The following is a 288,358-nucleotide window of genomic DNA, read 5'->3' as shown; positions in this document are numbered from 1 at the left end:
ACTTGTTTGAGTTGGATAAAGAGTATTGGTGGAGAGGCAACACCTTCTGGGGATGGCTAGCACAAAAACAGTGATCGTGTACATGACTGCAATATGAGGAATCACTCGAAGCAGAACACAGAGCCATCAGCTATTCCATCACTGTGACAGATGAGTTTAAATGTAGAGGTCATCAGTTACCTTAGGACAGCAGTTTGGAAACTCTCCACAGTGGGATTTACAGGTATGTAGGTTAGTGGAAGGGTCTAATCCCCATGTTTGACAAGAGAGAAGTTTGAGGAGACGGAGACGGTTATGTGCCTTGGCTTGGACTGTGAGGAGATAGGGGGTTAAGGAAAGGTGGTGATCGAGGGTGATGCCAAGGTACTTGAGGGTGGGAGTGAGGGCAATGGGGCAGTCATAGATGGTAAGGTAGAAATCCAGGAGACGGAAGGAGGGGGTGGTGCGGCCTACAATGATTGCCTTGGGTCTTGTTTGCATCTCTGCACATCAGTGTGCTGCATTATCTCGGTAATTTACGAGTTGTTTGTGTGTCTGTATGCTGTGTATTGTGACCCCAAGGACATTAGGGCAAGTGTTTTGTATCAGTGTAATAAATAAACTATCTCAAGTCCGTCCCTGAATAAATTGCTCGAAAATAAATACAGTACACTCCTCCCTCTCTACAGCAGCCCGGTACAGGCTGAGTCATTTTCCCGCCATTTTTCCCCTCCAAAACGCCATGGGACGAAAGTGCACTCTGGTGGCAGCACTTTGTACTAGCTCAGTTGGAGTCCAGAACTCATGGTGGACACAGCAGATGGAGCTACTGCTTGAAATAGTTTAAATAAAGACTGCCTGCCAAATAGAGACATACATCCATCCTATCCAACAACCCAGCACAGGCTGAGTCCTTTTCCCACCATTTTGCCCCTCCAGACCGCCATCTTGGATTACATCATGAAAGGGACAAGAGGCCCTCTGGTGGCAGTACTGTGTACTAGGTCAGTTGGACTCTGGAGCATGTGGTAGACACACTGGATGGTGGTACTGCCTCTAATGTTTTAAATAAAAAATGAAAATAACGACTTAGGTCCAACCTACCCAGCACAGGCTGAGTCATTTTCCCACCAATTCCTAGGAAGAGGTGGCGGTCAGATGACAGGTTAGTGGAGGTAGCCCAAGTGACCTATTTTCCCACTATTTTCTTAGGTTAGTGGAGGTAGCTGTGGTGTGTTGCCATGTCCTGATCGAATATGAACTTCCGCCATTTTGTGAGGGAGGGGAGGTTAGGGAGGAGGGGAGGTTAGGGGAGAGGGGAGGGGGTTAGGTTAGTAGAAGCCCAATTCTATGGCTCATATTCTATAATAATTAGTACTTGAATACTTTAGTAAATAACTTTTACTTAAGTTCGTCCTGCTATTGCACTCCAGGAACATAACTAATAAGATGGTGGTGGTTAGTGTTTAACGTCCCGTCGACAACAAGGTCATTAGAGACGGAGCGCAAGCTCGGGTTAGGGAAGGATTGGGAAGGAAATCGGCCGTGCCCTTTCAAAGGAACCATCCCGGCATTTGCCTGAAACGATTTAGGAAAATCACGGAAAACCTAAATCAGGATGGCAGGAGACGGGATTGAACCGTCGTCCTCCCGAATGCGAATCCAGTGTGCTAACCACTGCGCCACCTCGCTCGGTAACTAATAAGAACTACCTTTCTTGAATACAAATGACTCATTAAATAACGTTAACTGGATTATACAACAAGTAAGATAACACAATTCTGGTATTCGTGCGTAATAAATGCGCGAACTAGAGGCTGCGAACCAAGCGAGCTGAAGGCTATTCTAATCTGACTTCGCTCACGACCTGTAGCTGACTCGGCCGGTGCGATATGCAAGTCTCTGTCCGTGCCATACGTCGGCGCTGCAAGCGCCAGCAAGTCCAGAGAGATTGCAAGTGCTGGGCCGCCATCGATTGTCGCAACCTCTAGCGTGATGTCTAACGTTGACACCACAGTAGGTTTAGCCAAGCTTCATATAGTAATGTGTAGTTGTGCAGGCATACAAGGCTTGCTCTATGGCTCAGAATACAGACAGCCAGGAAATCTCATATGACAGCTTCCGACCACCTTACCCACGATACACGACCCTTTCAACTCGAGATTGGCAGTAAATGTGAATAACGCTAAACCTAGGAACAACTAAACTCACAGCAGTCTCTCCTCAAGCCTGAGTGCCTCAAATTCAGATTCTGCTATTAACACTCGAGTGCTGACCAAATTGGACCATGAATCTCAAGTCCAAATTGTTATTAGCAGTTATAAAGTAGCTACTAGCAAATTTTTATCACAGTTTAAGTAATTTTCGGCGTAAGGACTGTTCAATTAATAACAGAGCTCACATCCATTGGTCGTATTTGCTTCCAACAAAAACTTTGTGTCCTTTACTGATATGACCATGGTTAAAGTCATTGTTATATTATCCGTAACTAACTGACAAAGTTTTGATTAATAACACCTCAAGTTCCATGACACACTGGAATTTATTATTAAATGTAATTCGTTATGGTTTCTAACCCTTAGACGGATACTGTTGCAACCACACTCCTTCTTTTCACACACAAGTCCATTATCATTGATAATTTCTCCATTTAGGCTATAACGTAATATACACTCCTGGAAATTGAAATAAGAACACCGTGAATTCATTGTCCCAGGAAGGGGAAACTTTATTGACACATTCCTGGGGTCAGATACATCACATGATCACACTGACAGAACCACAGGCACATAGACACAGGCAACAGAGCATGCACAATGTCGGCACTAGTACAGTGTATATCCACCTTTCGCAGCAATGCAGGCTGCTATTCTCCCATGGAGACGATCGTAGAGATGCTGGATGCAGTCCTGTGGAACGGCTTGCCATGCCATTTCCACCTGGCGCCTCGGTTGGACCAGCGTTCGTGCTGGACGTGCAGACTGCGTGAGACGACGCTTCATCCAGTCCCAAACATGCTCAATGGGGGACAGATCCGGAGATCTTGCTGGCCAGGGTAGTTGACTTACACCTTCTAGAGCACGTTGGGTGGCACGGGATACATGCGGACGTGCATTGTCCTGTTGGAACAGCAAGTTCCCTTGCCGGTCTAGGAATGGTAGAACGATGGGTTCGATGACGGTTTGGATGTACCGTGCACTATTCAGTGTCCCCTCGACGATCACCAGTGGTGTTCGGCCAGTGTAGGAGATCGCTCCCCACACCATGATGCCGGGTGTTGGCCCTGTGTGCCTCAGTCGTATGCAGTCCTGATTGTGGCGCTCACCTGCACGGCGCCAAACACGCATACGACCATCATTGGCACCAAGGCAGAAGCGACTCTCATCGCTGAAGACGACACGACTCCATTCGTCCCTCCATTCACGCCTGTCGCGACACCACTGGAGGCGGGCTGCACGATGTTGGGGCGTGAGCGGAAGACGGCCTAACGGTGTGCGGGACCGTAGCCCAGCTTCATGGAGACGGTTGCGAATGGTCCTCGCCGATACCCCAGGAGCAACAGTGTCCCTAATTTGCTGGGAAGTGGCGGTGCGGTCCCCTACGGCACTGAGTAGGATCCTACGGTCTTGGCGTGCATCCGTGCGTCGCTGCGGTCCGGTCCCAGGTCGACAGGCACGTGCACCTTCCGCCGACCACTGGCGACAACATCGATGTACTGTGGAGTCCTCACGCCCCACGTGTTGAGCAATTCGGCGGTACGTCCACCCGGCCTCCCACGTGCCCACTATACGCCCTCGCTCAAAGTCCGTCAACTGCACATACGGTTCACGTCCACGCTGTCGCGGCATGCTACCAATGTTAAATACTGCGATGGAGCTCCGTATGCCACGGCAAACTGGCTGACACTGACGGCGGCGGTGCACAAATGCTGCGCAGCTAGCGCCATTCGACGGCCAACACCGCGGTTCCTGGTGTGTCCGCTGTGCCGTGCGTGTGATCATTGCTTGTACAGCCCTCTCGCAGTGTCCGGAGCAAGTATGGTGGGTCTGACACACCGGTGTCAATGTGTTCTTTTTTCCATTTCCAGGAGTGTATATTCTGCGTAAATAGATCACGGTACCATTTCGTTTCTCCTCTGTTGTGTTGTATGGAGTTTTATGATAACATCGCGTCCTCACTCTGGCTCCAGACTCGATAGATTCCACACTATTGACTCAAATGCTATCATCCGCACTATCCATGCTACAGTTCAAATAGAACCGTCACCAGGAAAAATTGTACACGCGGTACACTTACGCAGTCATGTCCTTGTGTCCCATAACATTCAATCCAGACGGTAGTAGGCGTTGGCTAACCAGATAGAGGACGGAGAAGCTAATTTCTCCCGAAGCTTATTGGGAAGTGACGTCAAAGTGACGTACACTTGTCCTGCCCGTTTGTCGGTTGCTATCCAGTTTCGTGGTCGCATGGAGTTTTACGGAATTAAGGTATGCGACTGGTGGAGGGGAGGCTGGTTAGCGGGCGAAGGGGCGGAGGGAAGGTCTCTCATAGCTTACTCGATTTTCGATAGTGATGAGCTGCGGTCTCTTTAAAGATACGACACTGTGATCGCGTTGTTGACCAGCATATGCGGATCGTTTTTGAAATAGCATTTCTATTTAATCCCATCGTAGTGTGAAGGTAATGTTACGTCTGGTATACTTGCTGTATTCTGCCATGAGGATGGAGGTTACTGGTTGCTGTTTTTAATAATTATGGTAAGAGTTACTTAGTGGATTCCCCTTATGTCAGTCTGTCACCACAACCAACATTTCACATTATAGCAAAGAAATGGAAACCTGTTTACGATTACGCACAAATGGTTCAAATGGCTCTGAGCACTATGGGACTTAACATCTGAGGTCGTCAGTCCCCTAAAACTTAGAACTGCTTAAACCTCACAAACCTACGGACATCACACACATCCATGCCCGAGGCAGGATTCTAACCTGTGACCTTAGCGGTCGCGCGGTTCCAGACTGAAGCGCCTAGAACCGCTCGGCCACATCGGCCTGCTATAGTTACAGAATATTAAGTGCTCTCGATACCTGAGTAATGAAATGCAGTATTAGTACACATACTCCAGAAACAGCACATGTAGAATCCAAAAACGAGTGTAATTACTTCGGCAGAAAAGAAACAAGGCAATTTGTTGCAAGATATACACTTCAGTCTGTTTAAAAAACGGAAATTGTCGCACAACTCAGGTACTTCATCTATACACTGCTATACAAAATTTTAGGACGAGTTGGATAAAATAATGTAACGTGTTAACAACTCGATGGAAATGAGTGAAAGTGCGGGAGCGTGTTGCCAAATGTCTCTATCGTGCACAGAAAGCTGGACGTCACGTGACTTGAGGTCAGTGTGAGTATAGCGCCAAATGGGGCTGGCCCCGCAACACGAAGCAGTTTATGGAAAGGAAAAAGGCAGTATGTCAAGCAGCGAGCCGGTGCGGTGAACTTTGGTAGGATTCTTCATTACAACATGGCCCGGAGACGACATTTGGATGACTTCATACACGAAAGAATGATAGGGAAACTGGAAGAAGGACGGAGTGTGACGAGTCTGGCTCAGGAGTCCGGTATTCCTCAGTGCATTGTTTCACGTGCATAGGGAGCGTTTCGAACCAAAGGCACTGCTGTCTAAAAGAGAGCAGGTGGTCGACCACGGTCAAATACAGCAGCAGATGACCGCTATATTGTGCAGCTGGCAAGAAGAACCCACGTCAGACAGCAGGTGCATCTAAAAGGACTGCATGGCACGGAATCTCTAGCTCCACAGTGGCACAGCAACTGAGCCGGTTTGTAGCTATTCCCAACGATCAGTACATTATGTTCCGATGAAACTGCACATAAACAGCACCGTTCGCGTCTAGAGCGTAGGGACCGGACCAACGAAGAGTGGAGTAGCATGCTCTTCTCGGATGAGAGCAGATTCAGTCTGAGAAGCAATTCTGAACGTACTCCAGTTTGGCGAGATGTGGGAACATGTAATGCACCCAGGAACATCGTGAAACATGAACGTCTTGGTGGTCCAGGTGTTAAGGTGTGTGAAGGCACGACGTTGCATGGGCGTACTGACTTCCAAGTCTTTGAACACGATACACCCAAGGGTCACCGTTATTGCGAGACTGTACTCCTTCCTCATGTGCTTGTTTTCTGAGGAGCCTTCGGCCCTGACTTCATTGTTGTAGATGACAATAGGCGACCGCATCGAACAGCGCAGGTGAAGGAGCTCTTGGAACGAGAGGCTGTCGGCGAATGCGACCATCCAGTAGCTACCACCCACACTGGTGAGGGGACGGACCGTCCTACTACATGAATTTCTTACCAACCTTGTGGCCAACTTTGGGATTGCGTTACAGAGCATGCACTGCCGTCCATGGTGGGTCAGACACCTTACTAAGAAACATGTTCAGCCTTTTGTAATGTCCAGTAGACCATCATAAACCGCGGGGATTTCAGTGTCATTTCTGTTCGTCTCACTGCCCATTTCTTTCTGTGACCTTCTGCACTATACTGTAGTTCTTTCTATGTGCAATCCAAGTTTCATGTAGCTATGTTACATGACAGCGACACACCACTATATTTGTTAGCGAGTATATCAATCTACTAACATTACCCACCTGGTGAATAATTATTACTATTAATAAAATATTGATCCCAATATTAAATTCTCCATGACTTCGGAAACTGTATAGACTCCTAAAATTTAAGATCAGTTTTGCAATCAGTACAAAATTCCCTTTAAGTTGGCATGGTTTGCTCATCAGTTTCGTAGTAACTACATTTATTTTATTTCACTGAGATGGCAGAACGATTTGTGGAAGGAAAAGATGACTCAAATATTGTTGCTGATACCTTAGTGCACGTTACGATTTCTGTAAGACACACAGGCCAAATTTTTTCATGTAAAAATTAATGTAAATTATAACAGTGCTGTCCCTCAGGCAGCATGCTTCTTCTATGAAGTAAATATTGGACTTTGTTTTCGTGAATTTGTATACCCTTAGGCGGTGCGGGTCTCCCGCATCGTTCCCCTACGCTCTGTAAAGAAGCATGGGACTTCATTTCATTTTTCACCTGGTGGAGAGAGGCCGCCGACAGGATTCATTTTGAGTTATCGTTGGGGTAGGACGTGTGATCTACAGTACCTGTGTTTTTGTCATTACCTACCAAAGTTATGTGGTCATCATCGAACAGACACGCTTGAGGTATGTCGATGTGTGTGACTGTATTTGTGAACTGAATTTACCCAATAAATCTTATCTATGTAAATTTAGTCTGACATCAGTTGTACATGGAATTCAGTGCCAACGCTGGTGAATCCTGGGACCAAACTCCTCGAATGGACTGCAGCCAGTTTAAATAACGCATCACCGACTGGCGATGACATCCATAATATGGATTTGTGGCGTAATTTAATTTTATTTATGGGGGCTCTGAGTTTGTTTATGGGCCTCAAGTGACAGGGAACGCCGCTCGTGAGATCAATACAGACAGTGTTTGCACATACAAGCCGTTGTGAGTGAATGAGTCGTCGATTGAAAATTTATCTGTGTGCGACCCGTGCGAAGGTAAAGCACTTGGAGAGGCAGACCAGGTGTGCAGACTAGATGAAGTGCTTTAATATTCATAATATATGGCAGGACTTCTTTCCGGAATTATGTGGCTCAGGATGAAGGTGATAAAACATAGAAAATTTCAGATCAGGATGACTTCTGCCAGTTGCCAATTTCCTGCACTGATCGATTTGGTTATTATACTGTCATTCCTCCTTGTGCAGGATGATTCCTTGCTGATATTACAAATCTTCTGGGCTGATGGAGAATGGTAAATGTATCACTTTAAGGCCAAAGATACTGGTTCGGACGGTCGCAGGTTCGAATCCTGCCTCGGGCATGGATGTGTGTGATGTCCTTAGTTAGGTTTAAGTAGTTCTAAGTTCTAGGGGACTGATGACCACAGATGTTAAGTCCCATAGTGCTCAGAGCCATTTGATACTGGTTCGGAAACGACCGAGTCGAAAGTTATAAGCGAATTTTGTTCTGATACCTCAGACAGTGGAATACATGTAAGTACTGTGATTGTTCAGATTGAAGGGTAGGTAAGTTTCAGAGGTCGTAGTATGGACCAAAACATGAAAACAATGTCTACTAGCCGGCTGGTGTGGCCGTGCGGTTCTAGGCGCTTCAGTCTGGAACCGCGTGACCGCTACGGTCGCAGGTTCGAATCCTGCCTCGGGCATGGATGTGTGTGATGTCCTTAGGTTAGTTAGGTTTAAGTAGTTCTAAGTTCTAGGGGACTGATGACCACAGGTGTTAAGTCCCATAGTGTTCAGAGCCATTTGAAGCATTTTGAAACAACGTCTAGTAAACATGGGCTCTACATTGCATACCTTAAGAGCTACAAGCCCTTGTTCATCTTCGATACTGTGAAACATAGCTCTTCTACTGCAGGCTCTTTCTTTTACATATTTTTGGAGGAGGTAGAATGGATCAAAACAGGAAAAAATCCATTAAATATAAGCTCTAAAACGTTCATCTTAAGAGCTATGAGCAATTGATCAATAGAAGAGATGTTTCCAGAATGAGATTTTCACTCTGCAGCGGAGTGTGCGCTGATATGAAACTTCCTGGCAGATTAAAACTGTGTGCCGGACCGAGCCTCGAACTCGGGACCTTTGCCTTTCGCGGGCAAGTGGTCATATCAGCGCACACTCGGCTGCAGAGTGAAAATCTTATTCTGGAAACATCCCCCAGGCTGTGCCTAAGCCATGTCTCCGCAATATCCTTTCTTTCAGGAGTGCTAGTTCTGCAAGGTTTGCATGAGAGCTTCTGTAAAGTTTGGAAGGTAGGAGACGAGATACTCGCACAAGTAAAGCTGTGAGGACGGTCCGTGAGTCGTGCTTGTGTAGCTCAGGTGGTAGAGCACTTGCCCGCGAAAGGCAAAGGTCCCGAGTTCGAGTCTCGGTCCGGCACGCAGTTTTAATCTGCCAGGAAGTTTCAGAAAAGATGTGTTTCACAATAGCGAAGATGAACCAGTGCTCGTAGCTCTTCACGTATGCGTTTTAGCGCTCATGTTTACCAGATACTTTTTCTTGCTTTGGTCCATACTACCGCCTCTGACAGTTTACTGCCCTGCAGTCTTAGTGACAAACGTACCAGAGCGATTTTCGCCTATAATTTTCGCTAGGTCGTTTCCGGACAAGTGTCTGCTACCTCTGACACGTTTACATTTCCCCATCATCATGGCATTACCCTATATATAGTGTTATACACCACAATAACACAAAAAGTGCCGCGCAGGGTAGCCGTGCGGTCTAGGGCGTCTTGTCACGGTTCGTGTGGCTCCCCCCGTCGGAGGTTTGAGTCCTCCCTCTTTCATGGGTGTGTGTGTTGTCCTTATCGTAAGTTAGTTTAAGTTAGATTAAGTAGTGCGTAAGCCTAGGCACCGATGACATCAGTAGTTTGTTCCCATAGTTCTTACCATAAATTTTCAATTTTCCAGTGTCTCTTCATCCTAAGTATTTAAACCAGTCCTCTTGTTCAGTGTTAGCTCCTTCAAAAGGTTACTTTTGTGTACATAGTTCCGCGTAGTCAGCGCATACACAACTTTCCCACTAGAGCGCGCCCCGCTAAGCACAACAGCACAGGTGCAGCGCTCGTCCGTCTCCGCACTACGAGATGGCGCTGCCATAGAGACGGACCAAATTCTGCTTCCGCCGATCCGCGTATTAATATGTAACGCAGCCAATGGGATTGCTGCTAATGTAGAACCTTTTCTCCTCGTGGATCACACTCGCGGAGTGATACCTGAACGCTTGATGTATTATAACGAGTGTACAGACCTCCGATTAGTTAGTCCGCACCAATCTGCATTAGTCTGCATTAGTCTGTAGTCAAGTTTCAGTCTGCGCCTAATAAGATTATCATATTCCTGTACATAGCCATGAAGATAAATGTATAGACTTGTCAATTGTAAATAGCATCCAGAATCAAGTTAAGTAGGGTTTATGATTGTTATTATTTTAATAAATGTGTGTGAAACTTAATCAAGTTCTGTTTAAAGTTGGTCACCGTCAATCTGCTACTCTAAGCGTGCAAGTGGCATTTCTATCGTCTGACCTAACGGCAGAAGATAAACACGCCACAATAAGACCACATGACATATTGCTGACACTCGCCAACTTCATTAGAGCGACAAGTCAAATAATCTGATGGTGTGTGTACCGAAGGTCTTACAGTATGCACACCACAGTTACCATGCGAAAATCTTACACGTTTTAAAAGTCACTCTGTCTATCTTCACCATAGTGACCTTTTCCTTTTTATAACTGCCGAAAAAGTAGCACTAGACAGAATAATTATATTATAAGCATACTGAATTAATTCGCCTTTGGTCAGAAGATACTCTTAACTCTCGGACTACTGATTCAGCTGCATTGTGCTTGGGCGGTGTTGGTGTAAACGCAGACTGAATACTGCGGACAAAGGGTGGTCTGCTCAGACGTACATCAACGTGTTAAAGGCCCTTTGATTTCGACGAAAATCACGCTGCGCAGTTTGTAACTGAATTCCAACGGCTGAAACGAAGAACCCAAAACGCTTTTGTTCCTGTGTTATGGCCGTTTCGACTCGAAGCACGTTGGGTACTGATAGGGCGATCGAGCAGTCTGCCTTTCTCAAGGAGACATCTACCGGCAACCACCTGAACCAGCAACTCACGGATTATACCAAGATAAACTTTTACTTTGGACAAGAAAGTTAAAATTTACCCCGAGGAATTCATGTACAAGATATGATCTAATAAGGCCGGATTTATGTTTTTGAAACCTATTGTCCTGCACTGGGTTACATAAAACTCTTTGGCCTGTGAAAGTAAATGAGCTACAAAATACGTTTTAAAGGTGTCGGACACAGGCATAAATAACGTGCATAAGCCATCTTTTTCGACGTGGAAAGCTGTACCACTGCAGTAAAGGAATCAGAAAGATACAGTGCTTGAGCTGCCACACGAGCAGTACGTGCCTGCCATTATCAAGTCTAAGCCGTATGCAGATTTATTTATTTATTTATTTATGCATTTATTTTACCTGGCAAGATTAGGGCCTTCAGGCCCTCTCTTACACCTAACCAGGCATACTCAAATTCAACAAATTTCAGTGTCTACAGAAAATTAGGACATATAACATGTTATACAGTATTAATGTTAAAGAAAAAAAAATAGAGATTATAAAAGTAGTACAATGATAATTATAACAATCAAAAAATAATTATAACAATCAAGAATAATAAAAATAATAATAACAGATACATTGTTAATGGCTCTAACACCATTCGCTGTCAATCCGACGCAACTGGGTTACGTTAATTGATATGGGTGCTTGGAGAATGAATGCGGAGCTCGGTTTCGAACACAGTTTGCACTTCACTCTACAGCTGATTCATCAACGATTGTAATGACTTACCTAAGAGACTGCAGACCTTTTTCACTTTCATAACCATTTCAGAATACAATTTCTGTGTTGAGCTGTTGTAGCCCCATAGTTAATTTTTACTTAGAAATAAAAATGTATACGTCATCAAAACTGATTTTCTTTTTTTCTGCCTGTAGCAACTTAACATTTCACATTAACATTAAGCCACAGCACTGTCGAATAGCAGCACAATAAAATCTTTCGTACGGTCAATCCCTAATGCTGCATTTGGCAACAGTCATGTATCATCGCATGTCTGCTTCTAATTGATCAGTATTCCTGCAATCCAAAATGGTGCAAATGGCTCTGAGCACTATGGGACTTAACAATTGAGGTCATCAGTCCCCTAGAACTTAGAACTACTTAAACCTAACTAACCTAAGGACATCACACACATCCATGCCCGAGGCAGGATTGGAACCTGCGACCGTAGCAGTCGCGCAGTTCCGGACTGAAGCGCCTAAAAATGAATCTGATCCAAAAGGGTCTGTGTCTTGTTCATGACTGTCATTGACGCGAAAATCTACATTGCAAATAGCGCTGCAATCAATATCGCTGTGTTAAACTGAAGCTGAATTATCCTAAATGCTGCTTTTATTTGAAAACTGTGGGAGCTTATACAATGATTTTCTGCATGAAAGCTGACAAACATAATCGTAGACACTTCCATGTCATTTGAAGAATGTAATCCAATGGGCATAATGGACCTGATAGCGATATTCCCTCAAGGTCTTCCAGTGTCAGGTTACATACTTGGGCGACTATTAATCAAGGTCATCCCCCACTCTCCTCCCCTAAGGAATCACAGGGAATTATTCAAGGTCACCCAGGGGAATCCCCTCCCCCCCCCTGGACTAATACAAAGTCAGGACCAAAAAGTAGTGAGATCTCCCAATGTATCCCTATATTATATTATGAACCAAGCTGCCCAAACACCCCTCATTCGAAGTCTGACATCCATAGTGAGATGATGAAGTACCACCAGCAGCAGGTACCACCCAGTGTGCCCAGGCACAAGTGGAAAAGAGCACAAGTGGAATAAGACTGTTAAATTGGTATGCTGATGTTCCAGCAGTGCAATGCACCCTTGATGTGGTGGTAGCAGAACTGTTGGATGAGGACTCCCACGTACTATTGTCCACACTGCCACAGTGACAGCAGTAGACCACAGATAGGCAGCATCTGCTTGCTGCCACTGTTGGAGCTACCACACTTCACAGAACCGCAGATAAGTCCACTATCAAGTACACTATTGTTCATCAGCATGTGAAACTAAATGAGTAAACACAGAGCCAGATAATTATTTTGCCATTATGTTTAAAGTTGAAAAAGTGCAATGTGTTGATTCCAAAGTTGGATGTTCATGGTATGAGTGGGAATATATGTACAGTGTTGAAAGTTACATTAAGTATAAGATGACAGATGAGTGTGATCCACCCTATACTCCAATAGACATTCAAATGTTAGGACATAAAGTCATCACATTTTGTATGCATGAAGAGGCCTTGTTGCAGTTAAATTCATAGGGCCTGAATATATACTCAACACATTCAAGTATTGTAAATTTAGACAGTATGTCCGTGCAATACTGATCGCTACAGAACGACTGTGCAGCAGGCAGCCATATCTAAGAGCAGCTTACTGTAAGTTTGCAGACTATTTGAGCAAAAATAGTGTTCCTATGAACCAAACGCAGAAGTATATCAGTTCCTGTATACCCTCTGTACCAAGTGTATAGCTGCATAACCTATAAAATCTGCAGAGGTAAACATTATACCAATGTGAGCACATAGTCATCATCATGTTCAAGTGCACGAAACACTCCCACCACAGGAGTGTTGCAGTAACCGATTGGTTCTGTAATGATGATGCTGGGAGCCAGAGGAAGAAAAAGAACCTCTTATTACTTCACTATAACATACGTCCTTTTATTATTGGACCTTCAGACTGCGAGAAGACTAATCTTGTTCTAACACTGTTATCACATCCTGAGACAGTCTGCTTTGAGATGTATAATATATCTTTTCAAAAACCATGTTTCAACCGAAATATAAGGTACTGCAGGAGATCTTGCATGATATTGAAGGAGTAACGTACCAGAAGGCAACGATATCCCACCACTTAATAAAGTACAACCAAACAGCTTTTTCATATTTGAAAACATCACAGTGGAAAACCAGGATGAGATCCAGAAATGTTTTTGATTTGGTCACCATGTGCTAGTTGAGGTGTATTACTTCAGCCATACATAGTCAATGATATTGAAACATTTGATCCGGAATAATGCGAAACTTATTATCACTTTCACACAGGACAAACTGAATTTAAAGCATATTTCCAAGCTCATATAGGAACCAACATGTCAGTTATTGTGGGGACTGCTGGAAAATTCGCACTGTGGCTTTCTGGTTATTGATAAACCTAGGAAACCGAATGAGGAAGGATATAGACGACACTTCGATGAGATTCTGCTTAAAAGGCAGTGAACCAAAACGTAATTCTGTCAGTATATTGTAGGCTATGGACAAATTCGCAGGAATGCCACGTGCCCATCCTGAAATGGTGAAGCACAAGCCAAACACACGTTTATACACTGACAGAAAAATTGAAACAGTCGACGCAAGTTTAACGGAATTGGATAGCTGCGAAAGGTCAATCTCAGTTGAATGATAGAATCCAGCGAAGTAGGCAAGCAATCAACACAAGGTTCACGGGATCAGATTGCACTGTCAAGGCAGCAGCTATGAGATGTGAATCTTAGGTGCTGCATTTGAATGACAGAACACACCCTTATATCAAGATGACAAACGCAGAGAACAACAAGGCTCTTAGGCGAATGTAAAGGTTCAGAAAACATTAGAAGGGATAAAGAAAATGCCGTCATGTACATATCACAGGGGACAATCTCGGGAAGAAGTCAACTAAATCCTTCTGAGGACGTATTCGAGAAGTTCTGCAATGTATGCCTGGGAACATACATTCTTGGAACTGCCTCCTACTGTTTCACAGTGCCAGGGCTTCCATGGGTGCAAGGTTAGGGAAGACAAGTGTCAGCATCGAGCTGCTGACCGACAATGACATGCTGCTCTTCTTCGAACACAGTATTTGCAGGGGACTTCACCAGTCCATTCACAAGTACACCAAGATAAATGACTCATGAATGAGTAAGAGGTAATACAGGCCATCTAACGATTTCAAGTTACATCATTTACCTGAATGTAAATAACGTCTGCAGGTACGCCATGCAACAAAGTGTACCATCTGGAGGAGGAAGTCATCAGTTTGAAGGAAAAGATCCATGAAATGCTTGAGGGTGTTTGTGAGGGATGTGTGCTGGAGGTAGAAATGGACTACCCCGCCCATTTGCATGACGAGCATAGCTACTTGCTGCTATTTCCAGAGCACCTTAGTCCCGCTAAATATTCCATACCGAAACTGTTCACAACACTGGGGAACAAACAGCGTTATTGCAGAAACCTTCAGCAATTGTGAGGTTGAGGATGGAACTTGTTAGTATCACCCATGGAATCTCCGTCAAGCAGCATTTCTGGCTGACGAGTACATTGATGTAAACACCGAATAGAAGCCTCTCACACCATGTAATTTTGAAAAAGATTTTTACAAGTTAATGAACAATTTAACTTTCCGAAAAACTATGGAGACTGTTGTGGTGCAAGAGATTTCAAACGAATTACCATCTTCAATGAAGAACTAGTCGTTGTGGAGATGGCTAACGTTACACTGCACTTCACAAAGCCTGTCTGTATTGGTATGTGTGTTTTGGACCTCTCCAATTTCCAGACGTTCCGCTCTCACTATGACTCTATGAAGCCAAACTTCGCTGGCCCCAAGTGAAAGCCTGGAATCCGTATGAAGTAATAACATGCGATCACGAAACATTCGACGAGTCTGGATACGCGGCCAGTAATCCTTCTGGAATAACACCTCAATGCAAGAAGGTTATCGGTCTGATGAAAGACGAGACGAATGGGTCGCAGATTGTGTGGTTCATATCAGAGATGTGCACATTCCATATAGATGCTGGTGCCACCTGGAGGCGGGCTAGTGTGTGTGCATTGTGTGGCCTCGAAGGCTCTCACTATCAATTATTACAAGAGGTGCCTCCTCGAGGATGCCTGTGCTGTTCCACATATGGCGCACTGGTACTCTTCCGATAGAGAGGCCATGAGATACATAGTGCACTGCAGCTGAAAGTAGGGCTGTCCCACCATGATAACAAACGTTTCATCTATGGACAAAGAATCGGCGCCCTACCATATTCACACTATTCATAGGAGTGATTGAGTGTGTGGCTGTGTATTTATTTGTAAATAGTTGATGTTCATGTGCAAGTGTGTGCAGAATATCTAACGTTACGCGTATTTAGGTGAGCTACTCGGCCGTCCAGTACTGGTATCAGGTAAGATGAATTTGTTGTACGGCCGAAAGCTGGTGGGCCCAGATCTCAGGGCAGGCCATGACAGTTCCAGCTTCTGGCTAGGTAACGAGTACTGGCGAGTCCAGGTGCAGAGACAAGGAGTGCATGGCCGGCAACAGGGAATATCCCTACACTGGGAATCTGGGCGGCTAATATTCACATGGGTTTTGTACAGAAGATACTTCAAGAAATGGCACGGAGTCAGGAATCTTAAAGATGGCTAAGTTACATCTCTTTGAGATTCGTCAATAACTCACATCAAATATTAATGCAAATATGAATAAATAACAATCTCAGAAAAATGAGATTCATCCAATGACACAACAGAATTTCAATATCTTTAAAACTTCAGAACTTAATGTTTCACAGCAAATAAACATTGACACAATGAGCCTCTCAATTAACAACTTCTAATCGCTTCAAGAGATTTCATCATACCGTATCTTGGATGATAGCACTGCACTACATATATCATCTCAGAAAGTCATTCGTCGGAATCTATTTTATTTATTGCCTTATGACGTCTTTTATATCTGTTTTATTACACAAATTCTTGTCAGAACATTGTATTCTCCACATTTACATGACAAATTAACACAGTGTCAGTACTATATATTTTGCCACATTTGTGTCTTTATTTAATGAACAGTTTACTATCTTGCCAGTAACTTTACTTAAACGTTGACTGCAAGTGCTATTAAAAAACTTTGCTAGTTTAAGAATGGTCAAACACATGAGTTGGCAGAAACCACAGTTGAAAAGAGAAGAGAACCAAAGACGCTTCTGTCAAGGGGCAGAATTGTTTAAACATGATTTAACTACAGTTCTTTCTCTATTAATGTGAGCACACTTGTGCAAGAATGCTGGGTTATTTATTTATCTACAATCTATTACTTACATTCATTGTAAATGTCTGACTGCAGCCAAATATTTATAACATTTCTTTTATTTGAATATTGTTTTAATATATTAGTTTAGTGCAGGAATGTGGTCAAGATGAGTCAACTCATGTCTAGGACGATGTATTTTTGGTGGGAATAGGCTTCAGCCAATGGAAAAGCTGACAGTAGAGGAACACTATGGGAGTGAAGTGGAGACTGAGACTTTTCGAATGAAAAGCTCAAAGGAGCGATTCGACACTTTGTGATGAGTTCTGGAAGAAGACAGACCACCTAGAGTAACGTGCATGGTTCACTCATATAGATGATTATTTCTGTGTTTCGAATGGCTGCTACAGTACTCTAACTTATGAAGCGACAACATTTCAAGAGATCCGAGTTTGCTCCAGAGTAGGACTCTAACATTTGCCACTTGATTAGACAGAATGTGAGTTATTATTCTTCGTATTGAATATGTTAATTTGTGAATCAGCATATTGAACTCTGAACTAATTTGAGCTCGCGAATCTTTCGTGTATTGTGATCACGTAATGTACTTAGTTTTCATGAGGCTTTGATGACTGTTTGGTTTGGGAATTTTGCTATCATTCTCATAACGTTCTTGCCGTAACTTTACTACATTTCATAAGGGTATTTTCAGTCTGTATTCAAATGAATATCATAGAACCACTTCCCCTTTATTTGAGATGCCTTTTCTGGAATAAACGTTATTCAACATAATTCTCTGTCATCTTCATCAATAGATACATTAGAACAGAAGCCTTGTTATTTAATTATCCATTCGTTTATCTATTGTTTTATATTCCTGTGTATTTTATTAACTTGCCACTGTATAGTCTATTTGACTGCAGAATCACAGCTACATATTATTATTTGCAGTGAATTAGCTGCGGGGCATGAAAACAGATGTGCTCAGCTCAACCATTACATCGAGCTATTTTATTTTAACAGTGTCATGAAAAGCCCCAGTGAGTAACTGTAGATAAAGATGCAACTGGTTTGCTCATACTGCTGTATGGAAGAGTAACTATATTCAGCAGTAAGCGTTAACCAAAGTAAATACGAGGGCAGTTCAATAAGTAATGCAACACATTTTTTTTCTCGGCCAATTTTGGTTGAAAAAACCGGAAATTTCTTGTGGAATATTTTCAAACATTCCCGCTTCGTCTCGTAAAGTTTCATTGACTTCCGACAGGTGGCAGCGCTGTACGGGGCTGTTAAAATGACGTCTGTAACGGATGTGCGTTGCAAACAACGGGCAGTGATCGAGTTTCTTTTGGCGGAAAACCAGGGCATCTCAGATATTCATAGGCGCTTGCAGAATGTCTACGGTGATCTGGCAGTGGACCAAAGCACGGTGAGTCGTTGAGCAAAGCGTGTGTCATCATCGCCGCAAGGTCAAGCAAGACTGTCTGATCTCCCGCGTGCGGGCCGGCCGTGCACAGCTGTGACTCCTGCAATGGCAGAGCGTGCGAACACACTCGTTCGAGATGATCGACGGATCACCATCAAACAACTCAGTGCTCAACTTGACATCTCTGTTGGTAGTGCTGTCACAATTGTTCACCAGTTGGGATATTCAAAGGTTTGTTCCCGCTGGGTCCCTCGTTGTCTAACCGGACACCATAAAGAGCAAAGGAGAACCATCTGTGCGGAATTGCTTGCTCGTCATGTGGCTGAGGGTGACAATTTCTTGTCAAAGATTGTTACAGGCGATGAAACATGGGTTCATCACTTCGAACCTGAAACAAAACGGCAATCAATGGAGTGGCGCCACACCCACTCCCCTACCAAGAAAAAGTTTAAAGCCATACCCTCAGCCGGTAAAGTCATGGTTACAGTCTTCTGGGACGCTGAAGGGGTTATTCTGTTCGATGTCCTTCCCCATGGTCAAACGATCAACTCTGAAGTGTATTGTGCTACTCTTCAGAAATTGAAGAAACGACTTCAGCGTGTTCGTAGGCACAAAAATCTGAACGAACTTCTCCTTCTTCATGACAACGCAAGACCTCACACAAGTCTTCGCACCCGAGAGGAGCTCACAAAACTTCAGTGGACTGTTCTTCCCCATGCACCCTACAGCCCCGACCTCGCACCGTCGGATTTCCATATGTTTGGCCCAATGAAGGACGCAATCCGTGGGAGGCACTACGCGGATGATGAAGAAGTTATTGATGCAGTACGACGTTGGCTCCGACATCGACCAGTGGAATGGTACCGTGCAGGCATACAGGCCCTCATTTCAAGGTGGCGTAAGGCCGTAGCATTGAATGGAGATTACGTTGAAAAATAGTGTTGTGTAGCTGAAAGATTGGGGAATAATCTGGTGTACTTCAATGCTGAATAAAACAACCCCTGTTTCAGAAAAAAAATGTGTTCCATTACTTATTGAACTGCCCTCGTAGCTGGCTAAACCACTCATCACAGCTGTGTGTGTGTGTGTGTGTGTGTGTGTGTGTGTGTGTGTGTGTGCGCTGGCCAGGTTATTCACCTAATGCTGATGGTCCCCATATCCCATATACTCATATATACTCTACATAGAAAAGAAATGATTGAATTTTAAACAGAAAGAAATGATTAGAAATGTTAAGTACTGTACATATTGAAAGAAATACTATAATACTGTATATATTAAATGATGATGAAGCCAGTGACAAAAACAATGTTATTAGACAGATAATAGGAGGAAAAGCACATTTAAGTTGTTCTTCTATCTAGTAGTCATATGTATTCAGAAAAAAAATTCATTTGTAAATAAGTACATACGCCAAAAAATTGAAAATTGTTGTATATGGAAAACTACTTTGTAAAAATAATGTACTGTGAAAACAGCAAGTGACTGTAAATAAAAAATTGTTAGTAAATGGTAAATTATTGTAAATAAAAAATAGAATATGTGCATCACAAACTGCATTATAAAAAGATAAATAAATTGTAAATAATACATTGCAACAAAGATATTGTTGATGATGAATTATTAGTTAATTTGTTATATCGTTGTTATTATTTCCAAATCCAGCCACTATAGAGAATTATTGTTAATAATATGTTTATAGCAAACCTTAACCCCTCCTCCATGATGCTCTGATTCCAAATGAAGAGACTTACACAGTTGAGCCAGTTTGAAAGGTTGATACCAGGAAGGGGAGCTCGAATCTGATTGGTCCATGGGGTTTCCCACCCTTTTATAGTGCTCCCATCGGTTCAAGTTTTTACCGATAATTTTATATCATGTGACAAGTGTTGGGTTGTGTCCACTTGCTGAAGATGATGGGTAGGGCAGGGATTCCCATGGGTAACCATGAATTTGAGTAATTCACATGCCTAAAGTGTGATGATCTAGAATGTACCACATACATGTGCTGGTTGATTCCCTGTAGGGAAGGAGTGAGAGCTGACGTTGATTGTAAGTCACTCAAGTGTGCAACCTGACACTTTGACTCCTTATGAGTAACCCTGACATAAGACGTTACCTGGCCCAGTATGCACTGTGATAATGTACAACCCAGTTGTTAAATTAAAGATCTTTCCTTGCTACAGTCTGACCTGCAGATCTGTGTTCAAATGGTTCAAATGGCCCTGAGCACTATGGGACATAACTTCTGATATCATCAGTCCAGATTTGTGTCTTGGTCTTCATATATGTCAGTTAAACTCTAAATTTTGTACTGCAGAAGATAGCACGAACTAAATAATGATGATTTAGTACCATGGAGGTATAATTAGGGGAGTTTTCACTAAGTCTCAAACTTGAAGCAGACACCCGTCATGTTAGTTAACCTAAACATTAGCTTCTGGAGGAAGTGTTGCGATTAGAAACGCTACCTTGTGTCACGTACACGTGTACTGATTATTCTGATTATAATCTAAGGTGTAAAGGACTCACATGTCATTCTTGAGTCGACTCGCTTCAGCCACATTTTCTTTTATACACATGAATTTTGAATGGGCTATTTACTTCTGTTGTAATGGTTTTATCGCTGTCATTTTCCTTACGATTTCCTATCAATACGACTCGATAAGCTCTCTGAGTCAACGCTGTGAGAAGAAACAACGTTCTCAGCATTTTGAGAGAACATTGGCCAAAATTAGTTATGTCAGTCCATAGTAGGGAAAATGCTGGATTTCGAAAGTAGCCTTTTCAAATCGTATACTTCCCTTCTTCGTTATTCGAAACGTGTAAAAAAATAAAGTTACATTAATGAGACGAAATACGTCGTACTACTGGATCAAACAGAAAATGTCTGAAAATTCATTCCTGACGAATTTTTATTCCGCAAAAGCAATGTAAAATTTTCTATTTAAAACAGTTATTGCGTGCGCACAACAAGAAGCAATTGTCTGCTGCTTTTTGGAGTATCTGACCTGGCGGCGCCGGCTGCAAAGCAACGTACAGCGTTTAAGTCTTTAGCGCCAGCTCCCCTTATTATACCTCCGTGTTTATATTACACCAAGCAAAATATTCGCGACGCTATGTTGGGCTGTGATGATACAGAGTTGACAAACGATCTGTATAGTATTTTCACCACTAAATCTCTGTATAACAAGGTATGGCCATCCTTTCCCTTTCTGTTGCCGCCATCTGCAATTCGTGATTAGCTGAAATCGCGTCACGCGACACTTCCAGTCACATTGCCCTCCCCCCACCCCACTCCACCCCCCGCTTACTTGTGTAGCGTTAACATGTCAGTATTTTCGAATGTTTCCACTGAAATAGAGCCACAGTGCTGTGCTTCCGGCTGTACTTTTCTATGTCAGAAGGGACGAAAGCTGTGTAGAGTTTCTATCGAAGGGAGCTATACAGCAAAAAGAGTTTTATGTATAAATTAAATGTAGATGGCACCTCTATAGCGTGTGTAAAAAATGTAAAATTTCTAGGAATGAATATTGATTCTCAGTTGAAGTAGTGTGAACACACAAAGCTACTTGCAAACAGAATGTCATCAGCACGTTATGCCCTTAGAATCCTGTCATCAGTGGCTTTTGGTTACATATTATTCATATGTACACTCAATTCTTAGCTATGGCATTCTTTTTTGGAGAACAAATGCACAAAATATGAACTGAATTTTCAAACTCCAGAAACGAGCCATAAGAATAACAGCCAAAAATATTAGTCGAGCTCATTGAAAATATCTGCTCAGAACATTGGGGATTTTAACTGAGCCATGTGAATACATTTACCACTCAGTTGCACACATCAAAAATAACATTGGTAATTACTGCACAAACAGCTCTGTCCATGACCATGCAACAAGAGATGGACTCAACTTACATTTACCAAGAAAAAATAAACATAAATCTCAAAACAGCATTTTCTACCAAGGAATAATACTGTACAATAGATTACCAACAAAATTAAAGAAATTGCAAAAATACACTTATTTAAAAAGGCAGCTAAAAAGTACCTGTTATGCAATAAATTTTATACATTGAAGGTTTACTTAGCTAAAACAGAGTAGAGACTTGATAAAAAATGTTATACAAATAAATAATGATTATAAAATATTCAACATTCCACATAACACCTTCACTTTGTTTTTTCCTTCTTTTTTTTTCCTTTCTAGAAATACTTACCCCCAAGCTATGCATGGCACAATACTAATACCTCTTCCTCTTTCTGAGCTCAACATCTCACTCATTATGGAGGGATGCTGACTCAGGTATTCAGGATAGCAAGAGAGGCGCTCTGCATCGCGGCGTAGCTTGCTGTCCAGGTTTCGAGAGGGTGCGTTTCTGGATGAGGTATCGAATATATTGCTTCCCCCTACTTATATCTCCCGAGGAGATCACGAATGTAAAATTAGAGGGATTCGAGCGCGCACGGAGACTTTCCGACAGTCGTTCTTCCCGCGACCCATACGCGACTGGAACAGGAAAGGGAGGTAATGACAGTGGCACGTAAAGTGCCCTCCGCCACACACCGTTAGATGGCTTGCGGAGTATAGATGTAGATGTAGAAGCTGCGGTACAGATAATGCTCCAGAGATCACAAGTGTGTGTGTGTGTGTGTGTGTGTGTGTGTGTGTGTGTGTGTGTGTAGTGAGTGAAGTGCTATGAAACAATGTGTGTATAGTGTGTGCAGTGACTGATAGTGAGATATGAGTGATCAATGTGGCATTACATTATTTAATAAGTTATTTGAAGAAAAAGTATTGTATACCAGGAGTGAATCTAATGATTGTCTCTAACTAGAAGTCTGTAAATATATGTGTATGCGAATTACCTTTTTTAAATTGATCTAAATTTGAAAACACTTTAGCATATCCCATATCCTTGTAAAAAGAGGTCTACAGATGAATAAAGCTACTACTACTACTACTACTACTATATGTAATCACCTCCATATTAAAGATACAAGAATCCATTCGCGATCAAAGTTGTTGTTTAATGATGTGAGATTACTTTATTGACATATCAATGCTTTTATCTGCAGGTAATAGGTGACGTATAAATGACCCAATGCATCTCATTATTGTTTTTGTTTCGTAATTAATGTTAGTTTTCTGCAGGCTGCTCAAGAATTTTTTTATCCGTTTACTTGCATGTAGTGTGTCGTTATCACAAATAGAGGAATAAAAAAAGCAATAAAAACATAACAGACATGCGAATGTAATTGAAACAGTACAGACGATGTTTTTAACTCTCGGTGTTTTACAGCTAGACTAAGCAATTTCAGACACAAATAATAGATACAATATTTGTGTCAATGTTTGTTGTATAATTCAGAACGTACATATAATAATCGATAAGCCCACATGGCATAAGTATTAATTACTCTGTAGTCGAGATTTGAATGTGTGGACTGTTGTCTACCGACCAAAAATATTGTGAATGCTTTGTGGTTGGGTGATACATCTGTATGGGTAACACTGTTTATTTCATGGCAGTTATTTCTATGGTATTTATGGTTTACACAATACTTTAATTCCATAACAATTCCTTGAAAAAAAACATTACAACACATACATCACATAATATATTGCTTCTCTTTCTACAGTAAATTAGATATTACGGAAGCACTGTAATAGAAGATCTTGTACAAGCAAAACATTTAATTCGATCTCTTAGATAAACCTTGCTCCCGAAGGAGCATATTTTCTGTTCTGCACCAGTAAATAGTTCGCTTCGGCTAGTTGCTGTAAACTGTTTTAACGGAAACTGTCCCAGCATTTTGATGCCAGTCCTGCAGTTTTGATTCTTCCTAGTAAAAACGATGATTTCCGATCTAATATCGGTTACCTTTTTCTGTTGCTGTAGTTAAGTATTCAAGACGATCGATGTAAAGCTACTTAACATGATATCTGAGCTCGCTGCTGTAATGGAAAATGCGAAGTCATTTACAATCGTGCTTAACATTTGTTTCTGAGTAATCGAGACGCTCACTTTGAAGCTTAGTGTTCTACCTTGAAAGAACATGAGGTGGTTGCGTTCGCTTCTTTAATAGAAACGGCTAAAAATACTAAAGCGGTCTATACACAGACACCAGCCTAATAGGTCCAATATGGCGACTGCTGGTAAGTTGGCTATACTTTTCCTACACATACTTTTACAGTTGACCAGTCATCCTCTTCACAGTAATATTTAACCGTTACGTTCCAACGGTACCAGAGACATTGCACAACTAGTAACAATTTAACTGTCTATTGGAAGTCATACTTTCCCTATTGGAAGCCATTCCTTCCCTAGCTGAAAAGGAAACTGACTAGTACAGCCTCATAGATCCAATATGGCGATGCTGGCAAGTTGACTGTGCTTTCCCTATACAGTCTTTTAGAGTTGACCAGTCATCCTCTTTACAGTAATATTTAAATGTTACGTTCCAACAATATAAGAGACACTACGCAACTAGTAACAACTTAACTGTCTATTGGAGACCATTCCCTCCCAAGCTGAAAAGGAAACTGAGTAGTAAGTCGTATGTAACTCACAAAATTAAATTCATTACTCACAGCTGTGAAAGAAGTATGCTCACAGCAGTGTTCAGATTTAAATGATATCAGGCAATATAAGTATCCTTGGAGTGGTGACTCATTTCGTGTGAAGGTCACACAGAAAATTCGTAAGTATTAGTTTCTCCATGTTCGGAGGATGTGTTCATTTCGCACCACTTTGTTAATTAGCGAAGGCCGCACCAGTCGCAGCTGAGAACTCTGAGTGCACTACCAGCTTCGTCCTTCTCATTAGCCCATTTTCTAGTGCTTCTGAAAACTGCCATATATGTGATATATACAAACATTGTATATAATAGATGACAAAATAAACAAGGTTTCCATACGTCAAACTTATGTATTGATAAAGTATAAAACTTACGTTATGCTGTAGAGGAATGATGTCAAATGATAAGAAAGATACAAGTCTGGTGGGTTAGAACGATATTTGTTCAATAACATCCTGAGAATGAATAACGGGGGCATCAAGATTTAAAAAAACTATAGAATTCGTTATACATTAAAAGTTTTGGAGTTAGATACATCATCACACGAAATTCGAATCGTGTGCAATGAAAAATACGAATCACTATGAATTTGCGTTCGGTACTTACTAGCCCATATACTGCTGCATATAATATTTAACTGACATATTAAATTTTTCTTTAACCTGTAAGGAACTCTATATCTGTCTCCAATCTCGAGAAATGGATTATATATAGTTCGTTCACTTCAGATCGTACGAAAGGGAGTGAAATATTCATAACGTCCCTGATATCTCATAAATATTTCGAGAAATCGGAACGGGATTATGCAAAATGATAGCAAGCAAAGAGTAGAGTATTTTTCCATGTAGTTAAAATGTGGAACTTTCTTCTCTGCAGCGATATGCGAATAACTACAGATTCTTTCCTGTGCAATAATGTTTTTTTAAGGGTAGTAAGGATTAGTGTGATTTTGGAAGAAGATATATGAAAAAGTTCCACGTTTATTTTTATACCAAACGTGCTTTCTCATAAGCTATTTACCTGAGTTGTCCTTAGATCCTCATTTAATAATCCACTGTTTCGGGATTCTGGCGCAATTGGAACTGCGTTAGCATGTTAGTGAAGCGACATCGTGAAAACTCCACTTTGTTTCGGCAAAAAAAAAAAAGTTTTAACATAGCAACAAGGGAAATGTATGTGTTACTCAAAATTCGACACTGATGACAATTCTTTGAAAGTGTAAAAGAAGGTTAATAAGTGAGACGAAAATAAATGACTCCTTTTATTGGAATTTCAGCTCGTTCTTGTAACCCAATCAGTTTTTAACAACTAACAGTTGCACTCAGATTTATCGATGTATTTTCTTAATACAGCTCAAAGATTTGAGAAATATGAAGAAACTCACACCAAATAGCACACTATCTTTTTCATCCTACGGGTGAAGGACTAAATTGATTCACCTCAGACATGTTTCAGTTCCTCAGATACTGAAAATCTGTATTCTCCTTAACTAGTATTCAGTTCTGCAAGTCGTCGGAAAGCAGATCTTCAGATCTATGAAATATAATGCCTTAACAAGGGCTATGTTTCTCGAGTCAGAAAGAATCATCAGTATATTCGTTAGAACAGTTAATTCCCTTTGTGATCCAGCTACAACTATTCATAAAGATGAAAATAGATTATATACTTAACACATCAAACAGTTCAGGAATTCACTTTGAATGGGGATCAGAACAAAAAGGTGGTGCAATATGAGACGCGAACTTTCATATTTCTCAGATCATTGCGGTATAAAAATAAAATCCTCTGGCAAGTTTTAATCTCCATAGTTCATCATTAAAAATACACTGGTTTACATGATTTTGCCGAAATTAGACCGTAAGGAATGATTTATTTGCCCCAAACTCCTTCCACTTTTCGTTCTTCAGACAAACATCATCAGTGGCGAATTCTGAGTAATACCTACATTTCTACTGAAAGGTGTCATTCCATTTAGACTGTACCAGAATAAACATTAAAGATTTTTGGTACACCCTAAGCAGGATGACAGCTTTCAGTAACTTTACCAAGACTGTGGACGCAGTCGTTATAAAATTTTACCTACGTTTCTCTTGTTACCATACCAAAATTTACTTCTTTTGCCAGAACGAAGTGGAGTTTATGTAATGTCATCCCAGCTACATGCTGATACTGTTGCAGTTGTGATATATTCCTGGAACTGTGGTTTACTAAATAATGAACTGAGGACAGTCCAAGTCAATAGCTTATGAAAAATCACATTCTCGGTGTAAAAATAAGCATGTAATTGCTTCACTTGTCTTGTTGCAAGGCAACAGTAATTATTATTTCAGCAACTATCGACTGAAAAAAAAATCTTTAGTTATTCATATATCATGGCAGTGGCGGCTCATAGGTATACATTTTGGGTGATCACAAATTCTTAAATTCAGATAAATATGAGAATGAGGACAATATTATGGAAATGGAAGATGTAGTAGATGAAGATGAAATGGGAGATAAGATACTGCGTGAAGAGTTTGACAGAGTACTGAAAGACCTAAGTTGAAACAAGGCCCTGGGAGTAGACAACATTCCATTAGAAAGCCTTGGCAGAGCCAGTCCTGACAAAACTGCACCATCTGGTGAGCAAGATGTATGAGACTGGGGAAATTCCCTCAGACTTCAAGAAGAATATAATAATTCCAATCCCAAAGAAAGCAGGTGTTGACAGATGTGAAAATTACCGAACTACCAGTTTAATAAGTCACAGCTGCAAAATACTAACGCGAATTCTTTACAGACGAATGGAAAAACTGGTAGAAGCCGACCTCGGGGAAGATCAGTTTGGATTCCGTAGAAATGTTGGAACACGTGAGGCAATACTGACCCTACGACTTATCTTGGAAAATAGATTAAGGAAAGGCAAACCTACGTTTCTAGCATTTCTAGACTTAGAGAAAGCTTTTGACAATGTCGACTGGAATATTCTCTTTCAAATTCTGATGGTGGCAGGGGTAAAATACATGGAGCGAAAGGCTATTTGCAATTTCTACAGAAACCAGATGGCAGTTACAAGAGTCGAGGGGTATGAAAAGGAAGCAGTGGTTGGGAAGGGAGTGATATAGGGTTGTAGCCTCTCCCCGATGCTATTCAATCTGTATATTGAGCAAGCAGTAAAGGAAACAAAAGACAAGTTCGGAGTAGGTGTTAAAATCCATGGAGAAGAAATAAAAACTTTGAGGTTCGCCGATGACATTGTAATTCTGTCAAAGATAGCAAAGGACCTGGAAGAGCAGTTGAACGGAATGGACAGTGACTTGAAAAGGAGGATATAAGACGAACATCAACAAAAGCAAAACGAGGATAATGGAATGTAGTCGAATTAAGTCAGGTGATGCTGAGGGGATTAGATTAGGAAACGAGACACTTAAAGTAGTAGATGAATTTTGCTATTTGGGGAGCAAAATAACTGATGGTGGTCGAAGTAGAGAAGATGTAAAATGTAGACTGTCAATGGCAAGGAAAGCGCTTCTGAAGAAGAAGAGTTTGTTAACATCGAGTATAGATTTAAGTGTCAGGAAGTCGTTTCTGAAAGTATTTGTATGGAGTGTAGCCATGTATGGAAGTGAAACTGGATGATAAATAGTTTGGACAAAAAGAGAATAGAAGTTTTCGAAATGTGGTGCTACAGAAAAATGCTGAAGATTAGCTGGGTAGATTACATAACTAATGAGGAGGTATTGAACAGAATTGGGGAGAAGAGGAGTTTGTGGCACAACTTGACTAGAAGAAGGGATCGGTTGGTAGAACACGTTCTGAGGCATCAAGGGATCACCAATTGAGTATTGGAAGACAGCGTGGAGGGTAAAAATCGCAGAGGGAGACCAAGAGATAAATCCACTAAGCGCATTCAGAAGTATGTAGGTTGTAGTAGATATTGGGAGATGAATAATCTTGCACAGGATTACGTACCATGGAGAGCTGCATCAAACCCGTCTCAGGACTGAGACCACAACAACAACATGAGAATGAGAAATTAATAGCATCTGCTGTTTAGCCGTTATGGTTATCAACATATTTATACACCTCCAGCTGCTGTCAATAATACTACTACTAATAATAATAATAACAGTAATAATAATAATAATAATAATAATAATGTACTGGAGAATGATGAATACAAATTGTACTGGAACAGAACTATTATAACAGACAAAAGAACACCACATAACAAACCTGACATCATACTCACCAATAAAAAGAAGAAATTAACATAACTTATCCAAATGTCCATACCCAATACAACAAACATACAGAAGATAACAGGAGCAAAAATTGAAAAATACATCCTACTGGCTGAGGAAGTCAAGGACATGTGGCATCAGGATAAAGTTGACATTATACCAATTATACTATCAACTACAGGAGTCATACCACACAATATCCACCAGTACATCAACGCAATACAGCTACATCCAAACGTATATATACAACTACAGAAATCTGTAATTATTGATACATGTTCATTTACCCGAAAGTTCCTAAATGCAATGTAACATATACTGTACATTAAAAGGATGTCACGCTTGACCAAGGTCCGCGTCTCTTTCCATTTTTAACCAGACATAACGTGTGAGAAAGGAAAGAAATAATAATAATATGCATGACTTGTCTGAAAGAAGCAAGAACTGTTTTTGTGGCATTTTGTTGTTTTGTACATAATTAAGTACAGTTTATGGAAAAAACGAAATAATTTTTAAGCTTTCGCTACCCTCCGTTTTCTATTTTTATGCTTTTTTTATTTTTCGGAAAAATGTACAAGATCCTTAATTCATGTATTGCTGAACTAATTAACTTCCGGGCTGAAAATTTGGCATTCTTACGATGCACCCACACAAAGACTTACACTTATTATATACTTATTTGTTAAATGTTTGCTTGTAGTAACGCTTATTTGATTTCGTCATTTTCTCAGACAACGCACCAGGTCTGAGAGCCCCTACTTCGTTTGCAGCTAACTTTGCCAGGTAATTTTGTTTCCTGTTAGCGATGAAAATAGGTTCAACAGAGCTCGTGTTGACACTACACAGGAAAGCCGATTTCTTCATTGTAAACAACCAACTCCAAATACAAACTGCCGTTCGCGGAAATTATTAAATTTAAGTAGTACTATCTACCATGAAGGTCACTTGACTAGAATACAAATGAGGCGCAGAGAGCCATAAAGCCCAAAAGAACATCGTCCTCGACCCCTCCCCCTCCTCCGTATTTAAGCGTATATCAGAGAAACCAGTGAGACAGCTTTTCGCGAATGTTCAGATACATGTACGATGTACATGTACCTACAGTACAGGTAAACCTGACCCACCGTAAGTTCAAAAGATATGAGAAGCATGAATAAATGCTGGAGTCACACAATCGACGATGATATGCTTTATGGTTATCAACGCCACAAATGAATTGCTCTATGATAAAATCCAAAACTTAATGTACTATATCTAATTCAGAATCCCCCAAAATAGGTTTTCCTATCAATGTAATTATAACATGTACTGATGTCCGATCTAATTTTTCTATCTAGAGAGTGCATTGGCATATCTGTGGAATCTGCCACAGCCTAGTGGGATTTATGCCAAGCGAACGTCAATAAAACCCTATTGCTGTGTGCTACCTCCTTGTGGCACTGACGTAAACTTGTACATGAGTGGTAAGGGCTAGTAGTGCAAGCTATGAACCGTGCACATTGTTTATCAAGTCCATATGTATTTGGCCCGTAAGACAATCTACGTGATTATTCTGCTATTCACAATAAAGTGCCTGACAGAGGGTTCAACGAACCGTCTTCAAGCTGTCTCTCTACCGTTCCACTCTCGAACGGCGCGCGGGAGAAACGAGCACTTAAATTTTTCTGTGCGAGCTCTGATTTCTCTTATCTTATCCTGGTTATCATTTCTCCCAATGTAGGTGGGTGCCAACAGAATTTTTTTGCAATCGGAGGAGAAAACTGTTGATTGGAATTTCATGAGAAGATCCCGTCGTAACGAAAAACGCCTTTGTATTAATGACTGCAGTTCTCATGCAAGTTGCACATTCGCAGAATCTCCTTAAAACGCGCACAAGAAACGGTGTGCTCGTGTCCCTGATGCCAGGTTTCGCCGAGTGCAGAGGAAAAATTTAGCACAGCGTACTATATTTAGCGCTACGTATTTCAAATTACGGCATCTACATCACATTTAACAGCATTCAAAAGTTTGGGTGTTCAAGTGCTCTTGGGGTCTTGTACAACAGTTGCCACTGTATCGTGTTAGGTAAGATAGTTGCACATGTTATCCATGTCACAAATACTCTTCTATTGCATGTTATCATATGTCAAAAAGGCGTTTCGATATCATGAACCGTTTGGCAGATGCGAGGGATGTTATGAATATTTAATTACTGCATTCACAATCGCTTGTGAACGTGTTATATACAATCCATTTTGTAGGCACTGAACGTAGATACTAATCTTCTCCAAAGTTTAAAGAAAAATTCAATCTGTTAGCTAAATTTCATATACAGCAATATCTTGTGTAAATGCACCAAACGCAAATACAGAGCAAACCCTATCTTTCACTGCAACGTTTTCCAATTTCATAGAGTGTGTTACTCACATGTGAAAGATCACGATAACGATGACCGATATTGGAATGAGAGGTACTTGACCGTGCAGCTGATACACACTAAGAGCCAAAGAAACTGGTACACCTGCCTAATGTCGATAGGGCCCCCATGAGCACACAGAAGTGCTACAACATCACGTGGCATGGACTCGATTAATGTCTGAAGCAGTGCTGGAGGGAACTGACACCGTGAATGCTTCAGCACTCTCCATAAATCCCTAAGAGCACGACGGGGTGGAGATCTTTTCTGAACAGCACGTCCCAAGGCATCCCAGGTATACTCCATAATGTTCATGTCTGGGGAGTTTGGTGCCCAGCGGAAGTGTTTAAGCTCAGAAGAGTGTTCCTGGAGCCTCTCTGTAGCAATTCTGGACGGGTGGGGTGTCACACTGTCCTGCTGGAATTGCCCAGGTCCGTTAGAATGCACAATGGACATGAATGGATGCGCTGACCAGACAGGATGATTACGTACGTGTCATGCGTCAGAGTCGTATCTGGGCGTATCAGGGGTCCCATATTACTCCAACTGCACGAGCCCCATACCGTTACATACCATCCACCATCTTGAAGAGTCCCCTGCTGACATGCAGGGTCCATGGATTCATGAGGTTGTCTTAATACCCTCACTCGTCCGTCGACTCAACACAATTTGAAACGAGACAAGTCCGACCAGGCAACAGTTCAATGCCGTTAGCATATGTTTTTGGATGGGGTCCGTCTTTAGCAAAACGCAGTTTCTTTTTTTGTCCCAGACATGTTTCATTGGAGTTGCAGCATCATCAGTGGGCCTTTTATTATTTTGGCTTCTTACCACATGGTGCGGTTTCCCTGCTTTATTGCGTTTTTACAGTGTCTGCTAAAGTTTTACAGTGTTTTGCTAAAGGCGGACGCCACCCAAAAACATATGCTATTGTTAAAGCAAACACAGACAAAATAGCTTCAACCTCAAGATAATTAGTCAAATGTCGGCGTTGATGGGCCCAGGCGAGGTGTAAGGCTTTGTGTCGTGTAGTCATCAAGAGTACACGAGAGGGTATTCGGCTCTGTAAGCCCATACGGATGATATTTCATTGAATGGTTGGCATGCTGACACTTGTTGATGGCCCAGCATTGAAAACTGCAGCAATTTGCGAAAGGGCTGCAATTCTGTCACATTGAATGATTCTCCTCAGTCGTCGTTGGTCCCATTCTTGCAGGATCTTTATCCGGCCTCAGAGGTGTCGGATTCCTGATATTCACGGTACATTCGTGAAATTGTCGTACGGGAAAATCCCCACTTCATCGTTATCTTGGATACGTTGTGTCCCATCGCTCGTGCACCGATTATAACGCCAGATCCAAGCTCAGATCTTAATAACTGCCATTGTAGCGGCAGTAACCGATATAACAACCGCGCCACGTAGGCCTTACCGACCGCAGCGCCGTATTTTGCCTGTTTGCATATCTCTGTACTTGAATACACACGCCTATACCAGTTTCTTCGGCGCTTCAGTGTATAAAGCTATAAGTAATGGAAAAATCAAAAATTTTAGCGAATATTTCTTTGAAATAGCAGACGACCCGAAGATCTACTCAGACTAGCATTGCTGCAACGTGGATTGTGGGCTAAGCAGCGTTTTCTGTGTGCACTCGTAGTCGCTTGTAATTGCGCTGGACAGCGCTCAGAGTCGGCACGCAGACTACCGGCTTTCTTTCTATTCTTAGAGTAAGGGCCTTTGTCCACGACAGGAAATTTTTGCCAGACCGGCGTTTCCAGCGGCTGGAAGGAAAACGGGCTGCCTTGTCCGCTGAGACGACGGATGCGCCGGAAATAACTGCAGTCGAGCTCTGTGCAAGAGAGCGTTAGGATGGGTAATACGGATGGTAGCACCCTCGTTGCACTCTGTTCTTTTTACAAAAAGAATCAACGTCGACGTAGGAACTGCTGGGTCCAGCCTGTGTTGCAAGACCTATTTCAGTTTACTGCCTTTAGTACGCTATATGAAATACTACGACAGGACGACACAAAGCATGTTAATTTTTTAGGATATTAGAAACAACGTTTGACAATTGATTCTCAATTTTACGAATTGATTGGCAACAAAAAAACAGAAATATGCCCAACTGTATCTCTCCTCCTGAACTGCTTGCAGTGACGCTGAGGTGAGTAGACAACTGAAATTTACTTGTTAGAAAATATTTATTTTCTGTGTAGAAATTAACACCACAGCTTTAAAAATTTATTTTTAAAACAAGTAGAAAATCAATAAATAAAGTTATTTTGTTTGTATTAAAATAAAAATGACTTTTCATTTTAGAATTCCATTCAAAAACCGAAAGCCTCTCAAGCATTAGATAATGTGGAAGCAGAACTTAACACAATTCCAAATATGTGTCTTCATTACGTGCAGCACTTGTACCAGTTGAGACATGAGAGTTTTCAGTAGGGGTGCACACTGAATAGTTACAATGCTGATTAGGCCATAATGTCTGGTACAATGATGAACCACGAAAATTTTGGTATACATGTGACGCATTATTCCCAGGCATAGTGGGAGATGCTGCTGCACGCTTCTGTTTTGTTGTTTCGACATAATTCTTCTAATAAGTTTCATTACTTCGTAATGGAAATCTGCGATATCTTCATTCTTATATATATCTACAGTTGGTGCTTCTACGTTGACAATTCTCAGCAGATGCATCAATGATCGTCTTCATTTTCCTGTCCAGTTCATTTGTAGCTCTCCTGTCTTTCTGTAGGTGTTCTTCATATTGGTGACAATGTTTTTCAGTCTACATATCAGCAAGTCTTACCTTGTCACCATTGATGATGATGATGATTATTGTCACCATTATCAGGCATATTTGAAGACCTTCCTCGTCTATCTGCTACTTTGAATAGATATTTCGGTTGCTCATAAAAAATATATTTACACTTCTTGTTTGCTCCAAAAATGCTCTTATTCTCTTCGTTCCCTTTTCTGTGACATTTTATCCAATTGTCTCCTATATGGACCCATTTTTATTACCTTCTTTCCTGATAAGAAAAGAAAATTGTCTCCTATATGGACCCATTTTTATTACCTTCTTTCCTGATAAGAAAAGAAAAGCGGAATACAATTGAAACAATGATTGTTTTTTCTTACTTCGTGTGCCCTGCAACAACAAATACTGTCACCAATATCCATTACAATTTTAGATTCGAAAATAATTATTAGAACTAAGATGTAGTTGTTATAATTCACACTTGTCCATTCTGGAGGAACGTGACTGGATCAATATAGCGTGTCGGTTTGAAATTACTGCAAATTTTCCAAACTGCACAGGGGCAATTGATGGTAAACACATCAGGATTATCAAACCAGAAAAAAGTGGTTCAGTGTTTTTACATTCCTCTAGACTACTAGTCGTTAGCCCTGATGGCAGTAGTAGCATATTATGATTTTGTTTTAGTGGATGTTCGTTCTTATGATAAAGTCTGTGACTCAAGTGTAACGAAAGAAAGGTCTCTATGGAAAAGGTTGCAAAGAAACACACTGAACCCGCCTCCTCCCGGGGCATTCTCGAATATTCCAGGGGAATATCCTCCTGTATTCGTAGTGAAACTTCTTTACTTAAATGAATGTGTCTATACTTAAATTGCTGGATGACTGAGTAGATGAAACTTCTACGTTATTTGATTCTGAAACAGCTGAGTGAAACTTAACGTACTGAGCTTACTTTCTCTTTACTTATCCTTATCATGTCAACACTGACCCACAATATTCTAGCGCAACGCAATCTGACTGCTCAAAAAAAGGATAACCTGATTTCAAATAATTAATTCAAAAGAATGGCCCTGACTAAAAAGATATCTTAACATTAAAATAGCCATTTAAGCATTTATCTCTCAAAAATCTTCATCACGCAAACTACTGCAATACAGCCAGCAATACTGCCAGCTAAATAAAAGATTCTAACTACTAAAGCCACTAACTACTAATAGGCATGTGGCTAGCAAAAGAAAGATTTTGTTGCAAAAAAAATATAATGTATTTTTTTTTTACCTTAATAATGTGACATCCAGTTCAGACACAAACATAAGTCGTCATTGACATCTAGTACAAAGGCATATAATCATGAATAATATTCCATCTCCAAGTCGAACATGTACAGATCGTTAGCCTACGCTAACACTTCAGACCTCTACCCTCCATCAATGCTAACTTCTCACATCTAACATCCATCATTGCTGGCCGTTCACCTCCAAATGCCCAACAGTACTTCCATCACTGCTGGCGACTAATTTCCAACTGCCCAACACCACTGGCGATTAACTTGCAACGAACCCAACCAGCCAAGCAGTCTCTTACAAAGAAAGCGCAGTCAGAGATCCAATGCAAAGCGCTACACAGCGCTACCAACACAGAAGCAGCCCACTTACAGTAGGAGCTAAAGCATTTGCATTAAACAATAATTTATTTCGTTCTCTGGTGGCCAAGAACTTGAACTCAGTTTTTGCTCTTGCTGAAATAAAGCTAGACTAATTGTAGTTTTTTCATATGACACAATGGCAAATAAATGAATGATTTTCCGCCAACCTTTCAATGACTCCACAGATTTTGCAACTGACAGTAAAAGCTTGTACTGTTCTACAGAATTTCAGCCGTAAAGAAGAATGATTTTATACTAAGTTTGCTGATATGATTAGGTAGAGTCGAACTATGAGAGACCCGCATTCAGGAGCAATAAGTAGACGTGTGTCGGCGAATACTATCACCAATCAGTTTGTAAGCTCATCACTATGTGTTTTTGCGTGAAATTTAGCCCAAACTTACCTACTACTCTGCAAAAAGTCTGCATATTACCACAAACTGTGATCCAAATTAAACTCGCTTGTTAATCTTTGACTGAACAGAACAGAATCTAATCTGATTGAACTGTAACTGGTGTGAATACAACTTGTCTTTATATTAAACGCGCAAGTGAAGTAAAAGAGTTATCTGGCCCTATTCAAAATTTCCACTAACCTCACGTCTTGTCAAAATTGTTGCAGATTTCTAGAAAGCACAACAGCAAACAGCAAGCAGGCAGTGTATAAGCTATATATTTATTTTTAAATAAAATTTCCAAACAGTATTCAAACTATTGCATATCACATGATGCAATGTGGTCAAGAGTAATGATAAATCTTCTTTAATCAGTAGTATTGAAAGAGTAACCATTCCTATGAAATGATATTCCAGGACAAGGATTTTAAAATGAAGCATTTATTCAAAAAGAAAGTGAAACACTTCCTGTGATCTTCACACATTAAACTGGTTTGTACAATACTGAACCTTGATTTATTTTCAAAGAATATTCTTAAGAATTTATTTTATTTACTAGCAATTCATCAAGAACATTAACAGATTTAATCACACTATGTAACCATGTAAGTAGTTGCCAGGGAGTAACTGATGGAATCATAACCAAATTCCTTTTAACAAATGGGAATTTTATTCACCTTAATAGTGCCTAAAAACAGATTTAAAATTATACTCAGAAAGCACCCTCTAAATATCAAAGTTACAGTTTATTCAGAGACAGGAAGAAACAAGTTTTGACTGGATGAGCTTTCGGGCAGAGAACCTTGCCGCTCCCTTTTGACACAGCCGTAGTTATGACCGCTCATAACAGCCTCTGAAAGACTACACTGGTGCAAATCTGCAACACACCAGATTACTTTAAACTAAGAGTTTTAACAATTTACACAAGCACACAAACTATGCACCCCCCGTAGGAGGGATGGAAATAGTACAAAACACTAACAATTAAAATATTAACTTTGCCACCGAAGGCGCAACTTGATTTTAACTTATAAGAGAAGTCTTACGGTGAAAGGGTGGCAACTTTACATACTAAAATGATCATTTAAACAAAAGCCCATGAAATGCAATCTTATATAAAATTCTACAAGGTTGGCCAAACAATAGTTAAGATGCTCTACTGTACACAGATGCCGCCTCTCAAGATCATAGGCAATAATATCAAAGTTTCCAAAGATCAAAACATATTTCAGGTATTAGGCCGTTACATCCAAGCAATAAATTCGCTAACACACCAAATCCGACAAACATGACAGAGGCAGCTACAAACGTACGGTAGATTGATGGGGAGATCACCGAACAACCTGAACCGCAGGTTGCTCTAATCGCGCCTACTCCACAAGGGAAAAACGGACCACCCAATTTATAAACAACCACCTTCCCACGGGTGGGGCAACGGAGAAGAACGATGGGACAACCCGAAAGCAAAACGGCTGGTGACCTCACCAAGAAAACAAGTAGAATTTAACAAGAGTAAATCAAACAACATATCACCAATCACTTAACTTCTAAGAAACTGCGATTTCTCGAGAAGACCTGGCGCAGCACCCCCAAATCGCTCTACGAACCGCCCGCTGCCAGCCGCTTCAACGGACGCAGGAAGGCGCGCCGATCTCCCGTCTCACGGCGTCGCATCTCGCACCGGCCAGACTGATGTCGTGGGTTGACTCCTGTTACTCTTGTGTCGACCGCGAAGTCACTACCCCTCGCTATACGCCGCGGCTCACTGGACTCACGTGGCGACCTCACATGCGCCGAAGCTCAAGACGGACAAGTCATCTTGTGTCTCAGTGCGCGACCGACCAACCGATCGATCCAACCGCCAATGACCATTGCCTGAGCAAACTGACCCAGACTGACCGACTTGCGAGCTCATAGCGCCCCTTAAATGCACGTGAAGAGGCAACCTATCCCATTTCCCACCAGAGGGAAACACCAAAGCTGCGATTGCCACAGCGGCGCCACCGCCAGAAACGGAGGACGACTGCTTCACACTACGCGCTGCGGCGCGCTGTTCAAAACAGCAATTTTTACCACGGCTCAAATACTATGCTTAACAAAGTGAACAATGATTTACCAGGAGTAGAAGTATGACACCGGAATTTGGTTGCAATAATTACACGCCTTTGTTTGAAATTGATAAACAATATTTTATTCAAAATAATCCCCACTGCCATTTGTACATTTCTCCATCTTTCCGGTAGGCTATGAATGTCATGCCAAAAAAAGACAGTTCTTCTTTTGAAGGGAACCACTCAGAGAGCCGTTTTCGTACACTTTCATACAATTGAAGCGTTGTTCAGCGAGAGGGTTCCCAGTGATGCAAACAGATGATAATCGGACGGAGCCAAGTCTGGAGAAAGTGTCACGCGCCATAGTATCTCCCAACTGAACGCCTCGATCGTTACTCTGACCCGTTTTTCTGCGTGTAACGGGGCGTTATCATGGAGCAATATTCTCGATTTAAATCAATCATTTGCTGTTAGTAGCTATCAGTGTTAACGGTTTCACCAGGTTTTCGCAGCTCATAATAGATGACACCCTTCTGATTCCACCAAACACAGAGCATTGTCTTCTTTCCAAAGCGATTTGGTCTTGCAGCGGACGTCGATGGTTTGCCTGGATTCACCCATGGTTTACGACGCTTAGGATTCTCAAAGTATATCCATTTTTCATCACCTGTCATATTCAATGGAGAAACGACTTTCTTTTGTATCTAGCGAGCAGCATTTCACAAGTGGCCTTTCGATTTGCTTGCTGTCTTTCATTCAGTTCATGCGGAACCCATTTCCCCACTTTCTGCACCTTTCCCATAGCGTTCAACAGAAGAAAAACGTTTTCCACGTAACATTCAATTGTTCCGCGAGTTCCTGCTGAGTTTGAGTATCATCTTCATCCAATAAGGCCTACAATTCGTTGTCTTAGAACTTTTCGGTGGTTTCCCGCGCTCGTCTTTGTCACGTCAAAATAACCCTTTTGAATTTTTTGAACCACTCGAAACACTGTGCTTTCCCCAGAGCATGTTCACCGAAAGCTTCTACAAGCATTCGATGCGTTCTGCAGCAGTTTCCTTCAAATGATAACGGAAAACCAATGCCGTCCGAACACAAATCGTAGTTCACAGGCACAAAATTCGACATGTTTACGGATTTGAAACAGATATCGATGTATGGAACTTGGGTTATTGTGTGTTGACATTCGTCTTCAGCCGTTAAAGATGCAGGTGGCGTTGCAGACGCGGTCTCACGGGCCTACACTGACGGCTAGCACCATTCCGGTTTCATACTTCTACGCCTGATAAAAAGCGTATAATGTCAACAAAGAATTTCTATAAAAATTAAACAGCTTAAAAAAAGAAAAAGGACCGTATTCAGAATTTATATTCTTGTCACCTATAATACAGACATCATATTTTACCATGCTGTCCTTTACACCTTTCTTCATCTAACAGATAGAATCACAATTTTTCCATAACGTACTACACTTCCACTAAGAATGTATCAGATTGCAGGGGCAAAGACTGTGCCACAACAAGACCAAAGATTCTTTAATAGCAACATAACTTGCCCTTTCTCTCTGACGTGCACATCGATGACTTACAAAAACCAAAATGACATGCTCACCCTACAAATTCGCTAATTGCTTTCTTTTTGAAATTGAAAAAATTCCATGGTAACATATTCACACATTATATGAAACCGACAGTAAATACAGGGAGAAAGAATGTGTATTAGTAAAAATTAAACAAAATAAATTTGAGATGAAATTACATATCTGTATCGTTTCCTTCCTTATCACAGCATCTGAAAATCTTCTGTATGGTGTGCACATATATCCTTCGATGCTTCCCTCCATGCTTCCAAAGTCAGGCATCTATTCTTATTTTCTTCGCTTGTCTTAGCTAACGTCTAGCATGTGCAATGGCTAAGATGCAACTAATCATTCCCGATACCTGAAGAGTTGCCGGCTCGTGTACACGCGGAAATGTTACAAGACGTCCAACTGGGAGGCCGGCACTCCATTTGGCTGCCAGCCCTGCAGTGGGAAGCCGAAGCTGAATCCGACAGCTAGACTGGTCGTTTTGCCGTGACGTCCTGTGGACAAGCTTTCATACAATCTATCACTACGAAACACGGCAAATTTGATGGACCAGCAGACGGTGAAAATTCTTGTCGTGGTCAAGGGCTCCAACAAAAATAGTCTGTACCCGTGAGGCGACACGCCGCTCTGTCCCGTGCAGCTATATGCATCAACGGCTGCACGCGGAGAATGCTGGTTAGCCCACTAACCACGGTGCAGCATTGCCACTACAAATAGAACGTCGCATGTGCTCCTACTGCTCTGCAATATTTCTCACACGACTTTAAAGGAACAATTAGGTAAAAAAAATTGACTTTTATGTTACTTATGGCTTTGTGTGTCAGCTTCATGGTGAAATGCTTACCATTTCGTTATATTGTAGTTATTGTCATATTTTGCGTATAAGTAACACATTGCATGAAATTCGAAATTACACAATTCACAGCTGTATATGAAATTTAGCTAACATAATAAATTATTCTTTAAACTTGGGAGGAGATCACTGTCTATCTCCAATCTCGAGAACTTGGACTGTATACAGGGTGGTCAATTGATAGCGACCGAGCCAAATGTCTCACGAAATAAGCATCAAACGAAAAGACTACAAAGAACGAAACTCGTCTAGCTTGAAGGGGGAAACCAGACTGCGCTATGGTTGGCCCGCTAAATGGCGCTGCCATAGGTCAAACGGATATCAACTGCGTTTTTTTAAAAATAGGAACCCCCATTTTTACTACATATTCGTGTGGTACGTAAAGAAATATGAATGTTTTAGTTGGACCACTTTTTTCGCTTTGTGATAGACGGCGCTGTAATAGTCACAAACGTATAAGTATGTGGTATCACGTAACATTCCGCCAGAGCGGACGGTATTTGCTTCGTGATACATTACCCGCGTTAAAATGGACCGTTTACCAATTGCGGAAAAGGTCGATATCGTGTTGATGTATGGCTATTGCGATCAAAATGCCCAACCGGCGTGTGCTATGTATCCCGATCGGTATCCTGGACGACATCATCCTAGCGTCCGTACCGTTCGCCGAATAGCTACGTTATTTAAGGAAACAGTAAGTGTTCAGCCACATGTGAAACGTCATCCACGACCTGCAACAAATGATGATGCCCAAGTAGGTGTTTTAGCTGCTGTAGCGGCTAATCCGCACGTCAGTAGCAGACAAATTGCGCGAGAATCGGGAATCTCAAAAACGTCGGTGTTGAGAATGCTACATCAACATCGATTGCACCCGTACCATAAATAAAATTGTGAGCCATATTTTGTGACTATTACAGCGCCACCGATCACAAAGCGAAAAAAGTGGTCCAATTAAAACATTCGTATTTCTTTACGTACTGCACGCATATGTAATCAAAAATGGGGGTTCCTATTTTAAAAAAACGCAGTTGATATCCGTTTGACCTATGGCAGCGCCATCTAACGGGCCAACCATAGCGCCATCTGGTTTCCCCCTTCAAGCTAGAGAAGTTTCATTCTTTTTTCGTTTGACGCTTTTTTGTTCATTCCAGTTAGCAGGCAGGCACGTGTCCACTGCCATCGACGCTGCTGCTTTGTTCCCAATGTGTCACTGCGGTCACAGTGGCTTCGATATCGTCGGATTCCGCCGACGACCGACATCGGACGGAGACGACCGATCTTTTCAAATCAGTATGCCACTCCGCGCGTCGTAGCCTGCCCGGCAAGCCGCTCCGTCTAAGGCGGTGCTTCCCGAGCGGGAAGGCGTGTCGAGGTCCGGTGTGCCGGCCAGCCTGTGGATGGTTTTTAAGGTGGTTTTCCATCTACCTCGGCGAATACGGGATGGTTCCCCCTATTCCACCTCAGTTATACTATATCGGCGATTGCTGCGCAAACACCGTTTCCACGTGCGCATACACCACAATTACTCTACCACTCGTGTGGTATGAGACGTTCCCAGGGGAGTCCACTGGGGGCCAAACCGCACAATAACCCTGGGTTCGGTGTGGGGCGGCTGTGGGGTCGGTGGATTGCTGTGGTCTGCTGTGGGGTTGTGAACCACTGAGGGCTATTGCGGGACGAAGCCTCTCTATCGTTTCTACGTCCCCGGTTTATACAATACGTGCGCGGTGACACTATAGCCGATCTTATCCCCCGAACGTACAGGCTTCGGAGGACAATCAATGAAATTCAAGTCAGTTTGTTTTCTCGACCGGCGTTCTCGTACACGAAATATGGAGCATGAGAAACAGTTTAGTTCAAGAAAGAATGAGTTTGTGGCATCCTGAGGTTGAACATATGATAATCGGGTTATAGTCCGGAATCTATGGACTGAAATCGCAGGTTTATTCGAAACCTCAAATAGGGAAAATTGTTATTGGAAATTTTAGGCATAGATTGTTGTTCGTGTTGTGGTCTTCAGTCCAGAGACGGGTTTGATGCAGCTCTCCATGGTACGTAATCCTGCGCAAGATTATTCATCTCCCAATATCTACTGCAACCTACATCCTTCTGAATGTGCTTAGTGAATTTATCTCTTGGTCTCCCTCTGCGATTTTTACCCTCCACGCTGTCTTCCAATACTCAATTGGTGATCCCTTGATGCCTCAGAACGTGTTCTACCAACCGATCCCTTCCTCTAGTCAAGTTGTGCCACAAACTCCTCTTCTCCCCAATTCTATTCAATACCTCCTCATTAGTTATGTAATCTACCCAGCTAATCTTCAGCATTCTTCTGTAGCACCACATTTCGAAAACATCTATTCTCTTTTTGTCCAAACTATTTATCATCCAGTTTCACTTCCAAACATGGCTACACTCCATACAAATACTTTCAGAAACGACTTCCTGACACTTAAATCTATACTCGACGTTAACAAACTCTTCTTCTTCAGAAGCGCTTTCCTTGCCATTGACAGTCTACATTTTACATCTTCTCTACTTCGACCACCATCAGTTATTTTGCTAGCAAAACTCATCTACTACTTTAAGTGTCTCATTTCCTAATCTAATCCGCTCAGCATCACCTGACTTAATTCGACTACATTCCATTATCCTCGTTTTGCTTTTGTTGATGTTCATCTTATGTCCTCCTTTTCAAGTCACTGTCCATTCCGTTCAACTGCTCTTCCAGGTCCTTTGCTATCTTTCACAGAATTACAATGTCATCGGCGCACCTCAAAGTTTTTATTTCTTCTCCATGGATTTTAATTCCTGCTCCGAATTTTTCTTTTCATTCCTTTACTGCTTGCTCAATGCATCAGTGATAGGCTACAACCCTGTCTCACTCGCTTCCCTACCACTGTTTCCCTTTCATGCCCCTCGACTCGTATAACTGCCCTCTGGTTTCTGTACAAATTGTAAATAGCCTTTCGCTCCCTGTATTTGACCCCTGCCACCTTCAGAATTTGAAAGAGAGTATTCCAGTCAACATTGTCAAGAGCTCTCTCTATGTCTACAAATGCTACAACTTTGCTTCCGCCGTTTTTTCAACATTTGAGGCTTTAATGAAACAAACTGGTTACACATGTATCATTCAAAGTATTTTCCTTCGCTGGGCACTACTTTCACCCATCTTTCGGGCAGTGTACGAATCCCGCGTCGAAAAAATGGTTCATTCTTTGAAGCGATCCACGAATCGATCCAATTTTTTGACTTCTTCATGAGATCGGAAGTGTTGGTCAGCCAGGCCATGCGCCATTGATCTTAACAGGTGGTAATCAGAGGGAGCAATGTCTGGAGAATACGGCGGGTGGGGTAGGACTTCTCCTTTTAACGTTTCTAAGTACGTTTTGACCTCTTTTGCAACGTGGGATCGAACACAGTCGTGCTCCAAAATCACTTTATCGTACCTCACGCTGTATAGTGGCCGTTTGTCTTTTAATGTTCTGCTCAGATGCATTAATTGCGTTCGATAACGAGCACCTGTGATTTTTTCACTTGGTTTTGGCACCTCATAGTACACGACGCCGAGCTGGTACCACCAATGCAGAGCGTGATCTTGGAACCGTGAATACTCGGTTTGACCGTCGACGTGGAAAAAGGCCGGGATATCCCCATGATTTTTTGCGTTTAGGGTTATCGTAATGAACCCATTTTTCGTCCCCAGTCACAATGCGATGCAGAAATCCCTTCCGTTTTTGCCTCTGAAGCCACTTTTCACAAACACACAAACGCCGTTCAACGTCTCTTGGTTTCAACTCACACGGGACTCAATGTCCTTCTTTCTTAATCATGCCCATAGATGCTTTGAAATGGCTTGTTGTATCACTCCCACTAATCGTGCCAATTCTTCTTGAGTTTGACGCTAGCCTTCACTCAGAAATGTCTCCAATTCTGCATCTTCGAAAACATTCTCTCTTCCACCACTCTGCCGGTCTACGACGTTAAAATCACCGTTCTTGAAGCGTTGAAACCACTCACGACACGTTCTTTCACTAATAGCGTTCTTACCATACGTACTTGAGAGCATTCGATGAGACTCAGCCGCTGTTTCCTCAATACTGAAACAACACAGTAACACGTCCCGCAAATGACGAGAATAAGCCTCATAGACTGACATTTTCAATCAAGAACAACTTTATGATGCAGACACAAATCGACTAATGTTTGAATGAGGTTATGTTGACCGAGGTCCAAGCTAATTGCATGACGTCTGCGATCTGTTCCTTTCGACCGCTATTTACCGTTGTTGCCACTTACCGGCAAACGGCGGAAACAAAGTTGTACACCTTGTAGAAACGTAGGTTTGCCTTCCCTTTAACTATGTTCTAAGATAAGTCGTAGGATCAGTATTACCTCACGTGTTCCAACATTTCTACGGAATCCAAACAGATCTTCCTGTTTTTTCCATTCGTCTGTAAAGAATTTGCGTTAGTATTTTGCAGCCGTGACTTATTAAACTGATAGAACAGTAATTTTCACATTTGTCAACAGCTGCTTTCTTTGGGATTGGAATTATTATATTCTTCTTGAAGTCTGAGGGTATTTCGCCTGTCTCATACATCTTGCTCACCAGATAGCAGAGTTTTGTCAGGGCTGACTCTCCCAAGACTGTCAGTAGGTTCAGTGCTCTGTCAAACTCTTCACGCAGTATCATATCTCCCATTTCATCTTCATCGACATCCTCTTCCATTTCCATAATATTGTCCTCAAGTACATCGCCCTTGTATAGACCCTCTATATACTCCTTCCACCTTTCTGCTTTCCCTTCTTTGCTTAGAACTGGGTTTCCATCTGAGCTCTTGATATTCATACAAGTGGTTCTCTTATCTCCAAAGGTCTCTTTAATTTTCCTGTAGGCAGTATCTGTCTTACCCCTAGTGAGATATGCCTCTACATCCTTACATTTGTCCTCTAGCCATCCCTGCTTAGCCATATTGCACTTCCTGTCGATTTCATTTTTGAGACGTTTGTATTCCTTTTTGCCTGCTTCATTTACTGCCTTTCTATATTTTCTCCTTTCGTCAATTAAATTCAATATATCTTCTGTTACCCAAGCATTTCTACTAGCCCTCGTCTTTTTACCTTCTTAACCCACTGCTGCCTTCACTATTTCATCCCTCAAAGCTACCCATTCTCCTTCTACTGTATCTCTTTTCCCCATTCCTGTCAATAGTTCCCTAATGTTCTCCCTGAAATTCTCTACAGCCTCTGGTTCTGTTAATTTATTCAGGTCCCATCTCTTTAAATTCCCATATTTTGCAGTTTCTTCAGTTTTAATCTACAGTTCATAGCCAATAGATTGTGGTCCACATCTGCCCCTGGAAATTTCCTACAATTTAAAACCTGGATCCTAAATCTCCGTCTTACCATTATATAACCTATCGGAAACCTTCCAGTATCTCCAGGCCTCTTCCTTGTGTACAACCTTCTTTCATGTTTCTTGAACCAAATATTAGCTATGATTAAGTTATGCTCTGTGCAAAATTCTACCAGATAGCTTCCCCTTTCATTCCTTACCCTCATTTCATATTCACCTGCTACTTTTCCTAATCTCCCTTTTCCTACTATCGAATTCATGTCCCCCATGACTATTAAATTTACGCCTCCCTTCACAATCTGAATAATTTCTTTTATCTCGTCATACATTTCTACAATCTCTTCATCATCTGCGGAGCTAGTTGGCATATAAACTTGTACTACAGTGGTAGGCGTGGGCTTAGTGTCTATCTTTGCTACAATAATGTGTTCGCTATGCTGTTTGTAGTAGCTTACCCGTGTTCCTATTTTTTTATTCATTATTAAACCTAGTCCTGGAACTTCACTACTTCCCACTATATCTAGCTTCAACCTATCCATTTCCCTTTTTAAATTTTCTAACCCACCTGCGTGGTTAAGGGATCTGACATTCTATGCTCTGATCGTTGAACGCCAGTTTTCTTTCTTTTGATAACGACGACCTCCTGAGTAGCCCCCGCCTGGAGATCCGAATGGGGAACTATTTCACCTCCGGAATATTTTACTCAAGAGGACGCCATCATCATTTAACCATACAGTAAAGCCGCATGCCCTCGGGAAGAACTACGGCTGTAGTTTCCCCTTGCTTTCAACCGTTCTCAGTACCAACACAGCAAGGCCGTTTTGGTTAGTGTTACAAGGCCAGATCAGTCAATCATCCAGACTGTTGCCCCTGCAACTACTGAAAAGGCTGCTGCCCCTCTTCAGGAACCACACGTTTGTCTGGCCTCTCAACAGATACCCCTCCGTTGTGATTGCACCTACGGTACGGCTATCTGTATGGCTGAGGCGCGTAAGCCTCCCCACCAACGGCAAGGTCCATGGTTCATGTGGGGGGCGGGGGGAGGCATAGATTATGACCTCAAAAAATAATCTGGTCAGGTGAAAAGGATGGCGTACCTCATATGCTTATAGTATTAGATCTTTTTTGTGGTAGGTTGTCACTAGTTACCTACCAATTATTATTATTACTGTTTACTGGCGTTTTATGCCAGTAGGGTAGCGATTCTATTAATATGAAGAGGTCTGCAAATGTAGTGTACGGTATGTATTTTCCCTTTAAAGTGATTTAGGTTTTCACGGTATCTAATGCTACACTTTAGCTTGTCTTTCACTCGTGTGCTAAATGAGAGTCATTTAAGGTTAATTGACGTACGCCTGCACAACTTTAAATAAATGCAGGGAAATAGATTGTTTATAACTTGCTTTTCAAGGTCACCACGAATTATCTCGAGTGTGTAACAGAATGTTTGTCCGTCATTTCATATATTCGTAAAACGTATCTGGTTTTTCCGATAACTGAGGACAGAACGTATAGTTCTAGCAACGTTCTTTAGGAGACAGGAAAGCTCATTCACATGCGTTCTTCAATAGCAGAAGCCGCTATGCAGCACTCGTATCCAAGTTCAGAGGCGTCATGGTATCCACCCTACCCTAAGAGGTTAAAATCCGATCTACTTCATACATAGAATAGATTCTAATGTAACCTGACCTAACCTCCTTGGCCCTTCCAAAAACTGACGAAGGAGATCGGAAGCACTATGACCAATCAGTCAGTCAATGTTATCGGACGATCTCTGGTGACAGTGTCTGATAACCGTTGTGGTGACACCGAACACAACTTTAGCAATCGCGGTGCTATTGTTCACTTTATAGGTTCCAAATGTTTCACATTGGCCACTACTACGCAGGTAACTCGCTTTCCTTCTGCGCGCACCCTTACTCTGAATTGTCCAACAACATCTATGTAATTGCTCAACTGCTGATTGCTCCTGAACTGTGTGGTAGATGTGGCATGCTGTTCACTTGAGGACACAAGAGTGTTTTTAATTATGTCATAGCAGAGGGAGATGTCTCACGATTAGCGCTGTATCATTTCCTGCCATGAATCTCGCTTTATCTTTTCCGGATATAGGTACCATATGTGAGGCTATCAGAGCAGAAGTAAGACCTCACCTCTTAGCTTCGAGAACAATTTCAGGCCACCTCTGTTAGATAACTCACTGCCCAAACTGGTGTAATGTTGAAGAAGCTGAACTAATGTTTATTTCCATTAGTTAAATCTCTTCAGGTAAGTGATGGTATGGTTTCTTCACCAGGGCTTTGCAGTCCATAAATATCATAACTACTCTTCACTGCTGAAAATGCACTGAAAACAAGACTTCCTTCCTTTCGTGAGGCTGTGACAGTATGCAGACACATTAGGGATATGCTGAAGTATTGTACATTACATCTAATAGACAATAACAATTTGCAATCTGCATCTACATTTATACTCCGCAAGCCACCCAACGGTGTGTGGCGGAGGGCACTTTACGTGCCACTGTCATTACCTCCCTTTTCTGTTCCAGTCGCGTATGGTTCGCGTATCCCTCAACAATTGTTCGTCTGTTTGTGGCACATGCCTTTATGAACTGTCTGAATCGTCCTGAGGAACTGCCATCTCCAATATGTTGCTTCAGTGTCCATCACGTAATTTCCCTAGTAACTTATTTAATGAACTATCAATAAAATAACAATGAAGAAAGATTAATTTCTATACTCCCGCTGCTCAGATATTTCGACGCTGCGAGTAGCGCATGTAATAAACCTAGTGGCAAAATATGTACGCTCATACACTGTGATGGAAAATCTTCCAGATTACAGCTCTCTCTGCAATGGAGAGATTTTGTCTCAGTTTTTCAGACTGGTAAATAGGAGTACAAAACAAATATAATGTAGAGGCAGGACATCATTGTCCTCTAGTCAGCCGAAAGCAGGGATGTGTAGTGTGTACAAACAGTGCAATGCGTGAAGTGACCCATGATGAGATTTAAGTAAATGGAATAACGTTAGTTTTGGAATTAACTAGATGTATAAGAAGTAACGCACCATCAAGTTTGATAACTTTCAGTTGTGTTTTATTCTTGTCACTTCATTGTGAAATTATCTATAGGTAAACAACTGACTTAACGAAGTAGGTTGAACACATTGTGGACGCAGCCCAAAACTAAATAGCCTATTTGAATTAACTATTTAATAACAAATGTAGTCTGTTTTATGACTAGAAGAATACAAAACATACTTCTAATAGAAAACATGTTGATTATTGAGCTGAGTAACGATTTGGTACGTAGTAGGAATGAGTCAAGAAAATTACTTTAAACTAGATCAGAGTGCTAGCACCAAGTATAAATATTGGTGCTTGTCATTACAATTTCAGTGTTCTTCCTGTGACATTCTTTATGGTAGGTTAGTAAATAATCAACGAGCCAAATAACTATCTCAAGGAAACAGAAGGAAAATGACCAAAGTAAATAATGTTCTTTTTTGAAAATGAAATACGACATGTTTAAGAGAGTATTATCACTTCCAGTGTAACGCTGCAGAAACTGTATTCTGAAAAATGCATGTAATTAATGTAACAATACTGTAGGACGCTGTATTCGTATCTCAAACGCACAGAGTCTGCAGAATGAACGCAGTAGTTAAGCTGCATCTGAACAGGCATGGATTGTCAACAAGAAATCTCATTGTAGAAAAATGTGTTATACATCTGATGTAAAATTTTCTAGCGGTTTCAGTGACAATGTAGGTGAGACAAATTTGAAATACTGTCCTACATGTTCGAACTCAGTTGATCGAAACACTAACTTGTATGAAAAAATTACGGGATAAATCACAAACCACAAACCGTATGTGGCTCTCGACGTAATAAGCGGATAAAATCAGTTATATTTCATGAAGATTAAGCACCCTTCAAAACTGAGATGTAAATTCGGAGATGTGGCTCCGATAGTACCACACAATCACTCAAAATAAAATTATATGAAAGAAATTATGTGTTCTAGGGGTTATTGCACAAGAAAGTTAATGTGCGTAAAGTAATCATCACAAACCACAAACCGTATGTGGCTGTCGACATAATAAGCGGTTAAAATTAGTTATATTTCATGAAGATTAAGCACCCTTCAAAACTGAGATGTAAATTCAGAGATGAAGCTCCAATAGTACCACACAATCACTCAGAATAAAATTATATGAAAGAAATTATGTGTACTAGGGGTTATTGCACAAATAAAGTTAATGTGCGTAACGTAATCATAATATTTTATTGTAAAACTTGCTGCCCTCTTGCCCTATACTCCTATAGATGCTGATAGTCTTTTGTGTGAATTACTATAAAACTCTTGAGTTTTTCGGCTTTGAAATTATCATAATTTCCCCGGCAGATCAAGACGCTTAACAGCGCTCATTTTAATTTCTGTTTCACATCCTCTGCTAAGAGAACTATAATCTGGAAATATTGGTGAAGCATATTCCATGTTTGTCAGTTTGTATCATGCTTATTCCATGTTTCACAATATGATTTACAATACTTCCCACAAGCCATTCTAGCACTTTCAGTATGTTTAATGCATTTGTTGACAAAGAAAGGTATGACATCTTGCACAATGACAAAATTCAATCCCAGCAATATTTTAAAAAACAGTTTCATGGAATCATTCCGAAACAGACGATTTGAACTACTTAACAGTAGTACTTCTTTCCCCATATTCTTCAGAAGTCTTTTCCCTGCTGACGAACTCACACAAAAGATCAGAGGAAAACATGAATTTCATTTCCCCGCAGACGTGGGAGCTTTTAGCTATAGACAATTATCTTTGAGTCGGCAGCCGAGATTCCCAGCAAATTGAACGCGGCGCAATGTTTGATGAAGGTCTTCTCATCTTAATTGCAAACGAGCCCTCACACTTCGTAGCATGACGAAATTGAATAACAAGTGACGAAAGCACGGTAATTAGTTTTCTTTGATTAACTATCAGCACAAAGAATATCACACCCTGAACGCGAGCAAAACGATACGTCCTTTAGGCATGAACTTTCGTTACCACGTGCAGCGCTCTCGAATCAAAGCAACTCTTCTAACCACTACCCACATAAAAGAATATCATACTATGAATGAAATCCAGTACAAATGCAGTAGGGATATCACATAAAATTCATGCACATGACAGGGAGACTACTTATGAGGGTGTGTAAGAAAAAGGAAACTTCAGCATACAGAAATAATAATTACTACGATTAACAATGAAGTTATTATAAAAACAGGACTGTAACAAAGTTGTCTGCTCTCGCCTTATGTATTTTATTTTTGTATAGAAAGACCAACCGAAAAACAGTATCAGATAATTTGGCTAGACACAGGGCAACTAATACTATATTCGATTTTTGAATTAACTGTTATTAGAAACCCACGCTCCTTTCAGTAAGTGGTAGCACCTAAAAAAAATAATAGCGTTCGCTCGCTATTCGCTGAAAAACGTACATTCATTGTCAGAGAGACTGTGCGGAAATGTTGTAACAAAATTTGCTTACAATTCTTTTAATCCCAGCGTTTATCACAACAAATATACTGTTTTCTATGTCAGTGAAAGTGCTGCATCACGTGAACGCTTGAACCTCACGTAGGTGATAAAGTATCTACAAATGAAAACTGTCACTCAACTGTACATAGATGGAAAATGACGACAACTCAGAGAACATCTGAAAATTCCATTGGGCCATCTGTCATGGAGTAGCAACCAGCCCTGTGTCGTGTGCTGTCCGGTATCAAGCATTTTCTTTGTTAAGGCGATAATAAGTTACTGCAGAAAGATAGAAGTGCAACACAAATTCGGGGATGTTGAAAAATCAGTAATAACTGGTTCTTCATTGAGTAGTAAATAAGGACTAATTCTCATGATACTCCTGCAGCGTTTTAGGAAAATCAATACTACTTCCACTGGCAATGATATTAATAGTTATTAATCAATTATATGTGGAAGTAGCCCCATCAGTAGGCATATACCACTTGGAATGAAGATGAAGGTACATCAAATCACTGATTGCTTTCATGAAATACTGAAGTTTACTAACTATAATAGCCCCAAAACCTACAACACTCAGTAAAGTCACAAGTTTCTATAAACACATTGAGAAAATAATTTTAAATAATCTTCATAGTGTCATTGATCGATTGAATTTCAAGATGTCAAGAGTTATACAGTATGGATGAGACTGCTCTGAAAACGTTTCAGTGGTCAATGAAGATTATTCCAAGAAAAGGCATAAAACGGATTTGAACTACCACAACATCAGGGAGACACACTATTTTAACTGATTGTGCAAGTCTGTGCCCCTGTCTTGTGTCTTTCCCAGAAATACGTTTACAGAACACTTAGCTTCAGCTGCAATTTAAGGAAAACGGATTAGGTTGATGAATCTTGTTGGATATTAGGGCGTATTTTTTGTTTCATGAACCATTTTATAAACCATGCAATTGTCACAGAAGAGAAGTCTGTCTTCCTCTTTCTGTAAACCATCTGCCTCATCTAGACTTGTCCACTATGCACAAGTGAGGAAGGAAACTGTAACCAGCCACACTAACTTTCAGAGGATAAGTTATATCTCAACAGCAAATGTCAGGCCTAGACGTATCATGAAACAACAGCGAGAATTACTAGTACAAATTTTATATATTTATCATATATATATAAGGTGAACTCAGCAACCACAATGGCATCAGATTCCTCAGCTTTGCAACGCCGAAAGTGCTGTTCATCGTCAGCAAAAATTTCCAATGGAAGAAGATATACAAAGCAATATGGGTGTCCCAGACGATAAAACGGCTAATGAAGTAAATCACCTTGCAACTGACATCAAGCAAAGAAATGGCTAATGGATGGAAAGACAGTACAGAGTGTGGAGTGTGGTGGTGACTACTACTAGTACAAAGCTGGCTGCAAATGCAACCGACAGCTAAAGTAAGAAACAATCTCAAGAAAGTTGTGTGCTACAACGTCGATATCCTCAAAGACACTATGAAAGAAGAAGAATTTCAGCTCCATCTCAGCAACTGTTTTGAAATTCTTCAGGAAAAGGCTGCTCAGAAGAATTCGTAAGAAGTAAGGAAAAAAAACCAAGGAAGCTGTAAATAAAGTGACAAATGCTGTCATCAACAAACAGATCAGGAGAAAGATTTGGTTAGAGAACGAATGCATTAAGGCATTAGCCAATACAAACCAAGGAGAGCCGGCTACAAGGTACAGTTTTTTGTACAAAGCAAGTCACGATTCGAAGAAGTACAGAGAATTACCCAAGCAGTTCTGAGAAGACCAAAGAGAATGCTCGTCAAGGAAATCATATAGACAGCTAACAAGATTTCGTGGGAAAAGAGGCTCCACAACTGTGACGTAATGTTAATTTGTGCAGGAAGGGATACAGAGCCGCCAAAATTTCGACAATGACAGTAAGAGGACCATATTCACCACTACTGACAGATAGAATCAGTACTACAGGGAGCTTTACAACTGCAATAAACCTCAATATCTGTTCGAACTCCAACCCCTAACCTTGTAGATTTACGAAATAGGTTCGCATTCTGCGACTATGCATTGACATCATCTGTTTGCGACAAATGAAAATTTGTGGAGGATCGGGCCTCGAACCCGGATTTCCCGCTCATCGCGAGCGGTCGCCTTAACCACTTCGGCTATTCGAACACGTCCCCAGAACCGATCCAGACTTCCGTAAGTTTAGTATCGACGGGCTAGAGTGATATAATATTTTTCTCTTTGTTCGCAAATCATGAACTGTGCAAGCCTAACGGTTGTGACTGCGTCACGTGTGGAAGTTTGATCGGCCATGGAACGTGTTCGGGCAACGAAACCCGTTATAGCCCAGTTGGGTTAGCTCTGAAAAATAATTTCTATTTTCATTTATGTTGTATGTATTAATCCTCTCGTGAAAATTCCAAATTTTAGATCTTCTCCTCCACACACACACACACAGAAGGAAATGGTACTCTTTTCAGTTTCTCCTCGGTAACTCGCTTCCATTGCATTTCATGTAAAAACATGCCATCATCAGTTTTAAAGAGCGTTAAATTCCCTGCTGCTTTCACACATAAGATTTGGGACAATTAACATTTTCGAAAACTCGGAACAGCTACTGAGATACAATGCTGTGAAAATCTGTAAAAATGTCAAGAAATTTCAAAAAGTTTGATTGTCTATGGTTTCATCTTAACAGCTATTTTAGTGCAGTTTTGTGCAAAATGCATAATAACCATTGTTATAAAGGATTAAATTTTCTTCAAGATTCATACAAAATATTTGTGATTACACGCCGATAAATATTGCATTAACAATTTTAGTGAAAGTGGATTCGAAACTGAAAATACCATCTTCAGTAAAAAATTGTATTCCTGAATGTAATATCACCCTTAGGCCATTATGTGTGCAATATATACATACAGTTCATGAGATTCGTGGAATTTCTGGGGAACACGTATTTTTGAAAAAGAAAAATACAAATTTCCAACTTTTTTACGTATACTTACATTTCAACAAAATACAGTTTAAAAATAGATCTTGTTTCATTTTCACTATTGGGCCTTTGTCGACATGACTTCTCCCCCTGGCCTACTGCCTTCAAGCATTCCTCCTTCCATAGGACAGCCCTTGAATTGAAGTTACTTTTTAACTGCTGTGGGGGTGTATTCGTGTTGGAACTTGTATTGTAAGACGCGCTCATTCACTCGGAAACGTCAGACTCGCATCAGGCTGTGTGCTTTATCTATGCAGAAAGTCTGAGTAAAGGCGACACACCGTTAGTAAAGAGAGAGATGTAAATAAACTATGTGAATCGAATGCAAGCGTAAACTTGCAGCACATTTTCAAAATAGCGTGAACGAAATCCAAGTTCATTCTCCATGCCAAATGAGACCTAAAATGACAAGCTGATAGCAGCTTACCTCCGAAGAGAGGCTTCCTAGTCTGCACCCGTCCGTTCCTTAGATCACTGAATGAAAACGTTTTCAATTTCAAAGACCACTGCTTTTTCTTTGGCAATGAAGTACCTAACGATTTTGAGGAGGAACAGAAAAATAACCCTTTAGCTAGACGTGACCAAGTGTTTTTATAGTACCATGTTTTCCGCAGCTGCCAAATCAGTTATCGAATGAAAAAACGAAAGCCGATTCATGTTATTGCTTCTGAAGGCAGCGGGCAGAAATGGTCACCAAGCTGGCAATAGAAGACGCAGATGTGTTAAGTGTGAAAACTGCCGATTTGCTGTCTTCCGCACACGACTTTGTTGGTGTTATTGGAAAGAACATTGATCGTTTGGTTTTGGTGACAGCTTTAGCGCCAGACAGTGTGTTCCTTTTTAAGATCTGGAAGGGATAACACAGGTGGATGTATTGAAAAACATCCCTCAGCTATAAACATATATGGAAAACATTCTATTTCTTCAAGTGATAAGTGTTTGCTATCAACCACGTCTGAACCAAAACAACAGAAATTGATTAATTTTTAGCTTAAAATTTTGTATATATATCATTAAAATTAAATTTAAGGTTTATTTTTAAACTGTGTTTTGTTGAAAATAAGTATATATAAAAAAAGTTTAAAATTTGTGTTTTTCTTTCTGAAAAATACTTGTTTCCAAGAAATTTCATGAATCTCATATACTGCCTGTCATTGCATATATAATAGCTTAAAGATGGTATTGTGTTCAAGAATACTATTTTTGACTGAGGAGTAATTTCAGTTTCGAGTCCACTTTCACTAAAAGTATTAATGTTTTCTCGAAGAGTAATTACAAAATATATTTTTCATGAATGTCAAAGGAAATGAAATCGTCTACAACGCTGGCTATCATGCATTTTGCACAAAATTGCATTACATAAAGTTATAAAAGCGAAACCACTAGCCTATCTAACTTTTTGCAATTTCTTGACATTTTTGCAGATTTTCACAGCCTCGTATCTCAGCAGCTGTCCTGAATTTTCCAAGTTGTTATAAACGAACCTTGTAGGAATTTTAACGCTCCTTACAATGGATAATGGTATATTTTTGCTTAAAATGCAATGGAACTAAGTTACGGGAGGGAAAACTAAAAAAAGGCCATTTCTTAACGGTGTTTCAAGATGGTGGGTAACGCACATGGAGGTGAAGGTCTAAAACTTGAAGGTTTCATGACAAGGGCAATATCTACAACATATCTGAAAATCAAAATTACTCCACCTTTTGCAATCCAAATTGCTATCTCTACTGGGTTATTATGGCGACCGTTTGCTATAAGCGGAAATCCAGTTTCGAGTCCCAGTCCAACACAAACTTACATGTTTCGCAATCAGCTGACGTCAATACATAGTCACAGAATGTGAAACTATTTCGCAACGTTTACCACAGCTGTAACCGTCAGTGACAGTGTGTGCTCCTTCAGACTAGCACGAATGTCTGAGAGACATTGTATTGAGAAGATACAGAAACTATATAAACAGAGACATTGTAGCCATCAATGACTGTAGATTTAAACTACCCTCCACCGGCACTGGGCAAATAGAGAATCACGTAATGAGGCTGAAGAAAAATAAAAGTCCAAGAGAAGATGGAGTTCGAACGGAAGCCTTCATGCTGGAGGACAGAGATTCCAGAAGAGATTGCACCATTTAATCAACAAAATCTAGATTCTGGAGAAGTTTCCAGAACACAGCGGATATCTTCCCTATACACAAGAAACATGACAAAATGTACTGCACCAACAATAGACGAATCCCCCCCCCCCTAAAGATTCGCTAAAGGATCCTTTACACTATACAGAACCTAGCCGTTTGTAGAGGGGGTAATTAGTGAATATCAAGACGGTTTCAGAAAGGGTCGTTCGGCTGTGACAGCTCACAGGAAAAATTTGGGTCCAAGGCGAAGACTTTCATTTGCTCTTTACGGTATTAAGAAGCCATGCAACTGCATTCACCAGCACAGCCTGATGGGCTGCCTTATCGAGTTTGGAATACCTAAGAAACTTGCCATCCGAGTCCGAGTTTATGCATGAAATGTATTCACAGTTGCGAATATGGACAGCCACCAGCTGTATAATGGAAGGATGACAATGAAAATTTGTGCCAGACTGGGATTCGAAGCCGGATTTCCCGATTATCGCGAGCAGTCGCCTTACCATTGGCTATCCGACCACGACTCACGGCTAGACCCAAACTTCCACATGTTGTCAACCATGTGTCTACGACTTGCACTCGTACAGCCATTATGTATGTTCCTGTGCAGAGGAGACACTTTACTTGAAAGTCGCTTGCCCGGTTTAGGCGGATAAATACTGTATATCCGAAGGAATATTGCATCGTATTTCGGAATAACACAGTCACTGCAATTCCATATTTATCTTCAGACACTGGAGAGCGACATTGAAGTAAAACGTCTCCCCTTCACAGAAATATATGTAATAGATGTACGAGTACAGGTTGTAGACACAGGGTTGAGGACGTATGGGAGATTGATACTTCCTGTCAAATTAAAACTGTGTGCCGGACCGAGACTCGAACTCGGCACCTTTGCCTTTCGCGGGCAAGTGCTCTACCATCTGAGCTACCCATTCACGACTCACGCTGCGTCCTCACAGCTTTACTTCCGCCAGTACCTCGTCTCCTACTTTCCAAACTTCACAGTTCTGCAAGGTTCGCAGGAGAGCTTCTGTGAAATTTGGAAAGTAGGAGACGAGGTACTGGCGGAAGTAAAGCTGTGAGGACGGGGCGTGAGTTGTGCTTGGGTAGCTCAGATGGTAGAGCACTTGCCCGCGAAAGGCAAAGGTGCCGAGTTCGAGTCTTGGTCCGGCACACAGTTTTAATCTGCCAGGAAGTTTCATATCAGCGCACACTCCGCTGCAGAGTGAAAATCTCATACGTGGAAGTTTGGTTCTGGCCGTGATATCTGCTCGGATAGCCAAACGACAAGACGACCACTAGAGATAAGAGGGAAATCCGGGTCTGAGTCCCAGTCTGACACAAATTTTCGTTGTTTTCATTCCATTATACAGCTGATGGCTGTCCATATTCGCAACTGCGAATACATTTCATGTATTTCATGACGGCTGTAGTCTCCACAGTGCCTGTTCTTTCGGACATCCATGGTAATTCCTAATTCGGACTAACACAGGCACTGCGTTATCGTTGTTAAAGTTGGTCTCACTGATTCAAAGATAAAGTAAAGCCCCAGAACTTAGTCACTAAGAGTTTTGACGTGATCACAGGGCTGAAATGAGGAGATGATGCGTTGCTGCCATTGTTCAAACCAGTTCTCGAAAAGATAATGAGGGAGACAGCGGTCGAACGAAGTAGAAGGTGATAGTCCACATGTCGCATTTGCTTGCGACGTGGCCCAATTTTTCAGATCTAAGGATCATGCTGATGCGTCGCGCTCCAGCGTGGAGGTGGCAGCGACCAAGGTCGGTCTTCTGGAGAATGAATCGAAGGCCGCGTATCAGGTGATGAGCAGGACTCATAGCTGTTCAAGAGACCCATTCCAACCAGTGGTAGTTGGTACCCGACCCTACAAAAAGCTTCTTGATTTTAAATATCTAGGGATGATCTTTACAGAGGACGCTTCATGTGATGCAGAGATCAAATTGAGGATCCAAGCCGGAAATGGGTCATACTTCAGTCTCAGTTAGCAGTTTAAACCTCACAGTCTGATAAGAAATTGCAGACTGCAGCTGTACAAAACACTAATACAACCAATGGGACTGTATGGTTACGAAAATGGAGTGTCCGGAAGAAGAACTTAAATTATCTTTTCATTTTCGAGCGAAAATTCTTAAGGAAGATACACGGTGTAAAACAAGATGAGATCACTGCAGAATGGAGGATCCGGTATAATTGTGTTGGAGAGATCTACAACAGCCCAAATATTGCAGACATGATGACAACCAAACAGCCAGTATGGGCAGGAGCCTGATCGCATAAATTCAGTATAAATGGTTTTGTAATGTGCAAAGTACTTTACACAATACTGCGCATTTTATTTACTTGAGGGAAACTTTCTTCTTATATTACAACGTATTGAACTGCATGCCAAACTGAGAATAACATGACGGATACGTGTATTTACGTCTGCTATGTTTACATCTGACGTCACATCACCTATGTGATTTGATTGGTTCTACCAAAAACAGATCATATTTTTCGGTTCTGTTTATTATATTACGGCTGTAGTCATATCTTTCTTCTCTACAAGGTATAAATACAGATTTTTTGACAGAATAACATTTAGTACTTCCCGCTCAATAATTAAGAAAGATAAACTATGGTAGTATACATATATCTCCATCAATACAAAATTATAGCAGTTGGACGAAATTACGTAAGAACAGTTGGTTGCTTGATTCTAGTTGGTTTCCACACTTGAAATCGGATGCAGATATCATTGTAAATACTGATAAGTTATGGTGAAATGCATATTGAGAAATTATGTGGAAAGATAGGGTAACATACAATTTGTGACAGATGGAACAACGTGAGCTAGTTTTTCTAAATTATGTTGGAGAGCGAAAAGTTGTATATCATAAATTAAGAATAAATTCCATTTTAATGTTTTGTATGCACATCTTATACGTAAAAATGCTTTAGTATGATTAAATTCTTAATCTGGCTTCAAATGCACTTTCTATTAAAAAAATCGATAAAACGTTATGTTGTTACAGTACTAAATGAATAACACTTGGACGGAAAAAACAGTCACAGAGGTGGTAATATTTCATCACCAAAGTAGCTGAAACCCAAAACGTCGTTTAGGCTGTGTTTTGTAGACAAAAACAAACATGGAAATATTCCAGAATACCTAATATTTTATTTACTTTTATGAAGACACTTGACAAACAAGAGATGATACACAAAGCAACATATCGAAAACATGTTGATTTGCTGAGGTTTCTGTAATTTTTTCAGGCTGATAATACATTAAAGTATAAGTTAACTTGGTGATACGAGTCTTTTGTATCGTGGATCATACAGAAATTCAAGAATACTTACTAGCAGAATATTAAAATTTTATTTGAGAGCATAAGTCTTTCTGGTGATTCCACGGCTACAGCAGTTTTTTTTATAAGAGTCCCTCCATCAGTTATAAAAATCCAAAACATGCAGGGATTCGAGTTTCCTTCTTGAAATTTAGCAGGCCTCGAGTTGTTTGATTGTTGTTGTGGTCTTCAGTACAGAGATTGGTTTGATGCAGCTCTCCAAGCTACACTATCCTGTGCAAGCTTCTTCATCTCCCAGTACCTGCTGCAACCTACATCCTTCTGAATCTGTGTATTCATCTCTTGGTCTCCCTCTACGATTTTTACCCTCAACGCTGCCCTCCAATACTAAATTGGTGATCGCTTAATTATGGCATCATATTCGTGTGGAAAATACCCTAGGTAAAAATTTTTGAGCTCTTGCTTTATGTACCGAGACTTCCGCCGCTGAGAAGAACGGAGTGGACTTTAATAGGGAAACAATAGATTAATTTGTTTTACAGCCTCTTCTTTGGCTCATTTTCAGCACTTTTTTCTTTGGAATTATTTATGAAATGTCTCCGCAAGCAGCAGATTCTTCAATAAATAACACAGTCTTCGAAAGTTGGTGATAATGACCGTAATGAAATGGAAATTAACTGGCATGACGTACAGGTAGACGAATGGATTGAAGATAATCCAATGAAGTTAGTTCCTGGATCCTGTCAGACATGGAAAATCAAGACGATGACCTAATAGTTGGTGGAAAGCAGACGTCATAAGTCCTACAAGAGTAGCATGGATATGTACCACTGAAAATCGCAACATGAAAAGTCCTGAGAACACCTTTACCCAGCAGAGTGTCAAACGGCTGAGGGTAGTGATGAGAACACTGTTGCATTTGTCACTTCTGGAAGTCGCCATAAGATTCATTGAGGCCAGAATTGATTTTCACTCTGCAGTGGCATGTGCGCTAATTTGAAACTTCCTGCCAGATTGAAACTGTGTTCTCGACTGAGACTCGAACCTGGGACCTTTGCCTTTCGTGGGCAAATGCTCTAGCAGCTGAACTACACAAGCATGTCTCCGACCCCCACCCCCACCCCCGCCTCCCACAGCTTTACTTCCGCCAGTACCTCACCACCTGCCTTTAAAATTTCACTAAAGTTCTCCTGCGTAACTTGTAGGAATAACACTGCTGGAAGAAAGGTATGCAAGAGAACTGCTGTGAAGTTTCGAAGGTAGGAGATGAGCTACTGGCGGAAGTAAAGCTGTGAGGGAAGGTCGTGAGTCGTACGTGGGTAGCTCAGCTGTAAAGCACTTGCCCATGAACGGCAAAGGTCCCAGGTTCGAGACCCAATCCGACATACAGTGATGCCGACAGCATGTTGCAGCATTTGAAATTCAACACTACTTTCTCAGGGAGAGGTAACGCAGCTGTTGTAACACTGGGTTCTTATTCACCAGAAGCAGGGTTGTAGTCCCTATCTAGCGATATGATTCAGTTTTTCGTCAATAGTTGAGTGAAGAGCTGAAGTGATCCAGTCATAAGACTGAAGACCACAACAACAACCCCATAATCCCGGATTTGATTATGTATATTTTGATATGGGACTTGTAGCGAGTCTTTGGCAGTTTTGTTCAAATGTAGCTATTTCTATTTCTAACTACATGGTTGTGGGTTTCACATACATTATCTTTGGTCTTGGTGATGCAACCATTTGTTGTCCTATATATGCAATATGATCATAGTGCAGGTTTCTTCCAGTAAACGTTTCTTTGCACATAACTGAAATGGGATACAATAGGTCAGGGATATGCATCTGTTAATCATTAGGGAAGATTGCATTGGACACAGGGATCCTTGAGCAGAAAGACTCTGAGCTTTTTTATTAAACATTTGTTCTTACAAACAAATAGTGTTAAAACTTCCTTCTGCATAAGGTAATACTTGAACAATCGTCCTACTGGATTTTTATTTAACAACTTTTACACTGGATCAAGAGAGACAATAGAACAACAGAGCTCTACCGGATGTTCACAGAAAACCCTCGAACAGGGTAACACGCTTGCGGCCATCCAACAGTTAACAAGTTAACAGTCGTCCTTTAAAACAACTATTAAGAAGGCCCACCAGGCTTGGCGTGGCCATACCGAAACTCAACTTAAGACCTGGTTGTCAGTTTTTAGTTTAAACCTCACGTGTTGCACATAAAATTTGAATCTAGTGCTTGCCTTCCTGCTCTTGTAGCAAAACAGTCATGATATCCAAATTAGCGGTGTCCATCTGAACAACGAAAGATTAAAAATTGGGAATTCCTACCACCATGGCAGTAAGAAGTGCAAATTTAATGGAATGAAACACGACTTGTTGTTAATCACTCCCACATAAATTTCTCCCCTTTTCGTAGCAGCAGGTTAAGTGGAGCCACTGTCTGCAAAGTTGGCCACAGATTTTCTAAAAAATTCACCATCCTGATAAATCATGCTACTTCCCTTTTATTCCAGGGTTCAGGAAATCCATAAATAGTGTGAGTGTTCAAATGATCAATGCTGTTCCATCATGCTGACACAATATATCCCAAAAATGATATTTCATTAGAGCGAGCGTCTCCTTAGTTTTCTTGACTGTGAGACCTGCCTCTCTCAGGTGCTCTGACACCTATGTCAGTTGTTCCAGATGTTCCTCAAAATTGGCTCTATAAACGACCACGCCAAGTAAGATAATGGTTCATACATTTGGGTTTCAAGTCTATCAGTACTGAGTTCAATAGGCAGGATAGGACTGCTGCTCCAATGGACAGCCCAAAGGAAAGTGGTGAACAGCTTGGAATCTTCAATATGCAGTATCTGGTAACACACCTAATTGAGGTCCAGTATGGTCAAAACACCTGCTCCTCTAAACCAGACAAACCAGTTGCGCAGATCTGGTATGAGAACCAACTAAAACCACCTTTTGGTTTAGCTCACGGTAATCATCCACCAGTCTGTACCCAAAAGTATTGAGTTTAGGCACTTATTGGATTTAGGAACTAAGAAGATAGGTGCTGCCTACAGGGAAACAGATGGCCTAATTAACCTATCACTCTTCAATCTTCTGCATCTCCCACATTTTGGGCAGTGAAAGTTGATAGGGTGCTTGCCAGACGAGAACTTGGTTAGTGAACTTGATCCAATCTGAATTTTATTAGTGACTCCCAACCTATCTGTCAAAACTTCTGGAAACTGTTTTCATAATTCCAGCAGTTGCTTGGCCTCCAGTTCAGGCAAATGCTCCACATCGAACTACTACTCTTCAGTTCGAACATTGCACACATTAAACAAAACCTGGCGATAACTGAATTTATACATCCTTTTGGGACGAAATTTAGAATACAACTCCTTCCCAACACAATGTAACAAAAAACGATTCGTCAACAAAAGATCACACCCTAACACCACCTTTATAGTAAGCCCCTCAACACTAAAAACTTAAACAGCCAAGTAAAACTCCCAATCCCCTTGTTTGCAGCAAGGCTCTCCGACAACTTCTAATGGTTTTCCAGAAACTAAATAGAAATTCTCCATAACTGCCTGTAGTCATGGCAACCCTGCGATTTTTTTATGCTCGCTGTACCAAGTATCATCAGTTGAGGACACACTACTGGATGAATCAATTAACTCAGAGATCAGCTCGAAACCCAAAGTAGCACAGACGAATGTCAAGTGTGTTCCACTAATTGTGCATGGCTTAAAGCTGCCATGTGGCACTCGATGCCCACCACGCCACTTCACAGCAGTCATGTAGCAATCGACGGACACCCTGCCTCTTCAGCTGTTTGGACATCATTCATGTACCTGCTTGCAATTTCGTTTCATTTTATTATCTTTCTGTAAAACATTTACATGATGTAGTAATTGTCACCGGTGTAGTTAACATGCAAAGTACATGTAATAACAGAAGTACAACTACAAGAACAAGTAATAGCAGAAGTACATGTAAACAGAATATCACTTAAGTACTTCTTTTCAATGCATTTTTCAGAGTACAACACTTGTCATGAACATTCCCATAGATGTTAAGATAATAGTTTTACACTTATTCAAAGTACATATCTATGTTCCAGAAACTTTTGCTCGTAAGGTAATTTTCATGCACAGTCTTAAATTTTACATCATCTGTTATTTCCTTCATGGACTCTGGCAGAGCACCATAACGTTTTATTCCAAAATAACGTACATGCTTTCTGGTTTGTGTTAGCCTTACTTTTTCTACATGTAAATTTTTACAGTTGCGAGTATTATAATTGTCACAGACCTCATTGATACATAAATTGTCCAGGTGTGCTTTATTACATAGAAAGCTTTTAAATATATACAGTGGTGGTATTGTCAATATTTGTAACTGAAGAAGGGCCAACAATGGTTCTTGGAGAATTATGTATTATCATTCGAATAGCTCTTTTCTGTACTTGGAAGGTATCTATCAAGTGTGATTTAGTTTTACCCCAGAATACTATACCATAAGACACAATAGACTGAAAGGAAGCATAATACACAACTCTAGCACAATCTGTGCTGCATTCTCTAGATATTATCCTCAATGCGAAACATTCGAATCGAGCCTATGGTATAAATACTTAATATGATCCGTCTAGCTTAAGTTTTGCTCAGTGTACATTCCCAGAAACTTTGTGGATTGCACATTCTCTATCTCTTTGTCACTCAATTTTAATGGACCCCATTAATTATGATGCACCCTGTATAAGCTATATGTAAACTGAATGAGTTATAACACCGCAACAGGCAAGGATAATGTTTTGATACATGGTTAAATATCTGTATGAAACAAAGTAATAAATACGCTCTACAATTTATTTGGTTGGGTTGGGTTGTTTGGGGGAAGAGACCAAACTGCGAGGTCATTGGTCTCATCGGATTAGGGAAGGACGGGGAAGGAAGTCGGCCATGCCCTTTCAAAGGAACCATCCCGGCATTTGCCTAGAGCGATTTAGGGAAATCACCACGGAAAACCTAAATCAGGACGGCCGGACGCGGGATTGAACCGTCGTTCTCCCGAATGCGAGTCCAGTGTGTTAACCACTGCGCCACCTCGTTCGGTCAATTTATTAATTCCTGTATCTTCACCCCTTTTGTTTCGAGAAGTGGTAGCTTACGGACGCATGCCTGGATCCGTCGCACCAGCATTGTTAAAAATCTGTATTTCAACCATTCATTAAAAGTATTATAAAAATTTATTGGAAAACCAATATTTATTCGCATTGTTAAGAGGTCAGCTCCTGTCTGTTCATCATTTCACTCGCCGCCGAGATCCTGCATCAAGAGGTCTAGTACAGACAAGAAGAATTTATGCAGTGCCCGTAGGAGCGTTCCTGCATCGGCATTGTTACAATCAAGACTAAACACAATGGAAGTAATATGAAGCAGCACGTAATGCAATTTATGTTTATTGAGGTTAAATGTATTGATATTAAAGGTCTGCTGATGTAGGTGTCAGTTAAAGTTCACCAAGGATCGTGCCCTGATTCATAAATTACATTCAGATTTCTTTCAACTGTTTTTTCCAATCAATTTTTCCAATTATTCAAGAAATTATTAATCAATTTCCATCATGCCATATACCTATTCAATGGCGACCGTTTAAAGGACGGTGCCGAGCGAAATATGAACAGACCTTTCAATTGTTGAGACAAAACTTTTTGAGATAAATGATTCATATTATTGTTACAAGAAACTAGTGAAACTTCCATTGTGTTTCTTACATTTCCACGAGATTGGAAATGAAAAAAACATTGAAGGAGCAAACTACAATTAAATTCTGCCTACAAACGAAACGAGCTGGGAACGCTGATTTCAGCGTTACGAAGTTGCTACACTGCACGGTCATATCGCCGCGCTTGGCGTCGTCTCTCTAGCAGTTGATAATCTCTTTTCCTTCCAATTAATATCCTATGCGGAAAGTGCATCTCGACAGAGAAGACTAAAATTTGTATAGAGTCATGATTAAAGTGCAAGATAAGTCACTCAGATTCTATAAGACTGTCTCAGATAATAATCAGGTTGATTAGTGAATACGCAGCTAAATCTACTTTAATTGAAAAGTTCCGACAGACAAAATTCCATTTTTGAAAGAATTTTATTCATAATTTTGTTAAAAACTATTCGCAATCGAGTCAAAGGAAACGGCCATTGTTGAAAATTCATTACAAAATGCAATATGACAAGATATCGGAATTCAGAGCTTGGCAACAATTGAAGGTAACGCGAAAACTCGTGAACTGGCCGATGGCTAACAAAACAACGAGGTTGACGTCCCACAATCAAAAAATGATGACACTGATAATATAACTAAGCATGATGTCACTTTTATGACGCTCGATGAGACAGCTTCCCAGTTCATACACTGGGAGGCGTTGTTTCGACTGAATTGCGCGACAGCGAAACTTCCGTTGAATACTTGCTCACGACACTGCGAACGCAAGATCAGGAAACAGTTCGTAAAAACAATGTAAATACTAGTGAGACACACAATTTAATACAACTCATGCAACAAATAACACAACAGTTTACAAAACAACTTGAAGGATATACGACAACAGTTTACACAGCAAAATCAGACATTTAACGATTACAAGAATAGTATTAGTCAACAGTTCAGTAAGGTGAGAAAACCTATACGCACTGAATTATCTGACTAACTATCCGGGAAGTTGACAGAGATAGGTAAAGAACTAAAAACAAGAAATAATTACCGACATATCCGACAATATAAATACGTTAACGAAAAGAGTATCATCCGAGTTAGGAAGAAATTGCAGGTGAGTTACAGAACCTTAGTGAAGCTTATTCTCAAATTCAGGAGACGCAATCACAAGTGGATGCGCTGATAAAAAATGTGACGAACGCAATCAGCGAGCTGCAAAACGTGTGCAAAAACTTGCCTACAGAAGTACAAAAGTTAAGCCTAAGAGTAGACCAGTTAAATTTAGAGACAAAATTTGCCAAAAAACAGGGATATAAGATATGTACAGATGTAAAGGAGCCGGCCGCTGTGACCGAGCGGATCCTTGGCGCTTCAGTCCGAAACCGCCCTGCAGCTCCCCGTCGCAGATTCGAATCCTGTCTCGGGCATTATAACGATATGTTTGCGTAATGTGTATACATAAACATACAGTTATAAATGTCCCCGTTCGTAGTCGCTAATTACAACAATATGTTTACTTTTGTACTGTAACATATACCTATAATCAGCGGTGGAAATATATTTGCGAACGCCGACCGTGTGCGGCTGTTTCTTGTTGGATCGTCTGATCAGTCGGAAGTTGCATTGCAGAGGAGAGTAAATGCCTATTCAAAATATAATTATTTTTGGATAGCTCAACATGAATTTCCTAAGGGACCGTAGTTTATCATGCATTTACCAGTAGAATATGGCGCGGAGAAAATATTTCGCCGCATACAACTTCCGTCCGAACTCTCTATTTGGTAGAAACATAAGAAAATTAAATAACTTCATAGAGGGGTGAGACACAGATTCTATATTAAATAAATAGTCCATATACCAGTTCCATTTAACTCTGAATTTATGGCAATTAATAGACGAACTTACAATGCAATGAAGGATTTAACATGGATGCCGTTTTGACTGGCACTTCTCTTCTCGGAATGAAAATAATTCCTTTGACGTTTTCATATACACGTCGCACAATAAATTTACTGCTATGCAGTATTGCACTTTTAGTATTGCACTTTTACTTTACACTAAAATAATAGCCGGCCGCGGTGGCCGTGCGCTTCTGGCGCTGCAGTCCGGAACCGCGGGACTGCTACCGTCGCAGGTTCGAATCCTGCCTCGGGCATGGGTGTGTGTGATGTCCTTAGGTTAGTTAGATTTAAGTAGTTCTAAGTTTTAGGGGACTTATGACGTAAGATGTTGAGTCCCATAGTGCTCAGAGCCATTTTTGAACTAAAATAATATTATTTTTAACGATAATAATACGGCGGCAAGACATGCGCGTCCGACACGAGTTACAAGAGACAAGAGAAGAATGAGTAACTGTGGAACTGTTCATTGAGAATATCTCGTCCATCAAAAGAATGTGTAGAAGTGTTCTTCTTCTGTCCGTTTTTCGCGCCGCGGTTTTCAAAGTCAATAACTCACTGCATCTCTGACGGCGCTTCGACAATAAACAAGTTACGTCACAGGTCATTCACCTTTTACATTCCTGCAACATTATTTGCTAACTGTAGCTGTTGCCGAGCGACTGCTCGATTAGTGAATGATTTAAAATGTTAAGGCAATCACATAATTTTACATTGCCTACCATGGGAATCTTGGAAATCAAGGAGATTACCAAGATTCACACGTCGCCGTTATGGGATTGAGTATTTTACAGATTTACATTGATCAAACACAGTATACCCTTCATTTGATTATTAGGATTACACAAATATGGTGATCTCTCATTCATAGACTAAGACAATTCTTAAGGTAAAGATACACAAAAAAATTTCAAAACTAAGACAGGAAATCTACAAAGTTTACAATGGAGATTATACATTATGCTCATTACAGTCTTTTTTTTTTTTTTTTTTTTTTTTTACAGAGTTCATAACGACCATCTTTGTGGCCTCAAGTTATTGTCCAGAGCTCGTAGGCTCTTTGCTCCTGAAAGAAAACACATATGATTTATCTTTTTATACACACATAATTCTCACACATGGAATTTCTCACACGTGTCCAATTTTATACACATATAATTCTCACACACGGAATTTCTCACACGTGTCCATTTTCCGTTGCTCACTAGTTGTCATGATTTTTACGCTTTCATTGTTTGTGTATTTGACAGGTAAGTTAAAATTTGATTCTTCTCCAGGTGAAGCTTATCCCTTGAGAAGTTGGATCGCTACTTTGCGGTCTCCGAGTAGAAAACTTTTCATCAGCTCTGGTGAGCGAGTCTCGCTCGCACGTTAGGTACACACGTTACATGTAACAAAAAATATAAATACCCATTAGTCTAAAATCTAAGCTTAAATCTAATTTTAGGACTTGGGATTCATAGGAATTTGACTTTGTCACTATTCGCGTGTGGTTTGGCTGTTCGCATTTCATTCACGGGATATAACATTAGCATAGTATGTGATATGTTGTGAACTCATATAAGAGTCTTTTATTTTGGGAGCGGCTTTCATGGAAAGTCCGTTTCGTCGAACTGCAGCGGGAGTGCTGTGCTAGTACATCACATGAAATTTAACGCATTTGTTGCGTCGATGGACGTTGGCACAGGCTGACTGTCAGAACTGAATCGCAACTCGAGGCGCTCACTAGCCTCCACGCAGTATTTCAGCTTTTCCGCGCACGGTTCAGTGAACACGTTGCGTCGATGGTGTTGTGGTATTTTGTGGTTTGCTGAGTTGGTGCGGAGGGACGAGGATTACCAGGGACAGAGACTCCATTGAAACCATCCCTGCCTCCACATTTTCCAGCCGATTTTGAAGATTTTAAGGTTGGCTAGCGCTCGCACTTTGCAAAGCAGCTAACACACTTGGTTTCCGATGCACTGCATGTAATCACATCACCGCCTTCGGCTACACAACCGGACTATCATTGTCCGTCGGCCTATCTGCACGTTTAACACTTTTTATCTTCATCGTGAATGAAATTATCACTTACTTATAACAACGATGCATTGCTTCGTGTCTGTGGCAGACTTCCACAGCATTTTAAGCCTTCGCTTATACACTACTATGGACACAAATTTTTTACAGTTTATAATCAAATAGTTTGTCTCACTTTGTAGCTTGCTAATTGAGAGCTTCGATTATCATGTCCATTTCAATTTCTTGTGCTTTGTTGGTAACTACCTTTAACATTTCGCTTTACATTGCTCATCATCTTTCTTTAAGACTAATTATGCTTTTAGTTCACAGTCACAATACATTAGTTTCTCCGATCTGTTAGCAATTATTATTATTATTTTAATTCATTTGAATCGTTCTTTCTATTCATTAGATTCATTTAAGTTATCACTGTCATTTCAACAAATATTTCCTTTTTACTAGATGTGAGGATCAATCAGTCACATTTGATCGCCCTCTCACATGAGAACAGAACGCCATTCAAGAAAATATTCAAATTCCTTATCGCGATCTCGGTTTGCGTCTCGGATTGACTTTAAAAGGAAAAATAAAGACGTTTCAAAACTAGCTTTTCCCGATTTCGTTCACGCGTTTCCTTTTGAAAATCGTATGCCAAACCAGCCTTCCACGTCAACCGCATTTCTCAATCTGTGACGTCAAGTCTACGGGACGGGTTTAGGCGGGTTAGGGTATTTAAACAAATTCAGAAGAAAGACATAGATATAATAGTATATAGAAGAAGAAATCTAACAAACAACTCCTTGTTCCTTATGACTTAGAAATTAATTTTCCTTTGCCCCGTACGTCTGCGTACGCGCTCCAATTAAGAACTAGTTGCGTTGTTTTGCCGGCTGTTTCATTGTCATTTTATTCTCGCCTTGACCCCTGCTTGCGCTACACTGCATTGACCTCTATATATGACCTTAAGTCATCATTGCTTTGTCCTTGCCACTTACGCTCTTATACTTGGTATTTATTTCACTTATGGCTTTGAATGTATCTGACCTGCGTATTGCAATTACAATTAATGCTACTCTGTTTATCTAGCTGAAGGATAGCACTTTCGTGGCCATGTTGATACTTACAAGTAACTCACATGCTTCGTAAACATTACGTTATTTTATTGCTGAGATGAACCTGTTCCAGATTGCTATGTACATTAGAACTTAATCTAGACATAGCTGACTTAGAAACCAGTTACTTGTTTTCCTTTTTAGTGGGATCAGGAACCAATAATTGTCAAGCGCCCATTGTCCTTGACGAAAATAAATTTCATTTCTCGATCATTGCTCCTTGAACTTAAAAAAAATTTCTTACATACTGTGTTTTATTTTCACTTCTTTAGCATTTCATATCGCAGAAGCCGGCTTGTTAGGCACATCCTTTGCTTTATATTTCATTTTTCTCTCTTAAATATTATCTCCTTAAAACTAAATCTTAAAACTAGAGTTCTTGGAGTTGATCACTTTCTTTGTTAAACAAGAATTTTTTTTATTATTTATCAGCTTATCTGTACTTAAATTATGGCTCAAGATAACATATTTTAAATTCTCTGCTGTATATCAAGATAGACTCTGTCGTGTAATTTATTCTAAGCATTTTTTAACGAAGTCAGATCAGTTGTCACTTAGTCACTAGCGGCTAACCTTCTCTTGCCATTACAAAGCTTTCCTTTTGACTTATTCTGTAGCATGATACTTTTTAAGATCAGAGTGATGGTATAACCCTTTTATGTTTCCATTTGCGGGATCAGAAATAAGATAACAACCTGTGTGCGGTATACGAATGATCTCGTAAGGTCCCTCAAAAAGACTTTGCCATTTTCGGTTTTTGCGTAAGAGCAACGATGGTTTAAAGTGTGTTTTTAGCAAGACCTTTTCGCCTACTTTATAAGTTAACACCTTATTAATGTGTTTGTCATATGCCTTCTTGCGTAAATTGGCTTCGGTGGTCAACGTTGTTAGAGCTTGTCTTATTCTGGCGTCTAAACTAGCGCTTGTGTTGTTACATTTAGGAATTGAATTGACCCATTCATTTTTCTCTTGGTCAGAAGACATCAACTCACTCGGAGTGAACCAGTAGACAGGTGTGGTAGATTATTCACAATTTCCTCGAAAGGTGACACAAAGTCAACCCAGCGAGTCTGCTGATTTGGTATATAAGTACGAATAAAACGATTAAACTCCTTGAACACCCGCTCAGTCGGGTTCGACTGCGCTCTAAACTTGGAGATAAGGATTTGCCTAATTTTATGACTAGCGAGGAAAGGTCTCCATCTTTTGCAGACAAAGTTAGACCCATTGTCTGAGAGAATTGATTCAGGTTTTCCGAATCTAGGAAAGTAGTTACGTTCTAAACGATAGATGATTAGTTGAGTGTTTGCAGATCTCATAGCGTACAATCTCAAATGTTTGGTAAGTAGATCAATGACAGCTACAAGGTACCTTAGTCCTCCACGACCTCGTGGGAGGGGTACTGCCAAATCTATGCCTAGGATTTGTCTAGGTTTCTCTGTGATAATAGGATTCAAAGGCAGTATATTCGAAAGATTAAAAGGTTTTGCCTTTTGAAAAATGACACAGTGTTTCAAGAGTTTGTGAATTCTGCTATGAAGGTTAGGGATGTAGCAGTACTTTGCTATTTTACGCTTACACTTTTCTGGACCAAAGTATCCCCACGAAATATGTGTATACCACAGTAAGTGTTCTACATATTCCTGCGGAAAGCATACTAGCCAATTTTCTGATGACAATGATGTTCGGTGGAAAAGAACTTGATTATGCAATTTGTAATATTTGCACATGCGATGGGTAGGATTAGTTTCGAGGATCTGTTTCACACCCCTCCATTTTGGATCAGTTTCCTGCAACTGGACAATCTGGTTACAAAGATCAAGAAAATATTTCCGATGTATTGGATCCTTCATCAAAATAATTCTGTAATTTGACATTTGTTCCAAAAGTTCAGTACTGTCCGAAGAGCCTTCAGGCATGCGAGATAGAGCATCCGCAATAATGTTATCTTTGCCTTTTATATAGATTATTTCGAAGCCATATTCCTGTAAGAAAAGACACCACATCGTTAAGCGAGGATGTAGGAGTTTACACGTCAGAAGAAAACTAAGAGCCTGATGATCAGAATAGACTTTGATTTTCTTGCCATTGATGTAGTAGTTGAATCTCTTGAAAGCCCAAACTACTGCAAGAGCTTCCAACTCAGTAACAGAATAGGATCGTTCAGTTTCTGTAAGAACCCTGCTAGCAAAACTAATTACTCTGATGTCCGGTTTTCCATTGGCTTCATGGATCTGGAAGAGACATGCGCCTAACCCCTGAAAACTTGCGTCAGATGACACACAAAATTCCTTTCTCATATCTGGATGATAAAGAATGTTGCTATTTAACAAAGCTTCTTTGATATCGAGGAATGCCTTTTGACAGTCGTCAGTCCAATTCCACTGAGTATTTTTCTTTAACAATTTCAATAAATCAGGGTTGTTCGTTACTCGCCTTGGTAAAAATCTTCTGAAGAATGAAGCGAGTCCAAGATAACCTTTAAGTTGTCGTTTTGAAGATGGGATAGGAAAAATTTTAATTGCACTTAGCTTAGCCGGATCAGGACGGATTCCGTCACATGAAATGACGTGTCCGAAGAATTTGATTCGGCTCGGCCAAAGTGTGACTTTGTAAGTTGGCAGTGACTCCGTATTCCAGGAATCGCTGAAACACTCTCTGTATTAGTTCAACGTGGCCTCCACAGGTTTTAGTGGCAATTAAAAGATCATCAACGTAGAGAGTGACTTCATCAATAAGATCTGGACCAAGAACATGATCTAAGGCAGAGATGAATACTCCAAAACTAACATTCAATCCAAAAGGCATGACCTGAAATTGATAGGATCTGCCGGCGAAGATAAATGCCGTATACTTTCGTGGGTTAGGATTTAGTCTCACTTGCCAAAATGACATTTTCAAATCTATGCTACTCAAATATTTAATTCCATAAAATCTCTGCAGGTGTTCTTCAATCGCTTCAGGTCTCGTTCGTACCGGCACAACAATTTTATTTATGTTTCGTGCGTCAAGTACGAGTCGTACGGTGTTATCCTGTTTCAAAATCGTCAACAAGGGGCTACTATATGGTGAATTAGAATGCTCTATGACTTTCCAGTTCAGCATTTTCTTAATTTCATTACGAACTGCTTCCCTTCTTGCATACGGTATGGGGTATGTCGTGCGACAGAAGTTTGGTGCGGCACCACTTCCATAGCATATTCATAGTCTTTTATAATACCAGGTCGTTTTGAAAACACGTTGATATAGTGTGACAACAAATTGAATAATTCCTGTCGCTGAGGTTCGGTTAACTCTATTGATTCTGCAGTCTTATTGGTTACTTCCTGCTGAGAGGGTAAGTCACTGACAGTTATTGTATCATTAAATGTATCACAGATACCATAGAACAAATTGAAATGATTACGACAAGGAGGTTTTCTGCCTATCCTTTGTAATCTAATGCTCTTACAAGTGCCAAAGTTTTTTACTCTTTCTTTCACTAACTCCACTGCAACTTCTGTCTGCTGTACTAACAGTGTGCAAATGCCTATATAAAGATCTATTCGGGCTCTATATCGTCGTAGAAAATCCATTCCCAAGAGACATGGCACTGCCAAATTCTTGACAACGAGGAAAATAGATTTTATGGGTATTGATTGAATCTCCAGTGGTGCCCAAGCTTGTATACTGACCGTTTGTGTCTGGGAGCCCATGGCTCCTGTTATTGAACATCCTTGGACGGGTAATGTTGGAATTTTAATTAATGTACTAATCTGCTTATAGAAACATAAGGACATAGCATTAATATTTGCACCTGTATCTAGGATTACAGTCGTCAAATTCCGGATATAGGAAGTTTTGTCATAGCTTGCAGTTGGTCATCTATCGGTTCATCACCGTCAGTCGTCTCTTTCTCTTGTAATAATTCTTGTCTCATATCAATCCCGTCGTTGTATCTCAGTACAAGTACGCCATGGTTAGTCTCTCCGTCGAAGTGGTCGTCCCCATTCTGTCTCACAGCATCACTTAGGGCTTTCAGATGCTGAACTTAGTTTTCCTGTTTGTATGGTTTTGATTGGCCTTCATCATTAGAAAATTCGACCAATCTGACATTATGAGAACACCGAGGAACAAAATTACTGTTATGCACAAACCTTGTGTCAAAATGTTGCTGCGTTTGTTCTGGTGTTACTGTCTTCCGCATTTGCGAAAAATACAGGGGGATTGTAATGCCTTCGCGGGGTCTGATGATTTTTATTACTATTATGATTTCCGGAATTGTTACTGTGAAATCCACCTTCACACTGTGGTTTGCCGTTAAACTGTGTGTTTCTGTACATTCCTTGCGCTCGATTTTTACTAGGCGCGGAGTTGTGTTGGTATGAGTGGGCGTTATCAGCTGTTTGTTGCTGCCTGTAATCTGAGTGTCGGCTGCGCGAGTACGGTGCATTCCATTGCGATCCGCTCTGCTGTTGCCAACCTTTTTGACTGAAACCATTTCCAAACTTCTGCTTCTACGGTTGATTGCCGTAGTGGTTACCAGTCGTGTTATACACGTGATTGAATCGGTTGTGTTGATTATGTCTATTCCTTTTATGCGGATACCCATTGCCTTTATTTCCGTTTTGCCAATCGTTACTATTTTTGTAACCGTTCCCTGGCTTTTCATAGCCGTTACTCTCGTAATGTTGTGGCCAAGAATTGTGCGGAGTATTCGGCGGTTTGTTAGCTCTCATGTCCTCATAGATCAGGTCTAGGGAATCTAATATCGACAGAAAGGTATCTGGATCATCATCTGGTATGGCTATCAGCTTTTCACCAATCGAAATGGGTAATTTAGACTTGAGAATCATAAATACAACTTTACTACCTGATTTTGCCAAGATATTTTTCGAAGTACTTTCTTAGGCTACTATTCCTGGGGTCAAATTGTTCTACATTATAGACTTCTTTACGAAGGCGCTTCTGAACACCTTCGCTCCAAAATTTGCTGAGGAAACAGTGCTCAAAATCCTCATATGTTCGACACTTATCAACCATTTCGGTTCCCCATATTGCCGATTCGCCACCTACATATCCGGTAACAAATTGGATACGCTGTCTATCAGTCCACGAATTTGGAAAAATGCCATAGAATCTACGAAGAAAAACAATTGGATGGATATTTCGTTTTTCCAGGTTAAAGGTTTGAAAAACTCGATGCTTTATCATGCTTTCTTCCTTCATCATTTTTACTGCTGAGTCAGATTCTTGGTTTCGGTGACTAACTGGAATATGTGGTGGTGAAGTGTGTTCATTATAGACAACAGGTATTCGGAATTGCCGAAATAATTCATCTTCTTCCTCTGAGGCTAAAGAGTTAGGATAATTCGGTCTCAGTATTCGGGAACTACTACTCACTTGTGCCTTCAGGTTATTTAGCTGTTCCGTTACCTCTTGCTTCCAATTTGGTAATTCTTGCTGAAGGGTACGCCTAATGCTACAGAGTTCAGACATTACGGTATCTCCGGAGCTTCCAGGAGCTGACAAGATACCAAGAGTGGTTGCTTTCAGAATCTCTACTAGGTCTTTGTTAATTTTATCTTCGACAAATTCGTCCTTTCCAGCAATCCAGTTCTCATACTTTTCTCTAAATTCTTTCTCATGACTATCTAGCCTCTCCTTCACTTTCGTTTCAGTTTCCAGAGTCAAATTTGACATTCCCTCGGTTAGTTTTTTTACCTGCGTCGTTACTCTGTCTAATCTGTGATTAACCGTGGTTACGGTGGAGTCAAAATTCTTGGTTGCGTTTCGGATGTCAGCTGTCTCGCTTTGCATGGTAGCTAAAGAGTCATTCAGTTCGAAAATTATTCCACTTCGCATTTGAGAAACAGCATCCTTAGCTTGCTTTGCTACTTCTTTGGCTACGTTTTCTCTAACAGTTTTTATTTTTTAGCTTACTGTAGAAAGTTTATCTTCAATTACTGTAGAAAGTTTATCTTCAAGCGAGGCTAAAATTTGGCGATTTTCCTCTTTCAATTGGCGATTTCCGTCCTGCGTCATTTGACATATTTGACTCAGTAGCTGTTTGAATACATCGTCTGTCACTACCCCTGAATTGCTTTCACCTGCCTCCCTTGTAACCGGTATATGGCTACGACTACTAGTGGCAGAAACTATGCTGGCATTGTCTAGTTCAGTACCGGTAACACTATGGTGTGAGGCATCAAAGTCCATAAGATTTCCCACTTCACTTTCTACAATTGTTTCGATTGGTGCCTCAGCCCTACTAATTATCGTGCGGGACCGTAAGCGACGTGACACTTCACTCGTTTCATTTTGTTCATTTGAATCTAATGATGACATTTTATCGTCTGCCATAGCTCACTTATTTACAACCAGTAAGTCAATGAAGTTCGTTTGAGATACGGCCGTCAGCTGTCGACAGAGATGTAATTTATCGGTTGTGAGTCGGTTGTCACTGCTACGTCACAAGATCGGAATGTCGGGAGTTGCACGTCACGAGAACAAGATACTATTCTGGACCGTAAAGAAAGTATGGCTGCACAGTGTTCAAAATAAATGAAAACTAAGGCTGGTCAGCTGCGTGAACAGGCAGCGGACATTTAAAAACAAATGATATGCAATACACAACAATGGAATTTAAACAATACTTGAAGAAATTACCAATCTACTAAATGCAATCTACTGAATTTAAAGAAAATTTTACTGCAACTAATAAAGATCGTCACAAATTGATTAATGTCGGCTGAAATTAAGGAAGCTTGGCTACGGCTAACGAAATTTTAACTTACGTTGCTGATGACTGCCTTGGGCGTTGCAACTAGATTTTCGCACAAATTCGGTTCCAAAAAAAAAAAAATCTCTCTTCCGTAATTTACTCTGAATATCTCGTTTCTTTCGCTCAATGGAAATTTTATTGGATGATGTTTGATGCCATGTAACAAATAAAAAGCACAAGATTAGCTACATTTCTTTATGAATATTTCCACAATGCATATCTTATATAAATTTTTATTCCTTTAAGTTTTTTTTTTTTTTTTTTTTAATTCGCTTCCCTGTCCGGGCGCCAATTATAACGATATGTTTACGTAATGTGTATACATAAACATACAGTTATAAATGTCCCCGTTCGTAGTCGCTAATTATAACAATATGTTTACTTTTGTGCTGTAACATATAGCTATAATCAGCGGTGGAAATATATTTGCGAACTCCGTCCGTGTGCGGCTGTTTCTTGTTGGATCGTCTGATCAGTCGGAAGTTGCACTGCAGAGGAGAGTAAATGCCTATTCGAAATATAATTATTTTTGGATAGCTCAACATGAATTTCCTAAGGGACCGTAGTTTATCGTGCATTTACCAGTAGAATATGGCGCGGAGAAAATATTTCGCCGCATACAACTTCCGTCCGAACTCTCTATTTGGCAGAAACATAAAGAAAATTAAATAACTTCATAGAGGGGTGAGACACAGATTCTATATTAAATAAATAGTCCATATACCAGTTCCATTTAACTCTGAATTTATGGCAATTAATAGACGAACTTACACTGCAATGAAGGATTTAACATGGATGCCGTTTTGACTGGCACTTCTCTTCTCGTAATGAAAATAATTCCTTTGACGTTTTCACATACACGTCGCACAATAAATTTACTGCTATGCAGTATTGCACTTTTAGTATTGCACTTTTACTTTAGACTAAAATAATAGCCGGCCGCGGTGGCCGTGCGCTTCTGGCGCTGCAGTCCGGAACCGCGGGACTGCTACCGTCGCAGGTTCGAATCCTGCCTCGGTCATGGGTGTGTGTGATGTCCTTAGGTTAGTTAGGTTTAAGTAGTTCTAAGTTTTAGGGGACTTATGACGTAAGATGTTGAGTCCCATAGTGCTCAGAGCCATTTTTGAACTAAAATAATATTATTTTTAACGATAATAATACGGCGGCAAGACATGCGCGTCCGACACGAGTTACAAGAGACAAGAGAAGAATGAGTAACTGTGGAACTGTTCATCGAGAATACCTCGTCCATCAAAAGAACGTGTAAAAGTGTTCTTCTTCTGTCCGTTTTTCGCGCCGCGGTTTTCAAAGTCAATAACTCATTGCATCTCTGACGGCGCTTCGACAATAAACAAGTTACGTCACAGGTCGTTCACCTTTTACATTCTCGCAACATTATTTGCTAACAGTAGCTGTTGCCGAGTGACTGTTCGATTAGTGAATGATTTAAAATGATAAGGCAAACACATAATGTTACAGAATGGATGTGTGTGATGTCCTTAGGTTAGCTGGGTTTAAGTAGTTTTAAGTCTAGGGGACTGATGACCTCAGGTGTTAAGTTCCATAGTGCTTAAAGCCATTTGAACCATTTGTAAAGGAAATAACTGAAAAAGCTGCAGCCGGGATGCTGGATAAGGGTAACCCTCTTGCTGGAAAGGTAGTGTCATAGTGCAAAATTTATGTAGATACTGTGGAAAAAGCCCGAAAAGAGAAACAAAGTCAATTTCTAGCTGAAATAAATTCCGGTTTAAAGGAAGCAGAGGAAAGGTTGTTGTTGTTGTTGTGGTCTTCAGTCCTGAGACAGGTTTGATGCAGCTCTCCATGCTACTATATCCTGTGCAAGATTCTTCATCTCCCAGTACCTACTGCAACCTACATCCTTCTGTATCTGTTTAGTGTATTCATCTCTTGGTCTCCCTCTACGATTTTTACCCTCCACGCTGCCCTCCAATACCAAATTGGCGATCCCTTGAGGCCTCAGAACATATCCTACCAACAGATCCCTTCTTCTAGTCAAGTTGTGCCACAAACTTCTCTTCTCCCCAATCCTATTCAATATCTCCTCATTAGTTATATGATCTACCCATCTAATCTTCAGCATTCTTCTGTAGCACCACGTTTCGAAAGCTTCTATTCTCTTCCTGTCCAAACTAGTTATCGTCCATGTTTCACTTCCATACAGGCTACACTCCATACAAATACTTTCAGAAACGACTTCCTGACACTTAAATCTATACTCGATGTTAACAAATTTTTCTTCTTCAGAAACGCTTTCCTTACCATTGCCAGTCTACATTTTATATCCTCTCTACTTCGACCACCAGCAGTTATTTTGCTCCCCAAATAGCAAAACTCCTTTACTACTGTAAGAGTCCCATTTCCTAATCTAATGCCTTCAGCGTCACCCGACTTAAATCGACTACGTTCCATTATCCTCGTTTTGCTTTTGTTGATGTTCATCTTATATCCTCCTTTCAAGACACTGTCCATTCCGTTCAACTGCTCTTCCAAGTCCTTTGCTGTCTCTGACAGAATTACAATGTCATCGGCGAATCTCAAAGTTTTTATTTCTTCTCGATGGATTTTAATTTTTTCTTTTGTTTCCTTCACTGCTTGCTCAATATACAGATTGAATAACATCGGGGAGAGGCTACAAACCTGTCTCACTCCCTTCCCAACCACTGCTTCCCTTTCATGTCCCTGGACTCTTATAACTGATCTGGTTTCTGTACAAATTGTAAACAACCTTTCGCTCCCTGTATTTTACCCCTGCCACCATCAGAATTTGAAAGAGAATATTCCAGTCAACATTGTCAAAAGCTTCCTCTAAGTCTACAAATGCTAGAAACGTAGGTTTGCCTTTCCTTAATCTAGCTTCTAAGATACGTCGTAGAGTCAGTTATGAGGCAGTATTGCTAAAACTACTGATATTCCAAAACGACATTTGTCAGAAAACAAACCCATGCTTTTAGAGAAGTTAGATACTTTCACTGGTTACCCACAATACGTGGTTATTCCTCAGAAGGAAAGTAGAGAAGGTTGCAGAATGCAGAAACACTTACCCGCAACTGTAACTGTCGAGCAAGCGCAGTTGCCATACGAACATAAATACGCCTGAAGTATTCAACCCAGCTCCATTCAGTAGCACAGATGGAAGCTTAAGGGGCTGGTTTGAAATATATTTAAATAAAACCAGATACTGGACGAACCCAGTATCGCAAGTAGACGTGCTGAAAGTAAAAAGCCGTCTTCCTGTCCACATTAGGGAAAAACTCATTACCATTCCAGAATACGACACCAAATACTTTCTGTCTGTACTGGAATCCATAGCTTTGATATATGAAGAGTGATCAGTACAACCTAAGCCTATTAATACGCAGATAGTGCCACAGACATTTACGGACCAACGAGTGAACAACGGAGTCGTGGTACAACACGGATGGAAACCTTACTCCACACTGACCTATGGTAATGGTAATCACAACGGCAATGGCAACAACCCTAAATTCAAGGGCGGATATAAAAGAAATGGGCAAAAATTTAACAAAAACAACTACATCAGGCAAGTAGAGTATGGCCAGCCTGTACAATACGTACAGACACAAGCTTTCGGCAATAATCAGCCGACCACTTGGCAAACACAAAATAATACCAGACAATTGAATAATCCACAGACAGTCGAATTCGGCCACATATGCCGAATAACATACAAAGGCAAAGAGAATTTCAGTCGAGATGCTCACAGGATCCTAACAGGAGTAATCAAACAATAAAAGTCCATATAGTAGAAGTTACGCCTAACCCGACTGATGCCACTGCGACGCCGGAAAACTTGAGCCGGTCACAGTAGGCCCCCGTTCGGTGACCTGGGAGGAAAGTGGGGGCACAAGCTTGATCGACACATGCCTTATCAGATACGATCAAGGTAGTGGTATGAAAGATGATCTGTATCAAAGTAATGAGGGTACACAGGAAAACTTGGCAGAGAGCAAGGTACAAACTACTATTAAAGCCAACATGTTTCACCCTAATTTACCCACTATGCTTGGCACAGGTGCTACGACTTTCAAGAACTGAAGAACTCACACTGCCAGTGCAAAATTACGAGGTACAAACTGCGACTGGCCAGAAATCGAAAGGAGTCGAAATATAAGCCTTAATTCTCGTCCAATTAGGACAGTTTTCTGTACGATGCAGTTAATAGTTGATTGTTTAATCGGTATGGATACATTTAGGACATACAAGTACAAATTTATAAAGGCAAAGGCCAATATCATTTCTCTATAAATAACCAATTATTTGCAATAGACCTAATCAGGGGAAATACTGATAGACGTAAAACTGAAGTTACTCAGGACTTTGAAATTCAATTGGTAAATCCCAAAGTCAGGTTTATCAACACATACAGAAACAAACAGTAGGTAGCAGAAGAGACAAACGTCGATAGGGTAAACACAAGGGTAAGTTAATCAAAGCACTTGCCTCAAGAACAGCAAGCGGAACTTAGGGAACTGATACTTGCTTATATGCATGTATTTAAAAAAAGACCAGGTATTGTTAAGGATTTTGTGTACAAAATGGAACTAAATCGTCACGAAACTTTTTGTTCTACTTCATACCCTATACCATGGACGAAGAGGGAAGCAGTAAGAAAAGAGATTAACAAGAAGCTTACATGGGGCATAATACAACCATCATTTTCCCCTTATTGTAGATCTATTTTGGCCATGAGTAAGCCAGATGGCAAGGTGCGCTTGGTCCTCGACGCATAACGTTAATAAGATTAATATACCAGTTCGAACATGTCTAGATAATTTAGAGGAACAGCTTATTAAATTCCATGATGTTAAATTTCTTACAATAATCCATCTGCTGTTCTCATATTGGCAAATAAAACTACAAGAAGAAAGTTGGAAGTATACTGCCTTCGTATGTGGGGGCAGGAACTTCGAAATTCAAGTATTACCTTTTGGATTGAATGTAAGTCCAGGAGTATTTATCTCTGCTCTGGACAAAGTGGTAGGGCTCAAACTTTTGAGTGAGTGTACGTGGACAACCTTACCTTTTAATCGCCCCATCCATTTGGCTAGAACACTTAAGGTTAATTGAACAAGTATTGAGCCACTTTTCCGAACATGGGGCAACAGCAAATCTCAAGAAATCTAATTTTGGACAAGCAAAACAAAATTTTTTGGACATATAATCTCTTCAGGAGGCATACTGCCAGATCCTAAAAAACTTGATGCTATTATGAACTCTCCTGTTCCCCAAAACAAGAGGCAATTAAAGGCATACTTTGGTCTAGTGTCATTTTTCAGGAAATTCATCCCTAGCCAACTTATAAACAATGATGCTTTACTCAATATTCTCTGGAAAAACCTTGATTATGGGACAAGCAATGTCAAACCGATTTCGAGAACATCAAGCAAGCTTTATTAAATGCTAGTATTTTATCTCAGTCAAACATGAAGAAGGATTTTTATTTATGAGGCGACACGTCTTCTCAAGGTCTGGGTGCATGCCTTTTTCAAATGGCAGAAGAAGAGGGAAAACTGACCCCTAAAGCAATTAGCTTCACCAGCCGCACCTTACCCAAAGCTGAACGTTCATATTCAGTTATGGAGTTGGAGGGTTTGGCTATAATTTGGTCCTTTAAAAAGTTTGAATATTTCATTTGCGGAAAACACACAAAAGTATTCAGTGACAATCAATCCCTGTCGTTTTTGTTAACTTGTAAATTGCTACACCAACGGATAGCCAGGTGGTGTATGTATCTTCAGCAATCGATTTTGAAATAGTATACATGGAAGGAAATCAGAACATAAGAGCTGATTCTCTTTCTCGATTACCAGAAGGCTTAGAGGAATTTAACGATCTTTTAGAACAGGAAGGTGAAATAAGAGCTATGTTGATGGAAGACAAAACACTATGACCATACTATGTCCACATGTGTAAACTCATGGAACAATTACAGATGGGAGACATACACTGGAGTAAGGTGCAAAACGGTGATGAAAAGTTAAATCCATTTTTCACTAGTCACAAAGGTGTTCTGTTACATGCCACACGTGTTTGCCAGAGGAATATGTGGATGACTTTATCTTTTACACACACACACAATACTTGGGGCCATTATAGCACTGCAAAGTGCACTGACAAAATAGGTAAATATTTTTATTTCCCCAACCTTAGACGAAGAGTGCAACAGGTGGTAAGAAAGTGTATTATATGCCAGAAAACAAAACATTTTAACATCTGCAAACAGATTGAACTACATCCCACTGTGGCTAAAAAAAAAAAAAAACTCTTGAAAAGGCATCTTTGGATGTGGCTGGACCCTACCCCAGAGGTAAGGTTGGAGCAAAGTATATGACAGGTCTGTATGATATTTTCACCAAACACATGAAGTTGTATGCCGTACAAAACATTAGAGCCAGTTCAATTATAAGACAAATCAAAGAGGATTATTTTGCAAGAGTAGGAAAACCAGAAGTCATGTTGACAGATAATGCCTCATATTTTGTTGAATGTAAATGGAAGGAGTTTGTAGACTCCAACCAAATCAAACACATTTTAGTGTCCAAATTTCATCCCAAAGCATCCCCTGTAGAAAGGGTGTTTAAGGAATCCAACAGGTTTGTGAGGACTTATATATTCATAAACATACCAAGTGGATTGAATATGTCACTCCCTTCTTACAAGTTGGTAACAACCTTCCTCATACATCAACTGAATTTACGCCAAATGAGCTGATCTTCAACTGCAAACAAGTAGACGAATGGGAGAGACCTTTGTCCATGATACCAATATAGGAATTACCACTGTATGATAAAACATGACAATCCCTAATCAACCTTGAAACCTGTACTAAATATAGGAAAGAAATTTATGACAGGAAGCTGAAATGTACAATACAATTTTATATAGGACAAAAGGTGTTACTTAGAACACATCCCAAATCCATAAAAATTTGGAAACTGAACAGTAAGTGGCAACTACTATACAACAGACCATACATAATTTCTAAAATCCCCTACCCAGGAGCATACAGACCGGTACTCATGAACACAGATAAAGACAAGAGCCTTTACCCACACAAAGAATTGAGAAGTTTATATATTGAAGAAGTGCTGTTTACCCTCCAAGTTGTATATATATATATATAATATTAGATTTTGGATGCTGAATGTTGGGAAATCAAATTCTGGAATTTATGTTGTTATTTGTTAAGGAAAAGTTTTGTTTGTGTTTCTTCTTATATGTCAGATGTATAAATGATGAGTGGTTGTAACAAGGAAGAATTTTACTTTAAGTGTCTAGAGACACCGACACTCTAAATACAACGCTTCGCCTTGCACGTAAGCCAGTTGTAAACAAATAAATGAACTTGTAAAACGCAGAGTAGCGCGCAATGTGATACACAACTCGCCACGATGCAAGAGTATCAGAGCAACGCAGCACCTGGACATTGGGGAGCAAGCCAGTCAAGAAACCGCAAGCGCGTGCACGCCAGACGGGCACAGCTGGAAGTGTTGGAGCACCAAAAAACAGGGACACAGAAAATTAAGAGAGAGTCTATACTGCAGCTACGACTATCTACACAATACTCACACACAAGTACGCATGTACACACACACACAAGGATAAGTTACCGGATTACATACCTAGGAAAGGAACGACAAACTACGAGTTATTTACTTATGTTACAAATTTAAGTATTGAAAGTGCATGAACTAATTTCACTCGACAGACGAGAAAAGTCTTGCTACAGGTAAACAAGCGAGTGCAGTATAATTGGCAAACTGAATAAGAGGTCGCACCACTCCTCTAATACACTATATCTTTGAAATTTATAAGGTAAGTAGAGATACACACATAACATTAAATACGTTTTGTGATAGCATTGCTGCACACTGAAGTGAATTTATACATGGCTGAATACATGAAAAAGGTATTAGTAGCCATCGAGCCACTACACTTATCTATGAAGATTTAGTTTTAATTTAGTATTAAATTTTTTCTTCCAACGAACAATGCATTGTTACATCCTAAAGTGAAGAAAGATAAATGCTTGTAGACTCTTAGGTACCATATAAACAAAGTAAATGACCGCACTGCAAGTAAATATAGTTGTAAGTTTATGGTGTGTATGAATATGATAGTGTGAAAGTATGTGAAGAAGAAAACGGTTGCAGTATGTCCAATAACATGTTCCTGAACTAAGGTTGAGCGCTACCAAATAATCAGGGGGTCGAAACGTAGCTACTGTGAGCGTCGACTACCCATGTAAGCGTCAAACACCTGAATAAATTGAAATTTTTGTGCACGTTCGTTACCTATGTAAACATTGTTTTACGCTCATTATACATAACACATCGTATTGATGATATAACTCTGTAAACCTCAGAACATGAAATGGTTATCCTTTATACAACGAACATTACAACTAAATACTGTGGTGCACTTTTAAACACTGTTTAAGTATTTGATACGATTGGTATCGTCAGTCTTGAGTTGTGTTTATGAACAAAAAACTATTTTGTTCTTACCATCACAGTTAAGTCTATTAACGAAGAGTAACTAAGCACATAAATGCCTTTCCGTGGAATTTCCTTAACCATGTCGTGTGTAGATCCTTCCTGGAATATCTACTGTAGCGACTATTGTTTACTTCTTTGATTCTTTTGAACTGATAAATATGGTCCGATAAGAAGTCATTGTAAATTGAAATGGAATGTATGTCAATTTACGCTATAAATGAAAACAGAATCTATTGTTGTATGAATGTTATATGAATCATGTCCAACAGAACGAGAGTAAAATGTGTACTCATATAGTTGGAATCGAAATATGTAACGAAAATGAAAACAAAATGACAAGCAATGACACTATATAAAAAAAGTCGAGAGAATATGTTACAGACTATAATGTACATGAGCGATGATAATGGCATGTCAGCAAATGAATAGGATAAATGTATTTTGTAATTGTACTTTCATTTTATTGTGTTATGTGTACAGTATGTGGAAAGGACGCTACAGAAACTTTATGTAATGCAACTGTATGGAAGACGCTCGATAACAAAGCTCAATAACATACGAAACCTGGCTGCAAAGTGTTAAATGTACGTGCAAAGTGTACGTGGGTGTGCACGTGGTAAACTAAAACTGGCAGTAATTTGTGTAGCATGAATTTTTCTGTGCTCGATAACGTCGTAAAAGCAGCAAGGAACTTCCCTTGTCAACGGATGTCGAATGTACCACTGGTCTCCCCACTGAATAAATGAGAGCAACGAGGTGAAATAAATTCCTCAGGACACTGATACGGAAACTAGTTGTCACTGCATCGAAGATTTCACAAAGGATCACGCTGCTGAACACGAGCTTCACGAATTTGTTCCGTGAAAGCTACTGTAAATGCACAACATGGACACTCTGCCCTCGTACTGAACATGTGGCTACGAAATGTGATGATAATGGACATTGGGCACACATGCCTGCTTCGCAAGCTAAACACTATGTAGATGCTGACTGACAACAAAGGGACCATGCAGTTACAGGAAGTACGTTTTGAGGAGAGGTAACTTACGTATGTATGTGTTAAAAGAAGCTGGCATGCCCATATAAATTGATAACCATCATGATAACTCCAATGACTGAAGATACTGATCAGCATTATCAGCCCTCAAAAAGGGAAATAAGCTCAGACACTACGCACCTCCATATGACTTCAGTGCACAGTGCGGGGAATGGGAGCAGGATTGAATTGTACTCAATAACAGCATTTTTTCATTCTTTTCTTTTCTTATATATACGATATATGTAAACTCAATGAGTTATAGACATCGCCAAAAGTAAATTAAACAGTTGTTTTGTGGCAAGGATAATGTTCTGATACATGGTTAAGTATCTGTATGAAACAAAGTAAGAAATACGCTCTTAAGTTTATTAATTCCTGTATCTTCACCCCTTTTATTTCGAGAAGTGGTAGCGTATGGGCGTATGCCTGGATCCGTCATACCAGCATTGTTAAAAATCTGTATTTCAACCATTCATTAAGAGTGTTATAAAAAGTTACTGGAAAAGCAATATTTATTCGCATGGTTAAGAGGTCCACTCCTATCTGTTCATCACTTTACTCACTGCCGAGATACTGCATCAAGAGGTTCAGTGCAGACAAGAAGAATTTATGTGGTGTCCAGAGGAGCATTCCAGCATTGACATTGTCACAATCAAGACTAAACACAATAGAATTAATGTGAAGCAGTACAATATTTTAGTTAGGGCAGGAGCTATGATGTCACACACTGTTTAGTCATTTTAGTGAGTATCGCATCCTACCTACCTGTGTTTTTTATTTTTTTGATGATAATATAAATTTTCCACATCCTTCATTGTGATATTCTTAAAATCTGTTACAAACTCAACTTCTTGGTGGAATCCGAAGGGATTTACTTTACTCTGATACTAAAGATGGTACTTATTTCAATACTTCTGCCCCTAAACGCTTCTTGCTGCCATAATTATAGGACCCTGTAAAGACACAACAATTTGTAATAACAGATCCAAACACATACAGCAAAATAAATTCCTATAATTACAAACCATAAAAGACACCAATTGCTCAGTACTAAGGTATGCAGTTACCCATGCTCACTATTACCTATGTAAATGGTTTACTATAGGTTAAGGGTACATATTGGTTAACCATGGAGCCGGTTGGCTTAGATACAGGCATCTGCGAGCAGAGAGCCACTGGGCCCTTTTATTAAATATTTATTTTGGCAAATGTACGTTACAACTGTATTTTGCTTACATTGATATTTGAACAAACATCCTACTGGATGTTCAAGACAAGCCTTCCAGCAGGGCAACGAGCTCATAACTCTCAAGCAATTAGTAACTTAATTGCACAGCCTTTAAATCAGCTTTTAAGAAGGCCTACAAGACTTTAGATCTAAACAGTTGATTTAAACAACTAGCAAAAGGTACTTTAAAAAACTCAACACATCAGACATACAACTAGAAACTCTTAGCCACATTAAATAAGATTTGTTAATTTAAATAGCACCTCAAGCAGCATTCTGTAATTGTAAACAAACACCAATTTTTAAAATAAACACGCCACTCAGTAGAAACGTAGAGCAATAATATGCAACACACAGCAAAGCTTTACTTTCTAATACTGGAGCAAGTTTTGCCAGTTAATGGATTAAGTATTGACTCAAAGCTCTGATACTAAACAATATTAATTAAAAACAATATACAGGATAATAACAACATTTATAAATACAGTCATTTGCTGAGTTGACATTCATTGCAGCCATAAACCCCAGCCGTGCATTCTACAGCAAATGTTCAGTAAACTGACATCGGCTCTGTCACATCTGGCCAAAGTACAACTTCCAACAACCACATACATCATCACCCAATGTGTCATGCCACATGCCAAATTAATTAAATGCTTCACAAATATTAGAGGGTTTTTAGAACAGAGAGAGCATCACAATTAATCACATATAATAATACAAGTTAATTACACAAGAATTAACACTGCAACCCTATCAAGCTATGCAAATGGCTGCAACTGATAGTGTAAATAAAAAAGTCAGACAAATAATGAACATATTGGTTAACAGCTCAACAAACAAAATGGGATATAGTTTAATGCTGGCAGTGCACATGCTGGAATTTAAGTTGTCACGAGTGCAATATGCAATACTGAGATTTAATCAGAGGGTCCAAATAATTACCTGCCATTTGTCATGGATACCCAATGGAATTACCACCAAGTTCAATACAGTTGAAGAAACTTGACTTGGCTTTAGTGTTCAGCAAATTCCTTCTGTTAATCAAACGTCAAGGACGAGAGTGAAACCCACCTACAATTTGCATGAAAGTCTCATCCTCTCTCTCTCTCTCTCTCTCTCTCTCTCTCTCTCTCTCTCCCTATCCCTCTCTCTCTCTCTCTCTCCGCCTAGTGTATCTTCTGGATGGCAGAAAAAAATCTGGAACTGCCACCCAGGCTCCTGTTGGTCTTGGGTGTGAACACCAGCACGTGGCCCCAAGTGCAGGCTTCCTCCTCCTGTCCAGTGTACGTCCCGCTTACTCTCTATAGACAAAATCGATTTTCGTGCTTGCACGCAGCTTGAAAGTTCTCCCCAAATAGTGGCAGACATCCTCTCACTACAAGGAGGACCAGCGACCACTTACACTGGTGAAATCGACCCAGAGAGAAATCAATACAGACATATCCATCACTGATGTTGTAGCAGGAAGGGAGGGTAGTGGGGCATGTATGTGTGTGTGTGTGTGTGTATTTTTAAGTTTCATTTTTTTATTGATTTTGAGTGTGTGTGGCAGATAGTGAATTCGCCTGAATATTAGTCTCCTGTTGTTGTTCTTTTGGTTATTGAGTATATTTTCATTTTTATTTGTATCCTTCTGTATGAAATATGTTTCCTGTAGAGTAAGCTTTAACTCTCTTTTGTTGTTATGGCATCAGGTTGCCATGCCTGTTTTTATCCCAGGGAGATGGTGATTTTCTTTTAATAGGCGTTCTACATATACAAAGTGGGTACATTCTATCTTCAGTGCTGTTATATGTTCTCTGTACCTGATGTTAAGATTTCTTACCATCGTCTGAATATGTTTGATTGGAGCGCAAATTCGTAGCGTTTTTGTTTTGCATGTTGGTATTCCGCTTGCTATTGGTTTAATAAACGACTGTCATTTGTTATTTGTAGTTCATTGTTGCTATTTGAGTTTACATATTGTCATTTTGTCATTTAAAGACAGTGAATGGAGCTGTGGACGCCAGAATGTAGAGTGCCATGTGGAGAAATCGGAACATTTCCGACATATTCTTCTGCTTAAATTCAATTGAGAGATTATACGTACAGAGGCTGCTAGAAACATTTTCGCCATGTGTGGTAATAATAACACTGGACAGAGCTGGTAGGAAAATAGTTTTCTCGTTGTAAGGAGGATCACTTTGACGTTAGTGACTCTCCATATTCAAGAAGATCTTCGGGGTTTGATGAAGATCGTTTAAACGCATTAATTCACAATTATCCACGTCATTGAACTCAAGAACTGGCAAATTTGATGAACTGTCTTCATTCAACCATCAACCCTCCTGCAACATTTTTGTGCAATGGAGAAGGTTCAAAAATCCTAAGGTAAAACTTCAAGAATCAGCAGGTGGCCATATGTGCACCTCTGCTTGTTCATCATCAACTGTCTCATGAATAACACCGACTATCACTATTCTGTATGGTTTCTGGTAATGGGAAGTGGTATCTTTATGCTAACATAAGGAAAACAAAGGAATGATTGAGCCCAAACAAAGCACCAGCTCTCAGTACAAAGATACAGAAGATAATTTTATGCAGTGGTGGAACAGCGGTACACTACATATTGTTTACCCCACTGCTGTCAGTTATTGACTCATTCTACACACCCCATATTCACCTGAACTTGTACCCGTAGATTTTCACCTTTTCCGATCTCTGTCGAACAACCTTCAAGGAGCTTCATTTCTGGATGAAAATGTCCTTCCAAACATAGCTGGACGAGTTCCTCATTTTAAAATCATGTAATTTCTACAGTCGCAGAATCACAAGGCTACCACAGCTTTGACAGACTGTACCAGTTACCTTAGTATTCATACATTCTGTTCAGTTTAAAGCAATTTGTCACAAAACTGTTTGTGACATACTTTATGCTGATTAATTATTTATTGGGATAAAAGGAGTATGTGGATCTGTATTCAATGGATGTCAAAATTTATTCAATCTTCATGTTATATATTATTAGATTATTTTTGTATCTGCAACCAATTGTAAATAAACCCTAATGAAATACATTTCATTATTCATATGTAGGGACTCCACTCAGGAAGTAATCCAAATGATGTTGGGGTACACCATTCATTGATGCACTTGTTTCATTTATCACTTTAGTGCATTTTAATTACAGTTAAATTTAGATGTACATAGCAAACATGGAAGCAACTAGACAATAGAACAAAGACAAAAATAAAAGATAATAAATTTCAGCAATGAACAAGTATGTTGTTAATTTAACCTCCACAACACAGTGCACAGCCCCACTGCAGATGTACCGGCATCTGCACTAGTCAAGGGCATAGTCGCCGAGGCAAAGTAGGCAAGGTGTTAGTCAGCGGGTGTGCCCAAAAGGGAATTGTAGGTCGTTGCCCTTTCAAGGGGATGGTGCAGCTGGTGGTGGAGGTGGGGAAGCAGGTGATGAGAGCCCTACCAGTGTCGCCAAACAATAAGGTGTGTCTGAGTGTTGCTTTGTGTCCACAGATGTGAGAGTACTGTCTGCCTCCTGGGCATCAATGGTAGCCTGTAGGTTATAGGCTGATTTAAGTCAGTGTAATAAGACAGTTGTAGATTTGTGGTGAAGGAGTACATAAAAAGTGTTAACACCTCTCCTTAGACACTTGTGGGGTTTAGAGTATGGTAACTGGAGACCTTTCAGTACTGTGTCATTATGCAGCACTAAAAACCTGCACGTTGTGAGGACCTTATGAACGAATATCTTGTGAATTCGGTGGTGTTGAGGAGGTGGCGTTCTAATGTGTGAAATGTGCTGTTTCACACAGCTGACTAGAGTTGGCAACTGACTGGTGTTTTGTAGTTCTATAGACTCGAGGAACTCCGCTAGTAGGTTCAAAGGCTCTCCATATAAAATCTCTGCCTGCAAGTCTTCCATAAAAGCTGAAGAAACCCCTTGCAGTAGCCAAATTAGTGTTTCTGTCTACTCGCCCTGATGGCACATTAACGGCGCCTTTAAAGATCGCGACCATCTTTCCACCAACCTCCCTGCCGCCATTGGATAAGCAGTATCCAGCAGCAACTCGTACTCTGAGCTCACTTATTTGTTTCATAGTTTATTTCTTAATTTCTTTGCGTGTTTTTGGGTACTTGTATAGTTTAATTCATAAATTTCGGTCGTATTATAGTATTTGAGAGTTGTAGCATCGCGTTTTAGTACCTGAATAGTATAAATTCGCGTAGTGGTCAGTCATCGGTTTTTGTTTTGAACGGCCAGTGTCAGTTGGTCACAGCCAGTGAGCTCCCTACCGTCGTTGGATAAGCAGCAGCCAGCAGCAAGTCGTACTCTTACCTCACTTATTTTCTTCATAGTTTAATTCTTAATTTCTTTACGTGTTTTTGGGTACTTGCATAGTTTAATTCACAAATTTTGGGCGTATTATAGTATTTGAGAGTTGTAGCATCGCGTTTTAGTACCCGTGTAGTGTAAATTCGCGTAGCCATCAGTCATCTGTTTGTTTTGAACGCCTTGTGAGATAAAAGAGAGGGAAAAATATTGTTAGGGATGGATAGGGACTGCGCCTGTTGTGTACAGATTCAGGGGGAATTGGCCACCGTCCGTAAACAGCTGGAGGCTGTGTTGGCCATGGTCGACAGGCTCCAGGCTGTTGCCCTGGGCCCCAGTGACATTGGGACACCCGAGGCTAGCTCTTTGGCGCCTCTGGAACCTGTAGCATCGCCTGGGATCTCTGTGTCACTGCGCCCTGCCGTTCGACACTTGCCTGATGGTGATTGGCGAACTGTGGCGGGGTCGCGAATCCCAGGGCGGAAGGCGACTGTTGGTTCTGGCCACAAGGCTGTACCCTTACGCCCCCGTAACAGATCTGAGGTGCTGCCCACTGCTGAAAGTACTTCTGAGACAGCAAGGGCGGCCTCGCCTGTTGCGGCAGTCCCCGGTCTTCCTGAGAGGTCCGGACAAGTGCAGAGAGTGGGGTTACTTGTCACTGGGAGCTCCAATGTTAGGCGGGTGATGGAGCCCCTTAGGAACATGGCAGCTAAGGATGGGAAGAAAACCAATGTGCACTCCGTGTGCATACCAGGGGGAGTCATCCAAAGTGTGGAAAGGTTCCTTCCGGATGCCCTGAAGGGTACAGGGTGCAGCCAACTGCATGTGGTGGCTCATGTCGACACTAATGATGTGTGTCGCTATGGATCAGAAGAGATTCTCTCTGGTTTCCGGCGGCTACCTGAGTTGGTGAAGACTGCCAGTCCTGCTAGAGAGATGAAGGCATAGATCACAATCTGCAGCATCGTCGACAGGACCGATTGCGGACCTTTGGTACAGAGCCAGGTGGAGGGTCTGAAGCAGAGGCTCAGACGGTTCTGCGATCGTGTGGGCTGCAGATTCCTCGACTTGCGCCATAGCGTGGTGGGATTTCGGGTTCCGCTAAATAGGTCAGGTGTCTACTACACACAAGAGGCGGCTACACGGGTAGCAGGGGCTGTGTGGCGTGGACTGGGCGTTTTTTTAGGTTAGCAGTCTTGGGAAAGATCAAAAAGGACTCCAGTCTCATAGGGCACATGGCAAAGAAACGACGACAATCGACGAAGCAACAGTCGGTATTGTAATTGTAAATTGTCGTAGTTGTGTTGGAAAAGTACCAGAGCTTCAAGCTCTGATAGAAAGCACTGAAGCTAAAATCGTTATAGGAACAGAAAGCTGGCTAAAGCCTGAGATAAATTCTACCGAAATTTTTACACAGGCGCAAACCATGTCCAGAAAGCGGGGATCAAATAAAGTAGGTGGTGGTACGTTTGTGTCTGTTGGTAGTAGTTTATCTTGCAGTGAAGTTGAAATAGATAGTTCCTGCGCATTACTGTGGGAAGAGGTTATACTCAACAGCTGTACCAAAATAATAATGATATAATAGCTGAATGCTTCAAATAAAACTTGAATCTCATTACAAATAAGTGCCCCAATCATACAATTATAATTGATGGAGACTTCAATCTACCCTCGATTTGTTGACGAAAATCCATGTTCAAAGCCGGTGGTAGTCAGAAAACATATTCCGAAATTGTACTAAATGCTTTCTCTGAGAATTACTTTGAACAATTAGTTCATCAGCCCACACGAATTGTAAATGGTTGCGAAAACACACTTGATCTCTTAGCCACAAATAATCTTGATCTAATAGAGAGTGTCATGATGGATATAGGGATTAGTGAACACAAGATCATTGTAGCGAGGCTCAAAATCATATCAACCAAAACCACTAAAAATAAACTCAAAATATATTTATTTAAAACAGCAGGTAAAAATTCCCTTGATACCTTCCTAAGAGAGAGTCTGCATTCCCCCCAAGCTAATCATGTAAGTGTAGACCAGATATGGCTCAAATTCAAGGGTACAGTATCGACAGCAATAGACAGATTCATACTGCATAAGTTAACACAAAAAAAGTTGTACACAAAACACGTCAGAGCACTGTTGCAGAAGCAACGTAAAAAACATGCCAAATTCAGAAGAACGCAAAATCGCCAAGACTGGCTAAGTTTCACGGAAGCTCGAAATTTAATGCGGACGTCAATGCGAGATGCTTTTAATAGTTTCCAGAATGAAATATTGCCTCAAAATATGGTAGAAAACCCAAAGAGATTCTGGTCTTATGTAAAGTACACCAGTGGCAAAAAACAGCCGATACCGTCACAGCGATAGCGATGGAAATGTTACTGATGATGGCGCCACTAAAGAGGAGTTACTAAATACAGTTTTCCGCAATTCCTTCAAGAAAGAAGACGAAGTAAATATTCCAGAATTCGAAACCAGAACAGCTGTTAGCATGAGTGACATAAAAGTAGATAAGTGTTGCGAAACAATTCAAATCACTTAAGAAAGGCAAGTCTTCTGGTCCAGATGGTATACTAATCAGGTTCCTCTCAGAGTACGCAGACACGATAGCGCCTTTCTTAACAATTATATACAAATGCTCACTTGACGAAAGGTCTTTACCTAAAGACTGGAAAATAGCACAGGTCACATCGACATTCAAGAATGGAGATAGGAGTAACCCATTGAATTACATACCCATATCAATGACCTCAATTTGCTGTAAGATTTTGGGGCATATACTGAACTCAAACATTATGAATCACTTTGAAGAAAATGACTTATTGATACAAAACCAGCACGGATTCCTTGATTGAATTCCTCACAAGTTCGTAGTGATAGACTGTAAATCATCGTGTAGAACAGAAGTGATATCTGGCGTTCCGCAAGGTAGTGTCATAGGCCCTCTGCTGTTCCTGATTTATATAAATGATCTAGGTGATAATCTGAGCAGCCCCCTTAGGTTGTTTGCAGATGACGCTGTAATTTACCATCTAGTAAAATCATTAGACGATCAGTTCCAATTACAAAATAATCTAGAGAAAATTTCTGTATGGTGCGAAAAGTGGCAATTAGCACTAAACAATGAAAAGTGCGAGGTCGTCCACATGGGTACTAAAAGAAATCCGATAAATTTTGGGTATACGATGAATCGCACAAATCTAAGGGCTATCAATTCGACTAAATACCTAGGAATTACAATTACGAGCAACTTAAATTGGAAAGACCACATAGATAATATTGTGGGGAAGGCGAAACAAAGACTGCGCTTTGTTGGCAGAACACTTAGAAGATGCGACAAACCCACTAAAGAGACAGCCTACATTACACTTGTCCATCCTCTGCTGGAATATTGCTGTGCGGTATGGGATACTTACCAGCTAGGATTGACGGAGGACATCGAAAAAGTGCAAAGAAGGGCAGCTCGTTTCGTGTTATCGCGCAATAGGGGTGAGAGTGTCACTGATATGATGTGCGAGTTGGGGGTGCCAGTCACTGAAACAAAGGCGGTTTTGTTTGCGGCGAGATCTATTTACGACATTTCAGTCACCAACTTTCTCTTCCGAATGTGTAAATATTTCGTTGACACCCACCTACGTAAGGAGAAATGATCATCATAATAAAATAAGAGGAATCAGAGCTCGAACAGAAAGATTTAGGTGTTCCTTTTTCCCACGCGCCATTCGAGAGTGGAATAGTAGTGAAGTAGTATGAAAATGGTTCGATGAACCCTCTGCTAGGCAATTAAGTGTAAATTGCAGAGTAACCATGTAGATGTAGATAGATTGCTTTGTGGGTGTTAGATCATGGTGTGACAGCGTTTCACTCCAAACAATTTGCATACTTCATATAGCGGGGTCGACTCAAACTGGTGGCTGTGGTCTGTGATTGTTGCAGCCAGACTTCCAAAGCGTGTGATCCAGAGCTGTACAAAGGCCTTAGCTGTAGTTTCTGGCATAATATCTGCTATGGGCACTGTCTCTAATCGCTGCATAACGCGATCAATCGTGGATAGTGTGTATTTATATCCTCCATACTCCAGAAGTGGGCCCACTAAGTCCAGGTGAATGTGCTGCAGTCTTCCCTTTGGACGTCATATTCTCCAAGTGCCAAATTTGTGTGGCGCTCTGTTTCGCGTCGTTGGCGGCCTTCGAGAGCCTAGTGTCTGCAGTTTGCACTCAAATGTCACTTGAGGCCATATGAAACAGTATATAACTAGTTTGAGGGCAGGTCGAATTCTGTGACGTGACAAACGATGGAGACTTTGAAAGGTGTGATGTTGGATTCAAAGATGAACCAAGTGATATGTCACATCAGATCTGTTTCTCAGATCTGGTAAGAGAGCGATGTTCGAAAATCAAACCAGTCGATTGATCGTGCAGTAGTACGCAGAACTGTAGGTCGTGTTCTTGAGCCAAAGCGAGTTCATCATAGTTTATATTCATAGACAAAGCATTTATTCGAAACAAATAGTCTGTCACTAAGTTCTCACAAACCTTCATGTGTTGAATGTCGGTGGAGAATTGGCTGACATACAGGGTGTAACAAAAATGTATGGCACAAATTGCAGGACACATTCCCCACACATAGATGAATAGTGTTACATGAGCATGGATCTGGAAAAGCTTTGTTTACATGTTACAGCTCATTCTCTAACTCATTAATCATGGGGAAAAACACACAAGAACAGGACATTAGAATTGTGGGGAACATGCTTTCTTGGTGACATTTGGTTTCATTGTGAACAGCCAGTGTTTTGTTTTACATGTCCCTATTGCCATATTTAGAGGTAATATGAACTTTTCCAGCGATCATCCTGACAACTGCAAACACACTAGTTACTACATAGAGTTAATCACAGACTTGGGTCGTGCAGTCACAGTGTACACAAATTCAGAGGTGGCAGACGTCCATTTGATTTATTTATTAGCTGACGGCAATGGCGCTCACGCTCAACGTTTGTACCGGAAGAGATTTCCAGAACAAAGTTACCCCAACAGGAAAACGTATGAAGCCATTGACCATCGACTTAGAGAACAAGGGGCATTTCAACCTGATACTTGCTACCAGTTGAGGTCTAGAAGGACGAGGACCACTCTAGTATCAGCACAAGACTTGTAGCTGTCACATTGAATGTTGACCACATGACTGTCTCATGAGTGTTACACTAAGACCAGCTGTATCCATACCATTTACAGCGTGTGCAGGCACTATCAGCAACTGATTTTCTTGCACAGTTACTCTTCTGCAAAAGATTTATTCAACAAAGAGTCAACCCCAATTTTAGTTAAGCGGTGCTGTTCACAGATGAGGCGCTTTCTCAGTGAGATCAGATTGTAAATTTTCACAATCAGCATCTATGGGCAGATGTCAATTCTCACGAAACTGTTGAAGTAAGTCATCAACAAAGATTTTCTGTCAATGTTTGGACCAGCATTCTTGGTGACTGTTCGATAGGGGCTCTCTTTCTTCCACCCGTTATCAACAGCCAGTTATCATAATTTCATAGAGTTTGTCATACCTGATCTTTTAGCAGATGTGCCTTTAGCTGTGCAACAAAACATATACTTCATGCACGATGGATCACCTACTCATTTCAATGTTAGTGTCCATCGGCTTCTAAATAATAGATTTGATGACAGATGGATAGGTAGAGATGGACCAATTGTCTGGCCTCCACGCTCTCCAGACCTAAACCCAATGGACTTTTTTGTGGAGACATCTGAAATCTCTTGTGTATGGAACCCCAGTAAAAGGCGTTCAAACTCTATGTGCCCATATGATGGAAGAGTGTGAAACCTTATGCAATACTCCAGGGATACATCAGCACATCCAACATTCACTACGCTGACGGGTTGATGCATGTATTAATGCCCACAGGGGGCATATTCAACATCTCCTGTGAGAAAGAGTTGCGTTTAGTATGCTGGTGCCTTCTATTTGTGTGTGTTTCCCATGACTAATGAGTTGGAGAATATGAGTTGTAATATAGAAACAAAGCGTTTCCAGACCCATGTTCCTATAAAATAATTTCTTCATCTATATGTGAAGAATCCCCCCCATGAACCATGGACCTTGCCGTTGGTGGGGAGGCTTGCGTGCCTCAGCGATACAGATAGCCGTACCGTAGGTGCAACCACAACGGAGGGGTATCTGTTGAGAGGCCAGACAAACGTGTGGTTCCTGAAGAGGGGCAGCAGCCTTTTCAGTAGTTGCAAGGGCAACAGTCTGGATGATTGAATGATCTGGCCTTGTAACAATAACCAAAACGGCCTTGCTGTGCTGGTACTGCGAACGGCTGAAAGCAAGGGGAAACTACAGCCGTAATTTTTCTCGAGGGCATGCAGCTTTACTGTATGATTACATGATGATGGCGTCCTCTTGGGTAAAATATTCCGGAGGTAAAATAGTCCCCCATTCGGATCTCCGGGCGGGGACTACTCAAGAGGATGTCGTTATCAGGAGAAAGAAAACTGGTGTTCTACGGATCGGAGCGTGGACTGTCAGATCCCTTAATCGGGCAGGTAGGTTAGAAAATTTAAAAAGGGAAATGGATAGGTTGAAGTTAGATATAGTGGGAATTAGTGAAGTTCGGTGGCAGGAGGAACAAGACTTCTGGTCAGGTGACTACAGGGTTATAAACACAAAATCAAATAGGGGTAATGCAGGAGTAGGTTTAATAATGAATAGGAAAATAGGAATGCGGATAAGCTACTACAAACAGCATAGTGAACGCATTATTGTGACCAAGATAGATACGAAGCCCACACCTACTACAGTAGTACAAGTTTATATGCCAACTAGCTCTGCAGATGACGAAGAAATTGAAGAAATGTATGATGAAATAAAAGAAATTATTCAGATTGTGAAGGGAGACGAAAATTTAATAGTCATGGGTGACTGGAATTCGAGTGTAGGAAAAGGGAGAGAAGGAAACATAGTAGGTGAATATGGATTGGGGGACAGAAATGAAAGAGGAAGCCGCCTGGTAGAATTTTGCACAGAGCACAACATAATCATAACTAACACTTGGTTTAAGAATCATGAAAGAAGGTTGTATACATGGAAGAACCCTGGAGATACTAAAAGGTATCAGATAGATTATATAATGGTAAGACAGAGATTTAGGAACCAGGTTTTAAATTGTAAGACATTTCCAGGGGCAGATGTGGACTCTGACCACAATCTATTGGTTATGACCTGTAGATTAAAACTGAAGAAACTGCAAAAAGGTGGGAATTTAAGGAGATGGGACCTGGATAAACTAAAAGAACCAGAGGTTGTACAGAGATTCAGGGAGAGCATAAGGGAGCAATTGACAGGAGTAGGGGAAATAAATACAGTAGAAGAAGAATGGGTAGCTTTGAGGGATGAAGTAGTGAAGGCAGCAGACGATCAAGTAGGTAAAAAGACGAGGGCTAGTAGAAATCCTTGGGTAACAGAAGAAATATTGAATTTAATTGATGAAAGGAGAAAATATAAAAATGCAGTAAGTGAAACAGGCAAAAAGGAATACAAACGTCTCAAAAATGAGATCGACAGGAAGTGCAAAATGGCTAAGCAGGGATGGCTAGAGGACAAATGTAAGAATGTAGAGGCCTATCTCACTAGGAATAAGATAGATACCGCCTACAGGAAAATTAAAGAGACCTTTGGAGATAAGAGAACGACTTGTATGAATATCAAGAGCTCAGATGGAAACCCAGTTCTAAGCAAAGAAGGGAAAGCAGAAAGGTGGAAGGAGTATATAGAGGGTCTATACAAGGGCAATGTACTTGAGGACAATATTATGGAAATGGAAGAGGATGCAGATGAAGATGAAATGGGAGATATGATACTGCGTGAAGAGTTTGACAGAGCACTGAAAGACCTGAGTCGAAACAAGGCCCCCGGAGTAGACAATATTCCATTGGAACTACTGACGGCCGTGGGAGAGCCAGTCCTGACAAAACTCTACCATCTGGTGAGCAAGATGTATGAAACAGGCGAAATACCCTCAGACTTCAAGAAGAATATAATAATTCCAATCCCAAAGAAAGCAGGTGTTGACAGATGTGAAAATTACCGAACTATCAGCTTAATAAGTCACAGCTGCAAAATACTAACACGAATTCTTTACAGACGAATGGAAAAACTAGTAGAAGCCAACCTCGGGGAAGATCAGTTTGGATTCCGTAGAAACACTGGAACACGTGAAGCAATACTGACCTTACGACTTATCTTAGAAGAAAGATTAAGGAAAGGCAAACCTACGTTTCTGGCATTTGTAGACTTAGAGAAAGCTTTTGACAATGTTGACTGGAATACTCTCTTTCAAATTCTAAAGGTGGCAGGGGTAAAATACAGGGACCGAAAGGCTATTTACAATTTGTACAGAAACCAGATGGCAGTTATAAGAGTCGAGGGGCATGAAAGGGAAGCAGTGGTTGGGAAGGGAGTAAGACAGGGTTGTAGCCTCTCCCCGATGTTGTTCAATGTGTATATTGAGCAAGCAGTAAAGGAAACAAAAGAAAAATTCGGAGTAGGTATTAAAATTCATGGAGAAGAAATAAAAACTTTGAGGTTCGCCGATGACATTGTAATTCTGTCAGAGACAGCAAAGGACTTGGAAGAGCAGTTGAATGGAATGGACAGTGTCTTGAAAGGAGGATATAAGATGAACATCAACAAAAGCAAAACAAGGATAATGGAATGTAGTCTAATTAAGTTGGGTGATGCTGAGGGAATTAGATTAGGAAATGAGGCACTTAAAGTAGTAAAGGAGTTTTGCTATTTGGGGAGCAAAATAACTGATGATGGTCGAAGTAGAGAGGATATAAAATGTAGGCTGGCAATGGCAAGGAAAGCGTTTCTGAAGAAGAGAAATTTGTTAACATCCAGTATTGATTTAAATGTCAGGAAGTCATTTCTGAAAGTATTCGTATGGAGTGTAGCCATGTATGGAAGTGAAACATGGACGATAAATAGTTTGGACAAGAAGAGAATAGAAGCTTTCGAAATGTGGTGCTACAGAAGAATGCTGAAGATTAGATGGGTTGATCACATAACTAATGAGGAAGTATTGAATAGGATTGGGGAGAAGAGAAGTTTGTGGCACAACTTGACCAGAAGAAGGGATCGGTTGGTAGGACATGTTCTGAGGCATCAAGGGATCACCAATTTAGTATTGGAGGGCAGCGTGGAGGGTAAAAATCGTAGAGGGAGACCAAGAGATGAATACACTAAGCAGATTCAGAAGGATGTAGGTTGCAGTAGGTACTGGGAGATGAAAAAGCTTGCACAGGATAGAGTAGCATGGAGAGCTGCATCAAACCAGTCTCAGGACTGAAGACCACAACAACAACAACATGTGAAGAATGTGTCTTGGAGTTTGTGCCGTACATTTTGATACACCCTGCAGTCTAGGTGGCAATAGTGTCTAGGAGAGCAGTCACTACTCAGATCGCTTATGGCATCCACGAGTGGCCAGTGGTTTGTATAAATACTAAATACCCTGCCCTCCATTTCTGTTTTGAATTGCCACACAGCGTCATAAACTATCACGAGCTCTCGGTCAAATATAGATAATTTTCGTTGTGCAGTGGTAAGTTTTTGCGAATAAAATCGTACTGGCTACTGTTGTCCATTTACCAATTGTTGCAGGATCGTTCCAACTGCTGTTTCACTGGCACCAGCTGTGACTGCTAAATAAGCGTTCTTGATAGGGTGAGCCAAGGTGACAGCTTGTTGCAGATTTAGTTTGATGTTGTCGAATGTTCTTGTTGTGCTTATTTTTTCCTAATAGTGCATTCATGGTGCAAGTTATATCGCCCATCTTGGGACAATGTCTTCTGTAAAAGGTAATAGCTCCAAGGAATCTTCTTAATTCTTGATAGTTGCTTGGCTGTAGGAGTAAGCGTAATAATTTGATTCTTCCTACTGCAGGGCAAATTCCAGCCTGATTGAAGGAATAACCAGAAAATATAACATCTTTCTGTTGGCGCTGACATTTGTCGTTATTCATCGCAGCACTGTGCTTTTCTAGAGATCGAAAATACATTTGAGATGTATGTCATGTTCTTGATGCGATGATAAGACCAAGGTGTCTCAAAGAAACAAAAAACAGAAATGGAACTGTAATAGTGTCTTGTCTATAAAACGTTGCGACGTGTAGGTAGAGTTTTTTAAACCATACAGCATGAAGAGAACTTCATATAACCCAGACAGTGCTACTATGGCAGTTTTGGGTATATCTTCATTTGCCATGGGAATCTGTAAATACGCCTTTTTGCAGTCTAAAACGCTATAGATGGTAGCGCCAACCAAAGCCAAAGCATATGAAAAGACCTGAATGTTCAGAATGGGTATCGATCAGGTAACTTATGTGTGTTTTGTAAACGATAGTTACCGAAAGTTTATAAGTTTCTTTGTCACAAAGTGGGCGAGTGAGGCCCATGAACTCTCTGATGGGCTCACAATATCCGCCCATAGCATATATTCAGTTATGTTTTTGGCAGTGCTTAGTTTATTCAGTGCCAGGCCTATATACTGTGATGCACTGACGGTCTGGGCATGGTATTCATTCTATGAACAGTGTCGCGAATCACTTCACATTATTTAATTTGCTCACACAGTGAGTAATTGGTAGAGTTTTAACTGACAGGGGTAGCAAGAAAACTGGGAGTGTTGTAAAGTTTATGGACCTGAGCATCTTGTGATATGTGGGTCACTTTTTCAGAATTCTGCTGTCGTGGAGTCGGTGATGGATGCTGCTGCTGTAGTTCCTAATGCTGCAATTACTGAAAAACTGGCTAATTCTGCTAGTGTGGATGATACTGATGAAGGTGATGGCATTGTAACTGACGGGGTTTTGTAACTGTTTGAGGTAAGTTTATTAGTTGTTAGTGTATGTCTCCAACAGACATAATTTTTCTCTTCAGACAGAGATTTCATTCAACATGGAAATCACTCTCTTTCAGTTTCCTTATACACACATCAAAAAAAGTTTTGCATCACCGCAGTTCCCAGAACTCCTGAAGATAGACGTTGACTGTGGTTATTGTATCACAGAGACAGTCCCTTTGACTGTTCAGAGATGTCACTAAGCCCGCCCAAAGATGTAAACAACCATGCATGAGCAGCACCTATTAGATGGAGTGGGTCCGACAGCCAATCAGTTACAGTCATTCCACCAGGAAGGAGGTACACAGCTCGTGTTGTCTGTAATTCAACCATGCCTAGACGGTCAATACCGCGGTTCGATCGCGTCCGCATTATTACTTTGTACCAGGAAGGGCTCTCAACAAGGGAAGTATCCAGGGGTCTTGGAGTGAACGAAAGCGATGTTGTTCGGTCATGAAGGAGATGCAAAGAGACAGGAAGTGTCGATGGCATGCCTCGCTCAGGCCGTCCAAGGGTTACTGCTGCAGTGGATGACCACTACCTAAGGATTCTGCCTCGGAGGGACCCTGACAGCAGCGCCACCATGTTAAATAATGCTTTTCATGCTGCCGCAGGACATCGTGTTATGACTCAAACTGTGCGTAGTAGGCTGCATGATGCACAACTTCACTCCCAAAGTCCACGGTGAGGCCCATCTTTCCAACCACGACACCAGGCAGCTCAGTACAAATGGGCCCAACAACATGCCGAATGGACCACTCAGGATTGGCTTCATGTTCTCTTCACCAATGAGTGTCGCATATGCCTTCAACGAGACAATCGTCAGAGCCGTATTTGGAGGCAACCTGGACAGGCTGAACGCATTAGACACACTGTCCAGCGAGTGTAGCAAGGTGGAAGTTCCATGCTGTTTTGAGGTGACATTATGTGTTGCCAGCATACGCCACTGGTGGTCACAGAAGGCGCCATATTGGCTGTACGATACGTGAATGCCACCCTCTGACCGATAGTGCAAGCATATCACGAGTATGGGGAGGCGCTGGTCTTCATGGACGACAATTCGCGCCCCCATCGTGCACATCTTATGAATGACTTCCTTCAGGATAGCAACATCACTCGACTAGAGTGGCCAGCATGAACTCCAGAGACGAACCCTATCGAACATGCCTGGGATAGATTAATAACCTGACATAGGTGTTATGGACGACGTGACTCACCAACCACTCTGGGGGATCTACGTCGAATCGCTGTTGAGGAGTTGGACAATCTGGACCAACAGTACCTTGATGAACTTGTGGATAGTATGCCACAACGACTACAGGCATGCATCAATGCAATAGGACCATTTATGAAGGGCTTGCTGTATGGTGGTACAATGTGCAATGTGTGGTTTTCATGAGCAATAAAAAGGGCGGAACTGATGTTCATGTTGATCTCTTTTCTGTACAGGTTCCCGAACTTTCGGAACCGAGGTGATGCAAAACTTTTTTGATATGTATATTTCATAATCATATTCTGAAGGCCGTATTCCAGCACATACTGTGTGACACGAAGGGTAGTAACCACTTCAAACGTCGGTAGGAAGTCGATATGCCCATCACACATTCTCCACTAATTGTCATTCAAGGAACAGCTCTGCCAAGTTGGATGAAATGTGGAACTTTCATAGTGTTGCACAAGTTGGTTACAATGAATTGCCAAGTAAGTACCTCATGTAGCCCCATATCTATTGTCTGTTCCATAGTTCTGAAATGCTTGACAGAGGTGTCGTTTGCGGTGCATAGCTGTGCATCTGACATGTCATTTGTTGATTTAAATAAATGAGCAGATATGATGCTCACTGTGGAACCTGTGTCAATTATAAAGAGGCTGTTAGAGGTGTAGACCTCCATGTAAAGCCTTGTATTCGCTCCTGCTGGCTCAGTCAAACTTGTTTACCTGTTGCTCTTGATCCTCAAGAGATTCTACTGTCTGTTGTGGTTTAGAGCACCTATTGTGGGCGACTTCTGAAGTTTTGAGAAGTCGCATGGTTGTGAGCAGTTGCTTTCTCTCTTGCCAAAATGAGCATGGAATCATCACCATTATTTTCACGATGTGTCATTGACACACTGTAACCCCCACCCTTTTTCCTTCTTCCATTTATTATCCACTTTAAACAATACCCAGTCAAAGTAATTAATAAGAAAAATCTTTTATGAAGATTTGAGAGGAGCAAAGATTACAATAAACTTTCAAGTTTACTTAACTTGTCATGTTGAGATGTCTGAAGTTCTTCTTGTCTAGAGGTCTGATTCTTGAAGATGAAAATCTAACATCAGGTTCACACAGATGGCTACAATAAACTTTCAAGTTTACTTAACTTGTCATGTTGAGATGGCTCCAGTTCTTCTTGTCTAGAGGCCTGATTCTTGAAGCTGGAAATCTAACTCCAGGTTCTCACAGTGGTTTGAACTAAATAAATTGGAAGATTGTTGTTGCAGAACTTTTTACTTAAATATATTTTCCACTGATTTACTCACATTTTAGTATATCATATAGTATATTGATTTTTCACATTAACAAAGCCAAAATTACATTGCTCACCCCTATTATACAAAAATACATCTGATCACAACAGAGACAAGTTTACAACTTTCATACTCTGCAGAAATAACAATAGTCCTAAGGGTTTGCAATTTTTCTTAACCAATGAATGCCTACTAGTTTTTGTTACATTATTGATTTCGATTATTATTTCATAAATGAATCCAGAAACAAACATAGTGAACAGTTCAGGATTGTGTAATTAATAGTAGAAATTTTAGGTGTGCAAATAATTCGTAACTTCAAATGTTTCTAGAAGAATAATTTTAACTGTACTTATCGATTATAACATAGAAACTAAAATATTTTATAAAGTAATTGCTTTTCATAAATTTTAGCTTGAAATATAACATGCTGTGTATAAAATTATATGAAAGTTTTCAGAAAAGCAACTGAGATAATATTGACCTGTCCAAAATTCGAATAAAATAATGCTACTATCGATAACTCTGTTGAGAAAAAGTACTGTTAGATGAGGATGTCCTGTTACAACGTGTAGTGTTGACATCCACTGAGGGCATGGTCCCCCAGCTGCTGTGCACCACACCCGGGCACCATTAGCAATGGTCGTGAGCACTTGGGGACCGTAGGACTCGTCTGTTGAGAATCTCATACGACCAATAAATTTGAGTAGCGGACGTTATAGTTCCAGTCATCTGCTCTTTGTCGTTGTGGTGGAATAGCATCAAGTTTACAAGTTAAACGGAGTCCGGCGAATCACATTCCTTCGCAATCAGCACACACTGAGTTAGGGGGGATAACTTGAGTAATCAGATCAACCAGAGAGTGTTGTCCAGCATGCTGCTTGGAAATACAGCCTCTCACAGTTGCCGTCCATAGTTGAGAGGGTTTTTTGCTACCAATTCTTTTCTTGTAGATAACTTGACATAGGTGTTGTGCTAGAGTTTTGCCAAGTCACTGAAATAGAGCCCATTTTGCGATGTCGAATTTTATAAGAGCCAGCGGGGCATGGATGATTTCACTGATAACCGGTGCATAATCCGCAATACTACTCAATAAGGCCATAATTTTGGGTTTGTCTTCCACGATACTGTGACTTTTTAAAATCAGTGCACTGGTTTCAAAACACAATGTAACATGCCAAGGTTGGAAAGCCACTAATTTAGAAATGGTGTCAGGTCTTAGCGGAACAGCATTAAAATCCAGATAACATTGTGATAGCGTGTTCAGCCTGGGCTCACAGCACATTTGCAGTGCAGGATCAAAATTTGAACGTATCTTGTAAGGCCCAATCAGCTGGACTGCATATTGTTTAACGAAGAAATTCACCAAGGGTGGAACTGAAGCGAAACAACTGGGAAACATTCATGCATCTTCATTGCAAATTCGTGCATTTGTCATCTAAACTGAATATTGTTGGTAAGTAGCACAAAGTGTTTCTGCTGTGGCTTCAACTAGTACGTCTGTATGGTACAAATGTTGGTCATGTCTTTGTCTGCCATTTGCATAGTCGGCAAAATGCTGCTTCGCACAAGACTCTCGTGTTTCGGTGTTCCACCTCGTGTTGCGCAAGGAGCATGAGAATGTTTGTCTGCGGAAGAGGTTGCTTTGAAGTATTTGTGCGAAGAACGGATGTTCTTGAAGGTTCTCCATGTCTGGTGTAGGTACTGTAGCTGCAGAGCACACATCAGAAGTAGGATCTGCTTTTGTTGTACTGGGGTCACCAGTGTAGGGAATCTACTCAGGAAGTACTCTGAATAATGTTGTGGTACTTCGATCATTGATGCACTTCTTTTATTTGTCAATTTTGGGCACTTTAATTACACCCGAATTAACATGTGTATAGCAAAACAGAAGCAACTACACAACAGAACAAATGAAAAAGATAAAATTTAATATACTTCACCAAAGAATAAATGTATTGTTAAGGACTATGATCTCTGATGAGAAGAGTTCCCATAAGCATATAATAATTTAGTAATTGATTACAGTACAGTACAAACCTTAAAACTTATTATTGTCATGATTTTCTAATAGTCAGGAAACAGCATTTTATAGACAGAGTACAGTAGATTATAAATTCATTTTGTGGATATTCCTAATTATTTACTAACTGTGTTTTGATACAAATCAACTTTAGCACTCATATTACGATGACAAACATCATTTCTAACAATTTTGTAAGTTCTGAAATATTTCGTTTATTGTACCATACACTAATAAACCATAAATTTATAAATTCTCTCTGATAATGAACAACCTTCTTCCATATAATCTTCTTATTTAGAAAGAGTACTTTTGTTTTTCGTTTTCTAAGTGTTACTAATATTTTAATTTATTTATATAATGCCATAGCTTAACTACCAATCGAATTTTAAAGACGATGTCAGTTTAGAGACGAATATTTCTGAGACAAAAACATACTGGGCTCTGCCGTTTATTACGTTATTTGCTGCTTTTACAGAAATAGTCCCTGTACTAGATTTATCATTAACTCAACAATAAACCTGAATACTAGTTAATAAATAACGGTGGAAAAACAAATAAAAGCTATAAAATTTTGTTAAGGATCAACACGAATATATGCCAAATCTTTTTTACAGCAGGTCATTGTCAGCTAAATTTATTTCTTATTACAGTATTTTTCTTGGTGGCAATTCGATAGACATTCAGCATATAACATGTCGATAGGATAACATCGATCATGTAACAGTTGACCCGCTAAAGAGGTTCTATGCACATTTTGACATTAGACGCATTGTTTATTTTGATTATCTGTGGATTATGTTGACACTAGGAGGTGTTTTGTTGTGCGTCAGTGTAGGAGATACAGTGAGAGTGAAATACGTATGGAACTGCTGCTAAAACTGCCCTTTTTCACGGCGTCGCTCCATTCGTAATACAATTTATTGTAGCGTGATGTCGTTTACTGTTCCGAAACTAGCTGTGAAAGACAGCTTCGACGAAGATGATGGGAGCGATGATGTTGAGGACGAAGTGTTTATTCGTGACGGTAGAAATGGTTTCAAAGTGGACGAAGAAAGAGGAGTGAAACGACCACTTATGGCCCCAAGAAGGAAATTAAAAAGCACACATCTTCAAAACGAAACTGGCAAAGTTTCGTCCTGTAAAGTTTTCTGCGTACCTTGTTGTTACGGTGTAATAGCATTGACGGCACTTTTAGGTAACACGTCTTGATCTCTACTTGTTAGCTGATCCTCTGCTCGTAGATTATTGCATTACTTCTGTAACACCGTGGTTTTCTTTTCCTGTTTTGTGTTATATTTTATTCCTAGATAACGATGTAACAGTTCTTAAGTACATTGCTAAACCAATAGATAATATACGCACAAAGCACCTACAGAGTTCACTGCAATTTCGCAGTTGGCAAGTTCTGGCAGTTACTACCATATGTTTGTGGACACAGTTATGTGTCCGAAAAGGCTACTTCCCAAGGACACTATACCAAGTAATATTGCTCAAACATCACTTAGCACTAAATAAACATGCAGCGCCATATGGAAGAAAAGAGAAACATTAGAACACTGTATACAAGTCATAGTTTGATACAACTTTCTCCTTAAATTACATGATTCCACTAAAAATTCAGAAGAGTCAATAAATATATTTTCTTTGTCAGTTTTATTTGAAAAATAATACTATTATTATTAATTATGTCTGTAATGTTCTATGGAATGACAGGTTTTCTTTAACAACTTAATGCAGCTAATTACAGTATAGGAAGAATGAGGTGTGTGTATGCCACAATTTTATCTTAAAATTTGCAGGCTGTTATAGTATGTCCCTTATGTGACATTATACTATCTATCTGAGGTAGCCTATTTTACATATTTTATGTCACAAATCGTCGTTATTTGCTGAGTTTTAAAAACAAATTGTAGGCTTAGTTATTCCAATATTCTACTGCATATGTTACGATAGCTCATACAGATAGTCAAACATCCATTGTAGTGCCCCATTTTTGCATAGCCATGTAAGGTTTCCAGATCTTTGACCATGAGCAGGGATAGACTATATAAATCTTTCTACAGCTGACTGCATTGTGTGAGAGCTGAAATCAGCAGATGACATCTTTCTATTTATATTTCGCAGAAAGTCTATGAAGGTAAGATAGAGAAATTTGAGCTTACATGGAGGTGTACCAGCAACTGTTCTTCCCACAAACCATTCACAAGTGGACAAGGAAAGGGGATGTGACAGTGGTAAACAAAGTACCATTGTGAATATAGATGTAGATGTATCACAAGTACTATATGACACTTTGCTGAAATTGACCTGGTGACACTGTACTAAAATTGTGGAAATAGGCCTATCATGTTCGAAATACAGTAACATTGATGCAGCTGCTGTAAAGCTGATGTGTAGCTGTATTTTCATGGTGTAGACCTAAATACATTATACAGTTGCACATCTTTTCTTTGAAATGAGTGCGTGCTATTCAAAGAAAGAGACATTGGTCATTGTTCAATGCAGTTTAAGTGGGTAGGTCTTTTTAAAAAATACACTTTATGGATTTTTTCCTGATGCACTTTTTTGTATTGGTACTGACAAACGAATCCAGTAACAGGTTGAGAGGGGAAATGGAAGTTGTCTGCATCTAAAATCATTGTAGCTTGACATAATGTGATAGAACATTTTTAAACTTCAGTTGTCTTCAGTATATGTGGAAAATAGACAGAAAGATGAATATATTAATCTGTTTACTGACAGATTAGCTGATGTTTGCTGTTACTGTGTGTACAACAAACAACAGGAAGGGCACTGGGGAGCAGTGTTTGATAATTTCCTGAAAAAACTCACTGAAATATGGTATTCTTGTTCACCATAAATGAAAGTTAGCCCCTAAGCATGAACAGAAAAAGAAATAGCTCAGATGCTATAAGGATGAGCTGACTCATATGGGAAGATGTGCTCAGACTGTACAGAATATATAAAAAATATTGTAAACAAGAGCCTGAGTTGGATAACACCATATATAGAGCTCATTTATGATGTAAAAAGAACTACAAAGACAAACTTACCCTGGCCAAAAATCTGGCATGTGAATACTACATAGAGGGTGCTCCCAACAAACGTAAAGCAGGGTGGGACACAATCAATGAAGAAAAGTCGAAAACCCCACACAAGTTGCAACACTGGACCCTGAGGAAGTAAACGATTACTTTATTAACTATCTGAGCAAAATTAAAGAAAATGACACTTGTACTTTACATCTTTTTGTTGCTGAGCCACCTAAGGGTTGTTCCTTCCATTGGAATGCCATCATCCCCAGGGATATTACAAAATCTCTATCAAGATTCTCAAACTTCAGAAGTATGGACTGTTATTAGTTCTCCAGCCATGTGAGGGAAAAACAACTGTCTGTATGTCTCTGTAAGAGTCCCAATTTCTTGTATCTTATTTTTGTGGTCCTTACGTGCGATTTAGGTTGGCAGTAGAATCGTTCAGCAGTCAGCTTCAAATGCTGGTTCTCTAAATTTTCTCAATTGTGTTTTTTGGAAAGAATGTCGCCTTCCCTCCAGGGATTCCCATTTGGATTGCCAAATCATCTCAGCAACTCTTATGTGTTGTTTGAACCTACTGGTAAAAAAGCCAGCTGGCCACCTCTGAATTGCTTCAATGTCTTCCTTCAGTCTGACCTGGTACGGATTCCAAACAACCGAGCAGTAGTCAAGAATAAGTCTCACCAGTGTCCCGTATGCTGCCTTCTGTAAGAGGTGAACCACTGTTTCCTAAAATTCTCCAATAAACCAAAGTTGCACATTTGCCTTCCTTATCACTGTTTTCACATGCTCATTCCACGTCATATCGCTTTGCAACATTATGCCCAGATATTTAAGTGACTTGACAGTGTCAAGCAGGACACTAGTAATACTATATCCAAACATTACAGGTTTGTTCTTCCTACTCATCCACATTAAATTACATTTTTCCACATTTGAGGCTAGCTGCCATTCACAAATTGACTTAATTTTCTCCAAAGTTTTTGAGAATCTAATGTACAAGCAACTAAATAGCTATTTTAGAAAGCATGATCAACAGACAGTTTGGATTCCAACATGGCAAAAATACCACTAATGTGGTCATTGAAGTTGTTAACCAACTGTTAAGTGCATTTGAACATAAGGATCTAGTATTAGTTGTATTTTGTGATCTCAGCAAAGCCTTCAACTGTATGCCATTTAACACCCTACTTGCAAAATGCATATTTTAGTATACTCAGCGCATCTTTAGATGTGATAAAGTCGTAATGAAGCAACAGAAAGCAGTTTGCATCAGTCAAAAACTGATGCTCTTCTTTGAAGAAAGTTTGGACCGGAGTGCCACAGGGCTCGGTCCTAGGTCCATTTCTGTTCATCACTGCAGTTAAGTATGTGCCAAACCATGCAGGAGCAGATTCAATAGTGTGTTTTGAGGACGACACAACACTGCTTAGTGCACCATGCCATGACATGACAGAACTGCATCTGGCAACAAAGGGAAAATTAGAATGAGCAATGAATTAGTTTTCTTCCAAAGGATTCCTATGCACCTACATCACCATCTGTACTGTGCAAACTGCCTTGAGGTGCATAGCAGAGGATCCATCGCATTGTACCAGTTATTAGGGGTTCTTCCTGTTCCATTTATGTGTGGAGTTAGGGAATAGTGATTGTTTGAATGCCATTGTGTGTGCAGTAATTATTCTAATCTTATTCTCATGATCTCTGTGTGAGTAGTACTTAGGGAACTGTAGTATATTCCTACAGCCATCATTTAAAGCTGGTTCTTGAAACTTTGTTAACATCATAGTTTATGTCAGTCTTCAAGAGTTCCGTCAGAGTCCTGATAAAACACAAGAACTACTTCTGGGTCTGACTACAGCTGTGGAAAGTAAATCAGTGAAACTACTAGGCTTTCACATTGTTGGAAGATTAAACTGGGAGGAACACATTAGCCATGTCTGCAAGAAAATAGTAAAAGTAAGCTATTTCATGTGGAAATTGATGTCGCCAGAGAGTTTCTGAATGGGAGTAAATTGTAAATGCTTCACTGTAAAAATTATTCTTAATTGTATATTTAATGTTCAAACCTGTTCCACTGTAATTGGTCAATGGTGAACAAATGAAAGTTGTAATCTTATAATGTAGATACCTTGGGCTTTCTTTTTATGTATGGGATGCTACCTTTGTTAATACATTGGACTTAAATTTAATGGGTAAAGTGAACGGAAACTTTCAAATCAGTATTCTAGTCTGGAGTTTTCATCATTTTCCTAAATCACTTAAAGTAAATACTGTACCAAGGTGGCACCTTCAGCAATGTCATAAATTCCTCTCTCAAATGTGTTTACTTCACTAAAGCATTGTCTCTGAGTTACTGATGAGATGTTAACTTCAACATAACTTTCCTTCTCCTGTTCTGCCTTTCAGAATTGTCAAAAATGGTGATGCATTTGGCACCTCTATGTAATAGATATCAGAGAACGCGACTTTCTTAGATACTCATGTGTCAATGAGTCTGATGATATTTGTGGCAAGATACAATGACTTTATTCATATTTCTAGTAGAAAAATAGTTTTTCAGCTACTTTGGGTGTCTCCAGCCAGTAACGTTCTCAGCATTATTTGCTAGATTTATGGTACTTGCAACCTTAGAGACTGATTGAAGTTTCTGCTTTAGAAAAAGTATTCAACTATGCCAACACAATAGTAGACTTTCTTAATGGCGTCTTAGAACAGTTTTGATTATACTTTTAATTGATTGAAGGTATTTATTGAATAAGCAAGAAATTTTGCTCAGAAAATTAAACGTGTCTCCTAGTCGTCAATCCTGGACAGCACACCTGCAGTGATCAACAATCCCTTTCCTAGTAATTCTGAAAGTATTGCCAAGGCTGTCATAAATAGCACCTACACACCAAAGCTAGTCCACAGGCAGATCAGCCACTACCACCACAACCTCCACCAACATATTCACATATTCAATTACTTCCACCAATATGCTGCTTCTTACCCAATACTACCACAACCTGGATAGCTTAATTACATCCTCAGCCCAGGCTTTGACTACTTTTTGCTGCATGGTTGCACTAGTGCTCATTTCAGATGTGTGATTAAGAATCAAAAAATATTCTATGTTATTAATGACAACTTTATCACATGATACATTTATAGAGTTCAAATTCACCATGCATAATCAATTGACAAAGAGTGCATAGGTTTTATGGATGCCAACAATTATGAATGCATATAACAGTGGACTGTACATAACATGTGATGCCCAAGTGAAGATAATAGTCTCAAACCAAAAAAGAAAGTATGTTAATTACCTGACTATTTTGACAACCAAAGTGATGCTCAGTATTTGTCATATTAAGAAGTTTGGGTCGACAGAAGCGTCCGATCCCACGCGTCGGCTTTGACGCGTGACATAAGGGTGTTGTCGTGTGTAACGTCATGACGGCGCGGAGTTTGGTTTGACTGTGGCTGTTTCCTCGAATTTCTGTTTTAGTTTATTATATTTATCTTTCTGATCTGTTCGTTCTATCCCGTGAGATTTTTTTTTTTAAAGACAAAAAACACTAATCAGCTACTGAAGCATCTTTATCTTCTATGGGTTGCAGGGATTACGACCCCTGGGGAGGTGGGTGGGTATTCATACATGGCTGTCTTCACTTACACGTTGTAGCTACGCAAGGCGCCTAAATTTGTTTATATTTAGTTTGCCCCCCACCCAAAACACCCCATTTCCCGCGCTTGTCCCGTTAGTGTCATTAGGCTTCTTGTGGAAAGTGTGTGTGTTTGTTTTTGTTTCCGCCATATATGTGACGTCATGGGTCAAAGCAGACGGGTGGGATCGGACGCTTCCGTATTTCCAGAAGTTTTTTGCCATATGTCTCTTTGTTTATAATAAACTGGTAGCTGTTTGAACTATACGAGGAGAAAAATCAGTTGCATCTATTAGTACTATTTATTGTTACTAATGAGAAATTTTTATTCCAGGTCTGATAATGCTTGTGGTGTTTCTTATTATGTGGTTCCCATTTCCTCTGGATCAAGTTGCATTCTGGAGACTGGGTCAGCACAGCAATATTGGAGGTTCCTCAGCTCCTTGTACAGAAATACGAGTAACTGACATCTGGAAGAAGAATTTTCCTAAGTTTACATCAGAGTCTGCAGTTCAGCTGAATGATGTTAATGATGATGGAATAGATGATGTGATCATTGGTTACGGGACAGGTAAGTTGGAAATTCATGTTGTGCTTTCTAAGCAACTGTGCTAAGTTTGCTCTTTGAGTCATGACTGATTGTGTACTGCAGACATGTATAAAACTTGTGTGGTAAATTCTCATAATTTTACATTGCCTGCTCAGGGCTGTTATGTACACAGTGTGTATTACATTTCTTTCTTTTATCTACACAGTCAAGGTATCAGACAAGGTCTGACACATAGTCTTGAAATAAGGTTGTAATTGACCCTGATTTCATACATTTGGGGATACACTTTCAGGAAACATATAATACCGTGCAATATACAGATTTGAGATGGTGTGTGTGACTGAAAACATGTGATAACTTTTTTTTAAGCTGCCGATGTGCATGACATGTTGGAGAACATGCTTAAAACAGGTCGTATAAACTTGTCTTAATTTCTTTACAACAATAGTATATTTCGAAATTTATGTTTTTCCAGCTTAATAAAATATTAATAACATAAAAATATAATAAAAAATATTAAAAATCATTACCAATAAAAATGCAATACAGTAATATAAAATTTTATATTTATACCCCGGTTATAAAGTATTTATAAGCCTTCTCCATTTCTCGCATTATGTAGAAACTAAAACTCTTCTAACTACCAGCTTTGCACTGTCTTCAGTAAAACACAACTCTTAGCAATGATACTACTTGTACAGGAACCTGATTTTCTAAATGAAGCCCAAAATTTTTGTGGTACTTGTCAGAACTTGAGCAACTATGTTCCATGTGGATTATGAGTTGCTTGGTTTTATGATACTTGGCATGCCTACACTAACAGTAAATAGAGTGTCGAATCCAGTGACAACTATACAATACATTTAAAAAAAAAAACAGCTATTTGGTATACAATTAAATATATTATGTAGTAATAATCAAACAGTGGAAACTCCAGGTTGGAATATCAACAGCTTAAGGAAAAGATAGATTACTACTCATCACAAAAATGACACATTGAGTTGCAGACAGGCATAATGAAAAGACACTTATGCATTACCTTTCGGCCAAAACCTTCTGCGGAAAAGTAAATACACAGACAAGCAAGCACACCTCACACTTGCATGACCGATCTCTGACATCTCGGACTGGAACTGAAATGCAACTGTTATGAAAACCAGAAGCAGCAGTCTGGAGGGGGCAGGGAAGTGGAGGTATAGCAGCGTATGTGGAAGGCAGCTGAGGGAAGAGTGCTGTCTGGAAGTGCACGCAGGGATTGGACTGCCAACAGGTGCAGAGTGAGGCAGCTGTGGAACAATGAGGGGAGGGAGGAGGACAGATGGCCAAAAAGGAGAGGAGCAGGGGAAAGGGAAAGATGGGTGGATGCATCAGCAGAAGGTGGCACACAAAGGGGGTGAGGGGTCAAGAATAAGGAGGAGGTCATAGGACAGAGGGGATAGAAACAGTTGAGTGGATGTATGGGGACAGTAGGTTACCGTAGGTTGTGAACAGAAAATGTATGGTAAGGATAACTCCCATCTGCACATTTCAGAAAAGCTGGTGGTGAAGGGGAGATTCAGATGGCTCAGGCAGTGAAGCAGCCATTGAATTCAAGCATGTTATGTTCAGATGCATGTTGTGCCACAGGGTGGTCTACTTAGCTCTTGGTCACAGTTTGGCAGTGGCCATTCATCCTGTTGAACAGCGTTTTCATAGTTGTACTGACATAAAAAAACTGTGCAGTGATTGCTGCAGAACTGGTGTGCGACATGGCTGGTTTCACAGACTGTGATGGGCTAGGATAAGCCTGTGAAAGCACTGGAATAGGAAGTGCTGATTGGGTGGATTGGGCAGGTCTTGCACCTTGGTGTACCACAGGTATGGCCCCTGTGACAAGGGATTGGGAGTGGGAGTAGCATAGGGATGGACTAGGATATTGTAAGGTCAGGTGGACTACAGAACACTACTTTAAGAGTGGTGGCAAGGATCAGAATATCATTCGTTTCGGGGCATGAAGAGAGGTAATCAAAGCCCTGACGAATGATGTGGTTCAGGTGTTCCAGCTCAGAGTGATTATGGGTAACAAGAGGGGAGGAGGGGTGTTCCTTTGTAGCTGATTTGTGAGGGGTGGTTGGAGTATTGGGTGTGTGAGAAGATATGGCACGTGTTCAAATATCCTCATGTCATAAAACTACCCTATTGCCCTCAGCACAATTTATTCTGTCCTTTTCACTCCCTGAATTCATGCTCTGTTATCCAGTTCTCCTTATAACCATCAATCGCTTCCACTTGTACATTTCCTGCATCATTTCCATATGGACAAAGAAATTACCATCCTCTTGGCAGGTTCATGTGAACTAGATGCCACTAAGACTCTTTTTTGGAAGAATACACATATGTTATAAAATCTGGATGAGTTGATTGGCCTAATTACTGTAAGATTTTAACTGTTATTGTAGTTGTAAATGTTTGGCATAGTTTGTGACACTTTCTTTCTTTGCTGTAAGATGCAAATTCTTGGATTTGAAGGAGATAGAAACTATCTGAAAAAAAGTTTGCAAACAAACATTTACTGTGGATGGGAATACGTGTGGAAGAAATCTTGTAACTTTATCATGTCAGCGTGAATACTGAAGGCCACAGTGTGCAATGGGATCCCCACACTCTATTGTTTGATTTTGATTGTACTTTTAACTGTCTTTGTCCACTAAGGTTCTATTGTGCTTTCTTGTGCATTTTGTTTATTATTGTTTCTGCTGTAAGTTTGTTTATTTATTCCAGTATTTCTTTACATATGTATTAACTTTTTACTTTTACAATATTTTTTTCCTATATTCAAGAGGCTCTTTAAATTTTTTTCTTTTTGTTTTTATTTTCAGATTTGCTGCTTTTGTTTTTGCCTTTGATATCGAAGTAGTGTACTATAATGTTGTGAGTATGTTGTAACTTGTTACAATCATTTTTTATTCAGTGAGAGACAGTACTCCATTTTACATTTAACCAACAAGAAAGCAATTTTCTTTCCTTCTTTTTCTTCTCTTCTGAATATTTTTTAAGATTATTATGTTGTAATATGTTGCATATGTGATCTAATATCTGTCCTACTGTATCGACAAAATTCAGAGACATTTGTCAGGTTTACATAGCTTTAAGGTTTGAGTAGTTTCAGGAAGAGGGTATTTATAATAAACATATTGCTTGGAGTGAAGAGAAAATTACTCTTATCTTTAATGTGGGGGGCAGAGGGGGGTGCCATATACTCAGATTAATATATGTTACTGCCTAACTGCTAGAAGTCTCACTTAATAATCGTAACAATATCCATGTATTACAAGCATAAAGATGGCAGGAACCAGAAGCACATAGCAGTGAAAACCTAAATTCTAAATGAAATAAAGCACATGGATATGCTACACATGTATTGTGATGATGAAGTTTTAGCTGTGAGAAGCATAATTAGAGAGACTCGCTGATTTCAAACATGAAATAAGTTGAGTGAAAATAAACACTGCGGATGACATTGTAATGTCTTGCTTTTATAGACCACCTGTCCTTGATGTTTTAATACCAAAATGATCCAGAGAAAACTTAAAAAATGTCTTCAATAACTTCCCAATATTCCATTGGTATAAGGGGAAGTTTGCACTGTACCAGTTATGGACTGGGGAACTTACAAGTAGAGCGGGGATTTATGTAACATTATACTAAATGTATTCAGAAATTACCAGGTGCCCTTCTACATCAATAATCTGCAAACCATAATGATGTGTATCCCAGAGAATACTTTTTATTGTGCTTGATGCCACTGGTAATAATAATGTCCTAAACCTCTTGTCCCAACCTTTTTGACTCACTTAACTTGACTGCAGGTATCACAAGTAAAGTTGAGTAAAAAGATGTGTCTGCTTAGCAGGTATGACTGCGACAGATTGCAGACTATCTGACCAGTCATTTTTGGAGCCGAAAAATGTGAAGTATCAGTGGATAAAATTTGAGTATTGTTCAATACAATGAGATAAGAATGTGCTTAACAGTGTTGTGAGACATGTATGCAAGCATCCTGATGCAATAACTGTGTTGGAAATTTGCTATAAACTTAAATAGCATTTAATCATAGATTTAAACAAACCAAATATCTTATTGGGGAAAAATCTGAGCAAAGTCAAAAGGAGACTAGTACAAGAAATTGGTACTAGTAGTCTATCGCAATATCTCATGTGTAAAAATGATGAAAAACTACATAGGATAGCTTGCTTCTGATTAGATAGAAGAGGCATCAAGCGGTGTGTCTGTTCATGCGAGTCTCCCCCCCCTCCCCCCCCCCCCCCCCCTCCCACACACACACACACACTCACACACACTAATGGTGTGCTTCCAGTTCACAGGAGGTTTTGTTTCCATATCTTGCAATATTTCAACAATTGACCAAGTCGTCTTTTTCTTCAAGTCCTGCTTATTGTGCTGTTATTTGTATCAAAGCCTGAACTCCAGTCTGACTGTTAACTATTTTAATCATACTGTCACAGAAACTTGGTGTTTGCACTATGAAGCTGATATTGTATTTCATTTATAATTGTATTTGAGAGACTACAAGTGATTTGAGTTGTAGTTTTAGTTGGGTGTGTCACTTACATCCCTTGCATTTCTCTTCAGTTTTTCTAATAATTTGCTGCCACACAAGACACATAAAATTTGCATGGGATGCAATACACACCTGGCTTTTAGAGACCTGTATCATCTTAACATTACAAAGTAAACTTTTCTGTTTGTTGACATGAGCAAAATATACTGGATGCCATGTTTCCACAGGAGTCTACCAATCCTCCAGGATATTCAGGTAGCATAAAGTAGACAAGTGATTTTTGGTATTTCTGTCCTGGTCTCAACCTTTTTGTCAGGCTGTTCCTGATTTTGACTGCAATACCCACTCAGTTTGATGATCTGAGTTCCCGTTCCTTAGAACACTATTTGCAGGTGTTTCAGTTCTTCCATTAAGCTCTCCTTATTTGAAAGTGTTCAAGCTTTATGGTCCAGAGTCTGTAACTGAATTCTTTGGAATGATTAATGATGGCACAGTGCCTGAAGACAGTGACTGTGAATGGATTTTCTATGTACAGTGAGACCCAGGGATCCATCTGGTATTTTCCTTGACTGACATGTCAAGGAAAAATAGCTGGTCCTCTTTTTTCAAGTTCCTTCATGAATTTTGTGTTAGAATAGGAATTTAAATCTTGCAGGAATGCTCCATGATTTTCCTCTCCACAAGGTCACTTCAGAAACGTGTCATCCATGTATTGATAGAAACACATTGGTTTGGACTTAAGGATTCTAGTAGCTTTTCGTTAAAGCATTTCACATATCCAGCATCTTCTCCTACCTCTACTGTACTCATTATCCATCTCCTCTCCTCAAACCTCTAATGTAACTGACAAACTGACACCCCTCCCCACACTACCATCGCAGCTGAAATCCCTGCTCATTGCAGTCAGGCCGCCTTAGCAGCTGCAGTTGACAGTGGCCATGTGTGTGTGTGTGTGTGTGTGTGTGTGTGTGTGTGTGTGTGTGTGTGTGTGTAGAGAGAGAGAGAGAGAGAGAGAGAGAGAGAGAGAGAGAGAGAGAGAGAGAGATCTGAAGAAGTACTTTGTCCGATAGCCCAAAATATCTAACAGTCAATGTGCTCATCTGTTGTACAATGCCTCCGCTATTTCATGAGTAGCAATCTTTCCTATTTCATACTGTTGTTATGAGAAGTTTTTGTATAACATAAAGTCTGTCGATACATCAGAATCTATCCATTGATCTAACATACTGGCACCAAGACAGAGCTTTTATTGCTTACGTCAGTGTGCTATGAAATAAAGGAATATGTTTTAATTCCTTTTCATGTCAGTGCATTGTTCAGAACTCTTTCCAGTGGATTAGTTCTATTCCTGAAGTGAAATTCTAGCAGAACTGAAAAGACTCGTCTATGTGGCTGTCAAAACCCTTTTATTCCCATTTTCCAAAACAAATTTCTGTAGATATAAAAATAAGTGATACTCACAAGGTATCAAATCTGGTGGATTGGAAAAGTTGGTCATAACATTTCCAGAAGATGAAACTGAATTGTCCATTTTTGGTGCAGGCTCATTAGCTTAAACTTACTTCATCTGCTGTTTTGCCTCTGCAATGACAGAGTGGATCCATTTTTGATCCATGGTACAAATCAGTGCACAGAATTATTTTAAAAATTGTTTGAACATTATGCAGAAGTTTGTGCTAATGTTTTCTTGGGTTGGGTTGTTTTGGGGAAGGAGACCAGACAGCGAGGTCATCAGTCTCGTCGGTTTACGGAAGGACGGGGAAGGAAGTCGGCCATGCCCTTTGAAAGGAACCATCCCGACATTTGTCTGGAGCGATTTAGGGAAATTACGGAAAACCTAAATCAGGATGGCCGGACGTGGGATTGAACCGTCGTCCTCCCGAATGCAAAATATTTTCTTTTGATCAGCATTCAACAAATGCTGCACCCATCTTATCACATCTCTCTCAGGGTTAATTCCTCAAAAAAAAACTATAATAATAATTCTGTACCCTTTCTTTGTATGTTCTTATGGCATCAAATATTGCATTCATTAATTATTGATTGTTCAATGCCATATTGTACACTTCTTTGATTTCTTCATGTGCACACAGATTATAAAAACTGCCTAAGGTGAACAAAGTGACCATTGTGCAACAAAACTATTCTGTTTAACTTCTCAGCCTCGGGTCTCACAGATAATATCATTATCAGTTTCAACATCTGGTGATGCGTTACTAAGAAGTTCAAAACTGATAATGGCACTATTTGTGTGACCTAGGCTGAGAAACTCAATTAAAGAATTTTTTGAATGTGGTTACTTTTCTGGTGTGTGCTTCACAAGGATATCTTCAAGAAAAGCCTCGTATGGCCTGTCTTCAAGAGAAGTGTACTGAGATTTGAACTCTGATGCCCGTTAACCATCAGTGCAGTTGCCAACAGTTGATGTAGGTCGCACTGTGCCATAGTATAAACATTAATAAATGGTGGGCATGCAGGTGACTGACAGACGCACCCATATCATGTACTAATGTTTATACTCTGACTCATTGGGGGCTATTTTAGCTGTTGGAAACTGTACTGATGATGACTATGCAACAGTCGAAATATAGATCTGCTCCAATAAATGATGGATATTGTAACTGATTGTTGTCCTTTTCTTAATATTGTTATCCATTTGTGCAAAGCACACACAATGTGATTGCTTTAAAATCTATATAAATAAAACTATTCTGTTACTCAAATTGAAACTTTAGTTATATTTTACTCATTATGTTTAATATAACAAAAACAAATTTTTGTTGCTGTCACTTACTGTTTCTATTAGGTCTACAACTTTGCTTTCACTGTTTTGCAATAGGTGGCCGCAGTTGCAAGTGCTGTTGCAAGTGTTAGGTCACAAGTGTCATACATTAAGCATAGGCAGTTATAAACATAACATCATCAAAATATTAGTTTATTTGCAATTGCATCATAAAGTTATTCTGGATTGATTATGTCAACTTATGAGCCCAATTCTTGTCATTTGTGGGACATTTGTGCTTTAATATGAACAAGTCTAAGGTTGTGGCCCATAAAATGCTGGGTAAGGCCTATCTTGAGGCACATGTTAGTGAAAGGACATTTGGAGAATGGTTTGAACATTTCAAAAATGGTGAGTTTGATGTTGAAGACCAGCACTGCCGTGGAAGAGAGAAGGTTTTCAAAGCTACTGAAATTGACAGAAACAATCACAGGAGATCATTATCAAAAGCAAGTGATGCATTCACACTGAGCACTGAAAGATAAATGGCCACAGTACAGCGATAGACATGAATAATTGATTTTGCGGGATGGCAATGCTCGACCCCATCTCACAGAACTCGTCTAAACATACGTATAAATGATGAAATGGGAAGTCCTACCCCACATGCCGTATTCTCCAGACATTGCTTCCTCTGACCACCGCCTTATCAATGGCACACGACCTGTCTGGCCAGCATTTCCAGTCAAATGAACAAGAGCAAAATTGAATCAGTTGATTGATCTCCTCAAAAATACTCAGTCCATACACTGTGGGATTCATATGCTTCCTGAAAGATAGGAGAAATTAGTAGTCAGCAATGACCAATACTTTGTGTCATAAATTTTTTGTAAGTTTTTTGCAATAAAGCCTCAAACTCTGAGAAAAAATTATGAAAGCGAAGTTGTAGACCTGATATGTCAGGCCAGCCTTTCAGTGAATCCTTATATTGCTTGCACTTGGTAATGTTTTAAATGACTCTTGATTCAAAGTAATTAGTTTCTTTGCAGGGCACTTTTAGTGCAGTTCTTCTCCACTATAATTCGTTCTTCATTACATTGCAAACTCACATTAATGTCCCTCTTAAATTATATAATTATGGTTGCATAACTGGATTATGTCTCTGTTTCTCAGAGATTGCTGTAAATTACTGAATAAGTTGTTGTATATTGATTTTCATGTACGTTGTAAGTTTTCTTTTTGCTTCCAGGAGCTGATGGTGATACAGACCCAAAATTTGTATGCACTGTGTACTTTAATGGGGCCTCACCTTGTTTTGGTGGCCTTTTGGCACTTGATGGCTTAACAGGGAATGTTTTATGGCAACACTGGGCACCCCACACTGTTTTTAGAGTTGACTGCAATGCAGATGTTACGGGTGATAAGATTAAAGATTGTTTGGCAACTGGGAAAGGAGGTGTAAGTACAGAGTTGTGTGCCAAGATAGCTATGACATATGTTAAACAGTTTTACATTACCAGTTTCAAACCGTTTGTAAAGACATGACATTTTGATGTAGGTGAAAACTATACTGTTGCTGTTATGAAAATTATAACTATGATGTTCCATTCATGTTTAGCAGAATACAGTCACAACTGTAACTGAGAACACTTGTATGTATATGTTCTGTGATATCTGTTTATTTGAGAGGTTGTTCATTTGGACCTCAATAACTTCCAAACAACTCGTTACTAAAGCAATTCCCAAATAATCTTAATGTCAGCTTCAGTTATAGTACCCACAGTGGAAACTACAGTGCTTTGTATTTCCATTTGTTATATGATGGGTTTGTATTAAAGCAAATGTCCACGGTCATATCCATCTGACAGAGTTAATAGTGCTTCATATATCTCATTGTACTAGCTAACCATTACCTAGCAGTCATGAAAATAGCAGAAGGAAAAGATATGTGTGAAGGCACATGATGAATACCAGTTGTACTATTTGCAACAATAGAGAAGAAAGGTGCAGTAATAACAAGGTGACACATCTAAGGCAGGCCACAAGAATAACTCAACCACCTAGTGATAGAAGAAAATCTTTCAAACAAAAGCTGCTGGTGATGGGGACATATTGTGTGTGTTCTTCATTTTTGCATAAAGGGTTTGGTATGTTGTACTATTTACCTTATAATAATATGTTTGTAGATGCATACAATACATTAGATTTTACAGTAATTATCTTCTATCAAGATCGTGATGTTGGCCTTTTACGAGTGCATTTGCAAACACATTTGGTGAGACTAGGATGAAATGTACAGTAAGTAATCTAATGACATCAGATAACATTGTTACAACATGTGTTCAAAATGGTGACCATTAAGGTCATACACACTGTAAAACAGTTGGATGTAGACAACACTGCACACTCAATTTTATCTGAGCTAATAGCAGAACAAGCTCATGTAGTATGATTCTTAATGTGTTTGTGAGTGGTTGGAATTTAGTTGTAAACTTGTTGTTTCAGTTTACCCCTCAAGTAAAAGTTCAGAGGCATTTGGTTTGGTGAACATGCAAGCCATTTTGTGTTGTCAGACTAACTAGTCAACAATATTATAATCTATTGTTCAGAACCACTGTGCAGAATGTGCAGGACATCCAGTGTGTTGGTATTACATGGCTTGTTATACACCCATTGGAATATCCTCTAGTAAAAGTAGCAATACTTCTGTTAAAAAATCAAAATACTCGGACTATTTAAGTTCGCATTGATAAAATATGTACCCATAATTTGATTATTTAGAAGACTGCCCACTTGTTGACTGAGAAAGATTTTGTTTGTCCACTTCTCTCAGCTATTCTGGGTTTTTGGAGGATCAGTAGTTTGTTTGTCCACTTCTCTCAGCTATTGTGGGTTTTTGGAGGATCAGTAGTACATTTTGCAAAGATTAATGTGTCTTTGTTTGTAAATGATGCTTTGTCTGTAAATAACATCTTTGTCAAGAACTTATCATTGGTTTGCAGTTTCCGTAGCCCCCATTGAGAGAATTGTACCCTTTGTCTAAATTAATCACCAAGGAGCTCCTGATGAAATGGTGTGTGATACGGGTGAAGTTTGTTGGAATGTAGTATTCACAGAACATCAAATAAGTCCACCCACACGTTTGAGCTGCCTGGTAGTGATATGCAGATTGTTTACTACAGCTGCTAAGATGTCAATTGCATGTCACAATTGGTTGCTAATTTGAGCCATTTACGTTTTTGGTATTGGCATTCCCTGAAAATGTTTGTGTTGCCTTTGCAAAGCTAGATTGCAAGAGTGCTCCATGTTCAGGATATCTCTTGGCATACAATCGCCATGCTGCTCTCATATTTTGGTGACATTTGCCATAAACAAAAACCATATCCAGTTTCTTGGCTTTTATGTAGAATGCTGTGAAGATCTGATAAATTTATGAAGATATCACCTACTCTGTACAGCAGCAAGCCAGAAACCAATGGTCTTCATGCAACAGATAAACATGCAAACCCTGCAGTGTGTGGGACGTTGTTTACTTTTGATGCTCTTCATGCAGCAAATAAAAACATGAAGCCTGATATGGGTAGAATGTTGTGTACATTCAATATAAACTGTACACTAAAGCAACCAATGTAGTGTGCCTGTTCTCTGTTGCTGATACTAAATGGTTAATAGACCCCATAAATAACCAAACCTAACAGAACCTAATCTTCAGATGTGTTATTAAAAAGTAAATAATATAACATGCCAATCCATTTAAAAGAACAAAGTTGACTATTGTATCTCCTCTACCCTTCCACCTACAAAAAAATGATGAACTCAACACTATTTCCACTTTATTCTATCACTAAAAGTGGCTGAGTTATTCAAGTGACCTGTCTTAAATAACTCACCCTCTATAGATGGAATTGACATAGAAAAATACCTCAAATTCTGGAATAGAAATATATTATTTAGACAGCATAAATGGCAAAACGACCAACAAATGAGAACAATCAAAGGCAAATAAACATACACAACGATGCAGAAGTTTTTATGATGTCTTTGCTCATGAAGTCGAAGTACCTTGATCATAGAATGAATTTTGTGCACTTTAGGCTGCTGACTCTGAAGATGAAGATGCATGTATATAATACCTACTTAGACTATGCTTATCTCTACTTGTTGATGAACTGTGTCCTCCAAAGTTCATATGATACAAAGCAACTTTCTATAGGCTCTGCTACGTGACAGTCAGGTGCAGCTCAGTTCTGTAAGTCCCAGTGAAATATGCTGGACTCTGCGTTGGTGGATATTTATTTACCTAATGTCTCATATTCCAAACTGGCCTCTGATTCACTACATCTACGTCCATACTCAACAAACTGCTGTGAAGTGCATGGTTTATTCCTCATCCATGTGCACATGGAGCGCAGGAAGAATGACAATTTAAAAGCCTCTATCCATGTTGTAATTAGTCTGACCTAATCTCTTCGGTCCCTTAGGAAGTGATACAAAGAGGGCTGGTTACATTCTTCATGTAATACTGGTTCTTGAAACATTGTAAATAGTCTTTTGTGAGATATATGGGTGTTCTCTTGTGAGACAAACAAATCTGTGAACATCTGTGCTGCCATTATTTGTAAACATTCCTTACCCCTTATTAGGCCTACTTGGTATTGGTTGATGCACTTGAGCAGTAGTGTAAAAGAGGATGCGTGAGCACTTTTTAGGGAGCCCACTTTCTAGACTGACAGCATTTTCACTGAATCCTACCAGTGAACTGTTGTTGACGAATTGCGGTGCTACAGTTGAGCCTATGCGATCACCCCAGTTCTTACGTTAGTGCCATAAATTGTTACATCTAGATTGTTTTATGCGTTGACTCATTCCAATTGTTGCTCATTGTTAATGTAGTCATAGCTACTACTTACTTGAATTTTAATGAAGACCACGATTTTACATTTCTCAGTGTTTAAATCAAGTTGCCAATCTTTGCACCACTTTGAAAAATTTGGCCGGATATTTGTACAGATTTTTTTCAGGCAGTATACTACTTCATTATTGATAACTGCACCATCTTCAAAAACTCTGAAGCTGCTATTAATATTGTATACCAAGCATTAATATACATCAGGAAAGGAATCCTCCTGTCACACTTCTCTGGGTCATACCCAAAGTTCTTCTATGTCTGTCAGTTACTCTCCTTGTAAGATATCATGCTGTGTCCTCCCAACCAATAAATCCCCTGTCTGTTCACAAATTTCATTTGATGTACCCAGTGATTGGACTGTAGTTAATAAGTGTTGATCAGTACACCATTTAACAAAAATATAACTTAATAATAATGAACTTAACAACAGTGATAATAATAATAATAATAAATTTCAGCAATAAGGAAACATATGGCAGATGGGGTGAACGAATTTTGCTGTCTTAGATCCTTAAGTTGGGCCACACAGCCAGAAGTCTATATCTGTGTGTGCATCATTAATGATAACGAAGAAGCAGCCATCAGTATTGTCATTGACTAAAACTGTGTGTCGGACCGAGAGTCGAACTCAGGACCTTTGCCTTTTGCGGGCAAGTGCTGTACCATCTGAGCTATCCAAACACAACTCAAGACCATTTCTCACAGCTTCAATTCTACCAGTACCTCGTCTCTTACCTTCCAAACTTCACAGAAGCTCTTCTGCAAACCTTGCAGAACTAGCGCTCCTGGAAAAAAGGACACTGTGGAGATGGTGGTGGTGGTGGTGGTTAGTGTTTAACGTCCCATCGACAACGAGGTCATTAGAGACGGAGTGCAAGCTCGGGTTAGGGAAGGATTGGGAAGGAAATCGGCCGTGCCCTTTCAAAGGAACCATCCCGGCATTTGCCTTAAACGATTTAGGGAAATCACGGAAAACCGAAATCAGGATGGCCGGAGACGGGATTGAACCGTCGTCCTCCCAAATGCGGGTCCAGTGTGCTAACCACTGCGCCACCTCGCTCGGTCACTGTGGAGACATGGCTTAGCTACAGCCCGGGTGATGTTTCCAGAATGAGATTTTCACTCTGCAGCAGAGTGTGTGCTGATTTGAATCTTCGTGGCAGATTAAAACTGTGTGCCGGACAGAGACTCGAACTCGGGACCATTGCCTTTCGCAGGCAAGTGCTCTACCATCTAAGTTCTGGCAGAATTGAAGCTGCGAGGACGGGTCGTGAGTGTTGCTTGGTTAGCTTAGATGGTAGAGCACTTGCCCGTGAAAGGCAAAGGTCCCGAGTTCAATTCTCAGTCTGGCACACAGTTTTAATCTGCCAGGAAGTTTCACATCAGCACACACTCTGCTGCAGAGTGAAAATCTCATTCTAGTATTGTTATTGTTTGGGATTTGGGTGCTTAACATCTAGGTTATCATCACTTTAAATGTATTTTGTGAATAAGTGAGCTTCAAAACTAATTTAATGTTTCTGATTAATGTAGTAAAACAACACTAATAGTCATAGGATAAAGTAATTCTTACTAAAACCTATAATAATAAGATAAAAGTTGTAAAAGCAGTGGCTGGTAGCCTGTGCTGTTCAATCACTTGAAATAAAAAAAATTGTGTTGTGTGGTGATTTCAGTGTACAATTTGGTAAGGAGAGTACCATGAGGAGAGAATTTATGAACTTAGTAGCCAGTTGTGTACTGTTTGTAGCAAACGATTTGCCAGCCAGAGGAGATGAGTGCTTTGACGAAAATCTAAATACGGGTGCCTATGAGATAGCTGTAGTTGAACCAAAGGTCTCTGACCACAGAGCACTGGTTATGGAGATTTGTGCTAAAAGAATTAAAAATCCACCAGCTGTTTCCACAAACAGAGGTAATAAGGAATGGATTGGCTGGGTCTTTCAGACCCAGGTGGATTTTGTCGTAAAAATATCTGCAAGAGTATGCTACTTCAGCTTAGCTTTTTCTGCTTTTGCTGTTTTCTTGGTATACTGACTGTGTGTAATAAAACTGCTCGAAAATAGCTTGACAGCGTCCCTTAGGTCAGAAAATGATACTGACGATTCCAATGTGTATGCTAATTTTGTTCCTAAGGGTGATCATGACACAGAAAGTGAAATAAGTGACCATCCACTGGACAGTGAGGCTAATGTTGTCATTCCTATCATAAATGTGAGTGCACTCACTAACACCCATCAAGAGTCTCTATGAACTAGTGCGACTGGTGCCATCCTCTCTTACTATTTGTTGAGAGATTGACAAACTAAATGGCTGAAAAATGTTCTGAACTAAAATGTCTGCACCGTATCTCACAATACAGTCACACAGTTGCCTGATGTTGGTGGTGAAGCATGAAATGATAACAGTCACCATTGAGGCCTGGAAACTGTTGATTAATGGTAAGTTGCTTGATTTTATACTAGAGAGCAAAATACTTACATGTATCACATAAAACAGTTATATAAAAGTGACCCAGATAGTGCAAGAAACATGAAATAAGAGGAGTTTAAGTAATTATTGGGTATATTTCTGGAATTCTTTATGGAGGCAAAATCAATATGCAAGAATTTTGGGACACTTGCGTCGCAGGGACTGAAATCTTCTTTCCGATTACTTCACTGTGAAGATTTCGGTTTCTTTTGAGATGTGTTGGATTAATAATATTCACACAAAACAGGAACATAAAAATGATAAGTTGGCCCCCTATATGTGATGTTATTGAGAGATTCACAAAAAAAAGCAGCATTACAGAAAATGAATACCTTACAGTGGATGAAATGTATTTTTTTTTTTTTTTTGGGTTGGGGGGGGGGGGGGGGCATTCTTCTTTTAGAATTTACATTCCTTTGAAATCTGGGAAGTTTGGGATCGAAATATGCTAGAAAACTTTACACAGAGTGTAAGCTTACACCAGTGAGAACACTGCACTAAAATAAAAATAAAAAATTCTTTGGAATTCTCACCTTACAGAAACAGAGACAGACATTTGTCTATATTCAGAATTAGTGACATATTCACATTGGGGTTATGTGTATCAAAGAAAAATAAATGTGTAACCTTGATGTCATCAGCGCATACAGACCATAAAATCAATGAAGAAACGTGTGATTGGAAGAAGCCAGAGATTGTCACGTTCCATAATGCAGTAGAGACTGGAGGAGGAGGAAATTAGTGTTTAATTTTCCGTTGACAACGAGGACATTAGAGATGGAGCACAAGCTCGGATTAGGAAAGGATGGGAAAGGAAATCGGCCGTGCCCTTTCAAAGGAACCATCCCAGCATTTGCCTGAAGTGATCTCGGGAAATCACGGAAAACCTAAATCAGGATGGTCGGATGCGGGATTGAACCATCATCCTCACCGAATGCAAGTCCAGTGTACTAACCACTGTGCCACCTCGCTCGGTAATAGAGACTGGATTGGATGTGATTGATGTCTTGTGGTCAGAATGTAATGTTGGAAGGTGAACAAGATGCTTAACATTGTGCATGTTTAATGCCATTTTGAACCCTGTTTGTATAAATGCATTTGTAGTATGTGAAGCAAACACGGGACTGGATATTTGAAGAAGGCTGTTTCTCAAGCAGTTGGGTTTGGCAGAAAGAGCTACGGGTTTGACATAGAGAGCTAACCAGAAGAATCTCCTGAGGAACACTTCCCCAGCTGGCAGCATGGATTACCTCAGGGAAGGAAGTGGTTCCAAGAAGCAAATGAGGTCATTTTTATAAATGCAAAGACAATAAAACAAAAGAATCTGAAAAAGTTATGGAAAGTGGCTGTTTCTGTCTTATTCTATGTTATGTGAAAATTGTGCCGAAAATTCTGATCAGTAACATATATATCATAAAGATTGGTAACCATTTTGTGTTATACTGTATGATGCACTAAAATGTGTAATACTGTGTGTAACAGTCGTAAATTTATAGCTTGTGAGGGCATAAACTTTTAAAATCCCAAAAAAGTTTTAAATCTTCAAGAATATTTTTTAAATGCTGTATAATTAAATTTTCAGGTTTTCAAAGGAATACAACCTTATTTCAAAGAAATGTATGATAAATTGAAATACTAATAAACATTGAAAGAAGTATTTTTGGCACAGCTGTTTAGAATTTATGTATTACATATTTTTTAATTTAAATAAATATTGGGTCTGTTAGACCCAGCCTCTCTATCTATGTTATTTTTCTTTGCGTGTCTGTTCTTAGGTTAAATGTTTCTCAAACAGCACAGTCTGCACTAGAGTGGCAGCCATGATTGTGGGAATTAGCAGCAACTTGTGCATTTAAAGAATTCTTCTAGACCATCAAAACCAGATTTGACTATTTATGTCTACAGATTACCAAAATATTTCCTCCGAGCAGGCAAAATGCTAGGAAAGGAAAAACATGGTACTCTAGTGAGCTGGGAAAATTAAAATTCATCTCACTGTTATTACATAATCACTTCAAAGCAGCAACAGATACCATCTCAAAGGAAATGTTTTACAGCAAATATTTTCTGCTAAATAATAATTTATGGAAAGGGTGTAGAAGAAGCCAAGAAGAAAAGCAATAATAGATTCATTGAAAGAGCTCACAACCCATGCCAGGCAGCCTGAGACCTGATCAACGAACACAGAGAGAAATCTACATCTTCCTTAAGTTTTTGGTTTTTGTAGTTCAGATGAATTCCACAATTATTTTATTGTCATTGTGGAAAACATTATGGATGCAATCCCAGATCTGAATATAGACACCCTCTCCCCCGCCGCCATTTTAAGAAATGTCAAAATGTGAACCATCATGAACTGGACAAAATTATAAAACAAAATTAAAAGAATAAAGCTTTGAACCACTAACCATGGTAATTAATAACTGTTTCTCTGTTGGTGTGTTTCCAGACTTACTGAAACTTGCACAGACAGTGACACTTTATGAAAAGGGTGACCCAGGTTTGGTGGCAAGCTTTGGACAATTTCAATAATTCTAATCCTTGCCAAAGTCATTGGGTCTGCTATGAGAGACCAAATCCCAAACAACATTGAAATTAATGAACTCTTTACAGATGCACAGAATGGCTTCCAGAAAGGCAAATCTACGACTACAGCAGCAAAAGATCTGACTAATAACATAAATCTTAATTTTGAAGAAAAAGAATCTTTAGCACTGACAGTTTGAGCCTTACTAAGGCATTTGACTGCATAGCTCATAAGATTATTCTTACCAATCTCAGTCAATATGCAGTTGGAAGCACTTCTAGCAATCCTCAGATCTTATTTAGAAAACAGACAGATTGTATCTGTACAAGGAACACATCATTTGAACAGAAGTTGAAATACAGTGTCCCACAGGGATCAGCCCTTGGCCCCCCTCCTGTTCCTAGTTTTTATAAATGATTTAAGCTCACATGGACAGTTATTGCAATTTGCAAATGACACAGCTTTGTACTCTAAAGGCATCAATGCTAGCAAGGCTCAATAAGAAGCAGATGTTTTGACAAGGGAACAGTTTGTTGTGAACAAAATTAAAGTCGGTGAAGAAAAAATGCAAAAACTGGTATGTAGTGTTAGTGATGGACACCCAAACTCTGTAGGTGCTGTGAAACTTCTGGATTTCATGGTGAACAGCAAATTCACTTGGCATGAGCACATTGCACACATGTATGACAAACTCTCATGAGTCATATACCTCCTGAGAAAACTGAAACGTGAAAACTGATCAGTGTCTGCTCATAGTATTTTCTTCACTGTTTCACAGCCATATCAGCTACATCACAGTGACATACTTGGAAGGAAGTTTTCAGTCCCTGTGCCACATGTGTCCCAAAATTCTTGCATATTCATTTTGCCCCATGAAGAATACCAGAAATATACAAAAGACCCAAAAATGACTTAGACTTTGTGGTCACTCTGGAAACTGCAAGAAAGCACCATTACTGAAAAGAAAGCAATAAGAATCGTAACATCAAGCAGGAAACTGAACCACTGCAAACCCATTTCACACATCTAGAAGTGATGACAGTCATTATGTCTTAAACTGTCTCATTTATGTGTAGGAAAACCATAAACATGTGGCAACAAGTGCAATATTCACATTTATAACACATGCAATAATGAAAACAGGGATATGCGAGCTGTCAACACCCAGAACATGGGAGTGTTTTCCAGCAGTAGCTATTAAAAAGTTTGTCATGTACGAATCGAAATACAGTTCCTGGAATTACTAAAAGTTTGGGAAAAGATGTTTCAATCGGACAGCTTAAGCAATGAACTGCTGTACAAAATAAATTACTGTTTAGTGAACACACATTTGTACTCAGTGTTAACTCATTATAAACAGGGTGTAGGCCCCAATACCAAATGGTGGTTACAGGAAATATTGAACGTCTATGAAGACGGTCAGTTCAATGGGCTCAGGTTTGTCTAACTCATAGGAGAGCATCACAGAACTGCTGAAAAACATTGATCGACGGACACTTCAAGATAGACGACAGCTAGGCAAATCTTCTTACTAAGTTTCAAGAACCAGTATTAAATGAAGAATCTAGAATTGTTTTAGAGCCCCCTGTATATCACTTTCAAAGACACTACAAAGATAAGATTAGTTTTAGTACAGTGCCCCACAGCCATATTCTACGCTCCATTTGCAAGACGAATGGAAAGAAATTATAATACATGTCTCAATAAGAAGTAGCATCTGCCATGCCTTTGTAGATTCAGATGTATTCATTCTTTAATCTTTCCTTTCCAGCATTTTTTACCTTCAGCTCAACTGTTAATATTTAACATTTAGAGCTTTTGCCCTTGCCTTTTACTCTCATTCTCATATTTTGAATAACATCCTGTCATAGAGTTAAGATGTCTTTGTCCCTTTAATTTCCTATTGTGTTCTTCGTTCTATCATTCATTCTTTTCTACTTGTTTATTTTCTTCTGCTGCACTTTCAAACTTTTCAATTTCAACCACCCATCTGTCACTGTCGAATTCACCTGATAACCTTAGTCTATGCCTCCACAGCTGTGTTCTGCTTTTGTGATCTATCCTAGGCATCAAGTTCAGTAGGGGTTTGCTGATTTCAGTCCATGTAATTCTTTACATTGGGTATGGTTCTTTTCAGTGAGTTATCTCTCTCCAGTGAAAGATATGCACCTGTGCTATACAGTATGCATTAGTAGGAAAACAGCAGCTAGTATGAGCCCCTCTACCTAGAATTGGTAAAAAATTTCTTTGTTGTATTGAAATAAGGAATAAGTGCATGAAATCTTCACTTGATGGTTTGTTTTGGTTTAAATGGTTAAAAGAATTCCAACCAAAGTGACACACAGTAAGCAGAGATTTTCTAAGACTTACGATTTGAAATTTTAAGAGGCGTGTCATGTAATACAATAAATTATACATTTTTAAATAAAAAACCTGTTTCTGTGGTTCACAAACAGATGATGATTAGTGTTTTAGGGCGCACAACAAACAGATTGATCTGTTTATGCATGGTGTCACAGGAGGAATGGTCAATATTCAGGGATATGACAAGAACAGCCATTTGAAGCAAAACAGTCTATGGAAAGCAAAGAGCTTGCAGTAGAAGAGATTTGTTTCACTGTATCAAAGATGAAGTAGTGCTCATAGTTCTTAAGATATACATTATAAACACCAAGTTTCTTTATTTCTTCATATGATAGTTCATGTCATATCCCTCAATGTTGATGATACCTCCTGGGACACCCTGTATATCAGAAGTATAAAATAATAAACTCAGTTGGTTGAAAAACCTTATCTCTTGTGATCTACTGAATCTGACATAAAGCATTAAACTTTTTTCTGATAATACTGTTCTGGGTGCTTAACACAAAGTTTTGATAGAAATCCATACCTGCCAATTTCTTTTCTGTGTTAAATCTGTAAGGCAGTTTTAAATTTTCTGCCAACTCATAATTCAGCTTGTGTGCTACAAGCATTTTGTCATAATTTTCTTCAAATGTTGATTTGAAAAACCCCATCTGAGGTGCCATAGATAATCATCTTGGGATTGAAGCTCTTTTTTCTGTGTTTGCTTTACCAATACGTATGTTTTTGTATAGGGTCTGCCTTTAGTGAAACACTACTTTATTTTTTAACCCAAACATGTTTCACTGCAGTTGCAGCATTTCAGTAGGCTTTTATTTTGCATCTGTTAAAGATAAATAATGTTCTTTACTGTTTGTATGCATGTAACTACTAGTTTTTTAACTCATTACAGATATTTGAAAAAACACATAAATTATGAATTCATACCTTTTTACCACATGGTGTGGTTTTTCTGATGTGTTGTGTTTCTACAGTGACTGATTAGTTCCACAGTTTGTAATCTGCAACCACTTACGCCTTAAAGTAGATAAATTGTTTAAGCCAAAATTACGATTTGAAAATTGTTATTCTATGCCTGAAATCAATTAATTCTGTGTGTGTGTGTGTGTGTGTGTGTGTGTGTGTGTGTGAAAAGGGAGAGGGAGAGGGGGAGAGAGAGGTAGAGAGAGAGAGAGAGAGAGAGAGAGAGAGAGAGAGAGAGAGAGAGAGAGAGACAGTAGGTCTTAGGATTTATTTGTGTGTGGGGGGGGGGGGGGGGGGGAGGGAGGGGAGAGCTGGGGTGGTGGAGGGGGGGGGGGCAGTGAGAGCTCTATAGGTTGGTCTTGTCTAATAATTCTTTGAGGGCAGAGAACAGATTTTCATTGCAGAGAGCTGTGTATTCATTCATCACTTGTTTTCCTCCCACTATGGCTTTTTGTATCCAATAATTTTCTTCAATTATTAGTTTTTGTAGAGGGCTGTTGCTGCAGTTGAGAATTTTCAAATGAATATTGATGTTTGTTGGGTTATGTTTCTTGTCCATAACGTGTTCAGAATATGTGAAATGACAGCTGTTACTTTTTAATAGTGTTCTGTGTATCTGGTATTAAAGTTTCTGCTTGTCTGCCCTTTATAAACTGATTTGCAGTCCTTACATGTTAGTTGGTAATTGCCAGATGTGTTTTGTTTGTCTTTGCTTGTGTTGGTTGTCCTTAGTTTTCTCTGTGTTGAGCCTACAGGACAGACAACTCAACAGAGAGACAGAGTTGATTTCTGATATTGATTTTAATCTTTTTTGTATTGTAGTTCTAGGAACATTAAAATGATCAGCTGCAACCTTTTTGGTCATTTTGCCATCCAAAATACTTGAAATCCCTTGCTTATTGCAGTGTCTGACTGCTTCCCACAACACATGGCGCACACTTCTTCACCTGTAACATTGTGCCCTAAAAAACAAAAATAAAATTGCTAATATGGCCCATACCATCTGACTTTGGTACAGCCAATACTATCCAACTGACACTGCATATTATAACACGATGGAAACAGAAACCTGCTTGAGTTAGGGCAGCATCACTATTATGATGCAATCTACATTAGACTACTTAAATATTAATACTGGTATTATAATATTACTTTTTACCTTTAAAAGTATAAACCAATGCTGAAAGCAACACCATTCACAAGATTTGACTCTCAAAAACAAATAAAATTTACTTGGGGCACAAACTTAACAGCTAATAACTCAAGTTCTTGGAAATGATGGAGTAATGTCTACACTTTATTCCAAGCACTACATGTATCACTTGTTTTGCAGCAGACCCAAACAACACTTAAGTGGCTCATACTATCCAGTGACCAATAGTAACTACCAGTTCCCTATGTGTTTAATTTAGTCCAAATGGTGTGGTGTAGAACTCATTACAGGGCTGAAATGTACTTTGCTGATATACATTCAGCATCTTGGGTTTTAATTAATTTTCATTTGGTTTTTGTCACTTTTGTGACTGCTCATATACATTTTTTTTTTTTAATTTGCTGTTATCCAAATTTGATTGTTTGTGGCTGTTCAGCAGTAATCCTACTCAGTTCAATTTTAAAATGAAGTGGCACACATTCAGTTGCCACCACAGCTGCACTCTCCTTTATGACCTACCCCAGGCATCAAGTTTAGTAGGGTTTTGCTGATACCAATTTATATAATTCTTTACATTCCATATGGTCCCTTTTCAATAAATTATCTGTTCAGTGAGACATACAGCTGTACATTACAATACAAAAACAATGTATCAGTATCTGTTTAATGTAGTCCAAATTGTTTGTAATAAAACTCGTTACATTGCTGACAAGTACTTTATTGACATCTTGGGATTTTAAAGAATTTTCAAAGCTTTCGTTTGTACTTAAATTTTAGATTTATTGTGACACAATTTGATGGTGAGTAGCTATCCAACAGTAACCCTGCTCATTTCACTTTTAATATAAAATGTAAAAGTTTTAGCACATTTCAGTAACAGCACAAACCATGAGATAAAATAATAACATTTATGGGGGGAAATGTCACAGGTATTCCGAGTAATCAATGGACATGATGGGAGTCTTGTATGGCATATGCAGTCACAAACTTCCTCTCCATTACATCATCTGAATGTCTACACTGGCCGTTTTATCCATGATGTTGATGGTGATGGTGTACTGGATATCGTGGCAACACATACAGAAGAGACTTTAGATGGTGATGGGGGTAAGAATCAGAAAAACCAACCATAATCCAAATTTTGATAATGTAAGAAATGAGGAGTTTCTTGTTAAATAGTGTTATTGAGCTCTTGATATTGTAAAATTTTAATGTAAAATTAGCTTTCCAGCAGAACTTATGTTGCATTTACCACAGCTTAACTGTTCACTACAGTAATTATAAATGTGTCCATGCACCAAAGTGACATCTTTGCTGGGTCATCTCATGCTTGTGAGTGGCCGTCATGGCAGAATGCTCCAGAGTGTACCTACACCAGGAAGAGAGGAAAGCTACTATGCTCCTCAAATTCTTATTCGTTCAGATGGAGAAAATGTAGTTATATTTGGAACTGGTGGCCACAACTCAGCTGGAGGTCTCTACGTCGTCTCATTACAGGAACTCATGTTAGGAGAAATGCAACATGTAAGTGTGCCTTCCTTGTTCCTATCTCTTTTAAAGTCAGAGTATAATCTTAGATATGTCACAACCTATTAGATGCTTTTGAAATACTACTTTTTTGTTTATACATATTTCCAATTAGTTTTTTAATGTATATTGTCACTTTCTGTTTGCACTGTAGGAGCATTTTGTTCAGTAGTATTGCTGAAGCTGCCATTATTTCAGTAATGTAAGTTTACTTCCTCAAAATGTGTTTTATACCTCTACAATGACAGAGAAAGAAAAATAGACATTTGTGTCATAAGAAAAGAAGAGATATCTACTTATGTTCTTTGTCTAGTGGCTGTAGCAGAACAGTGGATGTAAATATTTTCTAGTATTACTATAGAAAAAAGGTAATTTTGGAACGTACGTGTGTGTGTGTGTGTGTGTGTGTGTGTGTGTGTGTGTGTTGTACTATCTTTACATACAAGGTTTGTAATTTTGTAAGTGAACCTTTGTTTTGCAAATGGAAAGTGTGGAGGGAGGTGGCTAATCGTGCAGACAACATATTTCTTATTATGCGTGCATTGCATTGATTTGAAAAACAATTGGTATTGCATAACTTTTGTTTTGTAGTGGCAACTTGTTCATTGTTTCACAAGATATAAAGCCGTATTTTATAACTGTCACTTATATTTGAAGACTCAGAGACCGCCAAATAATGTAGTATAATATGGACTAGAAAGTTATTGGCTGAATAGAATAACAGAAGGGGTAAAGATAGCAACTCAGCACATAGTTGAGGTTTCGAATCATCAATAATCACATATATAAGACAGATAATGTTGCTACACTTTCAGACAATTTGTTCTTTAGAACTAAAAGTATGCACACACTCTGGCATGACTACATTTTCCTGGCTGACTACATCGTTCTGACCCTGAAGTTCAGCTGGTACAGAGGAGTTGTCAGGTGGAGCAGATGAGGGGGAAAAATGAGACGATAGGGAGATAAAGTTGGAGAAAAGTAGCTTGTGGCTGAGAGAGAGAGGTAGCCAGCACACAGGATAGTAATGTAACACTCCATATCGACCCCACTAACCATCAGCAGTACATGCATTTTGATAGCTGCTGTCTTTTCCACACTGAAAATTCAGTCCCATATAGTCTGGCCACAACTGATCAGCCCATCTTCGGTGACAAGCAGTCCCTTACAGAAAATGCTATAGGTCTTAGTAAGGCCTTCACACATCTGTGCCATGTCTGTGTATGCTAGGGTGGCCAGATGTCCTACATTTCACAAGATACTCCCTTTTGTTTTTAGGCTTTATCCTCCTGCACACACTGGAGTTAAAAAAATCCTAAAAAATATCCTGCATTTCAATATTATTGTGCAAAACAACATGCAAAATTCGGTTATTGTCTTATTCACAGGAAATTAGTAATTGGACAGCTAAAGGAGGATGAAACTTGTGTATGTAGGACTCTTTTTACAGAGGAAGAAAGTGTTGATGAGAGCAGTTGGCAAAACTGATAATCACAGAGTACTCAACCAGAATGATCTGTGGCATGCAAGTCGGTGCAAATCATTAGTGGGTCAGCTGTGGAGTGGTGTTTGTTTGATTTATCATCATGTCAAAAGTGAAAGGAAAATGTGTCTTGAATCCCAAATTACGATCTTTGGAGCGATTTATTGTACACGTTAAAGATAAATCCAATAGTGATGGTCATTGTTGTTTTCTCAGTAGCAAACAGAGGATTAAGTGAAATATCTGGACACATGCAAACAAATTAGCATAGGTTGCCTGATAATTCTGCTGTATCCACCATGTCTCTTAAAACTGGGATCATCTGAAGAAAAATTGGCTGCTGCTTTAGGTGTTTTGCCTTCTACACCACTCAATATAACCACATTTAGAGCAAAGGACTTCACATCAAAGCTGGTTCAAAAGTGCTTCGATCCTAAATATTCATGTGCAAAAACTGAATGTAAGATTATTGTGACAAACGTCGTTAGCCCATTTGCAGTGTCCGAAGTGGAAAAGGACATGGCGAAGGTGGTTCGATGAGCCCTCTGCCAGGCACTTAAATGTGATTTGCAGAGTATCCATGTAGGTGTAGAAGGTGAATTATATTAGTATGTACACATACTCATCCAATCACAATTTGCAAAACCTTTTTTCCTCTTTTGATTCCACATTTTGATTTCAAGACAGGAAATGCAGGTGAAAGTTCTGGACTTTGAAGAAGAGTTTGGAGAACATTCTGACATTGTTTCTTCATGTTTTCTGAATGCATGGAGTGATCATAACCTTGGAAAAGGAAAATTATTGGATTTTGTGCAGATAACTCAAACACAACACAAATTCATGGAAAGGCAATAATAATATATTTATTCCATTGTTCAGAAAATGTTTGATAGACCAATTGTAGGAATAGGTTGCAGTGTCCATTTTATTAACAATATAATACAAACTGCTGTAGACTGTCTTCCAATTGTTTTGAAAGTGTAATTCATAGACTTTATCCTTATTTTCAGACGTACATTTATATGAAGCCTCCTTGCAAACATTTTGCTTTTATGGTAATTGATTATTCTAGAGTACTTGGTTACAGTGGAACAAGGTGGCTGTCTACACTGTCTTCAACTGAGTGGGTATTGAAAATATTTCCAGTACTAAAGTCATATTTTCTATCGCAAAACAAATGCCCTACTGTAATGAAGCAGTTTTTTAATAGCCCTGTGCTAGAAGTGTGGTTGCGTTATGCAAATAATCAGGCATCCATCTTTCACAATGCTATACAATCATCAAAGGGAGTAATATGGTAGGTGTTTGTAAACTACATGGTGATACAAGGAAAAAAGCTTTCAAATAGATTGGATTTTGTATTTATATTTTTAGTAGTAGACACAAAACTAAAAATGCTGGAGAGTGAAGGCCTAGTTAGAGTTTCTGATTTTAAAATCAATATGGAAGCTTTTTTATTCCACTTGTATGCAAATTTGGACCAATGGACTTCCCAGTTTTCTTCACGGGAAGTACTGTGGTAGGCTAACCTGAATTCTGTGTTTGAGTGGTGTCATGTTAAAAGATCTTTGGATTTTGTACTTAAATATACTGTAAAGGAAATTCGCGACACAAACTTTTTTGACGAAATGTAAAATGTTAATAATCCTGCAGTAAAGGAATGAAATGCGAATCACAAACTAAGTCATTTAAGATGGGTTGAAATATTTGCAAAATCGAATGTGTTAAATATTTAATTTGGCAATGTCAGTAACATTGTAGAGTTTAACCTTTGCCCCTCTGCCACAAATGCTCCAACAGAGTGAGCATTTTCTGTAATGCACAATACATGGACAAAAAAATCCAGACTTAAGCCAGAAACATTCAAACACTTCATCATTACAAAATGTAGTTTTAATCAAAACTGTGTGGAGTTCTGTAATATACCTCCGAGAAATCCAAAGATGTTGAAAGCAATTAATTCAAGTAAAAAATATACTTGATTATATTTCATTATTATAACATATTTCACCATATTTAGAGTGTTACGGTGTTGATTGAATGACTGTTATACTTGTTCCATGTTCTGTTAAATCAACTGCAAAATGCAAATAAAAACAAATAGGGTCAATTTGGTCTATTATGTTGCATAACTGGTAGATCCTACTTTTTGTGTCTGTAAATATGGTGACCCTAATGTACATCCCTGATCCTTTGAGCACCTCCATGGACCAGCTGCAAAGCGGCACACGGCCCATCACCCATTATCATCTCAGACTGGAACAGATTAACCATATCCACTAATGTGGTACATCATACCTGCAATCCGTCCTACTCCTTCCAAAGCAGTATTCTCCCACCATCTCACTTTAAAAAAATATCCTAGTCAAGCCTTACACAACACCTACTTCAAAGCTCTTGCCGCATGAGTCGTACCCCTCTTGAAGACCCAGGTGCAAACCTGTCCAATGCACCCACCTAGCTTTTCCTATGCCATTAGGTGTAGCACATCCTGTCATAAGCATGGCCACTTCTAAAAGCAGTCACATCGTATACTAGGTCTGCAGTTATTACTGCTAAGTATTTTATGTGGGCGTGACCACCACCCACCCAGCTGTTCATTCAAATTAATGTCCAGAGCCAAATTGCAGACAGGAGCAGTGTTGATCACTCAGTGGCAGAACATACTCAATTTCAGTGACTGCTTTATAAGTTGTGCCATCTGGATCATTCCCCCCAACTCTAGCTTCTCTGAATTATGTTCTTGCAACACATCTTCCGATCCTTTAATCCTCCTGGGCTGAATTTCCACTTGCTCCTGCCCACTCCCGCATCACCTCTGTCCCTTGGTCCTAACTTCACTCTTCATGCATGCACATCTTCCTCTCTGAAATCTGCCTCTGCCTGTGTTCTATGACCCCCCTCTGAATCCACTCCTCCACCCTATTGTACACTGCACACTACTCCCTCTGCCTGCAGCCAGAATGAGCTCATGAATGGCATGTTCCCGTGCCTTTCCCTCCCAGACATTAGCAACATATACCAACCCTCACTCTCACTCTCCACCACCCTTTTCCCCTCACCCATTCCACCTGAAACAAAACTCTCACCCCAGATGAGGAGCAGTGCCAGCATAATGTAGTTTGCCAGCTAGGTGGCGTCTCTCTCTCTCTCCCTCCCTCCCTCCCTCCCTCCCTCCCTCCCTCCCTCCCTCCCTCCCTCCCTCTCTCTCTCTCTCTCTCTCTCTCTCTGTGTGTGTGTGTTCTGTTAGCTCAGGATTCATCTGAAAAAATAGCAATGTTCTCAGTCTTGTTCATGTGACTATCGAGAGTTAAATGCCTGAGCTACATTTTATATTTTTACATTTACTCCTATTATTTAACACTGTAGTATAACTGACATTAAAATTTAAGTTTTCATTGTAACTTTTTTTCGAGATAAATCCTTCAGTTTGTTTCAAACTGCCCTTGTACGAGATAAATAGCATTATTTTACAACCAGTTGGCACAATTGCTCATTCCAGACTGCCACAGTATCGTCAAGATTTGGTCACTGTAATAACATTAATCCTTCCCAGTTCAAAATATAGAGCTTTTTTAATAATAATAGTAATAACTCAGCCACTCAGCTGACCAGAATACCATGACAGTGATGCCCTAACAGGGTGCGAGTGCAACTGACTTGCATGAGAGGTCAGCTGGTCCCCTGCCAAGATCCACCATAAACACCTGCCAACCTATGTGGCCCATCACAATGCCCAGCTGCCACCCCTGCCATTGGCCAAATGAGCAGGCCCAAACGACAGCCTCAAGAGAAAAATGGGGCAAGCCATGGTAGCCTATGGCACATGGCACAGGGTACAACAAATCCAGGAGATCCCGTGGCTGGCACCTATGCAGACATTCTGCCAGACTGTACCCATTGACCGGCATCACCTGGTATGTAGTCAGAAATCTTGACAACACATCGTCGCAGGAAGAGGCAGACATGGACTACTTCTTTCTTGAATGTACTCACAAAGCACACCACCTCCAAGTTTGAAGCCAGGTGAAACAGGTTGGTAGTCAGATGCTAGATACCATTATGAATGCAAAAGTCTTCAAACTCTTGAGACACAAACTGCCTACCATTATCAGACATGAGGGTCTTGGGGATTCCCTCTGTAGCAAAAATAACTGACAATGTGAGAACAGAGGTAGTTGACAATATGAAGGACAGCTTGGCTACGTATGGAAAATTGAACAATGCATTGATCACAACAACCTCATGCTACTCATAAAAGTACGTGCAATACCAACTTGCACCCTGTCCCAAGGGTGCTCAAACAGTAGAATGTATCTGAAACAGCTGTATGTATGACTGCAGTAAAGAGTCTAAATCATGAGAAGGAACAGATTGAGACTCTAAATGCACTCTATCGACTAACTGAAAGCCAACATCAGCTCTGCAGTAATTGGGGAACAGACCCCAGTTAGAGGAAAAGAAAACTCAGCATGCAAGTCAATCTACAGGGAAGCAGAGTCCAAAACCACGTAGAGACACAGGGATAAACTCAGCACACAGGTACAGTGGCCAGCGAATAACTGAGCCCTCAGCACAAAGCACAAGATGAGTCCACAGTGGTTTACCTCAGCATTAACACTGCCCACCCAGCTTACTGCCACCCACAGGCAAACTCTTCCGTCAGCAGGTCTGCCCACACTATGTGTCGTGTGTGCCCTCCATGGAAGGTTTCCGCACTATTCCACTGCACTAGCTTCGCCAGCTCTTCTGCCTCCATTACGATGTCCACTGGTGGGGATACTAATGAGAACAGACAGCAGGCTTATTGAATACTGGGTTTTAGCCACAATTTATAATTCAGTGCTTGCAGTTTTCTACAACAACTTCTTCGGCATGCTCTGGCAGATTGTCATGTTGAAGCAGCCCAACTCTCACTGTCCAGTGGGGCATTTCCTTTTCTAATAAATCTATGAATGTGATGTCCTCAGTACCATTCAAAAAATTTCTGGTCAGTGGACACCGTCTTTGATGCAGGTTCACCAGCAGCGACCCATTGTTTAGATTGTTGCATGGTTTCTTATGCGTAACAATGAGTCCAGGTTTCATGGACAGTGACAACTGAATTGAAAAAGTCTTTTAAGATCTCACTTATATAACTCTACACTCAGGTTTTGTCCACCATCAGCAGCCATGGAACTTACTGAGTTAAAAATTTTTTCTGTGTCGACTCTTGTTTAGTATTAATTACCATTCCTGTCGAGACAACTGGGGCATCTGCATTTTCATGCACTTTTGTTCTCAATCAATTAAATTATTGTCTTGACTTCTCAATTGGCAATGGTCGTCACAAACAGGTGTTCAGCCATGTTTAAATTTGTTGAATCAATATCTAACTTGCCAGTGATGATGTATTACTATAAACAGCATCCAATTTCACTTTTCCAATATTTGATCAGGGAATTCTTCCACAGTGGAGGTAGACGACCATTTAGATTTGACACAAACTGCAATTGTGGAAAAACCTTGATCACACTATTCTTCACTAAGTGCTATAGATTTCAAAAAGGTCATCATCAGACGTAAGCTGAGGGACAATGTATAGAAATTATGAAAAGTAAGTAAACATACCATTGTAACAGATGAACATGACAAAAAAAACTAGACATTGGTTCAACAAATTTAAATATGGCTGAACATCTGTTTTTGATGAGGATACATTGTTATTTCAATACTTACATGTACATCCCAAGGCTCAACAATCTGGGCATATGGACGGTATATAGTAATGCAATTTTTATTTCATAAATATTGTATATGGTAGTACAGCTGTCAATTCAATGAATGCAGGTTGTTAAACTGGCTATAGAATATTAAACTGTCAGAGAAGTAAACTATACATTCAGATGGTGAAAGCATTAACCAAAGACAAAATTTGCATCAACAAGTAAGTATACTATGATTGCTTTCTCAGCAAAAATGCAATAAGAACTTTTATGAAAGAAGATTTTTAAAAGTTGTTGGATAAAAGGTAAATGACAGTTAAATGTGCTTTGAAATATAACAGTGACACAAATGAAATTTAAATGACAATAAAATGTACTTCAAAACATAACATTAACACAGCATTTAAGAACTGTTTGACTGCATGAAATTCATGTACAGAGGATGTCAGTTATAACAGGTGTTACTACACAAATAACTAAAATAATAAATGAAGTTACAAAACATATACAACAAAATGTGTCATATGTGACATACATGAGAGAAATACATACTAGTTCCTATTTGTCAACAGTACCAGGGTCTTTTAACAAACAAAAGGCAGTAATACATGGAAAAAAATACAAATATAAAAGGTCATGAGTGATATGCACAATTAATTCTGAGTAAAGTTCGTTGTGTAGTATATATTAGAAAATAGTTGAAGTGCAAATATCATTCACATACATAACATGGTAGAGAAATCCAGGTTACAGTAATGAGGTTAAAATTATGAAGTGTGAAGCTGAAGCCATTGGTATAAGTAAAATGATAAATAGGGAACACATTAATATGAATGTCATGATGTAAACCATAATCATGTTCCATGTAGATATGCCCTTATTACTAATATGTAACAGTAAAATGAAGTAGCGAATGAAGGACCAATACTGTAAAATAGCCTAGAGGATTTTTGTAACTATATTGAGCATGCTGCTTCGTGGGACTGATATTTACATTAGTGATGTGTGATGCTAGTGGTACTATCACTTGGTGTGAAATGAACTTTTGGAGTAAAGTCAAGTGCACACCAAGGTGTCAAATGACGTGCAGAAATGTTGGCTTCATCTCGTGTAGTGGAAGAAAAAGCAAGGAATGTTTGACAGTAGATGATACATTCTTGGGTTAGACAAAAATGGTTTGCATATGAATTATTTGTGCTTCTGGGATAAGATCAAAATTCCCTTTTTGTGGTATTTTTGAATATGTCTAGGACGCAGTCTCTACTGAAGTAATGTTGCTCATTTAATAGTCAGTATGGCTGACAGATTCAATGCATATATATCTCAAACTCTTATGTATCTCAGACTCTTCCACAATGTCTAACAGATGGCTGTGAGAGGTGACATGCAAAACTTCAAGGCCATGTTTAATAGTCAACAAGCTGTGCCTGTTCGCTCTCAAATACTGTCCCAGAGCATTAGCATTATAATATATGAATGCTCCATGTATTATGTGAAGAAATTCCTCCCCTTGCAACCAATGTAAAAATTGTCACGATTAATCCACTTTATTATATATGCAGCTAGTTTACTAAAACTACTTTGAGATTTCTGTCCTACATCATAGTTTAATCATATGTGCAAGTTACTCCTATTTTAATTGTAACATTGATATTAGCCTTTTTCAAGACTTTGCAATTTTATCACAGTGGGTGCCATTATATGTCAGGCTAAGAAATCTACCATGTATTTCCTCTTTTTTGTTCACGACATTGTATTTCCTCTTCTGTATAGAATAGAGCAATTTTCAAACACTTTTTGCTTTATAGCCATTTGTTGCATAATCGTTTGCAGTTCCTTTTGCCTTGCTTCCTGACTTAAATTACAGCACTAGGACCTAGATTGTCACAGTCTAGATTGTTACTACTGTCTATAATACTAGCACAGGTTATAACTGACATCCTACATATGTGAATCTCATGCAGTTAAACAGTTCTTATCTACTGTTTTACTGTAATATTCTGATGCAGGTTTTGTTGTCATTTACCTGTTATCTGTGTCATTGTTATATTGTGATGGACAGTTTATTGTCCATCTTTTACCCAACAATGGCATTTAAAATATCATATTTTACTGAAGTTTTTATGTCATTTTGCAGATATGCAACTTGTATTTGGTTAATGCTATCACCATCTATCAGTATAGGTTACTTCCTTCACAATTTAATATGGTACAGCCAGTTTGATACTTGAATTCATTGAACTGACAACTGTACTACTATATGCGCTCTTTATGAAATGAGAATTGTTTTACTATATACAGTTCATGTGCTCAGTGTGTTGAGCCTAAAACTAGATCTATGTTTAAGTATTGAAATAATTGTGCATACAGTGTCTGCCACAATTATGTGTTACTTATGTTTTATAATTTCTGTACAATGTCCCATGACATATGGCTGACAATGATTTTGTGAAACACGTAACACTGAACAAAGAATTATGTGATCAGAACTTTTCCATAATTGCAGTTTATATCAATTTCATTTTTCTCTCATCACCCATTTTTCCATCCAAAAGCAAAAGGCAAATCACAGAACAATAACCCACTTTTACCATCTCCATGAATATGACATGGCAAGACGTACTGAATCGACTGCCAAATTCAAACTAATCTACACTCCTGGAAATGGAAAAAAGAACACATTGACACCGGTGTGTCAGACCCACCATACTTGCTCCGGACACTGCGAGAGGGCTGTACAAGCAATGATCACACGCACGGCACAGCGGACACACCAGGAACCGCGGTGTTGGCCGTCGAATGGCGCTAGCTGCGCAGCATTTGTGCACCGCTGCCGTCAGTGTCAGCCAGTTTGCCGTGGCATACGGAGCTCCATCGCAGTCTTTAACACTGGTAGCATGCCGCGACAGCGTGGACGTGAACCGTATGTGCAGTTGACGGACTTTGAGCGAGGGCGTATAGTGGGCATGCGGGAGGCCGGGTGGACGTACCGCCGAATTGCTCAACACGTGGGGCGTGAGGTTTCCACAGTACATCGATGTTGTCGCCAGTGGTCGGCGGAAGGTGCACGTGCCCATCGACCTGGGACCGGACCACAGCGACGCACGGATGCACGCCAAGACCGTAGGATCCTACGCAGTGCCGTAGGGGACCGCACCGCCACTTCCCAGAAAATTAGGGACACTGTTGCTCCTGGGGTATCAGCGAGGACCATTCGCAACCGTCTCCATGAAGCTGGGCTACGGTCCCGCACACCGTTAGGCCGTCTTCCGCTCACGCCCCAACATCGTGCAGCCCGCCTCCAGTGGTGTCGCGACAGGCGTGAATGGAGGGACGAATGGAGACGTGTCGTCTTCAGCGATGAGAGTCGCTTCTGCCTTGGTGCCAATGATGGTCGTATGCGTGTTTGGCGCCGTGCAGGTGAGCGCCACAATCAGGACTGCATACGACCGAGGCACACAGGGCCAACACCCGGCATCATGGTGTGGGGAGCGATCTCCTACACTGGCCGTACACCACTGGTGATCGTCGAGGGGACACTGAATAGTGCACGGTACATCCAAACCGTCATCGAACCCATCGTTCTACCATTCCTAGACCGGCAAGGGAACTTGCTGTTCCAACAGGACAATGCACGTCCGCATGTATCCCGTGCCACCCAACGTGCTCTAGAAGGTGTAAGTCAACTACCCTGGCCAGCAAGATCTCCGGATCTGTCCCCCATTGAGCATGTTTGGGACTGGATGAAGCGTCGTCTCACGCGGTCTGCACGTCCAGCACGAACGCTGGTCCAACTGAGGCGCCAGGTGGAAATGGCATGGCAAGCCGTTCCACAGGACTACATCCAGCATCTCTACGATCGTCTCCATGGGAGAATAGCATCCTGCATTGCTGCGAACCGTGGATATACACTGTACTAGTGCCGACATTGTGCATGCTCTGTTGCCTGTGTCTATGTGCCTGTGGTTCTGTCAGTGTGATCATGTGGTGTATCTGACCCCAGGAATGTGTCAATAAAGTTTCCCCTTCCTGGGACAATGAATTCACGGTGTTCTTATTTCAATTTCCAGGAGTGTATGAATCACTGTTATTTTTGCTCTAGCAGTATCTAACAGATAATAGCACACTATCTGGTAACACCAAATCATGTTAGCTGTGTCATCTGTCTCCAAATATGCATACTTCTTTGCCACCTTATAGCTGAACTCTCCTACAAAAGCAAAAATGCCCTCTGCTATGTAAGCATTGAGTATTAGTTTCAAGAAGAGGCAAGCAACATGTTACTTTCCACCTTATATATCATAAAATAAGTGTGATGATAAAAACACAAAGTCGAAATTAGGCTATGGTAATGAACCTGGAGAGTCAAATGTATGTAGAAAGTCATGTTAATAAATTTCAGTCTGTATAACCATCATATTAATTTGAAAGCTGTAATCTTTATGATTAATATGACTAACTTATACTTGATTTGTGCATTTTGTTTTATGGTTACTGCAGTCAACTTATACTTGATTTGTGCATTTTGTTTTATGGTTACTGCAGTCATGTAATAAAACAATTTTAGGTAAAAGTCCTCTATAGAGATGAGTTCAAAGGCATAATGTCACCATCCGTACTAGCTGATATAACTCATGATGATGTAGAGGATATAATAACTGCAGCTTTCAATTCAACTGTTCTGGCATTTGATGGGCAGCGTTTGAAAATGTTGTGGAATTACACTGTTCCCAATTCTGAGACTTTCAGGTTAGTGTATACTATGAACAGCTGTTAATATCTTAACTTTAATTTGTTATTTTTTGATTGAGTTAAGATATTTCAAACAGTATCATAATGTTCATTTTTCTTTGTACAAAGTATGCCCACACCTGGTTACTTCAATGATGATGATACGCCAGATTTTTTGGTGAAATACCAGACAGGACCTGGTTTTCCAGTCTACTATTATTCACAGGTAAGCTAAAATTGGTGCATTTGTATTATCGTCTCTCACTTCTACAAGGTATGGTCACAAAATTTTGATTATCACCTTGAAAAAAATCAAACAATGAACACTCAACTTGCTGATGGTGCTAGTCCTTCACTACATACTCATTTGTCAGTGCTACGTTTTTGCCAGCAGTGGGAAACTTGACAGAAATCTCAGTTGTAGAAGCCTGTATTCTAGCTGTCCAGAAAATTCTCCATATTGAAAATCACCTTGTTGTCATTTTGGAAATACCTGCTGTGCAATGGGGTAAAGAGGGCCTAGTCACTGGGTGCCATATCAGGAAAATATGAGGGATGAAAAAAATTTGATAGCCCAAAGGAGCATCAGATGTGTCTGTGTCCTATACATAATGAGCCGAAGCATTGTCCCAGAGCAGAAACACCTGCTCCGACAACTTCTAGCAGTACTTGACAGCCTCCCATAAACTCGTCAGGAGATTTCGGTAACATGTTCTTGTGAAGATCTGTGCCTTAAGAGCATAATATGTTAGCAACACACCATGGCAATCCCACAAAACACTTGGCATCACCTTGCGTGATGTTGGCTGGGTCTTCATCCTTTTCAGTGGCAGTGAATCCAAATATTTGTCCTGCTTGCTCTGCTCTTTGCCTCAGGTCACAATGGTACACCCAGCATGCCCATGGTGATTCGGCAGCTAAAAGAGTAACATGGATTAACCTCATACAGCTGCAACGTATCTGCTGCTGCCACCTCGTTCTGTGGGATTTTTGAATGAGTGTGAGCAGTCGCCGGATCCGGTGGGCGGTGACTCTTGTCATGCTTTTCACTTTTTCTGTTATCACCTCAATTGTGATACACCTGTCTTCAAACACCAGAGCATCCATTTCGTTTGCAATTTTTGGATATTCACAGAGAGATGGTATGCTACATTGTGTTTTGCACCATTTTGCGCTATTTTGTTTTAACTTCTCTGGTGGCATGCTGAGGTAATGTACAATGGGGATTTCATTGTTTACCAGAACTGCAGACATGCACCTGCAAAGAATCAAAAAATTAACTACAGAAATTTATTTTTTTGAGGTGATAATTAAGACTTTATGACTAACTACAATATAGCTGTCAGGTAGAGTAAAATGATAAAATTTCTTTCGCTGTAGAAATTTTTTCACATCTTCCCTTCCAGACTTAATCATTCATCTATACTGTAAAAACCCATCTAGTACATACTGGTTTAGATAGCTATTTATTTTATCATGACTGGAAATGTCACTGAGGAATTAAGCTCACCAAACAAAATATTCCTTTAAATATCACATTGGTCTCTTTGGAGCACTGTAGGTGGTGTATAACTGGTACCAGGAGGTCATGTGGTACTGCACAACTGAAAGTCATGGCAGTGAAGTGGTATGTATATCCCAGTTGGTTGTATGGAATCAGCACAGTAACATTGGTCAACATGGAGATGTGATGGAATGGAGGAAAGGAATTATTGGATTTTGAGGAACCCATGACCAGACTGTCAATGGTGTTGCCCAGTGCCTGTATAAGGAATGGTGTACCTCTTACAATCATGTAACACAGCATAAGAACAGTGGTCATAAAAAGATCCTGATGATGGGGACCAGAGTAAAGTGTTGTACCTTATCGATGACAGTGGGTTTCAAGTCTAACAGCAGCTGCTTCTGTCACATTAATACAGGTCCATTTCAATCAGTACTGGAGTAAGCATTATGATTGTAACTGCATGCAATGAACATTTGGAATTAGTACCTTTCGAAAGGCCATTTCTCACAGTGGCATGTAAATTTACACATCTTTAGTAGGCCAAACAACATAGGAACTGGACAGTAGCTGACTGAAGGTGTGTAATGTGGTCCGACAAGTTGCAATTTTGCCTCTTTCAAGTTGTGCATCAGGTTGAATGTAGCAACAGCCAATGAGGCATTTAACCTGCAGTGTATGGAAAGTAGAGTTCAGGTTGATGGTGGTTGTGTGATATTTTGGGTTTGCTGGTTTTGCTAACTATATGTACCCTATCACACTTCAACCTCCCTATTATATCACTTGAATCTAGTCCTACAGAAAATATCTGGGACTGTTTTGAATAGCAGGTGAAATTTAGCAGTCAGGATCCCCACAGTTTGGTAGCTCTATTGGATTTAATGATCAATGAATGGCTTCAGCTAGGTATGGTGTACCTGAAGAAACTCTCGTCCCCCCTCACTGCACATTCCAGTATAGCCTCCTACTGCTTGTCCTCACCACACTCCCACAGACATTATAGCATTTTCCCCCACCCTTACCCTGCTGTCGCACCCCACACCACTACCCATCCGAGTCAAGATCACCACTCAGTACAGCCATAAGTGACTATGACCCCATGTGTGGGAATTGTGCATGTACGAATCTGTATTTGTGTTTTTCTAAATCTGAAAAAGAATTATACCTGTATCTTACTCTACTGTTAGATGTACCTGTCTGTCAATCAGCACTTCCTCTGTGTGGTGAGTAGCAACGCATCCTAATTCATGTGTTATTCCACCCTCAATTTTCCATTGTTTGAGTACTTTATCATTGACACAAAATACAGAAGACATTCTTTGTGCATCCTTTCTCCAGTCAGAATATTTCTTTCTTAATATGCTGCTGAAAATATCAAAATGAAATTTTTATTTGATTTGGTTAGGCTCATTCTCTATTGAAGTAGTCTCAGCTTTATTTCTGACATTAAAATGTTACTCAGAAGCTGGAGCTGAGTATTCATTTGCAATCCTATGTTCACCTTGTTTTGGCTTTTACCTTTCATTATATTCTTTGGGTATATGTTTATTTTCTTTGAGTCTATGTCTGACACACAAATGTTTGTTTGTGTTAATGGTGTTAAAGTAACCAGATTTTGTGCTTAAGGATCAGCCTTGGTAAGAAAGTTAGTGATGGAGCTGCTTGTTGCTGGACATAATTTTGGCAGAAGAGCAAAGCATTCAGTATCTCTAACTATTTATGGCCAATACACACAGTGTAGAATAAGGACTTTCATCCATGCCAAACACAAAGACTGCAAGCAGTTATGATAATGTGTGTAGTCAAAATTGTGAAGTAATGATATGATGGTTGAAGTGTTCTCTGTTACCATACCTCCTCTATTATGACAGGTTATTGGAACAGAGAGGAGTAAGTGCCGGAAGACCACATCAGCTTTTATAAGTAAACAATCAAAGATGCAGTACAGGATTGCTGGCCTAGTTTAATTCTCACACTACTGCAAAGATAAACAGTTTAGATATTAGTGTCAGCTGTGTTGAGAAAAAGCTGAAACTGTTAAAATTTAAAAAGCTTCCAGCCCAATGGAATCCCTGTCAGATTCAATACAGAATTTTCAATGGAATTAGACCCTCTCTTAACCATAATTCACTGTAGCTTCCACAAACAAAAAATTGTACCCAGTAATTGGAAGGAAACACAGGTCAGACCCAACTACAAGTTGGGTAGCAGAAGTGAGGCACAGGACTACCACCCAATATCATTGACATGCATTTGTTGCAGAATCCTAAAACATATTCTGACCTCAAACATAATGACGTATCTCAAACAGAATGACCTCCTGACAACCAGCATGATTTTGAAAACATTGATCATGTGAAACCCAGTTCACACTTTTCTCATATGACAACATGAAAGCCATGTATCAAGGTAGCCAGGAGGATGCAATATTTCTTCGCTTCTGAAAAGCAGGCAATTAAGTACCTCATCTACAGTTACTATCGAAAGTATGATCACATGGGTTATCAAGCAAAATTTGGGACCGGATTGAAGATTTTGTGGTAAAGAGGATGTAGTGTGCTATGCTGAATGGAGAGTCATCAGCTGGAGGAAGAAGTAACCTCATGTGCCCCAGGGCAGTATGTTAGGAATCTTGCTGATACTGTTGTGTTTTAATCACCAGGTAGTCAATAGTAAGATCAGACTTTTGTGGATTATGCTTTCATCTATAATGAAAAAATCTGCACAAATATTCAGTCAGATCTTGATAAGATTCCAAATACATTTAAACTACTTGTTTAAATGTTCTGAAATGTAAACTTGTGCACTTCTCAGAATACAACACATAGTGTCCCGTGTCTACAATATCATTGAGTCACAAGTGGAATCAGTCAACTCACATAAATACCTTGGTATAATAATTGTAACATACCAGAGAAGGAAAGTTGCTACACACCATATAGCGGAGATGCTGAGTCGCGATAGGCACAACAGAAAGATTCACACAATTACAGCTTTCAGCCATTAAGGCCTTTGTCAGCAGTAGAAACACATACACACGAGAGCGTGCGCGCGCGCGCACACACACACACACACACACACACACACACACACACACACACACACACACACACACACACACGTAAACGCAACTTGCACACACATCTGCAGTCTCAGAGAGCCGAAACTACACTGCGGGCAGCAGCATCAGTGCATGATGGGGTGGCGACTGGGTGGTGATAAGGAGGAGGCTGGGGCAGAGAGGGGGAGGGATAGTATGGTGGGAGTGGCAGACAGTGAAGTGTTACAGTTTAGACGGAGGGCAGGAGAGAAGGTGCGGAGGGTGGAGGGAGTAAGTAACAGAATGGAGAGAAATAAAAAGAAATTAAAAGACTGGGTGTGGCGGTGAAATGACAGCTGTGTAGTGCTGGAGTGGGAAGAGGGAGGGGGCTGGATGGGCGAGGACAGTGACTAACGAAGGTTGAGGCCAGGAGGGTTACGGGAATGTAGGATGTATTGCAGGGAAAGTGCTGCTCGCAGTGTAGTTTCAGCTTTCTGAGACTGCAGATGTGTGTGTAAGTTGCATGTGCGTGTGTGTGTGTGTGTGTGTGTGTGTGTGTGTGTGTGTGTGTGTGTGTGTCTACTGCTGACAAAGGCCGTAATGGCTGAAAGCTATAATTGTGTGAATCTTTTTGTTGTGCCTAACGCGACTCAGCATCTCCGCTATATGGTGAGTAGCAACTTCCCTTCTCTGGTATTGTTACATTCCATCCTGGATTTTCCATTGTTTCATTTTTGCCTGACGACTTTTCTTCAATCCTAACCCTGTGCTGTTTTCCTTTGTAACTACATTCTTTTGCATCCGCTATACTCATGTCCATCCTTCTTTCTTTTATTTCCTGTGTTTCCCTTATCGCCTTACAAACCGCACTTGACGCTCTGCTTATGAGCTACACTGTTTCAACCGCCTCGGCCGCGCGCAGCAGACAGCTTCAAGACCACGCTGATTGTTAGTGCAGCATCTTAGGTCCCACATTACTCCCACCAATATAATGAAGCCTGTACCTTCAAACTGATCATGCATCCTGTGTCAGTTCCCGTATTTTTGTGTGTTATCTCCCTCACTTTTCCGGTGCCACTTGATCTTACATCTCTAACTACAAACCTCTCCCCACCCCCCACACTTTCCCCGTTCTGTCCCTGTTCGCACCCACTAAATCCACCTCATCCAGTCACATTTGCCGTCCCCCCTAGGCTTATCCACTGTCAAACCTGCTATCCACAGTAATATACATGTATTTATTATTGATTAGTTATTCTCTAGTTTGACCCTTGTGACTTCTCCCAATTTTAGTGAGTTTTCGCCTTCCACTATCGTCGTCTTTCTCAGATTTCATCTCGTTTTTCCCCCTTATGCATCCATTTCGTCCTTTTCGTAATTTTCACACGTATTTGGGTGTATTTTTGTGTAATTTTTCAGACATAATTCAACTTTCTTATGTAATTTTTCACATTTTTTGCACCACTGTGGATCCTTGCTCCTTCCATCTGCGTCATTACAGAAAAAGTTTCCTTATCCCTAGCCAGATCCCAGTCCCACATACTGTTCCTGCATTGTTGCTTGGCTCATGAAATCCCCCCTAATGGCCTTACCATCAAATTACCTGTTTCTGGTTGCCACCCCTCCTTCCAATATGACCTCCACCTGTTCAGATTCTGCCAGTCTTTAGCCCTCACCAACATAGTCCTGCAAAACCATGTCAACCAAGCCCAATCCTCCTTGCAGTACCTTCCCTCCATCAGCAACATTCTCCTGCTATGTAATCCCAAATTCCTGGAACCCATAACACACATTGAAACTCTTGCCATGCAGGAACTTGAGCAACATGCACAATGCCCCCTCGAAAAGCTTCCCATCCTACTCACTTCCAACTCCCGCCTTGGAGTACCACTGTCCACCACTTCTACAACAACCTCCAAACCTCCCCCATGCCCCCTCATAGCTGACAAACTCTGTCTCGCAGACCTACTACACTTACCCTACCCTTCAAAGCTCCCTCCCACCACCTCACACAACCCAGAACCTAAACAGACCCGCAACACAGTTATGAACTTTTCCTCCAGAAGCCTTAGTCCCACAGAAATATCAGTCCTTTCCAAAGCTCTCACCTTTTGCCCCACTCCCAAATTCAACGATGCACGACTAGTTAAAGACCTTCTCTCCTTCTCCCAGTCCCTACTGTGGAAACACTTTTTAGCCACCAACCCGACCAATCAGACTCGACCTAAGACCAAATATTGAAACTTGCCTAACTCAGTTCACTCCTCCATCCAACTGTGATCCACCCCCACTGCCTCCAAACCACCCCCTGTTAACTTTCCAGAATTTCTTAACCTTGAACCTTTCCTCAAAATCATTCCCCAAATCCCTCAACATACAAACTAAACTTACATCCGCAGAAAGAACCGCAGTCCACCATCTAAAAACTGATCCCGACCTTATAATCCAACCTGCTGACAAAGGCTCCACCACCGTTGTTCTGAACCGCAAGGATTATGTGGCAGAACGACTCTGTCAGCTGTCAGGTACTTCCACCTACAAACCATGCCACAGTGATCCCATTCCAGTAATCCAGCAGAATCTCCAGTCACTACTCAAATCCTTAGGCCCATCCCAGAACCTCTCCCTAGAGTCCATCTCTCTACTTACCCCTACCACTCCCTGCGCTCCCACCTTCTACATGCTTCCTAAAGGCCATAAACCCAACCACCCAGGATGCCCCATTGTGGCCAGTTACTGTGCCCCCACTGAGAAAATCTCTGCTCTCATAGACCAATACCTTCAACCTATTACCCGGAACCTATCCTCCTATACAGGGTGTTGCAAAAAGGTACAGCCAAACTTTCGGGAAACATTACTCACACACAAAGAAAGAAAATATGTTTTGTGGACATGTGTCCGGAAAAGCTTACTTTCCATGTTAGAGCTCATTTTATTACTATTCTTCAAATTACATTAATCATGGAATGGAAATACACAGCAACAGAACGTACCAGTGTGACTTCAAACACTTTGTTACAGGAAATGTTCAAAATGTCCTCCGTTAGCGAGGATACATGCATCCACCGTCCGTCGCATGGAATTCCTGATGCGCTGATGCAGCCCTGGAGAATGGCGTATTGTATCACAGCTGTCCACAATATGAGCACAAAGAGTCTCTACATTTGGTACCAGGGTTGCGTAGACCAGAGCTTTCAAATGCCCCCATAAATGAAAGTCAAGAGGGTTGAGGTCAGGAGAGCGTGGTACCATGGAATTGGTCCACCTCTACCAATCCATCGGTCACCGAATCTGTTGTTGAGAAGCGTACGAACATTTCGACTGAAATGTGCAGGTGTTCCATCATGCATGAACCACATGTTGTGTCGTACTTGTAAAGGCACATGTTCTAGCAGCACAGGTAGAGTATCCAGTATATATCATGATAATGTGCTCCATTGAGCGTAGGTGGAAGAACATGGGGCCCAATCAAGACATCACCAACAATGCCTGCCCAAACGTTCACAGAAAATCTGTGTTGATGACGTGATTGCACAATTGCGTGCGGATTCTTGTCAGCCCACACATGTTGATTGTGAAAATTTACAATTTGATCACGTTGGAATGAACCTTCATCCGTAAAGAGAACATTTGCACTGAAATGAGGATTGACACATTGTTGGATGAACCATTCACAGAAGTGTACCCGTGGAGGCCAATCAGCTGCTGATAGTGCCTGCACGCACTGTACATGGTACGGAAACAACTGGTTCTCCCGTAGCACTCTCCATACAGTGACGTGGTCAACGTTACCTTGTACAGCAGCAACTTCTCTGATGCTGACATTAGGGTCATCGTCAACTGCACGAAGAATTGCCTCATCCATTGCAGGTGTCCTCATCGTTCTAGGTCTTCCCCAGTCGCGAGTCATAGGCTGGAATGTTCCGTGCTCCCTAAGACGCCGATCAATTGCTTTGAACGTCCTCCTGTCGGGACACCTTCTTTCTGGAAATCTGTCTCAATACAAACGTACCGCGCCACGGCTATTGCCCCGTACTAATCCATACATCAAATGGGCATCTGCCAACTCCACATTTGTAAACATTGCACTGACTGCAAAACCACGTTTGTGATGAACACTAACCTGTTGATGCTACGTACTGATGTGCTTGATGCTAGTACTGTAGAGCAATGAGTCGCATGTCGACACAAGCACCGAAGTCAACATTACCTTCCTTCAATTGGTCAACTGGCAGTGAATCGAGGAAGTACAGTACATACTGACGAAACTAAAATGAGCTCTAACATGGAAATTAAGCGTTTCCGGACACATGTCCACATAACATCTTTTCGTTATTTGTGTGTGAGGAATGTTTCCTGAAAGTTTGGCCGTACCTTTTTGTAACACCCTGTATAAAAGATACCAGCCATTTCCTCGACTGACTCTCCGCAGTTCCTGTCCCTTTACCACACGGTGCCCTGCTCTTCACTATTGATGCCACCTCCCTATACACTAACATTGCTAATGCCCATGGCCTTACTGCTATCGAACACTACCTTTCCAGACGTCCTATGTATCCCAAACCAACAACCTCCTTCCTAGTCTCCAGGACCAACTTTATCCTCACCCACAATTACTTCTCCTATGAAGGCATTACCTACAAACAAATCCGCGGTGTGGCTATGGGCACCCGCATGGCACCTACTCATGGTCCACCTAGAGGAATCCTTCCTAAAAATCCAGAATCCTAAACCCCTCACCTGGTTCAGATTCATTGATGACATCTTCGGTATCTGGATTGAAGGTGAGGACACCTTATTCACATTCCTCCCGAATGTCAACAACTTCTCCCCCATTTGCTTCACCTGGTCCTACTCTACCCAACAAGCCACCTTCCTAGATGTTGACCTTCACCTCAGAGATGGCTACATCAGTACCTCCATCCATATCAAACCTACTAACCACCAGCAATACCTCCACTCTGACAGCTGCCACCCATTCCATACCAAGAAGTCCCTTCCATACAACCTAGCCACCCGTGGTCGTCACATCTGCAGTGATGAGCAGTCCCTCTCAAAATATACTGAGGGTCTCACTGAAGCCTTCACTGACCGTAATTATCCTCCCATCCATGTACAAAAACAAGTCTCCCGTGCCTTATCTTTCCAGTCTCCCAACACCTCCCACAGTCCAGCCATAGAGGAGCATTCCCCTCGTAACTCAGTACCATCCGGGAATGGAGCAACTGAATTACATTCTCTGCCAGGGTTTCGATTACCTCTCGTCGTAGCCTGGTATGAGAAATGTCCTGCTCACTATCTTCCCCACCCTTCCTACTGTGGTATTCCGCCATCCACCGAACCTACACAATATACCCGTCCATCCTTACACAACCCCTGCTCCCAATCCCTTACCTCATGGGTCATACCCCTGTAATACACCTAGATGCAAGACCTGCCCCATACATCCTCCTACCACCACCTATTCCAGTCCAGTCACTAACATCACCTATCCCATCAAAGGCAGGGCTACCTGTGAAACCAGTCATGTGATTTACAAGCTAAGTTGCAACCACTGTGCTGCATTCTATGTAGGCATGACAACCAACAAGCTGTCTGTCCGCATGAACGGCCACCAACAAACTGTGGCCAAAAAACAAGTGGACCACCCTGTTGCTGAACAAGCTGCCAAACGTGATATCCCTCATCTCAATGACTGCTTCACAACCTGTGCCACATGGATCCTTCCCACCAACACCAGCTTTTCTGAGTTGAGCAGGTGGGAACTTTCCCAGCAATACATCCTATGTTCCCGGCCTCAACCTTCGTTAGTCACTGTCCTCACCCATCCAGCCCCCTCCTTCTTCCCATTCCAGCACTACACAGCCATCATTTCACCACCACACCCAGTCTTTTAATTTCTTTTTATTTCTCTGCTTTCTGTTACTTTCCCCCTCCCCCCTCCGCTCCTTCTCTCCTGCCCTCCGTCTAAACTGCAACACTTCACTGTCCGCCACTCCCACCATACTATCCCTCCCCCTCCCTGCCCCAGCCTCCTCCTTATCCCCACTCAGTCGCCACTCCCATCATGCACTGATGCTGCTGCCCGCAGTGTAGTTTCAGCTCTCTGAGACTGCAGACGTGTGTGCAAGTTGCGTTTACGTGTGTGGGGGGGGGGGGGGGCGCACACGCGCTTGTGTGTATGTGTGTCTACTGCTGACAAAGGCCGTAATGGCCGAAAGCTGTAATTGTATGAATCTTTTTGTTGTGCCTATCACGACTCAGCATCTCCGCTATATGGTGAGTAGCAACTTTCCTTCTGTGGTATAGTTGCTTTCCATTCTGGATTTTCCATTGTTTGGTATAATAATATGTGCATATACAAAATGGAATAGTCACAAAGGCTCAATCATAGGTAAAGCAGTGGCAGACTTCAGTTCATTTGTAGAATAATAGGGAAATTCAATCAGTTATGTAGGTAACACACATGCAACCCATCCTAGAATATTGCTCAAATGTATGGGAGCTATACCAAATAGAAGTAAAGGGTGATAGTGAATGTGTACAGAGGAGCCACATGAATTATGACAAGTTTGTTTGACTCGCAGGAAAGTAGTGATGGGAGAACCGACTATGTTTAACAACCAATTGTCCACTCAATTGCTTTTTCATTTAGTTGATTTTTCATTCGAATGAAACTAGTCTCTGCGACCATGTCAGCTATATGAAAGTTTTTTCACTCAATCTCCAGGTTTGAGTGGTTTCATTTATTGTGAGATAAGTCACAGACACATGATGGTTATGTCTGTTACATGAGTGTTTTCAATTCATTCTCATGTTTGATTAATTTCACTTACTTCGTCAGCCTTTTTAGTTATACATGAACTATGGCTTTGGTTGCCAACTTTTTTAGAGTCAAGTAATATATCTTATTTCAAGGAGATGTTAATAAAAAGTATATTTATAAAAATAGTAGTTTGTTGGTGGAAACATTATTTTTCGTTTTCAAATTAAGGGACTCGCAGCAGACCATTACTAGGTAGTGCAGCAACAACGGTTCTGAGAGCGGCTTCATATGAGCAGGAGGTTACTACTTATATTAACTCCCTCCCTCCTTCACTCCTCCTCCTCCTCCTCCTCCTCCTCCTCCTCCTCCAGCAATTTGCATGCCTGCCATGCAGGACAGAGTGTATGCCAGTCTTCTGGTCAGTCAGGAGGGCAGGAAAGTGCATTAGGTTGCAAACACTGGTGCTATAATCGGCAGTTGTAGGTGGCAGACAATACACACCACCAAGAGGTCACATGTATCTCCACTGGCAGCTGAGACACTGCTCCTGCTGCCCTACACAGCAGTGCAGGTGATGTAATATGTGACTCCCAGCAGTCCAGAAAAGTTCAAATGTTGTGTCACACTCTTTAAGTAATGGCTAGAGATAGGCAAAACTGTTAAATTAAAGTACCAATATATAAATGTGAATAGTATTTCTTGATTCCTGTGAAATACTGTACATGGTACTTTTCAAAGGCTGGAAATAGATTTGTGTGCTTGAGTATGATTTTTACATACCTAGCTGATAATGTAATTTTCTGCACAATATATTTACCTTTGACATAAATAAATGGCTGAAGAAGTATTTGCAAATGTCACTAAATTCAGCGATGTTTCTTTCTTCTTCATGTACCCCTAGCAGAAATTTTATTCTCAGTTTTATACCCCTAATGATACATCGGCTTCATCAGTTATGTGTTAACTGCATCTGGAACAACTTATTCCACAGCAATATATTGATCAACTTTCCATGATGAAAAGAAGTATTAGTTTACTCATAAAATAATTAAATGAAAATATATGAAGTTTATTTTAACTTTGGTGTACCTCCTGATATGTCTTCACTTGCCACGAGGGATAAGGCTACCCTCTGAGTGGATGTATATCCAGGATGTATACCATTGCGTGAGTCCAACTTACAAAAATACTGCAGGCTGATTCCACTCGAAAGAATGAATGGACAGTTCAGTCAGCTAAAACAGTAAAGGATGGTTTCAGTTGAAAAAACAAATTCAAATTTCAGCCAGCAGTAAAATTGCAGACTGGTTTTACTTGAAAGGAAGGAGTGAATAATAATCCAACCAATATGTAAAACTACAACTGATTGAATTGATTGTTTTATTCAGTTGATTCCACAGACAGGTTTCACTCAAAAGAATGAATAAATAATTCAACTGGTATGCAGAAAGTACAGTCAAGTGAATCAACTGTTTTCCAACAACCAGCTGAATTGATTGTCTTGTAAATAATAGATTTCAGCTATCAGTCATCCTTCGGAATTTTTATTGTCAGATCTAGATGTCAGCTAGAAACCAGCCATTCTCAATGCACTATCATTTTTGATCAATGCATGTAATGCCTGTTGGTCGGGCTTCATCCACAGTTCATTGAATACTAATGTAATGTAATGAAACATTAGTATTCAATGAACTGTGGATGAAGCCCGACCAACAGGCACTACATACATTGATCAAAAATGATAGTGCATTGAGAATGGCTAGTTTCTAGCTGAAATCTAGATCTGCCAATAAAAATTCCAAAGGACGACTGATAGCTGAAATCTATTATTTACAAGTCAATATAACAGTCGCTGTGTGCAACAGCCTCTGAATGGAGGGTAACCTGATGAATTGATTGTTTTCATTCAGTTGTTCCAATCCCTATAGGAAAATGTCACAGAAATGCTACAAAACCTGAACTGGCAGACTCTTGAAGATAAATGCCAGCTAAGCCATAAAACTGGTCCTTTAGGTCTAGCAGTAGTGTTAAAGCAAGCCTCAGTGCCCATACATCATTTTTTTGCCAGACAGGTGATGGTTAAATTCACAATTATAAATCTCACAAACACTGATTGTCACTTTACCCCTAGTCATTAACTCCATTACCATCATTCTTATTTGTCCATTTATTCCTTCCTACATTTTGTCCCAGTTGATATTTTCTGCATCCATTATACTATTCTACAGCTTTGTTTTTTTATTATTTCCTTTATTTTTCTGTTACTTCCATATTCACTTTCAGCTGTATTGTATTCTGCCCTTAAAACCTCATTTAATTTCTTGCTGAACTCCTTTCATCTTCTTCTGTGTAAAATATTTCAATAAGTTTTATTATCATGTCCTTACATTACGACATTAGTGTTCTGTGTGTGGTGTCACCGCCAGACACCACACTTGCTAGGTGGTAGCCTTTAAATCGGCCGCGGTCCGGTAGTATACGTCAGACCCGCATGTCGCGCATAGCGACGAGGATGGGATCCATATGATGTGTTGGCAGAAGAGCCAACACCGTGTTGCTAGAGGAGGCCGAAATGCACGCGTGTAAGCTCACGCAGACTGGCGTGAGGTCTGGAACAAGGTAAAGTAATTATAGTAGCCAAAAATAGTACATAGCTTCTGGAATACTTAACTTTAATCCATAATTGGAGAACATCGCTCTTGATGATACATAATTACAATCTCAATATAAACCGGTAATGGCGCCTTGCTAGGTCGTAGCAAATGACGTAGCTGAAGGCTAAGCTAACTATCGTCTCAGCAAATGAGGGCATAATTGTCAGTGAACCATTCCTAGCAACGTCGGCTGTACAACTGGGGCAAGTGCTTGGACGACTGTCTAGACCTGCCGTGTGGTGGCGCTCGGTCTGCAATCACTGACAGTGGCAACACGCAGGTCCGACGTATACTACCGGACCGCGGCCGATTTAAAGGCTACCACCTAGCAAGTGTGGTGTCTGGCGGTGACACCACACTGTGCTATCTCTGTGTAATACTTTGTGCCTGTAGTTATATATTTCCCTGCATTCATAGCTGTAGGGTAATGTACATTTAATAATAACTTTAAAAAATTCCACAGCTTCATTTTGATACTGATATAAGTGTAATTTGTCCACAAATTTAGATAAAAGTGTCTTTTGTTATTTATTCATCAACAGTAATGTTTATAGTGCCCACACCTTATTCAAGAAAATTGCCTTTTTTTATTTCATCTCTCATCAGTCTTTTGTTTTTATCACAGTGTTTGTCTGTACAACTATGTCCAAAACAAAATTAAATTATATAAGCAGTATTTGTCAATTTTCAGACATTAATACTTGATGGCAAAAGTGGTGCTCTTATCATAGATGAACCACTAATTGACACTGCTGGCTCTCAAACTGGAGGCCTCACTATTAGCATGGATGGAATGGGAAATGACATGTTTTTGTATTGGAGTGCTGACTGTCTGGGACATGAAAAAGCCCAGGATGTGTATGCGTTCATGCCAAGTAAGTAAAAGGGCTTATGAATAGTGAAAATTGTTACTTCGTGTCTATGCTGGCTTCATCGTTGAAAATGAATGTTGCTCTTAATAGGTTGCAAGTGCTTTTGGCTTGCATTCCATTGAAACGAATTTCTGATTTTAAAATTTATATCCTTAATACAGTCATTGAGTCTAATGTTTCATTGGCACCAGTGGTCACCACTTTCAAATGCTAATGTTAAAGGTAATGAGTTTTTTTAGTCATCACTTTCTGGTAACAAATTGATATTATAGATAGAGATTGTTCCAGAATGACTTGTTCACTCTGTAGCTGATTGCTCACTGAGAACAAGCTTCCAGAGAGATTACAATTGTCTGCATATTCATGACTCAAACTTTAGTCTTCTATGGGCAGTACTCTTAATACCCCTCACAATTTGACCTTAAGCCTCACTGTAAAATCTCCTTGAAATTATCACCAATGTTTTAACTACTGATGGAAGCAAAAAGGGAAAAAAACAGTAACAGGGGGGAAAGGAATAAAAATATACAGTGTATGGGCATTTTCGTTATTTGAAACCTCTCTCGTCTCATATAAACCAAACACCAGCACAAAACAGTTGACAACATCTGTCTGTATCAACAGAATCAGCTTAAAAAAGGAAGCAAACATCTTCATTAATTTACTTATTTTTAACAGTGTCAGGTCTGAACCCAGAAAAATATGATTGTGGGGGAAGAATATTCATCATCTTAGAAACTGAAAAAATATTCAGGTGATAATAGTTCATTTGATGATTGCAAAAGACAGTAATTTGATTAAAATAGCTTTTATTTGACACAAATGGAAATTTTGAGATGAAATAAAATCACACACATATTCTCTGTTGTTTGTACACAGTTGAATGGGGAGAGAGTTGTGTAGCCTATAGTCAAAATGTAAATTCTACTGTAATCATTCATACTGAAATGTGATTGCGCTTTGGAGATTTGAACATCAGTTTATGGCCTAGTGTAACTATCCAAAATTTTGAGATACTTAAAGAATGTTGCAAGAGGTACTAGGATAAAAAACTAACATAAGATAGAGGAGAATTTGTAGAGGAGGACACTCAGTATTGACCATGTTTTTCATTGTCCAGATGTATTATGAGGCAAATTTATTAATGCGTGAGTCACTGGTATCAAATTTGTACTACGAGTCTTAACAGTGATAATGACCGTATACAGTAGGTGCATGTGCATGTGCATGTGCGTGTACTAGTTTGTGTGTTATACAAATATATCTATGAGAAGGCATCCAATTTAAGAGCTGGTTCAGAGTTTATGATGAATTTAAGAAATGGAAAATGTATAGACAAAACAAATCATCAGTTGGAATATGATAGAGAAATGTCCTTGGTGGAAAATAAATAATGGAAGGAGTGAAGGTAACAACACACCATACATATGAGGTATTGGGTCATTGGTAGCCACATAAACAAGACTTAGAACATTATTAAACCTTAGGAAAATATTCCTGTAGAACTATCTGACAGTGCACATGCGCACAGTCGTGTGTGCACACACACACACACACACACACACACACACAGAGGTAGCAAGTTCACAGGGTAGGAATGTGGTACTGGTGAACTCACTCTAGTCCAGGCAGGGGAAGTTGGGTGTGGTGTGCAGTGGTATTGACATTTTCCATCCATGTGATTCACAGAATCTTGTATTGGGGTGAGCAACCTGCTGTCTTGGGTTTTGAAGCAGTGATAGAAGATGAGCATGTTTGCTCTGCCTGTGTCTATAGGATCAAGTGAAATTTAAAATTGCAACATTCTAAGCAAACAGCACTATGTTACTAAATACTGTGTGGGACTTGGGAAACTGACTATGGAGGTGTTGGCCATACTCTAGCAAGCGTGCAGAAGTGAAAACCTATCAAAAGCTGCTCTTTTGAGATTGCAGAAGTGCCAAGAAGAGAGAGAGAGTGTGCAAAGTGAACCCTCAGCATGAGGCCCATCCACAATTAAAAACAAGGACAGTGTGCAACATCTGCATGATGTGTTACTCAGATCAACCGTTAAATTTCAAAGGATTACAGAATTGATAAAATGACTGTGCAAAGTGATAACTGAATAAGGTCAGGTATTGCCATCAGTTGAAAGCTGGATCATGACGATGCATTAAGTCATACATGTTTCGTGATCAGTGACCACCTGTCATTGCAAAACTTCCCCAGCCTTCCTATGGGTGATCCTGGCAGACTTTTTCGTGTTCTCCCAAATGAAAACATCCCGAAAGGGCAACACTACAAGGCCATAGCAGAAACTTAATGCACTGCTTGGAGGACATTCTGGAAAGAGACACCCAGGACACTTTCCCAAGTGTGTAAACTCATTGACAGAATTATGTAGATCCCAAAAGGTTATATTTTGAAGAATTTAAATTATTTGTAGTGATATCTTCAATATATTGTATGTTCCAGGTTTGTACTCCTCACAAATCCTACAACTGCTTTCACAGGTGACCATGTCTCTAACAAGACAGGATATGCCTGTTACAGCACTGGAATACGGTGTTCTGAGTGGGTTCATAGGACATGTCTTGCACCTAGGTCTTCCTTAGGTGTCAGACCCATGTGGGAAGGGCTGAGAGTACATGTAGCATAAGGATGGACTAGTATATGCAATACATTAGGTGTGAGGTGATACATAACACTGGGAGGGATGGGAGGATTAAGTGCAGGATGTTCCTCATTTACAGACATAGTGTAGTAGTTCCAGTCTGAGATCATATTGAGCGATGACGGGGAAGAGAGCTCCTTTGCAGCTTGTTCATGGGAGCAATTGAAGGGTTAGAGGCATACATAGAAATGGGACACATATGTGAAGGTCTTACTAAGACCTTCAGCATGCTCTTCAAGGTATTATTTGTCATTACAGATGTGCCATTCGTGGGTGCCCAGACTACATGAGAAAAATTTTTTAGTGTGGGGAGATGACAGCTACCAAAACTGAGATGCTGTTGATGGTTAGTGGACTGGACATGGACAGAGGTTTTGTGGAGCTGTTAGAGAGTTAGTGACATCTACATCTACACTCTGTAAACCACTGTGAAGTGCATGGTGAGAGGTACACCCTACGGTATCAGTTAGTATGGTTTCTTCCTGTTCCATTCACATACGGAGCTTGGAAAAAATGATTATTTAAATGCTTCCAACTATTTGCAATTAATTTAATCTTGTCCTCACGATTGTTAAGGAAGCAATATGTTTGGGGTTGTAGTATATTCCCAGAGTCAGTACCTAAAGCCGCCTCTTGAAACTTTTAAGTAGCTTTTCTCTGGATAGTTTGTGTCTGTCTTCAAGAGTCTGACAATTAAGTTTCCTCAGCATCTCTGTGACACTCTCCAGTGGATTAAAGAAACATGACCCTTTGTGCTACTCTTCTCTGTATACATTAAGTATCTCCTGTTATTCCTACATGGTATGAGTCCCACACACTTGAGCAATAATCTGGGATGGTTCGTACAAGTTATTTATAATCTCCATTGTAGACTAATTGCATTTCCCTAGTATTCCCCCATTAAACTGAAGTCTACCACCTGCTTTACCCATGACAAGAGTCTGTGTGACCATTCCATTTCAAACCCCTGCAAAGTATTACACGCAGGTATTTCTATGGCTTAACTGATTGAAACTGACTCATTGAGATTAAAAGTCATAAGATATTATTAATAATTTTTTTTTTCCTTTTTTTTTCCCTTTTGTGTGTGTGTGTGTGTGTGTGTGTGTGTGTGTGTGTGTGTGTGAAACACACAAGAGTTACATTTCTGAACATTAAAAGCAAGTCACCAATCTTTGCACCACCTTTAAATCTTATGCATCTTCTTTCACGAGCACTCATTATAGATAACTGTGCTATCTGCAAAAAGTCTGATGTTACTGTTAATATTGTAGCAAGGCCATTGATATACAACGTGAATAGCAAGGGTCTCAATACACTTCCCCAGAACACTCCTAAAGTTACTTCTGCATTTGACAATGACTCTCAATCCAAGATAAATTGTTCTGTCCTCTCTGCCAAAAGATCCTCAATACAGTCATAAATTTCACTTGATACCCCATATGATCATACTTTTGATAATAAGCATAGGTGTGATACTTAGTCATATGCTTTTTGAAAATCAAATAATACTGCATCTACCTGCCTGCCTTGATCCAAAGCTTTCAGTGTGTTGTGTGAGAAAAATGCAAAGTAGGTTTCACATGATCTATGTTTTTGGAATCCATGCTGATTGGCATGGAGAAGGTTATTTTGTTTGAGATACCTCCTTATGTTTAAAGTCAAACAAATCGATGTCAAGGATATTGGACGGTGGTTTTGTGGATCACTTCTACCACCCTTCTTGTAAACTGGTGTCACATGTGCTTTCTTCCAAGTACTGGGCACAGTTTTTTGTTCAAGGACTCTACAATAGGTTGTTGTTAAAAGAGGGCCTCACTCAGCCACAAATTCAATATATAATCTGATAGGGATTCTATCAGGCCCTGGAGATTTGTTCAGTTTTCATGATTTCAGTTGTTTCTCAACACCACTGACACTGAGATGCTTTACTCCACTTTTCAGTGGTACAGGGATTTGGATTTTACTTTGTAAAGGAACATTTGGAAACGTAGCTAAGCATTCCTATTTTTGCTTTGCCTCCCTCACTTTCAGTTCCTGCTTTGTATCCACTATTGATGTAATCTATTTCTCCATAATAGTCATAGTGCATTTCTTGACTGAAAACTGAACAACATTCCAGACATCTTCATTCCTCCAAGAACATGTTCTTCACTGTCAGTATCTGTAGCTCAGTTGAAAAATTGTTCAGCACATCGTAAATTATAATGAATGTTGTACAAGCAACAATGACACAAAATATTGTGAGATGCTTTTCTAATGCCTGAGTCATTTGCTGTGTGTGTATTGTTATAATTAATTGTTGTTGTTGTTGATGATGATGATGATGATGATGATGATGTTTTGGTCATCAATCTGAACTATTGCTGTCTGTGTTTACAGTGTTGGTACCTGCTTATTGTAGTCAACCCTTGGGCCCCCTCTATAATTTTCATCCCCTCCTCCCCCACTCCACCACCACCACCACTTCCCTTCATCACCAAAAAAAAGGAAGATTCTGTGATGCTGCAGGATGTGTCCTATCAAGCAATCACTTCTTTGTGTCAAGATGTGCATAAATTTCTTTTATCGCTACTTGATTCATTACTTCTTCATTAGTTATTGAATCTACCCACCTGATCTTCATTGTTCTTTTCTAGTTCTGCATTTTGAAAACTACTATTGCCCTCATGACTGAACTGATTATCATTCATGTATCACTTCTGTATGAGACTACATTCCAGACAGGTACTTAAGAAAATGCTCCCTAACACTTAAATTCATATTCAGTATTAAGAACTTCCTCTTTTTCAGAAATCCTTCTTTTGCTATTAGCAATCTGCAGTTTATGTCATCTTTACTTAGGCCATTGTCAGTTATTTTACAGCTCAAATTGCAAAACTTATCTGCTGTTTTCAGTGTCTGATTCCCTAATCTAACCCCTTGGCTTCGCCTGTTTTAATCCAAAAGCATTCCATTACCATTGTTTTACTTTTCTTAATGGTAATCCTATAACTTCATTTCAAGACACTATCCATTCCATTCAGTTGACCTTCAAAGTCCATTGACATACAGGGCTATTACAAATGATTGAAGCGATTTCATAAATTCACTGTAGCTCCATTCATTGACATATGGTCACGACACACTACAGATACGTAGAAAAACTCATAAAGTTTTGTTCGGCTGAAGCCGCACTTCAAGTTTCTGCCGCCAGAGTGCTCGAGAGTGCAGTGAGACAAAATGGCGACAGGAGCCGAGAAAGCGTATGTTGTGCTTGAAATGCACTCACATCAGTCAGTCATAACAGTGCAACGACACTTCAGGACGAAGTTCAACAAAGATCCACCAACTGCTAACTCCATTCGGCGATGTCATGCGCAGTTTAAAGCTTCTGGATGCCTCTGTAAGGGGAAATCAACGGGTCGGCCTGCAGTGAGCGAAGAAACGGTTGAACGCGTGCGGGCAAGCTTCATGCGTAGCCCGCAGAAGTCGACGAATAAAGCAAGCAGGGAGCTAAACGTACCACAGCCGACGGTTTGGAAAATCTTACGGAAAAGGCTAAAGCAGAAGCCTTACCGTTTACAATTGCTACAAGCCCTGACACCCAATGACAAAGTCAAACGCTTTGAATTTTCGGCGCGGTTGCAACAGCTAATGGAAGAGGATGCATTCAGTGCGAAACTTGTTTTCAGTGATGAAGCAACATTTTTTCTTAATGGTGAAGTGAACAGACACAATGTGCGAATCTGGACGGTAGAGAATCCTCACGCATTCGTGCAGCAAATTCGCAATTCACCGATAGTTAACGTGTTTTGTACAATCTCACGGTTTAAAGTTTACGGCCCCTTTTTCTTCTGCGAAAAAAACGTTACAGGACACGTGTATCTGGACATGCTGGAAAATTGGCTCATTCCACAACTGGAGACCGACAGTGCCGACTTCATCTTTCAACAGGGTGGTGCTCCACCGCACTTCCATCATTATGTTTGCCATTTCTTAAACAGGAGATTCGAAAACCGATGGATCGGTCGTGGTGGAGATCATGATCAGCAATTCCATGTCATGGCCTCCACGCTCTCCCGACTTAACCCCATGCGATTTCTTTCTGTGGGGTTATGTGAAAGATTCAGTGTTTAAACCTCCTCTACCAAGAAACGTGCCTGAACTGCGAGCTCGCATCAACGATGCTTTCAAACTCATTGATGGGGACGTGCTGCGCTGAGTGTGGGAGGAACTTGATTACCGGCTTGATGTCTGCCGAATCACTAAAGTGGCACATATCGAACATTTGTGAATGCCTAAAAATACTTTTTGAGTTTTTGTATGTGTGCAAAGGATTGTGAAAATATCTCAAATATTAACATGTGGGATAGGCCATAGACACACCCCTGTTTCTCACAATCCTCAACTACTGTTTCTCTTTCATGTCCTTTTTTTTTTATTTTTTTATTTATTTTGTACAAGTTATAGATAACCTTCCATTTCCTGTGTTTTATCCCAGCTGCCTTCATTATTTCAAAGAGTATATTTAATTCTACATTTTCAAAAGCTTTCTCTAGATCTACAAATGCTGTAAACATGAATTGGACTTTCTTCAACCTGTCTTCTAAGATAAGTCATAGCGTCAGCATTGCCATACATGTTCCTACTTTTCTCTCTAATCCAAACATCCCTGAGGTCAGCTTGTATCACTCTTTCCATTCTTCTATAAATAATGTTTTGTGAAATTGTAATTGTCACACTCTTCTCAGAGTTATGTTATTTTGTCAGTCACACATGTGTTGCACATGAAATAGAGTAGTTTTGTCAGTGTATGTTCTCCCAAGGATCTCAGTTTCAATGGTTGCGTCAGTACCCGAGCCGTCTGGTGCTCCCCTCCACCTCAAGCTTTTCTGAACTACGCAAATGAGAGTTATCCTTACAACATCACTCTCTACTCCCGAAATCATCCTGGCCTCAACCTATGGAAACCTACTGTCCCCACATGCTCCAATCAATAGTTTCCACTGCCTCTGTCATATCATTTCCTCCATATTCTTGTCACCACATCCTCTGCGTGTGTCACCCTCTACCAATGCACCAGCTCGTCTTTCTCCTTTTCTGCTCCCGTTCCCTCCCCCCCCCCCCCCCCCCCCCCCCCTGCCCATCTCCTCCCCACCTTACCTTCCCCTTCTCTGCCCCTTCCAGATTGCTGCTTCCATTCTACATAATAGTTACATTCTAGCCTGGACTGCTGGAGGTGGCTGTCATGTGTGCATGAGGTGTGGTTGCTTATGTGGACGAATGTGTGTGTATTTCTGTTTCTGAAGAACTCTTTGGTTGAAATCTAATGTGTAAGTCTCTTTTCATTGTGCCTGTGTACAATTCATCACTTCATCTTTACAATGAGTAGCAATGTGTCTTTATGCTGTTGATATTCCAACCTGAGGTTTCCATTGATTTCATTTGGTGCATTTTTATATTTTCTCCTTTCATCAACTAAATTCAGTATCCCACGTGTTAGCAAAGTTAAATTCAATATCTCATGTGTTATCCAAGGTTTCCCATTTGGCCTTGTCTTTTTGCCTTCTTGTTCTTCTGCAGCCTTAAAATCTGCATCTCTCAAAAGTACCTATTTGTCTTCTGTTGTGTTCCTTTCCCCTGCTTCAGTTAATCATTGCCTAATGGTCCCATTGAGACTTTCAAATGACATACAGAGTATTAAATGTAACTTTTCCCCCAAAATTATTGGTTCATAGCCCACTTACAGGACTTCAGAAGTTGCCAAAGATACAGAATACTTTTTGTTGTCGAGTCAGAGGACCCAATGAGACCTACTCCAGGGCCCATCCTGTCTCTCCATGGGCTTGTGTGGAGTTTTGCATATCAGTCATAAAAATTCCTGTTTCAACCCAACAAGCATAAAATAGCATGTTATTATTCAGTTAAAAGTGTAAGTATTGGACCTACATGTCAGATATAATGATCTTGAATGAGACCATTGAAATTTTTTGTCACTGACTCAATAATTTCATCATCTCCTTTAAAATTCAGATACATGACTTTCTTTATATATACTGTCACATAAAATTACCAAAGCTTTTTTTTTTAAATCTTGGATGGTGTTATAAAACATGAATCATTATGCGAGTATACCTGTTCCTGTAAAATTATGATCAAGATATACATATGTATGGGATATACTGCTGTATACAAAAGCATAGCTTTGAGAAATGAAATAGTGAAGGCAGCAGAGGATCAACTGGGTACAAAGAGAATATTTCCGACTTAAAGAAGAATGGAATAATTCCAATTCTAAAGGAAGCAGGTGCTGACAGGTGTGAATATATGATCCAATCGAAATGCTTCAAATGTTAAGAAATGTAGAATAATTCCAATTCCAAAGAAAGCAAGAGCTGATAGGTGTGAATATTATACAGCTGATCAGTTTAATAAGTCATAGTTGCAAAATACTGATGTGAATTCCTTGCAGAAGAATCGAAAAACTGGTAGAATTCCACCTTCAGGAAAATCAGCTAGGGTGCCAGAAAAATATAGGAACACATGATGCAATACTGTCCCTAAAACTTATCTTAGAAGGTAGTTTATAGAAAGTCAAACTTGGAAGAGCAGTTGAATGGAATGCGTATGGTCTTGAAAAGAGGTTATACGATGAGCATTGAAAAACGTAAAACAAGGTGAATGCAATGTAGTCGAATTAAATCAGGAGATGCTGAAAGAAGTAGATTGGTGAATGAGACATTAAAAGTAGATGGGTTTTGCTGTTTGGGCAGCTAAATAACTGATGAAGGCCAACTTAGACAGGGTAGAAAATCCAGATTGCCTATAGCAAGGAGAGCAAAAAATGAATTTTTTAACATCAAATATAAATTTAAGTGTTAAGAAGTCCTTTCTGAAGGTATTTGCATGGAGTGTATCCTTGAACAGGTGTGAAGTGGGGATGATAAGCAGTTCAGACAAGAAGCAAATACAGAGTGTGGCGGAACAGACTAAGCAGCAAAGCAATAAAAAGTAAATCTGGATGTATAGAGAAAAAATGTTTTTATTTTCTAAATTAGTATAATATACCATTTTACATTCATTTAGTTTTGAAAATAATATCCTCAAGATGGTGGCTGTTAGCATCAGTACATTGTTGTAGACAGTCCCTGAAGTTTCAACAACTCTTGCACATATATCACGGGGTATGGCATTCACTTCATCAATAATCGGCTCTTTTAACTCTGGCAGGTCTGAGGGCAGCTTTTGAAAACCTGTTCCTTCAGATGTCCCCAAAGAAAGTAGTCACATATGCTCAAATCTGGTGACCATGTAGGCCACCCGACATCACCCCTCAAAGAGACAAGGCATCCCGGAAACATTTCTCTCAAAATATCAAGTGAAATTCGAGCTGTGTGAGCAGTAGCTCCATCCTGTTGGAACCACACAGGTTCCCCAGTCCATGTTCTTCAACAATCTCGTCCATTCAGGGTTGCAGAAAATTTTGCAACACTGAAACCTAACGTGTGGAATTCAGTCATGGCCATTCCTTTCTCAAAAAAGCAAGGGCCTACCACGCCAAATTGAGATATGGCACACCACACTGTCACTTTAGGAGAACGTTGCGGTCTTTCATGAATAATTCAGGGGTTATTTTCAGCCCAGCAATGAAAGTTCTTCTTATTGACGCACCCACTAAGATGAAGATCTGCCTCGTCACTACTGAAGAAAGCTGCATTCGGAGGGATCTGAGCAAGCACTTGCTCACACAGATTTTGATGGTTGACACAGTCTGCTGGGCGTAATTCTTGAGCAATCATTATTTTGAAAGGATGGAACTTCAAATCATGTTGCAGAATCCTTCTCAAACTGTGGTCTGAAATCCCCAATGCAACAGCTCGTCTTTGAGCAGAACGTTGCAGCAATTGTTGAACTGCTGTTTCTCACCTGCTACACGTTTTCTGGCGGTCTGACAGATCTGCGTTGGCAATGTGTATCTATTCTTAGTGTGCTACCAGTTTCCTCCAACTGCCAAACCCAGGACCGAGTTGTGTTTGCATTAGGAACAGCATTGTTGCACGGAATGTTGGACTGTCACCGAAAAGCTCGTTGTGTAGCGATCACAGATCTGTTGTTTTCATAATAAGTGCGAACGGCAAGACCGTGGTGTACACTGGTCCAGACCGTGTTGGCTACTGAAATGGGGTCAATAACTGAACAAAGGCAGACCACATGCAACTACCTACCCCCACCACAGCCCCAGCGGTAATCGATAGAAACTTCTTAGTCGGTTCTGCCGCATCCTGTAGAAGCTTTTCAAGTGTGGTGCTATAGAAGAATGCTGAAGATTAGACCAGTAGATCATGTAACCAATGGATTGGTACAGAAATGAACAGGGGAAAAAAGAAATTATGATACAATTTGACTAAAAGAAAAGACTAGTTCATAGGACACATCCTGTGGTATCAGAAATATTCCATTTATTTAGTAATGAAGGAGAGTGTGGGAGGTAAAACTTGTAGAGGGGCCACAGGGTTTGACTGCATTAAGCCGATTCATATAGATGTAGGTTGCAATATCTACACAGAGATGGAGGCTTAGAATGGGCAAATGTGTAGAGTTGCATCAAACCAGTCTTCAGAGTGAAAGAACACAACACCATTCTAATTGAATCAACAGGTGTCTGTCATACAAGATTATAATTTGTGATGGTTTGGATAAACTGTTTTGTATGAATATAGTGCAGGCCATGACTTACTTGTTGATGAGTGAATGCTGGGAAATAAGGGCAGAGAAGAGGACGGGGGATTGGGGGGGGGGGGGGGGGGGGGTATTACGTAGCCTCATTTACAGATGAGAAAATGTTCATGTTGTGTACATATCCTCCAATTATTCTAAGAAATACAGCAACCAACCACTTACATAACTTTCTTAAAATAATGTAATCCAGAGCCATGGACCTCAACAACCAGTAAAATGGATGAACTATTTTATACATTGCCTGCAAAACAAAGGAAATAATTCTGTGTTTGTTTTATAAGAGTCATTTTACATAATGCAGGGCAGCCAATATATCAGTGCTTCAAATTATTTAGATATGTGATCTGTGTGTATTTGATTTCAGATACACCTATACAAGTGCAGAGCAGAGCCAATATCTGTAAGCTGCGATTCAATGCCACATTAATAACAAAGCTGCTAGCATTGAGTCAGCATTTGGAACCACCTGGAGTGGCTGTGTATTCTTCAGGTACTTGGTGAAAGCCACTGCTTTTCCTTTTACACTTCTCAGATGCTGGTTTTAGCTTCTACTTCTTACGAAGCATTTGTGTAGCTTCAGTGATCAGCTGCCGATACACCGAAGACGTCAAAAACCTGTTGAATGTATTTATTATTATTAATTGCAGTTTACTTGGTGAAGTCCAAATAATTATTTTCTCTGCCACAACTGGTTTTAAAGATTTAAACCTGATCCCGCTTTTCATTTGATGCTGAGGTGCTATTGCAACACAGTTGGAGAGCCCCTGCAATGTTCGAGTCTAGGGGAATACCAGTGGGCTGAGGTGGTATTGGGAATTTGGATTGAGGAGGGAGACTTGCTAGTGCAGTCTGTGCAGTTGTGCAAAGCCACTGTGCCAGGGTGGCGTAGTGGTTAGCACAACTATCTAGCGAGCAGGTGACTCTGATTCAAATCCCATCCTTGGTACAAATTTGCATTCATTGTTTCAGTGTGCATATACAGGGTGGTCGGAAATTCCCGTTACAGACTTCTAGGACTTGTAGAGGGGAGTGAGTACATTGTGTTATGAATAGGAACCCATGTCAAGAAATGTCATCCAACGAGACTACAGAGCGTCAAAGTTATAGGTGCGGGTGTATGTAAATGTACGTATACACAGGGTGTTTCCGTGATGCTGTTACAGACTTTCTAGGATGATGGTGAATGATAAATGTATTAATTTGAAGTAAGGATCCCTGTACCAGAAATGAATGAGTCAAAAGTTATAAACGAAAACCATTCTGATACCTCTGACAGTTGAATACATGTACCGGTTCTTGTGTTGCAAAGAGTGTAGGGTTGGTAACTTTCAGTGGTGGTAGTGTGGACAAAAATGAGAAAAAATGTCCAATAAACTTGGGCTCTAAAGTACGTACCTTAACAGCTATGAACACTTGCTCAGTAGAGAGATGTGTTTCACATTAGCGAAGATGAACAAATGGTCATAGCTCATCAGGTGTGCAATTTAGAGCCCATGTTTATTGCACATTTTTTCTCGTTTTTGTCCACACTACCACCACTGAAAGTTACCAACCCTACACTCTTCGCAACACAGGAACCAGTACTAGTATTTCACTTTTAGAGGTACCAGAATGGTTTTCGTTTATAACTTTCGACTTGTTCGTTTCCGGTACGGGGATCCTTACTTCAAATTAATACATTTATTGTTCTCCATCATCCTAGAAAGTTTGTAATATCATGACGGAATCACCCAATGTATACGCACATTTACAGATGCCTGCGCCTATAACTTTGTCGCTCTGTAGTCTCATTGGATGACATTTCCGAACATGGATTCCTATTCATAACACGATGTACTCACTCCCCTACACAAGTCCTAGAAGTCTGTATTAGGAATTTCCGGCCACACTGTATACATCAAAAATGTATGAAGCTCGAGAAGGTCTCTGGAACCATGTAGTTTCATTTGATTACCAGTAACTGTTTTGGTGATTCCCACTGATAAAGAAAGATCTTGGGGAGCAAAATTTAACATATCTGTGAGCACTGAAATTTTTAGCTATCGTGGTAGAATGTGAGTGAAGAGTTTGGTATTTGAAGTGAGCAAATTAAATTTGAAATATGAAAGAACTCTTGACAGTTGATGTAGCAATATATGCCTCGAAGTAGAGGAGTAACAGCATACAATTTTTTAATAATATTGTCAGACATATACTCTACAATATAGGTTCTAAATATTTAAAAAAATAGACTATGAAGAGCGAATGAAGGTATACTGGATTGTTTTGTTTTTGCATGTGATTTGTAATTTGTAAATTCAATCCAAAGTCTTTACCATAGGTCTTCTGTAAGGTTTAGTCACTGGAGGTTGTAAGACTTCATTCTTAGTGTAACTTAAGTTACTACAATAATATTGCAGTGTAACTATAGAATTTTCTTTCACTTTCAGAGGACTACAGGGCTTTTGAATATAACAACACAGTTAATGGGTCTACTGAATTGCAAAATTACATTGATAAACATCCAGACTTTTGGGAAATGTATGGAAGGCAGAAGATTCTGGGAAAAGAAGCTGAATTTGAGGGAGAGGAACTTGCAGAGAGTGAGCCTAATTTCAGATCGAAAGGCAGCTCATCTCACATTCCAGAAAGTGAGCACAAAAATACTCAGGACCATTATTTAAGAGGGCCATACCAAGTCATGAATCGTGGTCGCAACAGGAAGCCCAGTAGCCATATGTTTATTGGAGAAGATGAGGAAACATTGCCAAGTTACAATGGAAATAATGACTATCCAGACGTGAGGAAACATGGTATCAGTTTGCCAAGACAACATAAATCAAATTCAGAATGGAGACATGAGTGGCAGAACTCACCTATCTCAACACAGGATGAGAGAATAGTTGACAAGCATAAAATCAATAATTATCAGAATATGAACCCACCTTCTGATGTTCTTGAAAATTCATTGCCAACCCATGATTCAGATTATGACTTGATGTATGACCCAGCAGCAGAAGACTCATTAACTGTTCACCCAAGACAGAGGGACGAAAGAAGTAGTCAGCAAACTGAACTAAATCAGAAACAAAAAATCCAATCTAGTGCAGATGTTCTTGGAATACAACGGCTCACTTCTGCAGGTGTGTTAATTGATGCTCATGTCTTAATTTTATGAAACTGGTTTATACTAATTTACTTAAAAGTTTAAATGTAGGTAATAAAGAATTATATTAAATTTTTAAATTATTATAGAATTTTTACTGAAATAAAAATGTGGGATTTACTAAATCTGTTGAAACTGTACCTTACCATTCTTAGCACTGTAACAAATCTACTCCAGCTCCCACAAAACTGCTACTCTATGAAAGAATCACTAAAAACAATGACTGTGAAGAATTTCATGAAAAGCTAATTGCATTTCAGTCAAGAAACTACACACATTTTAAGCAGAAAACCTGTTAATGGAGCCATTAGCCACTAATTTATAAATGAATTTATTTTATTATGCTGTTACAGTTCAAAAAGCTTTATCAATTCTGTAACAGATATATCAAGTAATTAGATGTGGCTGTCTACCGAGGGCAGACAGCTATAATAGCAAGCAAAGTTACCCATAAAGCTGCTGTTGACTACAAATACGTCTGTTTGATGTTACTGATTGTCTTGACTTTGAATCAGTGTTATTTGATCATAGCCAGGACTCTGCTGAGTTATGGCTTTCGAAGTCATGTTGAGGATTCCCTTATATGCCATATGCCATTCTTGTTTTAAAGTTTATCATCTTGATAGCCATTACTTTTGCCACTATTTTAGGTATACAGACTGGTTATAATTAAATTTACTATTTATTTACCATAGGGGCACCCAACTTTATAGGAATCATGTTCGGAATGTGTGCTGCAGGATCTGCGTTCTTAGTAGTGTTAGTGTCTTGACTTGCCTTTAGGTGCTGGTTCTGGTACAGTGACATGAGGTTGAAACACAAGCATCAGTGTGCATTACAGTTGCAGACAATCAGCATGGGTTTGTGCAAGGTGAGCAAGGCTTTACTCATAAAGCTGCTTAAAGAAACAACAGCAACGGTGCTGCTGTTCTTTGCGGAGTATTGGCACATGCTGGGGTTGAAGAACGTGATTTGGAAGTTTGAAGTATCTGGCGATTCGGAAATCATTCCCCAGAGAAGCCAACAGCCAGTTTCACCACAGATTGTTGAAGACATTACTGTTACCATGGCTAAGAATGCTGAATGTAGTGTGCTATCTTCAAGCAGTACACAATCTGTGTCACAACAGCTGCACATTCTATGGTCCACCATTTGAAAAGAGCTTCAATCAATTGCATATGGTCATCTCATTGAGGAATGTCTGTAATCTGGAATGTAAACATGGTATGCAATTAACAAAAGTTACCCTCTCATAGAAGTTAAAATTTGTTTCTTTCAGTGTTTTGTTTGTTATGTCTCTCTGCATGTCCTTACAAATGTTTCCACAAAGTTTCATTGTTCTATGATTGTTTATTTTTCACAGGGGCCATCTCAAGTAGCGAAAGTTTAATTATAACCACACTGTAAAGGAGAATATTGTGATGAGTCAGTAGGTCATTGCCATGTATTTCACATCAGTTTTGTAAATAGATATTAATTTTGACACTGGAAATTTTGAGAATTCTCCCACCTATAATGAGCAGATAAATAGATGAGTGAAATGCTCTATTATATTTTTGAATGACATCTACTACAACTTGTTTGTTATGCCTCAATTCCTACTCAATACCCATTCTGTAGTCCTTTAACAGTTTTGCTGTTTCTTTTCCCTAACAGTACCAAATAACATTGACAGTTTGCAAATGTCCAAAGGGCTCGTTATTTTGGCAGTTGATCCAGTTGGCATCATTGGGTTTGCATGGATGTAAGCACCTCTCAAGCCATCAGATAGTAAGTTCACCAATGCACATGATCATGGTGGTAGGATCAGTCACTGAAGTACTGCGTCCTTTTGAGACTAACAGCTGGTGGTACACCCATGGATTATTTTGTTTTAAAATACACCAGGAGAAACTAGAGAGAGACTCCTGAAATAAAAGTTTTTTTTGTGATTTCTAATAGAATTCAGCAATAAGATGTTTTTTCTTAGGGATTAGAAGATGTGACATCTAATGATAGCATATCTTTCTAACCTTAATATTCTTGTGCAGGATCTTATAAAATATTGCCAAACAAATCCTAAGAAAGTACTCAGTTTGTTGATATGGTATGTGCATCAAGGATCCTGTTCAATCAATGTTCAGATGTGACTCTTATTTCCTTCATTTCTGAGTGTTACTGGACATCCTGGCTGGCTTTCATTTTCAAGAGTGTTTCTCTTGCGTCTGAACTCATTAAATCATCAGCAGACTGTTGCTCTGGAACTTGAAGAGTCGTCAAAAGTCAGCTGCATGTGTATCAAATACTGATTTGCATTCTATCCTGCATTAAAATCAAATGTAGAAATAGTACCAGTTAAGTGCCATTAATGGCTTACTCTAAGTGACATACATAGTGAAACCTGCTGGCTGACCAAGCTGAAACTTGTATGATTTCTTAACTATGAGTGCCACTGCTAATCACCTTTCTTGAGAATGAAACAATCAAAAAACACAGGAAATCTCAGTATTTTCAGAGAGACCTTCAAAGCTTACTGAAAAAAGGGCACCTTTTCCCCAACAGCATGTGTTATTGTTGTGGTTGTCAGACTGAAGACTAGTTTGATGCAACTCTTCACTCTAATCTATCCTGTACAAGGTTCTTTCTTTCTGAATAACTACAGCAACATCCACATGAACCTGATTACTGTATTCCTCTGCTGGTCTCCCTCTACAATGCGCCCCACAATTCCCTTCATTACCAAATAAATTTGTATTAAATGTTAAGAAGCTACTCTTTTTCAGAAATTCTTTTATTGCTACAGCCATTCTGCGTTTTATATCCTCTCTACTTTGGCCAGCATCAATTATTTTGCTGCACAATTATCAAAACTCATCTACTACTTTTAGTGTCTCATTTTCTAATCTAATTCCCTAAGTTTTGCATTTATCTTCCTTTCTTTATTTTACTTCATCTTCGCCTCCTCCCCCCCCCTCTCTCTCTCTCTCTCTCTCTCTCTCTCTTTCTCTTTCTGTGGACTGCACGAGGCTCCAAAAGGAGGAGGAAAAAGTTCCCAATTAGCCCTACTGTAACAGTACTATCTTTGAGATTTGTTGTGGCTTAGATTGCACAAGGTTCCAGAAGTAGGAGAAAATGGCACCTAATTATTCCTGCCACAGTGAACCATGTAGTTCAGCCAAGCTGTCTAAATACTATCTTTGATGTTTGGCACAATATTCTTAGTACTCCCAAAGATCTTCAATGAAGTTCAAATCTGGGTACTATGTGGGTCAATGGAGATGTATGATTGCTGCTGGATGTTCCTTGTTTTTGCAGTCACATTGTAATTCCAGGGTGTTTGCAAATTGTGATCTTGGGGAACAGGGTTCATGGTGTTACAACCTTCATTACTACAATGAGCAAACAGTAAAATTCGTATTTCAGCATCTCGGTGTAACCATTCTTACTCAAGATAGTTGTCACATCAACCTTGAACAACTTCTCACATGCCTTCTTGAGAAAAGGCTTACTGAGGCTTACCATTGACATACAGACAAAAACATGATGTGTCTCACCACGTAATACATTCCTAGTGTTGCGTACTCTGCTGTTGATTTCTGTTCAACCACTGTAATTGAGCCACATTCTGGACAGTGGAACTATCTGATGAACGTCCATGTGATGCAAATCCCTCTGCCGCATCCACTGGAAAATGGGATGGGAGGACCGTCATTGATTTCTTACAGTGGAGAGGAATTTCTGTCTACAAGCTGAGACACAGTATTGGTTTGTTGTAAGTGTCTCTTGACTGAGATTCTGACACAAAAGTCTTGTTGACTAGAATTTTTTTTTCAATTTAGGTAAATCACTGTGACAGTATATGGCATTATATCTGTGAAATTTGCTACATACTTCTCTCTGGTGTGCCCGAAACCAAGTACCCCTTTTATCATTCTGGCACATAAGCATTTTGGTAACATTGCTCATGTTGAACAGGATATGCATTCAGCTTTAACACTTTGGTGACACTCTGACCACTAGTCTACATTCTCATGCAGCTGCGAACTATTCTGCTTTTTCTCATCATATACAGATCTCTGACGTTATGCTGTGACCGACGCTGACGTTACGCTGTGGCCGAGCGGTTCTAGGCGCTTCAGTCTGGAACCGCATGACCACTACAGTCACAGGTTCGAATCCTGCCTTGGACATGGATGTGTGTGATGTTCTTTGGTTAGTTAGATTTAAATAGTTCTATGTTCTAGGAGACTGATGACCTCAGATGTTAAGTCCCATAATGCTCAGAGCCATTTGAACCATCTCCGATGTTACCCTTGATAGAACTGGTGACTAAATGTTCAGCTGATGAACTGAAATATAGTATAGCCTTCAAGGCAATGTGCATAAAATTAAGTGACCTATTATTTGTTTTTTTGTTTCTAAGTTTTGTATATAATGCATATGACATTGTTTGTTCTTGAAGTACAAATTGTTTTCTATATTAAATTATATTTCAAATAATTATATTTTTTACAAAAAATTTTCACAGGTGTGTTAGCAACACCAACTGTAATTGCAAGTGACACTGAAAGCATTGATGTTATTTTTGCTACTTACTGGATACAGCCATCTCCCAATGTTAATATTCTGTCAGCAAAACAGATTGAATGTATAGAGAAAAAACTTCAAGGTATGTCAATGAACGTTTGCTAAAGTATAATTACAAAAGCCATACTTTTATCAACATTTGTGTCATTTTAAAATTGTGCACCCGATAAGTGCTCAAACCCAGATCTCTGCTGAAACTTACAACATCTGTATACCTTTCCAGTTTGTATCTGAGATATGAAATCCTAGCTTAACAAACCAATTATTACAACTCAACTTTCCATACATGATACAGTTATAGAAAACAGTTTGTGTAGTTCAGCATTATTTACAGCCATTTTAGCACATGAGTAGATAAACTGGAAAGGGGGTGCTATAATGTAGTCAAGTTTTGTTACTTAACTGCGCTCATGATGACTCGAAGTTTATTGGTAAACTCAGTCATGTTATTTTGATTTAGGGGTTCCACTTCATTGTATATGGAAATTAAAACACTCTACTGAATTATCAATTTGTTATTTCTCTGTGTGGTGACACATGATAGCTATTTTTCAAAAGACACAACTACTACTTCGTTGCATTACAGTAAATATCAAAAAAACTCTCAAAGACAATACAATGATTGAAACAATCAACATTTATTTTGTGTATTTGAAAGACTACAATAAAGTTTGTGTGTTCAACGGCTAAGAAACAACAGAACTGACATAAGTATGCATTTGAGGTGCTGAGAACCATAAGGAACTAAAGCATGATGTACAACAGGCTCTAGATACTGGCTCCCAGGTTGATGTCATATTTCTCGACTTTCAAAAAGCGTTCGACTCAATTCCGCACTGTCACTTGCTACAAAAAGTGCGCTCTTACTGTCTATCCAATGACATATTCGGCTGGATAGAAAGTTTTCTAACAGACAGGGAGCAGTATGTCGTCCTGAATGGGGTAACTTCAACAGAAACAAGAGTAACTTCAGGTGTGCCCCAGGGCAGCGTAATAGGTCCTCTGCTTTTTACGATTTACATAAACGATCTGGTTGATGATATTGACGGCAGCCTTAGACTATTTGCCAATGATGCTGTAGTCTACAGGAAAGTAGTATCAGGCAAAAGTTGTGAACAAATCAATGAGGTTTTGCAGAAAATAAATGCGTGGTGTAATGACTGGCAGTTATCTCTCAATATTAGTAAGTCTAACCTACTGCGTATAACAAGGCGAAAATTCCCATTAATGTATGAGTACGAAATAATGATCAGTCTTTGGAAGCGGTAACCTCAGTCAAGTATCTGGGTGTGACTATTAGAAATGGTCTCAATGGAATGATCAGATTACACAAGTAACGGGTAAGGCGAACTCTAGATTGTGGTTTATTGGTAGAATCCTGAAGCGATGCAGTCCTTCAACAAAGGAAATAGCTTACAATACGTTAGTTCGTCCAGTCTTAGAGTATTGTTCGTCTGTATGGGACCCTTACCAGTTGGGTCTGACTCAAGAGATTGAGAAGGTCCAAAGAAGAGCAGCAAGATTCGTGACTGGTACATTTAGCCATTGTGAGAGCGTTACAAATCTCATAGAAAGTTTGAAGTGGGACACACTTGCAGAAAGACGACGCGCTAAACAGAAGGGGCTGCTCACTAAATTACGAAATGCAATCTTCACCGAGGATGTAGAGCTTATATTATTACCACCAACTTTCAAATCGCGTAATGATCATCATTCAAAGATAAGGGAAATAAGAGCTCGTACTAAAGCGTTCAGACAGTCGTTTTTCCCTCGCGCGATCCGCAAGTGTAGTTGTAGATGTAGATGTAGATGTAGATGTGTGCATGCTCCTCACAACTGTTGATCTTACAGAGAACCAGCTTTATCTCTGGTGTAGACGCACACTGTATATATGAACATTCGCAAAAAGCTGTCTCACCAATTTTTCTGACATTTACTTCCATATGGACTCAGAGCACAAAGTTTCATTGTTGTAAGAGTGCTCACTGGCTACGCAGGTGCCTATTTCTTCATAAAAGCTGGAAGCTCATAAAGAAATTTCCCACCATAACCTCACCTTCCGTGGTTTCAGCATTCTGGTCAGTAAATAGGATGCTGAGAAATTCAGAACCTCTAAGAGTGTTAATGACCTCATTATCCAACCAGAAGTCAATGTGTATGAAAACAGTGTATATTTCAGAAATTTTACAGTGATTACTTTTTCAACAGATTACCAGAAACTGTTGTTTAAAGTGATGTACTATTCACTGGAATCTCAGGAGGCCACCATTTTCCATTAACCATGTCGAGGGATATCACCATTTGTCATTTCACCACAGTTTGTGGATGCCTTGCAAAACCTAGTGCTCAAATATGTAGGTGGAAGGCAAATATCAACCTTGAAACAGAGAGACTTAACAAAAGTATTAGATTCCATGCCGGAAGTGGACAGATAGTTTCATCTGAACCGCTAGTCACATAACACTGATGATGATAACAAGGACCACAAAGTGTTGAAATAGGTGGGGTACAGTCAGTATCTGTTCTTTACATTCTGGTTCTAGTTTCACATTAATTAAAAACTTTACATCTGTCAAAAAGACACTATTTTCATTAGCCTATGTATGAAAATTTTATGAATTAACATTAATATTAATAATCCAAAATATTAACTAAAATTTCATAACATAAGTGGATACATTAGTTTTTCATAGGAAGTATAGGATGTTTAGACATGGTCAAAAAACAAGTCAAAACTACGAGACAGGTTGTTTGCCTACAAATTTGATTTTCACAAAAATCTATTTTTCTCAAAACATCATGTCTGTGCTTTGAACTCTTACGGTTCTCAGTGCCTCATTTACTCTGTTTATAATCTATGTTTATGTGCCAGAAATTTCTTGAAGATTACAATTTTTAATACACTAGTTTTATATGTGAGACCACTGTTATAACAAAATCATACTTTTTAGCAATGACAAATTTAATGCTGCAAAATGTAGGGTATATCAGACAAAAATTCTCAACTTCACAGTTTTGTTTACATTTCTATAATCATATGAATTATTTTCATTGAACTTTTTTATGTAATTGCAATCAGCAAACTGAATAAAAGGTAATGAATAATAATCATTATTTTTAATCCTTCAAATAAAGTTTTGTTTGTTTTGGGTGATTTCAAACTTTTCAGAATACAGTTAATAAGAAATAAGAATAATAAACAAAAATCATTGTACATTCTCACAGTTTTGATGGATTTCTACCTGTTTTTTAATGTATATATTCCAAAGGGTAAAGAACAGAATAATGGACTTCAATTATGAAATATTATGCTTACATGTGTCAAAAAAAATCACAATTAAAAAGATTATTCTCAAATTAAATGTAGTGTTGTGACAGCAGTGGGCTAAATGTATTGAGTAAATTGTCAGTAAACATGGATCATAAACTACTGAACTGGAACTGTATTGAATAGTATCCAAAATGTGGCATTGGTCTGTTCATATAGCCAATTTGGCTCTTTCTTGCTCCCTTACATACTGCAGAATCAAATTATTCTGTTAGAGCATACCTCATGGGTCAACTTGAACCTTCATATTGCCACTAGTTTCTCTCATTTAATCTATGTAGAATTTTCTGTTAGTTGCAACAAAAATATAGTTTTTGTAACAAATTATTTAAAAATCATAGTTTATAATTTTAAAGCTCTTCTCCAGTTGTGTACTGTACAGATTCTACTTGTTATTTTTGGTGTTAGAGTAAAATATTCTGCTTGTTTCCATTTTGTTATTGTATATTGCTAAGTCAACTGACATTTTTGTCTGAATGGGTATCCCGTGACAAATTTCCAAACTGTTAGGAAATTTCCTTCTTCTCTATATGTTATGAGATAGAAATGTCAAAGAGATGGATCTCTAACATATATTCTGTTGTTTCATTGGAACATATTGTGGTGGGGCGCTATCTTAATTAATTAATAGCATCATGAAACATGGTGGTCAACTTATAATATGGTGAATGTCAAAGGATTGTTATACAAGTTGCAACAGACAAGTGAAAAACTGGGAACTTTCCTATAATTTCAAAGATTATAGTCTGGATGAACACAAGAAGCAGAACAGAACATATGATTTCATTTGCTCAGAAACAGAATTTCAAGGTCAGTGAGAAAAGAGAGTGTAGGAGAAAAGGGAAATGGAAGGTTAAGGAATCTAAAATTCATTATGTGATGTAAAAAACTGAAATCAGAGAAGTCAATGCAAAATATGAACTTAAAATATATTTAATAATCTATGTCAAAGTGTCAACAGTCAACTGATGAGAAAAGGAGTAGCATTGAAATAACAGCTTACAGACATTGCAAATGAAAAAGTTTGAGACATGCAAAATTGGATATTTAAGTTTATCAATAGTGTAAAGAAAAGATAGACTGCTACTTACCATAAACATGACATGTTAAGCTGCAGACAGGCACAATTAAAAGACACTTACGTGTTAGCTTTCGTCGACAGCCTTAGTCAGCAAAAGAAGAGAAACATATACATATTCATTCACACAAGCAAGCACACCTGACACATGTATGGCCATAATCTCCAGCATCTCGAACCAGAATCAGATTCTCGTCTGAGCTGCCAGAGTTAATGGTCATCTGTGCGTGAGATGTACTTTCTTATGTGAATGAATGTGGGTGTGTGTTTCTCTTACTTTTTCTGATGAAGGCAGTGGCTGGAAGCTAACGTGTGTCATTTAATTGTGCCTGGCTGCAACTTAAAGTGACATCTTTACGATAAGTAGCAATCTTTCTTTTCCTTACATTGTTGATATTGCAACCTGTAGTTTCCATTATTTGATTTTGGATATTAAAGCTCAGTTTTCATCAAACTTTACTGAGTGTGCAAAGATTGACTCATTCTCAACAGCTCATCGGGTACTATTTATTTATTTATTCATCTTCTTACTAGATAATCTGACTCTTGTTCAAAATTAGAGTTGATGTAATCAATAAAGAGTCTGCCTCTGTCATTGGCCGGTCATCATGTCTAATTGCCATGTGGAGGATAGGGGTTTGATTCCCAGTTGTGACAGAGATTTTTCCTTCTCAACATTGACTGCAAGAGAAGTATACGGACCAAATCCAAAGGCTTTTGTGGCAGAGGATGACATGACAGCAAGTCGGCATTGAGTGGTGTTCAGAGCATGCTTATGGAACTATGTTTAAATAATGAATAAGAGTGGTGTACAATTGTAGGAGGACTTCAGCATACTGGGCAAAAGAGTTCTCATCACTGCAAATACGTCATACGTCATCCATTGGCGGCTAGGCTGTATGGGAGGAATTTTTTTGTGTCGAAAGGATGGCAGTTGTTTCAAATGCAAGTACTATTGGTGGTTAGAGGGTTTGCTGTGAACAGAGGTGTGGGTGAAGCCATCAGAGAGGCAGAAGTTAATGTCCAAGAAGGTGGTGTGTTGGTTAGAGTAGGGCACAGTGAAGCAAGAGGCAGAGAAAGTGACAAAGTTATGAGAGACTGTGAATAGGGTGTCTTGCCCCAGTGTCCATATCATGAATTTATCATTAATGAAACTGGACTAGTCTAAAGGTTGGGAGTTTTGGGATGCTAGGAAGGTTTCCTCTAGGTGGCCCATAAACAGGGTGGCATAGGAAGGTGCCATTAAGATGCCCATGACTGTGCTGCAGATTTGTATGTACACCTTTCCTTAAAAGGAAAAAGTAGTTGTGGGTCAGGATATATATAGGTAAAGTGTATAAGAATGAAGTGGTGGTTTTGAAGTCTGAGTGCCGTTTGGAGAGGTAGTGTTTGATAGCAGCAATGCCATGTGCATGAGGAATGTTGATGTATAAGGCGACAGCGGCAGTGTCAAGTAGGGATGGAAAGATGGTGAAGGAATTGGTTAATATCTTTGATGTAGGAGGCTAAGTTTAGGCTAAGTTTTCAGCACTTAGTTGACGTGTTGGTCAAGAAGAACAGAAATTCTTTCAGTGGGAACACAATAGCCAGCTATAATGAGGCTTCCAGGATTACTGAGTTGCGGATTTTGGGGAGCATGTAGAGGTGTATGTACAAGGTGTTGTTGGAATGAGGAAGGGGGTAGGCTCTGGACAGAGGTTCTGGGAAGGACGTGCAGATTTCAGTAAGGATTAGAGATTATGTTAGTCTTCTGGGATGGGATCACTCAGAGCTTGTAGGTGGAGGAATCAGGCATTTGGTCAAGGCCTTCTGTCAGGTAGAAGTTTCAGTCCTATCCACATACATCACCTTCAGTCCTACACCCGGGTTTAACTATGATTACTTGGCAGAGACCTTCTCTCCTTCTGCTAATCCCTGCAGTGGAAACCTTTTTTAGCTGCCAATACCTCCATCAAAGTCAGTCTAGTCCGAACATTGAACCTTGCCTCTCCTAGTTCATACCACCATCCAACCATGACACTCCCCTGCTCTCACCTAACCACCCCCTTGTCACCTTCCAGGAATTCCTTACATCGAACTTGGCTTCACCATCCTTCACCAGGTCTCTTCCTAAGAACACTAACCTTCCAGCGAAACAAAGGGCAGAAATGTGCTACCTGAAAACAAATCCTGACCTAATCACCCTCCTTGCAGACAAAGGCTCCACCACTGTCATGATTAGTGATTACCTGAAGGGAGGCCTGTGCTGACTGTCTGATTCCTTCACCTACAAGCTCTACCAGAGTGATCCCATCCCAGATGTCCTTCATGCCCATTGAAATCCTTAGGCAATTCTTGAACCTCTCCCCTGACTGAGTCCACCTCCCTCCTCACCACAACTCACCCCACACACCAACCTCCCACATAAGTGATTCCCACCCTGGGGTAAAACTAAATTCTCTGAGAAGTAAAACTGAAAATTGTTCATGAAATTAAATTGCTTTTAAAAGAGTGTTACAATCTGTATTACTAAACCGCTATTGCACAACCCAGTATCAGTTGCAGATTGCTTACCTAATAGCTTCCAGGGCCATCAAAAATTTGATTTTTCAATATTTCACTTGATTATTGGCCTAACTTAAAAATTTAAAAAGCTCTCATAACTGACGATGTACAAATCCTAGACTATATTCAATCAGTATTTGAGAATTAGATCACATAGCGACTTTCAACAACCTTCACACATAGTTTCAAAGCTTTATGAAATCAAACAATGGAAAACCCAGGATGGAATGTAACGACACCATGAAAAGGAAAATTGCTGCTCACTATATAGCGGAGATACTGGGTCGTGACAGGCACAACAAGAAGAATGTCACAAATATAGCTTTCAGGCAGTAAGGCCTTCATCAAAATTAGACGAGGCCACACTGAGTGTGGCCTCAGTTGCCCGAGACTGCAGTCATGTGTGTGTGTGTGTGTGTGTGTGTGTGTGTGTGTGTGTGTGTGTGTGTGTGTGGCCAAAAGCTATATTTGTGACAGTCTTTTTGTTGTGCGCTATATTTGTGACAGTCTTTTTGTTGTGCCTATCGCTACTCAACATCTCCACTATATGGTGAGTAGCAACTTTCTTTTTCACGGTGTTGTTACAAAGCTTTATGAAACTTTTTCATGCTGACACCACCCTCAAAATAGTGAAAATAGTTTATCACTTAGTACATTTTCTCTTTTCATGCAGTAAAACTGTGACATCAGGTATGACTATTTAGTTTATTATTTCTTTACTGGCAACTCTATTCGCAACGTAGTTTGCGTACAGTATCCACATATAACACTGAATGTACCTGCAAAATTATATCATTGTACAACACACAGTTGAGGAAGATATGACATCATAAACATTTAGATGTGCTACTCCCTATCAGCCCATACAGTCGTGCATTACAAGCCTACCTGTATACCTATCACCCCTCCCTCTGACATTCCTAAGCAGAAGACTGGCTGTCTCCCTCTGAGTTGCTAACCACCCATTCCAAGTCCCTCTCTCTGCCTTCTGCTTCCTCTATTCACTCCACCCGACATTACCCCTCCACAACAAGTACACGTGCTGAAATACAGTATCAGCACTGTTAGTCCAGCCAGCACTGCGTTGTGACATAGGCACATATGGGCTCACGCTTTGTGTGTGTGTGTGTGTGTGTGTGTGTGTGTGTGTGTGTGTGTGTTGTGTGTGTTACTTAACTCATCAAAGGATAACATAAAAAGCTAGCAAGTTTTCTTTTTTTTGTGTATTCCTGTCAATAACTCAATGCTTCTGACTTTTGGTCAATGGTCTACTTGAATCCAAAGATATTTATTAGGTTTTTCTATTTTCTATTTATATGAGTATTTTCCTGTTGCCATTAATGTTCCTTTCATTAAGTCTTAATTAACACTTTGTTGATTTTTCATTAAGATATGAAATTGGTAGAGAAAAGGACAAAACTATTAAAATTTGTGGTAGTGTCACTGTGGAGCCATAGTTGTTATTAAATGCCGAAAATGAATATTTATTACTGTAACCTTTTCTCTTTGATTTATTTTGGGAAACTGTGTAAAACTTAAAATACAGGTAAATCTCATTGTATGCAATAGTTATGTTCCGCAGAGTCACCGTGCATGCTGTATCCATTTTAAATCAAGTCATTTTATGTGTAAAATACAGGGTTAGGGTCAGGTCCTTGTTTACTCACATGTTAAGTTTAAAATAGAATTTTTTAATATTTTTACCAAAAGGAACCATTATCATCTTTCTGAAATGCATTTTAATGTAAAATTTATACATTCTGAAATTTAACACTGAAACACATTAAACACATTAAAATCATTTTCATTAGGCTAAATAGCCTCTGGATCATATAAGTTCAGAATAATTTGATAGAACTACAGTCAGTTTAGTTTCCTTACATGCAGATCCTCTTTAGTTGAAGTGTTCTCACCAGGTTGATGTTTTCAGAGTACCAAACCATTTTACAAAGAAATGTTTAATTGTCAGCTGTGTACTCTTCTTTGCCAGTTGACTGTACAACTCTTTGTAACATTTAAGAGAATGTTTAACTTCTCCATTCACTATTGCGCACCTTACTTCTTCAGGATGATATTCCTCAAAAATTGTCATTGCAGCTTTGATTGTTTCGAAGGCCTCGGCCATTTTCTTCATGCCAGCGTGCTAGCAGGCAGAACTTCCTTGACTCCCATTTCTTCTTTATTACTATTCTCACTTAACAGTATCAGATCTTCATTTCTCATATCCTTGGAATGAGAGATTAGGAGGTCACACACATTCTCTTCATCAACATCAGTAAACTCAATCGGCCATGCCATGTCTGCATTTTCTCCTGTTGCATTGGTGATATCACTGATCACTCCATCTTCTAGCATTGGCACACAGTTTCCTCCTTAGATCATTCATACATTTTGGAACGATGTCAGTCCCTGCATCTCTAAAAACATCAATCACCATCTGAACATTAAACTGAATGTATGAATACTGAATAAATTTTTAACTGCCAAGATCCCTTAGACCATTTATTCATATATATGACTGGTTTTCGCGGTTCTCTGTTGCCATCTTTGGATCTATGTGTTGTGACTTGCCGATCTTTCAAAGTGCCGCCGCGCAGTTGCACGTGTCCTCTACATGCGGCGCTGTCTGCCAGCCACGCAGCAGCAGCACCACCTAAGCGGCCAGCCAGCCAGCGGCCACTAGACTTGGACTCAGTTCTGATTTGACTGTTAAAGTGTACACACGTCTTACTTTGTTTACTTGATCTGCGACTTACATGTATTGTGTTGTCCTTGAAATATGATTGTTCAACTTGACGTTATAACACTATGTTTACAGCATCACACAATCTTCTCCTTCAGTGCAAGAATTTGTGCTGTACAATGTATGTCCATGTTGGTATCATGAGCTATACTAAAAGTCAGCATGTCGATTTTAAAATAAAAGCTATGAACACACACGTTATTGTGCTTGCATTCATCACAGCTTTACAACTTGTAGTAAAACCAACCCCAGCTGGCTGAGAAAGGTGCTGGATTGTCTTGGCTTTAGCTCGCACAGAAGCTCCAGAGAGAGGCGTGTGTTGTTGGTTTTCATGCTCAATCAGTGGCTTAGCATTTTTTCCATTCTTCCATCACCTCGATGCAAGATTTAGTCACACTTAAGTTAGATAAGACTGAATAGTTTTTCTAATTGATTCTGCAGTGTTATGAATAATTCTCACAGTGGAGTCACAAAGTATCAAAACACACTGAAGGTCATAGTGATCCAAAACTTCTAACTTTGTTCCTACTGAATACAACCTTTGTACGTGCTTCTTTCGCTGGACAGGCACACTTTCTTACCTGACATTTTAAATACAGGCTCTGTCAAGTGGGACTTCACAACTTTACTGACCTGAACTGACAATTCACATCTCAACAAACATGAAAAAAGATGCACTGACTTATTACCACTCCAATGTACTGTTAACAAATGGCAGCACGTTGCTTAAAACTAAAATCATCTCTATGGAGAAATGCAGGTAGTGAATCTGCTCATAATGGGCTCTACCTGTATGTATGGCCAGATGGGGATTTAAATCCCACTTTGCCTGAATACTAATTCTGTTCCCAAAGCACTACATCACCTTGCTCAATAATGCTTAAGAAGATTTCATAAAAAAAGAAAAAAAAACCTTCTGAGAACTGTCTCTCTTTACCACCCAGCTAGTATCTTGTTACATTGGAGAAACTTCCACTTCTTCATCATTAATATGGTGAAATTGCTGCAGTCTTTGTGGGGCCATTGCCTTTTAAATTAAATCACTGTAGTAGAATGCTGATAGGCTTCTGTATTATGGAGCTGGCTGATTCCTTCTTCCATTCTGGTGTGGTTTGAGGAAGCATTTGCTTCTGTGATCTGGGTAATGAAAGGACATTTAAATGAAACACTAAAATAAAGCCTGTAAACAAGTGAAGTATATTTGTACAAATTATGTTGCAACACCTAACATAAAACTTTTATTTGTGTAGTTCTTAATGGTCTTGTTAATGAACTCTTATACTGTCTTTTTCAGGCAAATATTTTGGAGTAGAAAAAGAGTCTCTTAAGATGAGAGTAGTTAAGGAGTGTTATAACACAAAAATAGTGGAAAAGAAGCCTGAGCCAACACCACTTTCCATAAATACTGGACAGATGACTGTTTACAGACTAAGACTAAGTTGTGTGTGTAAGAACACAAATAGTGAAGATGGGTGTGCAAATGTTTTGCCCATGTACAGACAAAGTTGGCCAACTGCTGCAGGAATTCTAAGCACTGGTTACTTCAAACCTAGAAACTCAGTATAGGGGCAAAACAGAAATGTACAGTTACGGGTAGCCTCTAAGAAATGTATAATTTAATGCAGTATAATCTATGCCTATTTGTTGTGCTTCAGTTTTGCAGCCTAAGTACAGTATATGACTATTAATTCCTTATTGTTTATACACAACTTTGGTGTTCTGTTCCAGTAATTATTTATATAAAGAATTTGCTGGTGATGAACTGTATTGTACTGATTGCATCATATTATGAGTATGTATGCTACATTTATTAATTAAAAGCAATTATACAGCACATATACAACATGTTTTGTATAAGGGCATGATCATTATGACTGACCATTATGGCTTCCCTGTATAGATTGTGAGAAAATATCTTTAGTTATGAATCTTGAAGTGTTGTGTTTGTATTTTTCATCATTACAAAGTATTATTGATTCAGGTGCTGTAATATGAATTCATTACTAAAATTGTGATCAAAAATAATTTGCTATATAAACAGGGTGTGGTGATGAAACAAGCCATACACATACAAGGTGTACAACTTTGCTTCCACTGTTTGCCAATAGGTGGCGACAATGGTAAGTAGCAGTCGAAAGAAACAGATCGCAGACGTCAGGCAGTTACCTTGGGCTCCGGTCACATAACATCATTCAAACATTAATCGATTTGTGTCTGCATCATAAAGTTGTTCTTGATTGAAAATGTCAGTTTACGAGCCTAATTCTCATCCTTTGCGGGAGGGGTTACTGTTTTGTTTCAATATGAAGAAAACAGCAGCTGAGTCTCATCGAATGCTCTCAGGTACGTATGGTAAGGATGCTGTTAGTGAAAGAACGTGTCGTGAGTGGTTTCAGTGCTTCAAGAATGATGATTTTAATGTCTTAGACTGGCATAGTGGTGGAAGAGAGAATGTTTTCGAAGATGCAGAATTGGAGAAATTGCTGAGTGAAGACTCGTGTCAAACTCAAGAAGAATTGGCACAGCCGCGCAGTTAGAGGCGCCATGTCACTAATCATATCGCCCCTCACACCGGAGGTTCAAGTCCTCCCTCGGGCATGGGTGTGAGTGTTTTCTTTAGCGTTAAGTTAGTTTATGTAGTGTGTAAGTCTAGGGACCGATGACCTCAGCGGTTTGGTCCCTTATGAATTCACACACGTTTTAACATTTTTTGAAGAATTGGCATGATTAGTAGGAGTGGCACAGCAAGTCATTTCAAAACGTCTCAAGGCTATGGGCATGATTAAGAAAGAAGTAACTTGGGTCCCATGTGAGCTGAAACCAAGAGGCGTTGAATGAGGTTTGTGAGCTGGCCGCTGTGGCCGAGCGGTTCTAGGCACTGCTGCTATGGTGGCAGGTTCGAATCCTGTCCTTAGGTTAGTTAGGTTTAAGTAGTTCTAAGTCTATGGGACTGATGACCTCAGATGTTAAGTCCCATAGTGCTTAGAGCGATTTTTTTGTTTGCGAACAGTTGCTTCAGAGGCAAAAACGGAATGGATTTCTGCATTGCATTGTGACCAGGGATGAAAAATGGGTTCATTATGATAACCCTAAACACAAAAAATCATAGAGATATCCCAGCCATACTTCCACGTCAACAACCAAACTGAATATTCACAGCTCCAAGATCATGCTCTGCATTTGGTGGGACCAGCTCGGCATCATGTACTAGGAGATGTTAAAACCAAGTGAAACTATCATGGGTGCTCGTTATCGAATGCAGTTATTGCATTTGAGCAGAACATTAAAAGGCAAATGGCCGCAGTACAGCAAGAGGCACGATAAAGTGATTTTGCAGCGTGACAACTCTCAACCCCATGTTGCAAAAGAGATCAAAACGTACTTGGAAATGTTAAAATCGGAAGTCCTACCCCACCCACCGTATTTTCCAGACATTGCTCCCTCTGACTATCACCTGTTTAGATCAATGGCGCATGGCCTGGCTGAACAACACTTCCGATCTCATGAAGAAGTCGCAAATTGGATCGATTTGTGGATCGCTTCAAAAGATGAACAATTTTTTCGATGCGGGATTCATACGCTGCCCGAAATATGGGAGAAAGTAGTGGCCAGCGATGGAAAATACTTTGAATGATACATGTGTAACCAGTTTGTTTTATTAAAGCCTCAAATGTTTGAGAAGAATGGCGAAAGCAAAGTTGAATGGTGAAAATCAAAAGCTGTACTGTTACTGGATCAGTTGCAATTTTTTCTAATCTGTAGTAGTTAATATGATCACACTTGGAGCATTATATCTAGATATTAGGTCTAAATGACATCAGTTGCTGCTGTCTTGGCACTCATTCACTTATTGTCTCCAAGTTACCTTCTACATCAAGCTGTTCCGCTGCTGCTTCTGCTTCCCAGTGGGACACGGGCAGCCTTAGACGCCCATCAGCTACCTACAGGAAGGTGCAGCTATCATAGGTTATCCTCCAGGTAGTCTTATTGAACCATGCTATGTGGACTCACTAGCCACTTGTACGCTTCTGACTGTGGGCACTTGACCAGGGCAGGTGCCCAAGCTGGAACAGATTGATCTACATTATCTTAAGTTGCTTTCTCTAATGGGTAATAAACACATTTGCTCCCATGTGTTGTGTCTTCTGCTCCATGCTTCACAATACTGAAAATGTACACAGAATGGTAGTAAAAAATGAAACACTAATAAAATTTGTAACAGAAGTAGAGCATATACTTAGCAATTGCTGGGCAAAGAATATCTTTAATGGGGTTGTCAAGTCACAAAAATGTAAAAGCTTAGCTGAATTTCTAACTTTTAGCATCCCTCTCCCTCCCTCCCTCCCTCCCTCCCTCCCTCCCTCCCCCACCCTCACTCTCCCTCCTGCTCTCCTTTCCCCCTTCCCCACCGTGTGTGTGTGTGTGTGTGTGTGTGTGTGTGTGTGTGTGTGTGTGTGTGTGTGTGTGTACGTCTTGGGGGGGGGGGGGGGGCGTGAGATGTTCTTTTCCTCATTCCATGAAGGATTTTTTAATGCAGTACCTTCATTCTTCAAATGTATTGTATTGGGACAGCATTGGGGTATCTTCTGAGATCCCGGGTTCAACTCCCGGTTGGGGCACGCATTTTCAGCTGTCCCCATTGATGTATGTCAGCAACACCTGTCGGCACTAAGGGTTTTGATTTAATTACCATTTCATTCTAGAGAAGCTGCACGGTCATCAATGGTGTCTGTTCTTTCGGGAGTAGATACCATCTTCATATAGTTAAAGGCTACCCACCCACTGACCTCCTTCTGTGCAAATGCACACGCTTTGCCCGAACTCTTACGAGACTCGTCAGCTTAGTCTGGCGTGAGCAATGAGTGAATGGGCAAATATCTATTAGGAACACTACGAATGTAGGTTGTGGACAGTTGGGAATGTGGGTCTCACAGGAAGCGTGCAAGGGATAAGTCCCTGCAGTGGCACTATCCTCTGTGCCCTCGGTGGATCGGATGGATGGAGCATGTGCCGTGTAAGCAGGAGATCCTGGGTTCGAGTCCCAGTCAAGGCACACATTTTCAGCTGTCCCCATTGATGTGTATCAACAACACCTGTCTGCAGCTAAGGGTTTTGATTTAGTTATCATTTCATTCTAGAGAAGCTGCATGGTCATCAATGGTATCTGTTCTTTTGGGAACAGATTTCTGAATGCTGACACAGTCAGTATGAAGTACTCCTATTGAGAAAGAAGACACCGACATCTCCACCTACTCTATCTTTCAAAGCAGTTTTGAGATTTTTTTCCTGAAACAAATTTTTAAAGTGACGCCATATGACCACTGATGTTCCCAACATCATCAAAATGTCTTCATTATAAAGCCTGTTTCACCTTTGTACAAAGAAAGTTGTCATTGCAAACAATAGAAGGTGAGTATGTTAGTAGTGTAATAAAGTTATTCATTGGAAGAAAGATGAACTGTAAAGAAGAGGAACTGAGTAGCAGATAAGCAAGTAAAGAAGGTCACCAACACAACTTACACATGTGGTATTTTTCAGCAGAATAACACATATACACAACTTCTCTATCTTTTGAGCCACAGGACCAATGATCTCAGCATTTTGGTCACATAGGAACTTACCACCTTTTGAGCCACGAGGTCAAGAGAGCAGCCAATTATGAGTGTGCGTTATATGACAGCAGTTTGAAACTACAGATGCCTTTCCATCAAAAACTTCTGAGTAACTATCTGTTCTCGTCTTTATATGTAGTCTGTAGAATGAAAATTTAATTTGCAAAATGCGTATATCAGGGACGGCTAAGAATTCAGCATGTGGGCCTGGCCCAGAACCAAGTGCCAAAGTGCCCAGCCTTGCTTCACATTTCCTCCACCACCATGCCATGCTGTCTGCGTGCGAGGAAGGGGGAGAGGGGTAAACTGCAAAAGCATCACCTTTAAATAGCAGTACAGATGCACTGTGTACTACTTCATTTCATATTTCACATTTGTCAACAACATAGGTCAAAGACAAAACAAATTTTCATGCTGAAGACATAATATAATTTTTATCTGATACAAACTGTCAGCATACAGACAGACACAGACAATTTCATAGAGTTTCACACTCAAGTTTCTACATAATTGTGACTTAATTAGTTTCATAATAAAAAAAAAGAAACTAAGTGCAGTTAGGGGAGAATGAAGGCTCGATGACCCCCACTTTAACATGCACCGTATTTCTTGACACACAGCCTCTCTCTTAGATGACTGATTTGAATAGGTGTTTTTACAAAAGGTTTCATGAGATTTCACCTCCATGCGGTATTCATAGGTTTTAATTACACCTGATTTCTTGTCAAACACTAATATTCTTTGACAGTAAATCATTACTTATTTAGCTCCATAAACAAGAAAAGGTCTTTCACACAAATATGTTGATCAAAATATTGCAGCGCTTCTGCACGCTTCTGCAGTCTCATTATGACAATTTGGAAACTCTTAAGTAAGGAAGGCAGTGTAGACTTCCTGGACAGTTTTAACATAAAAAGATTTGTCATGAAACCTGGAATTACCTTGCAAGTCAGGCAGTTACATCTGCACATTTTCAGTGGCGCTTTCAACTGGAATTGCAAATGGTCTCAATAATAGCTTGGAAGCAGAAGTAAGATATACAGATCCTCAAAATCTTTATAAAACTATCCTTGTAATTCTTTCAATGCCACAGTGAATTCTTCAAAACCTCCCATTTTCTTTAAAGCCAATGAGTGCATGGAACTGGACTGTCTTTGTCAGAATGTGTCCCTTCTACAATGTGATTTTCTTTTTAAAAGCATCCCCATCAATCAGAAAGAAGTTACTGTGCAATGTCTTACTGTGAGCAGTGTGCAGTCGAGTCCACTTAAAACTGCGGAGTCTACACTCCATTCCAGATGCTCTAATTTTTGTTCGTGCACTCCTTTGTCCTTCATAAATTCAACAATATCAAGTTTTGAATAGAAAAGTCATTCCAGGGATGCCCCTTGACTTAATCAGCATACATTGCATTATTGTCTGGTATCCACACTATTTGTTGAGTGCCATTGAAAACTGTTGCAACAGACAATGGAATAATGAATGAGAGTTACGTCAGAAATTTTATTATTTGTACCACCAATTTCTTCATGTGCTCCAGGCCTCGAAATTTAGCACAAAGTGCATTTTGATGTACAGAACAATGAAACTAATGAATCCAGGCTGTTGATCATAATTTCTTGCTCTTTCATTGTCAACTAAATCTTTAAATTCTTTCTGTGTGGTATTGTAATGCCGTTTCATAGTAAATATGTAGTAACTGCTGCTGATGCAAATTGAGAACTCTCATTCTTCTCTTCTGTTTTAACATAAATGAATTCCCATTCATTTTAAAATGATTGTGAAGATAGATCGGAAGACTGCCTCTTTTTGTGAAAACAGCCATTGGTCCTGTGAATGTCCTTCACACCATGAACAAATAGTGAAGGTTAAACAGTGCTGACAATATAACTCTGCCAAACTCAGAGAGTTGTGCCGACCGAAAAATGCCGCACCGCAATGTTAAATGAAGTATCACACTGTTCCGGGTACTTCCAAGAAGGGGCAAGCAAAGGCAAGTGACATGGTGGGCCCTGCCCCACCTGCGGCCTGCACACGCAGCATGTGTGAAGTTTGGCACGCCGTGGCTCGCCCTGTCCTATACTGAGAATCATTATCAGCTCAGGCTACAGTTGAAAGTCAATGTTAATCTTTTTTCTTCTATTTTGGGTCTGATTTATTCCAATCTAAATATAATATTTATGTTGCAGTAATTAGATGTAAATTAGGTAAAACTATTAGTAATACTAAATTCATATGACTCTCCACGTGATGTCCATACATATTAGTACTGAAAGTATATTATGGACCTTTAACAATGACTAATTGACTAACATGTCTAGATTTGTTTCCTTCTGTTACAGTCTCCTATTATACATATCACTAAGTCACAAAAAATAAGTAAGAGCTCAGAAAATCTGATTCTGCCATTGCGTGGTTACCTAGTGGTCAGCTGCAGCTCATCTGATAATACTGTACTTTTAAAAACTCATCACAACCTTTACTCATTTCATAATTGAAATATAAGGATAGTACATTTCCAGTAAAGTTTACTATTGTTCTTTGTGATCTTTTCTTCCATTACAACTGTCTCCTTTCTTCTAGATGGGCAAACAAAAGCTACGCTACATTTCAAAGTATATACACATCATTTGCTTCCAACATGAAAAAGTTATGAGGGTTGTACCAAAAGTAAGGTTCCCAATGAGCTACAGCCTCGAGGGAAGGTGCTAGGCTAAATCCGACAGCAGTGCCATGCACAGTGGTTCCCCCCACTCTCGAGCCCTTCTGTCCGTGATTCGCTATGTCCCTCAGTGTTTGCTTGGCAGCCGTCAGAGATGGAAGTGCTGATCACCGCTTCCGCCAAGTGCGAGCTTCGACCAGTAATCCGGTTTCTTCATGCAAGGAAGTTACCGCCTGTAGAGATTCATCGGCAACTGACTGAGGTTTATGGGGAAGAGTGCATGTCCGTTCAGCACGTCCACAAAAGGTGCAGGTTGCATGGAAGTTCATGATAAGAACAGAGTATAATACCTCCGGTTTTGGTTGGGATTGTCCAGAAGATCAACAGTGAGCTGCTCAAAGATCGAAGGGTCACTGTCCATGAACTTGTTGAATGCATTCCTGGAGCTTCCCATGGGACAATTGAAAGAACCTCAAAAGAAACATTGGGTTATCACAAGGTGTGAGCTGGCTGGGTCCCCAGATGCTGACTGATGGACACAAGGAGCAACACCTTGACAGTGCTTGCAAGTTTCTTCACCAGTGTGAGGATGGAGACAACACAGAGAAGTTGTTGGACTCTCCATTCACTGCAGTTTTGAGTCTTTTTCATTGGTTCACTCCGTTATAACTGGAGCAATGGTGCAATTTTTCTGCTTTACAAGAAAAAGTGATAAACACGAGATACAATCCTACTGAAAGAAATAGGAGCAAGCTCACTTTACAAGCAGAGACAGTGCGGGTCAACCATTTGCAGATTGTGAAAGTACTTAGAGTACAGAGGAATGAGTATAAGTTATTATTTGGCCTATAAATCATAGCTTTCTGGAAAGTTATAATTCAGTTTCAACAAAATCTATTAAAACATTGAAATAAAGGAATCACTTAAACTAGTTCAATAATATAGGTCCAGTGATGCACTGACACTTTGTGCCAGTTGAAAATTCGTGCCAACCCTGGATTTGAACCCAGATCTATTTGCCAGGAGCAGTTTCCTTCAGCAAATAGACCATCTGAGTGTCCCTTCACAACTAACTCAAACTTTCAGTGGTAGATGTTTCTCTCCTACACTTCTGAACACCACAACCAGAGGCTCCCCCCAAGAGTGCTTATTAACACTTAGCCTTTGGGAAAAGGCTCTGGTTGTTGCGCAACAAAAAGGAAACATCAGTGACATAGAGGGTTTTTTAGTCAGTGTTGGAGGCAGGCTTGACTGGCGTAATTGGGCAAAATGGCTACCTGTGATAAGCATGAAATCTGGGTTGGAATCCCAGTCTGGTGCAAATTTTCATTTGACATACAGATGAGCTACAAAATCATTAACTCCTACAGCTCTGTTTAAAAAATGAAATACTGCAAAATGCTTTTGGTTTTTCCTCCATCAGTATTCATAAAGACCGCTATTTATTTCCATTAAAACTGTAATACCACTGTAATTGTTGCATTTTCACACAAAAGGAGGTAAGATGTGGCGCAATGATCAGAACTTGGCCCCATATTTGGGGAAACCGGGATTCATTTGCACAGCGACCTAGACTCTCAAATTTCATGGGACTGATAATCACACAGTTTAGTCCCTTTAATCTACAAATTAACCATACAACAAAATATGTGGTTTCTATAATTCAGTAAAGCAATTGGAATGGCTCCTTTACATGGCTGACTTTCTTCCCCAGTCTGAGCATGTGCTCCGCCTCTAATTACCTTGTATTATTTTTGTGTTGCACAAGACCTTCATTAATATTAAAATCAGCTAATAAGAGAAAAACCTTTGATTTTCATCAGGCAAATTAACAAGCTAGCTTCAGAAATTTGTTAGTGCAATGAATCACTTGCAGTCAGTGAGCAAAATTATAGAACAGAGGATTGGGTATCGACAGCATTTTGCTCAAAATAATTTTTAAAGAGGTTTTGACTCAGTTTTAACAAAATCTGTGCTAATAGCTCTTGAAGAACAAAGCACTGATTCACTCTGTGTTATCATAATAGTGCTTCCCAATGTTGCAATGGAAACCTAGTAGCTAGCACACGATTACTGTGGACTGTCATGGTATCACTACCCAGTTGGCACCTATTGCCATTAGAGCCCTCTGATAAGACCACCTCAAACTGGACAATATAAGCCAGCAAAAGCATGGTCTGAGTCAGTGATGAAGTCTTTGGAGTTTGCATCGAGTGTGTTTTTGGTTTGGCTTGTACAGCTTTATATTGTGGACTCTCTTTTGTCATGGATGGGACTCAGGCAAGTACTAGACTGTGCTTTTGGATATGGACAAAAGATAACTTGTATTGCCTGTGAGGAGTGTTATGTATATATCTTTTGTTGTTAGTAAAAGTGGGCAAGTACCAACTAGTCATGTGTGACACTCGTCTTTACAACAGTGACGACAAGGATGGGATTCATGATGTGAACAAATCAGACTTTGAACATTTTTTGTAATTAGGTGAGAGAGTGGTTTATTCAGCCATGGAGGAACTACAACTATTAACACAAACCACACAAGGGTACCACAAGATAACAGCAGCAATATTACAGGCAGTGCAAGCATTAGCAAGTGTAACAAGTACATCTTCTATGCCACCTGTGTTTGTGGCTTTCATACCACTTGCTAAACAAAGTGAAGAGTAGTACAGTTACTGATGATGACTGCAGTTATTTTTTTCAGTTTGTCGTATTTCCGACTGAGAAAGACAAAAGGCCATGTTCTTGTCAGGAAATTCTGAACTGTATCATCTAATACAGAAATTAGATGTATTTTAACAAACCTGCCAAAACTTAAGTTGCCTAGAGTATTTTTGTTATTGCAAAAACATTTTTTGACAAATAAGCGTGTTATTGCTGTCAGGTTAGAATTCAGGTAGAGGGCAAAGGGTCCTAGGCATTGTGATGCATACTGGGCCACCAACCTGCATGTATTAAGTAGGAATTGCTATTTGAGATGTTGGTACAGGGAAAACTACACAGATACTCTAATCAGGGACATTATAATCCATCTTTCTTAAACACATAAGTGAGAAACCATTTAGATACACTAATCAGGGACATTATAGTCCATCTTTCCTCAACACGTAAGTGAGAAACCATTTATTGTAGAAATTGGATTCTTCTCTGAGGGAAGAAACGTGAATAGCTGAAGCTAGCCATGCAGCCTAGATTTCATGTGTGATGGAATTCACCTCTTCAACAACTTCACTAGTGACACATCAGTGTCAGGGCCTGGCTGTAAACATTGCTTCCTTCACCACGTATGCAACTTCTGCCCCCAGTAGCGTTCAGTATGCTACAGGTCCAGCAAAGGGGTCTGCTGTAAGAAGTAAGTTGCCACATTTCCAATGCAGATACATTTCAGCCTATGGAAGTGTACAAAGTGAGTATTAAATGTATGGAAGAGCAGACTTCATAGGATGTAATCCAGTAAATGTTCTTAGATGAAACATTGTAGGCAAACACCATGTGAAATTACTTTTAGTCATCTGTGCCCTTGGTAAAGCAATCTACTTTCGTAACTTTAGCGGCATAACCCTTACAGACAACCATGACAAACCTGTTGGCCTCTGGACACCATCATGTGCCCTTGCTATGAAAGCTTCCAGTTTAAGCAACACATCCATTCAATATTCTTATGGTAGGTGATCCCAAATTGGAAAATGTTTTTGGGATAGACTATTTTAACACTTTTGGTTTTACAATTCATAAAGCAGCAAAAGGACTCAATTGGAACCTGCGTGAGCTTTTTCTCATGCAACCATAAATGGAATATTTTGGTTTCAAATCTTCAGCCAATGGATTTGCATCAGTGAAGGACTGTATTGCAGTCATCATGCAAAAGGAAATTTGTCTAATACAATCCCTAATGTTCTCTAATGTTTTCCTCCAATTTACAGGCTAAGCCTGTTTAAAAGCTAGATGGAGTGATTTCATGGCCACCCATTACCGCACCCTCTCAGACATGCTGCATCTGTTATCAGTGAATGTCATCACTGAGGCCTCTTCCTTCCATGTGGGCACCCCAGCATGGGCCCAAGAGATCAGATGCTACCCTTCCTGGATCCATGGCAGCATCGCTGCAATCAATTTCGCCTCCGCAATCCTGGTCAGCAGCTGCCTGTCTCTCTGACCTCAGTGGATCCTCCAGTCCTGTAGTGACTCTTACAACTTACACTGAACCTTGTCTTGTCCTGGCCTTTGGCAGCAATGCCCACGTACATCACGCAGCAGCCATTCCCAGTGGTGGTTCCTCCACACAGACACCACCTACATTCTGCTACACAAGTGGTCACTGCTCGGGAGGGGGGGTGGGGGGGAGGGCAGAATATGGTGGTACCACTCAACAGTTTTGTGGAAACTGAGTAGCTAGTGCAACATTATTCTCAACTACCATGTTGTTGTTGTTGTGGTCTTCAGTCCTGAGACTGGTTTGATGCAGCTCTCCATGTTATTCTATCCTGTGCAAGCTTCTTCATCTCCCAGTACCTACTGCAACCTACATCCTTCTGAATCTGCTTAGTGTATTCATCTCTTGGTCTCCCTCTACGATTTTTACCCTCCACGCTGCCCTCCAATGCTAAATTTGTGATCCCTTGATGCCTCAAAATATGTCCTACCAACCGATCCCTTCTTCTAGTCAAGTTGTGCCACAAACTTCTCTTCTCCCCAATCCTATTCACTACCTCCTCATTAGTTACGTGATCTACCCACCTTATCTTCAGCATTCTTCTGTAGCACCACATTTCGAAAGCTTCTATTCTCTTCTTGTCCAAACTGGTTATCGTCCATGTTTCACTTCCATACATGGCTACACTCCATACAAATACTTTCAGAAACGACTTCCTGACACTTAAATCTATACTCGATGTTAACAAATTTCTCTTCTTCAGAAACGATTTCCTTGCCATTGCCAGTCTACATTTTAAATCCTCTCTACTTCGACCATCATCAGTTATTTTACTCCCTAAATAGCAAAACTCCTTTACTACTTTAAGTGTCTCATTTCCTAATCTAATCCCCTCAGCATCACCCGATTTAATTTGACTACATTCCATTATCCTCGTTTTGCTTTTGTTGACGTTCATCTTATATCCTCCTTTCAAGACACTGTCCATTCCGTTCAACTGCTCTTCCAAGTCCTTTGCTGTCTCTGACAGAATTACAATGTCGTCGGCGAACCTCAAAGTTTTTACTTCTTCTACATGAATTTTAATACCAACTCCAAATTTTTCTTTTGTTTCCTTTACTGCTTGCTCAATATACAGATTGAATAACATCGGGGAGAGGCTACAACCCTGTCTCACTCCTTTCCCAACCACTGCTTCCCTTTCATGCCCCTCGACTCTTATAACTGCCATCTGGTTTCTGTACAAAATGTAAATAGCCTTTCGCTCCCTGTATTTTACCCCTGCCACGTTCAGAATTTGAAAGAGAGTATTCCAGTTAACGTTGTCAAAAGCTTTCTCTAAGTCTACAAATGCTAGAAACGTAGGTTTGCCTTTTCTTAATCTTTCTTCTAAGATAAGTCGTAAGGTTAGTATTGCCTCACGTGTTCCAACATTTCTACGGAATCCAAACTGATCTTCCCCGAGGTCCGCTTCTACCAGTTTTTCGATTCGTCTGTAAAGAATTCGTGTTAGTATTTTGCAGCTGTGACTTATTAAACTGATAGTTCGGTAATCTTCACATCTGTCAACACCTGCTTTCCTTGGGATTGGAATTATTATATTCTTCTTGAAGTCTGTGGGTATTTCGCCTGTCTCATACATCTTGCTCACCAGATGGTAGAGTTTTGTCATGACTGGCTCTCCCAAGGCCATCAGTAGTTCTAATGGAATGTTGTCTACTCCCGGGGCCTTGTTTCGACTCAGGTCTTTCAGTGCTCTGTCAAGCTCTTCACGCAGTATCTTATCTCCCATTTCATCTTCATCTACATCCTCTTCCATTTCCATAATGTTGTCCTCAAGTACATCGCCCTTGTATAAACCCTCTATATACTCCTTCCACCTTTCTGCCTTCCCTTCTTTGCTTAGAACTGGGTTGCCATCTGAGCTCTTTATATTCATACAAGTGGTTCTCTTCTCTCCAAAGGTCTCTTCAATTTTCCTGTAGGCAGTATCTATCTTACCCCTAGTGAGACAAGCCTCTACATCCTTACATTTGTCCTCTAGCCATCCCTGCTTAGCCATTTTGCACTTCCTGTCGATCTCATTTTTGAGACGTTTGTATTCCTTTTTGCCTGCTTCATTTACTGCATTTTTATATTTTCTCCTTTCATCAATTAAATTCAATATTTCTTGTGTTACCCAAGGATTTCTATTAGCCTTCGTCTTTTTACCTACTTGATCCTCTGCTGCCTTCACTACTTCATCCCTCAGAGCTACCCATTCTTCTTCGACTGTATTTCTTTCCCCCATTCCTGTCAATTGTTCCCTTATGCTCTCCCTGAAACTCTGTACAACCTCTGGTTCTTTCAGTTTATCCAGGTCCCATCTCCTTAAATTCCCGCCTTTTTGCAGTTTCTTCAGTTTCAATCTGCAGTTCATAACCAATAGATTGTGGTCAGAATCCACATCTGCCCCTGGAAATGTCTTACAATTTAAAACCTGGTTCCTAAATCTCTGTCTTACCATTATGTAATCTATCTGATACCTTTTAGTATCTCCAGGATTCTTCCAGGTATACAACCTTCTTTCATGATTCTTGAACCAAGTGTTAGCTATGATTTAAGTTATGCTCTGTGCAAAATTCTACAAGGCGGCTTCCTCTTTCATTTCTTCCCCCCAATCCATATTCACCAACTATGTTTCCTTCTCTCTCTTTTCCTACTGACGAATTCCAGTCACCCATGACTATTAAATTTTCGTCTCCCTTCACTACCTGAATAATTTCTTTTATCTCGTCATACATTTCATCAATTTCTTCATCATCTGAAGAGCTAGTTGGCATATAAACTTGTACTACTGTAGTAGGCATGGGCTTTGTGTCTATCTTGGCCACAATAATGCGTTCACTATGCTGTTTGTAGTAGCTAACCCGCACTCCTATTTTTTTATTCATTATTAAACCTACTCCTGCATTACCCCTATTTGATTTTGTATTTATAACCCTGTAATCACCTGACCAAAAGTCTTGTTCCTCCTGCCACTGAACTTCACTAATTCCCACTATATCTAACTTTAACCTATCCATTTCCCTTTTTAAATTTTCTAACCTACATGCCCGATTAAGGCATCTGACATTCCACACTCTGATCCGTAGAATGCCAGTTTTCTTTCTCCTGATAACGACGTCCTCTTGAGTAGTCCCCGCCCGGAGATCTGAATGGGGGACTATTTTACCTCCGGAATATTTTACCCAAGAGGATGCCATCATCATTTAATCATACAGTAAAGCTGCATGTCCTCGGGAGAAATTACGGCTGTAGTTTCCCCTTGCTTTCAGCCGTTCGCAGTACCAGCACAGCAAGGCCGTTTTGGTTAATGTTACAAGGCCAGATCAGTCAATCATCCAGACTGTTGCCCCTGCAACTACTGAAAAGGCTGCTGCCCCTCTTCAGGAACCACATGTTTGTCTGGCCTCTCAGCAGATACCCCTCCGTTGTGGTTGCACCTACGGTACGGCCATCTGTATCGCTGAGGCACGCAAGCCTCCCCACCAACGGCAAGGTCCATGGTTCATGGTTCAACTACCATAGCACCTCTAATCATAAATCACTTGTCATCAGAAACACTCTCTGCCAAGACCACACCAGAATCGTGTATATAAGCCAGCAACGGACCAATCTGAGCCAGTTGTGATATGATCTGTGGAGTGCACCTCAAGTATGTTATGATTTGACTATGTTGTCTTATTGTGGGCACTGTTTCTCGTCATAGGTAAAACTGTAATCACGTGAACTGGAGATAGCATGCACTGTCTCCGACAAGCATTCTGTATATATCTCGCTGTTGTTAAACTGGTCCAAGGCCTCACTAGGTTTGTATGTCACTAACCTTTACAAAATTTAGTATTCTGCAAAATATATATGTCAGTGCCACAGTGCCCATTAGATTTTATAAGGATAGTAGTAAATACGGACCTTAAAGATGAGCTGGGGAAGGAGATCCCCTACCACCAAAATTATTCTCAGCTGTCCCAGAAGTAGTATCTACAGCCACAAACTAGAGAAAATGAGGAGAAATACATGTTAATGGAACACTTCTGAACCACCTTTGTCTTTGCTTCTAGTACAGATAAACTTGAACAATGAATGGAAGTATAAAGGTACCTTTAACCAGAAGTGCACAACATACCAGAACTACATGACAATGTTGTGACTGATAATGCACAAGTTGCAAGTATTTTCAAAAAGCATTTTATAAATGTAGCGACAAAAATAGTGTGCAATGGTTCAGTTTGAGAAGCAAGAGAATATGTGAAAAATGTCATCGCGCAAAACTTAAGCTGTTAGGAATACAACCAAAATACTTCACTGAAATTAATAGAATTATAAAAATTTTAAGAAACAAAAGCTCATATGGCACTGATCGTATTTCGTACTAAATGCTGAAGAGCTCTTCTAACTTAATAAGTAATGTTGTTAGTGATATATATAATGCAGCACTGGCATAGGGAATTTCTCTAGTCAGATTAAAATATGTGGTTGATAAATCTTGTTCAGGCTGACAAAAAAGAACTTAAATAATTATCATCAGATTTCCTTGCTGAAGTCTTTTTCCAAAATATTTGGAAAAAAAAGTGATGCACTCAAGAGCAGTCTCACATTTAAATATGATCAGTTTCTTAACACATATATATTACATATATACTCACCAAACCTTATACTTCTTTAATGATAAGATAACACCAATTGGTATTTTTTGTGATCTTCACAAGGCATTTGATTCCATAGATGATGCTATTCTCTTAGGAAAACTTACGTATTACAGAATTTATACCTCAAGACGTAACACGTCTGCATCACACTTAACAAACAATCCAAAAACTTGTGCTGAATAATTTAAACAATGTCGGAAGCAGAGAAAATTTTAGTGATTTGGAGAAATCATAAAGGGAGTCCTACAAGGTTCAAGTTTGAGTCCAATCCTGTTCCTTATACACTGACGGAAAAAGAAAATGGCAACATCAAGAGTTGTGCGACATAAACGAAAGTTGGCAGGCATGTTTCTACATCTGAAAGATGGTGTCTATTCACATTTTGAACCAGTCGCATAAGAGTGATGTTACTACAAGGATGCAGATCAGGTTTGCTTTAAAGACAAATTATAATGGTCGTAAGGATTACCTTTAAGACTGGACGTGTGAATTGATGTTAGCAAAGAATGTCTTTAAAATGACAAAGATACCATTATCAACACTTCTCTGAGTGTGAATGAGGATGTGTAATAGGGCTATGAGAAGCTGGGTGTTCCTTCTGCAACATTGTAGAAAGTTGTGGCAGGAATGTAGCCAATGTACATGATAGCTGGCAGCGGTGGTTACAAGATTGAACAGTCACAAGAAGACCAGGTTCCGGGAGGCCACATGGCACTGCCAAGAGGGAAGACCATCATGTTCAGCGTATGGTTGTGTTGCACCAAACTGCATCTGCAGCCACAATTTGAGCGTCAGTTGGCATCATAGTGACACAACGAACTGTTACAAATCAATTACTTCAAGGACAGTTCCATCCCAGATGCCCTGTAATGTGCAATCCACTGACTCTAAATCACCACCATGACTTCAGTGCCATCAAGTGAGAGCTCAGTGGGCGAGGGTGGGAGTGGAGGCCTAGTGTGTTTTTTATTAAAGCCAGTTCTGCCTCAGTGCCAGTAATGGCCCTGTGTTGGTTACAGAGTTGGTTGGGTTGTTTTGGTGGAGGAGACCAGACAGCAAGGTCATCGGCCTTATCAGATTAGGAAGGATGGGGAAGGAAGTCGGCCATGCCATTTGAATGGAACCATCCCAGCACTTACTTGGAGCAATTTAGGGAAATCATGGAAAACCTAAATCAGGATGGCCGGATGCGGGATTGAACTGTCGTCCTCCCAAATGCTAGTCCAGTGTACTAACCACTGCACCACCTCGCTCGGTTGTTGGTTAGAAGGAGACAAGTTAGGGACCTGCAAACAACCTGTTTGCATTCTAGACATGCTGGTCCTACAACAGCAGTTAGGGTTCTTGGATACAGTTTTGTATGACAGCAGGAGCACTCTCTTGGTTATCCCAAGCACTCCGACTGAAAATCTGTATGTCAGTCTGGTGATTTCACCTGTTGTTCTGTCATTCATGAATAGAATTCCAAGGAGTGTTTTCTAACAGGATAACACTCACCTACATACCAGTTACCACTGTTGTAACCCAGCATACTCTACAAAGTGTCAACATGTTGCCTTGACCTACTCGGTCATGAAGCTTATCTCACATTTACATTAACCTGTTGTCTTGCAATGATAATCACTTAAATATGTTATCTAGACAAATGTATTCCCAAAATTTCATTACTCTCCATTTGTTGGGGTTGTGAATTTTTTCTGTCAGTGAGTATATGAATGACCTGCCACTCAGCATTCATCGAGGAGAACTGGTACCTTTTGCAGATGATGCTAATAACATAATAAATCCTATTAATGAGAAAGCAGTAAAAAAGATTGTTAATGATGGTTTTCAAATAACTATTAATGGGTTGTCTGAAAATGGAGCCTTCCTTAATTTATATTCAGTTCTGTACACAAAATAGAATTGTACCAACAATTGTAGCACATGAACATGAATTAGTAAACAGTGTAGAATGTTCCAAATTTTTGGGTGTACCTATTGATTAAAACTTGCACTGGAAGAAGGATATTACTGACCTGCTCAAACAATTAAGTTCAGGTACTTTTGTTCTTTATATAATTATTAGTCTTGGGAACACACACATCAACCTTCAGACATATTTAGCATATTTCTACTCAATACTGCCTTATGGAATAATTTTCTAGAGTAACCTATCACTTAAAAATGAAGTATTTATTGCACAAATGCAAGCAGTAAGAATAATGTGTGATGTTCACCCACAGTTACTCTTCAAGGATTGAGGCATTTTAACTACACCATCAGAGACCATACCCTCTTCTGTCCCAAGCACATATTAAAACTACAAGTGAGTTACATTTGTGTTAATGCTAGATAACTATGAATGACCCTAAAAGAAAATTTTAAACCAGAGTGAACTTTTTATAGGTGGTATCATATGTGATACCTTGGGACTCAAGCAGGACAATTATATACAGAACTATGCACTCTCATGTTGCTTTGTTACAAAAAAGACCCAGTCAGAAACATTACATACACTGTTCATGCTTCCATAGATTTCGTGATGGGTCAGAACACAAACTTTATATCAAAAGTTTCATTTATATTAAGTAAACAATTCAAAGTATATAAACAAAACTACCTTGGCAAAATGTTTCAAAGTACTGTTGCTTTCTTTACGTTACCATGTACAGCAAAATTATATTAAATTACTTATCCTAATTTAATTTTATTTTTTGTGGAATTTGTTAAAACAATACCTGTCAGCAGTCAAGCAAAGGAACACTTTTCATTGCCCACACCATACAAAAGTGGGGCCTCTGCTTCTGCCCAGCGTTTTGAACATCATTTCAGGCAAGTGACATATGTGTGTTGCCTTATCTCCATCAGTGGTAGCGGAACAGAACATCTTAGTCTTTTTCTATCTTGTGAACAATCTTCATCTTCAAAGTCTAGTTCTTGTTCCACAGGTTACATCAGTAAACTTGACCTTTGGTGAAAGTATATTAATTTCCTGCAATAGCAAGCTTGGACTGATAGTATAGCATTGTACATTTCTTTGCAATACCATACCTCATTGCAGTCTCCCTGTACTCCACCCATGCAGCAGCAATTGCAAAATCCATAATGTGATGATTGTCCATTTGTGGCTCCAGGCTCTCGTGCCATCATATCTAATAGGCCAACACCTCCCATGTTAATATTCTAAAGACCACTGAGTGCAGTTTTCAATTGGCTCAATGCCAGATTGTGTTGAAGTAAATCACTCTGTTGTCAAATCATTTGATAATTGCTAGCTTTCTGTCTTTCTTTACCACCTGATCATGGCTTCCTCTTGTTTGTCTCATTGTGGCATCTTCCTGAAACAATATACTTCAGGGGAAGTGACTCAGCATTATTGTGCCAGTGGCAGTAATATTCCGGTTACTCAGTAACTTGTCGAGGAGGCAATACTGCTTCGTTTTCACTTGTACATGAAATGGTATCATCTGTTCATCGATAGATATTTTCTTTCACTGATGTTTTCTAAACATCACTTCCTGACAACATTGATTTTACTTTCCAAATGTAATACTGCTTTTGCTGTTCACTAACAGTATTGTCATCAATAAATTTTAGATTTTTCCTCAGTAGGTAAACACTGTCTCTTGAGACACTGTCTGCAATTAGTGGGTACTTAGTTTTCCTCTCCCAGCACATTCTTGGTTGTGGTACACCTAAAAGTCTGCAACAATACTCACTTTTCAAAACGTGTACATTTCTTCTACAGTCAAATTAAGTGATTTTCCTATTTTACTGATGTGCCTAATATTTGTGAACTGAGACATACCCTCAAAAAAATTGACCAAGAAAGTACTTGGAAAAATATTCAAATGGCTCCATGAGTTCATTGATGGCTGCTGACGTGCTGGCAGCAATGTTAGATTGGACATTACTGCAAGTGCCAACCACCTGAAAAGTAAAAAAGAAAATATTTTTTTAAAGTAACCATTTCTTTCTTGAATTTTAGCACTTTCTTCACTTTGATTTCTTTGAATCAAACATCACATTCATCAACAGACTCATCAAACATCAGACATATCTGGATTACTTCTGTTGACCAACTCAGTGACCTCTTCATCAGTCAAGCCTGTTAATCACGTGGAAAACAAATATAATCTCATTTCCAATTATCTGAACAAAATCAGCATTGTGTCCCAAGGTACTGTAAATGATAACCAAAAGTTTAAATCTTATAAAACCTGTATAACATTAATTTATAGTTCACCATTAACTGAAGAATGTCTGTATTGTGTCACTAGGTTGTTGAATCGTGTGAAAACAGGTAAATAGAAAAAATATGTCTTCACCTTCATTTTGCCAAGATATGCTGTGCAGTTGCAGAATCTTAATTTTCCAATCAGTGCTGCCACCTTCTGGTGCTTGGCAGAAGGACAAACAAGTGAGCTGCAGCAAATGTGATACCTATTGTACATGAGGCCACAGGTCAGAAAAGATTCAGCTGCATATGGCACCAAAAAAAATAAATAAAACCTTGAGGTATCGTATACGATAGCTAGGGAATGATGAGGATATATTCCCTAATGAAATACATCATAAATAATAAATCGCAATTTGAGAAGAATAGTGGTGTCCATACCTATGACACTCAAGGAAAAATAACCTTTATTACCCCATTGTTAAAGCTGTCAATGGCTCAGAAATGGCTTCACTATGCAGCAACAAACATTTTTGATCAATTTCCCAATCACATAAGGTATCTGATACATAGCAAAGCAAGTTTTATATTTAACTTGAAATTGTTTCTCTTGGACAATCCCTTCTATTCCATGGACAAATTTTTGTTTAAAAACTGGTAGGCAGCAAAAAAATTGTTTTAAGTGTAGTTGCATGAGTACGACTAAAAAAATAATATATCCAATAATATTAACATTAGTCATGTGTATATATCCTGTAAACTAATTTGTTCCACATCATTTCAGTGAAAGATATCATTCAGATGATCTATGTAACATTTAACTAACTAACTTAATACAGTGTAGTGGTTCAGGCGTACAATGACCGCTATGGAATGTTGGAGGAGCCATTCTTCTAGTTGTCAGGGGGACAGGGGCTCTCCCACTCTGGGTGTTATGGTTTTAAAGGATTGGCAAGGTCTACAGGTGACCGGCATGAGGAGAAGGTGGTTGCATCAAGACAGATGATGTGCATGTAAACTCTTTATTATTTTGACTAAATACAGCAGTTACAGGAGTGCACCCTCATCTGGCAGCTCAGCGTTAATGTAAGGCATCCACATTCATGGATGTGTTCAGGTATCTGTCTTCTAGCCCACAGTGGTGAGAAGCGCTTTCATAAGAATGGCAGTAGCTGCTGCCCCACTAGTGCCAATGCCTTCCATAGTCAGTATACTTTGGTAGTGCTGCATCAGACAGGGCAGCCTTATATTGCTCTTACGCTGCTGGTAGGGTATTTCCCACCCAGCTGAGGTGAGTGTTGGATGTTGTCAGGCAACCTACAGCTCAGTGACTATGAGGGCATAGGTCAGGCACTCACTCCATCCGACAGCAGCCTGCAGCAAGAAGAATGTTGGTTGCCTCGCACCAGCAGTGAACACAAAGTGGATGTTAGTTTGAAACCTGGCTGCATCGACCTACCCAGCATGGCCACATGGCCAGCTTTTGTACAGGACAAGGCAGGTCTTGTTGTGGTTGAGGTCATGTACAGGCTGTGCCAAGTGCCATCAAAATGTCTCAAAACCAAAGTCATTGCCTTTGTGATGGTCAGAGGTGATGGCATGGTGTAACTGCAGAGTTTGTGGTGTCAGCAACTGTTCAGATTTCAACATTGGGCCCCATCTTGTTCCTGCACTGATACACTCACCCCTTCCTGGAGTAATTTGTCCATCCAAATTCTTGAGTGGCTAATGTCTAGCAGCAACAAGTGTTGGGGAGTGAGTACCAGGTCACCAGCATTGTGAAGCCTAGTGCAGGATTGGCTCAGGTGACTGAAAGCATAGGGGAGTTATGTAAGAATTTTACGAAAGAGGATCAGGTAGTGATAGTGGGTGGATCAGGGAACAGTCTCGGTAGGGGCGGGGAATATGATGTCAGTGGTGACTTGGTTAAGATAGCTACTCAAACTGGTGGCACTAATGTGCATTTCATGCAACTGTTTCAGCGTCATGATCGGCCTCACCTTAATGTGGCTGTTAGGTGCATTAATGTGGGGCTGGGGAGGGCACTGATGGCGGAGGGCATGGATCACATCTCAGTGGTGCCAGTTGGGTCTATCAGTAGATGGTGTTTCACTAGGCATGGCCTGCACCTAAATAGGTATGGGAAGGGGAGGCTGGCTAAGCTTATATGTGACAGTGTAGTGGGTGGTGGTGGTGGTGGTGGTGGTAGTGGTATCACTCATGGAAAAATTCCTGTAGTAGTTGGTGTTAGAGCTGCATCTTTTTTAGACTGAAGTCAGCTGATAGGTATACCTGCTTAAAGGAAGTGCTTCTAACTAAGGGCTCACCTCCAGAGGATGTAATGTTTCCAAGTAGAGAAGGAATTAGCATATTTCATCAAAATATAAGAGGTATTAGAGATAAAGTTAGTGAACTGCTAATAGATGTTAACTCTGAAATTATTGGTATATCAGAGCACCACTTAAATAATTTGATAATTCAGAGGCTTCCTTTACCAGGCTACAGATTAGCTGGCTGTTTCTCAAGGAGTTCCTTGCGGGGTGGGGGAGTGGCTCTGTACGTAATAAACAGTATTTCATTTGAGTACATAGACGTATCACGACACTGCACTGAACAGATATTTGAAAGTTGTGCAGCATTAGTTGAATTTAATGAAACTAAACTTCTAATTGCTGTTGTTTATAGGTCCCCTAACTCCGACTTCAGAGCATTTTTGCTTAAGCTAGAGAGGGTTCTTGAGTCACTTTGTAGGAAGTACCAGAAAGTAGTTATATGTGGTGACTTCAATATTAATTTTGTATATGATTGTGCAAGGAAAAGGATGTTGGTAGGTCTCCTAAATGCATATGATCTGATGCAAACTGTGTTTTTTCCAACTAGGGTGCAGGGGAATAGTAGCACAGTCATAGACAATATTTTCATTCATTCTTCATTACTAGATGGGCATTCTGTTAGTAAAAGGGTCATGGCCTTTCAGACCATGATGCACAAATTTTAACATTAAAAGGTTTTTGTACTCAAACCAACATCGTATTTAATTACAAACTACGTAGGAAAGTTAATCCAACAGCAATAGAGAGTTTTTCAAAACTTGTCAAGGAACAAGAGTGGCAAGATGTTTATAGTGCCAATAATATAGATGTTAAATACAATGCTTTCCATAACACATTTATCATGCTCTTTGAGAGTTGCTTTCCATTAGAACATTCTAAACGGGGTACTAGCAGTAATGGACAGCCCAGTTGGCTGACTAGTGGGATAAGGATATCATGTAGAACAAAGCGGGAATTATATCAAAATGTTAGAAGTAGTCACAATCAAGCTATGGTGGCCTATTACAAACAATATTGTAAGGTGCTTAAAAATGTTATTAGCAAGGCAAAAAGTATGTGGTATGCAAATAGAATAGCTAATTCACAGGATAAAATTAAAGCCATATGGTCAGTTGTGAAGGAAGTGTCTGGTCAGCAGCACAAGGTTGATGATATAAAGTCAGTTCGCAGTAATAATATTTCTGTTACTGATAAATCAGATTTATGTACAGTATTTAACAACCATTTTCTGAGCATTGCTGGTGAATTAAATAAAAATTTAGTTTCTACAGGAGATCATATAAATTTCTTAGCAAACGCCTTTCCGAGATTGACATCTGAAATACTCCTCTGTGATACAGGCAAGAAGGAGATTGAGTCAATAATTAAATCACTGAAGACTAAGGACTCTCGTGGTTATGATGGAGTGTCTAGTAGAATATTAAAGTACTGTGCTGCACATGTTAGTCCTGTATTTAGCCATATTTGTAATTTTTCCTTTAGGAATGGTCAGTTTCCTAAGCGATTAAAGTACTCAGTAGTGAAGCCGCTTTATAAAAAGGGAGAAAGGGATAATGTAGATAATTTTAGACATATTTCTATGCCATCAGTGTTTGCAAAAGTTATTGAAAAGGCTGTGTATGTAAGGTTAATTGATCATTTTATATCACACGATTTGCTATCAAATGTACAGTTCAGCTTTAGAAGTCGTTTGACAACTGAAAATGCTATATTCTCTTTTCTCTGTGAGGTACTGGATGGGCTAAACAAAAAGTTTTGAGCGCTTGGCGTATTTTTTGATTTAACTAAGGCATTTGACTGTGTTGATCTCACAATATTGCTCCAGAAATTGGATCATTACGGAATAAGGGGAGTAGCTCACAATTGGTTCACCTCTTACTTTAGTAACAGGCAGCAAAAGGTCATTATTGACAATGTTGATAACGGCTGTGATGTGGGATCTGAGTGGGGTACTGTCAAGTGGGGGGTACCCCAGGGATGAGTGTTGGGGCCGCTCCTGTTCCTTATTTATATAAATGATATGCCCTCTAATATTATGGGTAACTCTAAAATATTTCTGTTTGCTGATGACACTAGCTTGGTAGTAACGGATGTTGTGTGCAACATTGACTCGGTTTCAAGTAGTGCAGTACATGACCTCAGTTCATGGCTTGTAGAAAATAAACTAACATTAAATCACAGTAAGACTCAGTTTTTACAGTTTCTAACACACAATTCAACAAAACCCGACGTTTTAATCTCACAGAACGGGCATATAATTAGTGAAACTGAACAGTTCAAATTCCTAGGTGTTCAGATAGATAGTAAGCTGTTGTGGAAAGACCACATTCAGGATCTTGTTCAAAGACTTAATACTGCCATTTTCACTATTCGAACGGTATCGAAAGTGAGTGATACTTCGACACGTAAATTAGTCTACTTTGCTTATTTTCATTCACTTATGTCGTATGGTATTATGTTTTGGGGTAACTCTTCCCATTATAGAAGGATATTTTTGGCTCAGAAACGGGCGATTCGGGCAATAAGTGGTGTGAGTTCACGAACCTCTTGTCGACATCTGTTCACGAGTCTGGGTATTTTGACATTGGCCTCTCAATATGTATATTCCTTATTGTCGTTTCTTGTTACCAATATTAGTTTATTTCCAACAATAAGCAGCTTTCACTCGGTTAATACTCGGCAGAAATCAAACCTCCATTTGGATCGGACTTCCTTAACTCTTGTGCAAAAAGGTGTGCAGTATACTGCTGCATCCATTTTCAATAAGCTGCCACTTGAATTCAAAAATCTTAGCAGTAATCCACACGCTTTCAAATCGAAACTGAAGAGTTTCCTCATGGGTCACTCCTTCTATTCTGTCGAGGAGTTCCTTGAAAAATTAAGCTGATTCTCATTGTAATGCCGATAGCATTTGCTTAAACTTATGGACTGATTTTCTTTCAGGTTCATGAACATTTATTTTTATCTGTTATTACTTTTATGTTGTAAGTTCATGTACTGACACGTTCCATGGCCTTGGAGATTTTCTCCTCAATGTGGTCCTACGGAACTTGACATGTAAATTAAAAAAATAAATAAATAAATAAAAAAAAAAACAAAGGAGCTGTTCCTACAGTTCATATTTTACAGAACACTAGTTTGGGGTACAAGATCTAATTTAGCTCCAGTATGTCACTACTCTTTGTTCTCCAATTTATACTTACACTGTTTTCATTGTTCCACCTTTTTGGACTCAGACACTGAGAACAATTACAAATGATAAGTCTCTCTACAGTTTGTGTAGTTCTAGTCATGGGCTGATTCAGAAAACTTTGCGCAAGTCTTGTGAACAGACACTCGTATACCTCATACATATTACTACACTTGACTCCACTGTGGTTATTCTTGTCCACTTTTCAGAGTCCACTTACTGCTTCCTGCAAAATTTTCTATGCATTCCCACTGAGTGCCTAGGCAAAAGTAGTCCATAAAACACTTCAGTCGTTCAATTGCCCCATCTCATAAGGATAGGAGTGTGGAGATCCAGCAGGCATCCTGTCCCATTACAAAACTATGTACCCAATCAACCTCATATGCTATCCTCCTTGATTCGTAATTAACCTTAAAAACATATCACTTATCCCATTGTAGTTTTCACACATTGCAAGATGATCATGTTGCGGTACATAACATCAATGTTTCCCTGCCACATTAAATTAGCCACACTAAATTTACACTATACACATTACACATACCTGTTATTAGACATGTCACCTAGACATTTGTTTAACATGCTACCTAATCACTTACTTTAACTACAGTGAAATGTCTTTTTCTTACTGCTATGCAAGCCTCTTGCATGAACGTAACATCTTGTACAATTTGAATCTCAGCATTCCTAAATGCATTCAGACATATCCTTAACATATAAACACACACACGTTCAGAAGAAGAGCTTAACCTAATCTATTCACAAAAAGTATGAAATCCATGGTAGGGTCACTATAGTTGCGTTATAATGCTAGTAATAACTGGAGTTCTATTACTTAAACTGTATCCCTCACCCAGAGAAATCTGTCTGGTGTATTGTGTTTTATGAATACCATGATCTAACTGATGTATTTAACCACACGTGTTTTCTCACCAACAGCCTGTGTCCTTCAATACTACTCAACAGTATTCCATAAGCCTTATGTCATAACTCCCTAATACAGCGTCTTCAATATTAGTCCTCAATATCGCATAAGAAAGCTCAATGTCTCAACTTAAAATTACCTGAGAGACTAGTCCAGTGTATTGCACTACATGCTCCTCAACATCACTGACTTTAACCACAGATACTGTCCCAGCTACAATCAGTATCTGTTAGTACATCTATGATACTCCATAAAACATACTAGTAACTAATATGTTCTACCTTACACTGATTCCGCCAGTTATTCCAGGTGGATTTTCTGCTATCAGCTGCTGTTCCTCGGCAGACCAGAGTGGTTTAATTGACAAAGCCACAACCAATGACTTGTCTCGCACCTGTGCTGTGTCTTAACATGTTGCTGCATGATGCAAAGACAAAGAAACCAAACCATAAGATGCTATTCTGCCATTGATCTACATTTCACCTTGCCAACACTGTCCTGTGGTTCACAACTACCTTACTAGAAAGTAGAATAAGCAGTAGAAGTGCAGTGCAGCAATGGAAAAACTACTCTGTATACAACTCAGGCATCCTGTGGCCACAACCCTCATTATCGCTAGAGCAGACCCATAGAGAACTCTTAATCTTATAACCTCCACGGCAACAATAAATGATGTCTACACTCACTCACTATTTACACAGTCATCTCCTACTTACACTTGCCTATACCTCTTTTGCATACATTTGGCTTAATACCCAACACATTCTTCACAATAAGGAGAAAAGGGGGCCACATTCACAAGGATTATAGCTCGTAACTCCATTTGCATTCGAATTGTATAATATCCATGTATCTGGAAAAAAAAGTCCCACATACTCCTCTCCAAGGGATCCATGGAAAAAGATAAATGATGTAATGTAATAGTATAGATGAATTTCTTAGCCAAAATACATAATACCTCCTGAGTATGCTTGAATCTATTTTTGTGGCCTTTATGGCCTTAATCATCATTCTTTGTCTATCTACAAAGTAATTTAAAAATTGAAATGTATGTATAACTGTATATTCATTCAGAAGTCAAGTATGATAACTCATACATAAAGTTATGTGTTAGCTAATCCGTTCCTGTTATTTGTATGATAACAACAATGTACTTGTGCACTAAACAATAATTTATAAAAATTTGACTCATTCTATACCCAGAGATATATTCTCATATGGATCTACAAACTCAAAATAAATAAATAAAATATGTTGCCAATGATTGTAGCACATTTGTGTTGTGACAGTGCCACGACATTTAACAGCGCCGCCATGACAGTACGCGCAAACGGCGATAGAGGCGCTCTGCAACTCGGCTGAGCGCAGGAGCACCACCTAGCTACGAACGGCGCCGGCTGCATGTCACGCCATGGCAGTCAAATAAGAGATACGGAGTTGTTATCATGTAACGAGCTATTGTTCCTAAGTGAGAGTGTTTGAATATCCACGCAATTATTGGTGATTAAAGGTTATAACACTTTTTGGCGACGAGGTCGGATATTTTCACTGCGTTGTGGATTTGTGTGTTCGTGACGGGGCAGACATGGAACAGCTTATGCAAGCGCTCATTGAACAACAAACACAGCTGACGGCTGCTATTCAGGCATTGTCGACGTTGCTTACTCATCATCTGTCTTCCTCTTCTCCGCCTCCATTCCCTCCTTACGATGAGGCCGCTGAAGACTGGGAGGATTATGAGAAGCATTTGCGGCAACACTTCTTGGCTTTTGGCGTTGTCGACGCTCCTATGTGTAAGTCATCATTTCTATCTTGGATTTCCCCACGGACCTATCAGCTGCTATCTCATTTAGCCCCTCTGCGGGAACCTGCCTCTCTGTCCTTCCAAGAAATGTGTGACTTATTGTCTAACTATTACTGAAAAAACACCCACGTCGTTGCCGCCCACGTGGCGTTCTACCGGTGTCGTAAACAGCCCCATCAATCTTACCGGGCTTGGGCGGCGGAACTACACGGTCTGAGTAGGAAATGTCAGTTTGTCATGGACACTCATCATGAGTCTTATGCTGATTCAATGGTTAGAGATGCTATTCTACGGCTTGCTCCTGATAAAGAAGTTCGGCAACGTGCCCTACAACTGCCAAACCCGTCGCTGTCAGAAGTTCTAAGCATCGCTCAATCCTTTGAAGTGTGTCACGCTGCTGGTGCACAAATAGACATGTGGTGTGATGTAGGTGCTGTACAGTCAACTTTCGACACAGACAATTTGCCTGTTTCACAGGAGAATGAAGATGTGTCGGCGGTTCACTCGCGTAGACAACGTTGCGTTGGGCCACAACGTTCGCAGCGAAAACAGCAACCACAGAAGCAGGTTCGTTCCGCATTTCCTTCTTGTCCACATTGTTTCGTACAGCATGACAGGGCCACGTGTCCAAAACGTTGGGCCACGTGTAATTCATGTAGGAAAAAAGGCCACATTGCTTCTGTGTGTCAGTCCCCTAAAGTTCCTGTCAACGAGGACGAGGCATCGGACATGGATGTTAACTGTGTGCTTTCTCAAACAAATAAGTTGATTATTACTGTTCGTGTTCTGGATAAAGACATTCGCATGCAAGTGGACACGCTCTGCAGTAACTCTCATTAATTCTCGCACGTATTTGGAGTTGGGCTCCCCTCCCTTGTCTCCAGTTACGCGAAAGCTGAGAACTTACAATAAACAGAAAATTCGTATCATTGGCCAGTTTGATGCTTCCACTGCCTACAAGTCTGTTGTTAGGCCCCTCACGTTTTATGTGGTGGATCATGCGGGTACTGAAAACCTGTTCGGTTATGATGCTTTCCAGTTGTTCGGGTTCCCCATTGATGATGATGTGCACCTCATATCTGAGGATATTCCGTACCAACAGCTGGATGGATTGTGTTCTGAATTTTTGTCCGTGTTCTCTGCTGGTCTGCGTCGTGCCAAGGACTTTGAAGCCCACATTACTCTTAAACCTACAGCTCGCCCTAAGTTTTTCTGGGCACGCCCTATTCCGGTGGCGTTGCGTGCACCTGTCAAGGCTGAGATAGACAGGTTAACAGCTTCAGGGATTCTCCTTCCTGTTACCTCCTGCAAATGGGTATCGCCAATTGTGGTGGTTTCTAAACCAAACGGGAGTCTGCGATTGTGTGATTTTAAAGCCACTGTCAACGCTCAGAGCTTCATTGACACTTATCCTCTTCCCCGTCCTGAGGAGTTATTTACCAAGCTCGCTGGGGCCCAGTTCTTTTCCAAACTTGACTTATCGGAGGCGTTCCATCAGTTGCTGTTGGATGCTTCTTCCAAGGAATTTCTCGTCATCAACACTCCTTGTGGGTCGTATCTGTACCAGCGGTTTCCATTTGGCATCGCTAGCGCGCCGGCCATTTTTCAGCGGTTTTTGGAACTGCTCACGGCTTCCGTTCCCAGCTGCATAAACTGTCTGGATTACATTGTTGTCACAGGGGCCTCCACTGAGGAGCACCTTCGCAATTTGCTTTCATTGTTTCGGGTTTTGCATTCGGCTGGATTGAGGTGCAATCTGGACAAGTCACAGTTCTTCCAACCCTCCATTGTGTATCTTGGTTTCCACTTGTCCCGTGAGGGTATACGTCCTCTACATCAGCACATTGCGGCCATTAACGCTCTACCCCGGCCGTCTACAGTCAAAGAACTTCAGGCATTTCTAGGCAAGATTGCTTATTATCACAAATTCATTCCATCCGCGGCGGCAGTAGCTCATCCTCTGCATCAGCTGTTACGCAAAAACGTCCCTTTCTGTTGGTCCGACGAGTGTGAGCAGGCTTTTGTCCGCCTGAAGGCTTATTTGCAGTCGGCGCCTTGTCTTGCCACATTCTGTCCGGGTCAGCACTTGGTTCTGGTGGCTGACGCGTCACAGTATGGCCTAGGGGCTGTTCTCGCCCATCGGTATGAGGATGGGTTGGAACGACCCATCGCCTATGCTTCCAAGATCCTCAACGATGCGCAACGGCATTACTCTCAAATCAAAAAGGAGGTGTTCGCTATCATTTATGCTCTAAAAAAGTTTTTTTGTATGGTTCTAAGTTTCACCTCATCACCGACCACAAGCCGCTGGTCTCTCTGTTCAGCCCATCGGCGTCGCTTCCGGATAAGGCAGCTCGTCGCCTGCAATGTTGGGCCTTATACTTGTCTCGTTTTCACTATGAGATTCACTATCGCCCACGGCCCAGCACGCCAACGCTGACGCATTGCCGCGATTGCCGATGGGTCCCGACCCAGTTTTCGATCGTGATGAACTACTCTGTTTCCACATTGATGAGGAAGAACGTCATGCGGTTGAGGGTTTTCCACTTACAGGTGCCGGCCGAAGTGGCCGCGCGATTCTGGCGCTGCAGTCTGGAGCCGCGAGACCGCTACGGTCGCAGGTTCGAATCCTGCCTCGGGCATGGATGTGTGTGATGTCCTTCGGTTAGTTAGGTTTAACTAGTTCTAAGTTCTAGGGGACTAATGACCTCAGCAGTTGAGTCCCATAGTGCTCAGAGCCATTTGAACCACTTACAGGTTCGCAGGTCGCGTCGGCTACTGCACAGGACCCAGTCCTGCGTCAGGTGATTGGTTTTGTTCAATGGGGTTTGCCGGACAGGACCAAGGACCGGGCATCGGATCCCCTTCACAACTACCATGCCTTGTGCCTTCGTCTGTCTGTTTGTGATGGTGTTGTTCTTCTGGCCACGGGTGGCGCATCTCCACGGGTCGTGGTGCCAGCCTCTCTTCGCAAAGATGTTCTCAAACTGTTGCATGAAGGCCATTGGGGTATTTCTCGGACTAAGTCCCTGGCCCACAGGCACGTTTATTGGCCCGATATTGATTCGGACATCGCCCACATGGTTGCTGCGTGTGGTCAGTGTGCTCAACAACTGGCAGCACCTCGTACAATACCCTCTCTGTGGCCTGATCTGGTGCAGCCATGGGAACGGGTGCACGCTGACTTTGCCGGCCCCTTCCTCGGTACTTATTGGCCACTGTTGATTGACGCCTTCTAGAAGTTTCCATTTGTTGTTCGATGTCCGTCGCCCACCACTGCGGCAACGACACTGGCTTTGTCCAAGATCTTTGCGCTAGAAGGTCTTCCATCCACGATCGTCACGGACAATGGCCCTCAGTTCTCTTCGCAGGCCTTCCGTGATTTTTGTACTGGACAAGGGATTCATCATGTTACAGCACCGCCCTTCCATCCGCAATCGAATGGGGAGGTCGAGCACCTTGTCCGCACTTTCAAAAGCCACATGAAAATATTCCTTAGTGATTTTTCCACAGATGACGCTCTGCTGCAATTTCTGAGTTCTTATCGCTTCACGCCTCTGGGTGATCGCAGCCCTGCTGAACTCTTGCATGGCCGCCAACCGCGCACTCTACTGCACCTGCTTCACCCTGTCAGGCCTTGTGCTGTGTCCCCTAGTGCGGGAAAATACTCGGTGGGCGCCGATGTGTGGGCACAAGGGTACGGATCTCACCCTAAATGGATTCCAGGGGTGGTCAAGGGTCTTCGTGGCTGCCGGCTTCGTGAAATACGTACGGACGATGGCATGGTTGTTCGCCATTACAACCAGATGCGCCCACGAGTGGTGGCCACGCCGGTGCCACCGCCCCTTCCTTCGCCTCCACCAGCCCAAGAAGCCAGTCCTGTCGCTGCTGCCGATCTACCGTACGTGTTGATGCAGTTGACGTCGCTACCGCTTCCGAGTACGCCGGAACCGGCCCCAGTCGCATAGCTGCCTTCTCCGGGACCCATCTCACTGGAGCACACCCCCAAGTCCACGACACCTATGGATGCTGCTCCGGAGTTTTCACCCATCATCTCGTCCAGGAGGCACATTCCACGCACGAGCTTCCGTCCTGGACATTTTCGACCATACTCTCATGTCTCTCCACGGGATTTCCTTGGGGCCTCACAAGAGGCCATGGATGTCTCCACACTGTCCATGTCTCGAAGGAAGTGTGTGTGTGTGTTTTTTTTTTTCAAGGGGGGAAAAGTGTTGTGACAGTGCCGCGTCATTTAACAGTGCCACCACGACAGTACGCGCAAACGGCGATAGAGGCGCTCCGCAACTCGGCTGAGCGCGGGAGCGCCACCTAGCTACGAATGGCGCCGGCCGCATGTCACGCCATGGCAGTCAAATAAGAGATACAGAGTTGTTATCATGTAACGAGCTATTGTTCCTAAGTGAGAGTGTTTGAATATCCACGCAATTATTGGTGATTAAAGGTTATAACAATTTGCCAAACCCACTGCTGTCACCAAAATGCAGCAGTGCAGTAACATGGATGGCCTCATGTTGGGCACCAAAATGTAGCAAGTTGGAGGTGCAATGACCACTACTTCGTTGGAACAGCCATTCTTCCAGTTGTCTGGGTGGCAGGGGCTCTCCCACCCTGGGCATTGTGGGTTTGATGGGTTGGCAAGGACCTTGGGAGACTGGTATAAGGGAAGTTGGCTGGAGGAAGACAGATGGCATGCATGTGAACTCAATTGTGGCTCTGACTAGCTACAATAGTTAAAGGAGAGCTCCACCATCTGGTAATGTGGCCCAGCATTGACCCATGACATCCATGTTCCCCAGGTCTGGTCAGACATTGATCGCACAGCCAATGGTGATGAGAAACAGCGTCACAACAACTGCAGTAGCTTCTGCCCCAGTAGTGCAAAGGCCTTGCAGAGTTGGCATACATCAGCAGTGCTACTTCAGGTATGGCAGCCTTATGTTATTGTTATGCTGCAGGCAGAGTGGCTGTGTCCTGCACAGCTAAGGTGTATGTCAGGCACTGGCAGGCATCTCGATGACTAGGAGGGCATCAGCGTAACCCTTACCTTATCCAGCAGTGGCGTGCAGCCCCATGGCAGCAGCCAGCACACAACAGGTCCAAAGCCCAGCTATGCCAAAATGCCCAACCTGACTGGACAGCCAGTTTTTATATATGGCAGAGTAGTTCTTGTGACTGATGCCATGTACAGTATCACACAAAAGTATTTTGTAGGTATGATAAATTCTGAAATCCCTTAGGTGAGAAGGTAAATGAAAGAACTTAATTATTAAATCTTTATTATGTGCACTTTATTTCTTACAAATATTAAACAATTGTAATTTTTGCATCAATGATAAAATGCAAATGAACAAATTACACAGGCTCAAATTTATTTTGTTACAACTAAACAGAAAAATACAATAATGAAGTCTTGACCCATGATGTTCTTGACTTATTACTTAGTTGCATAACCCTTTGCTTGTATACTGCAGCACATCTGGCTGACATATAATACAAGAGTTTGACCAATTGTGCCTGAGGAACTTTTCCCATTGCTCACATAATTCTTTCTAGAAAGCCTCCTTGTTGGTGCAATTTCATTGATCCATCCAGCTCGCCCCAAAGGTGTTGTATGGGTTTAAGTCTGGACTTTGCTTGGCCATTCGAATACCTTTACTTTGTATGGCTTTAGAACTGTCTTCACATAGCCAGAAGTATGCTTCAAATCATTGTCATGCTGGAATTGCCAATTATGAGGTATATTTCATCTTCCATGAGGTATCATATGGTCTGTTAATATTTCACCATACTTCAGACCATCCATTTTCCCATGAATTCCAAGGGGAGAACCTACACCACTTGGTGAGAAACCACCATACACCGTGGTACTTCCTCCTCCTCGTTTCACAGGGTACTTGATACTATCTGTCATTCCCCTTGTTTTTTGGCTGTTGATTGTACTGTATGCCATCTCAGAAGTAGAGATTAAAGTTTCTTTCATCATTTCACAGAAATGTTAACTAGGCTTCAGTGGTTCTTGATCCAAACTTTATAGCAAAGTGTAGTGTGACCTTTCTATTTTTCACACTTACCATAGGTTTTTGTGAAGGTCACCTGCCATTCATATCTATAGCTGCTAAGCACTGCTTAACTGTTGAAACATGGAATTTCACCCCATGATTTACCTGTAGATCACCACATGTTGCCCAGGCTGATTTTTTTGGGATCACCTGTTGATTCCCTTCGGATGATCCAACGTTCTTTTTGAATGGTTTTTTGGAGCTAACAACTTCATGCATTGTTCTCCATCATCCCCCTTTTTTTTCTAAAGCTGGACCCAGGCACTCGCAGGCTGTTGTGAGATGCCAGATACCTTCACAATGAAGGACTGCATTTGACTTTGACTCAGTTTTGTTAAGAGACCTTGTCTGAAATCTGCTGAGTATTATTTAGTTTTAAGCATTGCTGTAGCTAAATAAAAATATTAGTATTAGATCTGCTTTATGTAGTTAGGTTTGTTGCAGTCTTCCCATTCTACAAAATACTAATGAATCCCTTGGAAACACTGTTTATGGCTCAAGTCCATGGTTACCTGCACTCAGCAATCAATACATTTGAGGTTAATCAGTCTTCTGTTTGAACAACTGGTTTGTTTTGACTCTGTGTATGTATAAATACACCTAGCAACCTATGAGTTTAACTACAAAATAATTTTGAGCAATACTGTATTTGTCCCACCAACATCCATTGAAATGCTGGTTATTGCCCCAGTGATAAATGGAACTGGAGGGCTGGGAAGGCTAGTGGGCAGGACATTTCTCATTTCAGGGCACGACAAGAGGTAATTGAAACCCTGGCATAGAATGTAATTCAGTTGTTCCAGTCCCGGATGGTACTCAGTTATGAGGGGAATGCTCCTCTGTGGCTGGAGTGTGGAACTTTGAGAGGTGGTGGAAGACTGGAAAGATAAGGCACAAGAGATTTGTTTTTGTACATGGATGGGAGGATAATTACAGTCAGTGAAGGCTTCACTGAGACCCTCAGAATATTTTGAAAGGGTCTGCTCGTCACTGCAGATGTGATGACCATGGGTGGCTAGGCTGTACAGAAGGGACTTCTTGGTATGGAATGGTTGGCAGCTGTCGAAGTGGAGGTATTGCTGGTGGTTAATAGGTTTGATATGGACGGAGGTACTGATGTAGCCATCTCTGAGGTGAAGGTCAACATCTAGGAAGGTGGCTTGATGGGTTGAGTAGGACCAGGTGAAGCAAATGGGGGAGAAGTTGTTGAGGTTCTGGAGGAATGTGAATAAGGTGTCCTCTCCTTCAATCCAGATAGCTAAGATGTCATCAATGAATCTGAACCAGGTGAGGGGTTTAGGATTTTGGATTTTTAGGAAGGATTCCTCTAGATGGCCCATGAATAGGTTAGCATAGGATGGTGACTTCTCGCAAATTTTAGTGAGTTTTCGCCTTCCACTATCATCGTCTTCCTCAGATTTAATCTCGTTTTTCCCCCCATGTGCATCCATTTTGTCCTTTTCGTACTTTTCACCCGTATTTGAGTGTATTTTTGCGTAATTTTTTGGACATAATACTACTTTCTTACATAATTTTTCGCATTTTTTGCACCACCATGGATCCTTGCTCCTTCCATCTGCATCAATAGAGAAAAGTTTCCTTATTCCTAGCCAGATCCCAGTCCCACATACTGTTCCTGCATTGTTGTTTGGGTCATGAAATCCCCCCTAATGGCCTTACCATCAAATTACCCATCTCTGGTTGCCACCCCTCCTTCCACAATGACCTCCACCAGTTCAGATTCCTCCAATCCTTAGCCCTCACCAACAAAGTCCTGCAAAACCATATCAATCAGATGCAAAGCCAGGGCCTCAATTAAACCAATCCAAGCGAAATCTTCAAAAACTGAAAACTAAATTATAAATGTCCTCAGTAGCCAGGGCTATTATAAATTTTATAAATATGTGCACTCCATGTTTGCAAATTATTTGTTATAATATAAATATGGTTTTATTTTATGTAGTATGTATTCACATACCATTTTCAACAATAAACAGTGTATTCACATGACTCTTAAATATATTGTAATGAATAAACAGCAGCTAACTAGTGTAATTAGAACAAAACATTCAATGTAGCATACTTTCCTGTTAAACAATGGAAAATCCAGGATGGAATGTAACAATTAAGAGAAGGAAAGTTGCTACTCACCATATAGCGGAAATGCTGAGTCATAGACAGGCTCAACAAAAAGACACTCACAATTAAAGCTTTCGGCCATTAAGGCCTTCGTCAACACAAGACACACACACACACACACACACACACACACACACACACACACAACTGACACACACACACACACACACACACACAACTGTAGTCTTTGGCAACTAAAACCACACTGGTTACTTCTCTGTTAATGAGTAAGATTCTATTTGTACTCTGTCTGGTATACACCCCTAATTAGTATACCACAGTATAGATGAGTCTACCCACATATTATTAATTATGGATACCACTAATAAATATTACAGAAACATTTCACCATATCTGTAGCTCTGTGGTAACATGTATTTAAATCATTCCATATCCCAGAGTGAATTCCCTCATGATGGGATATGTTAATGCTATGTAAAGTATCAAGAACTCATTGTTATGATAACGAAGTGAATGTGTATATCAGACATCTTATGTCACCTCACCAGAGCTTTTGATACTGTAAATTGTGATCTGCCTCTCCTAAAACTGACAAACTACGGTTTTCAAGAAAAATCTCATAGTTGGATATCATCATACTTAGCAAACAAGATTACTTGTTTATAACAGCAGCAATAAATTTCTCTATAGCTGGAAAAACACACACACGCACACAGTTAGGTGTTCCACAACATTCGATATTAGGACCATTTATTTTTGTATTATACCAATTATATGCCATGCCATGTTCAGTCCTATACCATCCTCTATGCAGATGACTCAACAGCAATAGTTTAATTTGTCATATTGAGCAGACAGTTGAGGAGATAGAGACATGGTAAAAAATAATAGTTTCAAATTAAATTTTGCAAAAACAGAAATTGTTCATTTCACCACAAAACAATGTGCATAATGTGTAAGCGAAATACATTATATGGATAAAAAATTGGGCACTGCAAACTTTGTCAAATTCCTTGGCACACTATTATATAAAAATATGTTGTGGAGCAATCATGCCCAGCATACTAAGTCAATTTTACGGTCTCATGTATGTCATGAATATCCTATATAATACCACTGATTTAGCTGCAAAAAACCTATACACGAGGGTTGGAACTTTAATAGTGGCAACTATTTATTTACAGCTCGTACAAAATAGGTATGTGTTTCAAAGTTTTACTGACATTCAAAGTCATCACCTGCATTGTGTAGAGCCCATTATCAGCTATGTGGAAGTCGTAGGTTACTCTTAGCTGTGCCAGTTCTGTTGAAAGTTCAAGTGATGCGGTCTATTGCCTGACAAATTTGTAGCAGTTCTGAAGTGAATGCCATGAAGTGTTTCCTTCAGTTTAGAAATCAAGTTGAACTCGCGAGGGCTTAAGTCAGGGGAGTGCAGTAGGTGGTATAGCACTTAGCAGCCCCATCAGCCAAAAAAATCAATAACAGTTTGCACTGTACGTGCATGAGCATTGTCCTGCAAAATGATGGTCAGGTCCTGCAGAAAATGTCATCACTTCTGCCTCTATGCTGTTCATTTTTAGATCACACTATGACCAGCTTAGAGACAGAAGTGATGACACTTTCTGCAGGAAAATTGTAAATTTGTGGTAAGGACTTTGGGACCAAACTGCTGAAGTCATCGGTCCCTAGTCTTGCACACTACTTACTCTAAATTAGAATAGAAAAGAATAGAATATTTTTAGAATAGAATATTTTTATTAGCCTTTCAATATTTTTCATACAATTGGCTTCGTCAAAGTTTACAGAGGGTTTTAGTTTCAGTACAACATTTAAATAGTTACAGAAAGGGGAGAAAAGGAACTAAAGACCTTTTCTTCAGCATTGTGTAAAACAATGTTTTATACAATAATTAAATACACACATAAGAAAAGAATCACAGTAAATAACTAGCTTATATAATATCAAAACATTTTCTTCATAACTTAGGTAAAACATATATTTTGATGATAAGTTTCTAAGAATTATTCGGTTGTATAGAATTCGTTGTTTTTTAGCCAGGTTTGCAATGTATTCTTATATTTATTTAGTGGTACTGCACGAGCTGAGCATGGTAACTTATTGAAAAATTTTATGCTTAAGTACTTATAGTTATTATGGACTACAGCAAGTCTTGTGGAAGGCAAGTCCGTACTGTGTGCATGCACATCACATCTCATGTTCAATTTTTTCAGACTTTCTCTGGCATATATTAAACAGTTATATATGTACATGCTTGGTACTGTCATTACACCAAGAGATTTAAAATAATTTCTGTAGGACCCTCTGGGTGCTAACCCTTCCATGCACCTGATTGCTTTCTTCTGCCATCTGAAAATACATTCAGCCCCTGGGGAGTTACCCCAAAGCAATATTCCATATTGAAGTTGGGAATGAAAAAAAGCATTGTATAAGTAGAGTAGCAATTGCTTGCTCACACTGTTTCTTAATTTATACAATAAGAAAAGTACTCGTGCTAGTTTACTACATAGATAATTGGTGTGTCCTTCTCATGGGAGCTTTTGGTCTATGATTAGTCCAAGTAATTTCACTATTTTGTTTTCATTTTTAGTTACTTTGAGATTAAATATTATTTCTTCTGTTTGTGTTTGATTTATGCACAGCTGGTTAGCCTGACACGAGTAATTAGCCGTTTGCATCATTTCTCTATTTTTGTCCAGTACACTCTGTAAGTTCTCTCCTGTACTTATTAATGTCATATCGTCAGCATATAGTATGCTCTTACATGGTATGTAATTCGAGAAGTCATTAACATAGACAATGAACAGAAAAGGTCCAAGAACAGAGCCTTGGGGTATTCCTCTTTCTATAGGGAGTATTTCTGACCTCTGCTTATTTGCATAAACAAGTTGTAACCTATTGCTTAGATAAGATTTGAATAGACAGAGTGTATAATCTTCAATGCCACAGTATTTTAACATTTTGATGAGTATGTCATGTGACACTGAGTCAAATGCTTTACTTTGGTCAAAAGGGTTCCAGACATTGATACCCTTTTTTCATACCCTTCATAAACATTGCCCACCAAAGCTTCTACTGCTTTTATAGTTGATAGGTGTGACCTGAAGCCAAACTGTTGTTCATTTAAAATTTTGTTGGTTTCAAAATACCTGTATATCTGCTTATGCTCACAATTTTCTACTAACTTGGATATGATTGGTACTATTGAAATGCACCTGTAGTTATTTGGGAGGTTTCTTTCACCTTTTTTATACACAGGCAATGTAACTGTGAGCTTAAGACAGTCAGGGAATATTCCTTCATCAAGTACTCTGTTTGATAGTGAGAGAAGTGGCATTTTAATTTCTTTTGCTATACATTTTATGATGAGATTACTGAGTCCATAATAGTTTTCTGTTTTGGAATTACTTAATTTGTTTATTGACTTATGAATATCATTTAATGTGATTCGGGTCCAAGTCAACTTCTCATTTCTTGTCTGTTTCGCACAAGTGAGCAATGCTTCTGCATCAGAGGCAGAATTGATGGGTGGGGTGGTGACGCTATTTACAAAATATTCATTGAGAGTATTGCAGTCAATAGGGATACTCCTTTCTTTATTGGTATTATTAATTTCCCTTTTAATGGAAGTCCAGGCAGCTTTACATTTATTTTTAGAATTTAACATATATTCATAATTTGCACAGCACTTAGCATTTTTTATTTCTAATCCGTAAAGGCTTCTCATTTTAGTGTAATTTTTCTTGTCCCTATCACTGTTATGAGATTTGTCTTTCATAATCATCAGTAGTATTCTGAGTTTGTTAAGTTGTGGTGTGTACCACTTGTTAGTAATTTGTTGCTTATGAGTAATATTACTCTGGTACCTTTTGGTTACCAAGGGGCATGTCATTTCTACTATATGCTTGACCTCTGTCAGGAAAATGGAAAAACATTTATTAATCGTTTTCTTCTTATCCATTACATGAGTCCAATCCATTTCTTTTAACTGGTTTATCATTTTGTTTACATTGGATTCACCTAGAATTCTACATGTCACTTCTCTCTCTGTAGAACTGAAGGCTGACTTTTCTATTTGAAGCCATAGCCCTGCATGATCTGATATTCCTAATTCTATTACATCACATTGTATGGAGTCTCTTTGTACATTACTAATTATATTATCAAGGCATGTGTTCAGTCTAGTGGGTTTTTCATTGAGACAGTAATAGTTTAATGACTTCAGAGTGTTAATCATATGAATTACATTTTTTCTCTTTGCCCTTATATCTATGTTAATATTACCTACAATTACAATTCTATGCTGTTTATATTTTGACAACAGCAATATTAAAGTATTAATTTTTTCTATAAATACTATCTCATCAGAGACTGGGATTCAATAGATTGAGACAGTTACAGTTTTTTGTTCGTGCATTACCACACCAGATACTTCTATTGTAGCTTCAAGGCATATTCTACTAAGGTCTATAACTGAGTAATGCAATTCAAGGTTACTTTTGACATATATTGAGACCCCACCATGTTTAATACTTTTTCTGCAGTAGCTTGTAACTAACGAATATCCAAGAGGAACACACAAGTCTATTTCAGTGTCTTTCATCCTGTGTTCCTTGATGCATAGAACACTGCAGTTGATTTTATTGATATTGTAATTCATTGATTTTACACCTAAGAGATTGTACATTTATATGAAGGAGGGGGAAACTGTCCCTGCTGCATATTGGTATTCTACTTTCACGTAACCTTCTGTATTCATTTATTTTTGCTACATGATCTAGGGTTGCACAATTATCTGAATTAGTCTGCTGCAGTTTCCAATTAATGTGGTTTCTAACTTTCCTTCGTCTGCAATGTCGTTTTCTCTAAAAAAAAGAAGGAGGTGTACAGTCATGCTTTGTGGGACTGTCTTTTAAGACAAGGCTGCTGCGTGTTCGTATTTCATTTACAACTTTGTTTATCTCCTGACACAAAAATGTTTTCCTTTGGTAATTTAGATGCTCACCATGTTCAGTGTGCAAATTTCTTTTAAGTTCGCTAATATCCACTACATTGCATTTAGCATAAATGGAACATAGTTGTTTGATTTTAATATTTGTTTTATGAATCTCTTTGCTAACACATGAATTACAGATCAAGTCATGTCTATGAGGTATCGTCACAACAAAAGTGTTTTCCATCTTACTTACATCTAAAAAAAATTTCAAACCTGTTATACACTTTTTGGCTTCATTATGTGCTACATCATTTGCACCAGTCACACAAACAACAAAGTCACTGTCCCTTGTTGTATTCTTGTTTTCTGAGATGTCTTCAACAATATTTTCTGTCCTCACACCAGCTTTTACGATGCCAGTTGCACGAAGATCCGTATTCACATCCTGTAGAATATTTGCTATCTTTCTTCCATAGCTGCCTGCTAGAAAAAGCACATTGTGTTTCTTTGTTCACTGTTTCTGGCTGTTGGTGATGTTTTTGCAGCTTCTTACAATGTTTTTATGTTCACGTTGGGTGGCTTGTTCACTTTCAATATTTATGGAGTTGCTGCTGCTTTCTGATAACACACTGAACTTGTTTGTGCACACGAGATTAGGTTTATTCCATGTATTTCATTGTGAGCAAGGCACTTTTTTAGTCACTTTGTTTGGCATTACACTTACACTAAGGATGACACTCACACACCCATGCCCGAGGGAGGACTCAAACCTCCGATGGGGGAAGCCGCGTTAACCGTGCCAAGACGCCTTAGACCACATGGCTACCCTTGTATTACGTATATTTTGTTTCATTCATTTCTGTGGGTCTGAAAAACTAATCTACTCAAAACTTTTAGTCTACAAACACAGATCATCTAAGCCATGGTGGGAGCTAAAAAGAACAACACTGCAAACCTTTATTTGAAAAACTAAATCTAATGTCCATTCCAAGCAGAAACTCTCATTCGCACAAAGAGAAACCCATAACTTTTTGAGGCCAACTGCTTCTTACATCAGTTTCAAACTATGTGTAGAGCAAGTTATATGTTACCCAACCACAAACACACTATATGAAAAAACTCTACATTATATGTGCATGAAATTCATAAATAACGTCTGGAAGAGAAGTGTGACCCTAATCTAAGAAATACTGAAGGAGACCTGAAAAATATCTAAGAAGTAAATGCTGTCATAGTGTAGAATATTTATTGAATGATTGGCTAATAAGCTGTGATCTGGCTCTGAAGGCCATATGACATTGACCAGGTGCTTTGTCATCCTCTGCCAAGTGGGATCATGCAGGGTAAGCACACCACACTTCTGGATGTTGTCAACTTGCAGACCTTAGAGCTGCTACTTTTCATTCAGTCAACTCCTCAGTTAGCATTCCAGTTCTGGTACCAGGGAAAAATCCCTGGCAGTGCTGGGAATTGAAATTGGGTCCTCCGTATGAGAGTCAAATGCACTGATGACTCAGCTATGGAGGCAGGGTTTCTTGAATGACAACCATGTAAAATAGTATCTTTTTAAAGAAATAATGCCATATGTATTATGGCGTGCTTAAGTTCTGCAATCACTCAACAATTAACTGGGAAATTTACAGTTTTGTTAGCAGTGAGCATGATAAGACACCCTGTGGAACATTACCAGATGCTTACTGTGAGCACTACTTGGAACAGATGGCTCAGAAACCCCACTCATTATGGAAATATATTAGATCTAATGGCAACAAACAAACCTGACTTCTTTGAGGATGTCCACATAGAAACTGGTATCAGTGACCATGATGTGGTTGTAGCAACAATGATTACCAAAGTACAATGGGCAACTAAAACAAGTAGAAGGATACGTATGTTCAGTAAACTGGACAATAATCAATAGTGCCATATCTCAGTGAGGAAACTCTTAGCACAGGACAGGAGCATATAGAGTAGCTATGGCTCTAGTTTAAAAGAATAGTTGACCATGCACTGGACAGATATGTATCCAGTAGAACAGTTCATAATGGGAGGGACCCTTCATGGTGTACATTCACTGTAAAGAAACTTCTAAAGAAAGAGAGACTATGCATAATAGATGTAAAACAAACATAGTGTTATAGATAAAGAGATTCTGAATGAAACACATTTTGGTGTCAAGAGATCGATGTGGGAAGCCTTCAGTGACTCTCTTAGCAGAATTTTGTCAAATGATCTTTCCCACAACCCAAAGAAATTCTGATCGTATGTAAAGGATGTTAGTGGCACCAAAGTTAGTGTCCAGTCACTCATGGATGATATTTACAGTAAAATTGAGGGTGGCAAAACAAAACCAGAAATGCTTAGCCCCATTTTCAGATGTTCCTCTAAAAAGGAAAACAAAAGATAATTTCCCCAATTTAATCTTTGTATCACTGAAAATGTGAGTGAAATAGTGTTAGTGTCAGTGATGTTGAGAAACATCTGAAATCATTAAATTTGAAGCACAGCTCTGGGCCTCAGTGAAGTTCCTGTCAGACTCTGGCTGAACTTGCGACTGAGTTAGCCCCTCTTTTATCTATAACTATCATAGATCACTTGAATGAAAAAATGTGGCCAGAAGTAGGAGGAAAACAAAGATTGCATTGTTTACGAGAAAGGTGCTAGAAGTGATCCACAAAACTTCCATCCAATATCCTTGATGCTGATTGTTTTAGACTCTTAGAACATATTCTGAGCTTAAACATAATGAAATATCCTGAACAGAATGATGACCTCCTCCATGCCAACCAACATAGATCATGACAATGTCATTGTGTTGTGCAAGTTGCCCCTTGGCTATGTCGCTACTAGGTAAAAGGCTTACATGTATTGGGATACTCAGAAAGAATAAATGAGAAATTCCCTTGGAATCGAGTACCTGGTTCATCCCTCTTCAGATATAAAAATGATTTGCCGTTGGTTTCATACATACCAAAGAAGAACAAGGTGGTTTTGTTGTTTCAACTATGTATAATTCAGGTACTATTGATGAAGATTCTCAAAAGCCAGGGATTGTGTTAGATTACAATGCCACTAAGGGTGGCGTTGATGCAGTTGACCAGATGTGTGGCTCACATCTGTGACTCATATAACGAGAAGGTGGCCTTTGGTAATCGTTTTTGCTCTAATGGACATTGCTGGTATCAATGTTCAGATCCTTTTTTACTCAAATGAACAAAATCGAAAGGTTGTGAGAAGAGTATTTCTGAAGAACCTGGCTTATGGCCTCATGAAACCACATCTACTAGAAAGAGCCAAAATTCAGAGCATCCCCAAGGACATATCATCGTTCCTTCAAAGGTACTGAACAACAGATGAGAAAGTTGAGAAGCATTTCATGGAGGGGCCAAGAATATTAACACAACAATAAAATGTGATTCTTGTAATAGTTTTGTTTGCAGGAACATACGAGTGTTAGTTATACCTGTGAAAAGTGTCAAGTTACACCTGGAGACTCAGATGACTCGTGATTTGAATCCTGACATCTCTTAAATTACATGGCCTGTCTGTAAGCTGTTATAACGTGGTTTCCAAAGGCATTCACCACAAATATGTTAATTTTCAATGTTGACAGCGAAATACAGTTTTCTTTTTCTTTTTTTTTTTTTTCTTTTTTTTCTCTCTCTCTCTCTCTCTCTCTCTCTTTTTTTTTTTTTTTTTTTTTTTTTTTTTTTTTTTTTTTTTTTTTTTTTTTTTTTTTTTTTTTTTTAAAAATGCTATACACATCAACTTTTCTAAATAAAGTATAATTAACAGCCATGTTAAATAACAAAACATTCTTTCCCACTGTAAGAGAGCAACAGTGTATAGACATTTCTTAGCTAGATATGTAACATTATTTCTTAGTATTTTCCACTGTGCCCCTAATAAATTATTTTTATTAATTTCAGAAAAAATTTGTTATTTTGGTATTATTAATCTCATTTTGAGTGATAATATATCTACCCTTAAAAACTATAAACTAATTAATATCAATATTAGTGTGAGAGCATATGAAAATAACTACAGAACTGAGCAGCGAAAGTGGTGCACAAAATTCACTGCATGACTGCTTGTGCAATAAAAAAAATGCACACCTGCTGGAGGGTTAAACAACAATGTCCTCTAAATGTCAAAGAACACAGCATCAGCCTGGGTGCTATTGTCTGTTGGATCTGGTTTTTGCAAGATCCCTGTTTGTGGAATCCATGTCAATTTTGACAGGAGTAGTTTTTTTCTCTCCAAAAAGAAGACCAAAAGTTAAATGAGATGTTTCAACTTTTATGGTTAAGCTATTGGACAGAATAATAGATAATAATCAAAGATTTCCACAGGTTTGCTGGGTGTGGCCATAAGCCCAGCAAACAGTTCGAAATTCAAACACAAAAGGAAATGTGGTTACAAGAAACCAGCAACCTTTATTTGAGTCATAGCCTGAGAGTATAACAAAGACAGAGCATAATCATTTAGTGACTTGTACAAGAGAGATGCGTGGAGCTGCTGAATGACATGCTATTTAAATGAGATGCAGGCATATTGACGGAGGTATAGTAAGGTGGTGGTTATTACACAAACACTCAACAAATTTGTAGCTGTTGTAAGATCTGATGAAAAGTGATGACAGCAACAGAGTGGAGCTCAGAAGATGCTGTGCGTTAGTGGAGTGGCAACAAGCATTAAAGGTAACATACACAGTGGTAAACAAATGAAACTATCTGCCAAACTGACAAACTGGAAAGGCCACAAATTGTGTTTTAAGTGCTTCAGTTGCAGTGAAAAACAGGACATATTAGGAAAACTTTCTGAATATGTGGGAAAGGAAAAAGTTTGAAGGTGATGCATGCATACCTGGCAGTGTTTCCACATATATCAGTAAATTTCTTAAATATTAAATTTGATATGACATTTGCGAGTGTAGATGCAGGAACCATAGATCAATTAATGAATCACTGTGTGTGTCTTTCAATATGTTAGGCTTTTCCAGCATATGGCAAAGCCACATTGATAACATCATGATGAATGTTGTTACAAGAAGAAAAATTAACTCCAAAGTTTCGGTAAATCATCATAGGCACAAATATCACTAGGAAAATAGAGCTGTTATAACATTAGTTGTTGTAACCTGTTGTAACCATGACCGTTCTGGTCACAGGCTGGCCAAGAAAGTGCGGCGGGACCAAACAGAGAGCAACCTGTGAACAAACAAATGAACAGAAAGGACGGACAAAAACCAACTACAGATGATGGAGAGAGAGACCTTACAATGACAACACGCAAGAAGCAATGGAGTGATAGAGACAACCAAATGAACCCATGACGTCCACTAGTAATGAAAACAAAGAATGGTAAACACACTGTCTGTTGTCAAGACGATATGTCAAGACTCACGCAGCATTTACACTTGCTGGCTGAGCGAGAGGCAGGTGCTTAAATACTCTATCAGGGGTGCCACTATTGGCCGCTGGAACCACGTGTTCCACTGTGGTGCCCTCACACTAAATGCAGGCTAGGAGGCATGCGCTGCCACAGCTTAGGGCGCGACGATGCAGAGACCTCTAGGGTCTTCGACGTTCATGACGTCTGGCGGGGATTCAAATTCCATGGCGCGCGGTACCAGATTAGTGACTATGTTGTTACAGTGAATATTAAGGAAGGTAGGAAAATATTTTTTCTTAGAAAGGGCGACAGGATACAAATAGCAGAGTCTTTGAAATGTCGAAGTCAGGTACTTAGTTGTGACCACCGAGTTGTGGAATGCAAATGGATAAAATTCAAAAGCATTGTTCAATGCATCTTAGACCAATATATGCCAAACAAGGTTTTAAGTGAGGTGTAACATATTTTTGGTAAAATGAAAATGATTTATATGAGCTTGCTGCAGTTGAAACTCGACACTTCAGATGGGTGGTGTACCTCTGGTACTTAACTTTTTCCTCCTCATGTCCTGTAATTCTTCACAATAACATAATTTGAATGTATAAGTAACTTTCCTCCTCATGTCCTGTAATTCTTTACAATAACAGAATTTGAATGTATAAGCAATCCTTTCAGCTTGCTAAGTGAATTGAGTAACAGACACACGTTTATTCACTGGAGCAACAAAAAATACATAACTACCAGAAAAAATGGAAGTCTTCGCTGTTATCAAGAATAACTGTAGGACAGATGCACAAACTGATGACAACCTGTAGGAGAATTATGGAATATCTTTTACACTCGTGTGTTATGACAGTTTTGAAGAATGAAAATCTCCTCTATAAACAACGACAAGGATTATACAAATAAAGATTTTACGAAACTAAGGTTGCTTTGTTCACCCATGGGATCCAGAGCTCCATAGACATTGGAATCCATGTTGATGCTGTGTTCATTGAGTACAGGAAGGTATTTGATACAGTTATGCATTGTCTTTTAGAGAACAAAATACAAGCTCACTGAGTATCGGACCATATTTATGACTAGATTCAGGGCTCCCTTGCAGATAAAACTCAACATGTCACTCTTAACATTACAAAAATCAACAGATGTAAAGGTGATTTCAGGAGTACCCCAAGGAAGGGTGACAGAACTGTTACTGTTTACAGCATATATAAATGATCTACTGGATAATGTAAGATTTTGTTTATTTATTTATTTATTTGTGGTCCATAGACCCAGTTTACAAGAGAATTGTATGGACATGGAACAAGTCATAATTATACATGAGAACAGTAGCCTAATTATAGATGCTAATAGATAAAAATTGCAATATGTGTAAAGGAAGAAAAGATGTTAACAATTGCAAGTTTAAAGTAAAACAGAAACGTAAAACAATGTAATAATAAAATTATTCCGTATTAAGTTATAACTTTCCTCAAAGTGAAGTACATTGTTGTTCTGACACAGGTCATCATATTCAGTTACAAAGTGGTAACAGCAAATATTACAAGACAATGTGCCATATCTGAGTTACAATATAGGATTGTTTATGTCAAAGAACCCATCAAGAGGGTAAAAAGTGTATTCCAGAAGACATTCATTTAATTTACTTTTAAATTGTGGCATTACACTAGTAATATTTCTTATGTCCATTGGAAGCGCATTAAACACATTTTTGCTTGAGTAGTGCACATCTTATTGTACTAGGCTCAAGTTTTTTCCATCCACACGCAAGTCTTGTTTTGATCTTGTGTCATAGTCATGATAGTCACTGTTGGTTTTGTGCATGGCCAGGTTCTTAACTAAAAAGGACATATATTGTGAGATCACTGTTAATATTTTGTGTGTTTTAAAAAGATTTCTGCATGAATGATTTCTACTCACTCCACTTAGAATTTGGATTGCTATTTTCTGAGTGACAAATACTTTATTTGCCATTGGTTGATTTCCCCAAAACATTATGCCATATGACAACAATGAATGAAAATAGCCAAAATAAGCAGCCTTTACAGCATCAGTATTTGCAGTCACTATTATAATATGTAGAGCATAAGTTGGTGAACTAAGTCTTTTTCTCAAGTCCAGAACATGACATAACTAATTTAATTTATTGTCAATGAGGGGGCCTAAAAATTTATAAGAATATACTTGAGGTATATCTTGATCATTACAGCTTAGACTTAAGTCCTCCTGCACATTGTGAGACTCACGGAAATGAGTGAACTGGGTATTTTCTAAGTTTAAAGTCGGGCCATTGCAGGTGTATCATTTATACAGATTATTGAACACAAAGTTGGCAGATGTTGCAATGTCACTGTCAGGTGTTTTTTCAACTAAAAGAAATGTAGCAACTGCAAAGAAAGTAAATTTGGTAGTACCTTTTGTACAGTGTGGAAGGTCATTAATAAAAATAAGAAAGAGCAAGGGGCCCAGCACAGAAACTTGCGGCACTCCCGTTCCCCAGCCAAATGAGGCTATTGTGCCATCTCAGTGATTAAGCTATACCCTCTGCTTTCTATCAGTTAGGTATGATTGAAGCCACATTCCCATTTTGCCACTTAAACCATAATAGACAATTTTTGAAAGGAGGATTTCATGCTTCACACAGCCAAAGGCCTTGCTTTAATCACAAAATATACCAACTGAAGCTAATCTATTGTTCAGTGCTTCTAATACATTATTGGTAAATGAAAATATAGCATCATCATTTGACAGGCTTGCTTGGAATCCGAACTGACAATGGCTAAGAGCCCTGTGGATGTTCAGGTGCTCAGAAGCTGCAAGAGGCTGTTCATAGACAATGCAGTTGTCTATAAGAAGGTAGTGATGCCAGAAGACTGTAGTGAATTGCAGGAAGACCTAAAGAGGATTGATTACTGGTGCAAGGACTTACAGTTAACCCTTAGAGTAAATAAATGTAACATACTAAATATACACAGGCTAAGAAGTCCACTGCTATTGGCAAAAAATCACTGGAAAGAGTAGCCACCATAAAATATCTGCAAATAACCATCCAGAGTGACATAAAATAGAATGAACACATTAAACAAATTTTGGGAAAAGTAATAGTAGGATAAGAAAATACCAGGTAAAGATTAATTGCAAGAATTTTAGGAAAATGTAATTTAGCAATGAAAGAAATGGCTTGCGAAATACACTCCTGGAAATTGAAATAAGAACACCGTGAATTCATTGTCCCAGGAAGGGGAAACTTTATTGACACATTCCTGTGGTCAGATACATCACATGATCACACTGACAGAACCACAGGCACATAGACACAGGCAACAGAGCATGCACAATGTCGGCACTAGTACAGTGTATATCCACCTTTCGCAGCAATGCAGGCTGCTATTCTCCCATGGAGACGATCGTAGAGATGCTGGATGTAGTCCTGTGGAACGGCTTGCCATGCCATTTCCACCTGGCGCCTCAGTTGGACCAGCGTTCGTGCTGGACGTGCAGACCGCGTGAGACGATGCTTCATCCAGTCCCAAACATGCTCAATGGGGGACAGATCCGGAGATCTTGCTGGTCAGGGTAGTTGACTTACACCTTCTAGAGCACGTTGGGTGGCACGGGATACATGCGGACGTGCATTATCCTGTTGGAACAGCAAGTTCCCTTGCCGGTCTAGGAATGGTAGAACGATGGGTTCGATGACGGTTTGGATGTACCGTGCACTATTCAGTGTCCCCTCGACGATCACCAGTGGTGTACGGCCAGTGTAGGAGATCGCTCCCCACACCATGATGCCGGGTGTTGGCCCTGTGTGCCTCGGTCGTATGCAGTCCTGATTGTGGCGCTCACCTGCACGGCGCCAAACACGCATACGACCATCATTGGCACCAAGGCAGAAGCGACTCTCCTCGCTGAAGACGACACGTCTCCATTCGTCCCTCCATTCACGCCTGTCGCGACACCACTGGAGGCGGGCTGCACGATGTTGGGGCGTGAGCGGAAGACGGCCTAACGGTGTGCAGGACCGTAGCCCAGCTTCATGGAGACGGTTGCGAATGGTCCTCGCTGATACCCCAGGAGCAACAGTGTCCCTAATTTGCTGGGAAGTGGCGGTGCGGTCCCCTACGGCACTGCATAGGATCCTACGGTCTTGGCGTGCATCCGTGTGTCGCTGCGGTCCGGTCCCAGGTCGACGGGCACGTGCACCTTCCGCCGACCAGTGGCGACAACATCGATGTACTGTGGAGACCTCACGCCCCACGTGTTGAGCAATTCGGCGGTACGTCCACCCGGCCTCCCGCATGCCCACTATACGCCCTCGCTCAAAGTCCATCAACTGCACATACGGTTCACGTCCACGCTGTCGCGGCATGCTACCAGTGTTAAAGACTGCGATGGAGCTCCGTATGCCACGGCAAACTGGCTGACACTGACGGCGGCGGTGCACAAATGCTGCGCAGCTAGCGCCATTCGACGGCCAACACTGCGGTTCCTGGTGTGTCTGCTGTGCTGTGCATGTGATCATTGCTTGTACAGCCCTCTCTCAGTGTCCGGAGCAAGTATGGTGGGTCTGACACACCGGTGTCAATGTGTTCTTTTTTCCATTTCCAGGAGTGTACTTGTTCAACTGATTCTTGAGTATTGCTCATCAGTATGGGACCCTTACCATGTTGGATAAATAGAAGAAATACAACAAAGAGTGGCACATTTTGCACAGGATCATTTGGTCACACTGAAAGAATCACAGAGACATTTAATAACCTCCAGTGGCAGATGCTACCCGACAGGCATTGTGCATCCCAAAAGAGATTTACTATTGCAATTATGAAAGAGTACATTCTAGGAAAAGCTGAGCAACATATAACTTTCTTCCACATAAATCTCATGAAATGACCGCAATGACACAATCAGCTAATACAGAGGTTTATTTACAAACATTGTTCCCAAATCGAAGAGGAAAGAGATGCAAATTTACTGGTAGCACAAGTACAATCCACCATGCACCATGAGCAAGTAATTGTGCAGATTTATGTGAACTCATGGAAAACTATTCTTCAAGAGGTTAAAGGTATTTCATGTACTTTACTTGCAATTAGACATGATTTCACAAGGTTTCTTTCTGGAAAAAAGAAAAAAAAAATACCTCTTACAACTGTTGAAAGTTTGCAAGAGGTACTGCAAATTACTGACAGTAAGCATGGTCATCTCATAAATTTCTTTTGTTATGATGGTGGTCACAAAATTGACAATAAAAAGCTGCATATTATCAGAAATCTATTGATACATCATCAGTTCACAGTTCTCGATAACAACTTGCAATAAATAGTAAAAAAACCACTGCACTAAAATTCCATAATGCTCCAAACAAGGACAGGTCTGTCTCATTGGTCTCTATTAATGACAAGCTAGTTAATAACAGTACTGAAACCAAATTCCTAGAACTTTGGCTGCAGAGTAATGTTAAATGGAGTAAGCAAATTGAATACCTTAATGCAGAACTGAGAAAGATATGTTGCCTTCTTTGCTCACTAAAATCATGCTGTAGAGAGAAAATGTGGTGTCACCACCAGACACCACACTTGCTAGGTGGTAGCCTTTAAATCGGCTGCGGTCCGTTAGTATACGTCGGACCTGCGTGTCGCCACTATTAGTGATTGCAGACCGAGCGCCACCACACGGCAGGTCTAGTCTAGAGACTCCCTAGCACTCGCCCAGTTGTACAGCCGACTTTGCTAGTGATGGTTCACTGTCTACATATGCTCTCATTTGCAAAGACGACAGTTTAGCATAGCCTTCAGCTACGTCATTTGCTACGACCTAGCAAGGTGCCACATTCAGTTACTATAATAATATATTCTGAACAGATAATATTGTGAATCATGTACCGTCAAGAGTGACATTCATCATTAATGGATTAAAGTTAAGTACAAACTAATTTCGTCCACTTTCTGAATTCTCATTCCTTGTCATGTTCCAGACCTCACGTCAGTATAGTTCTTCCCTCCTCACGCCAGCCTGCGTGAGCTAAAACGCGTGCATTTCGGCCTCCACTAGTAACACGGTGTTGGCTCTTCTGCCAACACAACAGAAAACAGTAATGAATGCATACCACGCCAGCTTCCATTCTTGCCTTAAATATGAAGTCACTTCCTGGGGAAACTCTAAAACAAATAATAGCACATTCAAACTACAAAAAAGGGCTATTACAATCATATTTCAATGCAAACCTAAAGAGTCTTGAAAACCTCTGCTTAAGATATCTGGTATTATTCCATTACCATGTGTATACATTATGGAAACCCTTACATTCATTAAAATAAATGTAATAGGTAAGGACTGCACACTGCATACAATCTGTGATATACATGACCATTTTTCCAGAAAAAACTTACATACACTCCTGGAAATGGAAAAAAGAACACATTGACACCGGTGTGTCAGACCCACCATACTTGCTCCGGACACTGAGAGAGGGCTGTACAAGCAATGATCACACGCACGGCACAGCGGACACACCAGGAACCGCAGTGTTGGCCGTCGAATGGCGCTAGCTGCGCAGCATTTGTGCACCGCCGCCGTCAGTGTCAGCCAGTTTGCCGTGGCATACGGAGCTCCATCGCAGTCTTTAACACTGGTAGCATGCCGCGACAGCGTGGACGTGAACCTTATGTGCAGTTGACGGACTTTGAGCGAGGGCGTATAGTGGGCATGCGGGAGGCCGGGTGGACGTACCGCCGAATTGCTCAACACGTGGGGCGTGAGGTCTCCACAGTACATCGATGTTGTCGCCAGTGGTCAGCGGAAGGTGCACGTGCCCGTCGACCTGGGACCGGACCGTAGTGACGCACGGATGCACGCCAAGACCGTAGGATCCTACGCAGTGCCGTAGGGGACCGCACCGCCAGTTCCCAGCAAATTAGGGACACTGTTGCTCCTGGGGTATCGGCGAGGACCATTCGCAACCGTCTCCATGAAGCTGGGCTACGGTCCTGCACACCGTTAGGCCGTCTTCCGCTCACGCCCCAACATAGTGCAGCCCGCCTCCAGTGGTGTCGCGACAGGCGTGAATGGAGGGACGAATGGAGACATGTCGTCTTCAGCGATGAGAGTCGCTTCTGCCTCGGTGCCAATGATGGTCGTATGCGTGTTTGGCGCCGTGCAGGTGAGCGCCACAATCAGGACTGCATACGACCGAGGCACACAGGGCCAACACCCGGCATCATGGTGTGGGGAGCGATCTCCTACACTGGCCGTACACCACTGGTGATCATCGAGGGGACACTGAATAGTGCACGGTACATCCAAACCGTCATCGAACCCATCGTTCTACCATTCCTAGACCGGCAAGGGAACTTGCTGTTCCAACAGGACAATGCACGTCCGCATGTATCCCGTGCCACCCAACATGCTCTAGAAGGTGTAAGTCAACTACCCTGGCCAGCAAGATCTCCGGATCTGTCCCCCATTGAGCATGTTTGGGACTGGATGAAGCGTCGTCTCACGCGGTCTGCACGTCCAGCACAAACGCTGGTCCAACTGAGGCGCCAGGTGGAAATGGCATGGCAAGCCGTTCCACAGGACTACATCCAGCATCTCTACGATCGTCTCCATGGGAGAATAGCAGCCTGCATTGCTGCGAAAGGTGGATATACACTGTACTAGTGCCGACGTTGTGCATGCTCTGTTGCCTGTGTCTATGTGCCTGTGGTTCTGTCAGTGTGATCATGTGATGTATCTGACCCCAGGAATGTGTCAATAAAGTTTCCCCTTCCTGGGACAATGAAATCACGGTGTTCTTATTTCAATTTCCAGGAGTGTATAATCCAAATTAGCATATCTCTGTGCCAAAAAGGTCCTTTACACATGGGAGTTAAACTTTATAACAAACTAACTGAAAACATAAAAGCTATTACTGAGGTCCAAACCTTTGGAAAATCTCTAAAGTCATATTTACAGCATAACTGATTTTACTCCATTGAAGAATATTTTAATTTATGAAGTGTGCTATATACACTGAAGTGCCAAAGAAACTGGTATAGGCATGCGTATTCAAATACAGAGATATGTGAGCAGCCACAAAACAGCGCTGCGGTTGGCAACGCCTATATAAGACAACAAGTGTCTGGCGCAGTTCTTAGATTGGTTTCTGCTGCTACAATGGCAGGTTATCAAGATTTAACTGAGTTTGAGCATGGTGCTATAGTCAGTGCACGAGCGATGGGATACAGCATCTGCAAGGTATCGATGAAGTGGGGATTTTCCCGTATGACCATGAATGTCAGGAATCCGGTAAAATATCAAATCTCCAACATTGCTGCAGCCAGAAAACATCCTGCAAGAATGGGATTAACAACAACTGAAGAGAATCATTGAATGGGACAGAAGTGCAAACCTTCCACAGATTGCTGCAGATTTCAATGCTGGGCCATCAACAAGTGTCAGCGTGTGAGCCATTCAATGGAACATCATCAATATGGGCTTTCTGAGCCAAAGGCCACTCGTGTACCATTGATGACTGCATGACACAAAGCTTTATACTTCATGTGGGCCCGTCAACACTAGCATTGGACTGTTGATGACTGGAAACATGTTGCCTGGTCGGACAAGTCATGTTTCAGATTGTATCGAGTGGTTGGATGTGAATGGGTATGGAGACAACCTCGTGAATCCCTGGACCCTGCATCTCAGCAGGGGACTGTTCAAGCTGGTGGAGGCTCTGTAATGGTGTAGGGCATGTGCAGTTGGAGTGATATGGGACCCCCAATACATCTAGACATGACTCTGACAGGTGATACATACGAATGCATCCGGTCTGATCACCTTCATCCATTCATGTCCATTGTGCATTCTTACGGACTTGGTCAATTCCAGCAGGACAGTGCAACACCCTGTACATCCAGAATTGCTACAGAGTGGCTTCAGGAACACTCTTCTGAGTTTAAACACTTCTGCTGGCCATCAAAGTCCCCAGACATGAACATTATTGAGCATATCTGGGATGGCTTGCAATGTGCTGTTCAGAAGAGATCTCTACCCCACCATACTCTTATGGTTTTATGGACAGCCCTGTAGGATTCATGGTGTCAATTCCCTCCAGCACTACTTCAGACATTAGTCAAGTCCATCTCACGTTGTGCTGCAGCACTTCTGTGTGCTTGCAGGGGCCCTACACAATATTAGGCAGGTGTACCAGTTTCTTTTGCTCTTCAGTGTAAATGCTTAATGCATAAAGTTTGTTGTTGAAATCTTAAATACAATGTGTGTCTGAAAAGTTCAGTGAATAGCCTCAGAAAATGGAGGAGACAAGAAGTTCAAACAAAATATCTTTACTGGAATTCAAAGTAGTCACCATTAGCTACAACACACTTCTTGCATCAGTTGTAAAGCTCTTGGAAACTGTCAGCAAATGCTTGTTGAGGAATCACGTGAAGCATCATGGTCACATGTTGTTGGTTGCCCGCATTATTACAGCAGACTATCAACAGACCTGGTGCTACCAAATCACACCTGAGACAAACCGACAGTTGATGGTGCAGTGTTCATCGTGTGCCTCACTTCCCAAAAAAATTCATCTGATAAAATCCAAAATTAAGACGATCTTGTTCGCCTTTTTTGACAGCATGTACTTCAGTAATCATGAATTTGAGGGAGATGGGGAAGACAATAAACACCATGCCAAACACGGTCACTTGGTTTCTATGTCATGCCGGTAGCACCAGGTCTCATCTGTAATGCGGTGGATGTCACAAAATGCATGAGAACGGTGCTTCGAGCAATTCACAAGAAGCATTTACTGACAGTTTCCAACAGATTCACAACCAATGTCAATGTGTTGTAGATAATGGTGATTACTTTGAAGGACAGTAAAGGTATTTTATTTGTAACTCTTCTTTCCTTTATTTGTTGACACTATTCACTGAACTTTTCAGGCGCATCTTGTAAGTATGACTAGAGTTAATTTGGAGTTGCAAGGCTGCTGTTTGTATCAGGTATGGGGTCTCACATTGGTGTGGTTCCTGTTGACTATATCAATAGGTGGGACTATACTAGGTATGGCCTTCGCCTCAGCTGGCTTTCGAAGGGGAAACTTTCTGGGCTAATAGAAAATATCTTGAGAGGGGGTGGGGGTGGGGGGGGGGGGGGTGGGAGCACTATCACATGTGGTAAATTACCAGCAGTTACAAGTGACAGAACAGCACTTATTTAGGTTACGGAGGGCAGAAACAAAAAATATTCACAGACAGGTTGAAAATGACATTCACATTGATAAAACAGCCAGCCAGAAAGCAAACTTTTAATATACACAATTGATGCAAACACCCCTAATTGAAACTGGACCCTTTCAGAAACTGCCAGAAAAATTAAGCCCAGTGGACAAAATTAGTTATCCTTATTGTATCAAACTATCCTAGGATTGAGGCATAAGCTTAATAAGTTGTTTATTTGTGTTGAAGAACTAGAAATGAGCAAACCAGTTGATATAACCTGCCTCTCTGAATACCGTGTGACTACTGGTATAGATATGTTAAATGTTACAGGATTTGAGTCAGGCTCTTACTTTTTTTCACTGACATTAATAAATGGTTTAGAGCTAATTCACTGTCTTTAAACTTTGAAAAGACCCACTACAAGCAATTCACAACTTGTGAGAGATTTCCTTCCAGCATGTGTATAACATCTGAAGACCTGCAGATAGAAGAAACTGAGAGTGTTAAATTCTACATCTACATCTACATCTACATCTACATCTACATCCATACTCTGCAAGCCACCTGATGGTGTGCAGCAGAGGGTACCTTGTGTACCTCATTCGGTTCTCCCTTCTATTCCAGTCTCGTATTGTTCGTGGAAAAAAGGATTGTCGGTATGCCTCTGTGTGGGCTCTAATCCCCTTATTTTATCCTCATGGTCTCTTCGCGATATATACGTAGGAGGGAGCAATATACTGCTTGACTCCTCGATGAAGGTATGTTCTTGAAACTTCAACAAAAGCCCGTACCGAGCTACTGAGCATCTTTCGCGATTACTAAATGATCCTGTAACAAAGCACGCTGCTCTCTGCTGGATCTTCTCTATCTCTTCCATCTACCCTATCTGGTACAGATCCCACACTGCTGAGCAGTATTCAAGCAGTGGGCAAACAAGCATACTGTAACCTACTTCCTTTGGTTTTGGATTGCATTTCCTTAGGATTCTTCCAATGAATCTCAGTCTGGCATCTGCTTTACCGACGATCAACTTTATATGATCATTCCATTTTAAATCACTCCTAATGTGTACTCCCTGATAATTTATGGAATTAACTGCTTCCAGTTGCTGACCTGCTATATTGTAGCTAAATGAAAAGGGATCTTACTTTCCATGTATTCGCAGCACATTACACTTGTCTACATTGAGATTCAATTGCCATTCCCTGCACCATGCGTCAATTCGCTGCAGATCCTCGTGCATTTCAGTACAATTATCCATTATTACAACCTCTCGATATACCACAGCATCATCCGCAAAAAGCCTCAGTGAACTGCGGGCCTACGACATTCCCCTGCAGCACACCTGAAATCACTCTTACTTTGGAAGACTTCTCTCCATTGAGAATGACGTGTTGCATTCTGTTATCTAGGAAATCTTCAATCCAATCACACAATTGGTCTGACAGTCCATATGCTCTTACTTTGTTCATTAAACAACTGTGGGGAACTGTATCAAACACCTTGTCGAAGTCAAGAAACACGGCATCTACCTGGGAACCCGTGCCTAAGGTCCTCTGAGTCTCGTGGACAAATAGCGCGAGCTGGGTTTCACACGATCGTCTTTTTCAAAACCCATGCTGATTCCTACAGAGTAGATTTCTAGTCATTATACTCAAACACAATATGTGTTCCAAAACTCTACAACTGATTGACGCTAGAGATATAGGTCTATAGTTCTGCACATCTGTTCGACGTCCCTTCTTGAAAATGGGGATGACCTGTGCCCTTTTCCAATCCTTTGGAACACTACGCTCTTCTAGAGACCTACGGTACACCGCTGCAAGAAGGGGGGCAAGTTCCTTCACATACTCTGTGTAAAATAGAACTAGTATCCCATCAAATCCAGTGGCCTTTCCTCTTTTGAGCAATGTTAATTGTTTCTCCATCCCTCTGTCGTCTATTTCGATATCTACCATTTTGTCATCAAATTACTGGGATTACAAATCGATAACAAAATCAGTTTGGAAGGGTAGACCACAGAACAGCTGAACCACTTAAACAAGTCTGTATTTGCAATGTGAATGATGTCATATGTAGGAGACATAAATATAAAAGAAAACTTGCATGCTTTGCTTACTTTCATTCTATTATGTACTTGTCAAACCGAGGAAAAGTTTGTAGAGTGCAAAAGCATGTAGACTCATTTGTGCTGCAAATTCAAGAACATCATGTAGAAACCTGTTAAAAAAACTGGGCATTATAACCATTGCTTCTCAGTATATTTATTCATTAATGAAATTTGTTGCAAATAATATGTCTCTATTTCCAACCAATACCTCAATACATAGTATCAGTATTAGGAGTAAGAATGATCTACATAAAGACCTAAAATCACTTGCCTTGGTCCAAGAATGGGTCCAATATTCAGGAAAAAACAATTTCAATAAATTGCCAGTAATCATTGAAAACTTGGTTTCAGATAAAGCACAGTTTAAACTGAGTTTGAAAGACTTTTTGGTAGGCCAACTCCTTCAACTCTGTATATGAATATCTTAACGGACTGTTAGAGCAGCTTCGGGGTCATTCCATGTCAAATCAACCAATTGTACTATATGATTTCAACCATGACCTCTCAGATTTGGATGAATTTTTTTTTCAGGTAATGTACCCACTAACACTAGTTTAAATTTGAGATTTCAAATTTTTCTGATCTTTGGTTTTTGAATTTCAAGGGTTTAAAAATCAAAAAACCTCTGTTTTCAATGATTGAGCTATAGCTCAAAAACTATACAGCCTAGAGAGTTCAAACTTGCACCATTGTTTTCCTCTAAAAATTCCCTTCAATTTGATATGTAATATGACTATGCTAACTAAATCTGAAAATGTTAAACTATTCCAAAAAAACATTTTTTGAAATTTCCAAAATACGTACCCTCGGATTTCTTTATAAAAATTATATGTGTTGTCCAGTCTAACTGACTACATGCCTGCAAAATTTCAAGATGGGATCTCAATGGGTTCTTGTATACAATAATATTTTACTACCGCAATACACACAAGTAAGTGAAAAGCAGACTATTTCTAGGCTATGAATACTAAGGTAGGGCTATGTAATTCTAACAAACTTAAATTATTATGTTAGCCTTTTTGTGCAACATTACTCGCTTATTGTTTGTTAATTCATTAAATGATATAGTGATGTATTAATTTAATGTTCATGATCCTTTTAACTATGCATCATAAGGAAGTGAACACATTTTAATTGGTAATATACATGCTACAAGTTAAAACTTTGAATAAAGCCACTCACCTTCATCCTCAGTTGTAAATGGCAGATATTATCTATTTCTTGGTTTTCCAGTGTTATTTGTAATCATTTACAACAAGTTCCTTACATCAGAAATTGGCATATAAGTAATTTCACTTGTGAAAAAGATTAACTTGTTGATATCTGCATGGATAGAACTGTATTTCTAATACCAATTGGTATTTACAAAGTTAGTACACATGGTATTTATACAACTTAGTGTTTAGTGAGGGTAGATGTAACATAATTTAAACGCGCTTCTTTTATGATCTTTTAAGATATTTTTCCAAAGCAAGAGAAGACAACTTCATTTCATTAGCACTTAAAGTGCTGTTGTTGGATTCGCTGTTTGTAAAAGAGTATTTCCTGGTACATCTAATATATCTCTTGTCTGTGGATAGTAAAAAGACTGGGCTGGACCCTTTGGGTGTAAAAAGTTTGTTCAGTAGATGTCATTGTATTTTTCTTCAATGCATCCTAGTCACCAAGAGTCGTCATATGCTACTGTCACAAAACCAGTAGTAATATTTTCCATATGTGATGGTGTTATTTGGTTCAATGTTGTCACATATTCAAGAGACTCATTCAGACTAAAATGATAAGGCTTGACAGTAATTTGACTCTCTGTGCAGGGTTTATATGAGTGAAACTTTCGTGTTCCCACAATCGCTTTTGAGTCACTAAACCGAGGAAGTAAGTATCCTTTGGTCAGTTCATAGTCCTCTGTTGTGCAATATTCAAAGTCAATTTTTTTTATGTTTTCCATGGCAAATACATAAAGTGATTTGGGCGTTAAGATTTGTTGGTTATATGGCCTTTGCAAGCTGGCGTTAGCAGCTAGCCACTTAACAGTTCCGCCAAGGCCATCGCATGCGCTCTTGCCATGGGATGTTGCAAAGAACTCCCACTCTGCCTCAACTTCAAAATCAGTTTTATGCAAACACAAATTAAGGAAGTTTTTCTTATTTTTATATTGTGCAGCGCTGCCATCAGATAAGTAAGTTATCTTTTTAAGTGCAAAAGGCAAGTTTTGGTCTATGATTTCTAGCAGTTTTTTCTGGAATACATAGAAAGCGACTGCATTATGTTTCAGGCAATCTGATATGAAAACATACTGCAAATGTTTTAGTTTTCCCTCCCATTTAAAATATATGATGAAAGGATGCAGTGTAGCTTCCCCGATACGTCAAGGTGGCAATAAGTGAGGTAGTGGCCAAAACTAGAGCCTTGACCGTATATGAAAATCTCACGTTTTTTTATAATGAAAAGTGAATGTTGTACAAAATCGTAAGATTCTTAAGTTGTTATTTTTTTATATATTTTATTCTCACATTAAAATATCATTTAATGAATTAACAAACAACAAGATGGTAATGTTGCATAAAAAGGCTAACATAATAATTTAAGTTTGTTAGAATTACATAAGCCTACCTTAGTATTCATAGCCTAGAAATAGTCTGCTTTTCACCTCACTAGTGTGTATTGTGGTGGTAAAATATTATTTTATACAAGAACCCATTGAGATCCCATCTTGAAATTTCGCAGGCATGTAGTCAATCAGACTGGACAACAGATACAATTTTTATAAAAAATCCGAGGGTACGTATCTTGGAAATTCCAAAAAATGTTTTTTTGGAATAGTTTAAAATTTTCAGATTTAGGTAGCATAGTCATGTTACATATCAAATTGAAGGGAATTTATAGAGGAAAACAATGGTGCAAGTTTGAGCTCTCTAGGTTGTATAGTTTTTGAGCTACAGCATTTTAAAACAATCATCGATTGATCAAAAACGAAGGTTTTTTTTATTTTTAAACCCTTGAAACTCAAAAACCAAAGGTCAGAAAAATTTGAAATTTCAAATTTAAACTAGTGTTAGTGGGCACATTACCTGAAAAAAAAAATCATCCAAATCTGAGATATCAAGGTTCAGACTGTTAGTTGATTTGAGATGGAATGACCCTTCGGTAAAAATGTCTGTTAGATTTCAGTTTTAACAGCACTTAGTTGCAACAATCAAGATTAGATATTCTTTGTATGATACATTTATTAAAAATGAATAACTATGTTTCATTATGACAGTAGTTCTCTAAGTGCTAGCAGTTCCTGTTTATTGTAATGTATTCACAGATAAATGTAATAAATAAATAAATAAATGGTTTATTTGTCCATCATAACTTTTACAGTCATGGACATATTCTGTTTATAAACATATGAACATTAGTAAGAGTTTAGATATAAAGATAAATTTACACAACAACATTGAAAATCTATGACGGAGCACAAACATTTAGCAATTAACAGTTGCTTTAATTTTGCCTTAAATATGTTTCCATTCAACAGTTTTATGTTATTTGGAAGTCCATTATAAAAATGTTTTCCAGTAGAAAATGGACTATGATCTGCTGCTCTTTTATTATTAAATTTTATGTAGTAATCCTCTCGTTTTCTTGTGTTATAATTATTGATTTCACCATTGATTATACTATACTCCATATTTTCTTTCACAAACTGTATAGTCCTGAGAACATATAATGAATACATTGTTTGTATGTTATACTTAATGAAGTAGTCTCTACAGGACTAAAATTTACTAACATCAGCTACTATCCTAATAGATCTTTTCTGGGTTCTGAAAGCCCTGTCCATGTATACAGTTGGTACCCCACCCTAGATCTTGATACCATATTGTAGATGGGAGTGTACCATTCCAAAATAGATTTGTCTTAAGACAGGTGGCACTATTGTGCTACAAAGGTTTTGTAGCAGGTAGGTGTTGCAGGAGATTTTTTTACACATGTAGCTGATGTGCTCCTTCCATGTAAGATGTTCATCTACTGTAATACCCAGGAATTTATGTTTCTCAATTTTTTCAGCTGATAACTCTGGCTCAGTATCCACTTGTCTTGATTTATAATTTAGCAGTAGCTCCATCAGAATTGTCTTATCCTTATTTAGTGCCAATTTGCTTTTAGTAAGATATTCTATGGTGAGGCTAATGTTCTCTGTATTATTTTGCACTGCTAACTGTTTTATAGAGTCCCAGCTTGGGAGGACAGTATCACTGGTATAACTTACTAGGTTTGAATTTTGTGGAATTATTATATCATTGATGTACACAGTAAACAAAAACGGCCCATAATGATTTCCTGAGGAACTCCACAGTTAAGAACTGCATAATTTGATTTGATTTTTTAGTTGGTCCAGTTTTATCATACAGCACAGATTGTACAATTGATATTGGACAGTCAAAGATAAATTACAATAATACATAGTATTAGCAAAATAGTAGGCAAATTAAAAAAAGGTTGTTGTTGTTGTTGTTGTGGTCTTCAGTCCTGAGACTGGTTTGATGCAGCTCTCCATGCTACTCTATCTTGTACAAGCCTCTTCATCTCCCAGTACCTACCGCAACCTACATTCTTCTGAATCTGCTTAGTGTATTCATCTCTTGATATCCCTCTACAATTTTTACCCTCCACTACTAAATTGGTGATCTCTTGATGCCTCAGAACATGTCCTACCAACCGATCCCTTCTGCTTGTCAAGTTGTGCCACAAACTTCTCTTCTCCCCAATCCTATTCAATACTTCCTCATTAGTTATGTGATCTACCCATCTAATCTTCAGCATTCTTCTGTAGCACCACATTTCAAAAGCTTCTATTCTCTTCTTGTCCAAACTATTTATCGTCCATGTCTCACATCCATACATGGCTACGCTCCATACAAATACCTTCAGAAATGACTTCCTGTCACTTAAATCTGTACTCGATATTAACAAATTTCTCTTCTTCAGAAATGCGTTCCTTGCCATTGCCAGTCTACATTTTATATCCTCTCTACTTTGACCATCATCAGTTATTTTGCTCCCCAAATAGCAAAACTCCTTTACTACTTTAAGTGTCTCATTTTTTAATCTAATTCCCTCAGCATCACCAGACTTAATTCGACTACATTCCATTATCCTCGTTTTGCTTTTGTTGATGTTCATCTTATATCCTCCTTTCAAGACACTATCCATTCCATTCAACTGCTCTTCCAAGTCCTTTGCTGTCTCTGACAGAATTACAATGTCATCGGCAAACCTCAAAGTTTTTATTTCTTCTCCATGGATTTTAATACCTACTCCAAATTTTTCTTTTGTTTCCTTCACTGCTTGCTCAATATACAGATTGAATTACATCAGGGATAGGCTACAACCCTGTCTCACTCCCTTCCCAACCACTGCTTCCCTTACATGCCCCTCGATTCTTATAACTGCCATCTGGTTTCTGTACAAATTGTAAATAGCCTTTCGCTCCCTGTATTTTACCCCTGCCACCTTCAGAATTTGAAAGAGAGTATTCCAGTTAACGTTGTCAAAAGCTTTCCCTAAGTCTATGAATGCTAGAAATGTAGGTTTGCCCTTCCTTAATCTAGCTTCTAAGATGAGTCGTAGGGTCAGTATTGCCTCATGTGTTCCAACATTTCTACTGAATACAAACTGATCTTCCCCGAGGTTGGCTTCTACTAGTTTCTCCATTCTTCTGTAAAGAATTGGCGTTAGTATTTTGCAGCTGTGACTTATTAAACTGATAGTTTGGTAATTTTCACATCTGTCAACACCTGCTTTCTATGGGGTTGGAATTATTATATTCTTCTTGAAGTCTGAGGGTATTTCACCTGTTTCATACATCTTGTTCACTAGATGGTAGAGTTTTGTCAGGACTGGCTCTCCCAAGGCCGTCAGTAGTTCCAACAGAATGTTGTCTATTCCGGGGGCCTTGTTTCGACTCAGGTCTTTCAGTGCTCTGTCAAACTCTTCACGCAGTATCGTATCTCCCATTTCATCTTCATCTACATCCTCCTCCATTTCCATAATATTGTCCTCAAGTACATTGCCCTTGTATAGACCTTCTATATACTCCTTGCACCTTTCTGCTTTCCCTTCTTTGCTTAGAACTGGGTTTCCATCTGAGCTTTTGATGTTCATGCAAGTGGTTCTCTTATCTCCAAAGGTCTCTTTAATTTTCCTGTAGGCAGTATCTATCTTACCCCTAGTGAGATAAGCCTCTACATCCTTACATTTGTCCTCTAGCCATCCCTGCTTTGCCATTTTGCACTTCCTGTCGATCTCATTTTTGAGACGTTTGTATTCCTTTTTGCCTGCTTCATTTACTGCATTTTTATATTTTCTCCTTTCATCAATTAAATTCAGTATATCTTCTGTTACCCAAGGATTTCTACTACCCCTCGTCTTTTTACCTACTTGATCCTCTGCTGCCTTCACTACTTCATCCCTCGAAGCTACCTATTCTTCTTCTACTGTATTTCTTTCCCCCATTCCTGTCAATTGTTCACTTATGCTCTCCCTGAAACTCTGTACAACCACCGGTTCTTTCAGTTTATCCAGGTCCCATCTCCTTAAATTTCCACCTTTTGCAGTTTCTTCAGTTTTAATCTACAGGTCATAACCAATAGATTGTGGTCAGAGTCCACATCTGCCCCTGGAAATGTCTTACAATTTAAAGGTACCTATTACAATTAATTTTGTTATGTATTCAGAAATTCTCTGGTAGAATAGAAACAGTGCTTTATTAGAAATGCCTTTACTTTAGCTTTAAATATTGGATTAGTAGCATTTTTTATTTCCTCTGGTATCTTAATGTGTAGTATTACACCAATGTTAATTATACCCAACTGATTGGTGGTTGTTCTGTGATATTTTTGATGTATTTTTGATTTCCCTCTGGTACTATAGTTGTTCTGTAACAGTTTGTCTGTTTTCAGTAGGTAGTTGTCCCTAGTGAACAAGACAGTTTCATAAATGAATAAACTTGGAACATTTAGAACACCAAGTTCAGTAAAATTGGATTTACAGGACTCCATCTTTTGAAGGCCACAAATTATTCTTATAGCTCTTTCTTGCATTCTAAAAACCTGTACATTGTGAGTTGAGTATCCCCAAAAACTATCCCATATCGGACTAGTGAGTGGAACTGTGCATAGTATGCCTGCAGTACTGTTGTTTTGTTTGTTGTGGCCTTTAAAATTCTTAGGCCATAGCACACAGATGACAGTTTTCTAGACAAGTTATTTATATGTGTGTCCCACTTTAAGTCTTGCTGAATCTATAGACCCAAAAATTTTGTGACACATTTTCTAGGAGATCATTTTTTAATTGTGCTTGAATAGACATTTGATTAGCTGGAGGAATTAAATTAAAATCAACACACACAGTTTTTTCAGTATTTGTAATGACTTTGATTTTTGTGAACCACTCAGAAAGTCTTTTCACAGAACTTTCTGCTGTGGACTGCAAAGTTTCTGGACTGGATCCAGTGAGCAATATTCTGGTGTCATCGGCAAACAGGATAATTTTTGTGGGACTCATATATTCAACTAAGTCATCCACATAAATCAAGAAGAGTAGCGGACCTAAGATTGAGCCCTGTGGTACACCATATTATATTGCTAGTTCGCTAGAAAGAAAGGAGTTGTTTCTTGTTTTATTCATTTTGTTGAATTCATACTGAAGTGATACTTTCTGCCTGCTGTTTTTTAGGTATGAACACAACCAGCTGTGTGCTACACCTCTTACTCCTCGTCTTTCTAATTTTTCGAGCAGAATGTTATGGTCCACGACGTCAAAGGCTTTCAATGGATCTAGAAAAATACCCACTGCTAATTAATGTTGATCAAGGGATTTTAAAACACAGTCTAAGAATTCGAAAATTGCTGCCTGTGTAGATTTAGACTTTCTAAAACCATGTCGTTGTACTGTAAGAGGTGAATATTTATTTATGAAACTTAAAAGCCTGTCATAGAGTTTTTTCTAGAATTTTTGAGAAGTAACTTAACTGTGACATAGGTCAATAGTTTAATATTTTTTTTCAGAAGAACCTTTCTTTTGCAGTGGTGAAACTTTTGCTATTTTAAAAATTCCTGTAAATACACCAGAGGTAGAAAATTTTTGCCAATGGGTTTGCTATGTAGTGAGCACATGCTTTTAATATGAAATCAGGTACTTCATCAAGACCACTTGACATTTTATTGCTTAATGATTTAATTTTACTTATAATTTCATTGGGGTTTGTTTAATAAACATACATAGAAGCAGGAGAGATCACTGACTTGCTGGAGAAACTTGGGACTGGTCCTTGACAGTGTACTTGAATGAGGTCTTCAGTTAATGAAGTGAAGTATTCATTGAATTTTTCCACAACTGAATTCATTTCTGTGACTTTTGAGCCTTCTAGTGTTAATGAAACATTCTTTTTCTTTGGCACTTAACTACAAGTTTCTTTCTTTATAACTCTCCATGTGGATCTCATTTTGTTAGATGAGTTTCTTATCAAATTGTAATTCCACATAATTTTTGCCTCTTTGACTACTCTACCATAGATTCTTTTGCAGGCTTTTGAATAATCTGCGAATTCTTGGGTTACTCTATATTTCTTACAACAGTACTGCAGAAATCTGTCTCTCTCACTGACGATTTTACTGTTTGTATACACCCCACCCAGTTGTATGATACAGCTTAATACAATGTCACCTGTCAGCAAAGTAGGACCTTAACAAATCTAGTGCCACTCCTCTGACTCCATAAGTTTCTAATTTATATAGAAGAATAAGACTTTTGATCAGGTGAATACAGGGTTATAAATACAAAATCAAATAGGGGTAATGCAGGAGTAGGTTTAATAATGAATAAAAAAATAGGAGTGCGGGTAAGCTACTACAAACAGCATAGTGAACGTATTATTGTGACCAAGATAGACACGAAGCCCACGCCTACTACAGTAGTACAAGTTTATATGCCAACTAGCTCTGCAGATGATGAAGAAATTGATGAAATGTATGATGAGACAAAAGAATTTATTCAGGTAGTGAAGGGAGATGAAAATTTAATAGTCATGGGTGACTGGAATTCGACAGTAGGAAAAGGAAGAGAAGGAAACGTAGTAGGTGAATATGGATTGGGGCTAAGAAATGAAAGAGGAAGCCGCCTGGTAGAATTTTGCACAGAGCATAACTTAATCATAGCTAACACTTGGTTCAAGAATCATGAAAGAAGGTTGTATACATGGAAGAACCCTGGAGATACTAAAAGGTTTCAGATAGATTATATAATGGTAAGACTGAGATTTAGGAACCAGATTTTAAATTGTAAGACATTTCCAGGGGCAGATGTGGACTCTGACCACAATCTATTGGTTATGAACTGTAGATTAAAACACAAGAAACTGCAAAAAGGTGCGAATTTAAGGAGATGGGACCTGGGTAAACTGAAAGAACTGGCGGTTGTACAGAGTTTCAGGGAGAGCATAAGGGAACAATAGACAGGAATGGGGGAAAGAAATACAGTAGAAGAAGAATGGGTAGCTTTGAACAATGAAATAGTGAAGGCAGCAGAGGATCAAGTAGGTAAAGAGACGAGAGGTAGTAGAAAAACTTGGGTAACAGAAGAGACACTGAATTTAATTGATGAAAGGAGAAAATACAAAAATGCAGTAAATGAAGCAGGCAAAAAGGAATACAAACATCTCAAAAATGAGATCGACAGGAAGTGCAAAATGGCTAAGCGGGGATGGCTAGAGGACAAATGTAAGGGTGTAGAGGCTTATCTCACTAGGGGTAAGATAGATACTGCCTACAGGAAAATTAAAGAGACCTTTGGAGATAAGAGAACCACTAGCATGAATATCAAGAGCTCAGATGGAAACCCAGTTCTAAGCAAAGAAGGGAAAGCAGAAAGGTGGAAGGAGTATATAGAAGGTCTATACAAGGGCAATGTACTTGAGGACAATATTATGGAAGTGGAGGAGGATGTAGATGAATATGAAATGGGAGATACGATACTGTGTGAGGAGTTTGACAGAGCACTGAAAAACCTGAGTTGAAACAAGACCCCCGGAGTAGACAACATTCCGTTGGAACTACTGACAGCCTTGGGAGAGCCAGTCCTGACAAAACTCTACCATCTGGTGAGCAAGATGTATGAGACAGGCGAAATTCCCTCAGACTTCAAGAAGAATATAATAATTCCAATCCCAAAGAAAGCAGATGTTGACAGATGTGAAAATTACCGAACTAACAGTTTAATAAATCACAGCTGCAAAATACTAATGCGAATTCTTTACAGACAAATGGAAAACTGGTAGAAGCCAACCTTGGGGAAGATCAGTTTGGATTCCGTAGAAATGTTGGAACACATGAGGCAATACTGACCTTACGACTTATCTTAGAAGAAAGATTAAGGAAAGGCAAACCTACATTTCTAGCATTCATAGACTTAGAGAAAGCTTTTGACAATGTTCACTGGAGTACTCTCTTTCTGAAGGTGGCAGAGGTAAAATACAGGGAGCGAAAGGCTATTTACAATTTGTACAGAAACCAGATGGCAGTTATAAGAGTCGAGGGACATGAAAGGGAAGCAGTGATTGGGAAGGGAGTGAGACAGGTTTGTAGCCTCTCCCCGATGCTATTTAATCTGTATATTGAGCAAGCAGTGAAGGAAACAAAAGAAAAGTTCAGAGTAGGTATTAAAATCCATGGAGAAGAAATAAAAACTTTGAGGTTTGCTGATGACATTGTAATACTGTCAGAGACAGCAAAGTACTTGGAAGAGCAGTTGAACGGAATGGACAGTATCTTGAAAGGAGGGTATAAGATGAACATCAACAAAAGCAAAATGAGGATAGTGGAATGTAGTCGAATTAAATCGGGTGATGCTGAGGGAATTAGTTTAGGAAATGAGACACCTAAAGTAGTAAAGGAGTTTTGCTATTTGGGGAGCAAAATAACTGATGATGGTTGAAGTAGAGAGGATATAAAATGTAGACTGGCAATGGCAAGGAAGGCGTTTCTGAAGAAGAGAAATTTGTTAACATCGAGTATTGATTTAAGTGTCAGGAAGTCGTTTCTGAAAGTATTTGTATGGAGTGTAGCCATGTATGGAAGTGAAACATGGACGATAAATAGTTTAGACAAGAAGAGAAAAGAAGCTTTCGAAATGTGGTGCTACAGAAGAATGCTTAAGATTAAGTGGATAGATCACATAGCTAATGAGGAGGTACTGAATAGAATTGGGGAGAAGAGGAGTTTGTGGCACAACTTGACTAGAAGAAGGGATCGGTTGGTAGGACATGTTCTGAGGCATCAAGGGATCACCAATTTGGTACTGGAGGGCAGTTTGGAGGGTAAAAATCGTAGAGGGATACCAAGAGATGAATACACTAAGCAGATTCAGAAGGATGTAGGCTGCCGTAGGTACTGGAAGATGACGAAGCTTGCACAGGATAGAGTAGCATGGAGAGCTGCATCAAACCAGTCTCAGGACTGAAGACCACAACAACAACAACAACAACAAAGAAGAATAGAATGGTTTAAAGAGCCAAAAGCCGTAGATAGGTCCAAAAAGGTGCCAATAACTTTGTTTCCATTATCAAGTTTACTCAATAATGCTCGAAAAAAAAAAATGGGGCTACAGCTGTTATTGCAGACCAGCCCTGCATGAAACCATACAGAGAGCTTTTTAGTAGATTGTACTTCCAGGAAAACTATTCAAGTTGATCAAGAACTAGTCTTTCCATCGTCTTACTAAGTATAGATGAAATGAAATAGGACTATAATTTTGTATATTGGTAGTTATTCCTATTTTATGCACTTACCTTATTTTAGTGACTTTTAATGAATAAGAAAATGGCCCCTGACTGAAACAGTTGTTTATTAAATGTTGCAGTGGCTTTTTTAATTCATTAGTGCAATCTTTCAGAAATTTGACTGAGATATCATCTCAGCCACTAGAAGTATTTGGGTTTAAGTCCTAAATGGTTTTCAAGATTTCCAATTCTGTAACACACCTCCGGAAGAATTACTGGGATTTAGCACCTGTGACAGGTCAGTCACACCCTCCCTACTCATCTTACTAAATTGGTCTATGAATCTCTCACATACTTCCTTTGGGTCACTGAGCAATTTTTCATTAGCTCTTATTATTATGTCATTGCACACTGCATTGTCATTTCCCACACTTTCCTTATTTACTACACTCCAAGCTGTTTTGCTAACATTACTGGACTGCCTCATCTATTCTGCAAACATCTGTGCTTTTAATGTATTAAAAGCTTCCATAGATTTTTCTACAGGCTTTACATTTAGATTGGAAGTACTGCAGTTTGGTGACTCTAAAAAGAATATATAAATTCTTCATATCTTCCTTTAATTTTATCATGTTAGGGGGAAGCTTAAGCTTCTTGACCACTGGGCACACTTGATTAAGATTGAATAAAATTTGTCCCACTTTTCATTAATAACTTTTGTTTCATATAGGCCTACCTGATTCCAGTTTGTGTGTGCCAGGGTTTCCTTTAATGTGTGATAGTCTAGCTTTCTTTTATAGACAAATAAGTCTCCATGAGATACTATTTCTTTGCCTGTATGAACCTCTAGGACTAAAGCACTGTGATCTGAAATGTGATTCTCACCTGTTCCACCTGCAAGGACTTCCTTGATTAATTTTGTAATATCTTGACAATCTCCTGGCAAATGATCAGGGAAATGAGTATTATATTCAGATGTCATATGTTTTTTTATGTTATACTTCCCGACATGTTCCACTACCATGCATCTCACTATTGTAGATCAGAAATGGAGAAAGGAGGAGTTGCCACATTCATCAGGAACTGTCATAAATTTAAGAACATAGACATTCATAAATTTTGCCTAGAACAGCATATGGAAGCATGTGCAACAGAATTAGATTTTCACAAAAAATCTTTCATAATATTAAGTGTATATCGAGCACCTGCAGGTAACTTTAATCTGTTTGTAAACCACCTTGAAGCTGTACTGGCCCATTTAACAACCAAAAACAAAGAAATAGTGGTTGCTGGTGATTTCAATGTAGATTTCCTTAAAGACTCTCCCAATAAGAACCTATTTGAGTTAGTAACACTATCATTCAACTTAATTCCCACAGTAAAGTTCCCCACTAGGATAACCACTTGCTCACAAACAGCCATTGATAATATCTTTATAGAAAAGTCAAATGAACAAAATTATATTACAAAACCAATAGTCAATGGCCTCTCAGACCATGACATGCAGTTCCTTCTGTTAAATGTTAATACTGAACAGGATATAAAATCTGTTAAATCTGAGCTCAAGAGGGTAATCAGTAAGCCAAAAATTGATTATTTTAGGACACTCCTCAGAGACATTCACTGGACTGATGTTTACAGTGCTCATGGCATGAATGAAAAATATAACATTTTTGCTAATAAAGTGCTTACCTTATTTGAACACTGCTTTCCCCCAAAACTTACCAAGGTTAGAGCAAAGTCTACAAAGAAGCCATGGATTACTCGAGGAATAGGGGTATCTTGTAAAACAAAAAGAAAACTGTATCTGTCAATCCGAAACATTTCCAATGTTGATGCTATAGCACATTATAAGAAATACTGCAAAATATTAAAGACTGTAATACGGATGTCAAAGCAAATATATTACAAGGAAAAGATAGTCATATCAGATAACAAAATAAAGACAATATGGGATATAGTGAAGGAGGAGACCGGTAGAACCAGACATGAAGAGGAACAAATAGCATTAAGAGTAAATGATGCATTGGTGACAGATGTGTATAGTGTTGCAGAACTTTTTAACAAACATTTTATAACTGTTACTGAAAAGATGGGGTTGTCAGGTTCGGTAGATGCTGCTATGGATTACCTTAGACCAGACATTTCAAGTAACTTCCATAATATGAATTTGACCCTCACTACCCCAACAGAAATAATGTCCATCATAAAATCTTTAAAATCAAAAACATCTAGTGGGTATGATGAAATATCAACAAAGTTAATTAAAGAATGTGATTCTGAGCTAAGTAACATATTAAGCTATCTGTGTAACCAGTCGTTTATCAGTGGAATATTTCCCGAATGGCTGAAATATGCTGAAGTTAAGCCACTGTTTAAGAAGGGAGATAAAGAAATAGCATCAAATTTCCGTCCAATTTCACTGTTGCCAGCATTCTTAAAAATTTTCGAAAAAGTAATGTACAGTCGTCTTTATAACCATCTTATCTCAAATAACATACTGTCAAAGTCACAGTTTGGATTTCTAAAAGGTTCTGATATTGAGAAGGCTATCTACACTTACAGTGAAAATGTACTTAATTCATTAGACAAAAAATTGCAGGCAACTGGTATATTTTGTGATCTGTCAAAGGCATTTGACTGTGTAAATCACAATATCCTTTTAAGTAAACTAGAATATTATAGTGTAACAGGAAATGCTGCAAAATGGTTCAAATCTTATATCTCTGGCAGGAAACAAAGGGTGTTATTAGGAAAGAGACATGTATCAAGCTATCAGGCATCATCCAACTGGGAACTAATTACATGTGGGGTCCCACAAGGTTCCATTTTGGGGCCCTTACTTTTTCTTGTGTATATCAATGACCTTTCATCAGTAACATTACCAGATGCCAAGTTTGTTTTGTTTGCTGATGATACAAACATTGCAATAAATAGCAAATCAAGTGTAGTCTTAGAAAGATCAGCCAATAAAATATTTGTAGACATTAATCACTGGTTCCTAGCCAATTCTTTGTCACTAAACTTTGAAAAAACACACTACATGCAGTTCAGAACTTGTAAGGGGTGTCCCAAGAGTATATGTCTAACATATGATGACAAGAAGATAGAAGAAGTGGACGGTGTTAAATTCTTGGGATTACAGCTTGATAATAAATTCAACTGGGAGGAGCACACCACAGAAATGCTGAAGCGTCTTAACAAATCTCTGTTTGCAATGCGAATTTTGTCAGACATAGGGGATATAAAAATGAAAAAGCTGGCATACTATGCTTACTTTCATTCCATAATGTCATATGGGATTATTTTCTGGGGTAATTCATCAAGCCAAGCTAAAGTTTTCCGGGCACAAAAACGTGCAGTAAGAATTATATGTGGTGTGAACTCAAGAACATCCTGCAGAAGCCTGTTTAGGGAACTAGGGATACTAACTACAGCTTCCCAATATATTTATTCCTTAATGAAATTTGTCATTAAAAATATATCACTTTTTCAAACCAACAGCTCAATTCATGGAATCAATACTAGAAATAAGAATAATCTTCACAAGGATTTAAAGTCACTTAGTCTTGTACAAAAAGGTGTGCATTATTCAGGAACACACATTTTCAATAACTTGCCAGCAGCCATAAAAAGCTTAACAACCAATGAAATTCAGTTTAAGAGAAGCCTAAAGGATTTATTGGTGGCCAACTCCTTCTACTCCATTGATGAATTTCTGAGGAAAACCAACTGATTTGTATATAAGTACAACATAACTTCTGCACAATTTCAGTGCAGTAATGTGTTCACTGAAAATTTGTGTGTGTGTGTGTGTGTGTGTGTGTGTGTGTGTGTAAGTATAATCTAACTTCTGCACCATTTCAGTGCAGTAATGTGTTCATTGTAAATAAGTATTACAGTAGTTGTATTACATGTTTCTTACCTTATAAATAAATATAAAACTTTTTTATTTTAAATTCAGTGCAATAGTATTTGTAAAATGACTCTTAGTGTTCATTAAAAAATGACGATCATTCCACTTGGGACCTGTGGAATGGTACATTAGCTTATTTGTTTTAGTTTAAATATTTGTCATGTATTGTTGTTTTTCTGACATGTTCCACATCCTGGAGGACCTCCTCACTACGGATCAATTGGAATGAAAGTAAATCTAATCTAATCTAATCTACCATGAGAATCATCTCATTTTTGGGTCTATGGACTGAAAAATTAATCTAACTAATCTTACCCTTTGTAAGAGCCACAACTCATTGAAAAAACCCTGACAGTACTTCCACATTAGTGAAGTAAGTCAGTATCAAATTGGAATACTTCTGTGGTAGCTGTTATAAGCAGATATATATTACAAAATGAATATGATGAATGTAAGCCAGCTGCTTCTCTGATGGAAGGCATGCCTGGAGGCTGCTTTTTAATAACTTCCTGGTGTCTGCAACCATTAATTTTTTTTATTTTCATATTATTGTACAATTTTAATCTTAGACCACTTTCAATTGGCAGTATTTGACATCACAGATATTTTATTATCAAAGATGTAACAATGTCTCTAGATAGTCGATAAAGCCCTAAGTCCACAGTAGGATAAAAAAAATTTAATACTGCAGTTGTAGGCATCATTAAGTGATAGAAAAACTGATACCAATTGCAAACCCAGTTAAAAAAACCACCCACATGAAGGAGTGTCCATGAAAGCACTGGTTCAGTCCAAAGCAGAGGATAAATTGGAGAACATTAATAATTGATAAATTTAAGTTACCTGAGGTGGATGAGCTAAGTAATTATTCTGGAGCAATGAAGTGAATAGACAAGAGTAACTCAAAATAAGTAATGAAACAAGAAATTGTGTTGCTGAAGGAAAATTTTTACATAGTGTTTGACAGAATTACAAGCAGAGAGCAGAATGGTCTCTAATTACTGTTTTTCATGAACAATGAGGTGCAGATGGCAAAATTTGACAAAATAAAGGTCAACTAGTTGTTTGGATCAACAGTCTACAAGAAGGTGAATGGCATAATTAAAGCAGTGTTGTATATCTCAGACAATGATGTTTGCTGGGTGTAAATTCAGTATTTGTTAAACGGTCTGCTGAAGGAAGAAATATACATGGAACAGTTTGAAAGATTTCACAATGTAGCAGCAGCTGAGCTGTAAAAGTTTTTATAGCTTTAAATAAACCCCAAGACATTGGAATGAGTTCAAATGTATGCTGGTCTAGTTTGGGTTAATTGAAAGCAGTGCAGACAATGGGCTGTATCATTCTGTTTCTAGTGAGTCAAAACTTATACCTGTTTTCTACGCTCGAGATGGACTTCTTGTTATGGAGTTCAAGATAACTGGATGCTTTTGAACACAATGTAGATGGTTCAATTTTTGCTCGTAACATGACTTAGGTGGAAGGTCTACCCTGGCAATTTTAATATTTTGAAATACATGCTGTATCAACACCAACTAAGAAATATATGCAGATGTAACATCTGACTAGTGTGCAAATGGGTGTGCAGTTCTCGGGTGCAAAAGTTTTTAATGCTCTCCCTCCAGATGTTAAAAGCAAATTTGATAACCATTCCTCTCTTAGGGAGCATCTGAAGCGAATTCTACTGGGAAGGTCATTTTATAGTTTGGAAGAGATTTTTAGCCACAATGAAGAAACCTAATAGAGCTGTGGACCAGAAATTTTGGGCATGATATACCATTGTGCAAATTTGAGCAATCATGTATGTATGGTACTCATGTAATATTCATAGTTATTTTCACTGGTTTTGGATTTGTTTTTCACTTTCTGTGTCTAATGCTTGCTGTATTCAGTCATTCTTACCACATATGTGTAATGCAAACATGGAGTATTGCTTTTGTACGATTGACTGCTTTAATACTACCTATGTATAGATTGTTCACTGACGCACACTATATCCTTGTGAGTTTATCACAGTTGGATCAATAGGTAAGAAACAAATAAATAACACTATTATGAGAAGGAAAGTTGCCACCCACCATATAGCAGAGATGAGTCACAGATAGGCACAACAAAAAGACTGTCACAAATAAGCTTTTGTGTGTGTGTGTGTGTGTGTGTGTGTGTGTGTGTGTGTGTGTGTGTATTTTTGATGAAGGTCTTGCTGGCTGAAAGCTTATTTGTGGCAGTCTTTTTGTTGTGCCTTCCAGTAACTCATCAGCTCCGCTATATGGTGAATAGTAACTTTCCTTTTCATAATATTGTTACATTCCATCCTGGATTTTCCATTGTTTAAACAAACAAATAAAACACATGTGACAATTTAAGCTCCTGACAGAAGCAGTGATCCACTGGATGTATCTGGCGGTGGCAACACATTGACATTTCTATCCTGCAACTGTGTCACAATTTCCAGAAAAGCCAGAACATATTTAAAAATATGTATTTTTTATATTTGCCAGCTGCTGAAAACCACATGTACAAGGCAGGTCTACCCTTAGACATACCTTAAAATACGTAAGGGTACATTGTCACTTGTACTTAGGTATGGAGTTGTTGAACTGTAAAGGAAGCACATAGTGCTGCTGATAGTCCAAGAACACTCATCATTCTGTAAATGGACCTTTTAATGTATAGCTTCACTTGTTCCACATTCCTAGAGGCTCTTCTTCATTATGGGATTTGTGACTACCAGGAAAGCAAGCAAAAAAGCTACATGGTGACTTGTTTCCTTTGTCAAATTGTGTCATTAAAAATTATACTGACTTTTTGAGCAGCTAATGCAAACACAACCACGTTGTCTACAAACTGTAAAGTCTCTCAAAAATACTGAGCTTGCTGAAGTGCAGTTCCATTTTGTATTAGAGTTAATTCAGCAATGTAAATTTCAGACTGAACATCCACTAAGTGAATGTCAAGTGGCAAACAACTCAAAAAACCATTTAAGTGGGAAACTTATGAATGTCTCTGTTTTTTGTTTGGCATAGTATAAAGCTCAAACTTACATGGCGACAGTAATTGAACATAATGTGGGAAGTGCTGCAGTAAAACATTTAATACTTCTTTTATTAATAATTGATTTTTGTGTGTTAATTAAGCAGAATTCTATCCATTTAAATGTTCATAAACACAAAGACTAAGTCATGGTTTTGAACTCTCATCTGCTTATTCTTTGATATTTGCATATATGTATCAATTCTACATATTGTTGTAAAAATTGTTTTGTTGTGTTTATGCCATGTACAGGTTGTTATATGCATGTGTACAAACTATAACTTATAAACTTTCAGATTATAAACAAACTACATTAATGGTAAGCAAGAATATCAGTAGATCATTCACCAGATCAACAAAATTTGGTGCATTATGAACTAATCACCCAAAGAAGCGATGACAATTGCCATATGTTTGTCTGTATTCAAATGAAGAATAGTGGTTTGGTGACTAACATAAAATAAGCAGCATTTTTCTTATGCTCTTGTCCATGTTCACCAGTCTCCTCCCTTTTTTTAAAAAAAAAAAAAAAAAAAAAAAAAAAAAAAAAAAAAAAAAAAAAAAAAAAAAAAAAAGCCTGTATCTCCAGTGCAGAATGTTTTTTGCTCTTGTTTTTTACCACTTAATTTCAAAAACTACTAAAAATGCAAATATAGAAAGTTTCCACATGTATAAACTATATTCTCTCTGTTATGTACACTGTACATCCACATTCCGCAAACCACCTTTGAGGTGCATGGCAGAGGGTACCATTCATTGTACCAGTTATTAGGGTTTCTTCCTGTTCCATTCACATAAGGAATGTCGAAAGAATGATTGATTGAATGCCTCTGTGCGTGCAGTAATCATTCTAATCTTATCCTCACAATCCCTGTATGAGCGATACGTGGGGGGTAGTACTAAAGCCCAAAGAGTAATCATTTAAAGCAGGTTCTTGAAACTTCGTTAACAGACTTTTTCGGGATAGTTTATATCTGTCTTCAAGAGTCTGCCATTTTAGTTTCTTCAATATCTCTGAGACTCTCTCCCACAGATTAAACAAACCTGTGAGTATTCGTGCTGCCCTTCCCTGTATATGTTCAATAACCCCTGTTAGTCCTACCTGGTATGGGTCCCATACACTTGAGCAATATTCTGGGACGGGTCACGTGAGTTATTTGTAAGCAATCTCTTTAGTAGACTGAGTGCACTTCCCCAGTATTCTACCAATAAATTGAAGTCTACCACCTTGTTTTACCCACAACTGAACTTACGTGATCATTTTATTTCATATCCTCACAAAGTGTTACACCCACGTATTTGTAGAGTTGGCTGATTCCAACAGTGAATCACTGATATTATAGTCATAGCTGTTTAGTAGGCACCCATTATAATGTGGTGGCAACACTTTCTGACAAAAGAACATGGTGTCAAATTATCAATTCCCTGCCAGTATTAATAATCTGTATCATCTTATAATGATCAATTGTTATTAGTATTAAATGTATTTTATTATTATTAACTTTGCCAGTCCTGACAAAACTCTACCATCTGGTGAGCAAGATGTATGAGACAGGCGAAATTCCCTCAGACTTCAAGAAGAATATAATAATTCCAATCCCAAAGAAAGCAGGTGTTGACAGATGTGAAAATTACCGAACTATCAGTTTAATAAGTCACAGCTGCAAAATACTAACGTGAATTCTTTACAGACGAATGGAAAAATTGGTAGAAGCGGACCTCGGGGAAGATCAGTTTGGATTCCGTAGAAATGTTGGAACACGTGAGACAATACTGACCTTACGACTTATCTTAGAAGAAAGATTAAGGAAAGGCAAACCTACATTTCTAGCATTCATAGACTTAGAGAAAGCTTTTGACAATGTTGACTGGAGTACTCCCTTTCTCAAGGTGGCAGAGGTAAAATACAGGGAGCGAAAGGCTATTTACAATTTGTACAGAAACCAGATGGCAGTTATAAGAGTCGAGGGGCATGAAAGGGAGGCAGTGATTGCGAAGGGAGTGAGACAGGTTTGTAGCCTCTCCCCGATGTTATTCAATCTGTATACTGAGAAAGCAGTAAAGGAAACAAAAGAAAATTTCGGAGTAGGTATTAAAATCCATGGAGAAGAAATAAAAACTTTGAGGTTCGCCGATGACATTGTAATTCTGTCAGAGACAGCAAAGTACTTGGGAGAGTAGTTGAACGGAATGGACAGAGTCTTGAAAGGAGGATACAAGATGAACATCAAAAAAAGCAAAATGAGGATAATGGAATGTAGTCGAACTAAGTCAGGTGATGCTGAGGGAATTAGATTAGGAAACGAGACACTTAAAGTAGTAAATGAGTTTTGCTATTTGGGGAGCAAAATAACTGATGATGGTCGAAGTAGAGAGGATATAAAATGTAGGCTGGCAATGGCAAGGAAAGTGTTTCTGAGAAATTTGTTAACATCGAGTATAGATTTAAGTGTCAGAAAGTGTATTCGCACGAAGTAATGGTTGCTATCGACAGGGGATCTCAAGTTAATTCCGTATTTCTAGATTTCCAGAAAGCTTTTGACACCATTCCTCACAAGCGACTTCTAATCAAGCTGCGGTCCTATGGGGTATTGTCTCAGTTGTGCGACTGGATTCGTGATTTCCTGTCAGGAAGGTCACAGTTCGTAGTAATAGACGGCAAATCATCGCGTAAAACTGAAGTGATATCAGGTGTTCTCCAGGGAAGTGTCCGGGGACCTCTGCTGTTCCTGATCTATATAAATGACCTGGGTGACAATCTGAGCAGTTCTCTTAGGTTGTTCGCAGATGATGCTGTAATTTACCGTCTAGTAAGGTCATCCGAAGACCAGTATCTAGTGCAAAGCGATTTAGAAAAGATTGCTGTATGGTGTGGCAGGTGGCAGTTGACACAAAATAAAGAAAAATGTGAGGTGATCCACATGAGTTCCAAAAGAAATCCGTTGGAATTTGATTGCTCGATAAATAGTACAATTCTCAAGGCTGTCAATTCAACTAAGTACCTGGGTGTAAAAATTACGAACAACTTCAGTTGGAATGACCACATGGATAATATTGTGGGGAAGGCGAGCCAAAGGTTGCGTTTCATTGGCAGGACACTTAGAAGATGCAACAAGTCCACTAAAGAGACAGCTTACACTACACTCGTACATCCTCTGTTAGAATATTGCTGCGCGGTGTGGGATCCTTACCAGGTGGGATTGACGGAGGACATCGAAAGGGTGCAAAAAAGGGCAGCTCGTTTTGTATTATCACGTAATTGGGGAGAGTGTGTGGCAGATATGATACGCAAGTTGGGATGGAAGTCATTAAAGCACAGACTTTTTCGTCGCGGCGAGATCTATTTACAAAATTTCAGTCACCAACTTTCTCTTCCGAATGCGAAAATATTTTGCTGAATCCAATCTACATAGGTAGGAATAATCATCAAAATAAAATAAGAGAAATCAGAGCTCGAACAGAAAGGTTTAGGTGTTCGTTTTTCCCACGTGCTGTTCGGGAGTGGAATGGTAGGGAGATAGTATGATTGTGGTTCGATGAACCCTCTGCCAAGCACTTAAATGTGAATTGCAGAGTAATCATGTAGATGCAGACGTGCAAAATGGTGAGTCAGTTAACATTAGCACCAGCAAATCATACATCTCATTGAAGGTGTTTCATAATTTACCAGAAGACACACAAAACAGAGGAGCATCGTCTTGACTTGAGGACCTGAGGAGATGAATACTGAAGAAAATAACTTTTAAGAAAAGGGTAAAGTTAGAAGCAAAAGAGAAAAAAAGTGCTTAGAGACAAACACACGGAAAACTAAATAAAGTGAAAGTAAAAGAGCTTCAGCCAGAAGTGATGAACAAGGCGATAAAGATGTCTCATCTAATGAATCCGAGGGCAGTTCATCACTAGCCAGAAGCACAAGACACAGTCTGTATATTACATAAAGACATTGTATTGGTTCTTCCTTCAGCTTTGCCTATAGCAACCAAAAGATTATATTCTATGTCCAATCAGTTTTTGTAGACTTGATGTTCACTGAGCAAAACATACTGTAGCTTACACACTTTGTAATTATATTTAACATTATAATAATGATTTGTGTGTGATATAAGCTATTCCAGTATTAATAATGAAAAAAATCAGAAGTGTTTCACTGAGTACTATATGTGATACACGGCCAAACATTTGCAGCATATTCTTAAAATTGTTAGCTCACTTGTTACTTACGTACCACATTATTTTTGGTTTAGTCAAAAATGCCAGCAAAGAGTTGTCCTTTTAAATGAATACAAACATTTTGCCCCATAAGAAGTAATTTCTACAAAAATAATCAAAACTGTAATTTTTGTTTCACTGTGTACTACTCTTCCCTCCTGCCCAGATACCACATCTATCCTGTCTGAATGGAGTGGCTCCAAAATTTTATTCTACATGTCATTATGGAAAGAAAGTATCCAAAATAAACCTACATAACTGTAAGTGGTTGCTAACTGCAAACAACATTTTGGTTGTAAATGGAGTTCCAAACAACAACTGTATAAAGTTGTGAACATGCGCACCCCATCAATTATCATTCTCAAAACTCCGATTCCTTCCAGTTCACTTATCATTTGTGGGAAGTATGTCCCTGCGAAAAACTAACTCCCAAGGAAAAAACCCAATTTTTGTGCGGGAGTTAGTGCCCCCCACCCCATGGTTCAACTGAACAAGTTAACTAACCCACAGGTCAACCACTGACAAAAAAGCAAAGATACTCTGATACCACATTACAATTTCTATTTCTCCATGACAAATGTGTAAATATAAACATTTGGGCACATTTGTGAAATCTTGAGTGGAATAATGTGGCACCACTGTGCTTTACCGGGACATACATTGAGTAAAACAATATTCTTGAACAACATATCACAGCAGGCTGCCTAAAATTATAATCCTGTGATGTTGTCATACTTTAGGCAGTGATATTATCCCCAATAAACATATTCTAATAGTACTGTGCACTAGCAAAGCTAAGTGCTACTACAGTGGCAATCCAGTCAGAAACAGATGAGCCCTACAGCCTCGCAGTATATGCTTAGTCTGTCTATTGCCCTCATAAATGGATAGAATCGAACTAACAGAAATTCATGAAAAATTTGCAGGGCTACATTGAATGGCATAAAAAAAGACAGGGACAACACTGAGACGTAACTGATTTTTTATGACTTGTCAGGACAAAAATGTGTGACTGTATTGTTACTTGACACAAATGATAAGTTACCAGTTCTAATAAATTTTCTGTAATAAAGGCAGTACAAAATCCAATGGAAAAATTGCAATTTTGGGATTTCACATGTGTGCATGCTCCTGATATCTGTCGATCTTATGGTGAACCAGCTTTTATCTATATATTCAGGCCCACATTTTACATACAAACATTCATGAAAAGCTCTCTCACCAATGTCTTGGATATTCATTTTCATATGGGCCCGAAGCACAAAGCATAATGCTGTTGTTTAGTGCTGCTCAACTGGTTGGCAACATAATCTGGTGTCTACATCATGTGCATAGTAGAACTACTTCATAATCTGAGGTATATTGGCAGTTTTATCCCAAGGTCAAGCCACATAACGTACTTAATGAAAATGATGATAACGAGGTCCATAAAGTGTTGGAATAGGTCACAGACATTTATGTCTGTTCTTTATGTTCTGATTCTAGTTTAATATTAATTACAAACTTTACAATAGTCAAAAGACACTGCACTGGCTTAAGTATGAAAATTCTGTGAATTAACATTAATAATACATGTAATCCTAAACATGAAGCAGGTATTTTTTTTTTTTTTTTTTAGGAAATATAGAACACCGACTTGATTAAAAAACAAGTCACACCTGCGAGACCGGTGGTTTGTCTAAAAATTTGATTTTCACAAGCAACTATATTTTCCTTGAAACTTGGTGTCTGTGCTTTGGATCCATATGGTTCTCAGTGCCCCAGTTGTTTGAGTCCAGTTAAGACAGAATGATAGTGTGAAAAGAAACAAAAACAATGAAAAACACAGATATAAAGTCAGGTTTTTCCGCCATTTTTGTGCCGTTACCTGTAAGTTTTCAGGTTATTTAGTACGCCAGTAAAGTCACTATAAATAACAGGATCATAATTATTACTTCTGCTCAGTCAAAATTTAATATCAATCTAGACATCTTTTAAAATATTTTATCTGTAAGTTCTGTATGTCTTGACATTCAATATGACCCAAAGAATGTATAATAGATTTCTTCTATAAGAGTTCAGCATCTACAGTTGGGCAACTGCAGACTGGGCCTGCCACACGGAGAGGCTGCCACGGTAATCATTTCCTCATCAGAGCTTACCAGCACCCAGATTTGCTGGTGCTTAATACTATCTTGAAAAATTGTAATTGTTACTGTGCAGATATGCTGTTACTGTTCCAATTCCATGTCGCTCATGCTTGTCTATGGGTGAGTGTATCAGATTGGCAGGGAAGGAGCAGGAAATTGTAGGGGAAACTAGCACTGCTCAGTCACTGTACAGCATCTTCACTACTCCTTGTTAACTAATGAGGATTCAGTGCCTACTATCCCACAGGTGTCAAGGCAAAAGTGATTGGCTTTGTTGTTAATACCACTTCAGAGGTGACTTTCAAGTAGCAACCAGGCTGTATGTGGACACCACAGTTGTTGCTGACTTCTAGCTCTGCTATTTCATGTACAAGAGAACAGTAACAGGTCATTATAGCATCTTCCAGGGCTTCTACAACAAGAATAGGGTATCCCAAACTAGATATGAATACATGGACAATTGAGATTTGTACACTGACATATTTGGGAGAGGCACGGCTCAAATCCCCCCCAGTCATCAGTCACAATGATTTAGGTTTCCGTACATCCCTTGAGGCGAAGAAATGGCCAAGTGTGACTGGCTTCCCAACATAAATTTGTGTTCCATTGTTAATGAGCTTCAACACATGTTCAACTCACCTTTAACAATAAAATTGTAACAGAAGAAGCTATTGTTCAGAGGATATGATGGAGCTGGTGAGAAATCATGGCACAGCAGAAAAAATGAAGTACATTGGAAAGCCTCTAAAAAGAAAGTGGAAATTGTCACAGTAAGCAAATCAATTGTAAATACATTAATTGCACTGGGGAATGAAAATGCAGATGAAAACTCAAAGGAATATTGAGCATATCCTATAGAATAAGTATAGTCAACCTCCTACTGCCTATCCTAGAATAAGTATAGTCAACCTCCTACTGCCTGATACTAGCAGTTACCAATATCTTAAAAGTGGAGCTTCTGAGGCAGAACATTGTTTCACACTTACCAGGTGAATCCAAAGCAATAGTCAGAAACCAGATACCAGCTCAAAAGCTTAGAAAACAGTTAAAAAAACCCACTTCATCCCCAGTACAGGGATAGTGCGGTGGAATAATGAAAGGACATAAAAGAGTTTTTGGCTTGATTACTTCCTGTAGTTCTCAAGTAAGGTAGACAGACAGCCAGCACGAAGTAATGGAGGTGGGCTATATCGCTGAGAAACAAGCATCAGGCTAATGGATTTGACATTTGGTACCTGCATCCTGACACCTGATTACTACTTAAGGCTCAAATAGAGTCACTGAAACACTTTCATGGCCCTGTCAACCACCATCGTTTGTGTGGCCTGAGGAACATGTAGAACAGAAATTACAAGGTAACAGACACTTCAAATAACATTAGACTTGTAGCAGATGGACCCACCACAAAAAACAAAGAAAACCACTCATAGGCTACAATGGGTACTTGGAAGCACAAATGAACTAACACATAACACCACCATGTACAACTGCTAGCAAACTGAAACTTCCTGGCAGATTAAAACTGTGTGCTGGACCGAGACTCGAACTTGGGACCTTTGCCTTTCGCGGGCAAGTGCTCTACCATCTGAGCTACCCAAGCACGGCTCACGCCCTGTCCGCACAGCTTTACTTCTGCCAGTATCTCGTCTCCTACCTTCCAAACTTTACAGAAGCTCTCCTGCGAACCTCTCGGTCCGGCACACAGTTTTAATCTTCCAGGAAGTTTCATATCAGTGCACACTCCGCTGCAGAGTGAAAATCTCATTCTGCTAGCAAACTGTTTAGACTTTTAACATATCCTAATTCATATTACCTTGCAAGAAAGGCAAGAGTGCTCACTATATGCGGTTAAGAAATAACAAATACTTAGGTCTTCATAAGTTTCCATGTTTCATACATGATGCACTAATCACTTCTTGTAATCTCCAACCTTAATAAATCTACAACCAGTGCCGTCCTAAATTTGTTTGTTGCCAGACTGCAAAACTGCTCAGCTAGTAGTCCCACATATACTTAAAAATCTTACTGCCCACCAAACGTATCCTCTCATTTCACTCTTTGACATCCTAGGGAATTTTGTAGGCTTTCTCACTGTTGAAGTCTTACTAAATTCCTCACAGACAACACCATTCCACTTTAGAGCTGCTCTGCTTCCCATAACACAATCCACCAATACCTGTGTATGGTAAACCTTTTGCTTCCAATATGTAGCACAATCCACCCATGCAGGGTAAGCCACATACACGAGATGAGAAAACACACCCACCCAAATATATGTACTGTGAACATAAGTTGGCAGACAAGGAGAAACAGTAAATGCTAACAATAAGGCTCTACTTAACAGTAGTTCAATGTATTGGTGCAATAGATTGAGCATTTTAGTTCCTTTCACTTTCCAAAGGAGATCACACTCACTTAGCTCCCCGCCCCCCCTCCCCCCCCCCCCCCACACACCCTCCTCCCAGAACTGTCAATGCAATTTGCTATCAAGTAACCTCCCACAGTCCACCTGACACTTTAACTAGATGAGTGGTTAAATTTTTATAAGCAGCTCACTTTAAATATTGTACTGTCTTCTCCTTGAGTTCTTCACTGTTTAAAGCTTGGGGATTATCAAAAATACTTTAAGGACACAGAATGAGCTGTACTTGCCGAAGATGTAGCGTGTATTGGAGTTTTGTGTGACAATTATGTACATGGGCATCCAAAAGATGTAATTGTTACAAAACATTAAATGTCAACTAATTTCAATGGAACGAATATATGTTACAGGCCTATTTTTGAGGTAGCCTATCAGTGCAACCTTTCCTCAAGTCTGATTACCTACAAGCCTTTGGATAAAATGAATCTTTGCCATCAGATTAATGAATGTTTACCATTACATATGAGTGTCTAGCTGAGCTGCAGTAAAACAAAATGATATGCAAAGAAATCTTAAGCTTCAGACTGGGGCAAGGACACAAATAATTCTTATGTAAAGAAAATGTCTGCCAGTTTTGAGTTTGAAGATAAATGTATGCCAACACTTTATTTTCTTGAACAATGGCACACTGCCCGTAAAACTCTATTTCATCCTTTCATACAGTTACCAATTCACTAGTATAGTGTAACGGTCGCTAAAACTGTTACACATTAACAATGCAACAGTAAAAATTATACATTAATAGTTGTCAACTGTTTTCTTCATGTTTCCCTTCTGTGAATAAAACTGAACAGCCATTACTGGCATGGTCACATGCAATGCCACAACAAAGACAATGAAGTAAGTTCAAGACGCAGTAAAATAACTTCACACAACAATCTGCCATCAAAAAAACTAGCACCCTTGCACGTGTCTGACGGCACACAAACTTGTAACATACTTCCGATAGAAGCAAATACGAAAATATTCTAAGACATGGAAAATTCGAAAGACTTACATTAATATGCAGAAATAACTACCACAAAAAGCACTTTCACACTTGCTAACAAATGAATTAGTGTTAATAACATGTCTGCTAACACACTGTCATTCAAAGCCTTTGATCTTCTGTTTTCCCTCACAAATATTTATTGGCATTAGACAGAAGCTTATTTTACTGTGTACTTAGTGATGTAAAGTACCCATGCAACTGTAATGTTTCCATAAATTCAATTAACTAACAGAAACATTAAGAACTTTTAATTTAGTACCTAATTCATTTTGGCCGTTTGTTAATGTCAAGCCTTGTAACTCCTGATTATTATTGCAACAGAATATACTTCATATTGAACTTAAATGAGGATGCAAACTTCCCTTGAAAAATAGTTTACAGTCTGTATTTTAGATTCGTGTATAGTAGCAACCATTCTGGATTTAATTCATCACATTATACTTAAAAAGTAACATACTGACATTAAACACGACAGCTTCCTAATTAGGAGAAAGCCAGTGCATAATGCTTAACTGTTGAGCAGTGTCAGCATCCTGACATCTCATTTACGGGTTATACTTTATCAGATAAGAAAAGAAAAAGACTATAAAGTAAACGACAGATTTAACAAGTTAGCAGCATAAAATATTATATACATAGATAGCAAATGCTTCCTTTACTTGAATACCTGCAGCTCTCAAAAGCACAGCAATCTAAAGAATATATCTATGGGAATAAAGTTGCACATTGAAAATCATAGGGCCTATAATCAAAATGAAGAATAATTGACACATTCTATTTATTTAACATATTATGAAGATGGTGGTGGTGTTGAATCCAATTTAAAATCCAGAAAAGTTGTGCATTTTATTTGCAATGAAAAACAAAAAAAGGAATCCACAGAACTTTATAAAACAAAAATAAAATAGTGCAGTAGAACCGTTATGAAGACTGGAACTATATTTAACATAAATGAAGAAATATCAAAACTTGGTAGTCACAAAGGAGCTGTCCCTCTGATACTATCGACAACTATCAACTTATTAAGAGCAGCCAGGCATTTTCCCCTTTTTGTTCGCATGCACATTAACTGAGTGTTGTTAAACTTAAAACGTCTATCACTATGAATCATTAACCCCTGTCATTTCTCCTTACACTTAAATTTGGTTGCACAATGTTGTCATTACATGAATATCAGGGATAAATTGTAAACACACCACAAAGAATGGCATTCATCATAACTACCAAATGCCATTCGAAGATATACAAAAATATTTTCCATAATATGTAACTTCAGTACTTTTTAAATTTAGTAAGGAATCACAAAACAATAAACATCAAGTGTCCACTGAAAACAAAAAAATAAATGATACAAAATTATTATACAACAGATGTTTTGTACAGCAGTGTCATTTCAGCTGTAGTGCACAACACACACACAAAATTATTATACAACAGAGGTTTTGTACGCTACAACATTGACACTTACTTTGTAGCAAACACACACAACAACACAGTAGTTCACACATAATTATGCAAATATTTTTTCTTCTCTTCGTTTCTTTGTAACTACAGTGCCCGGTTTGTGTTGTGCATCTGGATGGTTTAACAATTCTGGTGGGCATGTGGATATTGGACTTGACAATATAGTCTGTTTGAGATCATAAAACAGATCAGAATCATCCTTGGTGCAGAATGATATAGCCATACCATGTTTTCCAGCACGACCTGTTCTGCCAATTCTGTGGGTATACTCTTCAATACTTTTTGCCATGTCGTAATTTATAACCATTGATACATCCTTTATATCAATACCTCTTCCTGCAACATTAGTCGCAACAAGAATGTCTTTTGTGCCACTCTTAAGGCTAGCTAATGCATATTCACGTTGTTCTTGTCCTTTGCCTCCGTGAAGAGTACAAGCACTGTATCCCAATTTCTCAAGACCTTTTGCCAGAACATCAGCACCCTTCTTCTGGTTGACAAAAATGATAACTGGTGGAGTTACACCACGTTCCAGTATCTCCAGCAACTTGCGGCGTTTATCGTTTTCTTGAAGTATATACACAACCTGTTCCACTCTTTCAGTTGGCTTGCCTGCAGATCCAATATATACAACTGCAGGCCTCCTCAAATAAGTCCGTGCCAATCTCTCTACGGCAGGCGGCATTGTAGCTGTAAACATAACAGTCTGCCTGTATTTCTTTTTTGTGTTATAGTTAGCCAGAAGCTTTGTTTCATCCTCAGCATCTTCTGTATCAGGTTTCAGATTTGTCACAGGCATGTAATCCAGGATTTTCTGGACATCTGGTTCAAAACCCATGTCAATCATTCGATCAGCTTCATCTAAAACAATATATGTACACTGATTCAAGACTAAATACCTGTTCTCCAAAACATCTATAAGACGTCCAGGAGTGGCAATCACTATTTCACACCCCATTCTCAATCTGAAACCTTGTTCCTCTCTTGACAAACCACCAACAACAACCACTGTACGTATACCTAATGGCTGGCCAAATTTGTTAGTTTCCTCCTCAATTTGTTGGGCCAACTCACGGGTGGGTGCCAATATAATTGAGTATGGTCCTTGATCAGCATCTTCCACTCTCTCAATTTTTGGCAGAGACTGTATCCACATCAACAGTGGTATGAGGAAGGCCAATGTTTTACCAGAACCTGTTTCTGCAACACCTATAATATCACGGTTCTGCAAGCCAATGGGAATTGCCTGCCTCTGGATAGGTGTTGGCTCATTATAACCAACTTTCTCAATAATTTGAAGTATTTCATTGGGAATTCCTGATTCCTTCCAAGTTCTAATAGGATCTGGGATATGACCACCTTTGATAGTAATGTTATAGTCCTCTCTAAATATTCGCCAGTCTCTCTCTGTCATTTCGTCTTGCGATTTTTCGGACCAATGACGGTCATCCCACTTCTGTTTCTCTTCCTTCTTTCGTAATTTTTTCAATCTTATTTTTTCTTGCTCTTTTTCTGCTTCTGTCCTGCGTTTTTCCAAAAGTTCTCCGTAAAACTTGGACTGGTCGCGCTTCTGCGCCTTTATGTCAATTCCAGCTAAATTTCCACGTCCAAAAAACTGAACTTGATGACGTTCTTTGTACAAGGGATTGTAGTCCACTGATGTGTCTTCTGATGCATCCCAATCAAACACAAACTTCCGATCATTAAGTCTCCTGACTCGTCGTTTTTTCTTGATTAGACCAAGATAACGTTCCTTGATGGCTTCGACCTCTTTCTCTTTGTCTTTATTATACTGCGTGTCTTCTTCTTTATCCTTTTTTACAGGTTCATGTCGTCTATAATCCTTGGACCTATCTGAATCTTTGTCTTTTCGTTGAGTCTCAAACGTTTTTACAGCTTCTTTGCCAAATTCCATGCGTTTTTTTCGCTCCTCCTCAAGTTTTTTCTTGATTGAATCCACTTCTTCTTGTCTTCTTCTTAGGGCTTCCATGGCTCTCTCTTCTTTCGTTAGAAATTTTGGCTTGCTTCTTGCTTCCTCCTCGGCCTTTTTTTTGGATAACAATTCTTCCAGCGACAATGGCTCCTTCTTCGCATCATGTTCGTGTGATCCTTCCTCATCTTCTTCTTTAAGTTTGGAGTCATCACCATCTTTCTCTGTAGCTGACCGATCTTTGTCCGGTCGCCGTTTTGCTCGATCTTTCAGTCTGTCAGGTGATAAACTTCTCGATTTCTTGGTTCTCTCCTTTCTATCTCTATCCTTATCTTTCAAATAGCCCTTATCCTTGTCGCGTTCTCTCTCTCTTGCCCTGTCTTTTGCACGGTCCTTTTCTTTTAATCTGTCTCGATCCTTGTCTAACCTATCGGGACTGCGACTTCTACGTTCCCTGTCTTTATCTTTCCTCTCACGGCTACGGCTACGCCGTTCTCTATCTTTTTCAGTTCTGTCACGACTTCGACTCCTGCGTCGCCTGTCTCTATCGTACACCATTGCACAGTAAAGTTAAAATCCAATGCACTTAAAATCACAAAAAAAATCGAAGTCCCCTTGAGGCTTATCACATGTTAGCGGATATACAGCAACGTCATTGAACAACACTATCACATTACATGTCCTATGCTCACCAATATATTTAACAACACCACATTCAAGAACACAACAAACTAACTTTACCATCAAACCAAAGATTAATGAATAGTGGCTCAAAGTTCTTCCTTGAGGAAGATACCTTACACCGCTGTCAACATGGAGATGTGGCTGGTAACGGTAAAAGACTCACTGCTTCAAATATCACCCATCTATGTTTTTCTTTCCTTTTCTTGGCTTATTTGACATTTCCGTGTGATGCCTAGTTAACAATGGCTATTATGTCACGTAACGTCACATCACAATAATCCACGAAGCATTTTACAAAGTGGTATTCACGTCGCGTCATGTCACATCATGGTTTCTCGGGAAGAAAGCTTTGAGAGTGACGTTGCCTGCTAGCATCGAAATTAAACCAGTTTCCACAACGCTCAATCTTGTTACTGTAGTAGATATTGTGCTTTTATGCCTTTTTAATCTTTATTAGTTGTGGTGATTTCTTTTTGTGGGAAATTACAAATTACCATAACGACTTGGATATTCTTTTCATCCATTGTTCTTCAATAATTTAATCTAATCTAAGTGAGATTAGATATCACTCACTTAAGAAAGAACCACCGATGGGAAATATATCGAAGTCGTCAGGGTAATTTGTAATTTCCCACGAAAAGAAAGCAAAATAATAAAGAATATATATATAAGTAACCTGTTTTCCTTATTCATTATGAATTTTCCCTTAACATGACTAATAACATCATAAACAGTTTTATTTTTCTGCTTTCCATTAGAGATGACTTTCTCACTTAAAATGTTAGTTAATGAAAATCACTTCATCAGCTAATGTTCTCTTATACAGGGTGTTTCAAAAATGACCGGTATATTTGAAACGGCAATAAAAACTAAACGAGCAGCGATAGAAATACACCGTTTGTTGCAATATGCTTGGGACAACAGTACATTTTCAGGCAGACAAACTTTCGAAATTACAGTAGTTACAATTTTCAACAACAGATGGCTCTGCGGTCTGGGAAACTCTATAGTACGATATTTTCCACATATCCACCATGCGTAGCAATAATATGGCGTAGTCTCTGAATGAAATTACCCGAAACCTTTGACAACGTGTCTGGCGGAATGGCTTCACATGCAGATGAGATGTACTGCTTCAGCTGTTCAATTGTTTCTGGATTCTGGCGGTACACCTGGTCTTTCAAGTGTCCCCACAGAAAGAAGTCACAGGGGTTCATGTCTGGAGAATAGGGAGGCCAATCCACGCCGCCTCCTGTATGTTTCGGATAGCCCAAAGCAATCACACGATCATCGAAATATTCATTCAGAAAATTAAAGACGTCGGCCGTGCGATGT

The 288,358-nt window shown here is 39.7% G+C and overlaps 2 protein-coding genes across 2 annotated transcripts; one reads left to right on the top strand and one right to left on the bottom strand.

Moving 5' to 3' along the window:
* Nucleotides 1–108,866: 108,866 nt before the first annotated feature.
* LOC126484256 (uncharacterized) lies at nucleotides 108,867–195,928 on the top strand. Its single transcript, XM_050107677.1, has 12 exons — nucleotides 108,867–109,338; nucleotides 115,160–115,396; nucleotides 123,908–124,116; nucleotides 137,976–138,153; nucleotides 138,350–138,570; nucleotides 150,329–150,510; nucleotides 150,622–150,718; nucleotides 165,148–165,331; nucleotides 177,067–177,192; nucleotides 179,132–179,824; nucleotides 184,355–184,495; nucleotides 195,401–195,928. Exons 1-12 carry the CDS (start codon nucleotides 109,074–109,076, stop codon nucleotides 195,670–195,672), a joined length of 2,805 nt encoding a protein of 934 aa, XP_049963634.1. The 5' UTR covers nucleotides 108,867–109,073; the 3' UTR covers nucleotides 195,673–195,928.
* An 86,588-nt stretch (nucleotides 195,929–282,516) lies between these two features.
* On the bottom strand, nucleotides 282,517–287,076 carry LOC126483957 (probable ATP-dependent RNA helicase DDX23). The gene has a single exon (XM_050107251.1). The coding sequence runs from the start codon at nucleotides 286,895–286,897 to the stop codon at nucleotides 284,456–284,458; it is 2,442 nt and encodes an 813-aa protein (XP_049963208.1). The 5' UTR covers nucleotides 286,898–287,076; the 3' UTR covers nucleotides 282,517–284,455.
* Nucleotides 287,077–288,358: the final 1,282 nt, after the last annotated feature.

Source organism: Schistocerca serialis, chromosome 6 (genome assembly GCF_023864345.2).
Source record: "Schistocerca serialis cubense isolate TAMUIC-IGC-003099 chromosome 6, iqSchSeri2.2, whole genome shotgun sequence".
Classification (NCBI taxonomy): Eukaryota; Metazoa; Arthropoda; class Insecta; order Orthoptera; family Acrididae; genus Schistocerca; species Schistocerca serialis.
This window is presented reverse-complemented; position numbering and strand designations above follow the sequence as displayed.

Bases quoted from the DNA above. Each gene is read 5' to 3' on its own strand.
- LOC126484256 (XM_050107677.1), top strand. From the start codon at position 109,074: ATGTCGTTTACTGTTCCGAAACTAGCTGTGAAAGACAGCTTCGACGAA. The intron at 115,397-123,907 runs GTAAGTTGGAAA...TTTTGCTTCCAG, and splicing joins GATCATTGGTTACGGGACAG to GAGCTGATGGTGATACAGAC. The intron at 150,511-150,621 runs GTTAGTGTATAC...CTTTGTACAAAG, and splicing joins CCCAATTCTGAGACTTTCAG to TATGCCCACACCTGGTTACT.
- LOC126483957 (XM_050107251.1), bottom strand. From the start codon at position 286,897: ATGGTGTACGATAGAGACAGGCGACGCAGGAGTCGAAGTCGTGACAGA.